Consider the following 287,264-nt stretch of genomic DNA (forward strand, 5'->3'; position numbering starts at 1 on the left):
GTGGCGAAACCTGCTTGTGTGCTAGAAAAAAGACCCAAGCTGCCGAAAACCAACTGTACCGTATCCTGCCCCATTTGTCCTCACCCAACTTCTGGTAAGTAATGTCCATCGAAAAATGCTAATTGGGCTGACATGGTGGCCTGAGCAATAATGCGTCTCAGGAGTCTGTTGGGGGGTGGAGGTAGGAAAAGGAGGGCACTGTGTGTTTTTCCTGACAGTCCCCTCAGAAATGCTGGTGGCTTGGTGCTGGAAGGGTGTTGCCTCAGCATGTTAGCTGAGCTGTGTGGTTTCTTTGAATGTTAATAACTTTCACTGTTTCGGCTTGAGTTTCCTCCCTGACATCACCAAATGAAAACATATGTCACAGGTTTTGGGTTTCTGGTGCCAAATCCAAGATGGTTTATCAGCAAGCGCCCCCCGCCAGACAATGGAGGCTGTGTGCTGAGGCAGAGCTGCTTCCCCTTTGACATTGGCTTTTTTCTAAAACCGAAAATAAGCAACCGTGGCTGTGACTTCACTTTTCTTGGAACTGCTTTACATTACCCCCCCAAATGGAGAAAAGCCTCATTTAGCAGCTTTTGGATTGCCAAGTTCTCTAATTCTTTCTGTTGCATATTCTTATAATGCTCAAGTTTTACTGACAAAGTCTTCTGCATCAGGTGAAGCAGGAGGAGGAAGGAATGACCATGTGAAGTAACTGAGCGCTTTGTTGCCTGGCCTGTGGGTGTGTGGTTTCATGGTTGAGGAGAAAAAGCACCTGGAAGACACAGTGTGTGTAGAATGCCTTCCAGTTCCAAGGGTGACAACCCTGCGATCTGCTGGCCAGCAGATGGGCCAGGGCTGCTGTTGCTAAACATCAGGCTACAGCCGAAACTTACAGAGCAGCTGCCTGCTTCAAGGACAAGGGGAAAAATGCATTTTCAGTCATAATGACCTACATTTAGCAGATATTTCGGAGCCATTGCGAAAGGACATCTTCAAGGGGCCTCTGCCTCCTTGTGATAAGGGAGACAGTGATGTTAGTCAAACGTGGGGCCCAGTCCTGGTCCTGCCCGTTCCTGTCTGACTTTGGCCCTGGAAGTCTGTGAAGCCGAGACAATTCATCCTTCAAAGGGTGGTACCGGGTAAGTTCTTGGGAATGGAATCCCAAGATCTACTCCTGAGAGTGGATCTTTGTAGACAGGCACATACGTTGTTCTGAAATCATCTGTTGCTATCTCTGTCCCTGTTGGAGGCGCTTCCAGTGACGTCGTGATTGTGTCCTACTTATCTCAGTATCCCTGCCCAGCATGGGGTCTTATGTAACATACGTGGGCAGTCGGTCAATGTTAGGACTGGCTGGGTTTTAGGCTAGAAGACAGAGGAAATATACAAGCAAAGGCACAGTGTCTTAAATTTACACTTGGCCCGCAGCAGTTTTCAGATGAAAGGAGCCCCCTGCTTAGTAGCGCCTTTTGAATTGGGCCCCCTGTGTAGTTTATAGCAGGCCTGAGGGTGCTGGCTAGACTGTTGGGGAGTGCTCTTTAAGCACAGAGGAAAGACTTGGTAAAGACATAAAAGGGTGGAGGAAAAGGAGCGAGACAGCCGAGTCCAAAAAACGATTCATGTGGTTTGGGCAGAATCTGAAATGAGAGTCCTTTGAGATTGACTGAACGTCTCTTGATAAAGAAAGCAAGTTCAGCTGGGCGTGTTGGTTCATGCTTGAAATCCCTGCACTTTGGGAGGTTGAGGCGGGCAGATCACCTGGGGTCAGGAGTTCAAGACCAGCCTGGCCAACATGGTGAAACCCCATCTCTACTAAAAATACAAAAAATTAGCCAGGTGTGGTGATGTGTGTCTGTGGTCCCAGCTACTTGGGAGGCAGAGGCAGGAGAATCGCTTGAACCCGGGAGATGGAGGTTGCAGTGAGTAGAGATCGCGCCACTGCACTCCAGGCTGGGTGACAGAGAAAAACTTTGTCTCAATAAAATAAAAAAAAAATAAAAGAATGCAAATTCAGCTAAGAGTTAAGTGCCAGGGCCTATGCTGGAAGGCGTCTCATGAGTCGCTTCATTTTACTGTCCCAGTACGCCTGGGAGGTCCGTTTCCCATCCCCTTTCACAGCTGTGAAAACCGCAGCCACGGAGATGAAGTCCTTTTTCCAGGGGCATCTACCTGGCAGCCGAAGAGCCAGGTGGTGAACCAATAGGTGCCACTTGTCGTTAAGGGCACTGTTGTTGTGGGTGGCCAGGACCAGGCCCTTCCCTAGGGCAGCTCTTCCCCAGGGCAGCTCTGGGAGCTGATGGTCTCTACACGGGCGCTGGCCCCCCCTGCTGGTCTATGCACAGAAAATGGGATGACAACCCGTCACCAGAAAACAAGGGCACAGAATGGAGCAAAGAAACAAAATGGGGCCATGAGAAACTTCACCCCTGTCTACCCAGGAGTTCTGCCCATTATGGCCAAGCCCAGGTGGGGGTGGGGAGAGTGCTGGATTTGGCAACCAGATGGGTTCTTACTTCTGATATCCACAGAGAAGGGATGACGTGGGGTCAGAGAGGTTAAATAGTTCATCTGCATGACTGTTAACTGGAATCTGGTGCTTCAAAGTTCACTTTAGTGGCCTTTCTGTCGCCAAGCACCTGCTGGGTTCCAGACTCTGGATACATGAGGTGAAGGAGACACGTGGCTGCCCCCTGTGTGCATGGTATCTTCTTGGACCTCCCATTGCTCCTTTTCGTTCCTGTTTTAAGCCCGAGAAAGTCCTGTGCTTTTAAGAACTTGTGCGGTTAGATTGGGCTCACCTGGGTATCCAAGCTAATCTCCGCATCCCAATGCCCTGACTAATCCCATCTGCAAAGTCCCTTTTGCTACGTAAGGTATCATATTCAGAGGTTCTGGGGATTAGGGCGTGGACATCGTTGTGTGGGGAGGGACATTCTGCCTACTAGACCCCAAAGATGTGTGTTCATACCAAATACAAAATACATTCACCCTGCCCCAAGGTCTCATCCCATTATAACATCAACTGAAGAGTCCCAAATCTGCTCTCAATCACGTCACCTAATCACCTCAATCTGGTGCTGTGGAGGCTTTGGGTATGACCCATCCTGAGCAGTTCGTCTCCCTCTGTGAACCTGGAACTTACTAAACCAGTTACCAGGCCCTAAAGTGCAGTGGGTGGCCACCTAGAGGAGCACAATCTAGTTCTGTCCCTGATCCAAGGGACCTGAGATGTAATATGGGCAAGAAAGATAAGGAAGAAACAATGAGGCTGTACACCCAGAAATACCAAACTGCCAAGCCTCCCTTCCTCCTGCTCACACAGGACAGGGAAAGGAGTTTCTCCAAAGGGCCTGTCAGTACCGAATTCCACGTCCTGTGAGCTTGGGAAGACGCCAAGCTACACGCTTTCCTCCAGCGGGTACTGCTCATTTTACAAAGTGAGTCAGTCTAGGCGTGGTGGCTCACAGCTGTAGTCCCAGCACTTTGGGTGGCCGAGGCAGGTGGATCACCTGAAGCCAGGAATTTGTGACCAGCCTGGCCAACATGGCAAAACCCTGTCTCTACCAAAAATAGAAAAATTAGCCGGGCATGGTGGTGCACGCCTGTGGTCCCAGCTACTCGGGAGGCTGAGGCAGGAGAATCACTTGAACCCAGGAGGCGGACGTTGCGGTGAGCCGAGATCGTTCCACTGCACTCCAGCCTGGGTGACAAAGTGCGACTGAGACTCCGTCTCAAGAGAAAAAAGAGTCAGCACCTGCCCTGGGGTCTTCCATCAGACAGCTGTGCATTACTTCAGGTGAAGGTTTTCCCAGAGCACAGCTGAGCCTGGTCATCCTGCATGTAGGACTCAGTGTTGTCAAAAGTAGTTGATTATCAGCTCCACCTGGGCTGTTTTTAACCTGGTTCCCTACCCATATCTTTAATTAGGATCCACGTGCTGGGGGCTCAGGGAAGTCTAAGCTTTTAGAAAGCTCTCCGGTGGGTCTCGTCATCAACCAGGCTTGGCAGCCACAGATTTATAGCTTCCTGGCCCAGAGGTAGCTGTGCCACAGGAGGGGGTCAGAGCTGCCCGTGGCACTGGTTGTGAACTGGTGAAGGCTTCCTCGGGTGGGGACCCTCGAGCCCTGAGTACCAGGACCAAGGGGTCCATGCATGCCCCAGGCTTCTGAGGAGGAGAAGAAAGGAAGGATGGAAAAAGCCCATGCGGAGGAACAGGGCTGCTCCACCTCTTGGACGTCCAGGGCCATCTTGATGCTGGGCCGTTGCAAGGTAGTGATATCAAGTTCCCTTTTTAAAAAGCCCGGTGGCTGAATGCAGTGGCTCACGCCTGTAATCTCAACACTGTGGGAGGCCAAAGCGGGCAGATCACCTGAGGTCAGGAGTTCCAGACCAGCCTGGCCAACGTGGTAAAACCCTGTCTCCACTAAAAATACAAAAATAAGCCGGGTGTGGCGGCGGGTGCTTGTAGTCCCAGCTACTTGGGAGGCTGAGGCAGGAGAGTCGCTTGAACCCGGGAGGCGGAGCTTGCAGTGAGCTGAGATGGCGCCACTGCACTCCAGCCTGGGCGACAGAATGAGACTCCATCTCGGGGGGAAAAAATGAGCCCTTTTACAGAAAACTACTAAGTAAACAATAGTACAGTGGTACCTGAGTGACTGATGTTTGGGTACTTTTTCCTGATGTTCTAAAATAGAGCTGCACTGTACAATGTGATTGTCACCAGCCTCATGGAGCTGTGGAGTACTTGGAGTGTGCTGGTGTGACAGACAGAGTTGCCAAACTTAGTAAATAAAAGTGTAGGGTGCCTCCCATTCCACCAGTGTGGGCTGTGCACAGTGACTTCCTTCCAGAATGGAAAGGGGGATGAAAGAGTAACTTTCCGGTGGTGAAACCTGACAAACTGCCTCAGCCAGCTGGCCAAGGTTAACATCAAGTGATACATCACGTTAATAGCACACATGAGTAAGACGCCTGAGGCCCTGGGAGGCCGGGACTTAGAAGCCTCAAATTCCACAGCCAGTTCTCACCGCCCTCACGTGGCTCCTGCAGAGAGTAGGGACAGTGCCCTAAGGGGACTTTGGGAGCCTCATGTGACCACATGAGGTCTCTTGAAGGCCTGGAGAGGCATTTGCGGACATGGCATCTTCCATAGGTATGACAGTCGGGGTTGGTGCTTGAGACCTCTGGTGAGAGCCTGTAATGCCACGTCATGAATTGCCACAAACTTAGCAGCTTAAAAAAACAAATGTATTAATATCTCACAGTTTCTGTGGGTTGGGGTCTAGTAGGGTGTTGTTAGGTTCTCTGCTCAGGACCTCTTTAGGCCAAAATCAAGGTGTCGGCCAGCTGAGCTCTCTTCAGGAGGCTCTGGGAAGAATCCAGAATGGGCATCCAGGCTCATCAGGCTGTTGGCAGAATTCAGTTCCTTGCAATTGTAGGGCTGAGGTCCCATTTCCTTGCCGACTGTAAACTGGAGGCTCCTAGAGGTCCCCTCCATCTTTAGGAACGAGCCTTGAATCTGCCTCCTGCTCTCCAGTCTCTGATTTCCTGGGCCCAGGTTTAGAGAGGGCTCATGTGATTGGCTCAGGCCCCCTACCTTAAGGTCAGGTGACTTGGGACTTTACCTCTGCAGAATCACTGCACAGCAACACCTAGATTCGTGTTCGATTGAATGACTGGGGGAATGTGTATCCAACAGGGGTGGGAATCATGTCTGTGGAGGGGAAGGGTATCTTAGAATTCTGTCCACGAGGACCTGCCTGATGGAACAGCACAAGAGGGCTTCAGATCCAGACAGCGTGGTTCCAATCCCAGCTTTACAACCACTCAGTAAATGATTTGGGACACATAGCCTCTTTGGGCTTCCATTTCCTCACTTTGCAAAATTGAAGTAAGAACAGCCTTGTTTGCCGCCCTGTAGTCCCTACTACTCGGGAGGCTGAGGCAGGGGAATCACTTGAACCCGGGAGGCGGAGCTTGCAGTGAGCCAAGATCACACCATTGCACTGCAGCCTGGGTGACAAAGCAAGACTACATCATACAAAAAAAAAAAAAAAAACCCAAAAAACAAAACCAGCCTTGTTAAATTCATCCCATGTGTTGATGCACTGGCTGTAATATTCCTGCTATTATTAGTCACTTGCTCCCAGAGCTGCCCTGCCCATTGCGAGAGCTCTTCTGTCTTCCTAGGTGGGAGAATCGTGTTTTCCCTGCCTTTACCACATTCTCCACCTCTCTGGCTGGTGTCACGGTCCTTTAAGGAGAATGAGCGCATTGACTCCAGGATCTTGGTCTCCCCAGTTTGGCGGCTGGCCCCGACTTGGCATGAGAAATAAATGTCAGTGGGAAAAATCTTTTTAAAGATGTACGTATGTAGTAAAATGCATATCCAAACACAAATGTCATTGCACGTGTTGATGTGTCTTCAGAAACCTGGGGTAGGGAAGTTTGGTAGGTGGAAGTTACTGTCCATCTCCTTTCTCATTGCATGGCGCATGGAAGATGAGATTTTGGCTTTAGTGTTTTGCTGTGAGTGTCCTGTTTATTTCATGGTCATGGGCCTTTAGTATCAAATTTACTTGAAAACCTTGTGAAATTATACAGAAAGAAAGAGTGAGGAATCTTGGGTAATGGGAAAGCAACCAGCCAGTTTTGCAAAAATTCCAACATGGGTGATTTATAACTAATTGGAAAAACATGTCTCTTCTCAGTTGACTTAATCCTTTTTGCAGTGCTGGGGGCCATAAGCGTTCCCAGGAGGTTTAAGGAGCATAATCAGCTCCTAAGGTGGTCTGCACAGTGACAAAAAAAGGACAAAGGGCTCTGCCTGCGTCTGAGGGTCCTGCAGTCATGGCCAGCTGTGTCTAGGGGAGCAAAGACCCTGTCTGTCATCAGCCTTCCTGGCTAAGGCAAGGGGATGAGTTTGGGATAGTAGAGTGTGGGCACTTGTTCTGGCTGGAAACTCAGCCTCCAAAACAAGATTCCAGAGGCAGAATTTGAGACCCAAACAGGAAAAGGAAATGCCCAATGTTGAAGCACTCAGAGCGGAGGGGTCCTGAGCCGTTTGATTATAAGCAGAGTGTTGGGTCCTTACACACTTTTACAAAGTTGTTTTCAGAGACACGGAAATCGATGGTCCCCACTTTCTCTTCCTCATTGGAGTTCCCTGGAAAAGAGTGTTGCCAGGGACAGATGATCTGACGGGGCCACAGCCCCACCAGTGTCCTTAGGAGGGAAACCTGTCAGCAGAGGGACCTCAGCCCTGGCTGATCACATGGGTTATGCTAGGCCAGTATCTGCAGAAACCAACAGCCTGCCCTTAAAGCTCCCAAGTCGGAGAGACCCGGTCGGTCACGATCCTGGCTTTGCTAGCCACACTCAGTCCCCGGGTTCATCTCTCGGGGCCAATGCGATGTTGTTTGTGAGATGGAGAGAATGGCATTGCCCCTACCCCCACCAGGGTGGCTTCAGGATGAAATTCAACACGGGAAGCACCCTCCCCCCACCCCCATGGACCAAGAGGTGATACTATTAGAGTTATATGGGTTTGTGGTTTCCCCTTACTGTCTCCACTTCCTTCCTGAAACCCTGAAAGAGGCTTCGCAGGAAAGGAAGGGTCTTTCAGATGCCTGAGTGCAGCTGGGAATGGCTGTCCCCAGTTAGCCAGGCTGGTTGGAGCCTAGGGTGAGTTGGCTGGGTTGTGGGTTTGAACCACCAGAATCACTGAGGCACAGCTGGCCCACTGCCGAGTGCTGCCAGCCATCCTGCGAACGCCACCATTGCTCATCCCTGGGAGATGCTCCAGCATTGACCAAAAGGGTTGCCGGGTCTTGTCCTGCTTAGGACAGGCCACTCTAGAGTGATCTATAGTCATACTGTAAGGATAGATCTGGGTCCTTTGCCTCCCAGGGACCCTGAGCACAGAATACACATGACAGGGCCCCAGCACACGGGCAGTGGCCCCTCTTGTTAGTATTAATTATGCACTTATGTGAAATGCACCTGCTCTTGAAGAAGGGGACAGCCAATGATTAAAACAGTTGAGGGCAGGTCACCAGGCTGTTGCAGGCTCCATTAAGAAATGGCTCTGAGAGGGTTACTTTAGAGCAAGGGAAGGGTCTTCTGTTGCAGGGGCTCTGTGCCTGGCCAGCACCACCTCCCCCGCCTTTTTTTTTTTTTTTTTTTTGAGATGGAGTCTCGTTCTGTTGCCCAGGCTGGAGTGCAGTGGCGCAGTCTCGGCTCATTGCAACCTCTGCCTCCCAGGTTCAAGCGATTCTCCTGCCTCAGCCTCCCAAGTAGCTGGGACCACAGGCGTGTGCCACCATTCCTGGCTAACTTTTTGTATTTTTAGTGGAGATGAGGTTTCACTGTGTTAGCCAGGATGATCTCAATCTCTTGACCTGATGATCCACCCACCTTGGCCTCCCAAAATGCTGGGATTACAGGCTTGAGCCACCACGCCCGGCCAGCCAGTCCCTTATTTTATGGAAACCCCAGCCTATTCCAGCCACCCAAGAACCTTCGTTAAGTGGCTCTGAAGTAGGAATGGCTACTTAATTTGCAGGGATCAGCACAAAATGAAAATCAATAATTTTCAGAAATTAAGATTCAAGATGGTAATAGAGCATTCAAGTAAGCATTGGGGACCCTTCTGAGCACGGGGCCCTGTCTGTGCAGTTTGCACACAGCCCAGGTCTGGAGAGAGTACCAGGCAGGCAGCTGGCTTGTAGCATGTGAATGAACTGAGTCACCCTGCCCTTTGTGGGAGTTGACCTGCATCTTTTCTAGGCTGTTGGCCAGGGCAGGGCTGATGACATGAGCGGGGCTTGCCCTGGTGTGGGCTGAATATGATACACTGTGAGAAGTTGAAGGGAGGGGGATTGGAGTAGGGTGCTCCAGGCAGCATCATCTCTGTACAACAGGAAGTCCCTGAGCTTGGACACATGACTTGATCACCTGTCACAAGGTTCAAGGTGAAACCCAGAAGGCCAGGCAATGATGCATTGAAACTGTCACTACCCAAGTCAGCATTTTCTAATACCATTAAACACTTTTGGCCGGGCGTGGTGGCTCACGCCTGTAATCTCAGCACTTTGGGAGGCCGAGGCGGGCAGATTACGAGGTCAGGAGACCGAGACCATCCTGGTTAACACAGTGAATACTAAAAATACAAAAAATTAGCCGGGCGTGTGGTGGGGCCTGTAGTCCCAGCTACTCGGGAGGCTGAGGCAGGAGAATGGCATGAACCCAGGAGGCGGAGCTTGCAGTGAGCCGAGATGGCGCCACTGCACTCCAGCCTGGGCAACAGAGCGAGACTCCATCTCAATTAAAAAAAAAAACTTTTTTTATAGATATGAGGTCTCGATGTGTTGGCCAGGCTGGTCTTGAATTCTTGATCTCAAGTGATCCTCCTGTCTCGGCGTCCCAAGGTGTTGGGATTACAGTCATGAGCCACTGCACCTGGCCTCCAACACCATTTTGAAAATTTTGATATATCTGTGATTTTGGATTACATCTGTTTTGTTACTTCTGTTAGAGAAAACTGACCTGGCCGGGCACGGTGGCTCATGCCTATAATCCCAGCACTTTGGGAGGACAAGGCGGGTGGATCACTTGAGAATCAGGAGTTTTAGACCATCCTGGCCAACATGGTGAAACCCCGTCTATACTAAAAATCAAAAATTAGCCAGGCATGGTGGTGGGCACCTGTAATCCCAGCTACTCAGAGGCTGAGGCAGGAGAATCGCTTGAACCCATGAGACAGAGATTGCAGTGAGCCGAGATCGCGCCACTGCACTCCAGCCTCAGTGACAGAACAAGACTCTGCCTCCAGAAAAAAAAACAAAACTTCAAAAGCAGATTTGTCATTGCCAGGTGACCTTGTTAACCATGGGTGTACAAGGACAAACCACATCTGGGTGAAAGAATTTGTGCCTTGTTTTCTTTGCCTTTGACCTTCAGCCCCGTGCATTCCTGCAAATGCATTGCCCCTGGTAAACCTTATGAAGACCTTAACTTTTCTGTTTTAAGTGAGATTTCCAAGTTAATTTAAGTTGTGGGGAACAGGACACTCCCTTTACTGGAGAGCAATTGGTATCTGAAGAGAATGAGATAGAGGTTGCTAAGGAAACCCTTGTTTGCAATGTTTGGTTTACATAAATTATTGGTGAATAAGAAAAATAAGTTTATTCCTTCTTCCAGATGGTAAACTGGAAGGGAAGCATGTTACTGGGTAAAGTGAGTCATGGGCCGTGGGAGGCTCAGATGGAACAGGGCTCTGGGATGCCTCTCTCTCTCTCTTTACTTGGGACCCCTTTCTAATTTACCTACCAGGCCTCAAAAGACAAAGCCCTCTAATCTGTTTAGGCAGGAACAGATAAAATTCCTCTGGGTGGATGGGTAGGGGAGGGAAGGAGGAAGTTTGCAGAAACTGAAAGAGAACTTTTTTGGGGGGAGAGGGAGAAATCTCTTGTTTAATTACGAAACCAAAACATCATTTGCAATGCCTGCCTTCTCCTACTAGTCTTAAGGAATTGATAAGTAATTCCCATACCACAAAATGCAGCACTTTAAAGTGTACCATTCTCTGATGTTTTTTGTTTGTTTTTGAGATGGAGTCTCGCTCTGTCACCCCGACTGGAGTACAATGGCACGATCTCGGCTCACTGCAACCTGCGCCTCCTGGATTCAAGCCATTTTTCCGCCTCAGGCTCCCGAGTAGCTGGGGTTATAGGCACCTGCCATCATGCCTGGCTAAGTTTTGTATTTTTTGTAGAGATGAGGTTTCACCATGTTGGGCAGGTTGGTCTTGAACTCCTGACTTCAGGTGATCTGCCTGCCTCGGCCTCCCAAAGTGCTGGGATTACAGGCGTGAACTACCGTGCCTGGCCTTTCTCTGGTGTTTAGTGTATACACAGTGGTACAACCATCACCACTACTAATTCGAGAACACTTCATCACCCTGAAAGAAATACCATACCCATTATTAACAGTCAGTCCCACAATCCTCCATCCCCCTCAGCTCTTGCAATCATGAATGTACTTTCTGTCTATATGAATTTGTCTGTTTTGGACATTTCGTTCCAATATAATCATACAATATGTAGCATTTCGTGTCTGGCTTCTGGCACTCAGCATGGTGGGTTTTTAAAATTTTTGTTGTTGTTTTGAGACAGAGTCTCACTCATTCGCCCATGCTGGAGGGCAGTGGCACGATCTCGGCTCGCTGCAACCTCTGCCGCCCTGGTTCAAGTGATTCTTCTGCCTCAGCCTCCCAAGTAGCTAGGATTACAAGTACCTGCCACCACGCCCAGCTGATTTTTGTATTTTTAGTAGAAATGGGGTTTCACCATGTTGGCCAGGCTGGTCTTGAACTCCTGGCCTGCAGTGATCCACCCGCCTCAGCCTTCCGAAGTGCTGGGATTACAGGTGTGAGCCACCATGCCTGGCTCAGCATGGTGTTTTCAATATCCATTCATGTTGTGGCCTGTATCAGTACTTCATCCCTTTTTATGACTGATTCCTTTTTATGACATAATATTCCATCATATGGATAGACCACATTTGGTTTATCCACTCATTGGTGGATGGACTTTCGGTTGTTTTTTTGGCAAAAGGGACTTGTTGACACCTAACGGAACTGCAGGAGTCCCAAAGCTGGGCCTTGGTTTTAGGAAAGACTTAACCAGAAGTTAGGGAAAGGACAGCACAGTATTTGATGTTCCTCATGAAAAATGCCATTTTCTCAGGTGGCAGTTGTTACTGATAGAGATGAGGTCTCACTATGTTGTCCAGGGTGGTCTCAAGCTCCTGAGCTCAAGTGATCTGCCCACCTTGGCCTCCCAAAGTGGTGAGCCACTGTACCAACCCCATTTTCTGCATTTTTAATTGTTCCATCAAAAAAGTAGGAAACCCACATATTATCTGTTTATCTGATGTTAATAGAGCTTTTTTATAATTAATGTTTACATAGATATCTTTTTTCATCCTGTGTTTTCATCTTATCTGTTTTTCTATGTAAAGTGTGCCTCTTCTACACATTATGTAGGTGAGTCATGTTTTTATTTGTGTTTTTTTAAATTTAGTCTCACTATCTCACTTTCACTTGGAGTGTTTATTTCACTTTCGTTCAATGGAATTTCTCTCTCTCTTTTTTTTTTTTTTTTTAGAGACGGAGTCTTGCTCTGTCACCCAGGCTGGAGTGCAGTGGCGCAATCTCGGCTCACTGCAAGCTCTGCCTCCCGGGCTCACGCCATTCTTCTGCCTCAATCTCCCAAGTAGCCAGGACTACAGGCGCCTGCCACCATGCCTGGCTAATTTTTTGTATTTTTTAGTAGATGGGGTTTCACCGTATTAGCCAGGATGTTCTCTATCTCCTGACCTCGTGATCCGCCCGCCTCGGCCTCCCAGAGTGCTGGGATTACAGGCGTGAGCCACTGTGCCCAGCCCAATGGAATTTCTAATGTATGCTGTTTGTGTTTTTTGTTGTTGTTTTTTTTTTTAGACACAGTCTTGCTTTGTCACCCAGGCTGGAGTGTGCAGTGGCATGATCTGTGTGCAGTGGCTCACTGCATCCTCCGCACCCCTCCCCCCGCCCTGGGTTCAAGCGATTCTCCTGCCTTAGCCTCCCGAGTAGCTGGGATCACAGGTGCACGCCAGTGCGCCCAGCTAATTTTTTTTTTTTTTGTATTTTTCATAGGGAGCCAGCGCACCCAGCCTATTTCTCTTTGTCTCTTGTTCCTCCTTTCTTGCCTTCTTTTGGATTAATGGAGTGATTCTTCACATTTCCTTTTATCTCTGTTGACTTCTGGCTGTATCTTTTTGCTCTATGTTTTTAGCTATATATGTTTTCTTTAGCGATTGTTCTAGGGATTACAACACACACCCTAAGTTTTCACAGTGCACCTACGGTGCTTATGACACCACTTGGGCAATAAGGCAGTAAAAAGGAATGAAGCACAGACATGGGCCACACATGGGTGAGCCTCGAACTGTATGCCAAGTCCAAGCAGCCAGTCACAAAGGGCCACGTATTGTATGATTCCATTTATGTGAAATGTCCACACATGGGTGAGCCTCGAACTTTATGCCAAGTCCAAGCAGCCAATCACAAAGGGCCACGTATTATTGTATGATTCCATTTATGTGAAATGTCCAGAATGAGAAAATCCAGAGAGAGAGAGGGAGCAGATTACTGGTCACCTGGTGCTGGGGAGGAAGGAAGAACTGGGAGGGGTGATGACTAAGGATAACAGGGTTCCTTGTTGGGGAAATGAAAATGTTCTAAAATCAATTGAATTGTGGTGATGGATGCACCGTTCTGTAAGTATACAAAAAGCCACTGATTTTGACACTTTATTTTTTATCTCTGTCTATCTATCTATCTAGGAGACAGTCTCCATCTGTTGCCCAGGCTGGAGTGCAGTGGCATGATCTTGGCTCACTGCAACCTCTGCCTCCCAGGTTCAAGCTATTCTCCTGGCTCAGCCTCTTGAGTAGCTGGGATTACAGGTGTGTGTGACCATGCCTGGCTAATTTTTGTTTGTTTCAGATGGAGTCTTGCTCTGTCGCCCAGGCTGCAGTGCAGTGGCACGATCTTGGCTCACTGCAACCTCTGCCTCCTGGGTTCAAGTGATTCTCCTGCCTCAGCCTCCTGAGTAGCTGGGATTACAGGTGCCCACTACCTGTAACACCCAGCTAATTTTTTTTTGTACTTTTAGTAGAGATGAGGTTTCACCATGTTGGCTAGGCTCGTCTCGAACTCCTGACCTCAGGTTATCCACCTGCCTTGGCCTACCAAAGTGCTGGGATTACAGGCGTGAGCCACTGTGTCCAGCCCCATAAGGTAGATTTATATTCACCTTTTAAGAAACCGCCAAACTGTGTTTTGGAGTTGCCATGCCGCCACGTTCCCCCCAGCATGTGTGAAGCCTCCATTTCCACACACCCCCTCTTGATATTGATGTGACATCTTTTTAATGTTGAACCTTTCTCAATAACACATGCAGCATGGCCTTCTTTGCATTCAAAGTGTTTCATATCCCTCGGCAGCATTTGAAAGATTTCTTCATATGGATTGTGTGTGTATATTTTTGCACATTTATTTCTGAGAGTTTTGTTTTTTGGAAGTGTGCTGTTGCAAATGGGATGTTTTCTTCTGTTAACTTTTCTAACTGCTTGTTTGTACATAGGAAGACTGAGGCCAGGCTTGGTGGCTCACACCTATAATCCTAGCACTTAGGGAGACTGAGGCAGAAGGACTGCTCGAGCCCAGGAGTTTGAGACCAGCCTGGGCATCATAGTAAGACCGCATCTTTATGTTATTTTTTTTTGAGACAGGGTCTTTCTTTGTCACCCAGGCTAAGTGCAGTAATGCAGTCCCGGTTCACTGCAACCTCCATGTCCTGGGTTCAAGCAATTCTCATGCCTCAGCCTTCTGAGTACCCGGTATTACAGGTGTGTGCCATCACACCCGGCTAATTTTTGTATTATTAGTAGAGATGGAGTTTTGCCATGTTGGCCAGGCTGGTACCGAACTCCTGGCCTCGAGCAATCCGCCTCTCTCGGCCTCCCAAAGTGCTGGGATTACAGGCGTGAGCTGTGCCCGGCCCCATCTCTATATTTTAAAAATTAAGAAAAAGGAAGGCTGCTTATTATGTTATTTTTGTACCTAACTCCTTAGCAAAATCTGTCTGCCTCATTTTTCAGAGTAAATTATTTTACCTCCTGCTTTTTTCTTAAATGTCTTACTTTCCTCCTTGCCTAGTTTCATCAGCTAGGGCCTCCAAAATAATAGTGGTAACAGAGGGCATTCTTTTGTTGCGAAGGTTAATGGAAGCTTCTGTTGCTTCCATCCCCTACAAATGATGCTGGGCTCTGGCTTGATGGGTGTGTGTCTGGGTGTAATCTCCTTTATCGTGTGTAATTTAAGGAAGTATCCCTCTTTCTAATTTGATGTGTTTTTTTCTAAATTTTGTAGTAAATTTTGTCAAATGCCTTTTCAACATCTATGATGATTATGATTTTTAACATATTAATATGAATGAAATTAGGCTGGGCGCAGTGGCTCACACCTGTAATCCCAGCACTTTGGGAGGCTGAGGCAGGCAGATCACAAGGTCAGGAGATCAAGACCATCCTGGCTAACATGGTGAAACCCCACCTCTTCTAAAAATAGAAAAAAGCTAGTCAGGTGTGGTGGCGGGCGCCTGTAGTCCCGGGAGGGTGAGGCAGGAGAACTGAGTGAACCCAGGAAGCGGAGCTTGCAGTGAGCCTAGATCGCACCACTGCACTCCAGCCTGGGCAATAGAGCGAGACTCCATCTCAGAAAAAAAAAAAAAAAAAAAATATATATATATATATATATATATATATATATATATATTTGAAATTAAAAGATATTCTAATTTTGAGCTATCCTTGTCACACTGTACAAGTCTCACTTGGTTTAGGTCAATTTTTTTAAGGCCCCAGTGGGGTTTGTTTGGTAATATTTTATTTTGGATTTTCTTACATTGATTTGTATGTAAACGTCTTACCTTGTTTTGTTTTGGAGATAGGGCCTTGCTCTGATGCCCAGGCTGGAGTGCAGTGGTGTGATCATAGTTGATTGTGATTTTGAACTCCTGGGCTCAAGTGATCCTCCTGCCTCAGCCTCCTAGGTGGCTACAGGCATGTGCCACCATGCCTGGCTAATGATTAAATTTTTTTAGAGACAGAGTCTTGCTATGTTGTCCAGGCTGGAGTTCAGTGTATATTGTAGACGTGAATTGGTCTTTCCGCTGGAATCATTCCCTCTCCTATCTGTTTCAAATTCATGCATAAGTACTCCACCCACACCCCCCAGTTGCAAAGTATTGATGTTGTCCAACCTGCCTTGAGAAGGGAGAACTATGTTTCCCTCTTTGTATCTCTGCTGGTGTCCAGTCCACTGCTGTGTTTTTGGTAAATACTTGACCCATAGAATGTGGGAGGCAGGAAGGAAAGCTTCTGCGTTTCCTTTCTGGACCAGAAATCATGGATCCGTTAAGCATACTGAGAAACCAACAGGTCAGGTGGCTGCACACTCTAGTTGCATCTGACTCTGAATTGCTCATGGGCCCCTGAGCACCAGTGATTTGCTTTTCTTTTATTGCAAAAGCAGAAGTGGGGGTTGACTGAGCTTGGGCAGCCTTGGGAGGCAGGCAGGCCCGCGTCAGTGCCATCCTGGCTGTTTGTAGTTTGTATGACCTTGGGGAAATCCCCTCAACTCTCTGAGCCTTTGTTTCTTCTCTCATTAAGTGGGGATCATCCATTCCTCATTGGACTATTGTAAGGCCTAAGATCAAACTTTTTTTTTTTTTTTTTGAGACGGAGTCTTCGCTCTGTCACCCAGGCTGTAGTGCAGTGGCACAATCTTGGCTCACTGCAAGCTCCGCCTCCCGTGTTCACGCCATTCTCCTGCCCCAACCTCCCAAGTAGCTGGGACTACAGGAGCCCGCCACCTCACCCGGCTAATTTTTTGTATGTTTAGTAGAGACGGGGGTTTCACCGTGTTAGCCAAGATGGTCTCGATTTGCTGACCTCATGATCCACCCGCCTCGGCCTCCCAAAGTGCTGGGATTACAGGCGTGACCCACTGTGCCCGACCCAAACTTTTTTTTTTTTTTTTTTTGAGACGGAGTCTCACTCTGTCGCCAGGCTGGAGTGCAGTGGTGTGATCTTGGCTCACTGCAGTCTCCGCCTCCTGGGTTCAAGCAGTTCTCTGCCTCAGCCTCCTGGGTAGCTGGGATTACAGGCGCCAGCCACCATGCCCGGATTTTTTTTTTTTTTTTTTCAGTAGAGATGAGGTTTCACCATGTTGGCCAGGCTGGTATTGAATTCCTGACCTCATGATCCACCCGCCTCGGCCTCCCAAAGTGCTGGGATTACAGGCGTGAGCCACTGCACCCAGCCCCCAGATCAAACATCTTTCAAGGCACTTGGAGCAGTGCCTGGTCTCCCGGGTCTTTCGGCTGTAACCACAGCAAAGCACTCAAATCACAGCCACTCTCCCTTCTGTCTTCCCTCCAGTGTGGGGGTGTGGAGGACCAACCTTCCTGTTCCCATTCACCCTGGAGTTCTTTCTTCTGAACTTCATCTAGCACCTGCTGTGCACCAGGGATTCATGGGGGGGATGGTGGGGCGGAGGTCAAGGACGGTCAAGTCTGGCCTTCAGCTTGCCTCAGTCCCCGTGGCTGATGCCTTGCCCTTTGCTCTGGAATCTGGGCCCTACAAGCTCCTACCAGGCTCAGTGCAGAGAGGGCTCGAGGGCACCCCCTATCGGTGAGCAGATTCCATAGCTGCCCACGCCTCCCCCTCTCTTGAGTGGATGATCAACCCCAGCAATCTAGAGACACGTTCTTGGATTCTGCCAGCTTTATTTTTCAGTTGAAAACTCAAAGGAAAAAGTTACATTCCCAAAAGAAAGTAAAAAACTTCCAATGATGTAGCCTGGGGGCCTGAGTTCACAGGTGCCCCTACCAAAACAGAGGCCCTCCCCAGGGTCCCCTAAAGCATTCAGTCCCAGTGTGTCTACCCCAAAGAGAGAAGCTCCCTACCTGGGCTTCTGATTAAGAGGCTTGGGGCCATCACTTCCCTTCAAGGAAACTCCTGCCTGAAAAGACCCCTGGATCAGGCAGGGAAAGCCAGTACCAAGCAGCTGAGGACCTGGCTTCGTGTCCCCCACCACGCAGTCAGCGTTCTGAAGCAGTGGCTTCCCAAATGGCTGTTGAATAAGTGAATAAATATCTTGGGCATGAACAGGGGCCAGGTGGAGTTTTCTCTGCAGAGCTGGTACTTGCTGGCCGCACTGTCTCCTGTTTGCAGTGGAAGTGTGGAGGAAGGGGGAGAATTACCCAGACCAGTGGGAGAGTTTCATGTCCCCCGGAAGTATTTTGAGCCCAGTGGCAATGAGCCCTGCTTCCGTGCATTTGCAGCACGTGCGGTTCTGAGTTTCCCGGCATTCCATGCTGGTTATTCTGTCCCAGCCATGAATCTTGCCATTGTCAGGGAGCTGGAATTGCAGTAGAAGGTGAAGGAGTTTGAAGTCTGGCAGCCTAGTGCTGGCATAGACAAAATCTCAAACTGTAAAGGAGAGAGAAGAGAAGTAAGACCAGGCTATGGGCCCCTGAGGAGAGGGGCCCCTGCTGTTTCCTGAAATAAATTATGCTAGGGCCCCTGGCCCTCATTATTAAAAGGACAACTCCCCATCCACTCCCACTCATCTCCCTCCTGCCTTTTTGTAAGAGCAGTGGGCATGGGTCAATGAGTCCCTACACCTGCAGGGCCTTTGCAGGCAGCAGTGCTAGGCCCAGCCTGCTGAGTTCCTTGGAAATTGAACAAGCATCTGTGGAGTGCTCACTCTGTGTCAGGTTCTGCTGCCAGCACCCTCGACACAGAGAAGACCAAGACATAGTTCCTAGCCAAGGGGAGGGCGGAACCTTAGTACACGATGCTTTGAGAGCTCAGGATGCATCCAACCCAAAGTGTGGGCTAAAGGGAGCTCACTGTGTGGGTGAGATCTTCAGTACAGCATGCAGTGGAGGCCATGACGAGGGGCTCCTGGCCCTAGAGGGACTGCTCTGCTGTTTCACCATCAAGTGGGGTGGACAAGGGCACAGATGGACACTCAGAGCTACCAGGCAAAGGAAGTGCCCTTCTATCCCTCATCTGCTGAGAGAACTGTTTAAAAGATGGGTTTTAACTTTTTTGAGATGGAGTCTCGCGCTATCACCCCGGCTGGAGTACAGTGGCTCACAGCAACCTCTGCCTCCCGGGTTCAAGCGATTCTCCTGCGTCAGCCTCCTGAGTAGCTGGGATTATATGCGCCTGCCACCACGCCTGGCTAATTTTTATATTTTTAGTAGAGACGGGGTTGGGCCAGGCTGGTCTCGAACTTTTGACCTCAAGTGATCCACCTGCCTTGGCCTCCCAAAGTGCTGGGGTTACAGGAGCGAGCCACCGTGCCCAGCTATTTATATTTTTTTGAGATGGAGTCTTGCTCTGTTGCCCAGGCTGGAGTGCAGTGGTGCAATCTCAGTTCACTGCAACCTCTACCTCCCGGGTTCAAGTGATTCTCCTGCCTCAGCCTCCCAAGTAGCTGGGATTACAGGTACATGCCACTATGCCTGGCTAATTTTTATATTTTTAGTAGAGACAGGGCTTCACCATGTTGGTCATGCTGGTCTCAAACTCCTGACCTCAGGTCATCTGCCCGCCTCGGCCTCCCAAAGTGCTGGCATTACAGGCATGAGTGACCTTGCCTGGCCGGGAAGCACCTTTCTGTCTCTCATGTGCTAAGACAACTGTTTAAAATATGGGGTTTAGGTGGCCTTTTCTGCCATCTCTTTCTACTACATTGTGGTTCTTTTTCAGATATATAATTTTCAGTAATTAGTAAATTAGCTGATTTGCTAAATTAATTACTAAACTACAAATTTAGTAATTAGTAATTTTAATAATTTCTAGTTCCCTGCTAAAATCTATAATCTGTGTCTAATAAGCCTACTATCTGAGTCCTGTGGGTCTGTGTCTATTGCCTGTCTGTGCTAGCTTTTACACTTAGAATTTTATCTCCTTAAGAGTGTTTGGTTTTATAACGATGGTGTTCATAGGTAAAATGTTTATCATGGTATCACCACGCCTAGCACAGAGATGCTCAATATACATTTCTAGTGTAAAAAATTTTAAATGTAGTTAAACACAAGTAAAATTTACCATCACCATTTTAAAGTACACAATTCAGTGTAAGTACATGCATACCTTTGTGCAACCAATCTCTGGAACTCAGTAAATCCTGCCAAACTGAAACTTTATCCCCATTAAATAACCCACTACTGCTCTCTCCCAGCTCCCGGCAGCCACCACTGTACTTTCTGTCTCTATGAAACTGATTACTCGAGGTCCTTCAAATAAGTGGACTCATACAGTACTTGTGTTTTTGTGACTGGCTTATTTCACTTTGTATAATGTCCTCAAGGGTCATCCATGTGGTAGCGTGTGTCAGAATTTCCTTCGCTTTTAAGGCTGAATCATGATTGATTGTATGGAGAGACCACATTTATCTGTCAGTGGACACTTGGGTTGCTGCTGTCTTCTGGCCTTTGTGAATAATGCTGCTATGAACATCGGTGTATAAATGTGTGAGACCCTTTGAATTTTAGGGGATACATACCCAGAAGTAGAATTGCTGGATTGTATGGTAACTCTTTGTTTTGAGACAGAGTCTGGCTCTGTCACCCAGGTTGGAATCCAGTGGTGCGATCTTAGCTCACTGCAACCTCCGCCTCCCGGGTTCAGGTGATTCTCATGCCTCAGCCTCCCAAGTAGCTGGGATTACAGGCCTGCACTACCACACCCGGCTAATTTTTGTACTGTAGTAGAGATGGGGTTTCACCATGTTGGCCAGGCTGGTCTTGAACTCCTGGCCTCAAGTGATTCGCCCACCCCAGCTTCCCAAAGTGCTGGGATTACAGGTGTGAGCCACCGCACCTGGCCTATTAACTCTTTGATGAATTGCCATACTGTCTTCCATAGCTGCAGCACCATTTTATACTCCCAGTAAGAATACACAAAGGTTCAAACAACTCAATGTCCTAACACTTGTTATTTTCTGTATTGATTACAGCCATCCTAATGGGTCTGAGGTGGCACCTCCATGTACTTTTTTTTTTTTTTTTTTTTTTTTTCTGAGACAGAGTCTTGCTCTGTCACCGAGGCTGGAGTGCAGTGGCGGGACCTCAGCTCACTACAACCTCTGCCTCCCATGTTCAAGCAATTCTCCTGCCTCAGCCTCTTGAGCAGCTGGGACTACAGGCATACACCACCACTCCTGGCTAATTTTTTATTTTTAGTAGAGACGTGGTGTCACCATGTTGGCCAGGCTGGTCTCGAACTCCTGACCTCAAGTGATCCGCCCACCTTGGCTTCCCAAAGTGCTGGGATTACAGGCGTGAGCCACTGTGCCTGGCCTCTCCATGTGGTTTTGGTTTGAGTTCCCCTAATAATTAGTGATGTTGAGCATCTTTTTATGTGCTTATTGGCCATTTGCATATCTTATTTGGAGAAATGTCTATTCAAGTCCTTTGTACATTTTTTTTTTTTTTTTTTTTTTTGAGATGGAGTTCGCTCTTGTTGCCCGGGCTGGAGTGCAATGGTGCAATCTTGGCTCACCGCAACCTCTGCCTCCCAGATTCAAGCAATTCTCTGGCCTCAGCCTCCCGAGTAGCTGGGATTACAGGCATGCACCACCATGCCCAGCTAATTTTGTACTTTTAGTAGAGACGGGGTGAGAAACCCCATGGAGAACATGTTGAGGCTGGTCTCGAACTCCTGACCTCAGGTGATTCACCTGCCTCAGGCTCCCAAAGTGCTGGAATCACAGGTGTGAGCCACCGCGCCGGGCCCTTTGTACATTGTTGAACCGGGTTGGGTTTTTGTTGTTACATTGTGAGAGTGCTTTATGTATTCTAGATGGGAACTCCTTATCAGATATAATTTGCACATCTTTACTCCCATTCTGTAGGACGCCTTTTCACTCTGTTAATAGTATCCTTCAATGCAATCCAGTTTGTCTATTTCTCCTTTTGTTGCTTGTGCCTTTGGTGTCATATGCGCCATATCTAAGAAATCATTGACAAAGGAAGTTCTCCTGTGTTTTAAGAGTTGTATAGTTTTAGCTCTTACAGTTAGGTCTTTAATCCATTATTGAGGTTTTCTTTTTTTTTTTTTTTTCCCCAACATGTTATAAGGTAAGAGGTTAACTTCATTCTTTTGCATGTGGATATCTAGTTTTCCCAACACCATTTGTTGAAAGACTGTCCTTTCCCCAATTCAATAGTCTTGGCATCCTTATTGAAATCACTTGACCACATGTGTAAGAGTTTCTTTCTAGACTCTGTATTTCATTCCACTGGTCTATATGTATGTCTTTACGCCAGTACCACACTTTTGACCACTGTAGCTTTCAACAAATTTTGAAATTGGGAAGTATAAGACGTCCAAATTTGTTCTTTGTTTTCAAGATTGTTTTGGCCATTTGGGGTCCCTTGAAATCGTGTATAAACTTTAGGATGGATTTTTCTATAATTGAAGAAAAAATGCCACTGGGATTTTGATAGCAATTACGCTAAACTTGTAGATCACTTTGAGTAGTATTGACATCTTAATGATATTCTTACAGTCCATAAATATGAGATGCCTTTACATTTGTTGTATAACCGGTCTCTGGGACTCCACATCCTACCAAAGTCTTTGCCTCCTGGTTAAGTTTATTCCTATCTTATTCTTTTTGATGCTATTGTAAATGGACTTTTTTTTTTTTTTAAAGATGGTGTCTCACTGTGTTGCCCAGGCTGCAGTACAGTGGCTATTCACAGGCATAATCATCGTCAAAACTGACAGCCTTGACCTCTGAGGCTCAAGCGATCCTCCTGCCTCAGCCTCCCAAGTAGCTGAGACTATAAGCGTGCACAACCATGCCCGGCAGGAATTGTTTTCTTAATTTCCTTCTTAGATTGTTGACTGTTAGCGTGTAGAAATGCAACTGACTTTTGTATGTTGATTTTGTAATCCTGAACCTTTGACAAATTATTAGTTCTAACAGTTGTTTTTTATTTCATGCAGTGTTCAGGATTTTTGACAAAGATGATCATGTCATCTGTTAACAGATAATTTTACTGCCTCCGTTCCAATTTGGATGCCTTTTGTTTCTTAATAGCTCTAGCTAGGATTTCCAGCATTATGAAAGCAGGCATCATTGTATAATTCCTCATCTTGGAAAACTTTGTCTTTCATCACTGAGTGTGATGTTAGCTGAGGGTGGTTCTTATGACCTTTATTATGTTGAGGTCATTTCTATTTCGAGTCTATGTTTTTAATCATGAAAGGATATTAAACTTTGTTAAATGCTTTTTCTTCACTAACTGAAATAGTGATGTGTTTTCTTTTGTTCATTCTGTTAATGTGATATCTTACACTGATTTTTATATGGTAACCATCTTTGCATTCCAGGAATAAATCTCACTTGATCATGGTGTGTAATCCTTTTTATGATGCTGTCAAATTCTCCTTATTAGTATTTTGTTGAGAACTTTTGCATCTGTATTTATCAGGAACATTGGTCTATTTTCCTCTGGTGCTTTGTCTGCCTTTGCTATCAGTAATGCTGGCCTCACAGAATGAGTTTGGAGGTATTCTTTCCTCAATGTTTAGGAAGAATATGAGCAGGATTGGTATTGATTCTTCAAATGTTTGGTGATTCACCAGTGAAGGCATCTGATCTTGTGCTATTCTTTCCTGCCAAGTTTTTGGTCACTGATTCAATCTCCTTGGTAGTTACAGGTCTGTTTTTTCCATCTTCTATTTCATTTATTTCTGCTCTAACCTTTATTATTTCATTCCTTCTCCTATCTTTGGGTTTAGGCTGTTCTTTTTCTAATAACTTAAGGTAGAAGGTTAGGTTGTTGGTTTGAGAGCTTTTCCTTTTTCTTTGAGAGAGAGACTTGCCACGTTGCCCAAGCTAGTCTCAAACTCCTGGGCTCAAGCAGTCTCCTGGCCTCAGCCTTCCAAGTAGCTAGGATTATAGAACAGTGTCACTGTGCCTGGCTGCTGCTTTTTTTTTTTTTTTTTTGCGGGGGGGAGGGGGGAGGTGGAGTCTAGCTGTGTCGCCCAGGCTGGAGTGCAGTGGCACAATCTCAGCTCACTGCAACCTCCGCCTCCCGGGTTCAAGTGATTCTCCTGCCTCAGCCTCCCAAGTAGCTGGGATTACAGGCACCTGCCACCACGCCTGGCTAAATTTTATAATTTTAGTAGAGCTGGGGTTTTGCCATGTTAGCCAAGCTGGTCTCAAACTCCTGACCTCAGACGATTTGCCCACCTCGGCCTCCCAAAGTGCTGGGATTACAGGTGGAGCCACCGCACCCAGCCAGCTTCTTTTTTAATTTAAGTGTGTACAGCTACAAATTTCCCTCATAGCACTGCTTTTGCTGCATCCCATAAGATTTCATATGTATGTTTGGTCTCAAGATACTTTGTAATTTTCCTTATTTTCTTTCTTTGATCCACTGGTTTTGTAGTATGTTGTTTAGTTCCCACATATTTGTGGATATTTCACTAGAAGAATATTTTCCTTCTAGTATGATTTCAGTCATTTAAAATGTATTAAATCTTGCTTTGAAGGCTAACATACAATCTTTCCTGGAGAACATTCCACGTGTACTTTTGAAGAATGTGTATTCTGCTGTTGGGTGAAGTTGTCTGTGTGGTAGGTCCAACTGGTCTATAGTATTGTTCAAGTACTTTGTTTCCTTCTTGATCTTGTGTCTGGGTGTTGTATCCATTATTGAAAGTGAGGTATTGGGCCAGGTGCAGTGGCTCAGGTCTGTAACCCCAGCACTTTAGGAGGCCAAGATGGGTGGATCACCTGAGGTCAGGAGTTCAAGACCAGCCTGGCCAACATGGTGAAACCCTGTCTCTACTGAAAATAGCTGGTCGTGGTGGCATACGCCTGTAATCCCAGCTACTCTGAGGCCTAAGAATCACTTGAACCCAGGAGGTGGAGGTTGCAGTGAGCCATTATCATGCCACTGCACTCCAGCCTGGGCAACAGAGTGAGATTCCATCTCAAAAAAATAAAAAAAGTGAGGTAAAGTCTCCTACCATTATCGTAGAACTATCTATTTCTCCTTTCATTCTACAGTGTTTGCTTAATATATTTAGGAGCTCTGAGGTGCGTTGCATGTACATTTATAACTGTGACATCTTTTTGGTGAATTGACTGTTATCATTATCTCTTATAACAGCTTTTGACCTTAGGTCGATTTTGTCTGGTATTAGTATAGCTACTCCTTCTCTATCTTATTTCATCCTTTCACTTTCAACCTGTGTAAGTCTCTTAGTCTTTTGATTGTGGAATTCATTTGTATTTTTAAAGATTATCATTCTGATGCAACTGACTAACCTGGTGACTGTGTCATGAGGCCCACAGCCAAGGACTGCGGTGACCAGTTGCTGTGGGGGGACTCCAGCACACTATTGACGGGACTTCCCGATGGGGAAGGACTTTCTGGTGCCACGCTGTTGATTGTTTTCTGCATGGCTTATGGTTTGCTTTTTCTCTCATTTCGTCCCTTTGTGTTTAATTGATGTTTTTATTGTGACACACTTAGGATCTCATTTCCTTTTGTGTACATTCTATAGATATGTTGTCATTACCATGGGGATTACACGAAACATCCTGAAGTTAGAGCAATCCATTTTAAACAGGTAAGTTCAATCACATGCAAATACCCTACTCTTTGACAGCTCTGCCCCCCTCCTATGTTGTTGATATCACAAAGTATATCTATTTTTAGAGACAGGGTGTCACTCTGTCACCCAAGCTGGAGTGCAGTGGCATTATCATAGCTCAGTGTAACCTGAAGCCCCCTGGACTCAAGCGATCCTCCTGAGTAGCTGAGACTACAAGTGCATGCCACCACCATGCTTATTTTTTTTTTTCACAAATTATATGTTTAACATAGATGTATAATTATACCTCTTTTAAATCCAATAAAATAATTACAGAGATGAATCAAAATTACAATACAGGTCTTTATATGTGGCCTCACATTTCTACCTAGCATCTTTTTTTTTTTTTTTGACTTGAAGGACTCCCTTTTGCATTTCTTGCATAATGAACTCTCTCAGCTTTTGTTTATCTGAGAATGTCTTAATTTCTCTGGCCAGACACGAGGCGGGCAGATCACGAAGTCAGGAGTTCGAGACCAGCCTGGCCAACATGGTGAAACCTCGTCTCTACTAAAAATACAAAAATTCGCCAGGGGTGGTGGCGCATGCCTGTAATCCCAGCTACTCGGGAGGCTGCACCACTGCACTCCAGCCTGAAGGACAGAGCAGAGACCCCGTCTCAAAAAAACAATAAGAATAATAAGTGTCTTAATTTTCTATGAGAGTTCATAATATGCCTTTATTTTGTAACTTATAACCACCTTTTAATTTGTCCTTCAAAAGTTAATTATAACGGGTGACTGCTTTTCTTAGATACTTGTCTGGTGTCCAAGAGGGGAATAACTTAGCCCTTGATTTAAAAAAATAAACCCTAAGGGAGGGAGAGGACCTTAACTGCAGATACCATTCCATTGTGACACTGTGGCTGTAAGTCTTCTCTATTGTCCTCCCAGATGTTTTGTTGATGGCTGACGTAGCGGACAGCTTTGTATTTACATGGTCGAAACAACGAGCACTTCTGCTTGATTCACAGATTCTCCGAGGTTCCTGTGGAGCCACAGCACCTCCCATCTTGGCACTTCATAGTTGTCTCATCAAGTCCAAGGCTGCCTCCCAAGGGTCTGGTTGGTAGACCATGAAGTTGATTCCTGCCTTAAGCCTGGCTCTGCAAGCAGTTGTCCTATATTCTCACCAGTCACATTTTTGGTACTAGAACGGTGCTTTTTATAGTGCACTCATAACTGGACGCTGAAATCACAACCTGGCCATTTGGATGTTCAACCAATGCTTTACGCTGCTGAGTCCTTGGAACTCACCACCCGTGCCGGAACTCACTGGAGCTCAGGTGTGTGGCACTACCTTGTTTCTCTGCAGCTGGCATTGCAAACATTTTTCATGCATTTATTTCCCATTGTTTACTTTTGAGTTTTTGTTTTGTGAGACAGGGTCTCAGTCTGTCATGCAGGCAGGAGTGTGATCATGGCTCACTGCAGCCTTGACCTCCTGGGTTCAAGCAATCTCGCCTCAGCCTCCCAAAGTGCTGGGAGTACAAGTGTGAGCCACCACACCTGCCCTACTTTTGAGCTTTGAGTTCTTTATATATTCTAGAGATGAGTCCTCGGTCTGATAGGTGGTTTGTAAACATTTTTCCCAATCTGTAGCTTATCTTTCCATCTTCTTAATAGAGTCTTTCAGACAGCAAAAATAAGATCTCTCTTGCAAATACTCTGCCTCTGTAGCAGGAAAGCAGCCATAGACTACGTAAATGAACGTCGGTGGATCCCTTGAGTAAGTGTCATTCATGGTAAAGATATCTCTAGACAGATCAGTGCTGAGGGGCTATTTCATTCTTAAATAATAGTTGAGCTGGGTACACACGCTAACCTCATGCTTATTTTCTCTTACTCCACTGTCTTCTGCTGTTGCTGGTGGGCGATCAGATATCAACATGTTCTTCCTTCTTTCCACCCTCTTCGGTAGCTTTTAGGACCTTTTCTTTGTTTTTTCTGCAGTTTTGTTCTGATGGGTCTTGGTATGGATGGATTTATTGTATTGGGGATCGTGCCTGCTGACTCTAAAGGGTCCTGTGTCTGTTTTTATTCTGGAATTTTTTTTTTTTTTGAGACGGAGTCTTGCTCTGTTGTTCAGGCTGGAGTGCAGTAGCACAATCTCGGCTCACTGCGTCCTCCTGGGTTCAAGCGATTCTCCTGCCTCAGCCTTCATAGTTGCTGGGATTACAGGAGCACGCCACCACACCAGGCTAATTTTTGTATTTGTGGTAGAGACGGGGGTTTCGCCATGTTGGCCAGGCTGGTCTCAAACTCCTGACCTCAGGCGATCTGCCCATCTTGGCCTCCCAAAGTGCTGGGATTACAGGCATGAGCCACCACACCCGGCATTTCTTTTAGACATGTTGGATCCTCTTATTTCACCCTCCCTTTGTCATATTTCCCAATTCATTAATTTTCTCTTCTGCTGTTAAGGTTTTAAATGTCTATATGGCAGCCACTAATTCTGGCATCTGAAGCTCTTGGAAGTCTACTCCTGTTGTTGCCACTGACTTCTATGCCCATTTAGTGGGGCTTTGGCTGTGGGAATCATACGCAGCACTGGATGACGGAGCTCTCACCACATGGGATCTGATGCTGTCTCCAGGTAGCTGGTGTTAGGACTGAATTAGAGGGACACCCTGGTAGTGGGGACAACACACATTTGGTCACAGAAGTCATCTGCTGTGTTGATGATTGTCGTGGTGTGAGAGCAGAGAGAAAACAGGGCTGAGTATTTTCCCTAAACAGTGGTGTACATTCAAATCCCTGATGAGCCTGGGAGTGGTGGCTCCTGCCTGTCATTTCAGCACTTTCGGAGGCCGAGGCAGGAGAACTGCTTGAACCCAGGAGGTGGAAGTTGCAGTGAGCCGAGATTGTGCCACTGCACTCCAGCCTGGGTGACAGAGTGAGACTGTCCCAAAAAAGAAAAAAACCTAATGGCAAATTTTCAAGAGGCGACTTAATGTGGCTCTGCGGACACTTAGCTAAGTAGGGGGTAGGGAATCCATTTACAGTGATATAAAGGAGCACCTGAGGCTGGGTAGTTCATAAATGATAGAGATAATTGGCTCACAGTTCTACAGGCTGTAAAAGCATGGCTCCAGCATTTGCTTGGCTTCTGGGAGGCCTCAGGAAGCTTACAATCATGGCAGGAGGAAGGAGGTGCCAGGGTCTTTTTTTTTGAGACAGAGTCTCACTCTGTCGCCCAGGCTAGAGTGCAGTGGTGCAGTCTCAGCTCACTACAAGCTCTGCCTCCTGGGTTCACGCCATTCTCCTGCCTCAGCCTCCTGAGTAGCTGGGACTACAGGTGCCCGCAACCATGCCCGGCTAATTTGTTTGTATTTTTAGTAGAGACGGGGTTTCACCGTGTTAGCCAGGATGGTCTCGATCTCCTGACCTCGTGATGCACCCACCTCAACCTCCCAAAGTGCTGGGATTACAGGCGTGAGCCACGGTGCCCAGCCTTGCCAGCTTCTTTTTAAACAACCTGCTCTCATGGGAACTAATAGAGCAAGAACTCACTCTTCACCAAACGGAGGGCACTAGGTCATCATGAGGCATGTACCCGCCTCGAGGGGACACACATCCAAACAGGCAGTCTTAATAAATGTTGTGACTCTTAGCTCCTTGAATGACAATTATTTGTCCTCCCTGGTGAGAGAAAGGGACTGGTTTTCCCTCTGGGCTGGAAGGCAGATGCCAGACAGGGGGCAGAGTGCTAGATGGCTGGGGCAGCTTACCACACTGTGGAGGAGGGGCCAGGGGTACGAAGCCCCGGGCACACAGGTGGATGTAGGTGGCCACCAGGTTGCAGGCAGGCTGGAGCTCCTGGGTGCCACAGGGGTCCTGCACACACAGGCTGAGGAATGGTGTAGGGTCTACCTGAAATCAGGGACACCGAGTCACTGTCCACACCCTGAGGAGGGGCCTAGGCTTGATCAGAGAAAGGGCCTTCTGCACCCCCTGGGCCAGGCTCACACTCACCACCCGGAAGCAGTTCCTCAAGCTGGAGTGGGGGTCCTCGAAGAAGGCCCGGCAGGTGGGGAGCTGTCCTGGGCAGGCCTGCTGAGGCTTCTCGGTGGCCCTGCAGTCACCACCCACCTGGCAGGATGGATGCAAGACTCAGGCCTCCTGCTGGACCATGTGACTCCGCCACATCCATTGGCCTCAGCAGGAGACTTCCCCCAAACCCTGGGCCTATGAAGTCCTCTGCAGAGCCATCAGCCCGCCTGCCTCTCCCGGGACTCTGCAGTGAGCAGCCCTCAAGAACCTCAGCTGGAAGGAGGACAGGCAGGTGTACCCGCTCACCTGCCAGGCCAGGCTGAGCTCCTCCAGGCTGTGGGCCATAGAGCCATCCGGCAACATCAGCTCATTGCCTGCTTCATTGTCGTTGGTGCCCAGAAGACCAGCGGATATGCCTGTGGGGAAGAGAGAAGCTGAGGCCGGCCGTAAGAGCCTGTGATCCTCCCCCAGCCCCAGCCCTGCTGCCTCAGGACCTGTGTGTGAGATGAGCCTGAGGCACACAGAGGAGCAGTAGAGTCCCACCACCTCCACCCCGGACTCCTGGAGCCCAGGCCCTGGCTGTAAACCCTCATCAGAGGAGGAAGAGAAAGCACAGGGGCTCAGGACAGCATGTGTATCCCACGTCCCCTCCCCATGTCCTCAGCTCAAGTGGCTGGAATCCAGGCCCGCCCTTTGTGTTCCTTGGCAGAGGGACCACAGAAGGGCCAACTCCACACTGGAGCCGCGTGTCCCAGGGATGGGACAGAAAGCCCTGGGCCTCTGTGCGGTCATCTGGAGATGGGGTCAATGGCATGAGGCTAGATGAGGAGTTGAGGGCACACGCGCTGCCATGCTAGAGACGAGGCCGGCAGAGGCTCTGCATGCACGGTAGCCCCCTGCCGCCCTGGAGGCTTAAAGGGGTGCATCCCAAAGAGTCCTCTGTAGGTGGGGCCAACCCTCCTGGGGCCCAGACCCACCGTGCTGCCAGAGGCCCAGAGTCAGGCTGCAGAGGCCGGTGGGCATGTCACAGGAGACAGAGACCCCGTCCTCGCTGGCCAACTCAATCCTGGAGACGTCCTTCCTTGTCGTGGCAGGATGCAGCTTGAGATCCGGACAGCTGTCCCCCGGCAGGGAGGAGTTGTACAGCCTGTAGGCCTGTGGGCCAGAGGGGGCTGGGCAGGAGGTCTGACCCACAGCCAGGTGACAAGCTTGAAAGTGCCATCCCCCCAGGCGACCTGCCATGGGCACAGGTCTCCAGGGGAGGCTCAGTCCTGCAGGCTGCCATGCCTCTCCTGCTCACCTGCAGACTGGGGTAGAGGATGAGGGTCTTGCGGTTAAGTTCCACGAACAGGGCTGTGAGCCCCGAGCCTGTCCGACTCAGCATCAGCGAGAATGTGTTGTGAGCAAAGTCCTGGGCCAGAAGGATGCTGCCACACTGGGCGCTGAGGTCCCATACCCGGCCGTCGAAGGTCACCACGTGCTGGGCCCCGGCCACCAGGGCATGGTCTGGGGAGAAGCAGCCCAAAGGCAGGGTGAGTGGGGCCAGCTCCACCCACCGCAATAGGAGCCCAATGCCTGCTGGGTGCCCCGATGCCTAGAGCTTTGGCTTAGCCTGCCCTGAGGCCTGGATTCCCCCTCCCCTGGCGCAGCAGCCAGAGGCCCAGGGATCCCCCACCGGCTTTAAGACGACATGAGCTGAAGATCTACTGGCAATTCAGCCCTAACAAGGAAAGGAGTCCTGAGACCTGCTAGAAAAATACTGTGGTAAGTAAAAAAGCCTGGCTCAAATGCCACATGTTCTGTGCTTCTGTTTATATAAACTGTCCAGAGCAGGCACAGCCATGGACAGAAGGCAGATTGGTGGCTGCAGGGTTTCAGTTTGGGGTGATGAAAACGTTTTAAAATCGACTGTGGTGATGCAGGCACAACTCTGAATAAACTAGAAGCCACTGAATCGTACACTTAAAATTCACACATCGGCCAGGCACGGCGGCGCTAAGCCATCCCAGCACTTTGGGGGACTGAGGCAGGAGGATCACTTGAGCCCAGAAGTTCAAGGCTACGGTGAGCCGAGATCACGCCACTGCACTCCAGTCAGGACAACAGAGTGAGACCTAGTCTCAAAAAAAAATGTCACACATCATACAAGTTATCCATTTAATCTCAATGAAGCTGCTGGCGGGGATGGGGGGAAACATTCACTATGTAAGTGGATAGCCAACGGGTCCCTCAAACACAAGACTGATGTCCTGCAGACCTACCCTCTTCAGGGTAGGGAACAGATGGCCTGAGAAGGAGGTCTGACCAGTCTAGCCAGTGCGGCCCCTGAGCTGTGGCTTGCGGGGGGGGGGGGGGGGGTGCCCTTGCCCGTGGCCAGGAAGCACCATCTATGGTGCACAGCCAGGCACCTGTCGGCCAGTCCCAGCATCCTGAGGGAGGCACTACCAGCCCCGTGGGCAGCTGTCAGAACTGAGAGGCACAGAGAAGCCCACGATCACACACATGGAACTTGAAGACCAGGCTGTTTTCTACAACACCAACGTGCTGCTTAGACATGACTGCGCCCACGCTTCTAGGGAGCCCTGGGCCTGGGTGTGAGTCCCACACACATAAAGCACTCCTTGCCAAGCCTGGGTACCGGGTTCCCCCACAGACATGAGGGGCTCCCCCTGCATCAAGAACAGTACATGGCCATTACCCATATGAGCGAGCCACGTTGTTACCTGCATTTCAAGGTGGAGCAAGTAGAGTCCCACAGGTTAGACTCACCTGGCCACACAGCATTTCATGGTGGAGGAAACCAAGTCCCACAGAGGTTAGACTTGAGTTGCCTGGCCACACAGCAAGCCTGAGCCACACGCGAGCTCCCCAGCCCTTGGCTACAGGTCGCCTCTGACCGGCGAGTCTGAAGTCGGTCAGTTCTCTTCCAGCTGGAACTGGAGGGCTGCCGTCTTCTCCAGCAGTGCCCGCAGGGAGGGAGCTGGCCTGAAGCCCTAAACCGCCCTCCTCACCCCTCTGCAGGGCCAGGACTTATATTCTGGACAAAAGCAGGATGTGTAGCCTCAGCCCTAGTCTCATAGGACCTTGGGAAGTCCAGTAAGCTCTGGGCCTGGCACTGTGATGCTACTAGCCTATGGAGGCTTCCCTGTGCCCAGGGGGCAGGGGCTCCCAGGGAGGAGGGCGGCACAGCCCGGGGCAGGACTCACATTCCCAGGGGCCCGCCAGCAGGCGGCGTCTGAGCCAGTAGTACTCAGCCAGCACGTTGGCCCCAGACAGCTCTCGGAGCGGCCGCAGCAGCTTCTCCTCCACGAGGTAGCTGGTCACCCGGGCCACGTCCAGGGGCTCGTCCCCCGCAGGCAACAGTGGTAGCGTCACCACCACTGAGCGGTTCCTGGAGGGAATGCAGAGGACAAGTCACTGTGCCTGCCCGAGCCTTGCTTCCCTTGGCTGCAGAGGGGAGCTTCTAGGTCTGCAGGAAGAGCTCTGCAGTGGAGAGCATGAGGGTGCCTTTCAGGGAGGGGCTGTCCTTGTTTTGGGAAATCCCATCATGAGGTGGAGGAGGACAGAGGCCGGCATGACAACGGAGGTGGTGGATGATGGCTGGGGACAGAAACAAGCTGCCCCACTTTGAGGACACAGATGTCCGATGTCATGCCTACTCTGCTCCCCGGGTCTTGGGCAGCATGGGCTTATGTGTGGGGATGCCGAGGACAGGAGCTGGAAGGTCTAGGAAATTTTTTTTGTTTTGTTTTTTAAGAATCTCATTCTGTCGCCCAGGCTGGAGTGTAGTGGCACAATCTCAACTCACTGCAACCTCTGCCTCCCCGGGTTTGATTCTCCTGCCTCAGCCTCCCAAGTAGCTGGGACTACCAGCGCCCACCGCAACACCCGGCTAATTTTTGTATTTTTAGTAGAGTTGGAGTTTCACCACATTGGCCAGGCTAGTCTCAAACTCCTGACTTCAACTGATCTGCCCACCTCGGCCTCCCAAAGTGCTGGGATTACAGGTGTGAGCCACTGTGCCTGGCCAACAGGTCTAGAAAATTTCTACAGTTTAGGGGAAGACTGGAACTTTCTCAGGATCTAGAGTAGGGGTCAAGCCTGTGAGATTTCAATGATCAGGGGGATGTCAGCTCATATGGGGGTGTAGTGGGAAGACAAACATCTCATACCCTGTTGTTGATGGGCCAGTAGAGAGGGAGCAGGGGCAGGTGGCCTCACTTGCTTACTTCTAGGAACCCAGAGGCCCTGCAGCTGGAGGCAGGAAGCAGCCTCAACTCCCTCTCTGCCACCTGAATCCACGTTTTGGCACCCCCACCTAACAGTGACAGGATCCCACTCACCAGGTAGGTGAGTAACCAGGCAGGTCATTCTTCAGCCAAGCCAAACCCCGCCCTGGCAGCTCTTCCCTTCATCAGCCTCCATTCTGACTGCAGGAAGGCAGGAGCAGGAACTTGTATTATAGGGAGTCTTGTCCCCATGATGTGGGTTTAGTCCCTATTTTATGGCTGGGGAAACTGAGGCACAGAGCACTGAGGCAGAGCCGGATTCCAGATGCTCTGCAAGGCCACCAGCATGGAAGAAGGAGCTGCCTCCCTGCTTGGAGCCCGGTTCCTGGTGGGCCTCGTGCCTGTGAGGGGAAGGATACTGGGTCCCCAGGTCTCTGCTCTAAACTGGGCTCCCCCCTTCTATCCACCACCCCCGTGTTCTCAACACAGGGGCCAAAGGGTCTTTTAAAGTGAAAGGGCGATCACGTCCTTCCTAGGTCAGAGCAGAAGCGAGAGACCACCCGAGCCCCACCTACCCGCCTCCCCAGTCTTAGGAACTCCCAGTCACATCCACTCTCCCTTGCAGGCATTCTGCTCCAGCCCTGCTGGCTTGATATTCAAATAGACAGGGCTGGGCTTGGTGGCTCATGCCTATAATCCCAGCACTTTGAGAGGCCAAGTTGCTTGAGCTCAGGAGTCTGAGACCGGCCTGGCTAATATGGTGAAACCCCGTCTCTACTAAAAATACAAAAATTCGCTGGGCTTGGTGGCAAATGCTTGTAATCCCAGCTACTTGAGAGGCTAAGGCAGGAGAATCGCTTGAACTTGGGAGGCAGAGGTTGCAGTGAGCTGAGATCACACCATTGTACTCCAGCCTGGGCAACAAAGAACAAGACTCCATCTCAAAAACAAACAGGCCAGGCACATCCCTCTCCCAGGCCTTTGTGCAGTGGTGACCCCCACCTGGAGCGCTCTTCCCACGCTGGCCCCGTGGCTCTTGCTCAAACTCTACCTTCTCCTCAAAGCCAGTCATGGCCACACCGTTTCATAGGATCCACCCCCCCATCTCACCGATGTTCCTTCTCTAGCATTTGCTACCTAACGTATAGCTCAGGGGTGGTAAATGCTGACCAGTGGGCCCCAGCCTGTGGCCAGCTTCTGCACGGCCTGCAAGTAAGAAGGGTTTTCGTGTGTTAAAAAGATTATTACAAAACAGGCCAGGTGCGGTGGCTCATGCCTCTAATCCCAACACTTTGGGAGGCCAAGGCAGGTGGATCACCTAAGGTCAGGAGTTTGAGACCAGCCTGGCCAACATGGCAAAACCCTGTCTCTACTAAAAATACAAAAAATTAGCTGGGTGGGATGGCACCCGCACCTGGAGTCCCAGCTACTAGGGAGGCTGAGGCAGGAGAATGACTTGAACACAGGAAGTGGAGGTTGCAGTGAGCCAAGATTGCACCACTGTACTCTAGCCTGGGCAACAAGAGCAAAACTCCATCTCAAAAAAAAAAAAAAAAAAAGATTACAAAACAAAAGCAAGGAAATGTGACAGAGCCGAATGGCCTGCTTAAGATGCGACTCTCAGGCCCTCTGTAGGGAGCTGTGCCAGCCCCGGTGTAGATGACTTCCTTGTGCTTCGTGTCTGAGTAAAAGTGAGCTTCCTGAAGGCAGGGTCAGTCTCAGCCACTGCGCTCTCTGCAGCTCCTGAAATCCTGCCTACCCTCGGCCAGTGCTCACGAGGTATCTATGGAGTGAGGAAGAAAGCCCAGCTTCCTCATCTGTAAAACAAGGAGAGAAGCCCCTGGGCAGGGCGGTCACAGGAGTCAGTGTGTCGGAAGGTGTCAAAGCATTCAGCACTGCACCTGGTATGTGGCAGGCACGCAGGATGCGCTACTCCCAAACCCCGAGTTACCTGGCCGACAGGCTGTACAGGTCCAGCAGTGGTTTGCAGAGCCTCTTCAGTGCCCGTGAGAACGTGGCCTCAGCCCAAGACAGCATCTGGTGGGCGGCCTGGAGAGGGAGGGGACAGCGAGAGCTGGCTCAGTCATCCTCACCTGCCAACTACGCCCCATCCTTGCTCACTCACCAGCTCCAGGGCTCCTTTCATGGCCCCCAGGGCCGCCCTGATGGGCCTTGGACCCCCATTGCCTGGCATCCCGGGCACCCAGGCCTGCAGCCGCCGCATGGCCTCCTCTGCTCGCTCCCGCCACACCTCCTCCAGGGGCCGCAGTGTCACCTCCAGGTAGGCATCCTTCAGTGTGGCCAGGGGCCCTGCAACAGGCAGCCACCACCCACCATGAGACCTCAGGGCAGGTCAGAGAACCAGCCCTGCCCAGACACGCCAGGCCTCGAGGAGATAGGGCCTGTTCCTGGGATTAAGATGTGGGGAACTGGGGGAACTGGAACAGAGCAGTGGCACTGGAGATTACAGGGGAGTTGTCACAGCAGGCCTGAGCCGTCTCTGCAAGGCCTGCTTATAAGGTTGTCTGGGAACTTGGATTGGGGGAGGGTTCCCACCAGTCCTAGAATTGATATGAGGCTCCCTGCATCTGAACTGTTCGTACAAACGTGGTTTATGCCGGACCCCTGCTTGCCTCCTAGGAGTCTGACAGTGTGGTCCGTGCCAAGCAGCACCTGCCAGTGTGGCAGCCCCCAGTAAAAACCCTGGGTGCTGAGTCTCCCAGGAGCTGCTCTGGTGACAGCTGGGACAGCTAAATGCATCCTGTGTGAAAATGCTGGGACTGGGAGAGTACCCTGGGCACTGGCCCTGGTTCTCCCTAGACTCCGCCCCAGCCCCCTTCCCTGTGCTGACATTCCTGCATCCCCTCACTATAATAAATCACAGCCGTGAATAGCGCTGGGAGGAGTCCTGGCACATTCCTCCAGATTCACTGCCCTGGGGGTGGTCACAGGAACACTGGCATGGCAGGGAGGATCGGGAGGTAACATTCAACAGCCAGTCAGAGGGATGCCCACCCTGGCACTGGGCAGGGCCTTGGGGGCTCTGTGCTGTACTGGGCATTAGCCCTGGATGGCGGAGAGGCCAGAGGTTCCCAGTCCTGCAAGGAGGCCGGTTGGGGCAGCAGGTGTGAGCCTTTAACGACCATGTGGCCACATTGAGCTCATCGTGGAACCAGAAAGAGATGCTGTGGCAGTGAGCTTCACAGAAACAAGGCTGTATACTCAAAAGAAAGCAGGCGGGAGACTGAAAAAACCTAGGCAGCAGGCATAAGGGAGATGAGCTTGGAGACTCTGTAAGAAATGACACAGCAGACCCAGAAAAAACGAAGGCTGTAGATCTATAAGAAATAAGGCAGGGGGCTAAACACAGCTGGGCTGCAGGCCCATGGGAAGCGAGGCCACATTTCTGATTGAAACAGTGCCACAGGCCAATGTGAGCGCTTAGGGCCCGGGTGGAGAGGGGGGGCATTGATTTCCACACAGGATTGAGCCCTCCCCCTCCCGCACTTACATTCCAGCTCCTCCCGCAGCTGCTCCAGCCCCACCTGCAGCCACTCCAGGTAAAGAGGCAGGTGCTGGGTCAGTGCCTGGCTCCGGGCCCACAAAGTGGCTACTGCCCAACCACTCGCCTGCATGGCCTCCCGCCCCGCCTGGGACAGCTGCAGAAGGAGGCCTGCCACGCCGTCCAGGGTGCCTGCCGGCTGCACCTGGACAGGGAAACCGAGGCAGAATCAGGGTGAGGTCCAGGGCAGAGAGAGCTCCAGACCCTCCTGCCTGGTGAGTGGGGGCTACAAGCCAGGCCAGAGGGGGACCTCTCCACCCTGAGCCCCCACCCTCCCCTGCTGTGATACTTACCAATTGCTGGAACCTTCTCACAGAGGCACCCAAGCCTTGAACCTTCTCTTCCAGCCGGGCTTGCACCTGGGAGCCAACTGCTGCAATCCTGGACTGTGAGGACAGAGGAAGAGGCTGGGGCCTCGCAGGAATGAAGTAGACACAAGGTTCTCGGTGCCAGCGGCAGGTGTGGGCCTCACCATGGGGTTGTCTGCCCTGGTTTCTGGGCACAGCTGGACCCCAAGGGCTCGGGGCTCCTGGCACGGGGGCCTCTGCCCAGTGAGAGAACGGTAACCCCTTCCCTGTGTCCCAGCCCAGGCCCTCTCACCTCCACATGGCCCAGCAGGTCCCCCTGGCAGCCGCGCGCGGCCAGCAGGAGACTCTGGTTGGCAGCCTGCAGGGTCAGGCGTCCCAGCGGCTGGGAGGGCTGCCTGCCATCCCGGAACAGGACCTCCGCCTCGGCTGTCCACCCGTGGGCACATGCCCGCAGCACCACACTCTCCTCTCTGCCCCCTGGAGCCAGAAAGGGACCTGCTGGTGCCCCCACCATGTCTCTGGCTGCCCACTCCCCCTCCACTGCTTTCTGTAGCTCCCCACTGCCCCAGGCCAAGCCTCAAGGCCCTAGGATTTGAGAATCTTGAGCTGCACCACCTAGAGCAACCTCCTGAGCCACCTGAAGCCCCCTCTTCTGTCCCCTCCCCCGACACGGCAGTCAGTTAGGGATGCCATAAGTCTTCATGGGGTTTCCTGAGGTTTTTTTTTTGAGACACCAAGGCAGGAGTACAGTGGCAGGATCACAGCTCACTCCCAACAGCTGGGACCACAGGAACACATCACCCCCCACCCTACCAGGTTTTTTCGTTTTTGTTTTTGTTTTACTTTTTGAGACAGAGTCTCGCTCTGTCGCCTAGGCTGGAGTGCGGTGACACGATCTCGGCTCACTGCAAGCTCCGCTTCCCGGGTTCACATCATTCTCCTGCCTCAGCCTCCTGAGTAGCTGGGACTACAGGCGCCCGCTACTGCGCCCGGCTAATTTTTTGTATTTTTAGTAGAGATGGGGTTTCACCGTGTTAGCCAGGATGGTCTCGATCTCCTGACCTTGTGATCCACCCACCTCGGCCTACCAAAGTGCTGGGATTACAGGCGTGAGCCACCGCGCCTGGGCACCCCCCCTGCTTTTCTTTTTAAGTAGAGACGGGGTCTCACTATGTTGCCCAGGCTGGTCCTGAACTCCTGAGCTCAAGCAATTCACCCATCTCGGCCTCCCAAAGTGCTAGGATTACAGGTATGAGCCCCTGCACCCAGCCCCGACTTCTGAAATCTTAATGCCCAGACCCCCGTCCTTTCTTGAGCCAACAGGGGCCGTGGCCCAGCTAGCTGAGCTGGGACCCAGCTGCCACTCACCCTCCTCATGGGCCACAGAGGCCTGGAGACAGCTTGGGGCCCGGAACACAGACAGCCTCACTTTCTCCTCTCTGTTGTCCACACTTCCCTCCAACCGGACCAGGCTTTGAGAAGTCGAGGTGGAGACACGGCCCAGTAGGCCAACCCGCTGAGCCTTGGAGCCACGAAGCTGGGAGGGGGAAGGCAGAGGCCTGAGTGGAGCCTGGCCCACCTGTCCCTGGTCTCTCCCCTGCCCGCCCCAGGCTCAGGAAGAGGCTGGCTGGGGAGGCTGCTGTTGGACCTGTAGGGAACCAAGGGAAGGCACAATGCCCACGCCCGATCTCCAGGGCACCAAGTTCCCCACGCCATATTCCTATCTAAGGCTGCCAGTGCCCCATTACAGAAAGCACTTATGAAAATACTCCGGGCCAGGATCAAGGGCTCACTCCTGTAATCCCAGCACTTCAGGAGGCCAAGACGGGTGGATCGCTTGAGCCCAGGAGTTTCAGACTAGCCTGGGCCACATGGCAAAAACCCTGTCTCTACCAAAAATACAAAACTTAGCCAGTCTCATGACAAACACTTTTTTTAATTTTTAAAAATACCCATCTAGGAGCCCAACCCAGCAGCAGCCGCCCACAGGGTGGCTTAGAGATGGCTGCTGCCCAGGCCCCACCCAGACACTCTGATTTAATTGGTTTTGGGGGCCCCGGGCCCTGGCATTTCTAACATTCCCAGTGCCCTGGTGTTTCTGCTACAGCCCAGGCTTTCCGAGTTTGCATGGCAACCACTGCAAAGGTCTAAGCAAGGAGACATGGGCACACCTGGCATAACACCCCGGGCACTGGGCAGCTTACCTAAATCCCTGCAGGTGCCCAGCCTTGGGGGCACGGCAGGGACCAGGACAGGCGAGCCTAGAATGGGGTGGGAAAGAGGCTCAGAGGCCCCCAAGAGAACACAAGCCCAGAGGAGGCCCTGCAGGGGAGGGAGCCTCAGCTACCCTGTATTGTAGTCCAGACACTGCAGCTAACAAGCTGTGCACCCTTCAGTAAGGGTGTCACCCTCTCTGGGCCTCAGCTCCAAGATCTGTAAAATGATACAGAACAATGGTTCACAAAACTTAACAGGACTTAAGAGTGTGTGTGCGCGTGCACGTATGTCTGTTAAGGGTTGAATTTTGTTCCTCGGATAGGTTGAAGCCCTAATCTTCTATACCTGTGAATGTGGTGTTATTCGGAAATAGGTTTTTTGCAAAAGTAATCAAGTTGAGGCCATAGTGGATGAAGGTAGGCCACACACCCAATGAATGCTGTCCCTGTGAGAAGACCATGTGAAGATGCCACCCAGAAGGCAGAAGGCCACCACGTGGGACAGAGGCAGAGACTGGCATGATGCCACCACAGCCGTGGGTCCTGGCAACCACCAGAAGCTGGAGGTGCTACAGAAGGATCTTCCCTAGGACTCTGAGAGGGAGTGTGGCCCTGCTGACAACTTGCTTTTGGACTTCTGGCCTCTAGAACTGTGACACCATACCTGTCCGTTGCATTAAGCCTTCCAGTTGGTGGCAATTTAATACAGTAGTCCTAGGAATCGAATGCAGGGTGCTTACTAAACATGCAGAAGCATGTCGATCTCTGAGGAGATCCAAGTTGGTAATAGGGCTACAGCCCAGGACTCCTGTGGAATTTAACCAAGCACAATGTGATCTTGCCAGGCAGGTGGGGGCAGGGGACGGTCTGCAGACCACACGGAGTTGGCCCTGGATGGCTCCCAGCATCTGAGCTCAGCCCCGCTGGGTGTCACTGAAGAGCAAGGGCCATGCCTGCCTCTGTGTAGCATGGGTGAGTGCCTGACCTCCCTGAATCTGTCCCTCATCTGTCCTGGGGCCACTGGGTTGGGGTGAGGAAGAAACAAGGCTGTGAAAGCCTTCTGACCACTCCACAGACCCCAGAATGGACGAAGTGAGAACAGCTGTCCCAAATAAATCGGGGACAGGGAAGCAAGAGGACCAGCCTCTTGCCGAGCATCCGCCATGGGTTCACTCCCAGGGCTCCAGTTCCATCAGGCACGGGGCTTACAGAGCCGGGGGCAGGCAGGGGCCTGGCTGGAAACAGGGAAGTGACAGTCAGTCCCGGAGAACAAGAACCTTGGAAGGAGAAACTCCTTTGAAATGGCCACGGCTGCTGAACTCTCAACCCAGAAATGCCATGCTCATTCAGCTCGGATGCCGGGAAGGGAGGGAACTCCCCTCTCACAAGCACCTGCTACATGCAGATGTTGTGCAAATGTGTTTCCTCCTAACGATTCTGCAAGGGAGATGGTATTTGTTCCCATTTGACAGAGGGGAAGACTGAGGCTCAGCAAACGGAAGTCACAAGGTCAAGTTCACCTGGCCAGGGAGACAGAGGAGGTGGATGGAAACGCCGAGAGAGCACCTGCTACGTCACGTGCCTTGGCTATGCAGGCAGCGGGAACCGGTATCCAGACTCCCAAGAACCACCCTGTGAAATATCTGATCCCCTCCTACAGATGAGGAAACACATGCTCAGAGAGGTTCCTTCCTGGGATCACCTGGCCAGGTCAGGGCAGAGTAGGTATTGGAGGCCAACTCTGGCCCTTCCTACTTCCCAGGGCTGCTGGGAGGAAGGAGGGGGAGGAGATGGTGCCAATAATGACTAATAGCAAATACTTACGTAGTGGCTGTTTTCTCTCAGGCACTGCTCTAAGGGATCTATGCCTATGACTATATTTAATCCTTGCAATATTAACCCCATGGGAGATAGGGCCAGTACAATTATACCCGTTTTACAGGGGAGGAAACTCAGGTACCAGGAGGCAGCTAGGCTGGGATTCAAACTTGGGCAGCCCAGCCACTGCCTCTCCATTATAGGAAGGGCCGGGTGTTGGGACTGCGGAGGAGCTGCTTTGTCTTGGCGCCAGGGCCAGGCCTGGGGTTCAGCAGGCGTTCCCCCGACCCAAAATGAAGCTCTGGCCCCATCCAGAATGCTGGTTTGCAGTTCCTCAGATAGCCACTAGATGGCGGGGCCGCCCAGGCAGTTGGGGGCCTGCTGGCCAGGGAGGAACCGCAGGGCTGCCAGGGTATCTTTCCCAGGGACTGTCAGCCCCATCCTAGCCACTGACCTCCAGCGCCCCGGAGAAGTCAGCTGAACGAGGCCTGCTGTGGTTTTGGAGGGTCAGGCTGAGATGCAGGCCGTGGTCTGGGTCTGGTGCAAGGCCCAGGTGGCAGCGGGAACGCAGCAGGAGTCCACCCTGGCCCAGGGTGTGCTCCCCGACGACCAAGAGGGCCTGGGACGAGAGAGTCTAGGTGTCAGGCAGGCACAGGGGTGGCAGCTTCCTCTCTCCCCAGTCCCCTACGCCGAGAATGCAGCAGCAGCTGCCGCCTCCCAGCCTCCACACCTGTCCCAGCTCACAGCTGACCTCTAAGAAACGCAAATCAGATGCCGTCCCCTAAGAAGCTGGGCTCTGGCATGGCCTGTGGCCTGCTTTGTTGTCCCAGCCTGACTTCCCTTGCTCCCTCCGTAAGTGCTGCCCCGTGTTCCTCAAGGCAGAGTCGTGCCTTAGGCCCCTTCCCTCTGCAGGGCTCACACTCACCAGTGAGGCCCCTTTTTGCAACACCCTGGCCCCTCTCTGCTTCATTCCTGCACAACGTTTACCACACGCTGACCATAGACCATGCATCTCTAGTTTGTTGTATCGTCCTGGCCCCACTGGAATGCGCCACCCAGGAGGCCGGCACCTAGGCTGTCTCTTTCACATCCAGTCCCTGCACCTAGAACACAGCCTGGCATAGGTGAAACACACAAATGTTTTCTGAATGAACAGAGGAAAAGATAAGGGGTGGGAAACTATGGTTTGGGGCCGAATCTGGCTCACTGCCCACTCTTGTAAATGCTTTTTATTTTGAGACAGAGTTGTGCTCTGTCGCCAGGCTGGAGTACAATGGCACGATCTCAGCTCACTGCAACCTCCACCTCCCAGGTTCAAGCGATTCTCCTACCTCAGCCTCCTGAGTAGCTAGGACTACAGGCACGTGCCACCATGCCCAGCTCATTTTTTCTATTTTTAGTAGAGACGAGGTTTCACCATGTTAGCCAGGATGGTCTCGATCTCCTGACCTCGTGATCCACGTGCCTCGGCCTCCCAAAGTAGTGGGATTACAGGTGTGAGCCACCGCACCCGGCTTGTAAATACTTTTACTGGAATACAGCCATAAGGATTCATTTACATATTGTCTATAGCTGCTTTCACAAGACAGTGGTAAAGTTGGTTGTTGGAACAGAGACTGGATGGTTCATAAAGCCTAAAATATTTGCTATCTGTCTCTTTACAGAAGAGTATGAGTCCTTGGGATGGAGGGAGGGAGGGAGGGAGGGACGGATGGATGGATGGATGAATGGATGCAAGGGAGGAAGGGTTGGAGGATGAATGGATGGAGAGAGAGGGTACATGGGAGGGCAGATATACGAGGATGGATGGAAGATAGGAAGGAGGATGGAAGGATGCATAAAGGAATGGATGGATGGGTTGGTGGATGGAAGAACCAATCAATCAGCTACCAACCCCAGGAGGGGAAAGGCGTTGAGGAAAAGGGGTCCTAACACCTCTCCTCTGGGGTAATGATGACTACAGCAGCTCTAACTTATGTGCCCGGCAACAAGGCTGAGCATTCCCGCATCATGTCTCTCTTAAGTCTCACCATCACTCTACGTCCTGGAACCTGCTGCTCCTTCCTCAGATGAAACACCAGAGGCTCAGAGAGGAGATGCACCTTGCCCAGTCACCCAGCAGGCAAATGGCAGAGCCACCATGCTGGCGTCTGGCTGCCTCACTCACACCCCTGCATTCTGCGGGCGCCACCCTCCCTGCTGCCCTGTCACCATGGGTCCCTGGTCCTCCAGCTGCCCCCTTCTGCAGGGCAGACTCACCCTGGGCAGGTCACAGAGCCCCAGGTGGAGGGAGTGCCGCAGCCAGCGTGCATAGTCAGTCTGTACTTCTCCCCAGAAGCTCTGACGGGTACAAGAGGCCCCGAGGACGTGCTCCAGCGTGGCCTCCATGATGATCTTGTCTGGCTGAGATGGCCAATGCCTCTGGAATGAGAGGGCCCATGGGTCAGGGGCTCATCACCTAAGAGAATGCCCATGGCCAGCTGCAGCTGGAGACCCTCACCTAGGCAAGAGCATGTGCCAGGAATGTGCCGTCAGAGCTCTCATCAGCCACAGCACCCCCTTACACTCTGCGGCAGGATTTTTTTTTTTTTTTTTTTTTTGAGACAGTCTTGCTCTGTAGCCCAGGCTGGAGTACAGTGGCATGATCTAGACTCACTGCAACCTCCACCTCCCAGGTTTAAGCGATTCTCCCACCTCAGCCTCCCAGATAGCTAGGATTACAGGTGCATGCCACCACGCCCAGTTTTTTTTTTTTTTTAATTCCTTAGTAGAGATGGGGTTTCGCCATGTTGGCCAGGCGATCAGGTGATCCCCCCACCTCAGCCTCCCAAAGTGCCGGGATTACAGGTGTGATTCGCCATGCCCCGCCCGTGGCAGGATTTCTGCTGTGAGCACTTAGGGGGCCATGCCTAAGAGCCCCAGGAACCCAGGTGGGAGGTCCAGAGGAGGAAGGGGCTTCCAGGGCCAGCTCTCCCCATTTCTCCATGGCCTGGTTCCTGCCCCAAGCTCTGCAGAACAGTGCTCAGCCCCATGAGGAGCCCTATCAGCTAATGATGCTGGAGGAGACCAGACCTGATGCCTCGGGGAACTGGAGCTCCCGATCTCCCTCCGCCCCCTCCTGAGAAGCCCCCTAGCATCCCACCTTCTTCTCCATCTGTTCCCAGCATCTCGGGCCGGTCCCCTTGCTTTTCTTGTCTTCCAGAGCCCTCACCACATCCCAGTTAGGAAGGGAACCATTTCACAGATGAGAACACTAAGGCTCACAGCAGAGAAGTGAGTTGCCCAGGATCCCACAAGCACTGGAACCCAGGACCACGTGGTCCCAGAGCTGGACGCTCCTGTGGCAGGTGGAGCCGCCTGGGGGTTCCCTGCCCAGACGCTGCTCCCCCGACCTCACCTCGTAGGTCAAGTTCTGCCGCATGCGGTGCTGGCCCCAGGACACGTCGAGCTGTTCAACGAACACAGCTGGGGTCTGCATGAAAGCCCCGCAGGCCTGGAGGGTGTTCAGGCCCCAGGTTTCCTGGAGCTGATAGGGGAGATAATAGGGTACATGACCTGGGGGGCCAGCTGAGAAGCCTGGAGCAAGGGGGAGCCCCTCACTCGGTGCAGCGGTCAGGCCCCACATACCTGCCCCGGGGAGGCAGCCAGGCAGCCGTCCCAGGCGGTGCTGTGTGCTAAGGACCCGTCAGCCCAGGTGAGCTGCAGGGTCGCAGGTTGTCCTCTGTTCCAGGTGAGCTGCACCTGCATTGGGATGGGAGGGCAGTGGTGGGGAAAGGGGGACATGTAGGGGAGAGGAGAGGCTAATGGTGCCCCCACACTCATCTCTGTTGGGAAATGAGAGGCTAGGGAGGATGGAGAAGCTGGTGCCCCTGCCCCATATATCCCTAGAGGAACTAGGATGGAGGGTGGAGAGACTGCCCTGCCCACCCCCATCTCTGGAAGAGCCCACAGCCATTCCCAGGCTGGAGACTGAAAGCATTTAAATGAAAAAAAAAAAAAAAAATGCCTCATCCCCACACCCAGACTCAGCATTTCCAAAGACAGAAAGCAATCGTGCTCCTCACTGGGGCCTCCAGGGCCAGCATGATCTGTCCTTGCCCATCTGACCTCACCTCCCTGTCACCCATCCCTCCCAGTCACTCTGTTCCCATCTTATTTCCCTTCCAGCCCTCCCCAAAGCACCCGGCTCGTTCCCACCACAGGGCCTTTGCACGGGCTTTTCCTGCTGCCTGCAGTGCTGCTCCTCCAGCTTCTCTCAAGCCCAGCTCCTTCCCATCCCAGGGCCGCCTCCCCCATGAGGCTCTCACTAACCACCCACCTTACAGTTGCTGCCCCACCCACCCACCTGGTCACGCTCAATCTCACATCTTTTTTTTTTTTTTTCTTCTGAGACCGAGTCTCACTCTGTTACCCAGGCTGGAGTGCAGTGGCATGATCTTGGCTCACTGCAACCTCCACCTCCCGGGCTCAAACGATCCTCCCGCCTCAGCCTCCCAAGCAGCTGGGATTGCAGGCACACACCACCACACCCAGCTAATTTTTGTATTTTTAGTAGAGACAGGATTTCGCCATGTTGGCCAGGCTGGTCTCAAATTCTTGGCCTCAAGTGATCCACCGGCCTCGGCCTCCCTCAGTGCTGGGATTACAGGCATGAGCCACCACATCCGGCCCCTCTTTACTACTTTACAGTGCTTATCACACCTTCTGATTTAATTCATTCCTTGGCTTGAATTCTGAAGAGTGTCTTTTGCCTGCATGCAGCTGGCCTATTGTCCTCCCTTTCATAGATGGAAAAACCTGAGTCTCAGAGAGGCAATAGGACACACCCGAGGCCCCCCAGCCAGACAGGGAGCCCAGCTGCCTCACTCTGTCCCCGAAGCTACCACTAAACAAGCAACTATAAATGATCAATCAGAGACGCCTGTACCTGTTTCCCACGTTAAAATGTGAGCTATCTTCAAACACCGCCTGGTATACAGTAGGTGCTTAATGAGGTATTGATAAAGGAATGATTGAATGAAGGATCCCAGAGATCCCCAGGCTTCAGGAAGCTGTGATTCTGGAGAAGTCCTTGTCACTGATGAACACACTCTCCTTCTCCTACTGGAGGTGCCCAGCCCCACAGGCTCAGTCACGCAGCTCCCACCTCCAGCCCCGGCCAAGGGCGCCTGGGACGTCCTCACTCACCTGCCGGCTCTGCCTGCCACCCCTGCTCTCAGCAAGGCCACTGGCCTCAGCTTGCCGCCAAGAGAGGTTGAATGGGTGAGCCAGGGCCAGGCGGGCGGCCAGCTCACTCTTCCCCAGCCACAGGGAGGAGGAGACCAGCACCTAGGGAGGGAGACAGACTCAGCCAGTGGCCTTGCCCAGACAGACTGCACCTCTTTCCCACCCGCACAGACCACCTTCTCCATCGAGGTCAAGGCTGCAAAAGGGCAGGTGGCTTTCAGCACAAAACCCCATCCCTGTGCAAGGCCCTCGGAGAGCTCAGTCCATTTCACAGAGGAGGAAATCGAGGCTTAGAGAGGAGCAGATGGAGCGAACACAGGACAGAGATGGGACTGGAGGTCGCGCTCCTCCTCCACTGTCTTCCCTTAGCTCTGTGGCCCCAGGCAGGTCACTGCACCTCTAAGTGCTTCAATTTCGTCATCTGAACACGGGCCTATTAATAGCACCGAGCAGATGGGTGGCTGATGTGTGGGTTCACGCACAAAACCTATCATGGGGTAAGCATTCAGGGCCTGTTAGCCACCGTCACTGCCGTGGCTGTCAAGGTGTTGTGGGGACCCAGGTCTCCTGCTGCCCTCCCAGTGCCTTTCCCACAGTCCCTTGGGGATGTGGTACAGCCTCATTGACCCCAGATAAGGCTCCTCAGGCAGGGGAGGGCCCCAAAGACCCCGCTCAGCCTGCAGGGTGGAGTTCAGCTCTGCCCCAGGGTCACCTTCCGGCCCTGACACTTACCTGGTCCCTGCCATCCCAGCCGACAACCAGGCCATCCCGGTGGCTGCCTCCCAAATGCTCTGAGGACAGGCGGAGGCTGCAGTGTCGCGGCAGGGGGAGGGGCAGCGGGTGGGTGAGCTCCACTGGGTGGGTGAGGACACACACAAAGGGTAGGGCACGTGAGCTGAGGTCAGCAGCTCCAGGCCCAAGGGGGTTCAGGGGACTCAGCTGACGCCACTGCCAGCTCACGCAAATGGCCACTCGGGGGCCACACAGCCAGATAATTTTCACAAAACTCAGAAGCTACACACTCACTTTGTCACCATTACCACTCGACACCCTGCACTGTCCCTGTGGGAGCCCCATTACAATGAGACTCTGAGGCTCCTCCAAGAGGTGGCGTCTGCCTCCCCAGCCCTTGAAGCTGGGCTGGCCTCGTGACGTGCTAATAAAATTCAGCAAAGTTGACCGAGGGCCAGTTCTAAGCCCAGGCCTTAGGAGGCCTCACCCCGCTTCCTCCCTTGAACCCCTGTCCAGCCACATGAGAACAAACCCTGCTGGCCTGTGGGCTGGTGCCACCTGGGGTTGGGGAGAGCCTGGTTTCAGCTCAGGATGTCCTAGCGCAGCTGACAGCTAGCCAGCCCCTGAGCAGGCTGGAGAGCCCAGCCAAGGCCAGCGGAGCCGCCCGCTCACCCTACAGCTGACCTTGAACATGAGGAAGACCAGAAAAGCTGCCCAGGTGACCCACAGCCTTGTGAGCAAGGTGCCACGCTTGCTTTATGCCACTGAGTTTTGGAATACTTTGTTACCATCCTGAATCAGGAGCTGATGGGGGCAGCCGCAACCTCAACAACCTGCATCCCTCTCGGGGGCCTCACATGCACAGGTGCCCCGCGCCCCCTCGGAAGCCCCACACCCCATGCCACCGTCTGCTGTCCTGTGCTTTCCTTCCATCTTGGGTGTGACAGGTGACACCCCATAGCTGAGTCCTCGCAACAACAGACGGCCTCCACACCCCGGGTTTTCTTCCTTTGTCCCCCAGGTGAGTCAAGCTGCCCTGACCTCCGACATCACTTGACCCCATCTCCTGAGGCCCCTGAGCAGCCCTGCTTTCCCAGACCCCACAGCAGGAGGCTGCCCGAGGCCCCTTTGCACGTTGGTGACCTGTGAGCTCTGTACAAAGGGCACCCACCTGTTCAGATGGGCTGCAGGAGCCGTGCCCAGAGACACTGGCACTGGCTGGTTCTCAGGGCATCACCCAGTCATTGGTTCTGGGGAGGCTGACCACATGCAGGGCTAGAACCCTTTGTTCCTGCCACCCGCTGACCGCACCTACAACACTGTCAACACCGTGTGGGGCTGCAGACTGTGTAGCTCACCAAGGGTGGCACAAATACACACACACACAGGCATGCACACACGTGCATGTATACACATGCACACATACACATATGAGCACACACTCATGAGCACACACATACACGCATGCACACTGCCTTGGCTTGCTGGGGACCTGCTCACTTCCTCTGCCTTCCAGGGCACACATGTGGCAAATGTGACGCTGGGAGGATTCCATCAGGCCACCCGGCAAGCCGTGCCTCCAGGCTGGGGTCTGCACTCTGTCTCCACACCTGGCAGGCTGTGGGTTGGGCTCTGCTCTGTGCTCAGGGGGTTCCTTACACAGAAACTAAGTCTTGTGGCTGCACAGGTCACGAATTACAGCCCCTTCCACGGATGCCTGTTTCTGGAGGACCCAGGGGCTCATGGCTGCTGTCGTTGGCACTGTGTCGGCACTCACCTCCCCTGGCACCACAACTGCCCAGGGATGCCACCTCTTCCACGCCCTGGCCCCTTCTCCCTGCCCGGCTGCACTCAGGATAAGCCCCAGCTCCTCTCTATGAGCTGAGATGCTGCATGACCTGAGTCCCCCAGCCCTCCTGCCTCGCCTCATCCCTTCTCCCCGTTCCAGCCATGCTAGCCCCGCTGCTGCTGCTCCACATGCAAACCTCATTTCCAAGTGGGGCCTTCCGCCTGAAGTGCCTCTGCTCAGACCTCCCAGCTCCTTCTCATCCTTCAGAACTCAGTTCAGAAGTCACCTCCTCCAAGAGGCCTTCCCAGACCACCCCACCTAAAGGAGGCCCACACCCCACAAAGACCCTGCTTGCTCTCACAGCCTTTCCCACTCACGGAAATGGTCATGCTTGACGTTATTTTGCTTATGTGCATCTTGTTGCTCAATGCCTGTCTCCCTGAGGGGTGACACCTGGGCCATCTTGCTTCCTGATGGACCCCTGGTGCCTAGAATCACACCTGGGATATGCAGGTGCTCAGTCATGGCTTTTTTGAGACCGAGTCTCACTCTCGCTAAGGCTGGAATGCACTGGCTCAATCTCGGCTCTCTGCAACCTCTGCCTCCCAGGTTCAAGCGATTCTCCTGCCTCAGCCTCCCAAGTAGCTGAGATTATAGGTGCCTGCCACCATGCCTGGCTAATTTTTCTATTTTTAGTAGAGATGGGGTTTCACCATGTTGGCCAGGCTGGTCTCAAACTCCTGACCTCAAGTGATCCACCCACCTCGGCCTCCCAAAGTGCTTGGATTACAGGCATGAGCCACCGCGCCTGGCCAGGGATGATTTCTTGAGTGACTGGGCCACCCCTGCCTGCAGCCCCTCACACACTCACCCTGCAGGCTGAGGTTCCTGGTGGGCTTGGGGAAAGGCCCAGAAAGGCTCCCGGTGAGGGCCACCTCCTGGCCATCCCACAGCACCACCTGGCGCAGGACACGGGTCCCACGAGCTCGCTCGTATGTGGTCTGCAGGAACAGCTCCCTGGGAAGAGCGCTGAGCTGGAAGAGAATGACGGCGTCATGGGGGAACCCGACCCATGCTTCTGCCTGGGATGGGAAAGAAGAGAAGCTTGCAGAGGAGGAAAAAGGGAATATTTGTGGATCATTTACAGTTTCCTGAATGGTGACATATGTCAGGGGATCAAAAACCCAAATGCTTCCTAAGGATGAGCAGATAATTTAAAGGACAGGAGTAGGTGAGGGGAGTATGGCCAACAGGAGACAGCACAGAACAGCCACTTCTCAATTCCATGGCCAAGCTGTGTGGCTCTGGGCGTTTTTCAACCTCTCTGAGCCTCAGTTTCCTAGAAAATGGAGGCCAGAAAGTGTCAACCTTTGCAAGATGATACAAGTGGTGCACTCAGCCCAGGGCTACACGGTGGAGAGGAGCTTGTAGGAGGCACGCAGCTGGTAATGCAGTTTCTCAATCATGTAGCGAGCAGGTATCATGCTCCCAAGCCAGTGCTGAGTGCCTGGGTACAAAGCTAGCTAAGACCTGGTCCTGGCCCTTAAGGGGCTCCCAGGGAGATAGTCACAGGACAGAAAATGATGGGATAAGGTGACAAGGATGGTCAGAAGAGACATTCAAGGGAGAAAGGAACGCAGAGAAGCAAGCTTGGGGAGGAGGCAGGGAAGAGCACTCTAGGCAGATGGAAGAGCCTGTGCAAAGGTTCGGAGAGGGACGCCGTCCCTGCTGGTGGGTGCCACAGCCCGAGGGTGACTTGAGGGCACTGCAGGAGGACTGCTGGGGTGGGGTAGGAAGTTTGCTCTTAAACGTCTCTAAAACCTATCACTACTGCCCCCAGCTTAGTCCACACATTATTATTGCCCTGCCCCTGCCCATTATGGGGCTTCCTCACTGCTCACTTCTGCCACCTGTAGGTCCCTCCCCACACAGCAGCCAGAGGGATCTGAAATCATCATTTATTTGATCATGGCCTCAAAGGCTTCTAGTAGCAGATAGAACACAATGCAAATGCCTCCCTGTGGCCTGACTGACCCTGTGTGATCAGACCACCTCCTACCATTCCCCACCCACCCAGCTCCAGCCCAGTGGCTCCTTGGCCATTCCTAAAACATGCAAACCCATCCCTGGCCCAGGCCCTTTGCATGTCTTGTTCCCTCTGCCTGGAATACTCTTTTTAAAAAATGTATTTTAGATTGAGGGGGTCAGTGTGCATGTTTGTTACATAGGTATATTGTGTAATGGTGGGGACTGGGCTTCTAGCGTCCCTGTCACCCAAATATCGAACATCATACCCAGCAGGTAATTTTCCAACCCTCGGCTCCCTCTCACCCTCCTCCCTTTTGGAGCCCTCAGTGTTTACTGTTTCCATCTTTATGTCCATGTGTATTCAATGTTTAGCTCCTGCTTACAAGTGAGAACATGTGATATTGGGTTTTCTGTTTCTGAGCTAGTTCACTTAGGATAATTGCATCCCTGCTGCTGCAAAGGACAGAATTTCATTCTTTTTTACGACTGTGTAATATTCCATGGTGTATATATACCACAGTCTCTTTACCTGCCTCGAATGCCCCTCCCCCAGAGATTTCTTTTTTCTTTTCTTCTTTTTGAGATGGAGTTTCACTCTTGTCACCCAGGCCGGAGTGCAACGGCGCAATCTCGGCTCACTGCAACCTCCACATCCTGGGTGCAAGCAATTCTCCTGCCTCAGCCTCCAAAGTAGCTGGGATTATAGGCATGTGCCACCACGCCTGCCTAATTCTATATTTTTAGTAGAGACGGGGTTTCCCCATGTTGGCCATGCTGGTCTCGAACTCCTCACCTCAGGTCATCCACCCGCCTCGGCCTCCCAAAGTGCTGGGATTACAGGCGCGAGCCACTGTGCCCGGCCTTCCCCCGGATTTTCAAATGGCTGGTGCTTATCATCCACCACTAGCTCATGTGTCGTCTCTTCAGTGGGGCCTTTCCTGGCCACCTAATCTAAATAAGCTCCTTGGTCACTCTCAGTCACTTCAGTACGTTTTCTCCGTATCATAGTACTATCCGGCATATTTCGTTTGTGTGATTTCAGGGAGTCAATCTCCCCCGCTAGAGTGGACACTTGATGAGAGGAAGGATTGATCAGATCTGTTTTAGGTCACACCCCAGCTTCTGAAATAGTGCCTGGCACCTAGTAGATGCTCCATAAATCATGCAATAAATCCAGCTCAATAAATCCAGCACATTTTGTCCATTTCACAGCCTTGTCTGTCCTTCCTCCCAGGAACCAGGACACTAGGACAATTTTTCTTTTCTCAAAGGGCTGTCCCAGAGGCCCCCCACCCCAGCGTGCTCCGGCCCTGGGCTGACCTCCACACACCTGCAGAAAGGTCTGTTCCAGTTTGATGAAGTTGTTGAGACCGGCCTTAGCAGCTACCTGCCAGGTGCTGATGTGAAAATGACGCTCCTCCATGCCCAAGGCGAACATGCTCTGAACCTCACCCTTGGAGTAGTGTAGCTGGGTCAGAAAAAAAAAACCACCACAAAACACGATAAAGCTCCTCATCAGGGCTCTGATGGAACATTCCAGGAGATGCTGGCTGTAGGCCGAGGGCTCTGCCTCCCAAAGTCCCAGGCCCAAGAGACCCACAACTCCCTGGGCTGGATGAAGTTTGATGATTTGGGTTTGGAGCCTCAGGTTAGGCCATCAAGCGTGGCCATGGCAACTATCTCTTCATGCCCTCCCTGCTATAACATTGACTTGAAAATATCTACCAGCCTGGCACCAGCAGCCAAGAATTCTAGTTGTAGAACTGTTGCAGACAGCAGGGGGCAGTCTAGCAGAAAGAATTATGCCTGGGTGCATGTCAGCATCAAACACAACAGAACTCCAAGTGTGGATCTACCACTGAGAGGTGAGTGATCTCCAGCTAGTTCCTTAACCACCCAAGCCTTCTAATCCAAAAAACAGGGATAAGAACACCTATTTTATTATGGGTTGTTGCGAAAATTGTATGAAATAATGTGCTAACTTCCAGGTTGGCTGAAAAGCAGAATCACTGTGGGGGAACTTACTAAAAATACAGATTCTGGGCTCCCACTTAAAACCTACAAAAATGGAGTCTCTGGGAAGATGTTCCAGAGCTGGTTTTTGTTTTTGTTTTGTTTTTGTTTTTGTTTTTTGAGAAGGAGTCTTGCTCTGTTGCCCAGGCTGCTGAAGTGCAGTGGCACGATCTCGGCTCACTGCAACCTCTGCCTCCTGGGTTCAAGTGATTTTTCTGCCTCAGCCTCCTGAGTAACCAAGATTACAGGCATGTGCCACCACACCCAACTAATTTTTATATTTTTAGTAGAGACGGGGTTTCGCCATGTTGGCCAGGCCAGTCTTGAACTCCTGAGCTCAGGTGACCTGCCCACCTCGGCCTCCCAAAGTGCTGGATTACGGGTGTGAGCTACCGTACCCAGCCAAGAGCTGGTATTTTTAACGAGCTCACTAGAGGCGTCATTTCGTTAGTGATACCCCTTGTCAAAAATGTTCAACCTGAATCTTATCTTCAACAAACAATCGGACAAATCCACATTAGGAGGATGTTTTGCAAAATAACTTCCTGGACACTTCAAAATTGTCAGTGCAGGATTTTTTTTTTTTTTTTTTTTTTTTTTTTTTAGACAGGGACAGGGTCTGTCTGCTCTGTCATCCAGGCTAGAGTGTGCAGTGGTGTGAACACAGCTTACTGCAGCCTCAACCTCCTGGGCTCAAGCAATTCTTCCATACCTCAGCCTCCCTGGTAGCTGAGATACAGGTACACACCACCATGCCTGACTGATTTTTAAATTTTTTGTAGCAATGGGGTCTCCCTAGGTTGCAGGCTGTTTTGAACTCCTGAACTCTAACAATTCTCCTTCCTTGGCCTCCCAAAGTGTTGTGATTACGAGTGTGAACCACTGCATCCAGTTGGGACTTTTTTGAAGGTGGTTAATGATAATAAAATGTTTAGGGGGAATTATATCTGCAACTTACTTTGAAATGTATCCAAAAATAAGATGGATGGATAGAGAGCTATGTGATTATGTGAAATAAAATGTAAACAGGAAAATCTAGTATGTGGGTATGCACTGTAAAATTACTTCAATTTTTTAGTGTCTAAAAAATTGTACAATAAAATGTTGGGGGGCCAGATGCAGTGACTCATGCCTGTAATCCCAGCACTTTGGGAGGCTGAGGTGGGCGGATCATTTGAGGTCAGGAGTTCGAGACCAGCCCGGCCAACGTGGCGAAACCCCATCTCTACGAAAAATACAAAAATTAGCCAGGCATGGTAGTGCATGCCTGTAATCCCAGCTACTCAGGAGGCTGAGGCAGGAGAATTGCATAAACCCAGGGGGCGGAGGTTGCGGTGAGTCGAGATCACGCCACTGCACTCCAGCCTGGGTGACAGAGTGAAACTTCATCTCAAAAAAAGAAAAAATAAATTAAAAAATAAAACATTGGGTAAGGAAGGGTAGGGTGTAGAAGGAGAATATTCTAGATCAGGAGTTGGCTTTTGGGTCAAATTTGGCCCACAACCTGATTTTATAAAAAGTTTTATTGTAACAGCCATGTCTATTCACTTACATATCGTCTATAGCTGCTTTTGTGTTACAGTGACAATTCTGAGTAGTTGTAACAGGGACCATAAGGCCTGCAACCCCCACAACATTTTACTTTACAATAAAAGCTTGTAGACCTCTGTTCTAGATTAAGAAAATTAAAAAGACATGGCAACTACGCAAGCTGCGTGATCTTGGCCTGCATCCCGGATTTAAAACAAAACAAAACAGTTTTTTGAAAGAACATTAGTGGGAAAGCTGGGAAATTGTATATGGGCTGTACATTAAATGAAGGTATTACTTCAACGTTCAGTTTCCGGAATGTTGTAATTACCATGTTAAATCAGAAAATATCCTTGTTACAGGAAATAGTTGAAGTATTTCAGAGTAAAAAGTTGATGTCTTCAGAAACATCTCTATATTAATTCTTAATGATACAGAAAAAATGTGTGATGATACAAATTTATGTAACATAGATAAGAAAGATGGAAAGATATTAACAATTGGTCAATGTTCACTGTCCTACAGTAGCTTTTATATAGGTTGAAATGACTCAAAATAAAACTTGGGAAAAAACTAAGAAGCTCCCGGAATGGAGCCAGGTGTGGTGGTACCACCTGTAGTCCCAGCTACTCCGGAGGCTGAGGCAGGAGGATCACTTGCACCCAGGAGTTTGAGGCTGCAGTGAGCTATGATCACGTCACCACACTCCAACCTGGGTGACAGAGCAAGACCCTGTCTCAAAAAGAAATTTTAAAAACAAAAAATAAGGCTGGGCGCAGTGGCTCATGCCTGTAATCCCAACACTTTGGGAGGCCGAGGTGGGTGGATCATTTAAGGTCAGGAGTTTGCGACCAGCCTGGATATCACGGTGAAACCCTGTCTCTACCAAAAATACAAAAATTAGCCAGGCGTGGTGGCGCACGCCTGTCATTCCAGCTACTCAGGAGGCTGGGGCAGGGGAATCGCTTGAACTGGGGAGGCGGAGGTTGCAGTGAGCCGAAATTGTGCCACTGCACTCCAGCCTGGGTGACAAAGAGAGACTGTGTCTCAAAAAAAATTTTAAAATTAAATAAATAAATAAAGAAGTTCCCTGAATGACTGTGCAGTTGGAGCGAAGTTTGAGGAACTCCAAAATCATGTGTAAATGCGACAGGGGACCCAGCACATAGCGCATGCTCTGTAGACAAAGGTGGCCTGGGCCAGGGCTGGGAGGGTGCCTACCAAAACATGGTGGCTGGTAGGAAAATGAAGTGACTAGTTACAGATGTAACCATTCATGCATGCACTCACCTATTCATGCCCTATTTTTTTACTAAACAACTACTGTGTGCTGGGCCCTGGGCCAGGCACTAGGCATGCCCTCCAGGAGCTCCGGATCTGGGCACAGACAATGACACCTCAGAGGGACAGAGGAACCTGGCCTAAGACTACTGGGCCCTCCTGTCCACTCCTACGACCCCTCAAGTCCTGCATGCAGGGCAGAGATGGGGGTGACGCTGGCTCAGCTCCAAAGGGCTGTGTCATCTGCTCCAGCTTCTACAAGTGTGCCAGGCTGGGTGAGGCAATGCCAGGCGCCAGGCACTGGGTGAGGAGGCCTCCCCCATCTCCCAAAGGGCTTGTGAGCCTGACTGGGGGCCATGGGGGCTGGCCCAGGAATGTAAACCTGGGTATGTTTGGGAAAGCTGGAGCCAGGGGTTTCCGAGGGTTGCCCACCGGAGCCTGCTGCAGGCTGGTGAACAGATGTGCATGTATTAACACTCCCCAGAGGGGCCTGGCCCCCTCCTGCCTCGGGCTGGGCATCTGGAACCAGTTAGGAGCCAGGCAGCTGGGGCACAGTTACCTTAGCTGAGGCTGAGGCTGAGCTGGGGCAGAGACCCAGGAGGAAGGGAAGGCGATGCCGGCCTGAGAACAGCAGCTCTTTGCTAGAAGGAAGGAAAGAGAAGGCCTGAAGCTGGCAAGACAGCACCTTGTCCACTGCCCCCAGGGCCATGTCGAGACCAAGGTGACTTCCCTGAGAGAGAGTCAGAGAGCCAGGATCACATCAGTGGCCCAGTTCAGGGCTATTCACACACCCCGAGGCCCAAGGGCCATACGGTGCCCTGGTTAGGGCTGGACTCTGGAGCCAAGTTACCTAGATTTGAGTCCTGGCTTGGCCTCTGCCTAGCTCTGGCACCAGGAGCAAGCTTCTTGGTTGTCCCTGAGCCTCAGTTTCCCCTGAGCCTTAGTTTCCCCATTGGTATCAAGGGTTAAACATGGCTCTGGGCTTCAAGTCTTCCATGAGTCCGTCAATAAGCTTTCTTGGGTTGGTCCCATGGGAGTCCCAGCAGGGTCTGGACAGCAGGATTTTAACCCCCTGACTCCCTCCCAGGGATCCTCCTCACATAGCACCCCTCCCCTCACTCCTCCAGGCCAGGGTGGTTACAGTCTCCACGTTTTTCTCTTTTTCTTTTTTTTTTTTCTTCTTCACTAGAGACGGGGTCTTTCTCCATCACCCAGGCTGGAGTGCAGTGGTGCCATCTCTGCTCACTGCAGCCTCGAACTCCCAGACTCAAGTGATCCTCCTGCCTCAGCCTCCTGAGCAGTTGGGACTACAAGCATGCGTCACCATACCAGGCTCATTTTTAAGATTTTTTGTAGCGATGGGGATCTCACTATGTTGCCCAGGTTGGCCTCGAGCTTCTGGGCTTAAGCAATCCTCCCACCTCGACCTCCCAAAGCACTGGGATTACAGGTGTGAGCCGCTGTGCCAGGCCTCTCTCCCCTGTTGCTAACTCCAGGGTGCTACACCCTCTTGTCAGGTTCCTCTCCACCTCCATGTCTCAGCCTTGGCACAGCTGACATCTTGACTCCTGGCCTTCACAGTCGTGGGTGTGTCCTAGGCACTGTAAGATGCTTAGCAGCATCCGTGGCCTCTATACACTGACTCTCACAGTGTCCTCCTCCCCAGTGTAGCAACCAGAAATTCCCCAGACTTTGCTGAAAGTCCCTGGGGGGAAACTTGCCCCTAGGTGAGAACCACTGGTCTACCCCTTCAACAAGTGGCTTACTCACCCCCTCCCTCACTGCTGAGACCTGAGGGCTAGAGCCTGGCTGGTGGCCCCTGACTTACTGCACACGTAAGAGCACCAAGCGACTCACCAGGCCCCCAGGCCTAAGGGCAGTAATAGTTATTAATAAGTGTTTGGGGCCTTGGATGCACTTAGTTTCTGAGACTGAGAACTCATCAGTGCCCTGCCTGGAGAGGATGAGAGATTTTTATAGCTGTGTGACCTTGGAAAAGTTACTTGGCCTCTCTGAGCCTCCCTGCCCTTGTTTATGCAGCAGTGCTGAGCAGAGGATTGAGAGGTGCTGTGTCCAGCGATGGTGCACAGCAGGTACCCAGTCAATGGTTCCTCCCCCGACTCCTCTCCTCCTGGGGGCCCCCCTCACCTGACTGCCTGGTTCTGGCCATGGACGTCAAGGACCAAGGTGGCCTGAGAATCGCAGGTCAGCTGCAGTGAGGAGCTCATCTCTTCTGCCTCCCAGAGTCCTTGGAACATGAGCTGAGGAGGGAGCAGGCTGTGAGATGTGCGGGTGTAGACAGCCTGAGGAGCCTCACAGGCTGGGTGGGGACCCCAGCCGAGCTCTATAGCCCAGCACGTCCCTGTCCCCAAGCCCAGCATGGCCTGGCTCATCCAACACTCTCACAGGTGCTGAGGATACAGGGCCGGAGTCAGCCCCTATTGCAGCTCAGGTTGGCAGTGCCCACCGAGGGACCCCAAAGGACAGCTGCAGCCCAGACGTCGACAGAGAACGTGCTCCCAGGAGGGCTCCCTGTCACCTGACCTCGAGGCCAGGAAAGGGTTGAGATGAAGTCAAGGGCACAGGGTATCCAGTCCACTCAGTTGTGGGGTACAGGGCTGAGATCCATTGCAGGAGGGGTGACATCCTGGCCCCCTGACCCCCTGGGAGGTGCTCCCTCCTCCCACAGCAGAGTGGACCGGGGCAGGGGTTGCTGGGTAATCTGAAACAAGAGGGTGTGAAAGAAGCATTGGCGCCTGGCTCTAGAATACGCTCTGTGGCTCTTGGAGAAGGAGGGCCCAGCCAAGCAGGACGAGTTCATGCCAAGTGACAGTGGTCAGGGCATGGCCCCATGTGGGTTCCTCTTCACCGAGGCAGGAGGACACCGTGAGGAAGGGCCTGGGTGCCAAGTCTGAGTCCCTATTTTGCTGCTAACTTGCTAGGTGACCTTGGGCAAGTCACCCACACTCTCACGTGTGACCCAGAGATGATGATGATGATGATGATAATAATCATTGTCAGACCATCAGCGTCTTCTTCTTCATCTTCGCCTTCATCACAGCAGGTGCTTAAGGATCTACTCAGGCATTAATGGGATGAACTCACTCGATCCTCACAACCTCCACATTATAGGTAATATCATCATCCCTGTTTTGCAGATGAGGAGATGAGGGCACAGACAGGTGAAGGAATTTGCCCAAGGCCACACAGCTGGCAAGCAGCAGAGCTGGGATCTGAACATCGGAGAGGGCCTTGGTAAGGACGGTGCCATCCTGCCTTTCTCTGGAGTGTGAGGAGGATGAGACTAACGAACGCCCATAAACCCTTTGAAGGGGGCTGGGCACAGGGCAGGCGCTTGACAAGCAGGAGCTTTGATTCTGACCCAAGATTGCAGGGCAGAAGGACGCAGGGCAGGAGCCAGACGAGGCTCCAGGGCACCCATCCACACCAGCCCTGTGATTGGAAATGCAGAGACTGCTCAGCAGACCTGGTTATAGCGATTATGAATGAAGCCTTTGTAAATTGTCAAGCACTGGGGAAACGCAAGGCCTGGTCCTCCCCACCCACCCTGCACACAGCGGGTCCTCTGCACACCAGGAATTGGACAGAGAGGACAGAATTTGGAAGGAGGTCCTGCTCCATCCACTCCTTACCTGGTTGGTGAAGGGCAGGCCCAGCCTCTGGAGAGCAGGCACTGTGTGGCTGGCATTGGCCACCAGCTGCAGTGGGCCACGCCGTGGCCAAGCCACCAGGGCTGCCAAGTCCACGGTGACTCCACTGTCCCCACCATGGAGGGCCACCCTGGCCTGGGTCTGGGTCTCTAGAGACAGAGAATGGCATGGGCTACTGAAGACAGGTTCACCTCCCTTCCCAGCCCAGGAACACACCAGACTACATGAGAGGCCATGCCCTGTGGCCCTCAAACACAACACCAGCAGGAAAGGGCAAGGCTGCCACAGCGTGGGTGCTGGGTGGGGTCAACCCCTTTGAGCCTCCGTGACATCATCTGTCATAATTTGTCCCTGAGGATCTAGGCCTGGGTGGCTCCTTCTCTCATTGAAGTTGAAGTTGCTGAAATGACACCTCCTCCAAGAAGCTTCCCTTGACTGCCCATCTGAAGTCCCTGCCAGTCCTTTGCTGCCAGGCATCCTCCATCCCATCTCCCTGGAGTGTGGTTTCCAGCACAACCTGAAATGACCTTGCTCACTTACTTATTAGGTTCCTGCTCCCCAAACTCTCACCCCACCAGAAGGTCAGTGCCTGGGGGCGGGATTTCCCTTAGGACAGCTCCTGACATACAGTGGGGGTGCAGTGAGTGCTTTCTGAATGACTGCGGGATGAAAGGCTTCTCTGCAGGGATTCCTGAGGATTATGGGAGGGGTAGCCTGCAGAGGAATCAGCATGAGGTCTGCTCTCCATAAATGGCCACTGCAGCCACTGACATCCACCTGCAGCCACCTGGCCCTGGCTGGAGGGTCCCGTCCTTCCCATCACCACCTACAGAAAAGGAAATTTTGGCTCACAGTCAGGAGTTTCTTCTTTGACTTAAACTCCCTTTGCTATACAGAGAAACTCATCAGGTCCAGGAGCCCCAGAGCAAACAGATGGCGCCGATTCTATGTCAGATGCCAGGTTCCCGTGGGGTGCAGCTCACGGCTCAGGCCCAAGTGACACTCAGCCAGGCTCCAGCACCTCCCATCTGGCCAGCAGGGTGGACGAGCTCCGCAGCCCTGAGCCTCGACTTCCTTATCTATGAGGTGGGCATAGCCCGCCCGCCTCAAGGGACAGCGTCCAGAGTGAATGGGGTAACACACGGGAGAGGACCACTTGTGGGACATGCAGGTGGCCTCAGGAAATGCTTCCTTCCTTCCTCGTTCAACATTCAACCACATGTACCTACTACGTGCAGGGCACAAGGAGACAGGGGACACAATCCCCACACCTGGGAGCACCGGGCTGTCAGAGATAACAAGAATGTTAACGACAGGCAGAGCATCCCCAGGAGGTGGGGACAGCAGACTGTGGACAGCAGTGGGAGAAGGGAGAAGTCACTCTTGGCTGGGGGCGGCCATACCAGGCATCCTGGGTCGGGAACTAGAGCGGCGTGGAGGTGGTCATTCAGAGTGGCCTCCCCTCACTTGACTGTCATGTCCCTAACAAACCCTGAGGTCAACTCAGACTGGGGACAATTTCCCCATGTGATCCTGTCCTCTGTTCACCCCTCAGGAGGCTAAGGGCCAAAAATAAAGTGTTTTTTTGTTGTTGTTGTTTTGTTTATTTTTTTGAGACAGAGTTTCACTCTGTGGCCCAGGCTGGAGTGCTGTGGCGTGATCTCGGCTCACTGCAACCTCCGCCTCCCAGGTTCGAGTGATTCTTGTGTCTCAGGCTCCTGAGTAGCTGGGACTACAGGCATGCACCACCATGCTCAGCTAATTTTTTTTTGTAGAGACAGGGTTTCACCAAGTTGGCCAGGCTAGTCTCGAACTCCTGACCTCAAATGATCCACCCGCCTTGGCCTCCCAAAGTGCTAGGATTACAGGCGTGAGCCATTGCACACGGCCCCCAAAATAAAAAAATTTGAGGCCAACAGAAGGACTCCCCTAGGGGACTGGGGAGTCCCCGGGGTCCTGAACGGTCAAGAGCCAAGTCTCCATAATCTATATGGGGGTCAGAGGATGGCTCTGGTTTCAATCCTCACTCCGTCATTACCAGCTGTGTGGCCTAGACCAGGTGACTCAACCTCTCTGAGCCTCCATTCCTCATCTGCAGAATGGGAATGGCGTTCCTAACCCTATCTCATAGGCTCGTTCACGCACCCATTCAATACCTACTATGTACCCTACAGCGAAGCAGACAAAAATCATCCCTGCCCTCACAGAGCACACATTCTGGTGATTCTAGCATAGAAAGAATGAAAAACAAAGGTATTTGTATGCTACACAGTGTGGTCAAATGACAGAGCTGGGGAGAGGGATGGGAGGGGATGGGAGGAAATGGGGAGGTGGAAAAGAGAGGCCTCCCTGAGATGCCATTGGAAAAATACCTAAGGGAGGTGAGGGAGCCAGGCAGGCGTGTGGGAGAGATGCATTCCAGGCAGCAGGATCAGCCCGTGCCAAGGTCCTGGGGCCACAGCAAGCCTGGCGTATTGAAGAATAGCAAGGAATGGAACAAGTAGGGCTGGGGGCTGGGAGATGAGGTCAGATGGGGGAAGGGTGTGGATTCTGATGGCTCGCAGGCCCCTCTAAGAGCTTTGACTTTCCCCCTGTGTGATCGGGACGGCTGTACTGTATTGTGCTCTCGTGTGCACACAGCTTGCCTGGCATGTATGCAGTTAAGTGCTCAGCCAGTGCTGGCTCCTCTTGTTGCTTTTATCTTCCCACCATAATGGGTTGAACCGTGTCCCCCAAAAAGAGATATTGAAGTCCCACCCCCCTCACCCTCTGTCCTGTGAATATGACTTTATTTAAAAATAAGGTCTTCACAGATGTAATTAAGTAAAAACAAGGTCATATTCAAGTCGGACGGGCCCTCAATCCACTGTGGATTGTTTTTATTTTGAGACAGGGTCTCATTCTGTCACCCAGGCTGGAGAACAGTGTTGCAATCATAGCTCATTGCAACCTCAACCTTCTGGCTCAAGTAATCCCCTGCCTCAGCCTCCCGAGTAGCTGCGACCACACACATGCACCACCACACCTAGCTAAGATTTCTATGTTTTAAGCCATCCAGTATGTGGGACTTTGTTGTGGAAGTCCTAGAAAACTAATCCACCTGCCTTGGGAGTTAGGTCATTGATGGGCAAGGCTGTCCTGGTTGTCCTGGAGCCCAGAGCCACACTGGGCTTGATGGGAGTGCCACCTGGGTCCAGGCCTGAGGCTGCTGGTCTGGCCCACGCATGGAGGAAGCCAGCTCCCCAGTCCCGGGGCTGTGCGCTGAGTGCCTTACCGTGTATCTGCAGCTCAGCACTAAGGCAGGCCTCGCCTGGGAACCCCGCCCACAACAAAGCCTCGCTGTTGTGCCAGCTCCGGCCGGAGAGCTCCAGGTGCTCATCATGGTAACAGCAGCTCACAGAGTAGTTGAGGAATGTGGGCCCCATCAGGATGCGTCCAGAATGCTCGAAGCCGGAGCTGCCATTGTGAATGTCCACAGAGACCTGGAATGACACCGAGGAGACGCTGGACCGCCCTGTGCAGAGAGAGCCAGCCTGGGTCAAGCTGGCACTGGCTCCCACAAACCCTGGGGTTATCACTGCCATCCACGTCACTGTGGTGGGAGGAACTCAGACCCTCTTGAAGGAGCAGGTTTGATGACCAATGGGGTTACTCCAGCTAATTACACATGCACCCAGGAGACCGTAGAGAAAACACGGAGAAACCAATCAGGAAGCGGGGCAGGCAGGGGAGAGAGGGCCTGGGGAAGATGGCTGGAGAAAGACTTTGGGAAGACCAAGATGTCCTGGCTGGTGCGAAACAGGTTGCAAACCACAGCCTACATCTGTTGTTGTAAATAAAGTTGTTGGAACACAGCCCTGCCTGTTTGTCGGAGGCATTTGAACCAGAGCAAATCCATCTTGAATAGACACTGGGTAAAATAAGGCTGAGACTTACCGGGCAGCATTCCCAGGAGGTGAGGCATTCTAAGTCACGGGACGACATAGGAGGTCAGCACAAGATACAGGTCATAAAGACCTTGCTGATAAAACAGGTTGCAGTAAAGAAGCTGGCTAAATCCCACCAAACCAAGACGGTGACAAGAGTGACCTCTGGTCGTCCCCACTGCTACACTCCCACCAGCACCATGACCGTTTACAGATGTTATGGCAACGTCAGGAAGTTGCCCTATATTGTCTAAAAAGGGGAGGCGTGAATAATCCACCCCTTGTTTAGCATATCATCAAGAAATAGCCATAAAAATGGGCAACCAGCAGCCCTGAATTCTTTCTTGCACAAGATCCAAGAACCCTCCCTTGCGGTCTGGATCGAGACCCCGTTCCGGTAACATGTTCACATCCCATTCCTGTGGCTGCTTTCACAACACAATAGCAGCAGAATGGAGGCGTTGTGGCAGAGACTGCAGGGCCACAGAGGCTAAGACATTTTCTATCTGGCCCTTGATGGAAAAAGTTTCTCAAACTCTGCTGTGAGATGTAATTCCCTCCCATGCCACCCCACAATTGTCTTAGTAAAACCTTCAGTGAGGCCAGGTGCAGTGGCTCATGCCTGTAATCCCGGCACTTTGGGAGGCAAAGGCGGACAGATCACTTGAGGTCAGGAGTTTGAGACCATCCTGGCCAACAAGGCAAAACCCCGTCTCTACTAAAAATACAAAAATTAGCCAGGCGTAGGAGTGGGTGTCTATAATTCCAGTTACTCAGGAGGCTGAAGCGGGGGAATCTCTTGAGCCCAGGGGGCAGAGGTTGCAGTGAGCCGAGATCACACTACTATACTCCAGCCTGGGTGAAAGGGCAAAACTCTGTCTCAAAAAACAAAAACAAAAACAAAAACAAAACATATACTACAAGGCTACAGTAACCAAAACAGCAGGGTACTGGTACCAAAACAGAGATATAGATCAATGGAACAGAACAGAGCCCTCAGAAATAACGCCGCTTATCTACAACTATCTGATCTTTGACAAACCTGAGAAAAACAAGCAATGGGGAAAGGATTCCCTATTTAATAAATGGTGCTGGGAAAACTGGCTAGCCATATGTAGAAAGCTGAAACTGGATCCCTTCCTTACACCTTATACAAAAATTAATTCAAGATGGATTAAAGACTTAAACATTAGACCTAAAACCATAAAAACCCTAGAAGAAAACCTAGGCATTACCATTCAGGACATAGGCATGGGCAAGGACTTCATGTCTAAAACACCAAAAGCAATGGCAACAAAAGCCAAAATTGACAAACGGGATCTCATTAAACTAAAGAGCTTCTGCACAGCAAAAGAAGCTACCATCAGAGTGAACAGGCAACCTGCCAAATGGGAGAAAATTTTCGCAACCTACTCATCTGACAAAGGGCTAATATCCAGAATCTACAATGAACTCAAACAAATTTACAAGAAAAAAACAACCCCATCAAAAAGTGGGCAAAGGATATGAACAGACACTTCTCAAAAGAAGACATTTATGCAGCCAAAAGACACATGAAAAAATGTTCATCATCACTGGCCATCAGAGAAATGCAAATCAAAACCACAATGAGATACCATCTCACACCAGTTAGAATGGCAATCATTAAAAAGTCAGGAAACAAAAGGTGCTGGAGAGGATGTGGAGAAATAGGAACACTTTTACACTGTTGGTGGGACTGTAAACTAGTTCAACCATTGTGGAAGTCAGTGTGGCGATTCCTCAGGGATCTAGAACTAGAAATACCATTTGACCCAGCCATCCCATTACTGGGTATATACCCAAAGGACTATAAATCATGCTGCTATAAAGACACATGCACACGTATGTTTATTTCGGCACTATTCACAATAGCAAAGACTTGGAACCAACCCAAATGTCCAACAATCATAGACTGGATTAAGAAAATGTGGCACATATACACCATGGAATACTATGCAGCCATAAAAATGATGAGTTCATGTCCTTTGTAGGGACATGGATGAAATTAGAAATCATCATTCTCAGCAAACTATCACAAGGACAAAAAACCAAACACCGCATGTTCTCACTCATAGATGGGAGTTGAACAATGAGAACACATGGACACAGGAAGGGGAACATCACACTCTGGGGACTGTTGTGGGGCGGGGGGAGGGGGGAGGGATAGCATTAGGAGATACACCTAATGCTAAATGATGAGTTAATGGGTGCAGCACACCAGCATGGCACACGTATACATATGTAACTAACCTGCACATTGTGCACATGTACCCTAAAACTTAAATAATAATAAAAACCCAAAAAACAAAAAAAAACCCCAAACTTTCAGTGAAATCTCCACCACCTCTACCACAATTTTGAAGGAGCTACCCAGGCATGAAGGAGCAGGGATGAGAGACGGGGAGAGGGCACCCTGGTCCCCTGCAACCCAAAGAATGAGCCGCGGCCCAGCCGTGACTGCATCACCTGGGCTGAGAAACGCAGCATCTCAGGCCCCACCCCAGACCTGCTGAATCAAACCTTCATTTTAATGCCCTCCCCGATTATGCCTGTGTACTGGGTGTGCGGGAAGCCCTGCTCTAGGCAGAAGACGGCCGCCTCTGCCGTGGGACCCCACAGGAGGTCCAGGTCTGCTGGGCTCTGATCATGTGCCACTCACCCTCTGGGATGACAGCACAGGGCCCAGGGCTGGACTTGTCCTGAGTTTCAGGGGCTCTGTACTGCTGGCCACCTCTGCCAAACTGTCCCCATCCACCCTGGGCCACACCCAGGCCTGCCTGCTAGGCCTCTGCTGGTGTCACCGCTGACCTTGATGGTGCCAAGGTCAGACGGGCCCCAGGCACTCAGGCTCAGAGCAGATCCAGAGACTCAGTGTGAGAGCAGAGAGGCCAGCGGTGAGCTCTCTGTCACTATCCACGGAGCACTTCCCTGCACCCCAGCCCCAGTGGGCAGAGCTGGGAAAACTGAGGCCTGAGCCCTCGTCACCACACAGCTGGCTCCCTGGACTTACCCCCCAGGACTAGGCATTCCCAGGGTCTAGTCAAGCCTAGACCAGGGGTTGCAAACTGGTGGCCCTTGAGCTGATAAGTTTTATGTGGTCACTCACTCTGGTATTTTTCGTGTTGTTTTTTTTTTGAGACTGAGTCTTGCTCTGCCACCCAGTCCGGAGTGCAATGGCACAATCTTGGCTCACTGCAACCTCCGCCTCCTGGGTTCAAACGATTCTCCTGCCTCCGCCTCCCAAGTAGCTGGGATTACAGGCATGCGCCACCACGCCCAGCTAATTTTGTTGTATTTTTAGTAGAGACAGGGTTTTACCGTGTTGGCCAGGCTGATCTCGAACTCCTGACCTCAAGTGATCCACCCACCTCGGCCTCCCAAAGTGTTGGGATATACAACATCTTGTATAATTCTGTTCGTGTGAAATTTCCAGAATAGATGAACGCATAGGGACGGAAGGCAGATTTGTGGTTGCTGGGGACCAGGGAGGAGGGGATGGGAGGGACTACTAATGTACTGATGGGTATGGGGTTTCCACTGGGGTGTTGAAAAGTTCTGGAACTTGCAAGCACCGATGATTGTAGAATAGTGTGAACGAACATAGCATCCCCGAGCTGTATACTTTAAAACGGTTTTACATTATTACACATATTTTACTACAAGAAGAAATGTGAGAAGATACATATGATGTGGAGGGTTTGAGACGTGGCACACACTCTGTAGTTCCCCACACAGCCCAGTGACACATTTCAGTTCTCCGCCTGCCCCCAAAGTCTTCAAGTTTGCAACCCCTGTACCCAATGCACACAGGTTTATCATTGAAACAGCGGGAGCAGGCTGGGTACACGGCCCACGCCTGTAATCCCAGCACTTTGGGAGGCCGAAACGGGCCGAACACTTGAGGTCAGGAGTTCAAGACAAGCCTGGCCAACATGGTGAAACACTGTCTATACTAAAAATACAAAAATTTAGCTGGGCGTGGTGGTGGGCACCTGTAATCACACCTACCTGGTGGGCTGAGGCAGGAGACACTTGAACCTGGTAGGCAGAGGTTGCAGTGAGCTGAGGTCATGCCACTACACTCAAGCCTGGGCAACTGAGCAAGACTCTGTCTCAGAAAAGGAAAGGAATGGGACGGAAAGGAACAGAACGGAACGGAAAGGAAAGGAAAGGAAAGGAAAGGAAAACAAAGCAAAGGAAAAGAAAGGAAAACAAACAGCAGCAACAGCGGCAGCAGCTGCGATCACTGCCTGAGCATGCAGCAGGTGGCAAGGCCCCTCACTGTTTTATGTCACCTGTTTTATGAGGCAGGAACTGCTACTCCATATGGGTCAAAAATGTTGACTGAGCACCTACTACATGTCAGGCCCCGTCTCAAACCTGGGGATACTACCATGCACAAAATAGAAATGCCCGAGCCCGTGATGCTCAGGTGGCAGTGGTGGGAGGCAGATAGGACAAAGAGAAAGGCATTGTGCTTCCTGCCTGCACCCTCGGTAGAGACAGCTTGAAGCCACCTGAGCTGAGCTGCACCCCAGCCCTCAGCGCCACGGTCCGCTTGTCTCACGATGCCAGGACATGCCCACCGCCAGCCCAGCTGCCCATGACAGAGGTGGGCTTGCAACCCTTGGGTCCTGACTGATGTTTACCTGTGTTTGCAGATGGGACCACTCGATGACCATCAGGTTGAGCTGATGCCCCTGGGAACTGGGAGTCCAGGTGCATGTCACCAGGGATGTGGGGGCTTTTGAAGGAGGGGGACCATGTGAGTATCTCCTGGCAGCGACCTCAGCTCCGGGCCACACCTCAGGCAGCCCCTGTGATCAGGCTGTGCCAGCCCCCCTGGAGGGGCCCACTATGTACCACAACCATCCAGCCCAGGACAGAGACCCCATACCTCGAGAGGCTGCCCAGCGATGTCCCCTCGGCACCGTCCTGACAGCTGGGTGGGCGAGGCGTCTCCACTGCAGTTGACCTACAGAGACCAGTGGGTGGGAAGGGGCTGGCTTCTTCCCTGACCCCAGAGTGAACCGTCGTGGGTGCCAAGATCCCACTTGACCCCGCCACCCTTTGGGGAAGCCACCGTGGGCAAATAACCCCAAAGAGAGGTTTGCACAGGGACTTGAGGGCGAAGCCACAGCATCACCATCAAATGAAGGTAAACGGAGCTCCCAGCATGCAGGGCCTCCACGCCAGGCACGGTGCTAACTGAACCACAGAGTAACCACGGGAGGAGGTGGCAGATGAGGAAACTGAGTCACGCAAGTCAGGGAAAGAGGAAGCATCTTGCATGTGGTCACACAGTCAGCGACGGTGCAGCCTGGCTTCAGGCCAGGAGCCCTGCTCACTCACATTCCCTCTCCCACCATGGACGGTTTAGCCACCCTCAGGGACAGGCACCGAGGTGGTTTCCTGCTTTTCATTTCTGAGAACAATAAAGAGGACAGCTGCGGGTGTGAGGCTTCTCCAGGGTAGGGACCCCAGGGAGGAACTGAGAGACCAGGGCCTCTACCATCTTCATTCTACCAGACATTGCCTGGTGCAGGCTGCAGCCTGGCCCATGTGGGCAGCCAACCCACTCACCTCCAGCTGGGAGGGCAGGGTGCCCTGCAGCCCCGAGAGGCCATGGTGCAGCCCCAGCACCAGCCCCTGGCGGCCACCCTCTGCCTTCCTCTCCAGGGCTGCGCGGAGCTGCTCGCCATCCAAGATCACCGTCAGACCGGCCGCCAGACTACGTCCCACACTCTGGGCAGAAGCAAAGCTGTTGGGTGTCCCTGGGACCCACTGGTCCCCGAGAGGGCCCGGGTGCAGCCCCCTCCTCACTCACCTGGAAGTGCCCATGGCCATCTAAGGAGAAGGGGAGGCCCCAGTGCTTGAGGCTGGGCATGGTGTGGGTGTGACGGAGGCTGGCATGGAGCTGGAGGCCCGGGGACTCGGGGGTCAGGTCCTCCAGGCCAATGGCACCGTCTAGCTGACCCCCCGCGTTCCGCAGTGCCAGGCGTGCTGAGCAGTTGGAAGCCACGTGGGTGAGAGACAGGAGCATCCCTGCCTCGGAGGGGAGTCCTGGGGGAAGAGGCCAGCGGGCAGGAGTGGGCAGAGCCCCAGAGACCACTCAGCCCAGTCCACCACATTTAGTCAGGATGGGAACATGACGGGGGCCTGGCCAGCACACCTGCTCTCTAGAGGATCCCCTGAGCCCCATAGCTCCAGGTCCTACTGCACCCAATACACCAGGTTAAACCATCTGAAACTGTCCACATTTCACAGAAATGGCGATTTCATCTGGTCCAACCTCACAGCACAATTGCCACATGCAGCCGGTGCTAAGACCCATGTCCCTTAGGACTTCCAGCTCCCCGAGGAAAGGACACAAATCTCAGAGGGAAACAGGGGTCTGATTGTGTGTCCTCCCCTCGCTGCTGCACCTGGGGGCCCCTCCAGGCCTGGAGGTAACATCTGAGAAGCTCGAGCAGGGGCTGTTGGGATTATTTCATAGCTGCGGTCCCAGAGGGCATCCCTGGGGTCCCGGCTAGGCCAGGTATCCACGCTGCACAAGCTGTCCCAGGGAACGGGGGGGGTGGGAGGCCTGGAGGGCTGATGGCAGCGGCTGTCACCAGCTGATTTGAAGCCTGTCAATACGGTAACAACTGGTGCCCTGAAGCTGCATGTTCTGGCTGAATCACGTCCCAGGGAAGGAGACACAGGTGTGCCGGGGAAGCCAGCAGGGGAAAGAAATGAAGCTGGAATGTGAATTTGGGGGTTGGAGGCTCATTTATCCCCCCTCCCTTGGCTCCAGGACTTAGAAGTCTTGGAGGAAGAAGCTGTTCTGCCTGGACCACTCGTCCTACCTGCATCACTCAGCGTGCTGATATTGTGTGTCAGGCCACCCGCAAGCTGTCCGTGCCGGGGGCCCCAGGAGCAGGCGCCACCCAGAGCCAGGCTGGCTGCATGGGCCCGGATGCTGGCCTGGGCCCTCAGGTTCCTCGTCTGGGCCTGCAGCCGGCCCTTCAGCTGGAGCTCTCCAGGCAAGGCCTGGCTGCTGTTCTGGGCAAGGACACAGGTCACGCTGCGCACGCTGGTGCCGTTCCCTGCCTTCTCATGCTTGTCCCGCAGGAGGAAGCCCAGCACAGCTGAGTCAGCAGTGACCCTGAGGGTGCCTGCAGAGGATGGTGGAGAAGAACAGAGCAGAGGCGGCTCAGGGAAATGAGCTGCTTTGGAGAGGAGGGAAGAGAATTTGGGGGTAAGAAGTTGCTAGATTCATGTGTCGCACTTGTAACTCATGTCAGAAATGGCACATTTGTGAAATCCATCAGAGTACACCAGCTCCCTCCCAGGATACTCTGAAAATCAAGTGAGCTAATTCGCAAAATAATTCAGAAAATCTGAAAAGCTCTATATTTATATAGAGCTATACATTTATATAGCTGTATACGTTTTCCAAAAAACTCCCACAAAGAACGCTCCAGACGTCTTCGCTGGTAAAGTTGATCAGACGTTTAGAGAACATCACCACCAATCTGATACAAACTCGTTCAGAAAAGAGAAGAGGATACTCGACTTGGTTTATGAAATTGGCATAAACCTCATACCAAACCTGACGAGAGCTTTGCAAAAAAGGAAAATTACAGCCCAATAGTGCTGTGAACACAGACACCAACTTTCTTAACAAAGTATTAGGAAACCAAATTCAATTACATATAGAAGGAAAGAAAAACATGCAGGGAATCCCACTAAAGCAAGGTTGGTTTCATACCGAAGTCCAATTTAATTCACACTATTAACAAAATTAAAGTGAAAAACCATATGAATATGTACTAGATTCAGAAAAGGCATTTGACTATATTCAACACCCATTCTTAAGAATAAAAACTGGCCAGGCGCGGTGGCTCACGCCTGTAATCCCAGCACTTTGGGAGGCTGAGACAGGCAGATCACTTGAGGTCAGGAGTTCGAGACCAGCCTGGTCAACATGGTGAAACCCTGTCTCTACTAAGAATATAAAAATTAGCCAGGTGTGGTGGCGCATGCCTGTCATCCCAGCTACTTGGGAGGCTAAAGTAGGAGACTCGCTTGAAACTGGGAGGTGGAGGTTGCAGGTTGCAGTGAGCAGAGATTGCACCACTGCACTCCAGTCTGGGAGACAGGGCAAGACTCTGTCTCTAAAAAACAACAACAAAAAAACTCTGCAAAACCAATAGCAAACATTAAAATTATTTGTGGAAATTTTGAACATTTTCTTTGTAAGATTGAGAACAAGGTAAGAATTTTTACTCTTAGCATATTTATTCAATATTATATACTGTATTTCTTAGCTACTGCAATAAGAAAAAAAAAACCTAAATGGCATAAAAATATCAGGCCAGGCTAGGTGCAGTGGCTCATACCTGTAATCCCAGCACTTTGGGAAGTTGAGGTAGGAGGATTGTTTTAGCTCAGGCATTCCAGACCAGCCTGGGCAACAAAGGGAGACCCCACCTCTAAAAAAAAAATTATCTGGGCATGGTGGCATGTACCTGTAGTCCCAGCTACTTGGGAGGCTAAGGCAGGAGGATGCTTGAGCCATGATCATCCCACTGCACTTCAGTCTGGGCGACAGAACAAGACCCCATCTCAAAAAAAAAAAAAAAAAAAAAAAAGGCATAAAAATCAAAATGGAAGAAAATATCCTATTCTAGAATATATAAAGAGTATCTACAAATCAATAAAAGACAAACAATTTAATAAATGGGCAAAAAAAAATTCATGTGACCTGTCTCAAAGGAAGCTACATGAACAAATAGTACACATGAAGCAGTGCTTGGCCAGGCGCGGTGGCTCACACCTGTAATCCCAGCACTTTGGGAGGCCTAGGAGGGTGGGTCACCTGAGCTCAGGAGTTCAAGACCAGCCTGACCAACAAGGAGAAACCCCGTCTCTACTAATAATACAAAAAAAAAAATTAGCCAGACATGGTGGCGCATGCCTGTAATCCCAGCTACTCGGGAGGCTGAGGCACAAGAATCGCAGAGGTTGTGGTAAGCTGAGATGGCGCCATTGCACTCCAGCCTGGGCAACAAGAGCGAAACTCCATCTCACACACACACACAAAAAAAGTGCTCAACATCATTCATCAACAGGGAAATGCAAATTAAAGCCACAAGGAGAAAAAACTAGACACTAATTTGATTATTTTTTTTGAGACAGGGTCTCATTCTGTTGCCCAGGCTGGAATGCAGTGCCACAATCATGGCTCACTGCAGTGTCCACCTCCCAGGCTCAAGCGATCCTCCCACCCCAGCCTCCATGTAGCTGGGACTGTAGGCATGCACCACCATGCACAACTAATTTTTTTACAATTTTTGTAGCGACAGAGTCTCCCTATGTTGCCCAGGCTGGTCTGAAACTCCCAGGCTCAAGCAATCTGCCCTCCTCCACCTCCCAAAGTGCTGGGATTATAGGTGTGAGCCACTGCTCCCAGCTGAGATGTGCACATTTCTTTTTATGTAAATTTTATATCAGAGGAAGGAAGAAAGGGAAGGAGACTAAGAGCAGGGAGAATTGTAAGCACATTTTGAGATTTAGTCCATGATGTGTATGATAATCCATTTGGGTGTAAGGTGTTCTGATGTCTACAACTCACTCTGAAAAGCATCAAAAACAACATAGATGGATGTGTTACAGGAAAGGGGTCCGGATCCAGACCCCAAGACAGGCTTCTTGGATCTCCCACAAGAAAGAATTCAGGGAAAGTCCACGGTGCAAAGCAAAAGCAAGTTTATTAAGAAAGGAAAGGAATAAAGAATGGCTACTCCAGACAGAGCAGCCCTGAGGGTGGCTGGTTGCCCATTATTATGGCTATTTCTTGATTATATGCTAAACTAGGGGTGGATTATTCATGCCTCCCCTTTGGGTTTATTTTATTTTTTGAGACTGAGCTTCACTCTTGTTGCCCAGGCTGGAGTGCAGTGGTGTAATCTCCTCTCGCTGCAACCTCCACCTTCCAGGTTCAAGCGACTCTCCTGCTTGAGCTTCCTGAGTAGCTGGGATTACAGGCATGTGCCACCAGGCCTGGCTAATTTTTTTGTATTTTTAGTAGAGATGGGGTTGCACCATGTTGGCCAGGCTAGTCTCGAACTCCTGACCTCAGGTGATCCACCTGCTTCAACCTCCCAAAGTGTTGAGATTACAGGCATGAGCCACCGTGGCCGGCCCATCCCTCCCCTTTTTAGACCATATGAGGTAACTTCCTGATGTTGCCATGGCATTTGTAAATGACCATGGCGCCGGTGGGAATGTAGTAATGAGAATGAACAGAGGACGCTCTCGTCACCATCTTGGTTTTGGTGGGATTCAGCCGGCTTCTTTACTGAAACCTGTTTTATCAGCAAGGTCTTTATGACCCGTATCTTGTGGCAACCTCCTATCTCTTCCTGTGACTAAGAGTGCCTTAACCTCCTGGGAACGCAGCCCAGTAGGTCTCAGCCTCATTCTACCCAGCCCCTATTCAAGATGGAGTTGCTCTGGTTTACACACCTCTGACAGATGGAGAGTGGATAGGGGATAAAGAAAATAACACAAAATGCGAACAATTATAACATTTAGGTGGGGGGCACGTGGGTGTTTGCGTACAATTCAACTTTTCTATATGCTTGAAATCTTGCATGGGAAATGGGAGGGGGAGGGGGAGGAGCCGTCTTGTAGGGACTCCCACGGGGCAAATCTAGGAAAATCCGGCACTGAAATAATGATCATGACAGATTACTGAATAAAATAAGAATCCATGAGTCCCTACTGAGGTTAAGGAAGGAAAGAAGGAGGGTGATATGGTTTGGACCTGTGTCCCCAACAACCCTCATGTTGAATTGTAATCCCCAGCGTCAGGGGTGGGGCCTGGTGGGAGGTGACTGGTTGGCCTGGGAGCGGATTTCTTAAACAGTTTAGTAGCATCCCCTGGTACTGTCCTTTCCATAGTGAGATCTGGTTGTTTAACGTGTGTAGCAGCTCCCCCCTCTTTCTCTTAATCCTGCTCTGGCCCTGTGACGTGCTGGCAGAGAAGAAGATGCACCGTACTTCCAGTACAGCTTGCAGAACTATGAGCCAACGTCTTTATAAATTACCCAGTCTCAGGATGTGACAGCATTGCAAGGACAGACTAATACAGAAGGGAAGGGAAGGGCAAAGGGAGTAAGCAGGGAAAGCATTCTGCCCTAAGCAATAAATTATTTTTTGAGACAGAGTCTCACTCTGTCACCCAGGATTGGAGAGCAGTGGTGTGATCTTGGCTCACTGCAACCTCTGCCTCCCGTGTTCGAGTGATTCTCGTGCCTCAGCCTCCTGAGTAGCTGGGACTACAGGCGTGTACCGCCACCCCTGGCTAATTTTTGTGTTTTCAGTAGCGACGGGGTTTCACCATGTTGGCCAGGCTGGTCTTGAACTCCTGGCTACAAGTGATCTGCCCGCCTCAGCCTCCCAAAGTGCTGGGATTACAGGCATGAGCCACCATGCCTGGCCTGTAAGCAATAAATTAAAAAAAAAAAATTAGAAAAATCCCCATTTGGCAATCATCATAACAGTAACAGACTCAGACAAGCGTCATCAGTGGGTACTAAAACTAGGAGGGTCACAATTCCATGAGAACACAGAATACTTACATGACTTCCAAGTATCTCACCCCAGTTACTTATTAATTACAAAGGAAATAACTAAAAGCTTTACAGCCAAGAAATCTGGCAACCCTACCTTAATCAAGAGATCAAAGCTAATGTCACCAACGTTGGACAAACAGACAGAAGGTGCCACCTGACAAGAGGCTGCCTCATTTCTGTGGTGTCCTACCAACAGGCTTTCTTGAATGCAGGCATCGGGAAGTGTCACTCAAACCCAGACGGAGGGCTGTTTCACAACATGACTGCCCTGTACCCTTCAAAATGTAAATATCTGCCAGGCGCGGTGGCTCACACCTATAATCCCAGCACTTTGGGAGTGGAGGCAGATCGATCACTTCAGGCCAGGAGTTCGAGACCAGCCTGGTCAACCTGGTGAAACCCCGTCTCTATTAAAAATACAAAAAAAAAATTAGCCAGGTGTGATGCTGTGTTCCTGTAATCCAAGCTACTCGGGAGGCTGAGGCAGCAGAATTGCTTGAACCCGGGAGGCGGAGGTTGCAGTGAGCTGAGATTGCTCCATTGCACTCCAGCCTGGGGGACAAGAGCAAAACTCAGTCTCAAAAAAGAAAACGAAAAAAAAAGAATTATCATGTCCGCAATCTAGGAAAACACAATTCAGGAATAAAATAATATGTTAAATATACATACATATAGAGAGAATATGAGAATGATAAGGGAAATGTAAAATGTTAGTAACTGATTAATCTGGGCAAAGAGGCTGTGCGATTCTTTGCATTGTTCTTGCAACTTTTCTACAAGTCTAGTGTTACGTCAAAATAAAAGGTATTCCAAAATATATGCCTGGGAAACCCTGCACCCAACTCTCCCTCCTGGAGATATACAATGTCCATTAGCGTGTTAAAGGCTCTGACAAGTCCTGCATAAGGAACCCTATTCAGTTTTTAGTGAGCAGATTTTCTTTGTCAGAATGCATGTTCATTTCTCACAAAGGGAAATCATCCATACCCCTTTATCTAAACCTGTAGATATGCCAGTGTGAGATGCTGGAGTTGGAGCACCACTGGACTTGGGTGGAAATGAATCTACCTTGCAGTTCCAAAGAAAGTGCTTGCCGCTGCCCCCATGGCGTTCCCCAGGCCCTCACCCTCTTGAAGTGTCTCCTTCTGCTTCAGCCTTCCTGTGAGTGTCAGGAGGCGGGGCATCGCTGCCCAGCCAGCCACCGTGTGCCGGGTTTGGCTCTGGAAAGTCAGGATCCGGCCTCCCCTCCATTCCTCAGATGCCTTGAGGAGCAACTGTGCTGTGTTCTGGTCCAGCAGTGCCTTGGAAAACAGCCAAATCCTACGCAGCGAAGTAAGGGGGTTAAGATCATGGGCTTTGTAGTCAGGCAAACCTGGGTTCCAACCCCAATGCTGCTGCTCACTAACAGGATGACCTGGGACAAGGACATAACCTCTCTGAGCATCAGTTTCTCCTTCTGCAAAGTGGGGAATAAAGTGGACATACTGATATTGAGCTTTTTTTCATTTTTTTCCTAGGAGACAGAGTGACTCTGTCACCCAGGCTGGAGTACAGTGGCACAATCTCAGCTCACTGCAACCTCCGCCTCCTGGGTTCAAGCAATTCTCCTGTCTCAGCCTCCTGAGTAGCTGGGATTACAGGCACCCACCACAACAGCTGGCTAGTTTTTGTACTTTTAGTAGAGATGGGGTTTCACCACGCTGCCCAGGCTGGTCTCGAACTCCCGACCTCAGGTGATCTGCCCGCCTTGGTTTCCCAAAGTGCTGGGATTACAGGCATGAGCTGCTGTGCCTGGCCTTGAACTGATATTGATATTGATACTGACAGGTACTCAACCAGGTGTGAAACAGTGTGTTTGCACCTATGGCCAGCTCTTCCCATACTCTCCTGCAAGGTGACTTTGCCACTCCTGCATTAACACGTGAGATCTATGTCCTCTCCCTTTGAATCAGGACTGGCCTTGTGACCTACGTTTTGGTCAGTAGAATGTGGCAGAAGTGACAATGTAGAACTTTCAAGATTGGGCCCTAAGATCTGCAACTTTCACCTTCTCACGTGAATGCTGCCTCTTGGAACCCAGCCACCTGGTAAGAAGTCTGACCAGCCTGAGACCGCCATGATGTGAGGAAGCCCAAGCAGCCACTTGAAAAGAGAGAGGGGGATGCACATGGAAGAGCACCGAGGTGCCAGACATGTAAAGGAAGCCTTCCTGGACTTCCCAGTCCACCCCCGTCCTCAGCCCATGCACACATCTGGCTGGGAACTGACTCAGCTGAAGGCTGATGTCAGCCAAGAGTCCCAGAGAATGACCCCTGCCAAAGCCACACAGAACAGAACTGCCTAAGCCTTGTGTAAGTTCCTGACCCACAGAATCGTGAGCAAACAAAATGGTTGTTCTTTAATCTCTATGCTTTGGAGTAGCTTGTTATGCAGCAACATCTAACCAACAGACTCTGCCATGCACTGTGCACTTTAGACACATTGTCTGACTCCTTACAAAAGCCCTGTGAGTTTTGAGAATATTATGAACCCTAATATACAGATGAGGAAACAGGTAGAGAGTAATATGCCCAAAGCTCAAATAAGCAGTTAGCAGTACCTAAAGCATACGGTTGCTTAGAATTAAATGAACTTTGGAATATAAGGTTCCTGCTCCAGGGTCATAATGAGTGATTGATAAATGTGAGAAAAGGAACAGCCCCAAGAAGCTTGCTGTTAAACTTGCTGGAAAATTGAGGCAGGGGACACAGTTCCTATCATCACACAGTGAGTTCCTACATGACACCATTGGAGAGATTTCCCTTGAGCTTCACCACCAGGAACAAGATCAGCCATGCATTTCGTGGTGCACAGCTGTGGACTGTGTGTGTGCACTTCCTGAGGGCCACTGCAAATACTACTACTTGTTGGTTTATCTCTTTGCATTGGCTGCTAGGAAGCTCAGAGCCAAATCTTCAGCTGAGCTCTAAATAACACAGAGGAACTCATGGCATGAATTTTGTTTACTGAAACTACTTTGAGCAGCTTCCCATTTTTCTTTTCCTTTCCCCCTAGCTTCCTCGTGTATCTTTTTAAAATCTAGAACAAGGGTTGGAAAACTACAGCTTGTGGGCCAAAGCTGGCCCACCACTTGTTTTTATAAATAAAGTTTTATTGGAGCACAATCATGCCCATTATTTATGAATTGTCTACGACACTCTTGTACCGCAATGGCAGGGTTGAGTAGTTGCAACAGAGACCATATGGCCCACAAAGCTGAAAATATTTCCCATCTGGCCTTTTACTGAGAGTCTGCCAACTCCTGACCTACAATAAGGTGCATTTTAATAATTTGCCTCGAATCCTTTTCAGACTGGGGATAAGGATGGGCAGTTGGACAGGTGGAGGGACAGACAGCTGTGGTGGCAATTCTGAGGACAAAGTTATCTAGGATCATGCCCACAGCCCAGGTCTCCTTAAATCCATGCCAAAGCTGCAACAAACATGGGATTGCAGAGGAAATATTTAGTGGAGACCCAATTTGTACCAGAATGTGCAGTACTCAAAATACCAGCATAATATTGTGATGTAATAGGAAATATATATTTGGTCTCTGTCCCTAATCCTTGACACAGAGCTCCTAATGCCTTGGAACTAGAGAGTCTCTTTTGTTGACAGGAGCATCTTTGGTTCTAATGAGGTGACTCTTGGTGGGTTCCTGGACAGGAACTGGTCAACAGAAAGATCAAGCCATGATTAGAGGTTGGAACATTCAGCCCTACCTCCCATCCTCTGAGAAGGGGAGAGGGGCTAGAGGTTGAGTTAATAAGCGGTCATGCCTGCATGATGAAGCCACCATAGAAATCCCTGAACCATGGGGTTCACAGAGAGCTTCTGGGCTGAACACACAGAGGGTGGTGAGCCCAGAGAGGGCAGGGAAGCCCAGCATCCCTTGCCCCATACCTTGCCCTATGCGTCTCTTCCATCTGGCTGTTCTCAAATCATATCCTCTATAATCAATGAATAAATATATGTAAAATGTTTCCCTGAGTTCTGTGAGCCATTTTCGCGAATGATCAGACACAAGATGGGAGGAGGTTATGGGGACCTCCAAGTTACAGCCAGTTGGTCAGGAGGGAGGGGAAGGCTCAGAAGCAGAGGGAGGACAGGAAGGGTCTATAGGAACCTGAGTGAGGGGGAGGATCCCTCCTCCAGGAAGCCCTCCCGAGCCACTCCAACTCTTGAGCGCTCACTAAGCACAGTGGGCAGCAGAACCTAGGTTCTTCCACTGTTATGAGAGCATTCACGGTATATAACACAAAGAATTATAATAGTCTATAAGTAATAATGTACAATAATGTATAAAGGGTGGCTCATGCCTGTAGTCCTGGCATGTTGGGAGGCTAAGGCTGGAAAATTGCTTCAGGCCAGGAGTTCAAGACCAGCCTGAGCAACATAGCAAGACCCCGTTCCTACAAAAAAAGTACAAAAATTATCCAGGTGCGGTGGTGAGCCTGTAGTTCCAGCTACTAGAGAGGCTGAGGGGAATGGTGTCTAAAGTTGGGGGCAGTCTCGCACACTTAACATGTGGGGTCTGATGCTAACTCCAGGTATATAGAGTCAGAACTGAGACCATTTGTAGGACACCCAGTTAGTGTCCACCAGAGAATTGCTTGATGGGGAAAAAGACCCCCTGTTCCTGGCCACAGAATTATCCTGTACTGAGCATTAAGAGGACAGCAGCAGAAAAGAGTTTGTTTTTTCCGATTACACCTGCAGCAAAGATGGTAGCCAGCTACTGAGCATGCTCACTGGCCCTGGCTTGGAATTCAAATGCAGGGCTCAGTTCACCATTAGGACAACCCTAAGAAGCAGGTGGAGAAACTGAGGCACAGAAGGGCGAGTGGTCCCAGAGGCAGCCGTGGCCGAGTTGGGACTTGAACCCAAGTGGTCACCCCTGGACCCTAGGCTCCTGAGCACCCCACCATAGTGGACACATGAGTAGGTAAATATATACTCAGACATGAGACCAGACGGAGATGCACGTTCCTTGGGATCACTAGTGATTTTTATTTCATTCCTTTTTACATGATTATTATTATTACTATTTTAGAGTCAGGCTCATTTCACTGTTGCCCAGGCTGGGCTGCAATGCCGCAATCACAGCTCGCTGCAGCCTCCAACTCCGAAGCTCAAGCAATCCTCTCGCCTCAGCCTCCCGAGTAGCTGGGACTACAGGTGCATGCCACCACATCTGGCTATTTTTTTAAAATTTTCTGTACAGATGGGGTCTGTGTTGTCCAGACTGGTCTTGAATTCCTGAGCTCAAGCAATCCTCTCACCTCAGCCTCCTGAGTAGCTGGGACTACAGGTGCACCCCACCACACCTGGCTAATATTTTTTTTTTTTTTGGAGAGATGGGGTCTTGCTATATTGTGCAAGCTGCTCTTGAGCTCCTGAACTCAAGAAATCCTCCTGCCTCAGCCTCCCAAAGCCCTGGGGTGTGACTCAAGGTGCCCGGCCCTTTATACATTATCCTTTAAGCCATCTACAATGAACACGCTCATAAAAACGCAAAAAAGAAACAAAGGGCCAAAGTGAAGAACTGAACACCACCCCCTTTTCATGCCCTCAGTGGCACCAATGGGGCTGACTTGGGTGTGGTCTCAGAGGAACAGAAGAGGGGCCTCTGAGTGAGGATCTCCCATATCCCAGGACACCAGCCTTTTGGCCTCTGTGGTCTCCCTGCCTCCTCGCAGGCCACCTGGGGACCATTACCTTGCTGGGGTGATCTTTGCAGACAGCTGCAGCCGAACAGCCCTGGGGGCACTGAGGACAGCCTGGTGAAGAAGGACACTCACACCCCAGCCCCGGCTGCTCCTCCGAGTGTCCTGGCTGGCGTCGACCTCCAGCAGAACCAGCTCCCGGCCAGACATTTGCACAGATAGAGACCCGTTGAGGCTGCGCACTCTGTAGCGCCCGGCAGCTGCCTGCACCTGCAGGGAGGCAGGGGAGGGACAGGAAGGGTCTATGGGATCCTGGGTGTGGGGGAGGGCTGCCTCCTTCTCCATGAAGCCCTCCTGAGCCACTCCAACTTTGAGCACTCACCAATCATGGTAGACAGCACACAATTAAGAGGAGAAATGAGACAGAGGGAGGAATGGGGGAGATAGCCTACCCTGGCTCCAGCTCCTGGCCCAGGGGTACAGTCCCATCTTGTCCTTTCCACCACATGTGAAATGGGAGTTCTTACTGTACAAATGGGGAAACTGAGGCACTGAAAGGGTCACATATGCCACCTGAGTCTGCCTAGCTCTAAAACTCGTGCTGGTGCCTGAAGGGGGCTGGTGGGGGAAGCAGAGGACATCTTTGCAACTCCTCCACAGAAAAGGAGGCCCCAGAGAGTGCCCCACGGGAACCAGAGGACCCAGAACTTCTGGGGTTCAAAGAGGATGGCATCTGGGTACCCAAGTGGTCAGGCTGGGGTGAACATGTAGCTAGTCCCAACAAGGGTGCTGAAGGGAGCAGTGGGGAGGGGAGCAGTGGAGGGTGGGAGCAGAGAGGTCCAAGGCTCCACCAACTCCCAAGGGACGTGAGCCTCTCCCTTTCCTGATCTGGGCCTCAGTTTCCCCATCTGCAAAGCAGGTTTAGCCCCGTGGTTCTCAATCCAGCCTGTGCATTACAATCACAGGAAAAGTTTTTTTTTTTTTTCTTTTCTTTTCTTTTCTGAGACGGAGTCTCACTGTGTCACCCAGGCTGGAGTGCAGTGGCACAATCTCGACTCACTGCAACCTCTGTCTCCCAGGTTCAAGAGATTCTCCTGCCTCAGCCTCCTGAGTAGCTGGGATTACAAGTGCCCGCCACCATGCCCAGCTAATTTTTTTTTTTTTTTTTGTATTTTTAGTAGAGATGGGGTTTCACCATGTTTCCCTGGTTGGTCTCGAACTTCTGACCTCAGGTGATCTGTCTGCCTCGACCTCCCAAAGTGCTGGGATTACAGGCGTGAGCCACCATGCCTGGCCTGGAAAGGTTTTAAAAGAATGCCTGGTGCCTCCTTTGATGAGATGCTGAATGAAACATGATACACCCAGACAATGGAATATTATCTAGTGCTAATATAAAATGAGCTATTAAGTTGAAAAAGACATGGAGGAAACTTAAATGTATGTTACTAAGTGAAAGAAGCCCATCTGAAAAGGCTGCATACTGTATTCCCACTCTATGACATTCTGGAAAAAGGCAAAACCACAGACAGTAAAAAGATCAGTGGTTGCCGGAGGTGGAGTGTAGGAGGAGGGATGAAAAGGCAGAACCCAGAGAATTTTTTAGGGCAGGGAAACTGTTCTGAATGATGCCGTAATGGCAGATCCATTACATTATATGAATCTGTCAAAATCCATAGGCTGGCAGGGCATGATGACTCACACCTGTGACCCCAGCCCTTTGGAGACCAAGGCAGGAGGACTGCTGAAGGCCAGGAGTTGAGACCAGCCTGGGCAACAGAGTAAAACCCGCATCTCTATAAAAAATTAAAACATGAGCTGAGCGTGGTGGCATGCACCTGCAGTCCCAGCTACTCAGAAGGCTGTGGTGAAAGGATGGCTGGAGCCTGGGTGGTGGAGGCTGCAGTGAGCCATGATCATGCCACTGCTCTCCAGCCTGGGTGACAGAGTAAGACCCTGTCTTAAAAATTAAAATTAAAATTAATGTTTGAGCTGGGCACAGTAGCTCACACCAGTAATCCCAGAACTTTGGAAGGCCGGGGCAGGCGGATCACTTGAGGTCAGGAGCTCAAGACCAGCCCGGCCAATGTAGTGAAATCCCATCTCTACTAAAAATACAAAAAATTATCTGGGTGTGGTGGTGCATGCCTGTAATCCCAGCTACTTGGGAGGCGGAGGCACAAGAATCGCTTGAACCTGGGAGGCAGAGGTTGCAGTGAGCCGAGATCATGCCACGGCACTCCAGCTTGGGTGACAGAGCGAGACTCGGTCTCGAAAAATACTAATGATAATAATGTTTGCACTCATTAGATGACCCAGCATCCAAGCTTCCAGGGCAACCCATCCCCACTCCCCGATGAGTTCGGGGGATCGATCACATGGGCTCTGAAACCAGAATGCCTGGGTTCCCACCCAAGATCTTCCACTGGTGAGCTCCATGATCTTGGGCAAGTCACGCCACCTCTCTAAATCTCAGAGCCTCACCCACAAAATGACAATGGTGCTCCATGCCCCCCACAATAGCATCATGAGGTGACCATGAGCTAATCCACAAAGAGGGTTTAGAACAGAGCCTGCCACGCAATCATTTCACAGACATCAGCTCCTGGAACAAATGGTTAATATGATGACATTTCCTCCAATCTAAGATGCCAGCAGCTCTCAAATGGGCCAGATCTCTGGGAACTCCACAAAAGCAAAAGGTTGCTAGTGAAACAGTGACCTGTGTCAAGGTGAAGATACAGACCGACTTCAGGGACATCAACCTGTGAAAGCTCATGCCTCGAAGAATAAGCAGTTCCCTCCATTCAGAGCCATTCTCGGGCTCCATTCAAGTTTCTAAAACCCAATACACAAGGAATGAACAGCAGGTGTTTAAAAAAATGCTATCAGGGCTGGGCGCAGTGGCTCGTGCCTATAATCCCAGCACCTTGGGAGGCCAAGGGAAGAGGATCGCTTGAGCCCAGGAGCTCAAGGCCAGCCTGGGCAACATAGCGAGACCCTGTCTCTACCAAAAAAAAAAAAAAAAGTACAAAAATTAGCTGGGTGTTGTGGCATGTGCCTATGGTACCAGCTACTCAGGAGGCTGAGGTGGGAGGACCGCTTGACCCCAGGTGGTCAAGGCTGAAGTGAGCCGTGATTATGCCACTGCACTTCAGCCCAGCTAACAGAGTGAGATCCTGTCTCAAAAGAAATTTTAAAATGCTATCAGGCTAGGTGCGGTGGCTCATGCCTGTAATCTTAGCACTTTGGAAGGTTGAAGGAGAAAGACAGCTTGGGGCCAAGAGTTTAAAACCAGCCTGGGCAACATAGTGAGACCCCACCTCTAATTTTTTTTTATTGCTGTCAAATTAATGGTGTGCCCCATGTCTCCTGAGGGCCTCATCCCTGTTGGGATTTCCTATTTACACCTCCACATCCTTGAAATAGCCACCCCCTAATTTCTGTGCACACACCATGCACAGCCTGCTCAGTGAAGCCACAAATCTGGTGGGGGGGACAGGGCTCCCACCTGGATGTCTTTCTCCACCTCCAAAATACCCCGGGTCAACAAAGCCCTCTTGAAGGATTACATGGCTTCTCCCAAGCCCAAATATAGGGTAGAGTTTGGAGGAAAACTCTGCTTCTGTCCATTTTCAAGAGTGAAATGTGATCCTTCACCCCCTTCAGCCTGGACCATCACTTCCAAATGATGGATGTGGAAACCTCCCTGCCATCTGTTCTTGATTCTGCAGGGCTGTTTGGCTAAGCACAACATTGCAAGTGTGGCCTCCCTCCCTCGGGCCCCCATCCTGCCTTCTTTCTACCCATCTCCCAGCAGGCCAGCTGCTCAGAGATAACCCTTGGCAGGCGAGTCAAGGTCATCTCCAAGGGAGCAACGTCCATACCTGGAAGTTTGGAGGAAATGTTGGTCCGTGAGGATGCCTGAGTTGGAAGAAAAATGCAAAGTCGGAGTCAGATCCGTTCAGATGGACCGAGGCCTGTTGCGGGGAGAGTTGAAGAGGGGTCAGAGGGAACAGAGAGAGAGATGCAGAACACTAGGAGGTGGCTACTGGGCAAATGCATCCCAGAATATGCCCAAAGCTCAAACCAGAAACTTCTGTCCTCCCTTAATATTCCTCAGCCCTGAATCTTACGCAGGCTGTGCTACTGAAAAAGGTTGCTTAGGAAGTGACATCCTGGATGGGGGGCTGGGAAGACCACTATGGAACCCCCTACTCCCTGCCATGGTGCCTACTCATGCCTCCCACAGCCACACCACCTTCTACTTGACCCTGACCTTGAACCAGGCACTGTGCTACCAGGTTCACAATGACCACCTCATTTAATCCTCAACACTGCTTTGCTGGGTTGCTGTTACCATCCCATTTCCCAGCCAGCAAAACTGAAGCTCAGTGGGATTCAGTAATTCACCCAAGGTTACACAGCTAGTTAACAGTGGAACTGGGAATTGAACTTGAACTTATATAACACTAAAAGCCCACTAGATTGAAAGCTCCTCAGAGATGGGAACAGAGATGGGGACAGAGTCACCCAGCAGAGATACAACCCATCCATGCTGAATGAATGGACAGGAATGAACACGTCCACGGATGAACAAATGAACAGCCATGAATGAGTAAATATACCTACAATGGCTGCTATATATTCACCAAACTGCATTTCCTTTTCTTCCTGGACATATAGCTAAAACTACATTTCCCAGCCTCCCTTGCAGCTAGGTGGGATCATGTGATGAGAACCCAGGCAAAAATGACCTTTCTACCTATGGGTCTGGCACATAAAAGCCTCCTGCATAATTCTCCACTCTCTGTCCCTCCATCTGCCTGCTGGGGCAGAGCCACAAGATGGGGAGGCCTGGATCCTGAGAGACTGCATGGAGCAGAGCCACGCTGAACTGCACATTAACACTGGCCTTTCACAAAAAGCCAAACATTGTTTACAACAACAGTCAATGCATCCTGACTAATCACACACACCCTGCCAAAATAAGGGCTGTGCTGTTGGCTCCCCAGGGTCATGTCTCCTGCCACCTCCTCAGACATCTCACACAGGGCACCTTCACTAAAGGTTATTAAGACCCGGCCTCCCTCGGCAAGGGAGCAGAACTCAGTCTCCTGACCTGGGATGTGACGTTGTGATTGACGGCAGCTCGTGCATCCATGCCAAAGTTGAATGTTCCTTGGGGACTGTGTCTAAAGATGATGCCCCCATCCAAGCTCAGGGCCTGGGGGAAGCTCAGCTGGGAAGAAATAGACAACACCCTTTACTTCCGCTAACAGCCAAGCTCTGTGTGGAGGGCACAAACCAGTGTCTGCCCAATCTGGGGACCCATACCTGGTAGGAATGGGCCAAGTCCAGGGCCAGGCTGTGCCGGATTTCCCCATGCTGAGATCTGTCATGATGCAAACCCTTCAAGTGCAGGACAACTTTCCGGTCGACTTTCAAAGTGGCCTCGACCTCCCTGTTCTTAGCCTGGGTGTGTGAGAACCAGAGGCACTGAGAGAGGTCTCATCCCATCTCTATGTGCCTGCAGAAGCTACCCTGGGAATCCAGTGGTCAGAAGAAAGTAGTCCAAAGATTGATGGGTTATGGAGCAGTCTACACTCTTCCACTTATAGGGCAGGAAGCGGGGATGGGTACACAGGAATGGTAAACTCCAGTGCCTACAGGTAAGATTAGCAGGGTGGGCTTGATGGAACAAATGTGAATGTGTCTTGCTCAAAGAAAGTGCCTTGGGAGTAGTTTATTTTGTTCATTGCCATATTCCTAATACTTAGCACAGGTCCTGGCACATAGTAGGTGCTCAATAAATATTTGGACAAATGCAGAACCACTAGTTACAGCCTGAAACCCCAAGGTCAAAGCTGTGCTAGAGTGAAAGAATGAGTAACTCATAGTGGAGCTGGCAGAAGAACACTCATTCCACGATGACATCCATGTCCTCATCACTGGAACCTGTCAATATGTGACCTTTCATGGCAAAAGAGACTTTGCAGTGTGATTGGACTGAGGATCTTGAGATAAGGAGATTATCTGGGTGGCCCTAAAGTAATCACAGGGATCCTATGAGAGGGAGGCAGGAGGGTCAGAGTCACACAGAGACTGGAAGATGCCACGCTGTTGGCTTTGAAGGTGGAAGAAGGGGCCATGAGCCAAGGCATGCAGGCAGCTTCCACAAGCTGGAAAAGGAAAGGAAATAGACTCTCCTCTGGAGCCTCCAGAAGGAACACAACCCTGCTAATACCTTGATTTTAGCCACGTGAGATCCATTTTGGGCTTCTGAATTCCAAAACTGTAAAATCTGTGGCGTTTTAAACCACTAAGATTGCAGCGATTTGTTATGGCAGCCATAGCAAACTAATACACAATTACTCCATCATTTATTCACTCAACAATCATTTAGCTTCTGCCACAGGCCAAGTACACAGTAGCATGTTGCCATCTTTTCCTACCTGTGTTGACTGAGAAGTTAAAAATGCCTGCCAAGGGGCTTTATCATTGGAGTGCATCTTTAAAGGGTGCTCGGCTTTACTTTAGAACCAAGATGGAGGAAGAGAAATAAGGGTCCAAGAGGAGAGAAAAATGTATGTCATTAAACAGCTTATTTTATTCTATTTTAAATTTTATTTTATTTTAGAGACAGCCTCGCTCTGTCACCCAGGCTGGAGTGCAGTGGCGTGATCTCGGCTCACTGCAACCTCCACCTCCCAGGTTCAAGCGATTCTCCTGCCTCAGCCTCCTGAGTAACTGGGATTACAGGAGCCTGCCACCATGCCTGGCTAATTTTTTTTTTGTATTTAGTAGAGATGGGGGTTTCACCATGTTGGTCAGGCTGGTCTCGAACTCCTGACCTCAAATGATCCGCCTGCCTCGGCCTCCCAAAGTGCTAGTATTACAGGCGTGAGCCATCTCGCCCAGCCTAGACACGGTTTTAAAAAGAGCAGACAGCCAAATTATATGAAACGAAACGACTGCCATTTACTCAGTCAGACCCTGTTGTTGTCAGCTGGGATTTGAGGCCTGGTGTGGTCACACCGTCTGATTTTCTTCTTATAAACACCGGAAATCTGGGTTTTACTCAAAATCTTCTGATTTTCAATGGTAGCAATTAATTTCCTTAAAAAATTTAAATGCTAAGCAGACCAAACAAAACCCATCTGCAGGTTGAATTTGGCCCATGGCGCCGGCTCTGCAATCTCCGGTTTAAGAAACAGCAAACACCATCGGGAGCCACTTCTGCAGGTGTCTAAGGCTGTCATCCTGCCATTTGTTTCTCCCTAGAAGCTCCAATAACTGTACTACCTTATCCCCGGGGAGCCACACGCAGCCTCGTTTAACTAATGGTGAAGGGAGCCCCCAGAAAGGTGGGTCTCAATGCTCAACAGCTGCCTGGTTCACCCTCCTTCCCAGGGGCTGTTGCGTATCTTGCAAATAGAAATGGCCGGGCGTGGTGGTTCATGGCTGTAATCCCAGCACTTTGGGAGGCTGAGGCCGGGGGATCACCTGAGGTCAGGAGCTCGAGACCAGCCTGGCCAACATGCAGAAACCCCAACTCTACTAAAAGTACAAAAATTAGCCGGGTGTGGTCATGGGAGCCTGTAATCCCAGCTACTCGGGAGGCTGAGGCAGGAGAATCACTTGAACCCAGGAGGCAGAGGTTGCAATGAGCCGACATCGCGCAGCTGCACCTTAGCCTGGGCAACAGAGCAAGACTCGATCCTCAGTCTCAAAAAAAAAAAAAAAAAAGCGATGGGAGGGGTCTGTGCATGAACCTGGGACATGGAGGTTGCGGTGAGCTGAGATCAAGTCATTGCACTCCAGACTCCAGCCTAGACAACAGAGTGAGACTCTGTCTTAAAAAAAAAAAAAAAAAGAGAGAGAGAGAGAGAGAAACAATGACTATCTCCCTTGCACACAGTAGATGCTCCATAAATGCTTGCTGAAAAATACGGTGCTCTCCCAGAGTATCAACTCCTCCTAGAGGTGTCAGGAAGAAGACCCGGATGGGGTTCTAGTAGGCATTTTACAACACCACGTTGTAATCCTCACAGCCACTGCATACAGATGAGTACTGCTGCTCCCATTCTGCACACAAGGAAACTGAGGTCCAGAGAGATGAAATAATTTGCCAAGGACACACAGGCAAAAACAAGTTTCACCCCTAGGGAGCCACATGTCAAGACCCTCAGCCAGGTGTGGTGACTCTTATCTGTAATCCCAACACTTTTTTTTTTTTGAGACCAAGTCTCTCTCTGTCACCAAGGCTGGAGTGCAGTGGTGGGATCTCGGCTCACCGTAACCTCTGCCTCCCAGTTTCAAGTGATTCTTGTCCCTAAGCCTTCGGAGTAGCTGGGATTATAGGCACCCGCCACTATGCCCAGCCAATTTTTATAGTTTTTTTTAGTAGAGATGGGGTTTTACCATATTGGCCAGGCTGGTCTCGAACGCCTGACCTCAAGTGATCCACCCACCCTGGCTTCCCAAAATGCTGGGATTACATGTGTGAGCCACCACACCTGGCCTAATCCCAGCACTTTGGAAGGTGAGGCAAGAGGATCCCCTGAATCCAAGAGATCAAGACCAGCCTGGGAAACACAGTGAGACCTCCATCTCTACAAAACATTTTAAAATGAGCTGGCTGTGGTGGTGCACACTTGTGGTCTCAGCCACTTAGGGGGCTGAGGTGTGAGGATCACTTGAGCTTGGGAGGTCAAGGCTGCAGTGAGTGAGCCATGATCGCACCCCTGCCCTCCAGCCTGGGTGACAGAGCAAAGACCCTGCCTCAAAAAAGACCCTCTAAGTCAGGGGTCAGCAACTACAGCCCCTGGTCCAAATGTGGCCTGTTTTTGCAAGTGAAGCCCTGTTGGGACACAGCCACGCCCGTTCATTACGTATTATTCACGGTGCTCTTGAATTGTAACGGTAGTTATGAGTCAACAAGACCTGAACCATGTGGCCCATGAAACCTAAACTAGTTACTATCTGGTTCTTTCCAGAAAAGTCTGTTGACCTCTGCTCTGGATCCTGGCATGCAATGGGTGTTAAATAACATCATGGCGGCAACTATTCATTGAGCACCTACTATGTACCAAGCCCTGTGGCTACGGTGGTAAAGTACTCATGGAGATCATGAGCTTTCCAAATTAGCAGAGGAGCCAGGGATTGATGAATCACACAAAAATAGAACTGGGGCCAGGTACGGTGGTTCACACCTATAATGTCAGCATTCTGGAGGCCAAGATGGGAGGATGGCTTAGAGTCCAGGAGTTCAAGACCAGCCTGGGCAATATAGCAAGACTCTGTCTCTACTAAAAATAAAAATAAAAAATAACCAGGTGTGGTGGTAGTGTGTGCCTGTGGTCCCAGCTACTTGGTAGGCTGAGGTGGGAGGATCACTTAAGCCTAGGAGGACAAGGCTACAGTGAGCTGAGATTGTGCCACTGCACTACAGCCTGGGTGACAGAGTGAGACTTTGTCTTTAAAAAAAAAAAAAACAAAAAACTGGGATTTGTGATAGGTACTAAAAGCGAAAGATATAGGGCAAGCTGGGTGCAGCGGTAATCCCAGCACTTTGGGAGGCCAAGGTGGGCAGATCACTTGAAGTCAGAAGTTTGAGACTAGCCTGGCCAACATGGTAAAACCCAGTCTCTACTAAAAATACAAAAATTAGCCAGGAGTGGGAATGCACGTCTGTTATCCCAGCTACCTGGGAGGCTGAGGCAGGAGAATCACTTGAACCTGGGAGGCAGAGGTTGCAGTGAGCAGAGATTGCACCACTACACTCCGGCTTGAGCGACAGAGTGAGACTCTTTCTCCAAAAAAAAAAAAAAAAAGAAAGAAAAATATATAAGGCATCGCTAGGGTAAGCACGGGTGTGTGTGAGGTGGTCTGGGGGTCAGGTGAGAGGATGCTTGAGCTCAATCCTAAAAGATGAGTAGAAGGGAGGAGGCAAAGCTGAAGGAGAGGGTGACGGCTCCAGGCACACAGGACACGCAGAGGTCCCGAGGCAGGAAAGAGCCAGGCGAGGAAATGCGAAGAGGCTGGATGAGGCAGATGCAAGCCACGAAGCAGGGCTGAGGGGACAGGACTGGGGCTTTATCCCAAGAGAGGCTGTCAGAGTTTCAGAGCATGCGGGTGGCAGGGTTGTGCTGGCCTTCAGAATATATCCCTCTGACTGTCACATAGACTGTACTAGGGAGGACCAAATGAAACAGAGAATCCAGTCAGGAGAACCTTTTTTTTTTTTTTCCTGAGGCAGTGTCTTGCTCTGTGGCCCAGGCTGGAATGCAGTGGCGTGATCTCAGCTCACTGTAACCTCTGCCTCCTGGGTTCTCCTGCCTCAGCCTCCTGAGAAGCTGGGACTGCAGGTACCTACCACCATGCCCATCTAGTTTTTATATTTTTAGTAGAGACAGGGTTTCACCATGTTGGCCAGGATGGTCTCGAACTCCTGACCTCAGGTGATCTGCCCGCCTTGGCCTCCCAAAGTGCTAGGATTACAGGTATGAGCCACCACACCTGGCCAGGAGAACTTTTTTGTGTGTGAGGTTGGGGGGCGGGGGAGTGGTGTCTGAGTCTTGCTCTGTTGCCCAGGCTGGAATGCAATGGTGCAACCATGGCTCACAGAAGCCTCAACATCCTGGGCTTAATCAGATCCTCCTGCCTCAGCCTCCCCAGTAGCTGGGACTACAAGCACATGCCACCATGCCTGGCTAATTAAACAATTTTTTTTTCTTTTGTAGAAACAGGGTTTCCATATATCGCCCAGATGGATCTCAAACTCCTGGTCTTAAGCGATCTTCTCACCTCAGCCTCCTGCGTAGCTAAGATTACAGGTGTGAGCCACCGCACTCAGCCCAGATAACATGTTTTTAATCCTATTGAGCGATGACAGCAACTTGAACCAGGGCTGACTGCGGTGCAAAAGCCTCTGGGGTCTCCGCTCTTACCGTGTGCTGATTCCAAGTAACCAGGCACCCCTCTGTGTTCCTGGGGATGACTTTGCCATCGTATGGATGCGTCAGACCTGCACAGACCTGGGAGGGACAACCACATACATGTACACACTCATGCAGGGAGTGAGGAGGCAGCTGGGGCCTTCCTCTGGCTCTCAGGCCCCTTCCGGGCTATGCCCCAGACCCACTCACGTAGGGGTGTCCGGCCTGGCAGCCCAGGACCACGGTCTGCAGGGTTTCCTCTCGGCCATTCAGGACAACCCTAGTCTCCAGGGAATAGCGCTGGTGTCGCCTATCAGCCGTGAAGGTCTCCTGCAGGAGGAGGCTCTGCGGGATGGGCAGGTGCAAGGGGTGCCTGGTGTGCAGAGGGAAAAACAGGCCAAAGCCATTAAAGCAGCTGGCAGTGTCGGGGGACAATTGTGCCCCACGGTCTCAGCCTGGGCCTGTCATGAGCTTGCAGAGTTAAGACTCTGCCACAGAGAAGAGAACATCAGGACACCTGGCAGCCCTATGCTTTACAGTTTGGCATCCAGAACCCTTCACCACCTCACTGTGCCAGAGAAGTGGGCATGGCTGGGGTCCCCGTCGCCATTTGACAGCAAAGACCCAAGGGGATAGATGACACACAGCATCTGGTGTCACACAGACTGGGATTAGAATCCAGGCACGGTCTTTCACTAGCTGTGTGACCTTGGGAAAAGGACTTGACTGTTCTGTGCCTCAGTTTCCCCATCTGTAAAACGGAGGCTAAAATAATACTGATTGGACACAGTGGTCAGGATCAGAGATAACATACATGAAATGAACACAAGCTCCCCAAGGGCAAAGGTTTCTGACATTCCGGTTCTCTGCCATTTTCCACGTGCCCAGAAGAGCACTTGGTCCATAGTATGTGCTCAATGAATGTAAATGGGATAAAAACACGAACGAACACTCTGCCAATGATGCTGCTGTTCCTTTGTCATCACTGCTTCTGTTTAGGCTGTAGCTGACTTATCTAAGGCCATACAGCTGCTCAATGCATAGCCTGCAGTCCAAGATGGCTCTGCTCATCCCAACCTCGTGCTGTTCCCTGCACACAGGGAACTGTTTGAATGAGCTCGTCTCTGGGAAATGAGAAGACGCCCCAAGCAGCTCCAGGCTAGGATGATGAGACTCTTAACTCTGCTCCCACCTCAGCAACTAATGGAGGGGGCGAGGGATATGGGAGCTTTCAGGGGAGGTGGCTCTTCTCTGGGATTTAGGTTCCATCTGGGCCCCAGCAGCAGGTCAGCAGGGATTCTCCAGGTAGCTCTGCCCATCCTGTTCCCCCTGGGGATGCTCCGTGCTAGAGAAGGGGAAACTTGCAGGGGTGTCAGCTGAGCAGAAGGGGCGCACATACCTAAGGAGCAAGGCCCCCCGTTTCCGGTACAATGTCCTGTCTTGCCTCAGCTCCTCCAGCTCTCCTTCCAACTGCAGGCCCCGAGGCTGGCCCTGGGCACCAATCCGCACAGCCGTGAGCGACACCTGGGTCTTCCGGGGCTGCAACAAGATCCAGGCTGAAGAGAGGGACGGGCCAGCAGGACCAAGCTGCAGACCTGCCTTGCAGGAAGGCAAGGGGTAGCGCCCCACAACCTGCCCATCACCCCCAGAAATGACTATCCGAGAATGGCTACTGAACTGGGCCACAGCCTCCACCCTGATCAGACCACAGGATCCCACCGGCACACCACCATGGCTAGACCTCCCTAGGTACCCGGGGGAAAGAAGAACTTGGACTTCTCAGCTAAAGGAAGCCAAGCTTTGCTCCTGGATCTTTGCTAAAGTGACCAGGGTCCATTTCACAGGCCAAGAAACTAAAGCTTGACTGGGCGTGGTGGCTCATGCCTGTAATCCCAACACTTCGGGAGGCTGAGATGGGAGGGTAACTTGAGCCCAGGGCTTTAAGACCAGCCTGGGAAACAGCAATACCTCGTGTCTGCTAAAACAAAACAAACAAACAAACAAACAAAAGTCAGTGATGCATGGTGGCATGGGTGGCATGTGCCTATAGTTCTAACTACTTAGGAGGCTGAGCGGGGAGGATCCTTTAAGCCCAGACGTTCGAGGCTGCAGTGAGCTATGACAGCATCACTGAACTCTAGCCTGGGCAACAGAATGAAACTGTCAAAAAATATATAAGAAAAGAAGGAAAAGGAAAAAGGAAAAGGAAAGAGAAAGAGAAATAGAGGCTCCAGGAGGCCCAAGGTCACAGGCCAAGCCAGTAGCACAAAGCCCTTTTCCATCCGAAGCAGGGAGAGAGGTAGGAGACCGAGGTGAGGGATTCGGTGGTCTCTTGGCTGCACGGGCCTCCTGGGCTCTTACCCGCTCCAGGTGCCTGTAGGCCGCTGTTAGGTTCAGCTCCTGCTGGGGGCCTTTCAACCAGCAGTTCAGGATCTTACGGTCCCGGCTGTTCTCAGCATGGATCTCGCCCTGCACTGCTGCGTTCCAGGCTGACTCGAGTTCGCTCCAGCTGTGGAAGAGGCTCTGTGCCAAGACTGTCACTGTGGAAACCTGCAATGAGGTGAGGAGGGGGACCAAGGCCTTTGCACACCATATTTCCTCCACCTGGGATATGCTTTCATCTCTTTCCTGCTTGGTGAACTCCTCTTCATCCCTCAAAACCCCTTCAATGCCATTTCTCTGACGCCTAACCTGACTGGTGCAGGTAGGCTAGTTTTCTCTACAGGGCCTTGAGACAAGAAGAAAAACTCCTCTCTGTTGCCCCAACCCTGAGCAGAAATAATTTCCTTTTCTCCTCTTCAGTTTGGGGAGGGAATCTGATCTCGTTGGGCCACTATTACTAGTAGCCAGGGTGTCTGTACCCTGAAGGGCACATGCTGGCAGGTGGCCTTCTCTCCCTGCACCATCACCATGGTCTTCAGGAGTCCTAGGAAGAGGTGGGTGTCATCTGGCTCGTTTCAGAGCTAGGGGAGGTAGGCCATTTGCAGCCGCCACCCTGGCACAAGCCCCCCATGGGATGGTTCCCTGTTGGCCACCATCCCTTGTTCACACAACTCAGGGGTCTCATGAGGAGAAGTGACAAGGACAAGACAGGGTTTGGGCGTGGCTGAGCCCAATACCAGAACTTCATAACACTTTGTCCCATGTCACTGATCCTCGGTTCCCCACCATCAACTTCCTCATTTCCTAGAATGGCACTTCCATCCCGCCAGATGCTTGGGCCAAGACTTCAGAGCCATTTATTTCCTTTCCTTCACTCCTTCCCCACCACTAGTCCATCAGCAAATCTGGCATCTCCAGGATCTGGACACTTGCCGGCACCTCCACTGCCACCACCCTGGGCCAGGCCGCCATGCCCTCTGGTTGGGTGAAGGGCAGGAGCCGGCTAGTCGACTGCACCTCGCTCTCCTGTCTTGGCATCCTCTGTTACATAGAGGCCTCCTCATGGTCCCTAAGATTACCACCGCTCTTGACTCCAACCTGGTGCCACCCAGCCCTGCCTCAGAGGGGACTGTGCTGCCCTCGGATGAGCCCAATCAAGGCCCAGACCTTCCCCACATCCACGCATCACCCAGACAGTCCACCCGCCAGGCTCCCTCAGCCCTGCAGATGACACTCATGGCTTTTCTCCCAAACCTTTTCTTGCTTCTGCACCAAACGTGTGCAGAGAAGCAACATCATGACAGTCAGTAGTTGGCATCAAACCGACTTACGTCCTAGAAATTTTCACTGTGTTTTTTTGGCAAAAGCCGAATGTCCATCTGTTTCCAAAGTCCTGTTTGACTTGCTTTCCTATTTTATATTTCTCTCCCCATCATCTGCCGAGCAGGGATGTGGGAAATCTAGATTTTCTTTTTTCAGGTCTAATTCTTCTACGTCACTTAGGAACTAAACTCTGATAGTTGCAGGCACTGGGCGGGCCAGACTTCACACAACTGTGAGCTGCTATCTGCCTACAGGCCTCAGCTTTTATCCGCCTCTGCACCAGAAAAAGATCTCAGTGGCAGGGGACCAGACATATATCGGGGGCCGAGCACTGCTCACCCGGAGGTAGGTGGTAGCTGCGGTGTAAACCTGGATCTTGCCTTCCCTGTTGGGGCCCTGACTCCTGCAGCCCACGCTGACCACCAGGTCCTTTAGGGTCCAGGCCTTGCCCAGCGTTAGCTCCAGGACAGCTTGGAACACAGCTCGGTGTGGCCAGTATAGCCTGTGAGCTGCAGAGACCATCAGCCAGGGACTATCCAGGTTCAAGGCTCCTGCAAGCAACAAAGAAGGAGAATCTGGTACGCGGGGTAGAGAGGAAGCTTCTAGCAGGAAGCGAGAGGTCCCGAGAGTCTCATCACAGCCGCAATGGACAAATCTCAAAACTGGGAATAACTACGCATGAGGGAACTTTCTAGGACATTGGTAATGTTGTGACTCATGACAGGTGTTTGGATCACCCAGATGTATACACCTGTCAAAACTCATCCAATCGCACCGTGGAGATTTATACATTTCACTCTGCTTAATGAAACACAAGCTGAAACGTTTAGGAGTGAGGTGTATCCATGTCTACAATTTACTTTCAACTGCACGGAAAAAATAGAGGGCTGGAAATGCAGAGAGAGAGGTGATGAGGCAAGGGGGGTCAACTGTTAATAGCAGAACCTAGTATGAGAGGATGCTGGTAATCACTGTACCATTCATCCAACTCTTCTGAATGCAATTTTTTCATAATAAAACATTGGAAGGTCAGGCGCAGTGGCTCATGCCTGTAATCCCAGCACTTTGGGAGGCCAAGGCAGGAGGATCACTTGAGTCTAGGAGTTTGAGTCTAGCCTGGGCAACAAAGCGAGACCCCATCTCTACAACAAATACAAAAATTAGCCAGGCACGGTGGTGCTCACCTATATCCCAGCTACTTGGGAGGCTGAGGTGGAGGCTGCAGTGGCTGTGATGGTGCCAATGCACTCCAGCCTGGGCAACAGAGGGAGGCCCTGTCTCAAAACAAAACAAAACAAAACAAAACAAACAACAAAAAAAAACACAGGTAGAAATGCTGAGGGCTGTGAAGAAAAACAATAAAGAAGGAATTTGATAAAAATTGGTTAGGTCAGCAAAGGCTTCTAGGAGGAAGTGACAATTTACCTGATACCTAAATGAAAGACAAGGAGGAGGTGATCAAAGGGGCAGGCAATCCACCCCTGCTGGAGACAGGAGATTTACTGTCTGGAGAAACTGAGGCAGACAGGCTCAGATGCAGGGACAAAGACACAGTGAGGGGAAGGAAGAGCCGCGGAGTTGAGAAGAGGGAGACATTGAAGAGTGGGCAGTCTGGTCCCTGCCCAGTTGCTCCCTTCCCACGGGAAGCAGGAAGATGGCACCACAGAAGAACAGAAGGAATGCACAGATCCCTGGAGAGCCAGGTCCCCACCCAATTGCTTGATTGATAGGGAAACCCACCGGTCTGCACATGCCTCACCTATGTATAGCGCCTCTTTCCAAACAAGTTTTGAGTCTCCAGTTAGTTTTCTATTTCATTCATGTTCTTTCAAGGTGATAAAGATCTTATTTCACTTTATAGATCACAGTCGGGATCTGGCAAACTCGGGCCCTCCAGAACATCTGTCTGGTTGCTCAGTTTTTTTTTTGTTTGTTTGTTTGTTTGTTTTTGCTTTTGAGGTCATGGTCGTTCATTTATTTCTCATTACATTGGGCTGGGCCAAGAGTCATGCGCCAGCGTATAGATTACGTTATTCTGTTGCTTTCAGACAGAATTGGGATCCAGGTTCTAATTGTCTCCCAAGTTCAAGACTTGGATCATAACCAGAAGAGAGCAGCCACTGCTGCGGGAGGCTAGGGGCTGCTGGAGGAAAGGCAGGAAACAGACCTAGAGCTGACCACACGTGGGGTTCATGATCAAGGGCGCCCCTCTGGGTACCCGAGGATCCTGCACACAGCTCATGGGTCGGGGAGCCCACAGCAGCCCCTCAGAGTGAATGGGGATGGCACAGGCCTGGGTTTGGAACTCCGGAGCTGGAAGGACAACTGCATCTGCCCAGGCAGGACCTGAAAACATGTCCTTCCATTTGTATCCCAAAATCCTGTGTAGAGTCTTTCCATGAGGACAGGGCCAGGGCTGGCTCCTGGGCCTCTGGGTGGCCTCATGGGTCATTCAGTAAAAGTCCTGCAAACTTGTCACCATCTGGGGACATTCCTGCCAGTTCTTCTCCATGCCCTTCTGTGTGAGACACTGGGCAACTGCTTTAGGCCATTCCTGATTCTTCTTCCTCAACTCTTCAAATTCAGAAGATTTCTAATCTTTTAGGAAGCTCTGGATCTCCAGTTACTCCAAAGGTGAATTACCTGGTCTGATGAGTTTTCTGGTTCTTGGTTTCTTTTTCCTTTTTTACTTCCTGAGGGCTTCTAGTCATTTTAGTCAGATGTCTCACTTCCTCCACTTTTATTCCTGAGTTTTCTCCCGGGATCCTTTTTACGGCAGCCTTAGGGCCTAATCCTGGGTTGGCAGAGAACTAGCACTCACTCTCCCCTAATGGGATCCAGGAGAGTCAAGAGGTGGCCAAGTGTGGAAATGTGTTCTCTCCTCTCTGTTTCAGCGGGTCTCTTACTCGAAGTTTTATAAAAGGATTTTAAGGAGAATAGATTTTTTTAAATCTGTGCTCCAGAATATGAGATCCCTAACTTTGCTAAACTGCTGGTTTTAATTAAGTCCTCAGGCAGCTTCTGAGTACACTCAAAACATAATTACCCTGTTTGAAAACAGGGTAACCAATATGTTGAGCAGCTGACTCAAGCATAAGCACATATCCAAGGCTGGCTTAGCATTTGGGGGAAAGCCTCCAACAGGAAATACAGAAATAAAAAGAAAAAAGAAACTCGGAGGAAACAGATAAAACTACCCGAAATTCTGTAACTTATACTCTAAGAGAAGACAATTGCATTCATGGAACAGGACGCTGTAAGAAAGGAACAACAACAACAAAAAAGAGCTCTTGAAAATATAAGATAATCCAAAATAAAAATACTAGTAGAAGGGCTGGCATATGAAGTCGAGGAAATCGGCTCTTGAACAGAACCAAAGGACAAAGAAATAGAACAAAAGAGAAACAAGGAGGCCAGGTGCGGTGGCCCACACCTCTAATCCCGGCACTATGGGAAGCAGAGGCAGGACGATCACTTGACCCCAGGAGTTTGAGACATGCCTGGGGAACATACTGAGACCCCATTCTCCAAAAAATAAAAATAAAAAAATAAAAAAATAAAAACGAGTTTGAAAAGAGAAACAGAGAAAACATTAGAAGCTCAATTTTCTGAGAACCAACATCTAACCAATAGGAATTTCAGAACAAAGAAAGGAAATTATCAAAGAAACTGTAAGAGAAAATTACACAGACCAAAATGACATGTTTCCAAATTGAAACACCCTATGCTAAGGAGCCAGTACAATGGAGGAACATAGATCCATACCAAGGTACCTCGTAATGAGATTTACCACCAACAGGCCTAAGACGAGCTCCTAAAAGCTTCTAAGACAGTGAGAAAAGGGTCACATACAAAAGATGATAAATCAGAAAAAGCATCAGATCTCCCAATTAATTCAAAACAATGGGGCAATGCCTTCAAAATCCCAAGAGAAAATTATTTCCAACCTAAAATTCTCCACTCAAACTGTCCCAGTAGAATGAAGACATTTTCAACATTTAGGGTCTCGAAATGTTTGTATCCTGTGATGGGTTAACTTGTGTTCCCCCAAAAGATTAATTGAAGTCTTAATCCCCAATCCATCCCAATGTGACCTTAACTGAAAATGGGGTCATTGCAGATATCATTAAGTCAAGATGAGGTCATACTAGAATAGGACAGGCCCTTAACCCAATAGAACTGATGTCTCTATTAGAAAAGAAAAATCTGGACACAGACACACACACACAGGGAGAATGCCACGTGACAAAAGAGGCAGAGATTAGAGAGGATGCGGCTGTAAGCCACGGAACACCAAGCTTCAACATCCATCACCAAATGCTTGGAAAAGGCAAGGGAGGGTTGTCCCCAGAGCCTTAGAGAGAACATGGCCCTGGTGACTCCTTGACTCAAACTTACAGCCTTCAGAACTGTGGAAGAACAAATTTCTGTTGCTTTAAGCTGCCCAGTTCAGTAATTAGTTACAGAACCCTTGGAAATGAATACACCTCCCATGTATGCTTTCTTTGGTAGCTACTGAAAGATGTACTCCATCAGAACAAAGGAATAAACCAAGAGAGATGACACAGGTTTAAGAAAAAGGGATTGTGACCCAGAGGAGAAGTAAAAGGAATTCCCAGGTTGATGGAAAAGGGAGGCTACAGAACCACACCTGTGCAACTGGTCTTCTTTGGAGCAGGACTCAGGCTCCAGGAAGAGGGTCCCCAAGATAAATAACAGAACTAATTGAAGTCAATGAACAATCTGATGTGTCTGACCACCTGGAAAAAAGTTTTGCAATGCTGCTGAAAATTCTGTAATTAGTAGACAAAAATGATAGAAAACTAATCAAATAGAAAAATAAAGGCAATTACAAAACTCCAGAAAAAAACAAAAGGTCACCATGATAGGACACCATATATCTCGGCTATGTAAGACATTTATAGTTACAATTGGGTAAGCGTCAGATGTTAACAAAAGGTAACTCTTTTAAGAAAATGGAGGAGAATATGTATTTGAAAGGGGCACCAATCTAAGAGTTAAATTCTTATCTTCTCTAGTAAGAAACCTATGGAGAAGGCCTAAAGCTGAAAAATCAAGAAATAACAGCATGATTATATTATTTTAAAATATGGAGAATATAAACAGAAAAAATGGCTAAAAGAATTTAGCGTGCTTACTGTTTTAAGCAAGACTTGGGGTAGGGGCCAGGCACAGTGGTTCATACCTGTAATACCAGCACTTTGGGAGGCCAAAGAAGGAGGATCACTTGAGCTCAGGAGTTCAAGACCAGCCTGGCCAACAGAATGAAACCCCGTCTCTACTAAAAATACAAAAATTTGCCAGGTGTGGTGGCGCACACCTGTAATTCCAGCTACTTGGGAGGCTGAGGCACGAGAAGAGCTTGAGTCTTGGATGCAGAGGTTGCAGTGAGCCGAGATCGTGCCACTGCACTCCAGCCTGGGTGACAGAGTAAGATTCCGTCTCAAAAAAGAAAAAAAAGAAAAGAAAAAGAGAAACAAACAAACAACATAGGCAGATGTGACACAGAGGATGTATAAACTTTAATCAACTTTTATAAACTTTAATCAACTTTTAGAAAACGTAGTTCAAGTCTACACAAGAGCAGAGAGCATAATATGATGAGCCCCCATGGGACCCAGCTTCGACAATGAGCAACTCACAGCCGACTTCACTTTTAAACAAGGTATCGCTTCAATAAAAATAAAAATTGAAAAAAAGGAAAAAAAAATTCGTGGATAAAGTATGGTGAATCCTTTTTTTTTTTTTTTCCTGAGGTGAAGTTTCACTCTTGTTGCCCAGGGTGGAGTGCAGTGGTGTGATCTCTGCTCACCGAAACCTCCGCCTCCTGGGTTCAAGCGATCCTCCTGCCTCAGCCTCCCGAGTAGCTGGGATTACAGGTGCCTGCCACCACACATGGCTAATTTTTGTATTTTTAGCAGAGATGGGGTTTCACCATGTTGGCCAGGCTGGTCTTGAACTCCTGACCTCAAGTAATCCGCCCCCACACCCAGCCTCCTAAAGTACTAGGATTACAGGCGTGAGCCACCATTCCCAGCCGGTGGATCCATTTTTTAAAAGTGAGAGACAGTGTTTTCGAGACACAAAGATCTGCAAATGCAAAGGCCCTGGAGTGTGTCTGGGGAACAAAAAGAGGCCTCTGAGTCTGCAGGATAACGAGCAAGGGGAAGAGTGGGGTGGGACAAGGCTGGAGAAGGAGGAAGGGCCTGACACTTGACTGGCAAAGGTAAGAAGTTACGATGTAATTATAAGCATCATGGGACTCATTAAAGATAAGGTTTTCGTTTGTTTGTTTTTAAAATTAAGACAGGTTCCTACTATGTTGCCCAGGATGATCTCAGACTCCTGGCCTCGAGAAGTCCTCCCGCCTTGGCCTCCCACAGTGCTGGGATGACAGGCGTGAGCCACTGTGCCTGTCCCAGTTTGGGTCTTGAGTTAGCCTAGCCAACAAAAGGAAAAGGTGTTCCAGGAAGGAGAAATAGCTTGAGCAAAGGCCTGGAGGTCAGAAATCTGAGCTGCTAGCCAAGGAGGCCCCACAGCCAACACTCACCTTCCCACTTCCACAGGGTGGCCCGAGATGTGTCCTTCCACTGCCCGCCTGCCACAAACAGCGGCCGCCCATTGTACTGCACCTTCAGGTGACTGCTGCTCTCCATGTAGGGCAGGCGGAGGCTCAAGTGGTGCAGCTGCACGCGGCAATCCACCTGCCTCTCAGGCACCTGCAGCACAAACTGGAGAATGCCCACCCCCCCAAGATGCCAATGGGATCATGCCACCCCTGGCCTAGAACGTGCCCGGGAAGTTGAGGCAGCAGCGAGCCAAGATTGCACTACTGCACTCCACACGGGCAACGGGAGTCGAACGCAGTCCAAAAAAACAAAAAACAAGGAGCGTTGGTAAGGATGTGGAGAAATCTGAATTCTCATACGCTGATGGTGGGAATGTAAAATAGTGCAGCTACTGTGGAAAACAGTGTGGCAGTTTTTCAAAAAATTAAAGATCAGGCTGGGCACAGTGGCTCACGCCTGTAATCCCAGCACTTTGGGAGGCTGAGGCGGGCAGATCACGAGGTCAGCAGATCAAGACCATCCCAGCTAACACGGTGAAACCCAGTCTTTACTAAAAATACAAAAAATTAGCTGGGCATGGTGGTGTGCGCCTGTAGTCCCAGCTACTTGGGAGGCTGAGGCAGGAGAATGGTGTGAATTCAGGAGGCGGAGCTTGCAGTGAGCCGAGATCGCACCACTGCACTCCAGCCTGGGGACAGAGCCAGACTCCATCTCAAAAAAAAATAAAAAAATAAAAATTAAATAAAAATTAAAGATCGAATTACCATACGCCCCAGAAATAACACTTCCAGGTATATATACAAAAGAATTGAAAGCAATTGAAACAATAGAAAGCATCAGATATTTGCACACTCACGTTCATAACAGCATTTATTCACAATAGCCAAAAAATGGAAGCAACCCACATGTCCATCAACAGATGAACGGATAAACAAAATGCTGTCTATACAGACAATGGAGTATTCGGCCTTAAAAAGGAAGGAAATTCGACACATGCTACGATATGGATGAACCTTGAGGACATGCTAAGTAAAATAAGCCAGTCAAAAAAAGGACAGGACAGGCACGGTGGCTCACACCTATAATCCCAGCACTATGGGAGGCCGAGGCAGGTGGATCACCTGGGGTCAGGAGTTCTAGACCAGCCTGGCCAACCTGGTGAAACCCCTGTCTCTATGAAAAATACAAAAAATTAGCCGGGGCTGGACGTGGTGGCCCACGCCAGTAATCCCAACACTTTGGGAGGCCGAGGCAGGCGGATCACCCGAGGTCAGGAGTTTAAGACCAGCCTGGCCAACATGGCAAAGCCCCATCTCTACTAAAAAATACAAAAATTAGCCAGGCGTGGTCGTGGGCACCTGTAATCCCAGGTACTCAGGAGGCTGAGGCAGGGAGAATTGCTTGAACCCAGAGGCAGAGGTTGTAGTAAGCTAAGGTCGTGCCACTGCACTCCAGCCTGGGCAACAGGCCGAGACTCTATCTCAAAAAAAAAAATTAGCCATGTGTGGTGGCAGGTGACTGTAATCCCAGCTACTTGGGAGGCTGAGGCAGGAGAATCACTTGAACCTGGGAGGCGGAGGTTGCAGTGAGCCAAGATTGCACCATTGCACTCCAGTGTGAGCAAAAAAAGCGAAACTCTGTCTCAAAAAAAAAAAAAAAAAGACAAACAGTGTATGATTCCACGGCTCTGTGGTAGCTGGAGTAGTCAAAAGTCCGAAACAGAAAGTAGAATGGTGCTTTCCAGGGACTGGGAGAAGGAGAGAATGGGGAGTCAGCATTTCCCGGTTATAGACTTGCAGTTTTGCAAGTTCTGGAGATAAGTAGTGGTGATGGTTGCACAAGAATGTAAATGCATGTAATGCCACCAAACTCCAAAATGGTCAAAATAGTAAATATGGCCAGGTGTGGTGGCTCATGCCTGTAACCCAGCACTTTGGGAGGCTGAGGTGAGTGGATCACCTGAGGTCAGGAGTTCAAGACCAGCCTGGCCAACATGGAGAAATCCCGTCTCTACTAAAAATACAAAAAAATTAGCCAGACGTGGTAGCAGGCACCTGTAATCCCAGCTACTCAGGAGGCTGAGGCTGGAGAATTGCTTGAACCCAGGAGGCGGAGGTTGCAGTGAGCCAAGATCACGCCATTGCACTCCAGCCTGGGCGACAGAGCAAGACTCCATCTCCAAAAAAACAAACAAACAAAAAATAAATAAATAAATAAATAAATAAATAAATAAACAAACAAACAGTAAATTTTACATGATGTATACTTAGCCACAATTAAAATTAAAAGCTAATATTTAAAAGACCATTTGCAGGACTGGATGTGAAAAGGGAAAAAATATTCTAAACCAATTTTTTTTTTTTTTTTTTTTTTTTTGAAACAGAGTCTCGCTGTTTCGCCCAGACCAGACTGCAGTGGTGCGATCTCGGCTCACTGCAAGCTCCGCCTCTGGGGTTCACGCCATTCTCCTGCATCAGCCTCCCAAGTAGCTGGGACTACAGGCACCCGCCCCCGCGCCCAGCTAATTTTTTGTATTTTTAGTAGAGACTGTGTTTCGCCGTGTTAGCCAGGATGGTCTCGATCTCCTGACCTCGTGATCCACCCGCCTCGGCCTCCCAAAGTGCTGGGATTACAGGCATGAGCCACTGCGCCCGGCCCCTAAACCAATTTTTAAATAAACATACAAGGTTAAATGTGTGCTGTGTAAGAACCACCACCTGTTCAGCTGCTGAGCACACCATCAGTCCTAACTCAGCAAAAGAACCCACCCTCTGGGAAAGACTAAAAGCGAACCGCTCTTTCCAAAATGCATTTTTACAGGTGGAAATCTATGTTTCCCAAGCCCTCCTGCCAGTCCTTGGCACTCTGACAAGTGTTTCTCACCCCTGGGGACATGGGGTCATGGGGCTGGAGATGCAAAAGGGAAAGTCACCAAGGCTAAGTTTCACCTGGTTGCATCCTTGCAGACAGGGCCAGAGGGCCATGTGGGGGTTCCCCAGCTCCCACCGTCCATGCTGGACTCATGTGGCACGGCTCTGCCGCAGTGGCCAGGCTCACCTCCATGAAGTGATTGCTCAGGGCGGGCCCTGAGTCATTCTTGAAGGTCTGGCTGACACGGAGATGCCTCTTGTTGCTGTTCTTGTCCCAGTGCTTCCCGTAGCTCACCTCCAGCTGTGAGTGCAGGTGGTCCGAGTCCTCCTCATGCCAGAGCTGGACCTGGGACACACATGGGCGGTGAACTGCCCACGGAGGCCCTGCCCACCCAGTCCCTGGGCCTCCTCACAGCCACCTACTCCAGGGATATCAGCCTGGTTTTCAGAAGAGATGGTTCTGTAGAAAGCACTATTTTTTTAAAATTTATTATTTATTTATTTTAGAGACAAGAACTCACTCTCCCACCCAGACTGGAGTACAGTGGCGCCATCTTTGCTCACTGCAACCTCCGCCTCCTGGGCTGAAGTGCTCCTGGATGAACAGACATAAGACTGAGGCTGAAGTTCCAGCCCCGGATCCATTCCCATATGGCTATGTGATTGTGAGCAAGTCCATCTCTTTGGGGATGAGCTCAGGGTACTCAGATCACCACTTGCCTGACTCTAGTGCTCTCTCCAGATGTCGCACCTGGCCTGGGTACCCACCTTGTGGCTGAAGGCTGGGATCTGTGTGCAGTGGAGCTCGTGGCGCAGCTCCAGCCTGTAGGCACCGTCTGAGCCACTGTCGGCCCGCAGCTTCTGGCTGGTGCTGCACTCGTGTGCCGCCTGCTTTGCCTGACCTGTGTGGATCAACCCAGAGACCCCTGCTCTCCTCTGCCAGGCAGCCCTCCACCAGGGCTCCAAGAGAAGGAGGGCCCGGCCCAGCCTGGCCTCAGCCACACCCCCATGCTTTGCTCCACCTGTCACTCCATTAGAACCTGTCGATGGGGAGGTGTTAAGAGATGGGTGAATGTCCCCTCAACAGACATACTTTTTAATGGGCAGGTACTCAGTCCTACTCAGAGCCAACAGAATGACTAATGGAAAACCCCGTGGTGACAGCGTATCTTAGCTCATGGAGCCACAGCCCTAGGAAACAGGGCAGGCCCTGCCACCTCCACCTGCCCCACAACCAGGCACGCAGTGCCTTACCCAGAAGGCTGTACTGGATCCTCAAGGAGTTGGTCCAGAGCTGGCCCCGTTGCTGCAGCAGGCCAAGGGCACGAAGCCCGACCAGCCCTGGCACGAACAGCTCGGCACCCAGGGCGGCCACCCACCGTCCATTCTCCTCCTTCCTCTCCAGCAGTGCTGCAGGGACAGAGAGCAGGCAGATGAGAGGGTCAGCCCCCAGGGACCAGCACGCCCATCCCCAGGCAAAGAAGGGACTCAGGAATCACCGAGGGGCCTTGGGGTTGGGGGCTCCTTGAAGAGCCAACATGTGCGCCCTGCACAACAGGCCACAGACAGGCCTGATCACGGCTCACTGTAACCTTGACCTCCCAGGCTCAATCGATCTTCCCACCTTAGCCTCCCGAGTAGCTGGAACTACAGACGTGTGCCACCACACTTGGCTAATTTTTGTATTTTTTGTAGAAGCAGGGATCTCACTATGTTGCCCAGGCTGGTCTTGAACTCCTGGGCTCAAGTAATCCTCCTGCCTTAGCTTCCCGAAGTGCTGGGATTACAGGCGTGAGACACTGTGCCTGGCCCAAAAATAAAGTAGAATGAAACAAAATTGAACAGGACAGAAGAGAAAAGAAAGAATAGTGCATTATGGGTTGTTGGGTAAATTTCACCTTCTGAAGCTTCTGAGACACAGAAGGTCAGCCAGAACGCACAGGTGAAACTGGGCCAGCTGTTATGACTCCCAAACGCCCACATCGGGGGGTCAACAGCCACTGCTCCAAGTACCCCCAGCCCCAGCTCCTGTCCTTACCTTGGAATCTTCCGGAACACCCATGAGAGGCACACCCAGGCGCCACTACCCCAGCGCCAGCACCAGGGCCAGCACCTGCTCACTCTGTGTGTGTTTTCGATGCCCAGTGTATTTTAGGTCAAAATGCTACAAGTGTTTCTTATCGTAGGTCAGAATAAAAACAGTCCAAAAGTTGCTATTTTAAGGTTTGCAGGTGCAGCTGGAGGTTGGGGGAGGTTCTGGGGGCTCACATGGAGCCTGGATCTGCCCTTGGATGGGATGTTGATATTAAGAGAAGCTGCAGTGATGAGGACCATAAGGAGGCACTTGGGCCGCCACACCCTAACCTGGCCACAGAGCAGAGGGGACAGAAGGGGTCTCATCTCCTACCTGTCACGTTGGCCTGGTCACTCAGCAGATGGCTCAGCGATGCTGAGAAGGCCAGCTTGCTGCCCGCCTGCCGTGTGAGGTTCCCAGTGAAGACGACGGGGCTGCCCCCCGTCACCAGTTTCACCTCCACCTGCGCCTGGAACCGCTCGGCCTCGCCACCCATGGCTGGCTGCAGGTCACTCCAGCCCTGAAACGGCCTCAGTGTCACCTGGGAGGACAGGCTTGGCCAGCAGGCCCAGCCCTGACCACACGAGCTGGGACCAGACAGGGCAGGAGACAACGTCGCTAACAACCTTCTACACCGATCCTTACCCAATTTTTGTTTTTCTTTGAGACAGAGTCTCACTTTGCCCCCCAAGCTGGAGTGCAGTGGTGGGATCCTGGCTCGCTGCAACCTCCACCTCCTGGGTTCAAGTGATTCTCCTGCCTCAGCCTCCCTGAGATGACAGTCAAGCGCCACCACACCCGGCTAATGTTTTTATTTTTAGTAGAGATGGAGTTTCACTATGTTGGCTAGGCTGGTCTCAAGGTCCTCAGCACAAGTAATCCACCCGCCCTGGCCTTCCAAAGTGTTAGGATTACAGGCATGAACCACTGTGCCCAGCCCTTCCCCAATTTTTTAAACTCTGGATTTCTCAAAATTAGAAACCTGTGTTACAAACTCAGACATAAATATAAGGGACTCCTCTCCTTGACATCTCCCTCATTCAGTCCATCAGGAACTTGAGTCAACTGTCCCTATGGAACGCGTATAGAATCAACCACTTCTGCCACCTCCGCTGCCTCACCAGCTGGAGCCCCGGTCATCGGCCTGTCTCACTGCAACATCCTCCTGGCTCTCCCGGCTCCCATCCCGCTGCTGGCAACTGATTTCCACACGGCGACCAGACACGTCGAATGATGGCACGCTAGCCTTTCCTACAGTACAACCCAAAGTCCTTGTGAAGGCCAGCGAGGCCAGAACTTTCTCTGCTTGTCAGTGGTGCAGACCTGGCCATGGGAAGACACTGGCAGATGGGCCACGGGGACAGCTCACTACACACTCCACGGCCCCGCAAAGAAGATTCTCTGGAAAAGTCATGAGCAACTGCAAATATCATCTTTGATGGCCCCGCCAACCTGTAGGCTCCCCACCCCCACACCCCCGATGGACACCAGCTGGTCAGTTTACCCAAAAGACGCCAAAACAAGACTCACTATTACCACACTGCCACTACTTAATGCTCTCTGTCCCCGATCCCCACAGATGTGTGTGCGGATGTGTGTGTATGAATGTGTGTGGATGTGTGTACAGATGTATCTGTACATGGATGTGTGTGTATACAGGGATGTGTGTATACAGACGTGTATGTACACAGACATGTGGGTGCATACAGATGTATGAATGTGTGTATACATAGATGTGTCTGTATGTAGACATGTATGGACGTGTGTGTGAACGTATGTATACGGATGTGTAAAGAGGTGTACATATATGGATGCATGTATATGAATGTATGCATACAGATATGTCTACACGTGCATTGTATGAATATGGATGTGTATGGATGTGTGTGTACGGACATGTGAACAGATATGTATATATGGATGTGTGTGTGGATATATGTACAGATATGTATATATATGGATGCGTGTATATATGAACATATATACAGATGTGTCTGTATATGGATGTTTGTGTGTGTGAATATGTGTGTATGGACGTGTGTGTATGGACATGTATGTGTGTAAAGAGATGCATATATACGGATGCGTGCATGTGAATGTGTACAGATATGTCCACATGTGGATTGTGTGAATATGGATGTATATGGACGTGTGTACACCACGGACATGTGAAAAGATATGTATATATGTGGATGTGTGTATATGAATGTGCATACAGATATGTCTACATTTGGATGTGTGTGAATATGGATGTGTATGGACTCTGTACAGACGTGTACAGATATGTGTGTATATACGAATGTATGTACAGATGTATCTACATGTGGATGTTCGTGTGTGTAAATATGGACGTGTGTATGATGTGTATGTGTATGGACATGTGTATGGGTATGTCATATGTGTATGGATGTATGTGTGTGCACACACGAATATACAGACACACCCTTCTCCCTCCCTTTTTACAGAAACAGATGCTCGCTCTCCACTCTGCTCCCAGCTTTTCCTGCTGACAGGCACATTTGAGCGACGGCTTTCTCCAGTCTGTATCAGAGGCTGTGCAGTGCTCGTCAGAGCTTCCTCAAGGTGCACGTGAACAGGGTGAACACAGAATTTCTCACCCAAACCAGAACACTTTGCAGTTAAAGAGAACACTAGATGTAAATGTGTCACGTCACCAGGCGTAAACTGGGGCTCTCCAGGCAACCCAGGACCCAACCCCTGCACACTAGCAGGAGGGGGCACTGAACAGAACATTCTTCCCTAAACCAACCTTAAATCCCATTAGCTTTGAGACAAGTTGAACCTAAGCTCTGGGACTTCATATTCATGAGCTCATCTGCCTCAGTTTCTTCATCTTGTATGGGGTTACAGAGGACTTGAAGGGGGGACCTCCTGTCTGCTGAAACAGGCTCCAGAAAGTTCCGGAGTTCCGGCTGTTACTGTAATTGTGATGAGTCTGGGGCAGATGGAACTAGAATTTCTCCAAAGGCAAACATTTCCAGGCTGCAGGCAGCTCTATAGGGACCAGCAGGAAGATCCACGGGGAGGTAGAGGCAATCCGTGCTTGTACATTTAGCAAACAACTAGAAGTTGAAGGGCCCCTGGGAATTCTGAAAATGAGGCATAAGTCTCAGCCACCAGGCAGGTGGGGCTTTAGGAGGAAGACAGCTCTCCCCGACATAGGTCTTCCCCCACCCAGGCTGATGGCAGAGCTGGAAGGAGAATGTATTTTTGCAGCAAGACATCCAGCTCCGGCTTCAGATGCTCCACTCCAGGCCTCTCTGAGAAGACACTGGAAACTGAGGCAGAATCAGGAGATCCACTGCCGAAGGTGCCCAGCAATCATGCCTGGTGGGATCAAGTCTAAAGCTGCTATTTGTACCCTGGCTGGAATGCAGTGGCATGATCTCGACTCACTGGAACCTCCACCTCCCAGATTCAAGCAATTCTCCTGCCTCAGCCTCCCAAGAAGCTGGGACTACAGGCATGCGCCACCACGCCCAGCTAATTTTTGTATTTTTAGCAGAGACAGGGTTTCACCATCTTGGCCAGGCTGGTACCAAATTCCTCACCTCAAGTGATCCTCCTGCCTCAGCCTCCCAATATTTGTATACTTTTTGAAGTCACACATCTTCCTGAAAAGTGGATAGAAGTTTTCAACCTTCTTCGCAGGATGGAGGGCAGACACAGAACTTCAACACAATGACAGGGGCTTCAAACGACTAAGTTCCATCCAGGTACCCTTGGCTAAGAACCCTAGAAAAGCACCTACTAAGATGAAAACAAGCCTAGACAACATAGTAAGACCTCGTCTTCACAAAAAAAAGAAAAAAAGAAAAATAGAAGGGCATGGGGGCACAGGCCATAGTCCCAGCTACTTGGGAGGCTGAGGCAAGAGGATCACTTGAGCCCAGGGGTTTGAGGCTGCAGTGATCTATGATCACTGCACAGAATAAGACCTTGTAAAAGAAAGAGAAGGCGGGGGGGTGGGCAGAGAGGGAAAAGAGAGAGGGGGAAAGAGACGGGGAGAAGACATGGGGGAAAGTGGGGGAAAGAGGTGGGAAGAGGAAAAGAGAGGGAATAGAGGGAGGGAAAGACAGGGAGAGAAAGGAAAGAAAAGGAAGAAAGGAAGAAAAAAGAAAAGAAAAGAGAAAAAACATATAAACCTTGTGGCCTGGGAATTCAATTGTTAAGAATTTACTCTGCAGACAGAATGGTGTTCATGGCAGAATATTTGTAAGACCAGAAACCTGGAAAAAACTCAAGAATCCTTCATTATTAAACTAGCCAAATAAATTCCATTCCACGGACTATTACACAGTAATTTGCGCTACACAAGAGGCACTTTCTTTAAAGTGGATATATTAACTCCATGTGCTGACTGTGTGCATAGATCATCTCAGAAAAGAATCACCAAAAAAACCCCTAACAGTGGTTGGCTTTCAGGAGGGGTGGGAGAGAGGTTTTAAGCCTACACCAGCACCAACCAATAGAACTTTCTGCAATGAGGACAATGTTTCAGAGCCACATGAAGCTGTGGAACAGCTGAAATGCGGCCCATGCAGCCAAAGAACCAAATCTTTAATTTTCTTTAATTTTAATTCATTTAGATTTTTTTTTTTTTTTTTGAGACAGAGTCTCACTCTGTTGCCCAGGCTGGAGTAAAGTGGCGTGATCTTGGTTCACTGCAACCTACACCCCACTGGGTTCAAGCAAATCTCCTGCCTCAGCTTCCCAAGTAGCTGGGATTACAGGAGCCTGCCACTGCACCCGGCTACTTTTTGTATTTTTGGTAGAGATGGGGTTTCGCCATGTTGGTCAGGCTGGTCTTGAACTCCTGACCTCAGGTGAGCCACCTCTCTCAGCCTCCCAAAGTGCTGGGATTATAGGCGTGAGCCACCGCACCTGGCCTCACTGAGATTTCAATAAACATGTGTGCCACTGGCTACCATATGGGAGAGTCAGTTCTATATCCTTTCATAGCTTTTGAACTTTGAATCATTTAAATGCATTGCCTATTTAACTGTAGAATTTAATAGTATTTAGACTGAATTAATCTCAATGAAATCTACAATAGAATTTAAACTGTATCAGCGCACGCTGGTCTAAAAAGATTGCCAAGGTGTATGTACGTATATGTGTATTACGTGTGTGTGTGTATGTGTGTGTATATATATAATATATGATATATATATATATGCACGCACACACACACATATATATATATATATTTTTTGAGACGAAGTCTCACTCTGCTACCCAAACTGGAGTGCAGCAGTACCAAATCGGCTCACTGTAACCTCTGCCTCCTGGGTTCAAGTGATTCTCCTGCCTCAGCCTCCCAAGTGGCTGGGATTATAGGCACGCACCACCAAACCCAGCTAATTTTTGTATTTTTAATAGAGATGAGGTTTCACCATGTTGGCCAGGCTGGTCTCGAACTCCTGGCCTCAAGTGATCCATCCTCCTTGGCCTCCCCAAGTGTTGGGATTACAGGCATGAGCCACGGTGCCTGGCTGCCAAGGTATATTTTTGAGTAAAAAAAAAAAAAAAAAAGTCCTTACAGGGTTAAAAAAAAAAAAAAAAAAAAAAAACAACTGGGAAACTGGGAGTGGAGGCTCACGCGTGTAATCCTAGCACTTTGGGAGGCCAAGGTGGGCAGGTTGCATGAGCCCAAGAGTTTGAGACCAGCCTGGGCAACATAGTGAGACCCCATTTCTATAAAAATATAAAAAAATAGCCAAGCATGGTGGCACATGCCTGTAGTCCCAGCTACTCGGGAGGCTGAGGTGGGAGGATCGCTGGAGACCAGGAGGTCAAGGCTGCAGTGAGCCATGTTTGCACTTCTGCACTCCAGCCGGAGTGACAGAGCAAGACCCTGCCTCAAAAAAAGAAAATAAAAATAAAAAAACAAAACCTAAACATGACAATTGGGTTTTCATGCTATTGTATGATACCTGCCTCCCTCAAAACTTGTTACATCATCACATCACTCACCTGATGTGAAAAAGACAAAATAAAACCCAGAAACCCAAACTAAAAATATTTGCAAATCTATAGGGTTATGGGTTGTACTGTGTCTCCCTGAAAGATGCCGAAACCCTAAGCCGCAGGACCTGTGAATGTGACCTTATTTGGAAATAGGGTCTTCACACATGATTAAGCTAAGCTGAGGTGATGAGGGTGAACCCTAATCCCATTTGCCTGGTGTCCTTATAAAAAGGGGATCTATGGACACAGACACCTACAAAGGGAAGACTATAGGAAGACAGAGACATAAGACCACCTCCAAGCCAAGGAGCTCTGGGGGCTTCTAGAATCCAGGAGCGAGACCTAGGTCAGATTCTCCCTGACAGCCTTCACAGGTGGGAAAAAAAAAAAAAAACAACAATAACAACAAAAAACACCTTGATTTCAGACTCCTGGCCTCCAGAACTGTGAGAACAAATTCCTATAGTTGAAGACACACAGTTAGCGTACTTTGTTAAGGCAGCTCTGGGAAATGAATACACATTTCTCAGGGCGTGCATCAGTACTTCTGCAGGAAATTTGGGACATGGCATGCTTTAACTTACAATTTATACCTTTCTCTATTCTGAATTCTTTTTTTGAGAGACAGGGTCTTACTTTGTCGCCCAGGCTGGAGTGCAGTGGCAGAAGCATGGCTCAATGCAGCCTTGACCTTCTGGGCTCCAGCAATCCTCTTGCCTCAGTCTCCTGAGTAGCTGAGACTACAGGCACACAACTCTGTGCCTGGTTAACATTTTTTAATGTTTTGTAGAGACCGTGTCTTGCTATGTTGCCCAGGTTTACCTCGAACTCCTAGCCTCAAGTGATCCTCCCAACTTGGCCTCCTAACTTTCTGTAATTACAGGTACAAGCCGTCATACCTGGCTTTTTTTTTCTTTCTTTTTTTGAGACAGAGTCTCGCTCTGTCGCCCAGGCTGGAATGCAGTGGCATGATCTCAGCTCACTGAAACCTCCACCTCCTGGGTTCAAGTGATTCTTCTGCCTCAGTCTCCCAGGGAGCTCGGATTACAGGCACCCGCCACCACACCCAGCTAATTTTTGTAATTTTATCAGAGGCAGGGTTTCACCATTTGGCCAGGCTGGTCTCGAACTCCTGACTTCAGGTGATCCGCCCGCTTCGACCTCCCAAAATGCTGGGATTACAAGTATGAGCCACTGCATCCCACCAGAATTCTTAAAAGCATGTTTTTGTGTTATTAATATCCATTTTTAACATCAATGACGGTGGGATTTGAGCCCATTTTTTTCTTGTTTATACATTTCTGCGTAACAGAACTAACACTTCTTAACTGGCAGGTAGAAAGGGAAGATCCCAGAGGTGGTGGCAATAGTTAACAGGGCTCTGGAACGGGGGCAGGAAATCCCTGGGGAGGTGTCAGGTGCAGACGCAGGTGGGCCAAGGGTGTGGAGCAAACCTTGATGTAGTAGACGTCCCTGTCATCCAGCACCAGCTCCAAGTGACCCGTGTGGGCACTCCCAAGAGCCTCCATCTTTCCTGGGGGTGCAAAACAAGAGTTTAGAGACAAGGGTTCAACATCTGGATCTGGCCCCTCCGTCCCCCTGGGAGGACTGCCTGCCCTTTCTTTAATCTCTGAGCCTAAGATGCAGCACCTGTAAAATGGGGCTGGATTTAGTGCTGACCTCAGGAGGTCACAGACAAACCTATAAGCCAGCTCACTGCAGGGGCCCTGCCCTGGGTGTGGCACCGAGTGAGGGGCGCAGTGAGCAGGGAGGGACGTTGACATTACCGTCCAGCTCGATTTTCTTCTTGGGATGGAGAAGCTTGAGCCGGAACTTGTTCTGGGGCAAGCTGTAGCTGATGTCCACCCCGACGTCCCTCAGCACTTCTGACCCGGGCGTGCCCATGAAGACGTGGGCTGTGGCTTCTTGGGGGAACCAGCTGTCCTTCTGGAAATAGCAGAGTCTTCAAGATTGAGAGCCTCCACCTGTACCCTTTAGACACTCGCACTGTTGTCCTCACAATTCCCCAACCAGGAATTTCTCAGGCTTGAAAATTGCCTGCAAAATTGTAAAGCTCTGCAGAACAGCCCAGGACCATGTCTACAGGGTCGCAATTTATTCAGCAAACGGCCAGGGAGAAGCGGCTGCGGTGCACACTCCTGGCACCCTGCACAGACCCCTCCCATCCTTTTTTGTTTTGAGACCGAGTCCCGCTCTGTTGCCCAGGCTGGAGTGCAGCGGCATGATCTCGGCTCACTGCAGCCTCTGCCTCCCAGGTTCAAGTGATTCTCCTGCCTCAGCCTCCTGAGCAGCTGGGATTACAGGCATGCGCCAACAAGCCCAGTTTGTTGTTGTTGTTGTTGTTGTTATTTTTTGTAGAGATGGGGTTTCACCATGTTGGCCAGGCTGGCCTTGAACTCCTGACCTCAAGTGATCCACCTGCCTTGGCCTCCCAAACTGCTGGGATTACAGTGAGCCACTGCGCCTGGCCTCTCCCATCCTTTTAACCAGCTTTGTGTCCTTGTCCCCCAGCTTCTGCAAGCTCTGCACTTCCTGACTGTCACCTGAGGGCTCCAGAACATTGCCCTCCAGCACTGCAGCCAAAACTCCCAGCACCCTAGCCCAGAGGGGAACACACTCTGCGAGTACCTCGTGCTCTGGGGCTCCCTATGAGACCAGGCTGAGGCTGCAACTTCACCTGAAATTGCACATCTCTCAGCATCTTCCCTCGGCCTTTCCTCATTTCTCCACTCTTTCTGGGTCCCCCGGAGCCTTTTCTTAATAAATCACTTGTACCCCAGTCCAAAGCTTGGGTCTCTTTTTGGGAAAGTGCAGCCTCAGCCACAAGCCCCGTTCTGAAATCCTATGTCACCGTACATTTGTTCAACACCAACAGAGACGTGTGCTGCTGCGTGGAAGATGACTGAGCATGAGACACGCAGTGCCCGACCGCATGGAGCCTACGTCCTAGAGAGGAGGCACAGGAACACCAGACACAAGAACGGGTAAGACGGCAGCCGCCGGTGAGTGTGCTGGCGAAGTCAATGGTGTAGGGGCCCTGATCGGGATGCTGGTCTAGACAGGGAGGCCCAGGAAGGCTGCCTCTGAGGGGTCCCATTGAAGGACACTTGAAAGGAGCTAGGGAGGGAGTTAGGTGGATGTCCCAGGGAAGAGTGTTCCTGTCAGGGGAAACGCCCAGTGCAAAGGCCCTGGGGCAGGCATGTGCATGGCCTTGAAAAAGGGGCCAGTGTGTCTTCAGGGCAGCGAGTCTGGAGGAGAGTCAGGGAAGGAGGCCAGCAGGGGCAGGACTGCCAAGGGCCTGTCGGTCACGGCGTCTGGCTCCTACTTTAAGGGTAACAGAAGCCATAGGGGGGCAGTCTACACAGAGAAGGGACACGATCCAGCTGGGATTTCAGAGGGCCCGTCTGGCTGCTGGTGAAGATGGGAAGGAGACCAGAGCGGGAGCTGGGGGATCAGACAGGAGGCCACCGAGTGCCTCCTCTGGACCAGATGCTGATGACAGAGGGGTAAGTAAAACCAACCCTGAATCTGCTCCCAGGAACTGAGTCACCAGCGGGGAAGACAGACCTTAACCAAGTAGCTTCACTAAGAAACAGAACTGATTAAAAGGGAAGAAACGTGGTTGTCTTAAGGCAAGTCACAAAAGAATATGATGTGCTCTGGGGTAACCAAGGCAGGCTTCCCTGAGGAAGTGACCCCTGAACTGAGACCTAAAGACTGATTCAGAGTTAATGCATCATACAGCCCCAGATGGAGAATCAGCATGTGCAAACGTCCAGAAGAAACCTACACCAAGACCAGCACAGCCCAACAGCCCCGGAGAGGAGCCCCACGTCCTTTAGGGTGAGCCCAGGGCTGACCTAAGGAGATCCACAACATGGCTGAGAAAGACGGGGCTGTTGTCCAGGGCCCACCTGGGGCTGCAGGGTATAGGCAGCTTCCAGCAGGTACTGTCGGAGCCCCGGGTCCCGTTTCTGCAGTGTCACGGCCGCGAACACAGGCAATGAGAGCAGGTAGGGCTGGCCAGGCACCGGCCAGGTCACTCCAGTGCACAGTCGCCAGCCCCAGGAGTAGGACACTGCAGAGAGAGGTAAGCAGGCAGCACTGGTCAGTGGAGACTCAGAGGGCTCTGGGCATGGGTGCCCGCAGCTGCCACATCAGCAAAGAAAGCTCTTCTCTAATTTCTTCTGAGGAAAGACACCATGTAGACAGGACTCCTGTGAGGCAGTGGTGTGTAGACCAGGGTTTCTCTGCCTCAGCACTGCTGACATTTGGGATCAGATCATCTTATTTGGGGGCTGTCCTGTGCATTATGGGATGTTTCGCTGAATCCTGGATCCCCATCCACTAGATGCCAGTAACCCCTACCAACAACCAAATATTTCTGCACATATTACCAAATGTCTCCTGGGGGGTCAAAACTGCCCCAGCTGAGAACCCCTGATAGACTTTTTTTTTTTTTTTTTCCAGACAGAGTCTCACTTTGTCACCCAGCCTGGAGTACAGTGGCACAATCTCGGCTCACTGCAACCTCTGCCTCCCAGGTTCAAGTGATTCTCCTGCCTCAGCCTCCCGAGTAGCTGGGATTACAGGCACGTGCCACCACGCCTGGCTAATTTTTGTATTTTTAGTAAAGATGGGGTTTTACCACATTGGCCAGGCTGGCCTTGAACTCCTGACCTCAGGTGATCTGCCTGCCTCAGCCTCCCAAAGCGCTGGGATTACAGGCGTGAGCTACCGTGCCCAGCCCCTGGTAGACTTTTTAAAAAGAGTGTCAGGCAATACTGTGTAGAACACAGGCTCTGCAGCAAGAATGCCTGGTTCAAATTCTATCTTGGCCACTTCCCAGCTGTGTGACCTTGGACAAATTACTTAACCTCTCTGGGTCTCAATGTTTCTTTTTCATTATTATTATTGTTACTGCTCCCCCGACTCACTGTAAAGGCCTCAGTCTTTCTCATCTTAAACTGCTAATGATAATAGTTCCTGCCTCACGGCGTAGCTGTGAGGATTAACAGGTCAGTAACTGTTGAGAGCAGCACCGGGCCTACAGTAATGTCTTTGGTAGTAACTCTTATTCCGATTATAAAAATATATTTGTTAGCTGGATATGGTCGCTCACACCTGTAATCCCAGAACTTTGGGAGGCCAAGGCGGGTGGATCATCTGAGGTCAAGAGAACAAGACTAGCCTGGCCAACATAGGAAAAGCCTGTCTCTACTAAAATTAAAAAAAATTAGCCAGGCGTGGTGGCAGGCACCTGTAATCTCAACGACTCAGGAGAATCGCTTAAACCCGGGAAGCAGAGGTTGCAGAGAGCCGAGACTGCGCCACTGCACTCCAGCCTGGGTGACAGAGGGACACACTATCTCAAAATAAATAAATAAATAAATAAATAAATAAATAAAATAAAAATGTACTTGTTGCAGGAAATTAGAAAAAAAATCAGAAAGCTCAGAAAGATTTCTAAAAATTTTTTCTGTATTATATGTTATAGTTTCAAGTTTATTTACAATTCTAAATGCAACTTAAATGCAAAAAAGAAACATTATCAAGAAGCAAAATTTGTATATCTTCATTAAATAGAGCCCTCCCCAACCTTACTAAAAAAAAAAAAAGAAAAAAAAATTTCAAGATCTCCTATTATTTGGCACATTTATTTCCTGTCTTTTTACCCAGTTGAGATCATATTCAGTGTTGCTGGCTTACACTTGGCATTATGATTAAAGAAGTTTCTGATTAAAACAGCTCACTCATAATGGAGTTGAAAAGTTTGGGAAGCCAAAGCAGGCGGATCACCCGAGGTCAGGAGTTCAAGACCAGCCTGGCCAATGTGGTAAAACCCTGTCTCTACTAAAAATACAAAAATTAGCCGGGCTTGGTGGCAGGTGCCTGTAGCCCCAGCTACTTGGGAGGCTGAGGCAGAAGAATTGCTTGAACCCAGGAGACAGAGGTTGCAGTGAGCCGAGACTGCACCATTGCACTCCAGCCTGGGCAACGAGAGTGAAACTCTGTCTCAAAAAAAAAAAAAAGTTATGCGATATGTCAATAACTTAACAACCCAGGAGCCAGCAAACATTCTTTGTAAAGGGCCAGATTGTTTGTTTGTTTAGTTAGTTACCTAGATAGCTAGCCAGAGACAGAATCCTCCTTGGTCACCCCGGCTTGAGTGCAGTGGCATGAACACAGCTCACTGTTGCCTCGACCTCCTGGGCTCAAGCGATCTTCCTGTCAGCCTTCCAAGTACCTAGGACCACTGGTGCATGCCACCATGCCCGGCTAATTTGTTAATTTTTATTTTTGTAGAGACAAGGTCTCACTATGTTACACAAGCTACTCTTGAACTCCTGGACTCAAGGAATCCTCTCACCTCGGCCTCCCGAAGTGCAGGGATTACAGGCGTGAGCTATCCGCCGGCCAGATAGTCAATATTTTATGCTTTGCAGTCATAGAGTCTAGCTTGCAACTACTCAGCTCTGCTGTTGTGGGACAAAGTGGCTACAGGTGATATGCAAATGAAGGGGGTGTGCTGTGTTCCCATACAACTTTATTTCTGGACACTGAAATTTCAATTTCATGAAGTTTTCATGATATGAGATATTCTTCTTTTGACTTTTTTTAGCCACTTAATGTAACAACCTACCCTTACCTCACTGGCATTTATAATTAGCCATTTTGCCTACTCTGGAATGTTTGAGTTGCTTCCTATTTTTTGTTCTAAATAATGATGCAACGAACATCTTTGTGCACAGAGCATTTTTAGGTGATTTTGGTTTCCTTTTATAGGGCAGAGTTCTAGAAGCATTATCATTGACTGAAGTGGTTGGTAAAGGAAAATAAAGCCGGGTGCAGCGGCTCATGCCTGTAATCCCATTACTTTGAGAAGCCAAGGCAGGTGGATCACTTGAGCCCAGGAGTTCGAGACCAGCCTGGATAACATGGTGGAACCCTGTCTCTACAAAATACAAAAAAAAAAAAAATTAGCTGGGCAGGGTGGTGAGTGCCTGTAGTCCCAGCTACTCAGGAGGCTGAGATGGGAGGATCACTTGAGCCTGGGGAGATGGAGGCTGCAGTGAGCCATGATTGCACCATTGCACTCCGGTCTGGGCGACAGAGACCCTGTCTCAATAATAATAAAAGTACAATATCGGGATCCCAATTCGCTATGCCAAAAGGAAAAAATTAAGCTGGAAGCTGAGTCATGCAAGAAGCTGCCTTCTCTTGTTCCTAAGCAGGTAGCTACAGATAAAAGGTTAAATATTTGCGCAGCTATTCTATGTTCACCTTATTTTATGTAAAGCGTTGATTTATTGAGCAAGTATGAATAGGTAAGTGACTATTCCCTTCCCTGCTCCTTTTCCCTTGCAGCTTGTGGATTCAGTCATGTGACCATACCCTCCCTCTTTCCCCTCCAGCCCGCTTTTCCCCTTTAAACAAAGGAAGGGGGAGCATTAGGACAAATACCTAATGCATGCAGGGCTTATAACCTAGATGACAGGCTGATGGGTGCAGCAAACCACCATGGCACGTGTACACCTATGTAACAAACCTGCACGTTCTGCACATGTATCCCAGAACTTAAAGTAAAATAAAAATAATAAATAAATAAATAAATATTGAAGCTTTCAGAATCATCTCTGGAAAAAGGCATAGACCACAGATTGTTCTGTGGATTTGTGTTCCTTTACTTCCAAGCATGTCCTTAACCTTGGCAAAGTAGACGTCTAAATTGATTGAAACCTGTCTCAGATACTTTTTGGTTTGCAGAATATGAATACTTTTAGGGCAGGAGAGCAACTCTGGGATCTGGAGCTGGCATTTTTCCCTTCAACCCTGGGATGCCCACCTTGGTACGATGGCATGGAGGCCCTGCTGCCTACCTTCCTCACCAGTACAGGACTGGACCTCAGAAGGGCCAGGGACATGTCTGAGGCTCCTCACTCCATCCCTGGTGATGAGGTACAGCTGAGAGCTGGGTGGGGAAAGAGGACAGTGTCAGACGCATCATTTTCATTCATTCATTAGACAAATGACACCTTGAGCTGCCAGAGCTTGGCACAGGGGCAAATTCTACCCTGAGCGGGGCCAGCCTTTGGGCAATGCACACGCTGGTGTGGTGACACTCCGTGGGCACAGGGACAGATGCTGAGGACCACAGAGAGTGACAAGTGCTGTGAGAAACCCACATGGAGGACAGCATGGCACAGGGCTGTCTCGGGGATAGAGCAGGGCCTCCCCTAGCTGGAGTAGGGGGAGTTCTCTGCAGAGGTAACTTTTGAGCAGAAATCCAAAGGATGAGAAGGAGCTATTGTTCCAGACAGAGGACACAGCAGGTGCAAAGGCCCTGGGGTAGGAACAAGTTGGCTGCTTTAGGAGCATGGAAAGAAGGCTGGTGGGAGGCGGTCAGGATAGAGGGGGACAGTGAGTGAGGGGCAGGGAACAGGGGCAGATGCGAGGAGGGAGGAGGGAGATGGGCAGAGTCCCCATGCAGCAGGACAAGGGAAAGAATATGGGTAGGTGGGGCAGCCTGGATTCACTCCCTCTAAAATTGCTCCTCTCCAAGAGTCACCTCCCTAGGGGTCACAGACAAGCATGCCCCAGAGGGACTCCAGGAAAGAGCTGAGGGGTCTGAAAGTTCTCCAGCTCTCACCTCTCAGCTGCCCACGGTCCCTGTCAGACACGCCCACCCTTCACAGTCAACACACACACATGCTCGTGGACACACACGCACTCCCACAACACACTCACTCCTCACTGCCACACTCACGGACACACCCTCATGCACACAGCAGCTCACACACTCTCATATGTCTGATCATGTATACTCAGACACAGGCTCATGGGTGCACACACTAACACACATGCATGCTAATGTCACATCCACACCCACGCACATCCCCTTGTGCACACGCAGACATGTGATCACACACTCACATGCATGCATGCAAGCACACACACCACACACCTGCTCACCTGCACCCTCGTGCTCATGGTTCCCTTCCTGCCGGCACTGGGCACCCACCTGAAGCTGAGCAGCTCCACGGCCTCCTCAGGCGTGTTCAGATGCACCTTAAGGTCCCGGCCCTTCTGCACCTGGATCCCGCCATCCAGGCTGGCGGCGCTGCGGACGCTGGTCACCCACCTCAGCCCGGCCTGCCCCAGGATGCCCGCTGTGCCCATCTGAGCTGAGATCTGGAGCAGGGCACTGAGGGACAGGCATGTACCAGCTGCATCCCGAGGGCCCTGGGGCCACAGATCCCACCTGCGACCCCAAGCAGCCCCCTGCAGTCCTGAGCCACAGCAGCCCCTCCACCACTGCCACCACTGCCACCCACAGGCTGTACATGCGCCAAGCACTTTCCAGTCCTCACCTGCACTAATCCCTTTTATGGATGGGGAAACTGAGGCTCAGAGAGGTGAAAGCACCTGCCTGGGTTCCATGACTGGGACAAAACATGTGGCTGGGACACGTGAATCCCGGGTGTCTAAGTCCCAGCCCAGGCTCTTCACGCCAGAGAGCACCCAGCCTAGGGCATCTGCATTCCCCATGTCAAACTCAGGGCCCAAGGACAGCTCAGCTGACGGGCTGGGGACAGATGCTCAGCAGCACCATGACAGGTTCCAGAATCGGACCAAATATTGCACACATTCTGCTCTGGCGCCATGTGGCCCCAGGCTGTCAGTGTCCTCGCCTCGAACCTTGGTTTCCTCATCCGTCAGTGGGAATAAGAAGCACCAGGCTTGGTTGGTCGGGAGGGCGTCACACGAGTTCAGTGAGCTCAAGGCTACCTCCTCTCCTCCCTTCTGGGTGGGGTGGATGGAAGGGCACAGGGTTGTGGCCAGCCACCTCGCACTGCGGTGTGACCTTGAACATGTGACTGGACCTCTCTGAGCCTCATTCTTCCCACCTGTAAAGTGGATCTAACCACCCAGCATCTCTGCACACAGTCTCTTGGCACAGGTGTTCTGCAGAATAGGGATCCTCTCTTACCCATATGGATGTCACCCAGGCCTCTGCAGCCCTCTGTAGGGATGGGATCCCACCTGCGCCAGCTCCCAGGAGCTAGATACCTGGGCTTGACATAACCATTCACAGAGAAATCCGAGCGCTGCTGGAAGTCAGTGGTTCCTCGGACCCGGATGCTGATGGCAGCCGAGGCATTTAGGGTCAGCCGGGCAGGAAGGCCAGACACGGTGGGAAAGACCAGCTCCTCTGCAGCCAGGCTCAGCCTCCGGTTCATCTGCACCTCCTGCCCCTGCAGCCAAGAAATGATAAGTGGGGGCCAGGCTCGGTGGCTCACGCCTGTAATCCCAGCACTTTGGGAGGCCGAGATGGGTGGATCACTTGAGCCCAAGAGTTCGAGACAAGCCTGGCCAACATGGGGAAACCCTGTCACTACTAAAAATACAAAGCTGGGACTACAGACGCCTGCCACCATGCCTGGCTAATTTTTGTGTTTTCAGTAGAGACAGGGTTTCGCCATGTTGGCCAGGCTGGTCTCAAACTCCTGATCTCAGGTGATCCACCTGCCCCAGCCTCCCAAAGTGCTGGGATTACAGGCGTGAGCCACTTCGCCCAGCCAGATATTTTGTTATTTTTTATTTAATATCCCATTTCACAGATGCAGAAACTAAGGCCGTGGTAAGTGAATCAACAGCTTCGAGGAGGTAAACGGAAGAGCTGGGATTGGACCTTGGGCAGCCTGACTCCAAATTTCATGCCCTTAAGTGCTTTGCCAAAGTGTCACAGGGCAGATGGCATGGGCAGGGGCAGGGAGGAGCTACCTTCATGAGCTTGATGGCGAGCTCAGCCAGGTTCAGGGGCCAGTGGTTCACGTGACTCCCCGTGGCCCCACAGTTCACAAAGCTCAGCTCCTGCCCCAGCAACTTCACGCTCAGCTCGCATCGCAGAGCCTGCCGGGCCCCACGCCTCCGGGTCACCTGGGGGAGGGCCCAGACAGGTCACAAAGAACACAGTCAGGGTTAGCAGAGTGATATGGTTTGGCTGTGTCCCCACCCAAATCTCATCTTGTAGCTCCCATAATTCCCACATGCTGTGGGAAGGACCCTATGGGAGATGACTAAATCATGGGGGCGGGTCCGTCCCGTGCTGTTCGCATGATAGTGAATGGGACTCAGGAGATCCTATGGTTTTAAAAATGGGGGTTTCTCTGCACAAGCTCTTTCTTTGTCTGCAGTCATCCATGTAAGACGTGACTTCCTCTCCTTGCCTTCCACCATGATTTTGAGGCCTCCCAGTCACTTGGAACTGTAAATCTATTAAATTTCTTTCTTTCGTAAATTGCCCAGTCTCTGGTATATCTTTATCAGAAGCATGAAAACGAACTAATACACAGGGCAAAGTGCCTGTACTTTGGGAGGGGGAAGGGGTGGCTGAAGAGAAAGGTCAAGAACTTGTGGGGTCCAGATGAGGCTTGCAAAACTCCTAGAGCATGAACCAAATCCCAACCCCAGATGTGTTTTCTCTGACTTGCACAGTAGTGCCCAATGCTGAGAGAGTGTGTGTATGTTTTCATGAAGGTTTTATTTTAGGATAATTTTAGATTTACGGAAAAGTTGAAAACTGGCTTGGAATGGTAGCTCATGCCTCTAGTCCCAACACTTAGGAGGCCGAGAAAAGAGGATCACTTGAGGCCAGGAGTTTAAAACCAGCCTGGACAGCATATCGAGACCCTATCTCTACAAAATTAAAAAATTTAAAAAAAAAAAAGCCGGGTATGGTGGCACCCGCCTGTAGTTCCAGCTACTTGGGAAGCTGAGGTGGGAGGATCACTTGAGCCCAGGAGTTCAAGGCTGCAGCGAGCTATGATCATGCCACTATACTCCAGCCTGGACAACAGACAGAGCAAGACCCTGTCTCTGAAAAAAGCAGAAAAGAAAAAAAAGAAAATTTGCAAAGACAGTACAGAGAGTTCCCACGTATCCTTCAACTGATTTCCCCATTGTTAACATCTTACATCACCAGGATGCATGGTGCAAACTAACAAACCAACACTGGTATGTTTCTATCAACTAAACTCCAGAGGTCATTTACATTTCACCAGTTTTTCCATTTCTGTCTTCTTTCCGTCCCGAGATCCAATCAAGCAAACCCCACTGCGTCTCGTTGCTGTATCCCCCTGGTCTCTGGTTCATGGCAGTTTTTTAGTCTTTGATTGTTTTTCATGCCACGTATGTTTTTTATAAATTGAATTTGGAAATTGGGAGATTTCATATAAAACCCAGCTCTCCGGCTGCTCTATAAAGAGAAACATTGGGCTGCCCACCCTCCCCACAACAAGGGGCAACAAGGAACCAGAGCTGGGCAGTGGCTGCCACTTTAGCTAGGCCATGGGCTTCCTCTGTCCGCCACAGTCCCCACCACTCCCTATTGTCTCTCCAACACTGAAGCCAAGTATCTGCTGCCATTCATCACTGCACTCATGCAGAATGTTTCTCAGGATGTGAGTCTCTAGGAAAAGCGAGAAAATAACAGACAAAGGGGATTGTGCATTCTAAGAAAAACTGTTTATATCTAGCTGACCTCCCTCTTTCAAGTCTCTTGCTGCCCCCAGCTCTAGTCCAAGATGATTTTAACAGCAAGGATTATTGCCCTGCTCATCCTGGTGTTCCCAAGGCCCGGGTTCACACTTGGTGGTTAGGAAACATGTGACCAAGTGAACAAATGCCCCAACCGTCCACCTTGGTCACTATCAGATGTACATGGCAATGACATTTTATAAGAGCAAAATGTTGTCAATAATCTAAAACTCCATCAATGGGAAAATGGTTATGTAAACTGTGGTTCCTACCCACAGGATGAATATTAAAATACCTGCGAATGGTGAGCTTCTAGTAAGAAAATACTCGAGTGACAATAAGAAGAGAAAAAGTAGGCTAAAGATATATACACCCTAAGACTAAGCAATTTCACTCTTAGGTGTACGCCCGACAGGTATAAATACACACATTCCCTAAGAAGGCAGGCCCAAGAGTCTTCATAGCACTGTATGTAACAGCCAGCCACTGATGGATACAGAAATTGTTGTTTGTTCACACAATGGAATACTATGCAGCTATGAAAAGGAACAAATTATAAGTACACACCACAGGACAGAGAAATCTCACCAATTTTAAACCAAAGTCAGACACAAAAAAATACAGGAGCAGCACTATTCAGTCTCCAAAAGGCAGAAACAACCCAAATGTCCATCAGTGAATGAATGGATAAACACACGTGGTACATCCATATGATGAAATATGACTTGACCTTAGATAGGAATGGAGTACTGAGCTACGCTACAATGTGTGTGAACTTCCAAAACACTAGGCTAAGAGGAAGAAGCCAGACACAAAGGTCACATATTATATGGTTCCATTTACATGAAATATCCAGAAGAGGTAAATCCATAGAGACAGGAAGCAAATTGGTGGCTGTTGGAGGCTAGGAGGAGGGGCTGCTGGGGAGTGACTCTTTCATGGGTGCAGTGTCTCTTTTGGGGGTGATAAAAATGTTCTGGAACGAGACAGAAGTGGTGGTGGCACAACATGGTGAATGTACTAAATACCATGGAATTGTTTACTTTTTTTTTTGAGACGAAGTCTCACTCTTGCCGCCCAAGCTAGAGTGCAGTGGTGCGATCTTGGTTCACTGCAACCTCTGCCTCTTGGGTTAAAGCGATTCTCCTGCCTCAGTCTCTTGAGTAGGTGGGATTATAAACGCCTGCCACCACACCTGGCTAATTTTTGTATTTTTAGTAGAGACGGGGTTTCACCATGATGGCCAGGCTGGTCTCGAACTCCTCATCTCAGGCAATCCGCCCACCTCAGCCTCTCAAAGTGCTGGGATTGCAGGCATGAGCCATCGCGCCCAGCCCTATTTGATTTTTTATTTTTATTTTTTTGAGACGGAGTCTTGCTCTGTCACCCAGGCTGCAGTGCAGTGGTGCTATCTTGGCTCTCGGCAACCTCTGCCTCCCGGTTTTAAGTGATTCTCCTGCCTCAGCCTCCAGAATATCTGGTACTACAGGTGCACACCACCACGCCCAGCAAATTGTTTTGTGTCTTTAGTAGAGACAGGGTATCACTATGTTGACCCGGCTGGTCTTGAACTCTCAAGCTCAAGTTATCCACCCACCTTGGCCTCCCAAAGTGCTGGGATTACAGACATGAGCCACCATGCCCGGTCAATTGCTCACTTTAAAATGGTTATTTTTACATATGAGAATTTCATCTCTTAAAAAAAAGAGTATGTGGTGAATGATTCCATTTATTTAAAGTTTACAAAAGGAACTGGATGTGACTTCTACTGCCAACCAAATTGGAGTAATGAAGACTGGGTTCAACCTCCCACGTGGAGCAGCTGGTAACCCAGATGACACAGGCTCAACAATGGTTCCCAAGACACAGACATCAGGCAACCCAAGACGATGAACCCCAAGAGATGTAAACAAGCAAGATGAGCTCAGCTTCCTGCCTGGAGACAGTGTCCAGGCTGTGGTGCAAGGAGGGGGAATGGAGGCTGAGCCAGGGGACTCCCTGAACTGAGGAGCTGGGGGTATGGAGAGTCCCTGGCAGCTGGACTTTACAGGACAGGATACCAGAGAGGAGAGGGCTGAACAGAGAGCATGCTCGCAGGTCTGCAGAAGGTCTTACGAGAATTTCTGTAACATCCCATCAGGCAAAAATTTCTGAGCTGTAACAGTCAAAGTTCTATCAGCCAAAGAAACTAATAAACTTGACTTCATGAAAATTAAGACTTCCTGCTATTTTTTGGAAGACACCATTGAGAGAACAAAAAGACACACCACAGACTGGGAGAAAATATTTCTGAGTTACATATCTGATGAAGAACTTGTTTCTGGTCAGCCATGGTGGGTCACACCTGTAATCCCAGCACTTTGGGAGGCTGAGGCAGGAGGATCGCTTGAGGTCAGGACTTCAAGATCAGCCTGGGCAACACAGTGAGACCCCATCCCAACAAAAAGAGAAAAAAACTTAGCCAGGTGTGGCAGTACTGCCTATAGTCCCAGCTACTCAGGAGGCTGAGGCTGGAAGATCACTTGAGCCCAGCAGGTCAAGGTTGCATTGAGCTATGATCACACCACTGCACTCCAGCCTGCATGACAGAACCAGACCTCAACTCAAAAAAAAAAAAAAAAAAAAGGAAAAAGAAAAAATCAACAACTTGTTTCTGGAGTATAGAAAGAATTCTCCCCTGTCCTCCCTCTCCCTCTCCCTCTCCCCACGGTCTCCCTCTCTTTCCACGGTCTCCCTCTCATGCGGAGCCGAAGCTGGACTGTACTGCTGCCATCTCGGCTCACTGCAACCTCCCTGCCTGATTCTCCTGCCTCAGCCTGCCGAGTGCCTGCGATTGCAGGCACGCGCCGCCACGCCTGACTGGTTTTGGTGGAGACGGGGTTTCGCTGTGTTGGCCCGGCCGGTCTCCAGCCCCTAACCGCGAGTGATCCGCCAGCCTCGGCCTCCCGAGGTGCCGGGATTGCAGACGGAGTCTCGTTCACTCAGTGCTCAATGGTGCCCAGGCTGGAGTGCAGTGGCGTGATCTCGGCTCGCTACAACCTCCACCTCCCAGCCGCCTGCCTTGGCCTCCCAAAGTGCCAAGACTGCAGCCTCTGCCCGGCCGCCACCCCGTCTGGGAAGTGAGGAGTGTCTCTGCCTGGCTGCCCATTGTCTGGGATGTGAGGAGCCCCTCTGCCCGGCTGCCCAGTCTGGAAAGTGAGGAGCGTCTCCGCCCGGCCGCCATCCCATCTAGGAAGTGAGGAGCGCCTCTTCCCGGCCGCCATCACATCTAGGAAGTGAGGAGCGCCTCTTCCCGGCCGCCATCACATCTAGGAAGTGAGGAGCGTCTCTGCCCGGCCGCCCATCGTCTGAGATGTGGGGAGTGCCTCTGCCCCGCCGCCCCATCTGGGATGTGAGGAGCGCCTCTGCCTGGCCGCGACCCCGTCTGGGAGGTGAGGAGCGTCTCTGCCCGGCCGCCCCGTCTGAGAAGTGAGGAGCCTCTCAGCCCGGCAGCCACCCCATCTGGGAAGTGAGGAGCGTCTCCGCCCGGCAGCCACCCCGTCCGGGAGGGAGGTGGGGGGGGTCAGTCCCCCGCCCGGCCAGCCGCCCCGTCCGGGAGGGAGGTGGGGGGGTCAGCCCCCCGCCCAGCCAGCCACCCCGTCTGGGAGGTGAGGGGCCCCTCTGCCCGGCCGCCCTTACTGGGAAGTGAGGAGCCCCTCTGCCTGGCCAGCCGCCCCGTCCGGGAGGGAGGTGGGGGGGTCAGCCCCCTGCCCGGCCAGCCGCCCCGTCTGGGAGGTGAGGGGCGCCTCTGCCCGGCCACCCCTACTGGGAAGTGAGGAGCCCCTCTGCCCGGCCACCACCCCGTCTGGGAGGTGTGCCCAACAGCTCATTGAGAACGGGCCAGGATGACAATGTTGGCTTTGTGGAATAGAAAGGCGGGAAAGGTGGGGAAAACATTGAGAAATCGGATGGTTGCCGTGTCTGTGTAGAAAGAAGTAGACATGGGAGACTTTTCATTTTGTTCTGTACTAAGAAAAATTCTTCTGCCTTTGGATCCTGTTGATCTGTGACCTTACCCCCAACCCTGTGCTCTCTGAAACATGTGCTGTGTCCAGTCAAGGTTAAATGGATTAAGGGCGGTGCAAGATGTGCTTTGTTATACAGATGCTTGAAGGCAGCGTGCTCGTTAAGAGTCATCACCACTCCCTAATCTCAAGTACCCAGGGACACAAACACTGCGGAAGGCCGCAGGGTCCTCTGCCTAGGAAAACCAGAGACCTTTGTTCACTTGTTTATCTGCTGACCTTCCCTCCACTATTGTCCCATGACCCTGCCAAATCCCCCTCTGTGAGAAACACCCAAGAATTATCAATAAAAAAAAATTAAAAAAAAAAAAGAAACAACAAAAAAAAAAGAATTCTCAAAACTCAGTAATAAGAAAACAAGCCAACAAAATAAGATGAGCAAAAGATTTGAATGTACATTTCACCAAAGAAGACGTACAATAGCAAATGAGCACATGAAAAGATTATCAATGTCATTAGTCATTAGGGAAATGCAAATTAAAGCCACGAGATACCACAACACATTATTAGAATGGCTAAAATTAAAAAGTCTAACCATATCAAGTGTTGGTGAGGATGTGGAGAAACTGAAACTCTCACACAATGCTGGTGGGAATGCAAAAATAGTACAACCACTTGGGAGAATGGTTTAGCAGCTTTAGAAAAATTTAAACATATACCTACCATATGATCCAGCCACACCTACTAATTATTCAAGAGAAACAAAAGCTTGTACACAAATATTCATAGCAGCTTTCTTTTTAATAGCCAAACCCTGGAAACAACTCGAATGTCGATCAGGTGAATGGAGAAACAAACTGTGGTATATCTATACAATGGAATACCATTAACCAATAAAAAGAAAGAAACTATGTTATAACCTATAGCATGGGTGAGTCTCAGAATAATTATGCTGAATAAAAGAAGCCAAACAAAAAAGAGTACATGCTTTTTTTAAAAAGGACATGTTGGCAAGCGCAGTGGCTCACACTTGTAATCCCAGCACTTTGAGAGGCCAAGGCAGGAGGATTACTTGAGCCCAGGAGGTTGATACCAGCCTGGGCAACATAATGAGACCCTGTCTGTACAACTTTTTTAAAAAAAAAAAAAACTAGATAGGCATGATGGCACATGCCTATAGTCCCAGCTACTCTGGAAGCTGAGGTGGAAGGATTGTTTGAGCCTGGGGGACAAAGGTTGCAATGAGCCAAGATCATGCCACTGCACTCCAGCTTGGGTGACAGAGTGAGACTGTCTCGAAAAAAAGGACATGCTGTGTGATCTAATTTACATAATATTCTAGAATATACAAACAAGTCTATGGTGACAGAAAGCCTCTCACTAGTTTCTGGGGACAGAGGAGAAGCAGGAGGAAGGGATTTTTTTTTTTTTTTTTTTGAGACAGACTCTCGCTCTGTCGCCCAGGCTGGAGTGCAGTGGCGTGATTTCGGCTCACAGCAAGCTCCGCCTCCCGAGTTCACACCATTCTCCTGCCTCAGCCTCCCGAGCACCTGGGACTACAGGCACCCACCACCACGCCTGGCTAATTTTTTGTATTCTTAGTAGAGACAGGGTTTCACCATGTAAGCCAGGATGGTCTTGATCTCCTGACCTCGTGATCCGCCTGCCTCGGCCTCCCAAAGTGCTGGGATTACAGGCGTGAGCCACCGCGCCCAGCCGCAGGAAGAGATTATTAAGGATCTGGAAGAGACTTTTGGGGGTGATGGGTATGTTCATAAGCTTTATCATGGTGATGATCTCATGAGTGTGTACATGGGTCAGAATGTATCAAATTGTACACCTTAACCATGTACTAGTGTTCACTGTGTGTCAATTAGACCTCAATAAATCTCATTTTTAAAAAGTAGAACAAACTGATGCTGCCAGAAGTCAGAGTGGTTACCCCTGGTTAAGGATGGGTATTAACAAGAACAGGAGGACAAAGGGGAGGGTGGGAGCTGAAGATGGTCTGGGTGCTGGTGACATGGGTGTGTTGAGGTGGTGGACAGGCAGGCTGTACACTTACAACTTAGGGACTTTTCCATGCATAGGATCTATTTCAAGCAACAGTTTTTCCAAATAAAGCCAGCTACCAGTGGACTACTCAGATTTGAACCAGCCACTTAATTCTGTAAGGAGGAGGCAGAGTCAGAGTTCACGGACACCCAAGTCTCAGGTTCAAAAGTCCACACATGAAGCGGGGTGGGCCTGCCTGGGGGAGTACGGTGGGTGTGGCCACCTCCCTTACCTTCTGCTGTAGGTATCTCATCCTTCTGTCTCTGTCTCCTGGACACTTGGGGCTGGCTGGCTGTGGTGCAGGCCCTGGTTCTGGCCCTGGGGGCTTCTCTGGCTCGGGCTCTCTCCGGTCTTCCTGACCCCAGAATGACTTCCTGCCAAACAGCCTGTGAGCAATTTCCTCAGCATTTTCCAGCCGGAGCCCAAGCTGGGAAGGGAAGCCACGGGCTCAGGGAGGAACAATTCAGTCACAGGGGTGATGATGAGCTGTTAGGCTGGGGATATGAATGGAGGACCCAGAAGGCTTGAGCAGGGCACTCCAGGCTCCCTGGTGCCCACCTGGGCTGAGGTTCAGGGACACAACCTTGGGAAATCCACCACTCTCTCTGTATCTGCTTGGTAGGTGCCACACAGTAAGAATTCTTGCCAATTCTTTAAGGCTTGGGTCAAATGTCATCACCTGTGGGAAGCCCTCCCTGAACTCCCATGTCACTCTCTTCCCACCTCCTCTGCCCCACACACAATATACTCAGACTGGAACGTGTGTCTTCCTCGAAAGATCCAGGATGAGGGCAAGGGCTCATGTATCAATCACTAGGCACCTGCACGACCTCCCCTGGATGGTGGGGAGGGTTCTCAAAATTTGATAGGTGAATAAATGGTTCTTTCCTTCTGTCCCTCCCGTCTTCCATCTGCCCGTCCGCGCACCCCTCTCTTCACCTATCCTTTCATCCTTCCCACCCATCCATCCATCCATCTGCCTCTCCACCTTCCATCTTTTCTTTCCTTTGTTCTATCCATCCTTATTCCTATCCATCCATCTGCTTTTCCTTTCTTATGGACCCCTCTCCTTCCATCTATTCTTTCTTCCCTTTTTCAATCCAGACATCTCTGATAGCATTTTCAGAGACCAGCCCTTGGCAATGACTGGTGAGTGGATGGATGGATAATAGATGGATGTGTGACTCAGAGGATGAAAGATGGATGAGTGGGAAAACAGATGAATAGATAGGTAGGTAGACAGAGATGGATGGGAAATTACATGGCTGGATGGACACACAGATGGACAGATGGGAGGGTGGGTATGTCCATGGATGGGTAGGAGGGTGGACAGATGAACAAGTGAATGGATGGATGGGTGGGTGGGTGGTTTGGTAAATGGATTGAGTGAATAGATGGATGGATGGATGGATGGATGAATGAATGATACATGGGTAGACAGATGACGGGTGGGTAGATGAATGAATGATGGCTGGACAGATGATGGGAGGGTGGGCAGATAGATGATGGGTGGGTGGATGAATGGATGATGGGTGGGTGGGTGGGTGGTTAGATGAATGGATGATGGGTGGGTGGGTGGGTGGGTGGTTGGATGAATGGATGATGGGTGGGTAGGTGGATGGGTGGATGAATGGATGATGGGTGGGTGGTAGGATGAATAGATGATGGGTGGGTGGATGAATGGATAATGGGTGGGTGGGTGGTGTATGGACGAGATGAATGAGAGGGATGTGCGTGGATGGATGGATGGACAGATGAGCAGGTAAGTGGATAGATGGAAGGAGGGAGGGAGGGATGGAGTGACGGAGGCATGTAGGTGAATTGATAGACGTATGGACATATCTATGGGCGGATGGGTGACTAGATATTAGGGGAGGAGATTGAACAATGGAGGCAAGGGATGGATGGACAGACAGGTAAGTGATTGGGATATTTTTTGGCCCCAAGTCTAGGAGAGGCCCTGCAGAGGCTATAGCAAGGCTCCCCTCTAACCTCCAGAAGGTTGAAGGCACGGCCCATGGTGTGGACGGTCAGGTTGACTGTGGCAGAACGGGGAAGAAAGGAGGCAGGAGAGAAGAGAAGGGTCCCCTCCAGGTTGGCTCCCAGGCTGCCAGACGCTAGGAGTAAGAAAAGAACATCAGTACACTCTGTACACTCACAGAGTGGGGTCTGGCTATTACCACAGGGCCATACCCTGAGACAGGGCCAGATACATGGTGTGTCTTCCCACCCCTCCCTGGCCAGGATGGGAAACAGCCTTAAGCCTTTTCAAGAACAGAGGGAGTCCAGGACACAGAGTCACACACACCCACTTCTGCTGACAGGCAGAGAGGAGGTGCCCAGAGCACCGGACCCCCAACCCCAGGCTTCCCAGAATGGCTGAGGTAGTTTTGGAGCCTTAGGTTGAAAGAGATTCCCTTTTTTATTTTCTGTTTAATTACGACAAAGAGGCAGTCTCAGTGTGGGGCTAATCTCTTTTCTTAACACAGGAAAAAACACTTCTCACAATTCACAGCCCTCAGCAAGCCACAGAATCCAGGAGAATTTAATAAAACAGTGTTTCGGCCAGGCACAGTGGCTCACGCCTGTAATCTCAGCTTTGGGAGGCCGAGGTAGGCAAATCACTTAAGGCCAAGGGTTCGAGAGCAGCCTGGCCAGCATGGTGAAACCCCATCTCTACTAATAAAAATACAAAAATTAGCCGGGCATGGTGGTGCGCGCCTGTAGTCCCAGCTACTCGGGAGGCTGAGGTAGAAGAATCACTTGAACCCTGGAGGCAGAGGTTGCAGTGAGACAAGATTGTGCCACTGTACTCCAGCCTGGGCAATAGGGCAAGAGTCCATGTCAAAAAAAAAAAAATCAGTGTTTCGTTACCCGCCTCTGGGTGTACAGTACTCCTTTTTAGGACTAGCTTCTCCTTACAGAGAGTTAAGGTGATTTTCTATTAATGGTAGTGATAGACAATTTCCTCTTTAACATAAATATAAGGTACAAAGAGCCAATTTAGAGAAAAGATATAAGTATTCAGCTGAATGCCATAAAATAACTGATATGACTTCTGTCTTCCAAAAAAAGCAGCAGGTGCTATGAAAATATTGCAAAAATATTTTTGAACAAGCAGCATGTAAGTTTTTTGTGGTTGTTGTTGTTTGTTTGTTTTGTTTTTTCTGAGACAGGGTCTTACTCTGTCACCCACGCTGGAGTGCAGTGGTGCAATCATGACTCACTGCAGACTTGACCTCCTGGGCTCAAGCAATCCTCCTGCCTCAGCCTCCCAAAGTGCTGGGATTACAGGTTTGAGCCACCACACACAACTGGCGTGTAAATATTTGACCCCTTGACACAACGTCTGATCCACATGCTCTCAAGAGCTGGAGCTCCAGGGTCCCCCAGCCTTTGTGGTCCCAGAGCAGGACAGGGGCTGCCCAGGATGGCCATACCTGATCGGAAGGTGACATCAGAATAGGACGAGTGTTTCCACATTTCTGGGTGGAACTCCTGGCTGAGGATGTCCTCAGGGAGGGTGTCCCGGAGGGCCCGTTTCAGGGGGTCGTGCGTCTCCAGCAGCTGCAGGAGGTGACTCCACACAAAAGAACCCACTGGAATAGAGTCATGGGCAGCAGGGAGGGGCCATGAGGAAAGGGCCAGGAGCTGGCGCTGTCCAGAGAAAAGACCCTCCCGACCCCCATCCCAGTCCTGCAATTCCCACACACGGGGACTTCTCAGGAGTCTGGCTACAGAGACCTACGTCTTCTCTCAAGAAACAGCAGCCAACAAGTCGTGCCTGAACAGAACTTGGAAATCCAACCCGTGTATGGAATTCTGACACACTTTCCAGAAGAGAAAGAAAGGTGTCATGGACTCAAAAGTCAGACCTGAGTCTGAATCCAGTCCCAAAGCTCAAAACCTGTGTGACCTTGGGGTGGTCCCTCTGCCTCTCCGAGCCTCAGTTTCCTCATCAGTGAAAATGAGAAGTCAGACCCGATTTCAATTCCTAGTTCCACCATGTACCAGTGTGGCCTGAGATGGTCACTCCAGCTCTTGGAACCTTAGTTTTCTCATCTGAAGAAGGAACTAACAAAGTAGCTTGCAGGGCTTTTTGGGAAGATCAGTTAAAAGCAGAGCCTGGACCTAAAAAGACTAAGCATATTTCAGCATCAACAAAAGGTGACGTGTGACCCATGAGGGTCCCTGGAGGGATAAAGATCAAATAAGAACCTCAGGGGACTGAATCCAACGGGGAATATTAGAGTCCTACAGGGAGCCCCCAACCCTCCCCCCCATTGTCTCAGGCTCTTAGAAGGTCCAGTCAGGGGCTTCTGGAACAATCTATCACAGAATAGAGCAGAATGTGGGTTTTTAGGGATAAGGTGCCCACTTATTCCCACTGGACAATACATCAGGTGGTACCCCAGGGCCACTGTGGAGGCTAAGCCCCTCAGCTGATCCCCTGAGGAGGGGTTTAGCACACATCGCACCCCATGCCTGAAACTGCCAAGACAGAGAGGTGTATCTTCCAATAGTGCCATCTCTTCAGAATGTAATTCAGCAACGTCACATCAGACTTTTAAATGTACACACCCTTTACCATGGCAACTTATCTTCTGGGAAATTATCCTAAAGTGAGATTAACTCAAGGGCCAAAGGTATCTGTACAGGTAGGTTTGTGGTTGTTGCTTTTAACGGCAGAAGACCAAAAACAGCCTAAAGGCCTATCAGTGGAGACTGGTAAAAGGGGTTATAGTACAAACTTCTGGCGGAACACCCACACAGCCACAGATCAGAGTCCACAAGAGCTATAGATGAGAGACAAGCTCCTAGACATGCTAAAGACAAAAAGCAAGCAGCAGGCTGGACCCAGTGGCTCATCCCTGTCATCTCAAGCACTTTGGGAAGCTGAGGTGGATGGATCACCTGAGGTCAGGAGTTCGAGACCAGCCTGGCCCACATGGCAAAACCATCTCTACTAAAAGAATACAAAAATTAGCCGGGTATGGTGGTGTGCAGCTGTAATCCCAGCTACTCAAGAGGCTGAGTCAGGGGAATTGCTTGAACCCAGAAGGCAGAGGTTGCAGTGAGCCGCAACTGTGCCATTGCACTCCAGCCTGGGCAACAGAGTGAGACTCTGTCTCGGAAAAAAAAAAAAAAAAAAAAAAAACTCCGGGCGCAGTGGCTCATGCCTGTAATCCCAGCACTTTGGGAGGCTGAGGCGGGCAGATCATGAGGTCAGGAGATTGAGACAATCCTGGCTAATGTGGTGAAACCCCGTCTCTACTAAAAGAATACAAAAAATTAGCTGGGCGAGGTGGTGGCCGCCTGTAGTCCTAGCTACTTGGGAGGCTGAGGAAGGAGAATGGCATGAACCTGGGAGGCAGAGCTTGCAGTGAGCCAAGATCACACCACTGCACTCCAGGCTGGGTGACAGAGCAAGACTCCGTCTCAAAAAACAAAACAAAACAAAAAAGCCAAGAGCACAACAGCAAGTAGAACATGATCCTGAGATGCTATTGTTAAGGAGATACGTGTGTATGTTTACCTATGTATTACAAGTTCTGATGTAATACACAGGAGAACTGTTCACAGTGTGTATCTTCAGGACATAGGAAAATACTGGGGGGAAGAGGAAGGAAGACTAATTTTCCATTTGTCCCTTGCCTATGCTTTAAAATTTTGACTATACAGCTACACTGCATTAATAATAATAGCAGTAGTGATAACAACATTAAAAGCAACAGTCACACATATGGCACTTACTATGCTTTCTAAATGTCTTTGTGTATTAACTCATTTTATGCTCACAACACTCTATGAGGGAGGTAATAGCATTATCCCTATTTTACAGGTACAGAAATGGAGGCTCACAAAGGTTTACTTACTTGTCTAAAGGCATACAGGAAGGAAGAGGTGAAGCTGGGATTTGAACCTGGGCTCTCAGGCTCCAGACTCTCACCCCACTGTGCATTATGGAAAATTTTTCAACAATCAGTTGAACTTATTTTTTTGAATTTACATCTTTGCGTTCAGGTGCCTGTATAAAGGGAATTGTCTCACTCCAGAAGGGATCTAGATTTGCCGACGCCATCCCTCTTCTAACTTAGGTCTCTCTTTAGGATACTGTGTCGTGATCTGGCCAGAGCTAAAAGAGGCCTCACTGATTCCCATCCTATTTTACAGATGAGGAAACTGAGGACGAGAGAGGAGAAGCAACTTCTCCAAAGTCATCCAATGGCAGAATGGGGACTGGAATTGCCATGTGGGGGAGGGGAGAATACAGAGCCCCTTATCTAGACAGTGTGGTAGAGAAACAGGGGAACAAGAACACAGGAGAATACCAAAGGGGTGGAGGGAGAGGATGCTCTCAAACCCCCTGCACTCTTCAGGAGGTGCCCTCCCAGCCCCACCCCTGCCCACACCCCTCCCACACACACACCCATGGCTCACCCTGGGTGGAGAGCTCGCCTGCCTGGGTGCGCCGCACCTGGGCAAACACCTCCTCACTGGGGCATCTCATCAGAGCCAGGTAGGCATTGATACGGATCTCAGCATCCTCCTCCAGGGATTGGTACAGACGGGAGAGCACCGATCGCTGGCTTGGGCAGAAGGAAAGCCATCACCCAAGGCCTACCTACCTCCACCCAGGAGTATGATGTCCCTGGCTGCAGCAGGTGGACCTGCTGCCTAGCCCCAGCTGTCCTGATGCCCCTACTGTGGGAGGCTTCCCCGACACACACTCACCTGTAGCTCAGCTGTGGGAGGTAGCAGGGGTTCACTGACCGTGCCTAATTCCCAGTCTCTACCAGCCCCAGCCTAGAGCCTCATCAATTCCCCAACAAATGGGCATGGCTACATTCCAATAAAACTATTTACGAAAACAGCATAGTGTCTCGCCACACAGGAGGTCTTTAAATGTCTTGGCCTTCCTAGGCCCTTCCTAAGCAATTCACCTCCCCACATTGTGACTCCCTCAATATCTATCGGCTTCCTCCACAGCCAGCCAGCCAGCCACCCCACCCATCCATCCATCCACCAACCCACCCACCCACCCATCTATCCATTCACCCATCCACCCACCCATCATCCATCCACCCACCCATCCATCCATGCAACAAATATTAACATAAGCAGCAACTATGCACCCAGCACTGTGCTAGGTGACAGCCATAAACAAGACCAACTCAGCCCCTGTCCACCTGAAGCTGGTATCCTAGTGCAGGGAGACAGTCAATGACATTAGCATGTGAAATACATAAAAAGTTAGGTGGTGGCCGGGCGCGGTGGCTCATGCCTGTAATCACAGCACTTTTGGGAGGCCGAGCTGGGAGGATCACGAGGTCAGGAGATCGAGACCATCCTGGCTAACATGGTGAAACCTCGTCTCTACTAAAATTACAAAAAAATTAGCCGGGTGTGGTGGCGGGCACCTGTAGTCCCAGCTACTCAGGAGGCTGAGGCAGGAGAATGGCATGAACCCAGGAGGCAGAGCTTGCAGTGAGCGGAGATGGTGACACTGCACTCCAGCCTGGGTGACAGAGTGAGACTTCGTCTCAAAAAAAAAAAAGTTAGGTGGTAATAAACCCTAAGGAAGGAAAAATGAAATGGGGAAACAGGACCAGAGCCAGGGGGACCTGGGAGGTTCAATTTCAGGTGAAATTGTCAAGGGAGACCTCACAGTGAAAGTGCCTTTTAAGCTAAGACGTACAGGATGTGAAAAAGAAAGGCCTGGGGACATCTGGAGGAAAAGTGTACCAGGAAAGAGGACAGCATGTGCAAAGGGCCTGGGGCAAGAGAGGGTCACAAGTGTTTGAGGAAGAACAGAAAGGGCAATGTGCTGGGGAGGAGGGATGGGAGGTGACAGGAGCAGGTGAGGCCCAGAGGTCAGATCCCTCAGGGCCTGGGAGGTCAATCAAGGGACTGTAACTTTGACTCTGAGTAAGAAGGGAGGTAGTGGTCCAGGGATTAGCAAACTTTTTCTGTAAAGGGACAGAGAACTCTTTTAGACTCTGCAGGCCATGCGGTCTCTTGCAATGACTTGACTCTGCAGGTGGAGCAGGAAAGCAGCCATAGATAACACCTGAGTGAGTGGGCATGGCTGTGTTCCGATAAAACTTTATTGAGAAAAACAGACAAAGGGCCAGGTAGTGGCCCATGGCCCGTAGTCTGCCAAACCCTGTACTAGAGGGGGCACAGATGGCACTGGTAATCATATGGTTGTGTTTTTGATAAATAGTCTGCTTCCCACACTACACATAGGCTTAGACCTGGATACCTGTTCACACTAGTACCCAGCCCACAGTAGGTGCTCATTAAATACATGATGAATGAACAACTGAATAAGTGAATTAGCAAACTGTGGTTCGAGACCCACCACCACCCAACCCCAACCCCATGAAACAGCACACAAGGGCTCACATCTGCAGAGCAGGGGACTCTTCGGAAGGCCTGGATGGCCCCCAGCCGGATCTCGGGTGTGCTGCTTCTCAGAGATGCACAGGCACTCAGCGTAGGGGTGAGAGCCATGGCTGCCAAGCCCGCGTTGCCGACTGCCTTCAGCACAAGCTGGAGCTAAATCGAGATGGAGGCAGGACCATGAGGGGCAGTGGCGTGGGGAGGGGCAGTGGCGTGGGGGGCGGGGCAGTGGCGTGGGGGGTGGGGCAGTGGCGTGGGGAGGGGCAGTGCCGTGGGGGGGGGCAGTGGCGTGGGGGGTGGGGCAGTGGCGTGGGGAGGGGCAGTGCCGTTGGGGGGGGGCAGTGGCGTGGGGGAGGGGCAGTGGCCTGGTTGGGGGCAGTGGCGTGGGATAGGCAGTGGCGTGGGGGGGTGCTGTGAAGGGCATTTACCCACCTTCTCGAGGTGGGGGCCAATTTCTGTCCCCAGCCACGCTCCAGACCCCGCGGGCCAGCCTGGCACCTTGCTGGGCATCTCATCCCATTCCCCCTTCCCCCCTTCACCCCACCCCCACTCAGTGGTGTTGGGGGGCAGTGGTGTGGGGGGGGGCAGTGGTATAGAAGGGGCAGTGGCGTGGGGGGGCAGGCAGGAGGGTGACGAGACGGGTTGAAGTGGGGAAGGGGGAATGAGGGATAGGAGGAAGGGGCAAAGGGGGGAACCCACCCCCACCCTCTCCACCTGGAGCTTGCCTGATTCGCTTCGGCCCCACTGGGGGCACTGAAGCCGGTACTCAGGACACTGGATGTCCTCACCTTGTCATCATCCGAGGGCTCCTGGATGGTACAGTTCTCACCCAAGGCGTCTCCCAGGATCCTCACTAGGGAGCCGACTCCAGGCAGCTGGCCGCAGGGCCCATCCAGAGAAGCACAGAGGTTGTGCACCAGGGCTGAGATGCCCAGGAAGGCGCCAGGGCTGGCCATCGGGGTCTGGAGCAGTGGCTGGGGACAGAAATCGGCCCCCACCCGAGGTGGTGGGTTAATGCACTTCACAGGCCTCACCCTGGCCACACACCGACTCACCTGGGCACTTCATAATACAGAGCTGAGTCCCCCAGAGTCTGAACAAATTGCTCTTTTCAGGGAACATTTTAAAAGCACCCCAGAGGCCAGACACGGTGGCTCATGCCTGTAATCCCAGCACTTTGGGAGGCCAAGGCAGGTGGATCACCTGAGGTCAGGAGTTCGAGACCAGCCTGGCCAACATGGCAAAACCCCGTCTCTACTAAAAACACAAAAATTAGCCGAGCATGGTGGTGTGTGCCTGTAATCCCAACTACTCGGGAGGCTAAGGCACAAGAATCCCTTGAACCCGGGAAGCAGAGGCTGCAGTGAGCTGAGATTGTACCACTGCACTGCACCCTGGGTGGCAGAGCGAAACTCTGTCTCAAAAAAAAAAAAAAAAAGAAAACAAAACAAAAAAGGCACTCCATGTGGCCCACCACTCAGACGCCCAGCTACCCTCACTCCAGGGCTTCAGTGAAAGGAAGGCAAACAGGAGGGGGTTCAGGACACAGCTGCTCCCTGCCCCAGGCACCTCAGAGAAATCAGACCAACAAATCTTTTTTTTTTTTTTAAGATGGAGTCTTGCTCTCTCATCCATCCTGGAGTGCAGTGGTCCTATCTAGGCCCACTGCAACCTCCACCTCCTGGGTTCATGTGATTCCCCTGCCTCAGCCTCCCACGTAGCTGAGATTACAGACGCGTGCCACCACGCTTGGCTCATTTTTCTATTTTTAGTAAAGCCGGGTTTCACCATATTGGCCAGGCTGGTGGTGAACCCCTGACCTCAAGTGATCTGCCCGCCTCGGTCTCCCAAAGTGCTGGGATTACAGGCATGAGCCACCATGCCCGGTCAAGACCAACAAATCTTAATAAACAAACTGTGTTCACTACAAGCCAGACTGCTGATAACATGTCACACACGTTGCCTTTCTTATCATTCCCATTTTGCAGAGCAGGAAGCTGAGACACAGGAAGCTGAGACACAGAAAGGGTAAGGAACTTGCCTCAGGTAGCCCACAGCTATAGATAGAACTGAGACTTAACCCAGGAGAGGCTGGCTCCCAGGCCAGGCATGATCCCAACACTCACGGCTTCTCAAAATGCAAATTCTGGGCTCACTCTAAAATCCAGCCCTGGGGCACTGGCTGTGAACAGGGGCCTCTGTGCTAGACCCACGCCACTCCAGAACAGGGACTGCTTGGCAGCTGCGGGGAAATAAAATCTCTGCCTAGCTCTGTCCTTTTTTTTCTTTTTCTCGAGATGGAGTCTCGCTCTTGTCACCCAGGCTGGAGTCCAGTGGCACAATCTCAGCTCACTGCAACCTCTGCCTCCTGAGATCAAGCGATTCTCCTGCCTCAGCTTCCTGAGTAGCTGGGTTTACAGATGTCTGCCACCACGCCTGGCTAATTTTTGTATTTTTAGTAGAGATGGGGTTTCACCATATTGGCCAGGCTGGTCTCGAACTCCTGACCTCAGGTGATCTGCCCACCTCAGCCTCCCAAAGTGCTGGGATTACAGGAGTGAGCCACCACGCCCGATCTGCCCAGCTCTGTTCTTTCTTTGGATTCGTGACTGTTCACCAGATCTGTGTTACTACGCTAGGGTGTGAGCACACTGTGTGAAAGTGTGAACATGAGCATCTGTGTGTGTGCATATTGGTGTGTGCTGTAGAATCCTAGTGCTTGTGGGTGTGTACGTTCCCACTTGGGTGTGCAGGTGTCTCAGTGCACTCGAGTACCCTAGTATGCGTGTATTTCCTGGTGGATGCCTGTGCACACGTGTCCCCATGTGGGCATCTCATGTGTCCCATTGGATGTGTGCACGTGCCCATGCGTCCAGGTGCGTGTGTGTGTACTGTCTGTCCCTTGTGTGCCCACGCACAGCCCAGTGTGTCTTGGTGTGCCTGTGCATGTGTCCAGGTGTGGGTGGCTGTCTCCACACGTCCCACTGTGTGAGTGTCCTACTGTGTGTATGTGCATGTCCTGCCATGTCTTCACATGTGCATACACTGGGGTGTATATCTGCATCTGCAGGTACGTGAGTCTTGGCGTGTATGCCTCAATGTGTGTGTGTGTGTGTAGGCACGCACGCGCATGTGTGTCTTGACAGGTCTATGGTGTGGGTGTGTGTCCGTGCATTTCCCCATGTGGGTGTCCTGGGAAAGCCTGCCTCAGTGTGAGCCTGCAACAGTGTGTGTAGGTCTGTGTGTGTACACACGATCCAGCATGTGTGTGCATGTCCCTGTGTGTTTGTGTGTCCCTGTGCCTTGGTGTGAGCCTGCGTCAGTGTACGTGCAGGTCTGTGCATGTACAGATGATCCAGTGTGCGTGTGCACGTCCCAGTGCAATGGGTGCCTGCTTCAGTGTGTGTGGGTTGTGTCCCATGTGTGTACACGTGCGCTCAGGATGCATGCGTGTGGGTCTTGGCATGTGCATCTCACTGCATATTTTCTTTGTGAAAGGACAGGGGTGTGTGGAGCCTGGAAAAAGCACATTCAATGTTTCCCTGTATTTGAGCAAAGAAAACAAAGCTGTCTGTTTTCTTAATACAGAACAGGGCAAGCGGGCTTGGCTGGGAGGGCAGGGGTTATAAAAAGACTAAGAAGCTCTCCGGCACATGGGAGGGGCCGCCTGCTGGAGGTTCCCGCCTCTGACTGCTGTGCCCAAGAAAGGCGGCGGGGGCACAGACAGGGCAGGCTCGGGCCTGTCCCAGACCAAAGCTGGAGCCAGACGCCTGGTCACAGCCTGCAGGGCTGTGGGGCAGGCTGGTGCCACTTGGCTGGCAGAGAGCCCAGATCTGTGAGCCACTTCCGGTGGCCCCGCCAGGACAACTGGGCCAGCATGAGGCCTGGGTGCTGAGCAGTCCACACAGTAATGACCCAGTTGGTTCTGTGTATGGCTGCCCGGGGGATGAACCCAGAAGGGCCAGCCTTCCCCGTTTTCACAAAAACCAGAAACCACATCGCAAAGACAAGAACAAAGAATTTTGAAAGAAAAATAAATTTTTTTTTAAAAATGGGAGGAGAAAAAAACAATCTTAATGCAAAAATCTCTAACGAAGGCTTACTTACACTTCAGTTAAAAGTCTGTTTAAAATATTCTCTCTTTTTCATTTTTAAAGATGGAAAAATAAAATTATCCTCAAACCTGTGACCCTTATTAAGCTGATTTCACTTTTCCAACATGATTCTAAAGCTCAGTCATCATGCTTAAACCAACCCTCCCAGAAAAGCTAAGAAAACAGAACTGGGAGAAGACAAGCCAAGAAGCGTTGGGACCTGGGGGAGATCAAACACCAGCTACAAAGCATCAAGAAGCCACACTTCACCAACATGAAGAACTTTTGTTCATTGAAAGACACCATTAAGAAGGCCGGGCGCAGTGACTCATGCCTGTAATCCCAGCACTTTGGGAGGCCGAGGCAGGCAAATCACATGAGCTCAGGAGTTCGAGATCAGCCTGGCCAACGTGGTGAAATCCCATTTCTACTAAAAATACAAAAAAATTAGCCGGGCCTGGTGGTGTGCATCATAATCCCAGCTACTCAGGAGGCTGAGGCACAAGAATCACTTGAACCCGGGAGGTGGAGGTTGCAGTGAGCCGAGATTGTGCCACTGCACTCCAGCCTGGGCAACAGAGCGAGACTCCATCTCAAAAAATAATAATGATTAAATAAATAGATAAATAAATAAATAAATAAATAAAATTATTCCGAAATAAGAAGTTCATTAAAATACTCTCTCCCTGCTTGCCCCTCACTCCCCACACTTCCCACCCCCTCCTCTCCCCAGGCTTCACGAAGCCAGTGCATTCCCAGAACCTGCCAGGGCTCAGGCAGGGCCTTGCTGACTCGATGACAGAACAAGAAAATATGGCCCAGAGAGGCATGAGCTCTGGCCTGCATATGGAACATGGCATGTGAGGCAGGTAGAGGAAGCTTCTGGGCTCCACAAGCCGATGGATGCCACCTGCTTGGCTCAGTGCTGTGTCCCAGACTAATGGCAACAGCCACTTCCTTCCGCACACACCATACAATTCACCTGGTCTGCAAGGTCATTCTACAAGATAGTCCCATTGTCCAGACGGGGAAAATTGAGGCCTGGGAAAGTAAAGTACCTTGCCCAAGGTCCTGCTGGTGAGGAATGGGGCTGGGATCTGAAATGAGGAAGTCCAGATGGGTTTGTGCTCTTAGTTACTGCACATGAATCGAACATATGTACAAATAAACGAGTGAAAGGAGGAAGGGGGGGAGGGGGGAAGGGAGGAAGAGGGGAGGGGGAAGGGAGGAAGTGGGGGAAGAGAGGAAGGGGGGGAAGGGAGGCAGAGGGGAGGGGGAAGGGAGGCAGAGGGGAGGGGGAAGGGAGGCAGAGGGGAGGGGGGAAGGGAGGCAGAGGGGAGGGGGGAAGTGAGGGAGAGGGGAGGAGGGGAAGGGAGGCAGAAGGGAATGGGGGAAGGGGAAGGAGACAGACATTTCCAGGGAGATGGGCTAAGCCCAGGGCAGGTCTTGGGTGGTTCTGGCATTCCTGGTGGCCAGCGTGTCACCTGCTAGGCTGTGAACTGTGGGTGATGCCTCTTGGGACCCAGTCTGGGCCTGGCTCTGAGTCAGTGCCTGATTCTTGTCTGCTGAGCAGAGCCAACAACACAGTCTACCTGGAACAGCCCCACCTCAAACCCTGGGGTCAGGGGCCAGAAGGCAAGGGCTCCCTATATTCCACCTGGAGGGACAGCCAGGGCTGGACCAGCTCCAGGGGCTCTCAGATCCTGGTAGGGTCCATTCTACCAATGCAGGGGTCTCTGATGCCCCCAGGGACCCCAGCTGCCTGGCACCAGCTGTGTCTTCACTCCCGCTCCCTACCGATGCCATCTGACTTGGCACTCACTATTAGCCGGGACAAGATGGGGAGTGACAGGTGACACCCCCCCACCCAGGAAAGTGAGGACACACCCCAAGGTCTCAGGTCAGAATTGAGGTGAAGGGCAGAGCAGCTGCAATCCCTCGGGCAAGCTGCCCTACCTCTTTGGGCCTCGGTTTTCTCACCTGCAAAATGGGGTTGATGAGAGCACCTACTTCATAGAGACACCTCAAGGGTTAAATGAGACCTCCACATATCGTAGAAATTATTGACCTCATCTCACACAGATTTCCTCATCTCCAGACTCATTAAATATGTGTGTTTATAAATATAATAGCTCTGATTTCAAGTGCTCAGATTTCGTGCCAGACACCAGGAGAACCACTTCACACACAGCATTTCATTCCTCACTATAAGACCAGGATAGAGGTACCACTGCCATCCTCCTTTTAGAGATCAGAAAACAGTCGGGCGTGGTGACTCACACCTGTAATCCCAGCACTGTGGGAGGCTGAGGTGGGTGGATCACTTGAGGTCAGGAGTTCGAGACCAGCCTGGCCAACATGGCAAAACCCCGTCTCTACTAAAAAAAATACAAAACTTAGCCAGGTGGGGTGGTGCATTCATGTAGTCCCAGCTACTTAGGAGGCTGAGGCAGAAGAATTGCTTGAACCCGGGAGGTGGAGGTTGCAGTGAGCTGAGATTGCACTGCTGCACTCCAGCTTGGGCGACAGAGCAAGACTCCGTCCTAAACAACAATAATAATAATAATCAGAAAAGAAGCTCAGGAAGGTTAAATCACTTGCCTGGGATCACACAGGTGGGAGGCACATTGCTGACCCCTGAACCCGGAATTCTCTGATACCAAAGGTTCCCTTGAACCCGCCACAGAAGCCCAGGAGGATGGGTGGTCTGGCCTCCTCTGCTGATCCTACGAGGGGCTGGCACAAAAGAACTGATCACCTCCCCCGCATCTAACCAGCAGCCAAGCCACGGAGGGAGGACACCGGGGCCCCGGGTGGGGTGCAGGGACTCACCAGCAGCATGTGGACCATAGCATCTGTGGGCTGTGGGAGGAAGGCCAGTGATGAGAGCCACACCTCCGCCTCGTCTGCCTCCACCGCTGCTGATGCGATGAGTTCCTTCATGAGGCCCACACAGTGCTCCGTCCCACAGGAAGGCAGGGCATCCAACAGTGGCTGCCTGAGATCATCAAGGTGACCCACACGTGCTGAGCGCCCGCAAGCTCATCTCACCGAAGTCACCCGGGGGTAAACTGAGGCTCAGAGAGGTACGGTGTAGACATGCCCACCTTCACACCTTGGGAGGGGCTGACCCGGGTCTGGGACCCCGCAGTCTGGCTGAGGCCCGTGCTCTCAGCACCGCAGCACCCAGCCCAGACCCCGGCAGCTCTACCCACCCAAGAAACACTGGTGTGGGAAAACACAAGTCCACACCCAGTGCTCTGCTGAAACCCACCCAAGCAAATGTCACCGAGAAGGGGTAAAAATCCCTAGCGGAACAGGACCCAGCACTCAGCAAACAGTCCCTAATTTAAACCTCGAATACTCAGCACAACATCAGGACATTTATTTTTTCTTTTTTTGTGAGACAGGGTCTCACTCTGTCAGCCAGGCTGCAGCGCAGTGGTGCGGTCACACCTCACTGTAGCCTCCACCTCCTGGGCTCAGGTGATCCTCCCGCTCAGCCTCCCAAGTAGCTGGGACCACAAGTGTTCGCTACCAAGTCGAGCTAACTTTTAAATTTTTTGTAGAGATGGGGGCATTGCTACGTTGCCCAGGCTGGTCTCAGACTCCGGAGCATAGCCCTAAGCTGACTGAGTTAGTGCCTCAGAGATTCCCGTCTGAGATTGGGAGTCTCTTTACCCACCTTACTAGCCCCAGATCAGCAAGGTCTGGGTGGTGGAATGCCAGCCCTGCCCAGCACCCCCCAGCCCAGACTCTCCACGCCCCCGGCAGGAGAGTACCCTAGGTGCATTGGAATGCTAATTCCAGCAAGAGGGTCCCTGTCTGGGGAAGGGAACAATGGCTGTCTTTATCCGCCAGGCCCTTCAGCTTCTGGTCTCAGGCAGGATAGAGCTTGGACCCCGTGGGAACCTCCAGGCTCCCCACTTAATCTCCTTCTTGGCACACATTCTCGGACTGAAGGACAAGTCAGTGTCAAGGGGACGGGATGAGGCATCAGCATCCATCCCTCACTGGGAACCCAGGACAGCACGAAGACTCCTTTAACCCAGGGATGCCCCCAGCCAGCTCCTAGTCCATCCCCCACCCGGAGAGGGACCTTACCCATTGTCTCGGCATTTGAAGGAAGAATATTGCCAGAGTTCCATCAGCTCACCCCCAGAAAGGCCCTGGAGCTGGGACACCAGTGTCAGGAACAAGTCCATGGCCTGGGATTCAGAGGGGGCAGCATGAGACACCCAGCAGTGCGGGGGATCCCCGAAGGTCACCTCACCCATCCCCTGCCTGTAAGCACAACCGTGGGGAAAGTGGGAAGGACCTACCACCTTCTCCCAAGATGTGCTGAGACCCAGTGAGATGAAGCTCCAGGTCTGGCTTCTCCCTCACTGCACCCCAAGCCCCTACAAGCATACAAGCTGGCTCATTTTTCTCTGATTTAGCAGGTATTTATTGAGCACCTACTATGTGCCTTGCATTGCACTCAGGATATGGCAGTGAAAGAACAGGCATAGTGTCTGAATCTGTGGCATCTAATAAAACCCCAATAAATGTTCACTATGATTGTAATATAATTATTCTAATGAGTCTTAGCATATTTCAAATATTTAGCGAGGTGGCAATCTTTTCCTACATAATATACATACTCTTTTTTTTTTTTTTGAGATGGAGTCTCACTCTGTTGCCCAGGCTACAGGGCAGTGGCGCAATCTCGGCTCACGGCAACCTCCACCTCCTGGGTTCTAGCGATTCTCCCACCTCGGCCTCCTGAGTAGCTGGGATTACAGGCACCTGTGACCACGTCTGGCTTATTTTTTGTATTTTTAGTAGAGAAGAGGTTTCACCATGTTAGCCAGGATGGTCTCGATCTCCTGACCTTGTGATCTGCCCGCCTCGGCCTTCCAAAGTGCTGGGATTACAGGCATGAGCCACCACACCTGGACCACCTTTTTTTTTTGTTTTTTTGTTTTTTTAAGAGACAGGATCTCCCTCTGTCTCCCGGAATGGAGTGCTGCAACACAGTCACTTCTCACTGCAGCCTCAACCTCCTGGGCTCCAGCGATCCTCCCACCTCAGCCTCCCGTGTAGCTGGGAATACTGGTGTGCATCACCACGCTCAGCTAATTTTTTTGTATTTTTCATAGAGATGAGGTTTCACCATGTTGCCCAGGCTGGTCTCAAACTTCTGGGCTCAAGTGATCCTCCCACCTTGGGCTCCCCAAGTGCTGGGATGACAAGTGTGAGCCATCGCGCCCACCCTTTTCCAATATTTCTAATAAAAAAATTGTTTTATACAATTATTAACAGTGATGGCTAATAAAGGGCATTATAGGGGGTGCAGAGGGCCCAAAACTCACAAGAAATAAAGGACTCTACTCAGAGAACAGCCCCTGGGTTTAGGAGATGTTTAGTTTGGAAAACCTTCCCTCCTGGTACCCCTGTAGTCTCAGGCTCACTGCATTGGCCTGAACCCAAAGCCACAGAAACAGCAACAAGGTAGGAGCCGAGCCAAGCCAGGTCCCAGCTTCCTGCAGGGAAGCCCCCATACTTCCCCCAGGCTTGGCCAGGGCCAGGCCTGAATCCCCCACCCACCCAGGGGTCCTCCGAGGCTGGGACCTGCTTCCCTGACCCTGGGCCTCCCTGCTGTGTGTGGCTGTGACAGAATCCCTGCACACGCAGCTCGATCTCAGCAAGATGCAGCCTGCAAAACAGGCCCTCACTGGTCACTTGGCCCACCTGCCAACGTGTCTGCCCACCAGAGTCCCGGCAGCCTTCCCAGAATGTGCCTTCTGTGGTCAGAGCCAGTGGCAACCCTCAGCTCTGTCTTTCCTTCCTCCGGCAGGACCCACAAGCCAGCCCCTGCTGCAGGCTAACTGCCACCATCGCAGCTGGCCCTGACCACTGGTAGCCTAAAAGACTCTATTGCCCAGTTTGGGGCGTCTATCCAAAAAATGTCAGTTCCAGGCCTGCTTCCTTCCTTCCTTCCTTCCTTCCTAATGGGCTCGGCCACATTTCCCTCTGGCTGGTGGCTGCCTTTCCCCAGCTGCCCTTGGCACCCTGGGTTCGGAACACGTGTGCAGACGGGCACCTGGGGATGGTGCCTGCCCGGGACCACTCCTCCTCCTCTGGGCAAGCCTCTGGCCACAAGTGTTACCCTGAGAATGCGCCTTTCACATCCAGGCACGACAGGAGGGATCATTAGTGGCTTATCCTGGTTTCCCTCCACTGGAGGAAGAAGAAATTCAAAAGGAGAAAAGAGGGCAGATCTAGGCAGGCTACGGATGGAGGCAAAGGGTCCAAGGCTCCTGCCTAGAAATCAGTCCAGGGTCTGGCGCGGTGGTTCACGCCTGTAATCCCAGCACTTTGGGAGGCCGAGCCGGGTGGATCACTGGAAGTCAGGAGTCTGAGACCAGCATGGCCAACATGGTGAAACTCTGTCTCTACTGAAAATACAAAAATTAGCCAGGCGTGGTGTTGCATGCTTGTAATCCCAGCTATTCAGGAGGCTGAGGCAAGAGATCACTTGAACCAGGAGGTGGAGTTTGCAGTGAGCCGAGATTACACCACTGCACTTTCCAGCCTGAGCAACAGAGCGAGACTCCGTCCCCCACCAAAAAAAAAAGACGGATACGTAGGTCGATAAGAAAACTGCCACCCCCATCACCACCAATAACACATGATAATAGTGATAAGGCTGGGTGCAGTGGCTCATGCCTGTAATGCCAGCACTTTGGGAGGTCGAGGCAGGCAGATCACTTGCGGTCAGGAGTTCAAGACCAGCCTGGCCAACATGGTGAAACCTCATCTCTGCCAAGAATATAAAACTTAGCTGGGCATGGTGGCGTGAGCCTGTAATTCCAGCTATTCAAGAGGCTGAGACAGGAGAATCACTTGAACTCGGGAGGCAGAGGTTACAGTGAGCCAAGATCGCACCACTGCACTCCAGCCTGGGCGAAAGAGCAAGACCCTGTCTCGAAAAAAAAAAAATTGTAATAACAACTACGCCACTAGTTACTTAGTAAGGAGCTTTTACTATGTTCCAGGAACTGGTCTAAGCTGACAGAGAAGGAAAGTGACACTCAAAGTGATTGAGGCAGGTGCCGGTGGCCGCATGCTACTCAGTAGCAGAGCAGACACTTGAACCCAGGGCACCAGCTCCTGAACCCACACTCTTAACAAGCATCCTATATGCAATGGCTTAAAAAAAAAAAAAAGTCCTGATTTGTAGCATTTGCCGATCGTCATGGTGTAAATATATCCACCATGGTCGATTTCAAGCTACCAACTTGCAATTGCTAAGGACACACCTGGGAAGAAATGCACCTTAGCACGTCATGTCATATTTCCACCACACGGTTACAATAAACATGACTAACCTCTAATGGAAAGACAATAGTAAAATGGAGTAAAATAACCAGGTAGTCAGTCATTGTTGGGAGTACTTAATACCTTTGTTTCTAATATAATTCATTTTATTTGATTTTTTTAATTTTTCTTTTTTTCTTTTTTTTTTTTTTGGAGAAGAGTCTCACTCTGTCACCCAGGCTGGAGTGCAGTGGTTTGATCACAGCTCACTGTAGCCTTAACCTCCCAGGCTCAAGCCAACCTCCTCCCTCAGCTTCCCAAGTAGCCACGACCACAGGCATGTACCACCATGCTTGGCTTATTTTTTGTAGAGATGGGCTCTCTCCCTGTGTTGCCCAGGCTGGTCTCAAACCCCTGGGGTTTAAGTGATCCACCCACCTCAGCCTCCCAAAGTGCTGGGTTTACAGGTGTGAGCCACTGTGCCCGGCCTGTTTACTTGTTGATACACAGTAGATTCACATATTTTCAGGGTACCCGTGAAATAATTTGATACATTCATCTAATCAAATCAGGATAATTGAGATATCCATCACCGTAACTACCTTTTCTTTACGTTAGAAACGTTCAAATTCTTCTCTTCCAGCTATTTTTAAGTGTAGGATTATGTTAATTATAGTCATCCTAGGAATCTATTCAGTATTAGAGTCTGATTTCTTCTACTGAAGTGTATATTTGCACCCATTAGTCAGCTATGCTAAAACAACTTTATTTATTTTATTTTATTTATTTATTTTGAGATGGAGTCTCACTCTTGTCACCCAGGCTGGAGTGCAGTGGAGTGATCTTGGCTCACTGTAACCTCCGCCTCCTGGGTTCAAGCGATTCTTCTGTCTCAGCCTCCAAAGTAGCTAGGATTACAGGCTTCTGGCTAATTTTTGTATTTTTAGTAGAGACAGGGTTTCACCATGTTGGCCAGGCTGGTCTCGAACTCCTGACCTCAGGTAATCTGCCCGCCTCAGCCTCCCAAAGTGCTGGGATTATAGGCATGAGCCACTGAGCCTGGCCACAACTTAATGTTTAAAACTGCAGTGTTTAATAACCAGCCTGTGGGACACCCGGAAGTCTACTCACCCACTCTTGTGAGCCAGTATAAGCCAGTCCTGTTCTGCCACTGTCTATGCCATTTCCTGAGTGTACACAGTCCTTAATAAACACCTGTAACTCGAGCTCCTTGTTCTCAGAACACCCAAGATTGGTGATAAGCCATGCCCTCTCCCAGGCATCCTTCCTGGCAGCCTGGAGAAGTTGGCCCTGCTGGCTCCGTCTGTCTGTCCCCTCCCAACCCCAGTGCACCCTTGCTTCATCCTCCTTTGTTCCTTAGGGACGCTCTTGGCCATCCCACCCTCTGCCCCCCACATCGAAACTCCGGGGACTCTCTATGGAGGGCCCGACTCGGGGGTTTGCTCTCTATTGAGCGCTGAGTCCTGGTTTTGTTTCCAGACTGAAAAACAAACCTTGTCTCCTGCCCACCATCAATGGGGAGGGGCAGAGGCATTTCAAGCCGAAGCTCATGAGGTCTATCCCCCTGGCAACCCAGGCAGGCCCTCAGCCCTCCCGGGGGCCCAGGAGCTGCTTGGTGTGCACCGATGTTTCCCTGCAAAGCCATTTCTAGCAACAGGGTCCTCAGCATTTCACCCCTCAGCCCAGGGGACCTCCACGGTGGCAGTAACTTCCTTTTTTTCAATGCTGTAAGTAAAAGACAGCCACACAGTGCCCTCTGGGGCTAGCACCGCCAGCGTCCAAAAGTGGAGATCCAGGCCCACAGCCCTTGCCCTGAGCCACCCCTGCCAGGGGAAATGTCCAATTAGGTGGTCAGGGGTCCTCTTGGGGCCAAAGAATGCAGTCCTGTCTTCCCATCAAGCCATGAGGTTCGGCAGTGCAACGGTTAGAGCACAGGCCACAGAACGGCGGTCCCCTACTGGTGACAACCGTGCTCCCCAGGGCCATCTGGTTGCCACGGACTGCAGGTGGGGATGATGGTGGTATCTAGTGAGGAGAGGCCAGAGATGCTGCTAAACATCCCACATTGCACGTGACAGCCTCCTCCACACACTCCACAAAGAATGACCCAGCCCTCGGTGTCCACAGCACCCAGGGCGAGAAACCCTGCTTTGGGCCATGCTGCCTGGGTTAACAGCCCAGCTCTATCACTTACAAGCAGTGTGGCTTTAAGCACATTTCCTAAACTCTTCAAGCTTCAGTTTCCTCATCTGTAAAATGGGCACAATGATATGAATTTCACTGAGATGATTAAATTAGATAAGGCAAGTGAGGCCCTGGAGCTTATTGTCTGAGCATACACTAAGTGCTCAATTAAACTGTAAAGCCCTGGCAGGGCGCAGTGGCTCACGCCTGTAATCCCAACACCTTGGCAAGCTGAGGTGGGAGGACTGTTTGTGTCCAGAAGTTCAAGACCAGCCTGGGCAACATGGCGAAACCCCGTCTCTACAAAAAACACACAAGAATTAGCCAGGTGTGGTGGCATGCACCTGCAGTCCCAGGTACTCTGGAGGCTGAGGTGGGAGGATCACTTGAGCCAGGGAGGTCAAGGCTGCAGTGAGCCATGATTTCACCACTATACTCCAGCCTGGGCAACAGAACGAGACCCTGTCTAAAAAAAAATTGTAGAACATTGAATGGAAGCCCCCAAAAAGATATGTCCATGTCCTAAGCCCTGGAACTTGTAAATTTCCCTTATTTGGAAAAAGGATCTTTGCAGATGTAATTAAGTTAAGGATCTTGAGATATGATCATTCTAGATTATCTGGATGAGTCTTCAATCCAACGACACATCACTTTCCTCCCCCAGGGACTGTGCCATGCTAAACCATCTCTCTCGTGCTTTCCATCTTACATGTGGGTTCAGGGCCCTCTCTCAGAACAAGACAGGTAGTGAGGAGAATCTCATCATCACAGCACAGCCTCAGGGCCTCAGATTCTTGATGATCACCAAGGAAGGAACTGGCCCTAAGTCTCAAAGCCACATCCACCTCTTGACTTGAAACAGCCAGGAGTTTCGGAGGAGGCCTGGGCCATGTGTTTCTAACTTTGTTGTGCGAAGTCCTCAATGCTGAGGCTCAGATGTTGCTAGGCCTGGGAGATTAGACTGTGAGTCAACAGGACTGTTGTGTGCTCCTAGACAGACAGAGGAGAAAAGGCTTCCCCTCTGCTCACATCCAACCTGGACTGGGGCACTGGCCTGGCACACGCCATCTAGATTTCCTTGCTTCTGCAACCAGGCACAGTTGTACAGTGCACAACCTACCCACCCATAGGTGACAGCCCTGATATTAAATATCTGAAAGGATGGGCCAGGATATGGGCGGGAAGAGGAAGGTGTCCTAGGGACTCAGGGCCAAGAAAGACTCTGGCCTGGGGCTGGAGAAGCCACTTACCTCCAAGCTAGTGGTCTGAGCCAGGCACAGCCTCCTTACTAATGTGGCCGCGGTGGCCACCATGGCCTGGGATGGTGTCTCCTCCCACTCATACAGCAGGCTGCTTGGGGTCATGTCTTCATCGTCTCTATCATCTGGATCTGAGATGGTAAGAGGTGGATGGGATGACCATATGGGGAAATGCCAGAGTGAGCTAGAAAGCCCTCTGGGAGTTGCCCCCACCCCCGCCAGTGCTTCCTGCAGCGTGTTTCAGGCAACAGGTAAGAGGGGTGTCTATGAGGGAAATCATGGCAGCGTCATTGCAAACAGCCTAAGATGGGAAACACCTATGTACCCACCAGCAGGGACTGGGCAAACAAACTGTGGCCCACTCACACCAGGGAACACTGAGTATCCTTTTTTTTTTTTTGAGACGGAGTCTCACTCTTTGCCCAAGTTGGAGTGCAGTGGCGCGATCTCAGCTCACTGCAAGCTCCGCCTCCCGGGTTCACGCCGTTCTTCTGCCTCAGCTTCCTGAGTAGCTGGGACTACAGGCGCCTGCCACCACACCCAGCTAATTTTTTGTATTTTTCACAGTGATGGGGTTTCGTGGCATGAGCCACCATGCCCAGCCAACACTGAGTATCCTTTAACAGAAACAAGTCAGCAGGACACACCCTGCCTTGTAAAGATCTCCAAGCCATCAAGTGGCCAAGGCAAGATGCAGAACGATGTATGATGCAAAAATAAAAATAGACCACTCTGTGCCTGGCACAGAGGCTCATGCCTGTAATCCCAGCACTTTGGGAGGCCAAGGTGGGTGGATCACTCGAGGTCAGGAGTTCGAGATGGTGAAACCTGTCTCTATTAAAAATACCAAAAATTAGCTGGGCGTGGTGGCAGGTGCCTGTAATCCCAGCTACACGGGAGGCTGAGGCAGAAGAATTGCTTGAACCTGGGAGGCTGAGGTTGCAGTGAGCTGAGATCGCTCCACTGCACTCCAGCCTGGGCAACAACAGTGAGACTCTGTCTCAAAAAAACAAAACACAACAAAACAACCAGACCACCCAAACAGACACAGTTGCCTATGTATCTGTAAGTACACAGAATTTGTCTGGAAGAGTATACTGGAAGCCAGGAATGGAGTGAGCCTCTGGAGAGGGGGGACTCATTTTAACCGCGTCCTTTTGTACCATGTCACACATCACCTTGTCAAAACAATAAATCTTAATCTCTCTCATGCATTCGGTCCCGTGACTGCTTCCTAATAAAGATGGGTGATGGTAGAAACTGCCCTCTGCTCTACACACAGCCATGGTGTTAAACTTTCCTGAGCCCCCCTGGGACCCCCACATCTCAGCCAAAGACCTACCCTCGAATCCACAGTCCACACCTCCCTCAGCTTCAATGCTCCTTAGCAAAGGCGTGTGCCTTCTAGATGCTGTCCAACACCATCTGGCTGCCTGCGGGCCTGGGCACCCGCCCCAGCAGTGTGTCTAGCTCCACACAGGTGCACACATTCATCCACCTAATCCTCAGACCTCTCCTTAGCTCCCCAGGTGCCTGGGACACACAGAGGTCGTGCCTGCCCCAGGGCCTTTGCACTTCCTGTTTCCTCCCTGAATGCTCTTTCCTGCATCTTCCCAAAGCTGACCTTGTCTTATCCTTCATTACTTTCTCAGAGAGGCCCTCTTGGCGCCCCTGTCTAAGTCACTGGCTGTCATGCAGCTGTTTAATTTCTTTCCTCACATGGATCACAGTCTCAAGCCACCTTGACTAGGTTTTTTCCCCATCAATGATTTCCCCCTCCCAGGAGGGTGTCAGCCTCAGGGTGACAGAAATGGAGTTGACCATGATCACGGGCCTGTCCCCAGAGCCCCGGCAGTGCTCAGCACACAACAGGTGCTCAGACAAGCATTTCGGGTAAGCATGAATGAAAACACACTCCTGATGACCTGCCAAGAATCTGCAAACCTAAGGAGAATTCTCCCACGACAGTTGGGAACCAGATGACTCCAACCCAGGGAGGAGGACAGGGCCAAGCCAGGGCCATCTGAGCCCAGCGCGGAACTTCAAGGAGGGATAAAGGCTCATTTCTGAGTATGCCTTTGGGATCAGGCCCTAAAGAACGAGGCCAGGATGATGTGAACCAGTGCTCACAGAGGCCACGTGCCAGGTGCTTAGCTAAAGGCAATGATGATTTTCTTTTTTATTTTTCAGAAGGGGTCTCACTCTGTCGCCAGGCTGGAGTGCAGTGACGCGATCACAGCTCACTGCAGCCTCGAACTTCTGGGCTCGGGTGATCCTCCCACTTCAGACTCTCAAGCAGCTGGAATTACAGACACACACCACCATGCCTGGCTAATTTTTTGTATTTTTCACAGTGATGGGGTTTCGTCATGTTGCCAGACTGGTCTCAAACTCCTGGGCTCAAGCAATCTGCTCACTTTGGCCTCCCAAGGTGCTGGGATTACAGGCTTGAGCCACTGTGCCCAGCTGACCATTTTCTGTAACTTTCCCCATAACCTATGGGGTAAGGGGTGACCTACCCGTATATTTACAGCTAAAGAAACTGAGGCACAGAGAGACGCTATTGGCCCAAGTCACACAACATAGAGTCAGAATTTGAATCCAGTTCTGACTCCAAAGCCTCCTGGGAATGACAGTGAAAATATGAAAAAACTCCTCTGTACAATGGAATATTATTCAGCAATGAAAAAGAAAAAATCCAATTCATGCCACAACATGGATGAACCTTAAACACCGTGCTGAGTGAAAAAGCTAGACACAAAAGGGCACACTTTATGACCCCATTTATATGAAATTCCAGAACAGGAAAATTAGAGGCAGAAAGTAGTTGAGTGGCTGCCAGGGTCTGGGAAGATGATGGCTAATGAGCACAAGGTTTCTTTTTAGAGTGATGACAATGTTCTATAGTTGACTAAGGTGGAGCACAGTGGTTCACACCTGTAATCCCAGCACTTTGGGAGGCTGCAGTAGGAGGATCACTTGAAACCAGGAGTTTGAGACCAGCCTGGGCAACACAGCAAGACCTGATTTCTACAAAAAATTTTTTTAAAAAGCCAGGCATGGTGGCGCACAGCTGTACCAGGGAGGCTGACACTGGGGGAACCCCTTGACCCCAGGAGGCCAAGGTACCATTGCATTCCAGCCTGGGCGACAGACCAGGACTGTCTCTTAAATTAAGTTGAAGGCTGGGCACGGTGGCTCATGTTTGTAATCCCAGCACTTTGGGAGTCCGAGGTGGGCGGATCACCTGAAGTCAGGAGTTCCAGACCACCCTGATGGTAAAACCCCATCACTACTAAAAACACAAAATAAGCTGTGCATGGTGGCACATGCCTGTAATCTCAGCTACTCAGGAGGCTGAGGCAGGAGAATTGCTTGAGCCCAGAAGGAGGAGGTTACAGTGAGCTGAGATCATGCTACTGCACTCCAGCCTGGGCAACAGAGCCAGACTCCATCTCAAAAAATAAATAAATAAAATAATAATAATAAAGGGGCCTGGCACGGTGGCTCACACCTGTAATACCAGCACTTTGGGAGGCCAAGGCAGGCAGATCAGACACCTGAGGTCAGGAGTTTGAGACCAGCCTGGCCAACATGGGGAAACCCCATCTCTACTAATAATACAAAAATTAGCCAGGCATGGTGGTGCACACCTATAATCCCAGGTACTCAGAGGCTGAGGCAGGAGCACTGCGTGAGCCTGGGAGAGGAGGTTGCAGTGGGCCAGGATCACGCCACTGGACTCCAGCCTGGGCGACAAAGCAAGCCTCCATCTCAAAATATAAAATAAAATAATAATAAAGTTGATTGTGGTGATGATGGATGTACAACTCTGAATATACTAAAAACCACTGAACTGTACACTTTAAATGGTGAATTGTATGGTATGTGAATTCTCTCTTAATAAAGCTGTTAAAAAGGAGGAAAAAAAAAGAAATCTCATCCAACTCAGTGGGACACCACTGGGTCCTGGCAAGCCTGGATGCCCCCAGGCACAGCTAGTTTCTGTAGCTGAGTGTCGGTGTGTGGGGAGGGCAGACCAAGCTGGGATCCTAGAAGGCATCCCATGGTGCAGAGTGAAGTCGGAGAAATCCCAAGGTCCCATCTAGTGGGTTCTCCCCCAGGGGGTGCCGGGAGCCTGCCCTCCAAGGCAAACGCTATTACCAGCCAGAGCTGCAGAACACACGGCAGGGGTTCAGGTCCCAGCCCTGCCTCTCACTCACTGTGTGACCTTGGACAAGTCATTTGACCTCTTTGAGCCACAGGTCACTTATCTGAAAAATTTAATTGGCGGGGTACAACAGTTCACACCTGTAATCCTGTAATCCCAGCACTTTGGGAGGGCAAGGTGGAAGGATTAGTTGAGCCCAGGAGTTCGAGACCAGCCTGCGCAACGTAGTGAAACCCTGTCTCAACAACAACAACAAAAAATTAGCCAGGCATGGTGCTGTGCGCCTGTAGTTCCAGTTACCTGGCAGGCTGAGGTGGGAGGATCACCTTTGCCAGGGGAGGTTGAGACTACAGTGAGCCATGATCAGACCACTGCTCTCCAGCCTGGGCAACAGAACGAGACTGTGTCTCAAAAAAAAAAAAAAAAAAAAAATTTTAAATTTATTTATTTATTTATTGAGATGGAGTCTTACTCTATCGCCCAGGCTGAAGTGCAGTGGCATGATCTTGGCTCACTGCACCTCCGCCTCCCGGGTTCAAACGATTCTCCGGCTTCAGCCTCCCCAGTAGCTGGGATCACAGGCGCCCACCACTACTTCCAACTATTTTTTGCATTTTTAGTAGAGACGGGGTTTCTCCATGTTGGCCAGGCCGGTCTCGAACTCCTGACCTCAAGTTATCCACCCACCTCGGCCTCCCAAACCGCTGGGATTATAGGTGTGAGCCACTACATCTGGCCAAAATTTTTATTTAAATTTAACTAATTTTACCTTCCTAATGGGATTTTGAGGAGAATTAAATTAAATTAAATACCCATAAAGTGCTCAGCACAGCAACTGGCCCACAGTAAATCCTTCCAAAGTCCCAGCAGTAAGAATAACCATTCTTATTTCATTATTCAGGAAGACAACTGGTTTCCAAACATGGAAAAGCAATACTCCCCCCAGATATAGGCCTCGCTTGTTTCTTTCTGTGCAAAATTGTAGGAGGACACCAAGTCCCAGGGAATGCTATGTGTTAGCAGGAACTTTCTGGAAAATCAGGAAACCTGAGTCAGTTTGCCCCTAAAATGGGCAGACTGAGGGATCACTGAATTTAAGGTTGAGAAACAGAAGATTCCATCTTCACCAAGGACATTCCAGGGAAAAGGGACTCAACCAAGCCAGGGCCATTTGATCTGAGCCTGCAGAAAGAGCCTGGAGAACCTTCTAGAAGTGGCTAACTCTCCTGATGATAACCATTTTCAGCAATAGGTCAGAGGTGTCCACGCCGGGACAGAGGAATGGAACCTGGGCCTGCTTGGGCCCCTCTGGCCAGACCCCCTCACGCCACGGCCAGGGGGTGGCCACCAGGGAAGGCTGAGGTCACCTGTGCCCGCTGGATCTTGGAGCATCTCGTGCAGCAGGCTGAGTGAGGAGAGGGTCCGCGTCTGCACAGCGCTTGCCTTTGCAGAAAGTGGCCCCGCGGAGTCCAGCTCTGTGCAGGAGGCCTCCCTCAGCACTCCAGCCCGGAAGCTCTGGACGCAGGTCAGGCGGGAGGTCAGGCCGGGCTGCGGACCAAGAGGGGAAGAGACAGCTCAGGCCAGGATCTAGCCATCCACAGGACCCAGCTGGGACCAAGGGGAGGAGGGACGAGGGACACATCAGAGCTGTAGACCCCCCATTCCCCACTCAGCGAGGCTGGGGAGGAGACCCTGAGGGCTGCATCCCTGCGTCACCCACCCCTGGCTCGCCTGGATTGTGGCAACATCAGCCCAGGCAAAGGCACACCGGAGATGACAAGGACGAGGGGAAACAAGAAAGTCTAGCAGACAGTGACCCCCCCAGGAGAGGAATGACAAAGCGTCAGTATGAAAACATTTCAATCAGCAGAGGCCCACCTCCACCTCTTAGATGCTGAGACTTTTGATAATAAGTCAACACGAACAATGATCACTTCTCATCCTCCTGCAGATGTTTGGTATTTACAAAGCACTTGCCTCTTCAGGGAGCTAGAGACAGAGGTGGGGAGGAGGGCTTGGGGAAAAGGACAGAGGGGCGGGCGTGGTGGCTCATTCCCGTAGTTCCAGCACTTGGGGAAGCCAAGGTGGCCGGAACGCTTGAGCTCAGAAGTTCAAGATCAGCCTGGGCAACATAGCAAGACATTATCTCTACTAAAAAATTTTTAAAAAAACTAACCAGGCATAGTGGTGTGTGCCTGTAGTCCCAGCTACTTGGGAGGCTGAGGCAGGAGGATCACTTGAGCTCAGGAGTTCAAGATCAGCCTGGACAACACAGCAAGACACCAACTCTACTAAAAATCCAGAAAAAAAAAATTTAACCAGGAATGGTGCCTTGTGCCTGTAGTCCCAGCTACTCTCAAGAGGCTGAGACAGGAGGATCGCTTGAGGCCAGGAGTTGAAGGCTGCACTGTGCCATGATCACACCACTGCACTCCAGCCTGGGTGACAGAGTGGGACTCTGTCTCTAAGGAAATAAATACATACATACATACATAAAATAAAATAAAATTTCTTGAAGGAAAGAGGAGAAGGGAGGGGAAGGGAGGAGAGGAGGTAAAGGAAGGAGGACCAAGAAGAGAAGGAATTGGAGGAGAGGAAAGGAAGAGCTGAGGAAGGAGGAGGAGGGAGGAGGAAGGAGGAGGAAAAGGGAGGAGGAGCAGGAAGAGGAAGAAGAGGAGGAGGGTCTGGGAGAGCAGCAGTCAGGGGCCCAGCCCAGCCCAGCCCAGCCCAGCACTTACGGCCACTCCAGGCAGGGCCTGAGAATGGAGTGATGAGCGTCCCCTGCGCAGGGAGCACCGTGCCAGGTCCTTTGTCTTGTGTAGCCAGTCCCCATGGCGCTGGTATGTGGTGGGACATCGGCCCAGGATGTCCACCTGGGCAGACAGGGTGGGGGACAGGTCAGCCTTCTGGCCACCTCTACCCCCTACCCCCTTCCCATCTCCTGGCCTCACCTCATCAAAGGTCTTGGGGCTGTGGGCCCCTGGGTGGCCCTGCAGGAGGCTCAGCACAGCACGCTTCACGTTCAGCACCCAGCGTGGCTCAGTGGGATGGGGACACAGGTGGGCCACACGCCCAGAGTGCAGGATGAAGCGGAGTGGGTTACGGCCCAGGGCGGCACTGCAGGAGGAAGGACAGGGGTCAGGCGGGACCCTCCAGTGCCCCAGGCCACTTGCAGACTGCCAGAGGCCACAGCATCCCTGCCTTCCTGCAGGCCAGCCCCCATGGGAAGCTCCCAGGGAACCCCACATCCCCCCACTAGATAGCCTTTGTTCCCTCTGCAGCTGGGCTCTGGGGCAGCCAACTCTGCTCTGAGCCACCCCAGCCTTTTCACCCCGGGACAAATGGACAGGTGTGTGAGACAAGTGTCAAAGAATAAAAGGCTGAGACCCCAAGAGCTGCCTGCATTCCAAAATGCCTCACTTAATCCCAAGGAGCTGAAGGCATTCTGGATGTGCCACCCCAAAATATGCCACTTGGGAATATTGGCTTTTTTGTGGACCAGTCTCGCTCTGTTTCCCAGGCTGAGCTCACTGCAGCCTCAACCTTGTAGGCGTAAACGATCCTTCTGCCTCAGCCTCCCAAATGGCTGGGACCACAGACATGTGGCCACCATGCCCAGCTAAGTTTTAAACCTTTTGTAGAGATAGATTCCCGCTACGTTGCCCAGGCTGATCTCAAACTCCTGGGCTCAAGCAATCCTCCAGCCTCAGTCTCCAAAGCTCTGGGATTACAGGCGTAAGCCACCGCACTCCAGCCTCTTGTCTATTTTGAACCAAAGACTGTATTTGTTGAGAAACAGCAAATATGGGGAGAGGCTTTCTCTGAACTCCCCTCTTCTGCCTAAAGACAGATCCTCCAAAAGGAACCTAATTGTCATCGATGCCCTCCAGGGAGTTTCATCCACCTGGGGAGAGCAGCTCTCATCCTAAGAGAGGATGGTGCAAGTCGACACCACACCCAGACAAACTTTATCCCACACTAGCACATCTCCTGTCTCTTCTTCCAAGGGTCCCTTCCTCTTTCCTAGAAACCATCTACTCCCCTCTAACTTGCCTCCCTCCCTCCTCCCCTTTCCCCATGAAAATGGTGTATAAGCTCCCAAGTCTCAGCACTCTGGGGAGCCTTCACTCTTTCATTCCACGATGCCCCTGTGCGTATAAAAAAATCTATCTGACTCTTCTCCTAATGTCAGTTTATTTCTAGACACAGCTATTGAACCCAGAAAGGTAGAGGGAATCTTTCCCTCCCCTACAGATCCCACCAGGGAGGTAATTATCATCCCTCCACCCACATTCTGGATGAAGAAACAGGCTCAGAGCAATGTAGTGTTTTGCTTGGGGCTCCAGCTGGGATTTGAACCCAGCCAGGCTGGCTGTGGAGTCACAGGCTGCAGAAACCCCAAACTGGGAGTGACTTGAGACTGTCATTGTTGAGACAAGGAAATGAGGTCCCGAGACGGGGGACTTCTTGGAGGATATCACACAGCAAGTCAGGGAAGGAGCTGGCACCAGAATTCAGCCCCGTGCTCCTCCCGCCTGCCCCTCCCCTGGCAGAAAGGTGCCTGGGTCTGGTATCTGCAGAGTGAAGGGATGGGGAAGTGAAGGGGTGGGAAGTGAGGGGTGATGGAGTCCTCCTTCCCTGCGTGGAGTTGGAAGACAGAGATGCTTCAAGACAAAAGGGAAACCGCCAAGTCCCCAGACCCTACAGGCTAGCAAGACAAAACCCTGGGGAACAGATATGTCACCACTTCTACCTTCCAGGGGGGTAGCGGTCACTCTCCAGCTCCAACTAAAGCCTGGAGGTCTTCCTAAGGCAGTCCCCTGGGTCTGAGGCCTTGATGGAGAGAAATGCTAATGGCACCCACCACTCCCAGAATAGCAAGTGTCAGTCTGGCCTCCAGGAAGTGACAACCCCTGGCCCCGCTGACTTAGCATTTCTGATGAGGAGCTGGGGGACAATAGTCCCCTTGGAGGAGACCCTCCCCTTGCCTTTCAGTGAGGATCTATCTGTCCCTCAGCAGCATTCCCCATCCTGGTATCCCTAGACAAAGGCTTTATTTCTTAACAAATGAATTTGCAATAAAAACGGAAGAGGAATCTGCAGAGAAGGAGGTGTCTTCAGGCTGGCGACGCTCTGAGCTTTGAGGCCACTGAGGCCCTGTCAGGGAGGCCTGGGAAACAAGCCACAGGGAGAATCCCAGGCTTGGCTGGGTCACAAAAGAGGGGCTTAGCTTGGGGTGGGAGAGGATGGGGTCTCGGCAGAGTGGGGGAGGGGAAAAGGCAGACCTCCATGGGCCCGGCAGTCCCATTAGCCGGAGTCTTCCAGAACACACTCAACAACGATGCCCAAGGGGTGATCGGCAGGTGTGAAATCTGGACATGCTAGGGGTGACAGGCAGAACTACGGGATGAGTTCCTCCCACCAGGTAAGACAAGAGCACCTGCGGCTATCTGGAGTCACCCAAGGCTTCTACATGAAGGCAGCCCCCCAGCGGTCTTCATCGGTGTTTGACAAGGTCAAAACAAATACAGAAACTTCTTTGAACTTCAGTCCAAGATGGCATCTTTTTGCTACAGAGAGGTCACCCTAACCAATTGTCCTAATCTAATTCAGTGCACCCAGAGCCCGACAGCTGTTGAAAGACGGCAGAGGACTCACACCTCCAGCCCCATCGTGAGCAGGTCCCAGCCCCATGGCCAAGTGTCTTACCTCAGGCTCTCTGACTCCTTCAGAAGCTCCACCTTGGCCCCCAGGATGGATGTCACCTGGAAGTCTTGGAGCTGAAGCACAAAGCACCGTGAGTTGGTGACCTCTCCTGGGATACCCCAGGAACTCGCCAGTACCCCACCCACAAAGCAGTTCTAGGGCCCAGCAGGATACATGAACCCATGTTGGGGGCAAGGCAGAGAGACCCCTCCCTTGACCAGGTACCAAGCCTGGGTGGTGAAGGCTGAATGTCTCACTGAAATAATCAAGTACCTACAGCTCCCTGCTAAACGTCTGGAAAGTTCTCATTTTGCCCAAAAAGACGCTGGAAGTTTGGTTGAGGGATTCATAGGACTATATAGTACCAACAAGAATATGTGACATCGTAGAGCAGACAAAGGCTTTGCCCATGATGAAGACTTGGATATCCCACTGTCACCATGGGGTGTGTGTGGCAGATGAGTGGAGGGGCGGGGGGTTGCAAAAGAAGGTAGACTTTCTAAAAATGGAAAATATCCTCCCTAAATAACTGATTTCACTGTTTAAATTTAATAGAGCCGGTCACAGTGGCTCACACCTGTAATCCCAGCACTTTGGGAGGGCAAGGCAGGCGGATCACTTGAGGTCAAGACTTCAAGACCAGCCTGGCCAACATGGTGGAACCCCATCTCTATTTTTTAAAATAAATAAAAAATAATTTTTTTAAAGGATGAAGTTCTGCTACATCCTACAATAGAGAGGAACCTTGAAAATGTTATGTTAAATGAAAGAAGCCAGACACAAAAAGTCACGTATTATGTGACTCCACTTTTTTTTTTTTTTTTTTTTGAGATGGAGTTTTGCTCTTGTTTTCCAGGCTGGAGTGCAATGGCGCGATCTTGGCTCACAGCAACCTCCATCTCCCGGGTTCAAGCCATTCTCCTGCCTCAGCCTCCTGAGTAGCTGGGATTACAGGCATGCACCACCACGCCCAGCTAATTTTGTATATTTAGTAGAGACAGGGTTTTTCCATGTTGGTCAGGCTGGTCTCGAACTCCAGACCTCAGGTGATCCACCCGCCTCGGCCTCCCAATGTGCTGGGATTACAGGCGTGAGCCACCGCGCCCGGCCTATGTGACTCCACTTATATGAGGTACCTAAAAACAGGGAAGTTCATAGAGACAGAATGCGGAACAGAGGGGACCAGAGTCTGCAGGGCGGGAATTGGAAGTTACTGTTCAGTGTGCACAGAGCTTCTGTTTAGGATGATGAAAAAGTTCTAGAGATGGAGGGTAGTGATGGTTGTACAACGATGTGAAAGTACTTAATGCCACTGAATTATAGACTTAAGATGGTTGAAATGGTGTATTCCATATTATATTTTAATCACAGTAAAAAAATAAAAATAAACCAGACACAAAGGAAAACATCCTGTACAATTCCATTAGAGAGAAGTTCAAAGACAGGCAAAACTCATCTATGGTGATAGAAATAAAAAAGGAAGGCTGGGCATAGTGGCTCACGCCTGTAATCCCAGCACTTTGGGAGGCCGAGGTGGGCAGATCACTTGAGGTCAGGAGTTCAAGACCAGCTTGGCCAACATGGTAAAATCCCATCTCTACTAAAAGTACAAAAATTAGCCAGGCGTGGCGGAGCACACCATGCACTACCAGTAATCTCAGCTACTCAGGAGGCTGACGCAGGAGAATCGCTTGAACTGGGGAGGCGGAGATTGCAATGAGCTGAGATTGTGCTATTGCACGCCAGCCTGGGCGACAGAGTGAGACTCCATTAAAAAAAAAAAAAAAAAAAAAAAGTTGTACCCTTGGGAGAAGTGACCAAGAGGAAGTATGAAGGAGGCTCTGGGGGTTATGTTTTGTTTCTTGCTCTGGTGATCGCTACGTAGGTGTTTGGTTTATGAAAATTCCTTGTTTTGAAGATTTGTGATTTTTACACTTTTTTCTCTAAAAATATATTCATTAACCTCCCAAGGGGCCAGAAAATTTCCATTTTCACCTAGAATCTTTGAAATACACCAGTTCTTTATATCCTTGCCAACATTTGACATTGGCAGCTTTTCTTAAGTGCTTAAAGCAAACAAATGAATAAAACTGCAACAGAACACAGTTTGCTTTGTGAAAACTGGCCCTGCAGATAAAAACAATCACAAGTGTTTTGAAGGGTGTGAAAGGATGATAAAGATTAATAAAGCAGCATCTCTGACATATTGGACACTTTAAGAATTCAGAGGCAGCTCAGGGCCACTCCATGAAAGACCTCATTCTGTGGTCTACATGAAAATACAACAAAACGGCTTTGAGAAACTCTTGTTAGCAAGTGCTCCAGCCAGTACAAAAATGCATCACAATATGAGATGAGACTCCAACAGAAACTAAAAGGCCTTTTATGTGGGTTGAGAGGGTTTATCCAGGAAAAATATGAGGGTTATCAGAAATGGGACAGAGGCAAATGAGCAAGCACTTCTGCTTGCAAGAACATTGAGGAGCTTCCAGAAAATCTCAATGAAAAGAAATCTGCAACCACCAAGTGGGCCTAGCTCATAATTCTGCCTTAACCCAGGACTAACACCACTGGACCTTAGTGTTTGCCTATAACCTGAGCCTGTGGACCCAAGCACTGCAAGGCTAGTGTCCACAGGGCAGGCCTTCCTGGGAATAGACTTCCACCCAGTCTATTCCTTTGTCCAAAGGCTTGACTTGGTTTGACTTTGCACACACCCTTGGACTTGCAGACATGGCTCTCAGTCCACCCCTAGGGCACAGTATGTCCCCGTTCTATGGCTCTTCTCACTCCAAGAACTCCCCCAACCTGCCCTAAAAATATTCCTTCCTTAACCTCTGCTATTCCCCGATTGGGCCCTCTGTGGCACCTCTTACAATCAAAATTGCACCATTTTCCCACATTCCTCCCAAGGGTCCTCACTTGCCAAATATAAGATTCCTCAGAAAGCTCATCTGTTGATTAAGCAAATTGGAAATTGGAGGTGAGGGGCTGTGGCTTCCTCTTAGTCCTCCCCAGCATCAGCGTGATCTCCCGGTTGCCCAAAGACACTCACCCATAAAGCCATCTGGCACAGGCCAAGCACATCAAGGACAGCCAAGCCTTGGAGGCCAAGACCACTCCCCTCCACCAGGACCTCCTGCAGGCTGGTGCTGGTGTTGGTGGAAAAATGATAGGTGTATCTGGTGCCCACAGGGAGGTGGGGCCCAGCTGACCCTGAAGAGCAGAGACAGACAGCAATGTCACCTTGAACCTGCAGCCCTCTGGGATCCCAACTCCACCTCCAGCCATCCTTGCTCACACCTCTCTCTCTCCATCTGGGCCCTGAGCTGCCTGTCCCCAGCCTGGGGAAAGGTTGGGTAGCTGCATACCCTCATAAGAGTGAAAAAGAAAATAAAGATAACAGTAAGTGCTCAATAAGTACTAGCCAGTGTCATCATGGGCCAGGCTTTCTTCTAATATCAAGGTTTCTCTGCCTGGGCACTATTAATAGTTGGGGCCAGGGAATTCTGTTTGTGAGGGCTGTCCTGTGTGTTGTCAGGAAATTTACCAGCATCCCTGACCTTTACCCACAAGATGCCAGTAACCCAGCCCAGTTGTGACAACCAAAAATGTCCCCAGACTTTGCAAAATGTCCCCAGGGGAGGGAGGGCCACAATCACCCCAGTTGAGAAGCACTCATCTACAGTAACTCAGTTACGCTTCATAACCAACTTTGAGGTGAATACTCTTTTTTCTCCATTTTACAGAGGAAGAAACTGAGGCTCAGAGAGGTTAACTAACTTACACAATCCCCAGCTGGGATTCCACCCTTGGGAGTCTGACTACTCACCTATCACTTTGATGGATATCAAGTGGGGCTGGCGGGGGTTAGGGTGGGTTGTTATTCTGATCTTTATAGAAGATAAAGCTGTAAAGCTGCCCAGCCTTGGGGAATCTGGGGGTGAGGAGAGTAACTGCTCTGGGGAAGAGCTGATTTAGGGAACAGAGAGGTCTGTAATTATCGAGCCAAATCTCTAACCTTCTATTGAGGCCAGGGGATCAAGCATGAAACCTAATTATAACATCTCACCCCTCCCCATGGCTTGTGATTGAACTGACATTTTCATGTCAATTTCCTTGAGACAGAACCACATCTCATATTCCTAAGATGCTTCTCTCTTTCCAAAGAATTCGTTCCCAAGGTTCTTTCATCTGCTGCACTCCAAAATGCAAATGGCATCACCTGGCCAAAGACATTTATTCCACCTGGGGCCCACAGGTATGAGGAGGAAGCCTTGGGGGCTGGGATGGCTTAAGGCATTTTACTCTGAGCTTGCTATTCATTTCTCTAACTCTGTGGGTGACCTTTGCAGAACTGGCCTTGGTCCTCCCAACTGGTACCTTTGGGAGCATGGCCAGGGCCCTCTGGGGCTGTCTCTAATCCCATCTTACAGCTTCACCCCCATTGGGCCCTGTACTGGGCTCAGGCTCCTGGTCATGAGAGGTGTGATCAGGCGTCCTGAGAGAATCACTCACCTGTGCACGCAGTCATGCAGGAGGCCGCCTGCCCCACCTGCGAATCTGGAATTTCTGAAATCGCAAATCAGATGGAACCAGGGTGAGGCCAGAAAGAGGCATAGGATAGCCCCACGCTACGGGCCACTGACCTTACTCCGGGAAGAAGATGAGAAATGATAATGCCAGCTCTCCCCAGACTTTGCAAAATGTCCTCAGGGGAGGGAGGGCCACAAAGACTGGAAGTGATTGCCCTACCCTTTCTCCAATTTGCTCTTGTCCATCTTGGGTACTGGCACCATCATCCCTGATAGCTCAAGCTGCCAATCATTCGTGCTTCCACATCCCTCATCACTACCTGAGTCCAATATGTCAGCAAGCTCTGCCAATTCCATCAACAAATGCAGGTCTCCATTCCTCCCATCTATCAATCCATCTACCCATCCCCACTCCCATCCATCCACCCACCTGCTCCCTGCTCCTATCCATCCATCCATCCAACCACCCCCACCCCCACTCCTATCCACCCACCCCCAATTCCCCTCCTATCCATCCACCCACCCGCTCCCCTCTCCTATCCATCTATCTACCCACTCCCCACACCCCTCCTATACACCCACCCCCAACCCCCCTCCTATGCATCCATTCACCCACTCCCCCTCCCACCCATCCATCCACCCACCCCCAGCCCTCCTCCTATCCATCCATCCACCCATCACTTCCACCTCCTATCCATCCATCCACCCCCCCATCCGTCCATCCACCCCCCAACCCCCCAATCCATCCATCCACCCACCCACTACCCTCTCCTATCCATCCATCCACCTACTCACCTATTCCCCCTCCTATCCATCTACCCACTCACCCACTCCCTCTCCTATCCATCCATCCACCCACCCACTCCCCGCTGTTATCCATCCATCCATCCACTCACCCACTCTCCCTCCTATCCATCCATCCACCCACCCACCCACCCTCTCCTGTCTCCTATCCATCCAAGTGACTTGCCCAGGTGCACACAGCTAGTTAACGGTGGAGCATTAGAATTTGAACCCAGGCACTCTGGCTCCAGAGTCCCCAGCCATACCCTCATCCTGAATGAATCAGACAGTAAGTGAGCAAATGAGTAATGAATGGAACACTAGCAAGACCAAGAGGCTGCTGCAGGAAATAGCAGGAGCTGGTGCTGCTCCCTGTTGAGTGTCTCCCTTCTCCCACCATCGAAGGGGCAGAGGACAACCAGGGCATGAGCAGATGTGGTGAGGTGGCCCCTCGGCCCCCAGCTCAGGCTGCTAAGGAAACTGCCAGGGATTCCTGGAGCTCCCTCCCTGGGAAGGCCAGCACCCCTCCCTCCCTCCCTCCAGCCACCCAGCCCTTCCACTGCCACTTACTTTCAAGCCTTGTTTCCCCTTCCTGCCAGCCACTTGCAGGATCTTTCCCAGGCATCACCCGTGCCCTCCTGTGCATTAAGCAGGCATTCATCTGCAGCCATTTCCATAGGATGGCATTTCAATAATACCACTTCCATCCTCAAAACCACCCCGCTGCACCTTGACTGGTCATTGCTACACTTGCTGACCTGTTTAATCCCTCGAAGAACATATTGTGCCTGGCTGTGGTGGCTCATGCCTGTAATCCCAGTACTTTGGGAAGCTGAGGTGGGTGATGGCTTGAGCTCAAGAGTTCGAGACCAGCCTGGCCAGCATGGCGAAACCCCCTCTCTATAAAAAATACAAAAATTAGCCGGGCGTGGTGGTGCACACCTGTGGTCCCAGCTACTCGTGGGAGGTGGGAGAATTGCTTGAGCCGACAGGTGGAGATTGCAGTGAGCCGAAATCGCACCACTGCCTGGTGCGATCGTATTCCAGCCTGGGTAGCAGAGTAAGACCTTGTCTCAAAAAAAAAAAAAAAAAAAAAAAAAGGAAAAGTAAATCATTTCCCCAAAATGGGGAGGGGTGGGGGTAGGGTGCATTATATACTATTTTGTTTACACCCTTTAAAACAACAGGACATGGTAAGATATCTGGCAGGGTTTTTTTCTCCTAAATATTTTGGCACATCTAACAAAACCCTTTTTGCATTCAAGTAGAAAACCAACAGATAAAACCACATTTCAAAGACATTCAACCCAATCAATTTCCCTTCCAACTTTCCTTCAACTCTTTGATCACTTGGACACTGGGCACCAAATTAAACATATGTGTGCATAATCATTACGTTCTCGATTGTGCCCAAGCCCAGCATCCTGCTTGTTTGCTCAACAGACAATCCCTACATCTGCTTTACTGCTCAGCTAGGCTACAAAGCAGCCTGGCCCACCAGCCTCCATCCACCATGACCTGCAGAAGTGAGCTGAGCTCTGAAAGCATTGTGCTTGAATTAAGCCTGTACCCCTTCCATTTCCTGAACGCTTAAACACATTTAAAATATTTTTTAAATTTCAGAAAAATGAAGTTCATGTCATGATAAATTCATAACAGATTAACCAAGGATGGGAAAACACTGCACACTGGAGGTAATAAATTCTTCAATCAGATCCTACTCACTTCTAGGAAGAGATCTGAAATGGACTGAAATGAGTGTCATCTCTAGCCAGCAAATGAAATCAAGTCCCATTTCAGCTTTCTCAGCTGTCAATTCTGGTCAGTGTGCATTCTTTTATGAAACCAACACAATCTACCAAGTACCTATAGCATGCCAGGCAGCGTTCTATGCTGAAATAAAAGCCCAAATATCAAAACAATTACATCATTTACAACAAATAAAAGACCCCACAATCTGGCCCGTGCTCTCCAGTATGTGGCTATGAAGCATCTGAAATGTTACTGGTTACAGAGAAACTTTTCATTTAATTTTAATTAAACAAAAAATCAGCACTCAATTCACTTATTAGAAGACTTTCAGCCTGGTGCAGTGGCTCATGCCTGTAATCCCAGCACTCTGGGAGGATCACTTGAGTTTGAGACTAGCCTGGGCAACATGGTGAAACCCCGTCTCTACAAAAAATATTTTTTAAAGAAAGAAAACTTTCAAATATGTTTGAAACAACTTGGCACAGTAGCTAAACCTACTTTCTCAACTCTAAGTTTTAAGAAATCTAAAGACAGATCAAGTATTTGCAATGAAAATTTAGCATCCGAATTGAAATATGTCATAAGTATAAAATACACATTAAATGTTGAATGGGAAATAAATCTCATTAATACTTCCTATTGATTACACTTTCTAATTATATATTGGATATATTGGGTTAAGTAAAATGTTATTAATTTCACCTGCCTTTTTAAAAATTTGTATGTGTGGGTACTAGGAAAATTAACATTACTTGCATTTTTTGTTGCTGAGACAATGTCTCACTCTGTTGCCCAAGTTGGAGTGCAGTGGCATGATCTCGGCTCACTGCAGCCTCGACCTGCTGGGCTCAAGCTCAGTGGGTCCAGAAGGCAGCATTTTCTCACTCAGGGCTTCAGATCTGGTCTCTGCAGCTCCCCAATCCCTGCCTTGTCTGAGTTTCCAGAGGATGCTGGTGGAGCATGTGAATGAGAGATGAGGATTCACCTGTCATCTCTCGCTCCTCTTCCCCATGAAAAGCAAAACAAAAGGTGGCAGCAGAAAGGCAGTTCAACAGGCATCTGGCTGCAAAAGCGCAATCCCAGGCGCATCTGGGCTCTCCCTTGCTTCGCTCCAGACAGGACCAGGAACGCGCAGCAGTTTTACTTACTCTCCGCAGTCACTGCCATCAGTGGCCAGAGCAGGACCAGACCGAGGAGTCCCACGGGGGCCGGCATCACTTCCTGGGCCAGCCCCGTGCCACAAGCCTCAGGCTCCAGAGCAGCTCAGCGTGGTCCTGAAAGGAATCTTTTTCCCCAAAGAGGAGGGCTCAGCTTTAACCCACTCTCCCAGCCCAGGAGGGTAGAAGGGGAGGTGGGGGGCATTCAGAACAGAGATCCAGCCAATCAGAAGCCTCCAATAAAGTTATTAGCACCCCACCCGACAGAGAGGAGGGGAGGGGACTCCTGACCAATTAGGGGAAAAAAAGCCTAGAGGGGAAAAAAAAGGAGCTTGACTACTCTCCTAGCCTTGTAGACGGAGATCTCAGGTCAGAAGGCAAGACGGTGTAGTGGTTGTTTCTTTTTAATTGCAGTATAATTATATTTTAAAAACATAAAATTGACCATTTTAACCATTTCATTTATTTTAAAAGACAGGGTCTCAGCTGGGCACGGTGGCTCACGCTTGTAATTCCAACACTTTGGGAGGTCGAGGCGGGCAGATCATGAGGTCAGGAGTTTGAGACCAGCCTGGCCAACACAGTGAGACCCCATCTCTACTAAAAATTTAAAAATTATCTGGGCATGGTGGCGAGTGCCTGTAATCCCAGCTACTCAGGAGGTGGAGGCAGGAGAATCGCTTGAACCCGGGAGGCAGAGGTTGCAGTGAGCCAAGATCGCGCCACTGCACTCCAGCCTGGGCAACAGAGCTAGATTCTCAACAAACAACAACAACAACAAGGTCTCAATCCGTCACCAAGGCTGGAGTACAGTGGTGTGGTCATGGCTCACTGCAGCCTACACCTCCCGGGCTCAAGCAATCCTCTTGCCTCAGCCTCCCAAGTAGCTGGGACTACAGGCACTGTGCCACCACACCCACCTCATTCTTGTATTTTTTGTAGAGATGGAGTTTCACTACGTTGCCCAGGCTGGTCTTAAACTCCTGGGCTCAAGCGATCCACCCGCCTCAGCCTCCCAAAGTGCTAAGATTACAGGCGTGAGCCACGGCACCCGGCCCATTTTAACCACTTTTAAGTATTCAGTTGAGTGGCGTCATGTCCACTCATGACATTGCGCAACCATCACTACTGTCTAGTTGTGTAGTCTGACATTGGGTTTGTCTTTCCCAGTGCTCAGGTTAGGAAAAGCCAAGGGGAGGCCTGGCTTAGCAAGGCCTTTGGAAATGGCTCTTATCACAGCAGCAGTGGGTTTTTCAAAGCTCCAGGTTCAAGGCCTCCCAAGAGGACAAGGAAGTAATTCGGGAGGCCAGGGGTCTGCTCACACCTGCTCAGCGTTCATTCTAGGTCCCACATCTCTGCCTCTCTCCCTCAAACTCACCTCCACCCACACCTTTTGGTTTTCAAGGTGTGATTTTTGTTTGTTGGTTTTTGTTTTGTTTTGTTTTGTTTTTTAAAGATGGGCTTTCACTCTGTTGCCCACGCTGGAGTTCAGTGGTGTGATCGTAGCTCACTGCAGCCTCAACCTCCTGGGCTCAAGTGATCCTCCCACCTCAGCCTCCCAAGTAGCTGGGTCTACTTGACTCAATTCTCCCATTTAAAGCACAAAACTCAACTAGCGTGGCAGCTCATGCCTGTAATCCCAGCACTTTGGGAGGCCGAGGTGGGTGGATCACAAGATCAGGAGTTCAAGACCAGCTTGGCCAACATGGTGAAACCCCGTCTCTACTAAAAATACAAAAATTAGCCGGGCACGGTGGCATGTGCCTGTAATCCCAGCACTTTGGGAGGCTGACGTGAGTGGATCACTTGAGGCCAGGAGTTCAAGACCAGCCTGGCCAACATGGTGAAAACCCGTCTCTACTAAAAGTACAAAAAATTAGCTGGGCATGGTGGCGCCTGTAATCCCAGCTACTTGGGAGGCTGAGGCGGGAGAATCACTTGAACCCAGGAGGCAGAGGTTGCAGTGAGCCGAGATTGTGCCACTGCACTCCAGCCTGGGTGACAGAGTGAGACTCCATTTCGAAAAAATAAATTAATTAAATTAAAATAAAGCATACAACTCAATGGTTTTTAAGATAGTCAGGGAGTTTGGCAATCATTACCACAACCAATTTCATAATTTCCTCACTGCAAAAAGAAATCCCATACCTAGTAAACAATCACCTCTGGTGCCTCTGACCCCAGTCCTTGGCCACCACTGATCTGCCTTGTGTCCTTATGGATTTGTCTATTCTGGACATTTCACATAAATGGAATGGTTTAGTAGGTGGCCTTTGTCTGGCTTCTTTCACTCAGCATGACAGTTTTGGGGCTCAGCCGTGGCTGAATAATGCACTGAAAGGATAGACCACTTTCTGTGTAGCCATTTATCTCTTGATGGACAGTTAAATGTACTTTTAATGGAATTTTCTTAGAGTCAAATTAAGACACGGTTGACTGGCTGGCACACCATGTTTTATGAAAACTTAATCATTTATGCTTTTAGACTTGGCCCATTTTCTTTTCATATTTTGAAATCAATGATTCTACCTCCCTTTTCCCAAGCTCAAGCATTTTCCTTTATTTTCTTTTTTTGAGACGGAGTTTCACTCTCGTTGCCCAGGCTAGAGTGCAATGGTGCAACCTCGGCTCACTGCAACGACCACCTCTCAAGTTCAAAGCGATTTTCCTGCCTCACCCTCCCGAGTAGCTGGGACTACAGGCATGTGCCGCCACGCCTGGCTAATTTTGTGTATTTTTAGTAGAGATGGGGTTTCACTATGTTGGCCAGGCTGGTTTCGAACTCCTGGCCTCAGGTGATCCACCCGCCTCGGCCTCCCAAAGTGCTGGGATTACAGGCATGAGCCACTGCACCTGGCCCCCAGCTCAAGCATTTTCTCTAGCAGGGTTCAGGAGCACCTGACCCACAGGGATAAAGACCTAAAAGACCCTTCAGCTCACAGCTGCTTGGGGACTACGATGGGTTCTGGCGTGGCTGCCAAATGCTATGGGGAAGAACATCCTGGGGGGCGAGTAGGGGGGTGCTGGCTTGGAGGAGTCAGTGGGGAAACGAGATGCACAGGCAGAAGATCTTCAGCACACCACAGACAGACCTCACTCAGAGAAAGAAACAGTTATTCTGGCAGGAACTCGTGGAAGCAGTTTACAAAGGAGAGATTTCCCTGGATCTCAAAGAATAGATGGCATTGTTGTTAGGAAACTATCAGACTAGGCAAAGCATTCCTTGTATATTAACTCATTCATCAACTTCTCCTGCAAAATCCCTGCAAGGTGAACTAGGTCATCCCATGGTACAGATGAGGAAACAGAGATACAGAGAGGTTAAGACACTTGCCCTAAGTCACACAGCTCAGGAGGATTTTAACCCCATCTGGCTCCAGAGTCCCTGCTCTGTTAGCTCTGGCAGCTTTGGTCCATCACTTTCTTTCTCCGTCTTCTCCCCCAGGAGACTCAAGTCTCTGACCACAGGCCTGAATTCCTCCCCCATTCAAAGTCAGGAGCCTGAGCAGAGACCTTGCAATTCTCAATGCGACGGTTTCTCGTCAATCACAGCGGGTATTGGCTACAAATGCAGATTCCCAGGCCCATTCCAGACCAGGACAATCAGACTCCCTCGGGTGGGGCCCTCCCTCCAGGCCATTCTGATGACCAGCTGTGTTTGCATTGCCCCAGCCCACCCGAGTCTGCCTGGGAAGGGTCTCTGTACCTCTGGCCTCACTTTGTGTCTACAATGTCACAGGCCCAAAACCCAGTAAGGTGGTTTGATAGAATATGGGGACACAGGATTCGATTCACAAAGACTCAGACCCTCCTATACAAGCCATCCACCATAGATCCAGCCTCCCACCTCCTCTTGCTCCCACCAAAGAAAGTCCTGCTTCTACCTAGAGAAAATTTACGGGGTTGGGGTTGGGTTTGCCAGCGACTGGGGATCGAGCTTCCTTCCAGTCAGTGTGAGTTCAGCCGGAGTATGGATTGAAGCCCATCAGGCTCAGGTCAGAGTCACCAGAGTTCAGAAGCCCTTTCGGTGGGTGCAGTGGCTCAGGCCTTTACTCCCAGCACTTTGGGAGGCTGAGGCAGAGGGATTGTTTGAGCCCAGGAGTTCGAGACCAGCCTGAGGAACACAGGGAGACCTCGTCTCTACAAAAATAAAAGCCGGGTGTGGTAGTGCACACCTGTAGTCCCAGCTACTCAGGAGGCTGAGGCAGGAGGATTTCTTGAGCGCAGGAGGTTGAAGCTGCAGTGAGCTGTGACCACGCCACTGCACTGCAGCCTGGGTGACAGAGCAAGACTGTTTTTAAAAAAAAAAAAAAAAAGGGCAGCCTTTTCATTTGTGTATTAGCTTGTTCTCACACTGCTATAAAGAAAGACCTGAGACTGGGTAATTTATAAAGGAAAGTGGGTTAATTGGTTCACTGTTTGGGAAGGTGTACAGGAAGTATGGTAGCATCTGCCTCTGGGGAGGCCTCAGGTAGCTTTCACTCATGGCAGAGGGCAAAGCGGGAACAGGCGTCTTACATGGCAGGCACAGGACCAAGAGAGAGGCATGGTGGAGGTACCACACTCTTAAACAACTAGATCCCTCTGCTCTGCCTATTAATCCTTCCCTTTCCCTTACCACGCCCCCCACCAACCCCAAAACCGCTGATCTTTTTACTGTCTCCAGTTTTTCCTTTTCCAGAATGTCACAGAGTTGGAATCCTACAGTGTTTCTTCAATTCTTTTCAGAATGAAGCAGGTTTTTTTGTTTTTGTTTTTGTTTTGTTTTTTGAGACAGGGTCTCACTCTGTCACCCAGGCTGGAGTGCAATGGCGCCATCTCAGCTCACTGCAACTTCCGCCTCCCGGGTTCAAGCGATTCTCCTGCCTCAGCCTCTCAAGTAGCTGGGATTACAGGTGCCCACCACCATGCACGGCTAATTTTTGTATTTTCAGTAGAGATAGGGGTTTCACCATGTTGGCCAGGCTGGTCTCAAACTCCTGACCTCAAGTGACCTACCTGCCTCAGCCTCCCAAAGTGCTGGGATTACAGGTGTGAGCCACTACACCCAGCCTGAAGAAGCTTTCTTTTTAAACCACCAAAAGATATTTTGCAGAGCTAGGGTAAGCGGGTGAGAGAGCCACAGATACCCCATGATAGAGAAGAAGTAACCAGCAGGGGGCAGTGAGCTCCTCTCGCCTGGCCTTCATGAAGCACTCACTACTGCCACCTTATCTTCAACACAAAAGATGAAGAAGCTGGGCTAGGTGGCTCACGCCTGTAATCCCAGCACTTTGGGAGGCTGAGGCAAGCGGATCACTTGAAGTCAAGAGTTTGAGACTAGCCTGGCCAACATGTGAAACCCTGTCTCTACCAAAAAATACAAAAATTAGCCAGGCATGGTGGCATACACCTGTATAGTCCCAGCTACTCGGGAGGCTGAGGCAAGAGAATTGCTGGAACCCAGGAAGGGGAGGTTGCAATGAGCTGAGATCACGCCACTGTACTCCAGCCTGGGCAACAGAGTGAGACCCTGTATCAAAAAAAAAAAAGATCGACAGAGAAATTGGCTCCCTGTTGTTTACTAGTAAGGTTGGAAAAGTCAGGTGGATGGAAGAAGGTGGGGAGTGGATGGGAGAGAGCAGGGAGGGATGGTTCATCCCTTTGCTTATTTATTCAATTAGCAGTGTGATCTTAGAAAAGTTACTTAACCTCTCTGGACTCCTTTACTCATTGGCAAAATAAAGGGGCTAGAAATTCCTGGCAAAGTGTCTTCTGGCTCCATGTTGTGTTCAAGTGGAGAACAGAGAGTTCAGAAAGAAACCAAGTACACACAGGAGTAGGCACATGATAAAAATAGCATTGCATCTAGTTGGGGAGAACAACAGATTCAAAGATGGACAAAGTATACGAGCATCCCGTTCACAGAAAAGGACACAAAAAAAGACACAGAGTTTCGGCAAAGAGGCTCAAACTTAGACATTAAAAAAATTCAAATTAGGCTGGGTGCATTGGCTCACGCCTATAGCCCCAGCACTTTTGGAGGCTGAGGAGGGCAGATCATCTGAGGTCCAGAGTTCGAAACCAGCCTGGCCAACATGGTGAAACCCCGTCTCTGCTAAAAATACAAAAATTAGCTTGGTATGTTGGCACATGCCTGTAATCCCAGCTACTCGGGAGGTTGAGGCAGAAGAATCACTTGAACCCAGGAGGTGGAGGTTGCTGTGAGCCAAGATCACGCCACTAAAAAGGAAATGCAAATTAAAGCTACAAAACTCAGGCTGGGTGTAGTGGCTCACACCTGTAATCCCAGCACTTTGGGAGGCTGTGGCAGGCGGATCACTACTTGGGAGATTGAGGCAGGAGAATTGCTTGAACCCGGGAGGCCGAGGTTGCAGTGAGCTGAGATCGCACCATAGCACTTAAACCTGGAGACAGAGCAAGACCCCATCCCAAAAAAAAAAAAAAAAAGAAGAAGAAGAAGAAGAAGAAGAAATTTTAAAAATTAAGTGAAAAGGCCATGAAGCCTGGATGAAATAATTGGCGACTAGTGGAGAAACAGGACATGGGCCCTCAGGGAAAAGAAAGAGGAAACAGCACATTGAAGTTTTGCAGGTGAAAGGTGAATGGTAGATCACTTCATATTTGGAGTATGTGAAACTCAAGCAATTTAATCTTTTCAAGGGCAAAGACTATCCTCCCTTTTGTATTGCTCATAACACCTTCACATTGTGGCCATAAAAACGCTGGCTGGGTAGGGAAGAGGAGGCACATTTTCTCTGTCCTAGCAATTCCCCTTCTAGAAATTAACCCAGGCCAGGCACAGTGGCTCCCACCTGTAATCCCAGCACTTTAGGAGGCGAAGGCAGGCATAACACCCAAGGTCTTGAGTTCAAGACCAGCCTGGACAACAAGGTGAAACCCTGTCTCTACTAAAAATACAAAAATTAGCCGGGCATGGTGGCATGCGCCTGTAATCCCAGCTGCTCCGGAGGCTGAGGCAGGAGAATTGCTTGAACCTGGGAGGCAGAGGTTGCAAAGAACCGAGATTGCACCACTGTACTCTAGCCCGGGCAACAGAGGGAGACTCCGTCTCAAAAAAAAAAAAAAAAAAAAGTTAACCTTGTCCTGCTCCTGGAAGGAAACTCCAGGCCCTTGGAATGTGCTGCCTGATAGTAATGTCAGTGTCTTTGTTTACCTGGGGGCCTGGAACCACGCCAGCCAGTCTCTGCTAATGACATGATTTAGGGTGGGGGGTTTGGGCCAGGTGATACCAGCATGACCTCTGGAGGGGCTGGAGACTGAGGTCAACTATGGGCCATTGGCCATGACTGGTTGCCAATAAAAACATTGCACACAAGGCTCTGGTGAGCTTCCTTGGTTGGCAATGCCCTGTGCATGTTGCCACACATTATGGCTGGGAGAAATAAGTACTGTCCACGAGTCCACAGGGAGAGGACATCTGGGAGTTGGTGCCTGGCCTCCCTGCCTTATGCACCTTTTCCCTTTACTGATTTTACTCTCTATCTTTCCCTGTAATCAACAGCAGCCATGAGTGCAATGGCTTTTCTGAGCTCTGTGATTCCTTCTAGAAAACCATAGAGGCCGAGAGTGATCTTGGGCCCCTCCTGAAATGCAAACATCTACTGTGTGCCAGTCACTGTTTACTGGGGATACAGCATCAGACAGATGAAAGCCCCTGCCTTCAAGGAGCTGACTTTCTAGTGCAGGAAGACACATCAGAAGCAAGACAAATAGGCTGAGTGTGGTAGCTCAGCAATTTGAGAGGCCGAGGTGAGAGGATGAAGAGTTTGAGACCAGCCTGGGCAACGCAGTGAGACCGCATCTCTATGAATAAGAAAAAAGAAAAGATGACAAATAAGCTTGTCTTTCAGGAGCAGACGTATAGGGGGCCAGGAAACGCCTCGAGACACAGGCTTGGCAGCTATGAGCCAGTCTCCATTAGGACCAGGTCATATTCAGCTTTGATAAGCAGGAGTGGAACAAGCCAAGCAAGTGACACTCGATTTTGCAAGCAGCAGCCACCTGTGTCCCCTTCTCATCGTGGACTGCCGGGTGTGGGTGTCAGCATCAGCACACCTGGCTTGGGTGAGGATGAGCTGGTGGCCACCTCTGTGTCATTTGAAAACACCCATGTTTCTTTCACAGGCGGACCATAGGGGCTGCCTACCGCCCGGGAAATAAAACATGTAGTTTATGAGTGCAAACAAGGAAAAAGTTCAAGCACAAAAACGATACAAAATGCCTCTGGGAGGGTTGACATGTTAGCTGAGGAATCCCAGCTTGGAACCTGGGACCGGTAACTTCACCTGTCAGAATTTCAGTTTGTCCGTAAAATGGAGAGGGGATGTTCATCTTACAGAATTGTTGTGAAATTCAATGACAGAATGTGCCCCGCCCATGGCAGGCACTCAACAGATACTCACTGCTGCTCAGTGCTGGGGTGATCTACAGTCATTGGTCATTATCTTCCTGGCATCCAGAAGCTTACTCACTAATTTACCTTTACTGTTTACAGGTTGACATCATTTCACAATCAAAGATCGAGTCCCAATTCCTATAGCTGTCAGGAGCTCAGCTGAGCTGCAAGAGGGCGGGCTGAGCTGTCAGGTGGCAAAGCAATAAGCCAAAAATGACAGCGTTACGCCCGTGATCACTCACCGTGATGGTACAAGCAGAAGGTTAAAACTGGAGAAAGCACCAACTGCCCTTCTCCCGTTTCCCTACGGAACAGGGCATCAGTTGAGGATCTGGTGTATCATCCAGATGTGGGGGAACCGGGCAAAAGGCTCCTGACAGTATTATGGACCTGGGTAGGGGGCAAGAGAGGGGGCTAGGACTGGAAAAGTACTGAGTAACAAGCCAGGGTAGGGAAAAGGGTCTTCTTTTCCCTCCTTCTGGTCATAAGAGGACCCTGAAGAAGATCCCTGCCCAAGGCCTCAGATCAGGAGACCTAGGAAGGCAGGCAGCAGGGCTAAAAATGCAGACATGCATCAGAGCAGAGCCGTGGGGACTGAGACCACGATGCAACCCCCTCTGGAGATCACAGGGTACTGGCTGCACCCCAAGTCTGGTGTGGGGAGGGCAGCTTCCCCTAAGGCCTGCCAGGTAAAGCTTTCGGAATTGCCTATGGTCAGGCCTTAAAAAAAAAAAATCACATGTGGGTTTTTTGGTTTTTTGAGACGGAGTCTCACTCTGTCACTCAGGCTAGAGTGCAGTGGCTCGATCTCGGCTCACCGCAACCTCCGCCTCTCAGGTTCCAGCGATTCTGCCTCAACCTCCCAAGTAGCTGGGACTACAGGTGCGTGACACCACACCCAGCTAATTTTTGTACTTTTTAGTGGAGATGGGGGTTTCACCATATTGGCCAGGCTGGTCTCGAACTCCTGACCTTGTGATTCACTCGCCTCAGCCTCCCAAAGTGCTGGAATTACAGGTGTGAGCCACCACACCTGGCCACATGGGTTTTTAACCAGGGGCCACGCTCCTCTGCTGTGTTATCCAGGGCCTGAAGCATTGAGACAGTGCATTGCTGTTACCTGGCCCAGGAGTGGGGTGTCCACACATTGGGCGTGCCCAGGACAGCCTCAATTCTGCTGCCCGGCCTACTCATTAACAGCTGCCCTTTTGTCTTTGACATGTCCTATTTAGGCTTACCCTTATAATTTTTAATATAGAAGAAGATTGTCTAAATCATTTTACTGAAAAATGGCACAGTGGTTTTTCTTTTTTTTTAATAGCTGGTACAATGAGTAGCAAGGATAGAGCCACAGACTTTTTAAAGATATAAAGATAACCTTCAACGGATAAACAAAATGTCGTCTATGCACACAATGGACTACAATCTGGCTATAAAAAGCAACGGAGCAATGACGCCTGCCACAGCGTGGGTGGCCCTTGAAAACATTATGCCATGTAAAAGAAGCCAGGCATCGGCCAGACGTGGTGGCTCACACCTGTAAGCCCAGCACTTTGGGAGGCTGAGGCAGGCGAATCATGAGTTCAGGAGTTTGAGACCAGCCTGGCCAACACGGTGAAATCCCGTCTCTACTAAAAGTACAAAAAAAATTAGCCAGGCGTGGTGGCACACACCTATAATCCCAGCTACTCGGAACACTGAGGCAGAAGAATTGCTTGAACCTGGGAGGCGGAGGTTGCAGTGAGCCAAGACTACCCCATTGCACTCCAGCCTGGGCAACAGAGCGACATTCCATCTCAAAAAAAAAAAAAAAAAAAAAACAGCCAGGCACAAAAGACCACATATGCTATGATTCCCTTTACATGATATGTACAGAATGGGCAAATCTATAGAGCTGGAGAGTAGATCAGTTGATTGCCAGGGGCTGGGAGTGGCAGGGAGAGGAGATTGAGAGTCGTCAACTAAAGGGTACGGGATTTTTGGTTTTGTTTTGAGACCATATCTCACTCTGTCACCCAGGATGGAGAGCAGTGGTATGATTTCAGCTCACTGCAATCTCTGCCTCCCAGGTTCAAGCAATTCTCCTGCCTCAACCTCCTGAGTAGCTGGGATTATAGGCACCTGCCATCATGCCCGGCCAATTTTTTATTTTTGTAGAGACAAGTCACCATGTTGGCCAGGCTGGTCTGGAACTCCTGACCATAGGTGATCCGCCCAGCTCAGCCTCCCAAAGTGCTGGGATTACAGGCGTGAACCGCCACACTTGGCCCGGGGTTTCTTTTTGAGCTGATGAAAATGCTAAACTTGATTGTGGTAATGGTTGCACAACTTTGTGAATATATTAAAAACCGATTAAATCATTATGCTTTAAAACTTTATGTTTTAGAGACAGGGTCTTGCTCCTGTTGCCCAGGCTGGAGTGCAGTGGTGCAATCACAGCTCACTGCAGCCTTGACCTCGGCGCGGCTCAAACAATCCTCCTTCCTCAGCTTCCTCAGTAGCTGGGACTGCAGGCATGCACCACCACGCCCAACGACATTTTTAAGACAGAATCTCGCTCTGTCGCCCAGGCTGGAGTGCAGTGGCACGATCTCAGCTCACTGCAAGCTCCGCCTCCCAGGTTCACACCATTCTCCTGCCTCAGCCTCCCGAGTAGCTGGGACTACAGGCGCCCACCACCACGCCAGGCTAATTTTTTGTATTTTTAGTAGAGATGGGGTTTCACCGTGTTAGCCAGGATGGTCTTAATCTCCTGACCTCGTGATCCACCTGCCTCGGCCTCCCAAAGTGCTCGATTACAGGCGTGAGCCACCGCGCCTGGCCCTTTTTTTTTTTTTTTTTTTTTTTTTTTTAAGAGACCGAGTCTCACCTTGTTGTCCAGGTTGGTCTTCAACTTCTGGCCTACACCAACCCTCCCACCTTGGCCTCCCAAAGTGCTGGATTACAGGTGTAAGCCACCACGCCCGGCTGAATTGTACACTTTAAATGGGTGAATTGTGTGACATGTAGATAAAACATCTCAATAAAGCTATTGCCAAAGAAGCCAAAAAGTTCTTACCGCAAAGCCCTGTGTGAGTGGCTGTTACACAGCAGAGTCTAAGGTGGGGTCTGAAACCTTCTCCCTGCATTAGGAGGCCTGCCTCTCCCGGCACTTTCCCCCCCATTTCTTGGCTACTCAGAGATGCACCAGCCACTTCCCCTGGGGCTCAGCTCTATAATCGACCCATGCTTCCAATCCCCACGTCCTCCAAACAGAAATACGCCTGCCCAGGATCACAGGTAAACAGAAATACGCCTGCCCAGGATCACAGGTACCCCAGCTGCTAAGGCCTCCGTGGTAATGAGCCCTTATGTAAAGACGACAGCCCCGTGCCCAGTCCCCTTCCTGCCCTTGCTTCCAGGGAATGGGCCCTGTTAGCCATGCCCTGAGCAGGACACACGTGCAGCCCTAGATCTGTAGACGCAAGACTCACTCCAAAGATGGGATTCTCAGCTCAGGGAGGGAGGGAGGCAGCCCCCAGGGCCCACCGGTGGAAGGAATGTGGGGGCTTTGGAATGACCTGCAAAGGTGGCTCCTGGCCCCATCCTCACCTGAGCCAGACGTGTGAATACAGACGCCCGCCCCTGGCAGCAGACGGTGGGAAGGAGACACAGGGGGCTGATTCTTGCAAAGTTGAGTGTCATTTCTTGGCTTGCTCTGCTCCTGCGTATCAAAGCTGACCACAGCCTGGTGCTCACTGAGACCTGTGTCTCAAGGGTTTCCTAGTTTACCGAAGAGCTGGCTCCGGTGGGCTGTAGGGCAAACGCACCTGAACGCAATAACCTGCGCACATCCTTAGGATGACCTGGATGGCAGACTCACCTGAATGTGAGTCCCAGCTACGGAATCCGGGAATGGCCAACCTGGAGATTTGTTTCCTGTCTATGAGAAACATCTGAGCCCCTGGCCCATCCCATGAAACACAGGCCCTCCAAGGGATGGAGGCTCTGAGTTTTAGGTTACATGAAGGTTGCCAGGTGGAGGTCGTTAAGGGGAGGGTGCTAAGTGAAAATGCTGAATAAACTGCATGCTGTTTGCAAGTGGCTGCAGTTTTCCTCTCCAGCCCACCAGCACCTGCACTCTCTCCCCTGTGTCTAAGTCCCGAATCAAACCCAATGTCTCCTTTGCTGGCTCTGCATTTCTTCTTCAGCCTCTTGAACTTATTACCTCCCTAGTAAAACCAACAGGGTTTCAGCACAACATAGGCCAAAACAGCAAGCCTCTAGCATATTCCAGCATGTTCTGGAATGTTCCAGCAGGTACTGTCTTCTCCCCTAGACCTGTCCATTTCCCAACACAGACATTTAGCGCTGGAAGAATCAGCCTACCTCTTCTTCGAAAGGAGAGGAACTCGGTGTGGGAAGCTCAAATGAGTTGTCCCAGCCCTGCAGCAGGTTGCAAGTAGCTCAGTCATGGTTCTTGATGAATCAAATGCTTTCACTTTACTTTCTTCCCTAATTCAACAAGCATGTCCTATACATTTTAACCCAACATTGTACTGGTTCCAAAGATGTTGATACTGAGGTCCTGTCCTCAGATTCTACCATTTGCTTTATAAGTATTATTTAATTATATATTATAGTCTTTTTTTTTTTTTTTTTTTTTTGAGATGGAGTCTCGCTCTTGTTGCCTAGGCTGGAAAGCAATGGTGTGATCTCAGCTCACCACAACCTCTGCCTCCCAGGTTCAAGCAATTCTCCTGCCTCAGCCTCCCGAGTAGCTGGGATTACAAGCATGCGCTACCACGCCTAGCTAATTTTGTATTTTTAGTAGAGATGGAGTTTCTCCATGCTGGCCAGGCTGGTCTCGATCTCCCGACCTCAGTTGATCCGCCTGCCTTGGCCTCCCAAAGTGCTGGGATTACAGGTGTGAGCCACCGTGCCTGGCCATTATATTATAGTCTTAACACAGTTGGTCATGGTTACTACCTCACTGAAACCTCCATTCTGATTTACGCTGCATCCACAGTTCACTCTATCCTCATTTTACCAATTGTCACATGAAACGATACAAATTGGCGTATTTTCTTTGATCGAGGTGAGATTCACCTAGTACAATTAAACAATTTTACAGTGACCAATTCAGTGGCATCAGCACATCCACATTGTTGTACAACTGCCACCTCTATCTCGTTGGAAAACATTTTTTCTTCCTTTTTTTTTTTTTTTTTTTTGAGACAGGGTGTCACTCTGTCGTCCAGGCTGGAGTGCAGTGGCACAATCATGGCTCACTGCAGCCTTGACTTCCCAGGCTCAAGCGATCCTCCCACCTCAGCCTCCCTAGTAGCTGGGACTACAGGTGCCTGCCATTACACCAATCTTTTTTTTTTTTTTTTTTTTGCATGTCTTTGTAGAGAGAGGGTTTCACCATGTGGCCCAGGCTGGTCTCAAACTCCTAGGCTCAAGCAACCGTCCTGCCTCGACCTCCCAAAGTGTTGGGATTACAGGCATGAGTCACCACGCCTGGACTGCAAAACATTTTCCTCACCCCCAAAGGAGACCCCAGATCCATGAAGCAGTCACTTCCCATTCTCCCCTCTTCCCAGCCCCTGACAACCACCAATTTGTCATCTGTATCTATGGATCACCTATTCTGCATATTTCACATAAATGGAATCATACAACAGGTGACCTTTGCTGCCTGGCTTCTTTCATGTGGCATAACGTTTCCAAGGCTCATCCACACTGTAGTATGTGTTAGTGCTGCATTCCTTGTTATGGAAATTGGTGTATTTTAACCATGTTTGGGTCAGTGACAGACACTCGATCCCCAAACATTGGAAATGTTTCCTTCGACCCATGCACTTTGCCCAGGTGTTCTCAATGGGTTGATTTGATTTTGTTCCTCCAGAGACATTTAGTGATGTCTGGAGTATTTTTTTTTTTTTTTTTTTTTTTGAGACAGGGTTTCACTCTTTCGCCCAGGCTGGAGTGTAGTGGCGCGATCTTGGCTCATCGCAACCTCTGCCCCCGGGTCCAAGCAATTCTCCTTGGCTCAGCCTGCTGAGTAGCTGGGATTACAGGCGCCCGCCACTACGCCCAGCTAATTTTTGTATTTTTAGTAGAGATGGGGTTTCATCATGTTAGCCAGGCTAGTCTCGAACTCCTGACCTCAGGTGATCCACCTTGCCTTGGCCTCCCAGAGTGCTAGGATTACAGGCATGAGCCACTCGGCCTGGCCTGGAGTATTAATATTTTTGATTGTCACAACTGGGGACTGCTACTGGCATCTATCTCTGGGTAGAGACCAGGGATGCTACTAAACATCCTCCAATGCACAGGATGGACTCAGAACAAGGAATGATCTACCCCAAGGTGTCAACAGTGCCAAGGTCAAGAACCCTGATTTCAGTTCCTTCTGTCTGGCTGATCTGATCCCCAGGCCCCATGGAACATTTCTCAACATTGCCAGCCCTTAGGAAACACCCAGGCACTCCTTCTTTCTCATTCTCTTTCTTTCTCTTTTTCTTTCTCATTCTCTTTCTTGCTCTTTCTTTCACTCTTTTTGAAGAGATGAGGTCTCCCTGTGTTGCCCATGCAGGAGTACAGTGGCACAGTAATAGCTCACTGCGTCCTCTAACTCCTGGGCTCAAACAATCCTCCCACCTCAGCCTCCCAAGTAGTTGGGACTACAACGGGCACCACCACACCCTGCCTTTTCTTAAAAATGCAGATTCCTGGGCCCCCTCCCAAGCCTTTCAAATCTGAATCTCCAGGCATGTAGCTTGGGAATCTGTATTTTTAACAAGCCCAAGGTGAATTTTAGGACCAGAAGAAGTTACTCTGTTATGAATTTCTTGGCAACTGTGTAAATCTCACTTATTCCATGCCTCCCTTCTTTTACTTGTAAAATGATCATGTTTTTCCTTTTTATCTGGAAGAGTTCTTGGCAGGATTGGTGGAGACAGTATTTGAGGAAGTGTTTATATGCAAGATCACGTTATCATAATATGCAAAGCAAGCATAACATGATGACGTTCTAGTTTAGATTCCCAAGAGCAAGAAGCCTGACTCTCCCGTTTGCTGCTGTATCCTGGGAACATGTTACACACCCAATACGCACTTACTGATTGAACAGAGGCCCTGGGGACCACAGCATCAGTGATGGAGCCTCACACACTCACACCAACCCCCAGGCTAGGCCAGCGACCTGGGGCCACGCTGCAGCTGCCAGCTGATCGGGGCAGCCTTAGCACTTCAGTGGGCCACTCCTCCATAAAAATATATTTAAACATGTATTTTATGACTGTGTTGGTATAAAAAGAAATATAATCCAGGCTGGATTCATTATTATATGCAGGCATTTTTCCCTCTTATGGAAAAAAATGATAAAACTAAAGACTTTCTGTGGCCCCAGTATGGCTGTGCCCAGGGATAGGTCGGCACTGATGCCTGGTGGCATCTTGAGAGTTCCTAATCCAGTTGATCTGGGGCATGGCATGGGCATGGAGCCTTTTAAATGCTCCCCCGGGGGATTGTTTTTTCATTGCTTTTTTTTAGAGCAAGGGCCTCACTCTGTTGCTCAGACTAGAGTGCAGTGGTGCGATCACGGCTCAGTGCAGCCTTGAACTCCTGGGCTCAAGCCATGCCCCTGCCTCAGCCTCCAGAGCAGCTGGGACCACAGGCACACACCACCACACCCAACTAATTTTATTTATTTATTTATTTATTTTGAGACAGAGTTTCACTCTTGTTGCCCAGGCTGGAGTGCGATGGCGTGATCTTAGCTCACCACAACCTCCGCCTCCCGGGTTCAAGCGATTCTCCTGCCTCAGCCTCCCGAGTAGCTGGGATTACAGGCATGCACCACCATGCCCGGCTAATTTTGTATTTTTAGTAGAGATGGGATTTCTCCATGTTGCTCAGGCTGATCTCAAACTCCCGACTGCAGGTGATCTATCCGCCTTGGCCTCCCAAAGTGTTGCAATTACAGGCGTGAGCCACCACGCTCAAACTTAATTTTTAATTTTGTAGAGACGAGGTCTCACTATGTTGCCCAGGCTGGTCTTTAATTCCTGGGCTCCAGCAATCCTCCTGCCTTAGCCTCCCCAAAAGGCATGAGCCACCGCATCCAGCCTCCCCCAGGGGATTCTAAGGTGCAGCGTGGGGTCTGAGGACAGTGGCCCTGGCCCTGTCGTACAGGATTCAGTAAGAATCTTTCCCATCTGGAATCATCCACCAGCAGCTGGACACAGCCGTGATTGACAAGGTCGGGAGGCCAGGCATGGTCCCCTCCACACTGCATAACAATGGAAGGAACAATCATTCCTAGCCTTTAGTCCCTGAGATCAGTGAGGCAACAGTCATTTGTCTTCCCCCTGGGGGTCGTTGGCCTGAAAGTCCTTGCAGGACTCCAGGAGGACTGAAGGCTTCCAGGCCAGTGCAGCTCCGGGCAGCTTGGCCCCTTCCCCTTACGCTCCATGCACCCAGAGACACATACACATGTGGATGCACGCTCACACAGGGCCAGACACTCATAGACAGCTACGGAGACACCCGGAGCCCAGCTCACACATATGACAGACACCTAGGCCCTCCAACAAACACCCACAGACACACCCACACATACACAGACACACTCCTACATATCCCCCCATACACAGCCCCCAACACACACACACACACACACACACACCTATAGAGACACCCAGACCACCCCCTCACATATACACATGTGGACACTATCTGCTCACTGATAAAGGCCTGAACGGATTTAAGACTTTAAGACAGAAGGCAGGCAGAACATAAAATGAGGAGGCCATTAAGTTAGACAAACAACTAATGCAGGGAAAGGCAAACCAACATAACCACAAAGAAAACCTTCAGTGAAAATGGGAAGGCCAAGCACAGTGGCTCACGCCTGTAATCCCAGCACTTTGGGAGGCCAAGGCAGGAGGATCACTTAAGCCCAGGAGTTTGAGACCAGTCTGGGCAATATAGAAGACCCCAACTCTACAAAAAATTTAAAAATTAGCTGAGTGTAGTGGCGTGTGCCTGTAATCCCAGCTACGCATGAGGCTGAGGCAAGCGGATGGCTTGAACCCAGGACTTCCGAGACCAGCCTGGGCAACACAGTGAGACACTGTCTCTACAAAAAATAAGCCAGGCGTGGTGACATGCACTTGTAGTCCCAGCTACTCAGGAGGCTGAGGCAGGAGAATCACTTGAACCCGAGAGGTGGAGGTTGCAGTGAGCAGAGATCACGCCACTGCGCTCCAGCCTGGGTGACAGAGTGAGACTTGGTCTCAATAAATGAATGAATGAATGAATGAACCATACAGGTAGAATTACCCTATAACCCAGCAATTGCATTCCTAGGTATACACCCAAGGGAACTGAAAACATATGTCCACACAGAAGCCTGTAAACAAATGTTCTCAGCGGCATTATTCACAATAGCCAAAAGGTAGAAACCACAGACGTTCATCGAGGGATGAGTGGATTAACCAATTGTGGTCTATCCACACAACGGAGTATGATTCACCCACAAAAAGGAATGAACCACTGGTCCATGCTACCATGTGGATGAACTTTGAAAATGTGATGCTCAGCAAAAGATGCCAGATGCAAAGATCACATATTCTATGATTCCATGGATATAGTATACCCACTATAGGCAAATCCATAGACAGAATGCAGACTGACGGGTGCCAGGGGTTGTGGAGAGGAGGGAATGGGGAGTGACTGCTAATGGGTTTGGGGTATTATTTTGGGCTGATGAAAATGTTTTGGAACCAGGTAGAAGTGATGGTTACATAGAACTGCGAATGTACTAAAAGCCACCTAATTATGTACTTTAACATTAGGTGAATTTTAGATGGAAAGAAGGAAGGAGGGAAGAGGAAGGGGGCAGAAATGTTGGCAGGGCAGCGCTAAGCCCACTGTTCACTCTTCCTAGGCAGGGTCGTGTTTTCTACCCTGATTGTACAATGCCTGCAACACAGCAGGAGTTAATCAATGATAAACAATGTCAAATCCACAGACACCAACCAGAGGCTTCCAGATGTTACCCTTCACACTTACTTTACACCGCGACCCCTCCCCCAAACACACACATCTATATATCCAAGTTTTACAAATAATACTCAGATCTATTATGAGTAATGCACTGTGACTTTTGATGAACCCATTAAATTGATTTTGCCCATTTGGGAAACCGGCCAAGATCACTTAAGAGGCACTGCAGTACTAAGAGCTTTAAGAATACTTAAATGCTGAGGCCAGGCACAGTGGCTCACATCTGTAATCCTAGCACTTTGGGAGGCCGAGGCAGGCGGATCACTTGAGGTCAGAGGCTTGAGACCAGCCTGGCCAACACGGCGAAACCCTGTCTCTACTAAAAATACAAAAATTAGCCTGGCGTGAGGGAGCGCACCTGTAGTCCCAGCTACTCAGGAGGCTGAGGCAGGAGAATCACTTGAGCCCTGGAGGAGGAGGTTGTAGTGAGCCGAGATTGTGCCACTGCACTCCAGCCTGGGCAACAGAGCGAGACTCCATCTCAAAAAAAAAAAAAAAAAAAAAAGGAACAGAAAGGGAAAGAAAAGGAGAACAGGTATTTAATTGGGAGAACATCTTTTTACTACTGCAGAGAGCAGTTACAAGGTGGTGAGTTACATGCAGTAGACTCTATACGTGGTGGTGAGCTATTTATTTATTTATTTATTCATTTTAATCTGAGCTCCAGAATCTTATTTAAAATTCTTAGATTTAAAAAAAAAAAAAAAAAAAAAGGCCAGGCACAGTGGCTCATGCCTGTAGATTACTACAGGCCTCCCAGGACTTTGGGAGGCCGAAGTGGGCAGGTCAGGAGTTCAAGACCAGCCTGGTTAACAGGGCAAAACCTCAGCTCTACTAAATATACAAAAATTAGCTGAGCACGGTGGCAGGCGCCTGTAATCCCAGCTACTCGGGAGGCTGAGGCAGGAGAATCGCTTGAACCCGGGAGGTGGAGGCTGCAGTGAGCTGAGATCATGCCATTGCACTCTAGTCTGGGCGACATAGCGAGGCTCCCTCTCAAAAAAATAAAAAGCAAAACTATTCTTGATGTCTCTTTCATGGCCCTTGCTACATCTACTTCCAATTCACTCATGTGCCTGCAAAAAAACAGGCGACTCATTGTAAACATTTGAGTCATACAGGGAGGAGAGGACCAAGGAACCAAAAGGCAAATCAGAATTCTGCAAGTAAAATTCCAACGTCTAGATTTACCGCTAACAGAAATCTTGAGCCCAGAAAGTCAGAGAAGGATTTTTAACATCCCAAACATGACAGGCTCTCACTGGGGAGAAAACTGAGGCCAAATGGTGTGAGTATATGAAGCCATGTTTATAAATAGTTCAGTATCCAACAGAAGGGTTCTCGTTAGCAACTGGGAAGCCAGTTGTCCCAGAGAAAACATTTTCACGGGTAACGCTGTGGTCAGCAAAGAATCCATCATATGCTTAAGTCTGGCTTCAAGAGATGCAGTAGCTGAATGATTTTGTTAAGCCACAAACCAACACTTCTTCGAAGGCCACCTCGCCTAGATGGACATAACAGAATATAAGATGTACAGCCACTTTTGGTTTCAGATTGGTAAAATTCCTCTTTGCGGTCCAAGTAGGTAGGTATAAAGCCCTTTCATTAATTGAATGTGAACCAGTGTTTGCAAGAGACTCTCAAGTCCCCACCAAACAGTGGCAGAACAAAAGAGCCTTTTAATTTGATATGTAAGTCCATACTTTGAACAGTAAAATGGAATGTCCAATGAACGCTTCACACTCCAGGCATCTGACATGAAAGTTCCGCGTAAGGCATGTTTTTACGATCCTGAAATAGGGCTCTTGTTTTGAAGACTTTGCATATGTAATTAATAATAGCTTGAGATCATGTATATGCCACCATCTGAGCCAAACTGCTAAATATGCATGGCCCCGAAACTACACAATCAAGATCTGGAAAGCAGCAGTTTTTCAAGACTGTAATTTAGGGTTTAAATGACAATGTAAGCCACACCAGGATGACATTATTTCCTTGCATCTAGCAAAATGAAGCTGTATCATCAGGTAGCAAAGGACGGGGGAAGGCGGCATCCATATTCCTGACATGTTACAATACCCTCCTTTTAGCATCTCACAAAGCATGTTTTGTTCGGAGAATGAATGGGGACAGTTCTCTTCTGTGCATTTTATTAAAACTTGAAAGCTATGGCTTGCCGCCATCAATGACGCCTATTGGGTTCCAATAGCCTCATGTTCAAATCTGACTCGTTAGCAAATCCACCCAGCTCAACATCGGTCATCTTGACATTGCAGGATATTCAGCAAGTCTGAAGTTTTTAATCAGGAAGGATTTTCTACCGTTACTGAACAAACAAAGGTTCTTTGTAGCAATGGCTGGAAATGCAACATGAGCCCTTTCTTCACACCAAAAGAACTCATAAATAGTTCACCGGGTGAACCAAAGACTTTATTTTTCAAAAGCAGGTAACACCAAAGTACTATGTGGTATCCATATTCGTTGCAAAAATGATAATTACTGGAATTTTCCAAACATCAAATGATGGGGGATCAATGGTTACCACTATCATTTTCAACCAATATACAGATGTTCGCTCAAGGTCTAGGTTTTATTTCTACATAGTAGTATTCACATGAGTTCCCTATTCTGAATTATTATCAAAACGGGGACCCTTGAAGGTCGAGCCCAGCTTTGTCTTGACTTCAAAGATGACACAGCAGCCAACCTAGAATCCTGGCTTGCTGCTTGAGTCCTAGAAATCATGTCTTCTCATGTTTTACAACAAGCCGTGTCTCTGAAAACTAAAATTAGACTTTAGATTTCTCTGAAACAGTTCTGGTTCCCAAGCATCCGCACCATGGTACCCAGACATGCTCAAAATGTGCTTTCCCTTATCTTTCAAAACCCACCACCAGGAAACCAAAACGGACCCCACTCTGAGAGTTCCATGATGAAGGTGTTTAAGAATCACATTAACCCCAAGTAAAGGCAGTAGATGAAATTATCCATTTCTTTTTCTTATTTTTTTTTTAAGTGAGACTACATTGGCAAATGGGAAAATGACACCAATCATTTGATTACAGAAAATGGTTTTATAAATCCTCCTCTTGAAATTATGTTCAGGCCCAGCATGGTAGCTTATGCCTGCAATCCCAGCACTTCGGGAGGCCAAGGCAGAAGGATCGCTTGAGCCCAGGAGTTCGACACCAGCCTGGGCAACATAGTAAGACCCCATCTCTGTTTTTTTTAAAAAAAAGAAATTCTGTTCAAAAGTATTTCAGACCAAAAGGAGGTCATAAAAACTGTTCATATAATTACTCTATGAGAAAAAAATCCTTGTATGGAAAGGGGCACTGAAGATCTGGCACAGAGAAACAAGGGGAGACAGGCCAGTGATAAGATCCAGCCCTATTTTTCTAGCATGCATTTACGACCTTGTGGATATGTCTGTACTGGGTGTTAATAGCCCCCTCCTTGTATTTAAAAAAAAAAATTAAGAAATTAAAGTGGATCTGTGTGCTAATGAAGTCTGCAGTTACAGAATCTCAAAGCCAAGCCTGTAAAGTCTGTAAGGCAAGATCTTTGTCATCAGGGACGGGAAGAGACGGATAAGATAATGGTAGGCACTAAAGGCTGGTTCAGCCGAGCTCTGGGCAGAACAGCCTCAAAAATAAGGCAACTGTGGCTTCTCAGTTTGAGACTGCCACCAGAAAGGCCCATGGAAGCAGGAAAAAAGAGCCACTGATGGCAGATCACAGGAAGATATTCGGATAGGGCAATGATCACAGTTAGATGGCAGGACTCAGGGTCTCAGGGAGGCAGGAAACCGTGGAACTGACACTCAAGGGGAATGTCTTTGCAAGTCCTATGCACGACTCCAAGCAGCAATTTCTGGGGTTTGGAGATTTGTTAGTTTTGCGACGTATTCCCCCCAAAAGAAGACATGAAGGTGGGCCCCCTGGAGAAGTGAGACCACCAGGGCAGAACCTCCACCAGGCGTGAAGCTGGATGAGAGGTGGAAAGGACTTCCTGCGGCACCCGGCTCCCTCCACGTCTGGCTGAGTCCTACAAACGCTTGTAGGTGCCCAGAAGAGCTCTGCAGTTGGGACAGTAATGGTCCACGTCCTGCAGGGCATCCACGCAGAAGGGGATGAAGCAGCAGCCCGCTATGCACCTGGGAGGAGAGAGAGACACACGGAGCGCATTACTGATCACAACAGGATGGACACTGGCTGCCAAAAACATGTTCATGTCCTTCTTTGTAAAAAGGTCTTTGCCAGTATAATTAGGAATTTTGAGATGGGATCATCTTGGATTATCCAGGCGGACCCCTAAAACCCAATGACCTTAGAAGAAGAGGAGAGGACACACAGAGATACAGAGAGGGCAGAAAGAAATGTGAAGACAGAGGCAGAAGCTGGAGTGATGAGGCCATAAGCCAAGGACACCTGGACCTACCAGAAGCTGGAGGAGGCAAAAAATGATTCTCCCTGAAGCCTTAGGAGGGAGCGTGGCCCTGCTGACATTTTAGTTTTTGGTTTTGTTTTGTTTTGTTTTTGAGATGGAGTCTCCCTCTGTCGCCCAGGGTTCAAGCAATTCTCCCTCCTCCTGGGTTCAAGCAATTCTCCTGCCTCAGCCTCCTGAGTAGCTGGGATTGCAGGCGCATGCCCAGCTAATTTTTGTATTATTAGGAGAGCTGGGGTTTCACCGTGCTGGCCAGGCTGGTCTCAAACTCCTGACCTCAAGTGATCCACCCGCCTTGGCCTCCCCAAGTGCTGGGATTACAGGCGAGAGCCACCACACCCGGCCCCTGCTGACATTTTGATTTTGCACTTCTGGCCTCTAGAATTGTGAGAGTTAATATCTGTTGTTTTAAACACTAGGTATGTTGTAATTTGTGATGACACCCCTAGGAAATTAACATGCCAGCCAATGCCAAGGCTCCTCCTACAGACAGAGCCTCTTTGAGTATTATTTTCAAATCTGGGGTCATTTGGGAGTCTTTCAAAGTCTTAGATGGGCTTGGTGAACTTTTTTTGCAAAGGGACAGATAGTAGATCTTTTAGTCTTTTTGTTGCTGTGTTTTGTTTGTTTTTGTAGAGATGGGGTCTTGCTATGTTGCACAGGCTGGTCTTGAACTGCTGGCCTCAAGTGATGCTTCCACCTCTGCCTCCCAAAGTGCTGGGATTACAGGTGGAAGCCACCATACACCCGGCCACATACTTTCATCCTGATGAGCCATGGCGTCTCTGTTGCCACTGCTCAACTCTGCCCTTGGAATGAGAAGACAGCCACAGAGAATCCAAAAACCAACAGGCGTGGCTGTGTTCCTGCAAAACTTAAAACAGGCGCCTGGCTCCAGGGTCGTTTTGCCAACCCCCGTCTTACTGATCTCTTTTCCATATAGACAGGCTGCTTCTTACAGCAACCAAGTAGAGTTCCCCAAATAATGCCTCTTAACCTACATAATCCACCTTTGGCACACACAGGCAGGAACCTCAGACCGCCTGACAACCAATGTTTGCCAAAAATGGAGTTAAAACTCAACCTTTCACAGGAAGACGCTGGTTTACATAAAGCAGAATTTGGAAATATTCTGATGAGGAAATTATCTCATGAAAGAAATTTCCTCCTATTGCCTAAGCTTTCCAGAGCTCAAATAAGGGCAGTCAATCCATTCAGCAGGAATCCTAACCTATGGCTTATAGGTGCAGGCACGGCTCCAGGCAGCACGCACACATATTTTATCCTCAGCAGCCCCTGAGGTGGGCGTTATTGCCCCGCACCCCCGTCTATAGATGGGGAAACTGAAGCACAGAGAGGTAAAGTCACTTGCCCATGGCCACACAGCTAGTGAGAGGCAGGATTTGAACCCACTCTACCATGTTTAAGGAAGGAACAAAGGGAGGGAAAGAAAGGTTGCCTCAATTTCTAAAGCCAGACTGGCAGAGGCCAATACTCAATGTAAGTTTCTATTCCTCTATAATCCCAGCACTTTGGGAGGTCAAGGCAGAAGGACTGCTTGAGTCCAGGAGTTCAAGACCAGCCTGGGCAACATAGTAAAACCCCTGCTTCCACACAAAAAAAAAAATTTAAAAATTAGCTAGGTATGGTGGCACACACCTGTGGTCCCAGGTACTCAGGAGGCTGAGCTGGGAGGATTGCAGGAGCCCAGGAGATCAAAGCTGCAGAGAGCTACGATCGTACCACTGCACTCCTGCCTGGACAACAGAGCAAGACTCAGCCTCAAACAAAACAAAACAAGTAAGTTTCTATTCCATCTTTCCCTGATTTCAAAGATAAAAATTTGTTTTAATACAAATATCCAGAGGCAATGGACTTTTTTTTTTTTTAAGCATTTTCTGCCCACAGAATGAAAACAACAGCAGAGTCCTATGGGCAAGAGGGGGAATCAGGTGCCCACAAAGCTGTTTTGTCTCCTTCCTTCCTTATTTAACACATGACCTCAAGGAAGTTAACTAAACTCTCTGGGACTCTGAGCCTCTTATTGAAGTTAGGAAGAGAAATATTGTTCCTTCTCAACCTCAAGTCACCAAAGGACAATGTGGAGGAATGTGCCGGTTGCATGAGGCTCCTGAAACTCACAAACACCGTTTCCTTCAAGGAAAAGAATGGAGCCCCTTGGGGTTTTCTGAGTGGCTCACGTGGCCAGGTATAAGGAAGCTACTTTTACCTGCTTGGTGGGAAACAAAAAATTGATTGTGTTTCCTCAGATTTTTCTCCCAGAACAGAAACTGTTATGTCTTTAAACATAATACCTTTGGTGCAGACATAAATATTTATATAATTTCCCTGCATGGGCAATGGGAAAAATACTTCGGGTCATAAAAGGATAAGAAGTTTTGAAGCAATTCCTATGAAGAATTTTAATGTACAGATTCTTTAAAGCTTCCCTCGGGCTCGAGCAAAACATTATTATTTAGGTCATGAAATTCTAGAAGAAAAAGGAATCCCTGAGGGTATTGCCCTGTACACAGCTGGAAGCAGCTGTGAAGCTTGTCCCTTCATGCAGGGCGTGGTTTCAGCAGATAAGCAAGAAGAAAAGACGGAAGACCAATTTCTGGGGACTGTTACGCTTAAGAGCAGCAGGGATGACTTGGCCTCCCAGGGGGCATTTTTGTTCAGAACATTGGGGAGCATGGTGCTCCTAGCATCAAGCAGGTGGGGGCCAGGGATGCTATTCAATATCCTACAATGCACAGGACACCCCCTACAATAAAGAAATGTCTTGGGCCAGGCATGATGGCCCACGCCTGTAATCCCAGCACTTTGGGAGGCTGAAGCGGGTGGACCACCTGAGGTCAGGAGTTCGAGACCAGCCTGGCCAACATGGTGAGACCCTATCTCTACTGAAAGTACAAAATATTAGCCGGGCCTGACAGTGCACACCTGTAATCCCAGCTACTCAGGAGGCTGAGGCCGGAGAATAGCTTGAACCTGGGAGGCGGAGGTTGCAGTGAGCCGGGATCATGCTACTGCACTCCAGCCTGGGCAACAGAGTGAGAATCCATCACAAAAAAAGAAAGAAATGTCTTAGGCCAGGCACAGTGGCTCACACCTGTAACCCCAGCAGTTTGGGAGGCCAAGGTGGGCAGATCACCTGAGGTCAGGAGTTTGAGACCAGCCTGGCCAAGATGGTGAAATGCCAGCTCTACTAAAAATAAGCTGGGCGTGGTTGTGCACCCCTATAATCCCAGCTACACAGGACGCTAAGGCAGGAGAATCGTTTGAACCTGAGCAGTGGGGGTTACAGTGAGCCGAGATCGCCCACTGTACTCCAGCCTGGGCGACAGAACCAGATTCCATCTCGAAAAAAAACAACACAAATGTCTGGCCCTGAATGTCAAGCATGGTGCAGTTGAGAACCCACCCCCGCCAGCACCCAGAGAGAAGGGCAGGAGGGCTTGGGGCCAAGTGGGAGGCAGACTCACCCCAGCAGACACAGGCTCCCGCAGGACAGCCAGGTCAGAGCACCGGCGTTATAGGACAGCTGACTCACGATCATCTTGTTGCAGGAAGGACAACACATTTGGACAGGGCGGTCCAAAAAGGTGATGGGGTGCTGCACGTAGACCGTCTGCACGGTAACTGATGAAAGGGAGAGGGACAAACACAGGTTGCTCAGGAAACAAGGCCAATAGCATTCACTACAGGACAAAGAGAGGAACGCAGGGATGCCAGCAAATATTATATTTGTACATTTGTGTTCATAGCATGCGTTCATCGTTTGGCTATCTATGAGAGCCAAAAGGGGAAGGAACACCAGTGTCCATCGATGGACCAATAAATTAACACAGCGAAGTTTATCCATCCACCAGAATATGATTCAGCCTCAAAAAGAAAGGAGGACCGGGCGCGGTAGCTCATGCCTGTAATCCCAACACTTTGGGAGGCTGAGGTGGGAGGATTGCTTGAGCCTAGGAGTTTGAGATCAGCCTAGGCAACATGACAAGACCTCATCTCTACAAAAAAATATAAAAATTAGCCCAGCGTGGGAGTACATGCCTGTAGTCCCAGCTACTCAGGAGGCTGAGGTGGGAGGATCAGTTGAGTCTGAGAGATTGAGGATGCAGTGAATCATGATTGCGCCACTGCTCTCCAGCCTGGACAACAGAGCGACGCTCAGTCCCAAAAACAAATAAATAAATTTTAACCAGCCTCACACTGTGCCTAGCAGCTCTTGATAAATAATCCACTCTCTTTACACAAACCCTTTGATAAACTCTGACAGCCAATGATAAGGGCAGAGTTTACCAAGCCAGGAAACGCAGGCCAACTCTGTAAGACAACAAGCTAGTGAACTGTGTTGATACAAGAAATGAAAATATAAAATAATGCTAGGAAGAAAAAGCTATGTGAAAACATGTTCGAACATTCGCAAGAATCAGAAGAGAATCCAGGCCGGGCACGGTGGCTCACACCTGTAATCCCAGCAAATCCCTTGGCTTTGGGAGGCCGAGGTGCGTGGATCACCAGAGGTCAGGAGTTCAAGACCAGCCTGGCCAACATGGTGAAACCCTGTTTCTAAAGACAAAAATTAGCCGGGCATGATGGCGCGTGCCTGTAGTCCCAGCTACTTGGGAGGCTGAGGCAGGAGAATTGCTTGAACTTGGGAGGCAGAGGTTGCAGTGAGCCGAGATCATGCCACTGCACTCCAGCCTGGGCAACAGAACAAGACTCTACCTCAAAAAAAAAAAAAAAAAAAAAAGAGAGAGAACCCAGGGTGATGAAAATCATCAAGCACTTCAGTTGTTAAGCTCATATTTTTGTTAAAGCAACTTCCTTCTGTTCCTTTTTACGTTGTTAGAATGTCATTTATATAACAAATGAATTAGGGGGAAATTACTGCCTAGAGTTAACTGAACTTAGTAATATTCATAGAAAGACCCTCCTTCCAGAAAAGTAGTATTGAATCATACTTTAGCACTTATGTGTAATATTTTTGTGGCAGGGGGCACAAGGTCTTGTTGTGTTGCCCAGGCTGGAGTGCAGGGGTACAATCATAGCTCACTGCAGCCTCAACCTCCTGGGCTTAAGCAATCCTCCCACCTCAGCCTCCCAAGTAGTTGGGACTACAGGTACAAGCCATCACACTCGGCTAATTTTATTTTCATAGAGACAATGTCTCACTATGTCACTGAGGCTGGTTTGGAACTCCTGGCCTCAGGTGATCCTCCTGCCTCAGCCTCCTCAGTAGCTAGGATTACAGGCGCAAGCCACCACACCCTGTTCATACATTTTATTAAGTGTTTTTGCGGTTCAAGAATAAGTTATTTGGACCAGGCTCTGTGACTCATGCTGATAATTCTAACACTTTGGGAGGCCAAGGGAGGTGGGAAGATCGTCTGAGCTCAGGAGTTAAAGATCAGCCTGGAAAAACAGTGAGACCCGATTTATACAAAAATTTTAAAATTAGCCAGGTGTGGTGCTGTATGCCTGTAGTCTCAGCTATTCCAGAGACTGAAGTGGGAGGATCACTTGAGCCCAGGCTGTAGCGAGCCATGACTGCACCACTGCACTCCAACCTGGGCAACATGGTGAGACCCTGTCTCAAAAAAAAAAAAAAAAGAAAAAGAAAAAGAAACTATTTATTGATCACAGGATGGTCTAAAAATCTAAAGTCATTATCTCATCCTCTTCCAGCTCAAAATAACTTGAACACAACAATAAGAGTTCACTTTTATCAAACGAGTACTCTGTATTTGGCACACAGAACTTCCTCTCATGTTAACAACTCACTGATATTTATAAATAGGTACTTGATGAAACCTATTTTACAAATGGGGAAGCTGAGGCACAAGGAGGTTATGTGAACCCAGGCAGTCTGATTCACGGGCCCCCTCTCTGAGCTAAAGATTTCTTTCAGAACTACCTGTGATACTAAAGCAGTGACGTACCAGGGCACCCTTGGGCGGAAGGAAGCACCAAAGGACAGGGACCATCTAGTTGCTCAAAAGCAGAAGAGCAACTTGCATTGAGGGTGAGCTGGTATGAAAACACAATCACACATTGCTCAGGACAGTTTCTTCTCCTCCCTATTCCTACCTCGGCCCTGGCCTCAGGGCAGAAGTTCTGCATCAGACCTCAGGAGGAAGCGTGCGGGCCCTTAAGACACAAACTCCCATTCTCAGAAGAAAGTTGGTTGTGCCTCCACGAGATGTGCCAAAAGATTCGTATATGATGACCATGGGAAAGATCCTAAACCATACTTTATTACGGAAAAGCTGTGAGCCTCACCAACATGGAATCTAAAAGACTGTGTGTGGAATTTCAAGGTAAGGGGGTAAAACTGGAACGTACTGGCACTTCACTTAGACTCTTTGGCAGAGTCACTTCGGTCACTCTCCTGATTCCCAGGGTGGAGGGCCAAGGAATGGTAAGGGGGGCCTGGGAGGCCACACGTACTTGGATTGTTATTGGGGATGGGCGCTGGCTGGGTATAATACGAAGGAGGATTCATGCCCTTCCCATCAGGCCCCGTCACAAGCCCCGTAGTTGGCCCAGGCATGGGAGCTGGAGGTGTGGGGTAATAACTGTTAACAGCCACTGTCTCTTCATAGGATGGAGGTGCAGATGGTGCTGAGGAAGGCCCGGTGGCCGCCTGGTAAGGTCCTGGAACCGACATTTTACCTAAAACAGAAACAGAACATACCAGATAAGAAATTCAGTTGATCCCTCCCTCTCTTTTTCACCTAAGTCTTCAATTTTCTTTCTGGCAAACAGAAATTCTGAGAAAATGACTTCCATCCAGCTTTGTCCAAAAGCTAGGAAGAGGGTTAATGTCCCTTCAAGACCCCAGAATTAATCAAAAAGTAAATAATTACTACCAAAAATCACCAAAACCTGGAAAATCCAAAGTGGAAACATCAACCAAATACGAGTCATTTCTTCTTCACATGTTAAACCATTACCAGACAATGACCTATGTACCTTCCATATCTGGTGTTTCTTCTTCGTTGCTTTTTTTTTGTTTTGTTTTGGTTTGGTTTGGTTTGGTTTTTAAACCACTGTGGTTTTCACTAACTGTTTCAGGTAACGGAAAAGATAAAGGCATTCAAAAACCAACCACAAATTATCACAAATAGCAAAGGGGCCAGATGCCACAAAATGCACACTGTATGATGCTATTTAAATAAAGGTCAGAAATAGGCAAAATGAATCCATGGAGCGGTTACTCTTGGAAGAGGAAGAAGAATCTGGAAAGGGGTATGAGGGGGCCTTTGCAGGGGGCGGGTCCTGTTCTCTTTCTTCACCTGGGGGCTGGTTACAGAGGTATGTTCAGTCTGTAAAAATCTCAGTTGTACAATTAAAATGTATATACTTTTTTGTATGTGTGTTATAGTTTTGTTTTTTGTTTTGTTTTATTTTTTTGAGACAAGATCTGTCACCCAGGCTACAGTGCAGTGGTGTGATCTCAGCTCACTGCAGCCTCCACCACCCAGGCTCAAGTGATCTTCCTGCCTCAGCCTCCCAGGTAGCTGGGACTACAGGCATGTGCCCCCCCGCCCGGCTAATGTTTTCATTTTTTGTAGAGATAGGGGTCTCACTTTGCTATCTAGGCTGGTCTTGTACTCCTGGGGGCAAGTGAACCTCCCGCCTTGGCTTCCCAATGTGCTGGGATTAAAGGCATGAGCCACCGCGCCCAGCCTGTGTGTTATAGCTTTTTAAGAAGGAAATACACATAGACTCCAGTTCTCATTTTGAAAAATGAGCACCAGAGCAGCCAGGCACACATTTTCTTTTGTGAGGGCAAAGAAAGGATTTCCCTCCAGCCCTGGCAGAGCTGCTGCTCGCCTAGAATTACACCCTGCACCCAGAGTGTGCTCCTGTCTGATGTTCCATGATCCAGCAGCCATGGGGCAACTGGAAGCAGACACAGTGCTGTTCTTTGTGTGGCTGTTTTTCTAACTGGGCAGGGTTCAGGCTGCCTTAGAAGAGCCATTCAAACCTGTCTCGGGAGAAATGGGAAATGAGGCTCCAGGGCAGCGAGCCACAGCCACCACTCCCCTCTCCCGACACTGTCTGCCTCATTTTCTAGAACTCGTGGGAAGCCAAGGCAGCAATTAATCCCACTGCAGGGAGAAGGGTAGAGTCCTTCTCAGAAGCCCTGCCTCTAAACCAAGCCCCAAAGAGGAGACTTCTCTGGAGGAACCGAAGAAAGGGTATTCACCTCAAAGTGGAAACAGAGACCAGGTGCGGTGGCTCACACCTGTAATCCCAGCACTCTGTGGAGCCGAGGTGGCAGGATAGCCTGAGCCCAGGATCTCAAGACTAACCTGGGCAACATGGTGAGACCCCCATCTCTAAAACAAAACAAAACAAAAGGGCTGGGTGCAGTGGCTCATGCCTGTAATCCCAGTACTTTGGGAGGTTGAGGCAGGAGGATCACTTGAGCCCAGGAATTCACCACCAGCCTGGGCAACATAGTGAGACCCTGTCTCTACAACAAATTAAAAAAGTAGCCAGGTGTCGTGGCACACACCTGTAATCCCAGCTACTTAGGAGGCTGAGGCAGGAGGATTGCTTAATCCTAGGAGGTTGAGGCCGCAGTGAGCCATGATCACTCCACTGCACTCCAGCCTGGGCAACAGAGTGATACTCTGTCTCAAAAACAAACAAACGAAACAAAGTGGAATAGAGGCGGGGGAGTGAACATGATAAAAAGAAAGTCAGTAAGTAAAGATAGGTTGGGGCTGCATTCTAGAAAACTTTGAAAGTCCCTTGGAGAACACATGTTCAAGACTTCATTCTATCAGAATGCTGTCCAACAGAACCTTCTGTGAGGATGGAAATGCTCTGTATCTGCTGCTCAATATAGCAGCCACCAGTCACGTAAGGTTATTGGGCGTCTAAAATGTGGCTTGTGGCCGGGCACGGGGGCTCATGACTGCAATCCCAGCACTTTGGGAGGTCGAGGCAGTGGGATTACTTGAGCCCAGGAGTTCAAGACCAGCCTAGACAACATAGTGAGACCCTCTCTCTACAAAATTTTTAAAATTAAAAAAATTAGCCAGGCATGGTGGTGCACACTTGTGGTCCCAGCTACCCAGGAGGCTGAGGTAGGAGGATCACTTGAGCCTAGCAGGTGGAGGCTACAGTGAGCCATGATCATGCCACTGCACTCTAGCCTGGGTGACAGAGCGACACTCTATGTCTAAAAGAAAAAAAGAAATGAGCTAGTGTGAGTGAAGAACTGAATTTTTTTTTTTAGCTTCTTTTTCATCTTTTTACTTGCCAATGAATTTTTACTTGTATTTAAGCAATTTAAATGTGAAAACTGACAATTCAATTATTGGGAAGCTTTTATGTAAGTCTTGGACAACTTGAATATATGAATCATTTTTTCAATGGTAAATTTGATGAACACTGAATATAGATCAAAATGTTTTTTGATAAAAATTTAGCATTCAATTTGGGATAGAATGTCAATGTAAAAATACACCCTGGGTTTCAAAACTTAGTAGGAAAAAATGAATGTAAAATATCTCATTAATAATTTCTTATATTGATATATTAAAATGACCACAGCTTAGATATATGAAGTTAAGTAAAATGTATTGTTAATTTCACCTGTTTCTTTGTACCTTTCAAAATGTGGCTACTAGGCCGGGCATGGTGGCTTACACCTGTCATCCCAGCACTTTGGGAGGCTGAGGCAGGAGGATGGCTTGAGCCCAGGCATTCTAGATCAGCCTGAGCAACATAGGGAGACACTGTCTCTACAAAAAAATTAAAAATTAGCCAGACATGGTGGTGCACCCCTGTGGTCCCAGCTACTTGGGAGGCTGAGGTGGGAGAATCACTTAAACCCAGGAGTTCAAGTGAGCCGTGACTGCGCCACTGCACTCCAGCCTGGGCGAGACTGTCTCAAAAATAAATAAATAAAAACAAAATAAATAAAAAAGAGGCCAGACACAGTGGCTCACGACTATAATCCCAGTACTTTGGGAAGCCAAGGCAGGCGGATCGCCTGAGGTCAGGAGTTTGAGACCAGCCTGGCCAACATGGTGAAACCCCGTCTCTACTAAAAATACAAAAATTAGCCAGGTGTGATATTGGGCGCCTGTAATCCCAGCTACTCAGGAGGCTGAGGCAGGATAATCACTTGAACGCGGGAGGTGGAGGTTGCAGGGAGCTGAGATTGCGCCATTGTACTCTAGCCTGGGCAACAGAGTGAGACTCTGTCTCAAAAATCAATAAATAAATACATTAAATGTGGCGGCCAGGCACGGTGACTCATGCCTGTAATCCCAGCACTTTGGGAGGCTGAGATGGGTGGATCATTTGAGGTAAGGAGTTCAAGACCAGCCTGGCCAACATGGTGAAACCCCATCTCTACTAAAAATACAGAAATTAGCCAGGTATGGTGGCGTGCGCCTGTAATCCCAGCACTTAACCTGGGAGGCAGAGGTTGCAGCGAGCTGAGATCACACCACTGCACTCCAGCCTGGGCCACAGAGCGAGATTCCATCTCAAAAAAAAAAAAATGTAGCTACTAAAAAATTTTAAATGATGTAATGAAGCTTGCTTTCTGCTCCTAATACACAGCAAAGCTGTGAGCCATGGGAGTCACAGAAGGTTATAGAGAAGGGGAAAGGCCCAACCCCAGAAAAGACAGATGAGACAGAAGGTCTGTAAGAGGAGCAAGAAGCAAAGTATAGAAGGCCACAGAAGCAGGAGGGCAGGGTGGGGCTGTAATGAGATCGCAGGAGGTGTTTGTGAAAACAGGCTCTGGTTTAACACTGAGACTGATGGTGTAAAGTGGTTTGAGGCGTGTTGCTAGTTTCCTCTGACATACAGGAACAGAAACGCAGCAGTCCCAGCTTGCCCCTAAAGTCAGCTGACATCCCTCCCAGATGACCCCGGGAACCCCTGACATCTGCTTCTGGCTTTGTTGAAACTTCCAGCAAAGGGAACCACAGGGCACCCTGGGGGTCTGGAGTGACCTACATCTGGGTTGAACGTCGAGGACTCGCCATCACAGCCCCAGACCCACCTCCATGATTTATGATGAAAACTGACTCGTATAAAAACTTACAAGACCAGAAAAAGCCAGTGTGTACAGAAATCCTCAAGGAGCATGGTTGGTTGTGATTGCCAATGGAATGCTTTGAGGGAAAACAAGGCCTGGGGCATCCTAAACCTCCAAGAGGCAATGGCTGAATTCAGCAGCGGCGCAATTCCTGCAAAAACCACGGCCTCTCCTCCCAAAGTGAGGAAACTGCATCTTTACAGAGTCAACATACAGGTGTGGGGGATGGGAGGACGGGAGCTTTCTTTTGACGACCTTTAAAAGATGGGTGGGCCCCAGTTTCTCGTTCTGGAAATTAAGGCCTCGGCCACCGCCTCTCCCCCTTTATTGAGACCATCTTTCATGTGGTAACATCTTATCTTCTGGGATTTCGAGACACTGCCTCTTCTGAGCATTGCTTTGAGATCAAACAGCCACACAAACACATTTATAATTCTGAAAAGAACAAGAGCAACAGGCCAGAATAGTAAAAAAGACTCATAACCGCTGGTTTGGAAGTTTTCTAAATAAATTCCACAGTCTTCCCTCCCTCAGGCCCCAAGGCCAGGAAATGCCACCACGGTTAGTCTCATTTTGTTTCCCTTGTTTTGCGCCTTCATTTCAATTTGGCTTATCTCCTGCGATAAGAGGCCCACCCACCAACCATCCCTCTCCTCATCACCCCCCCCATCCCCTCCTTATCACCCCCCCAACTACGAAACTCTTAGAACAGCAATTAGTCCCCCTCACCCTAAACTCACACACACACTCTCCACAATGTCTTTTTTTAAAAAAGAGGAAAAGAGAGAAAGAAAGAGAGAAACAGGGTCTCACTCTATTGCCCAGGCTGGAGTACAGCGGCATGATCATAGCTCACCACAGCCTGAAACTCGTAGACTCAAACAATCCTCCTGTCTCAGCCTCTGGAGTAGGTGGGACTACAGGTGTGTGTCACCATACCTGGCTATAACTTCTTAATTTTTCTTAGAGACAGGGTCTTGCTATGCTGCCCAGGATGGTCATAAACTCCTGGACTCAAGTGATCCTCCTGCCTCAGCCTCTCAAAGTGCTGGGATTACAGGCATGAGCCACCGTGCCCTGCCTCTCCACACTGTGAACCTGGGAGATGGAGGCTGCAGTGAGCCGAGATCGTGTCACTGCACTCCAGCCTGGGCGACTGAGCGAGACTCCGTCTCAAAAAAAAAAAAAAAAGGAAGAAAAGAAATTCGAATACTTTTTGAACAAAGGGCCTCGCGTTTCCATGCTGCACTGGAGCCCAGAAATTAAGTAGCCAAATGTGACCGGTGGTGACAGAAAAGGAAAAGGAGGCATTCCTGATCCATGGAGAATTTGGATCTGACATGCCCAGCTGTGGAATCACTTTCACATCTATAAATATGCCACTTGGGATATCTTGGGGTCCCTTTTAGCCAAAAGTTTTCCTCATTCTACCTCTCAACAATTTGCTCAACGAAAGGTATTCTTGCCCAGGCATGTTGGATCACGTCTGTAATCCCAGCACTTTGGGAGGCCGACATGGGCAGATCACTTGAGCCCAAGAGTTTGAGACCAGTCTGGGAAACAAATTCAGACCATGTCTCTACAAATGGTACAAAAATTAGCCGGGCGTTATGGCAGATGCCTGTGGTCCTGGCTGCTCTGGAGGCTAAGGTAGGAGGATCACTTGAGCCCAAGAGTTTGAGACTGCAATAAGCTAGGATCACGCCACTGCTCTCCAGCCTGGGTGACAGAGCAAGACCTTGTCTCAAAACAAAAGAAAAAAAAATAGAGTCACAAAAGCATATATAAAGACAATCTTTAAAAATTTTTTTTTAATTAAAAAATATATATTAGCCAGACATGGTTGCACAAACTTGTAGTCCCAGCTATTCAGGAAGCTGAGGTCGGAGGATTTGCTCGAGCCTGGGAGCTTGAGGTTACAGTGAGCTGTGATCACACCACTGCACTCCAGCCTGGGTGACAGAGTGAGACCATATCTCTACACAAAAAAATTATAATAATAATAATTTTTTTTTTTTTAGTCAGAGTCTCACTCTGTCGCCTAGGCTGGAACGCAGTGGCGTGATCTTGGCTCATGGCAACCTCCGCCTCCCAGGCTCAAGCAATTCTCGTGCCTCAGCCTCCCGAGTAGCTGGGATGACAGGCGCCTGCCAACACGCCCAGCTAATTTTTGTATTTTTTAGTAGAGACAGGGTTTCACCATGTTGGCCAGGCTGGTCTCAAACTCCCAACCTCAGATGATCAGCCCGCCTTGGCCTCCCAGAGTGCTGGGATTACAGGCGTGAGTCACCACGCCTGGCCAGAAATTTTTAAAAAACAGAAAAATCATGAAAGGAAGATACACCCTCAGTGGAAGCAACACATTTGAACTCTGGAGGGATCACCTCTCTTTCTGCCTCCCTAATACATGAAAGTGCGTTTACTGTGCACTTTCATGCCACATACTTGATGCCATGCAAAAAATACCTGCCAATGATGGGTTCCAACTCATTCTGTCACTGGGCACCTTGCAATTCAAGGTGACCTGCTTCTTAGTAAACAGGCAATAGAACGTTAATGATCAGCCGAGGATGGAAAGTCACAAAGCTCAGCCCTCTCATATTGAGAAGAAAAACAATGAAATTCTGAGAGAGCTCAGAATTTCCCTGGAGGCAGGGTGCCCAAAGCTGCATATTTACTGCTTCAAGCCCTTAGCAAAAGACAAAGGGTTGGGGTGGGGGGCGTGCTTATCAACCCAGAGAGCATCTCCATCTCAGTTTTGCTTGTGTTTTTGTTTGAGACAGAGTCTCACTCTGTTACCCAGGCTGGAGTGTAGTGGCATGATTTCAGCTCACTGCAACCTCTGCCTCCCAGGTTCAAACAATTGTCCTGCCGCAGCCTCCCGAGAAGCTGGGATTACAGGCACGTGCCACTAAACCCAGCTAATTTTTTTGTATTTTTACTAGAGACAGGGGTTTCACCATGTTCGCCAGGCTGCTCTCGAACTCCTGACCTCAAGTGATCCACTCACCTCAGCCTCCCAAAATGCTACGGTTACAGGTGTGAGCCACCGCGCCCGGCCTCAGTTTTGTTAAAAGTGGAGGCAAAAAACCCAGAAACCCGCAGGGAGAAGCCACAGTGTCAGACCCAGCGATCATCCGCGCCCTTAACTGATATTAATGCACCGATCTGGAATCCTCGGGACGTGGAAATAAACTCCACGAGGGACCTCACTTTCAGCAACAGATCTGCTTCTAAACAATTCAGCCTCAACAGCCTCAGAATTCTCTGGAATAGGCCAGTGCAAGCTGCTACTTCAGGCACTCACAAGGTCCTGGGTGTCATCCTACTCCTTGCGCACCCAAAACAGGGGTTCATTCAACATTTGCACAATCAAACCTGCAGGTCAAAAGGTACAGTGTTCTAGCTAGAATCTTGAATTTTTTTTTTTTTTAATGGGGAGATCACAGGGGAGTGCAATGGATAAGCCTCACCCTGGGAAAACCACGTTCATGATTATGGTATCGCTCCTGCTAACTAAGTATGACCTTGAATCCTAAATGCAAAGGAAAAGATCAGACTTCGGGAAGCCCGGGGTGGCCAGCCTAGCAGTTTTATCACTGATCATTCCGGCTCCACGACAGCCCTGGAATGAACCTCGAAAGCACAAAAGGCTACAGATCAAATGATTCCACTGAGATGAAATGCCCAGAATAGGTGAATTCATAGAGATACAAAGCACATCACTGGTGGCCAGGGATGGGTGTACAGCAGTGGGAGGAAATGGGTATGGGGTTCTTTTGGGGATGATGAAAATGTTCTGGAACCAGATGGAAGTTGATGGTTGCACAATGCTATGAACTTACTAAATGCACTGAATTATCTTTTTTTTTTTTTTTTTTTTGGAGACAGAGTCTTGCTCTGTCGCTCAGGCTGGAGTACAGAACTTACTAAATGCCACTGAATTATCTTTTTTTTTTTTTTTTGAGACAGATTCTCGCTCCGTCGCTCAGGCTGGAGTACAGTGGCACAATCTTGGCTCGCTGCAACCTCTGCCTCCCAGGCTCAAGCAATTCTCCTGCCTTAGCCTCCCTAATAGCTGGGATTACAGGTGCCTGCCACCACACCCGGCTAATTTTTATATTTTTAGTAGAGACGGGGTTTCACCATGTTGACCAGGCTGGGCTCGAACTCCTAACCTCAAGTGATCCACCTGCCTCAGCCTCCCAAAGTGCTAGGATTACAGGCATGGGCCACCGCGCCTGGCCTTGAATTACTCACTTTTAAATGGTTATCTTTATGTGACTTTCTCTTCACTAAAAAGCAGGATAGGGGTGGGGAGGAGACATTGCTGGAAATCTCTAATCTCACTATCCCAAGCCAAGGCCTTAAAACTGAGCCTCTAAGTTGGCCGCTGGTCTTGGTTCAGTCCATCCCGGGCCCGTTTGTTTAAAATCAAGCCACGTGGGTCTTTCTGACACCCCTCATTGTGCTCTTGACTAGCGCGACTCCCTGCTCCGGGTTTGTGAGGACTGAGAAGATTCCCAGGATGCACTGGTGCCCCTACCAACCACACAGTCTCTCGTGGCATCTCCCGCCACACCTGCCTTGCTTGGATGTTCCCAAACATGTCACAGGCATGCTCTTTCTTCCGTCTGCCTCCTTCCTGATGGGTCTGGCAAATTCCGCTTATCATATCCCAGCTTGCGTGTCACCTCCTCCAAGAAGCCCTCTCTGGCTTGCCCCCGGGAGAATTCATTCCTCCTGGAGCCTCTCTATATGGTGCTGAGGTCAAGGGCACAGACTCTGGAGCTAGACCCCCTGGGTTCCTCAAGGCGCCCCATGCCCCAGGGCATGACTTTAGTGCCTCAGGTTTCCCATCTGTAAAATGGGCACACTGATAGTTTCTTCCTCATAAGGCTCTTGAGAGGATTAAATGAATCCATTTGCAAAAAAGGACCAGAGCAACTTGGAGCACATAAGCACTCGGTATGTGTCAGCTGTTATTAACTCATGTTTGTTTGCTGTATTTGTCATAAGGCAGTTTTCTTCACTTGTCTATCTTCCTATCTGGTCATAGACCCCATAAGAGCAGGAACTGACACTAAAATCTGCATCCCAGCACCTAGAAAGAGGGCCAAAACGTTATGGGTGCTTCATAGGGTGACCCAATGTCCCAGTCTCCCTTGGACAGAGGGGTTTTTCCCTGGATGCAGGACTTTTGGTGCTAAATCTAGGAAAGTCTCAGGCAAACTGGGACAAGTTGGTCACTCTGGTACTTCAACAGTTTGTAGAAAGCAATACCTAGGTATGAAAAAAGGACACCAAGATCCATCTGGAAAGGCATGAAGATTTGGGAGCAGGCCAGACGTGGTGGCTCACGCCTGAAATCCCAACACTTTGGGAGGCCAAGGCAGAAGGATCGCTTGAGCCTAGAAGTTCGAGACCGGCCCGGGCAACATAGTGAAATGCCATCTCTACTAACAATCAAACAAATTAGCTCGGCGTGATGGCACATGTCTATAGTCCCAGCTACTCGGGAGGCTGAGATAGGAGGATCCCTCGATCACTTGAGCCCAGGAGGTTGAGGCTGCAGTAAGCTATAATAGTGCCACTGCAATTCAGCCTGGGCAGGGGTAGGGGGGCGCATGGACAGAGGAAGACTCTACCTTGGGTTAAAAAAAAAAAAGATTTAGGAGTAGACATGAAACAGCAGGAAGGGCTTACTCCAATAGCCCTAACATAAAATCTGAGAAAACGACGTTTGTAAAGGAAGATGTTTATGTAATGGCAAGCCTCCATATAGATGGTCTCACAGTTCAGCTCAAGGTAACACGAGGATTTATGGTGCAGATGCCAGCACATCACCAAATATGCTCAAGAACTGGAATCCGTGAATTGAGCCTGGAGTCCTTCATTTCCTCCGGGATTCCTGGGGGCAGTGTATTGTTTCTCAACAGGGCACCCTAGGATGTCCAGGCAGGAGGAGATCAAGTCGGGATAAAACATGGGTGGACAGGCTGGGCGCAGTGGCTCACGCCTGTAATCCCAGCACTTTGGGAGGCCGAGGCAGGCGGATTACCTGAGGTCAGGAGTTTGAGACCAGCCTGGCCAACATGGCAAAACCTCGTCTCTACTAAAAGTACAAAAATTAGCCAGGCGTGGTGGCACACGCCTGTAATCCTAGCTACTCGGGAGGCTGAGGCAGGAGAATTGCTTGAGCCCAGGAGATGGAGATTGCAGTGAGCTGAGATCGTGCCACTGCACTCCAGCCTGGGCAACAGAGCAAGACTCTGTCTTGAAAAAAAAAACACAAAACAAAACAACAACAAAAACATGGGTGGACAGAGGTTGAAAGGGAAGTGTAGGGGCGTGTACACATGGACAAAATGAAGTCAGAAAGAAAAACTGCTGCAGTCTCCAAACCTCAAGACTGGTTGGTTCATTTTTTTCTCCTTGGTGGAAGTTTATGGCACTGCTAGAATCATCACTCAGCGGAGGAGACCCCTTGTTTGGGCCAGCATCCATTCCAGTTCTGATTCCAGCTATGGAAAGATGTCAAGAGGGTAGTTCCAGGCCGGGCATGGTGGCTCACGCCTGTAATCCCAGCATTTTGGGAGGCCGAGGTGGGCGGATCACTGGAGGTCAGGAGTTCAAGACCAGCCTAGCCAACATGGTGAAACCCGGCTCTAATAAATACACAAAAATTAGCCAGGTGTGGTGACGCACCCCTGTAATCCCAGCTATGTGGGTGACTGAGGCAGGAGAAGTGCTTCAACCCAGGAGGCGGAGGTTGCAGTGAGCTGAGATCATGCCACTGTGCTCCAGCCTGGGCAACAGAGCGAGACTCTGTCTCAAAAAATAAAGACGGTAGTTCCAGCAGGGCACAGTGACTCACACCTGTAATCCCAGCACTTTGGAAGCCCAAGGCGGGAGGATGGCATGAGCCCAGGAGTTCGAGACCAGCCTGGGCAACACAATGAGACCCCATCTCTACAAAAAAGACAAAAATTAGCCAGGAGTGGTGGTATGCACCTGCAGTCCAAGCTACTTAAGAAGCTCAGTGGGGAGGATCACCTGAGCCTGGGAGGCAGCGGTTGCAGTGAGCCATGTTTGCACCACTGCACTCCAGCCTGGGCAACAGAGCAAGACCCTGTCTCGAAAAAAAAAAAAAAGAAAAGAGAGAGGGTAGTTCTTACCACTGTATTATCCATTCAGAACCTTGAGTCATGAGCAGGCTCCCCAATGTCCCCACCCCATCAAATTCAGAAATACTTGTCACTCCACGCTCATCACCTGGTCCTTGGGGTAGCCCTAAAGCCACTTGTTCAATGGGGACAAGGTGTCATCCATTCCCCAGAAATGACACTGGCTTTCTTCATGGGTATCAAGCAGATTCTGAGTCTCTAACTTGCTGGTACCCCAAGATGTCACAACGTCAACAGTTCCAGCCAACAGGTGTGGAGAAGAAAGGGGACATCGAGTTGCTACCGTGTAAGTGCTCCACCTTCAGTGCTTGCTTGTGGCACTGAAGGTACACCCTTGTTTTTTTTTTTTTTTTTTTTTTTTGAGATAGAGTCTCATTCTGTTGCCCAGGCTGGAATGCAGTGCCACGACCTCGGCTCACTGCAACCTCCACCTCCCGGGTTCAAGCGATTCTCTCACGTCAGCTTCCTGAGTAGCTGGGACTACAGGCATGCGCCACCAAGCCCAGCTAATTTTTGTATTTTTAGTAGAGACAGGGTTTCACCATATTGGCCAACCTGGTCTCCAACTCCTGACCTCAAGTGATCCACCCGCTTCAGCCTCCCAGAGTGCTGGGATTACAGGCATGAGCCACTGTGTTCAGCCTGACACCACTGTCAAAGGAGTCTCAGGGCCTTTTTCCTCCCTGACCCCATCCCTCTCTGGTGAAATGGCCAACAGGCAGACAGGGCCCAAAAGGGAAGGAGGAGTAGGACGGATAGTGCCCAAGGCTGAGAACTGCCCTTGAGCAGCTGAACAGGACGCGGGGGCTTCCGAGCAGAATCCCATCAGAAATTGGCCTGGTGGGAAAACTGAGGCCACTAAGCTCAGAGATGATACAGGCTGGACATCTCTGCCTGGTGCCCAAGATAAATTTCTGTTTTTGAGAAGGAGTCTCACTCTATTGCACAGGCTAGAGTACAGTGGCACCTGCATAGCTCACCACAGGCTCCAACTCCTGGGCCCAAGTGATCCTCCCACCTCAGCCTCCCAAGTACCTGGGATTACAGGCACATGCCACCATGCCTGGCTAATTTTTAATTTTTTTTGTAGAGATGAGGTCTCGCCATGTTGCCCAGGCTGGTCTCGAACTCCTGGCCTCAAGTGATCCTCTTGCCTTGGCCTCTCAAAGTGCTGGGATTAAATCAAGATAACTTAACATGTGGAAATTTCAGAAACACCTCTCTGTGTCCCCCTGTTATTTACAAGAGTCACAGAGTCACTCATAGCTCAGGGAGAGTAGGAATGGTGTGGACTACGGCCTGGCCAACTGAACACCCAACTGTTACTCAGAGTGAAGAGAAGACACAGATGATGGTGAACAGGCAGGGCATGAAGAGGGAAATAAAAAGGGCTAAAAGAAAGGTAAGACAATGGGGCCAAGCGTGGTGGCTCACGCCTGTAATCCCAGCACTTTGGGAGACAGAGGCAGGTGGATCACTTGAGGTCAGAAGTTCAAGACCAGCCTGGCCAACATGGCAAAACTCTTGTCTTTACTAAAAATATAAAAATTAGCCAGGTGTGGTGGTGCTTGAATGTAATTCCAGCTACTTGGGAGGCTGAGGCAGAATTGCTTGAACCTGGGAAGCGGAGATGGCAGTGAGACGAGACGCACTGCTGCACTCCCGCCTGGGCCACAGAGCGAGACTTTGCCTCAAAAAAAAAAAAAAAAAAAAAAAAAAAAGTTAAAATGGCAGAATTTTAAGGCAGGTCAAACCTTTAAGAGCAGAAACTCTAAGACCCAGCCTCCTTGGTTCAAATCCCAACTCTGCCACTTCTAGGGTGTGCAAACGGGGGTGAGTTGCCAAATTTCTCTCAGGTTTCCTCATCTGGAAAATGGGCCAACAATAGTACTTACACTTCAGAGGGCTGCTGTGAGAATGTAGTGAGCAAAATACACCGGAACATTGGGTAAGCAGGTTACTATTATATCAACACACAGCTGTCATTACAGAGGAGAGTAAAACCCAGGGAGGGGGTGACTTTCCCACAGTCACAGGGGGGCTTCACTGCGAGAGGCAGGAGGACCCAGGCACAGACCTCATCCCACCACAGGGACCTGTTCTGTACCCAGTACCTCCACGGCTTCACAGGTAGACATTCACTTGTTTGGCTAAATCCCCTACAGTCTGACCTTCCCACCCCTACCCGCAGTGTGGGCGACAGAATAATGCTCCCCAAAATTGTTCACAGCCTAATCCCTGGAAGCTCTGAATATGTGACCTTAAGTGGTAAAGAGAGACTTTGTGTATGTGATTAAGAATCTTGAGATGAGGGTGTTATTCTGGATTAACCAGGTAGGCCCGGTGTAATCACAAAGGTCCTTATAAGAGAAAGGTAGAGGAGTTCGAGACCAGCCCTGGCCACATAGAGAGACCACATCACTACAAAAACTACGAAAATTATCAAGGTGTGATAGCGCACATGTATCATCCCAGCTACTTGGGAGGCTGAGGTGGAAGGAGGTTGGGGGGTGGGGTCTGGGGGGTTGAGGCTGCAGTGAGCCACAGCTGCACCACTACACTCCAGCCTGGGCAACACAGCAAGACCTCTGTTGGGTTTAAATGTAGAAAAAGGAAGCTGTTGGCTTTGAAGGAGGAGGAAGGAGCCACAAATTAAGAAATGCAGGCGGCCTCTGGAAGCTGGGAAAGGCAAGACCATGGATTTTCCCCAGGAGCCTCCAGGAGCACAGTCCAGCTGACAGTGCTATTTTTTGTGTGTTGTTGAGTCCAAGTCTCACTCTGTCGCCCAGGCTGGAGTGTAGTAGTGCGATCTCAGCTCACTGCAACCTCCGCCTCCCGGGTTCAAGCGATTCTCCTGCCCCAGCCTTCTGAGTAGCTGGGATTACAGGCACCCAACACCATACCTGGCTAATTTTTGTATTTTAGTAGAGATGGAGTTTCACTATGATGGCCAGGCTGGTCTCAAACTCTTAACCTCAGGTGATTCGCCTGCCTCGGCCTCCCAAAGTGGTGGGATTACAGGCATGAGCCACTGCGCCCAGTCGACACATTGCATTTAATCTGAGGAAGCCCACTGCAGACTTCAGGCTCCAGAACTGGAAGATACTACATTCACGTTACCTAAGCCACTGAGTTCAGGGTAATGCGTTAGAAAACTTATCCATCCACCCTCATAGCTGGGTTGCCCAGATTCCCCACTGGCCCTGCAGATTCTCAACGGGCACTCTTCCCCCTCCCACAGCAGGGGGCACCAGGCAGAGGTCAGACCCCCTCAACCTCCCACCTTAACCCCCAGGCATCTGTCTGCCCGCCCTGGGCTCAGAAGCAGCCCTCCTCCTCTGGTTCAAACTTCAATCTGGTGAATGTGGCCATCTCTAGGTGGGAGCGGGCCCTGTGGTCTCTGGGAGGGACTGTGCTCAGACAATGTCCCCTCTTGCCAATCACGCCCTCTCGGCTGGCTCTTTTCCTGAGGTCTCCTAAATGGTTTAATCTTTCCAAGCACGGTGGCTCATGCCTGTAGTCCCAGCACTTTGGGAGGTGAGGCGGGGAGATCACTTGAATCCAGGAGTTCAAGACCAGCCTGAGCAAAATGGCAAAACTCTGTCTCTTTTTTTCATTAGCCAGGCGTGGTGGTGCGCACCTGTAGTCCCAGCTACTCACAGGGCTGAGGTGGGAGAATCACTTGAGCCCAGGAGTTTAGAGGCTGCAGTGAGCTGTGATCACGCCACTGCACTCCTGCCTGGGTGAAAGAGCAAGACCCTATCTCAAAATAAATAAATAAACAAACAAACAAATAAACAGATCAAAACAAAATCCCCCTCCTGCCTTAGCCTGGGTCCTCAGCCCCTCCAGTGACCTGCCTCTCCTCCAAATCCACCTTCCACGTCAAGACACTTCGTGTTCCTTTCCTGCTCCCCAGGTACGCAGGGTCTGCACGAAGCCCTTGTGGTTCCCCCCACCCCTCAACCTCAAACGCATCAAGCTGACCACAGCCCTCCCCTAGACAACACCCCGAGTCCTCATGCATGAGATGATGCTCCAGTCCTCCTCAAAAGCAGGGAGATGCAGCTAAAACCACACAGAGACAGATGATCGGGCTGAATATCGTCAGCGAGAAGTCACATGACATCATACACCAGCGAGAAGTCACATGACATCACACACCTGCTGACGGGACATCACACACCTGCTGACGGGACATCACACACCTGCTGACGGGACATCACACACCTGCTGACTGACAGGATGAGGTGAGAAGGGCCTCTGTGGCCTTCCTCCCCTAAACCCGCAGCCCCACGTAGTCATGAGAAAACCGGCCACAGGGCATCAGGCCGGCACTCCTCAAAACTGTCAAAGTTACGGAAAACAGGAAAGTCCAAGAAACTGTCAGAGACCAGAGGACAATGAATAGAGAGGTGACAACTGAATACGACGTAGAACCCCGGCACAGAAAAGCCTTAGTTGGAAAAACTGGTGATGTCCAAATAAAGCCTGGAGTTTGGTAAACAGTAACGCAGCGGTGTCAGAGAAGCAGTTGTGGCCAGTGTCGCATAGGGAAGATGCTGGGTGACAGTAAATGGGAGCTCTCTGTATTAATTGTACCAATTTTCTCCACATCTCAAGCTCTTTTTTTTTTTTTTTTTTTTTTGAGACAGGGTCTCACTCTGTCAACCAAGCTGGCATGCAGTGGCGCAATCTCAGCTCACTGCAACCTCCGCCTCCCAGGTTCAAGCAATTCTCATGCCTCAGCACCCTGAGTAGCTGGAACTACAGGCGTGTGCCACCACGCCTGGCTAACTTTTTGTATTTTTGGTAGAGATGGGGTCTCACTATGTTGCCCAGGCTGGTCCCAAACTCCTGACCTCAAGCGATCCGCCTGCCTCGGCCTCTGAAAGCCCAGGGGTTACAGGAGTGAGCCACTGCACCCGGCCATAAAAGATTTTTTTTAAACCCCATAACCGATGCCATGATATCATGATATCATTTTTCACCCATCCACCAGGCAAAGAGCAAAATGTTGGTAACACAAACACAGAGCTAGCCTGGGTATGGATAAACTGAGGCTCCTGAAACAGAAATGGCCAACCAAATTTAACATGAACAAGTCCAGCAACTCTTCCTCTAGAAATGTGTGCTGGCAATAACCCCCACATGTGGCTGAAATGACAAAATGACAAGCACATGGAGTATTCACTACAGCGTTGCTGGTAACAGCAGAAGCCTAGTCCGCCAGCAAGGCAAGGGTACCAATCAGGGATGGTCCCTCCCCACAAGGTACTGAAACGAGGAAGAGTTTTATTTGGGGAAATGCAATCACCACCAAGATATACTATCATGTTTAATGAGGCAGGAGAGTGTTTGTAGTGTGCCACCATTTGTGTATGCTGAGAGAAGAAGATATCTTTTTTTTTTTTTTAGGAGTCTTGCTCTGTTGCCCAGATCGGAGTGCAGTGGCGCGATCTCGACTCACTGCAACCTCCGCTTCTCAGGTTCAAGCACCTCTCCTGCCTCAGCCTCCCAAATAGCTGGGATTACAGGCGCCCACCACCACACCCAGCTAATTTTTGTCTTTTTAGTAGAGACAGGGTTTCACCACGTTGGCCAGGCTGGTCTCAAACTCCTGACCTCAAGTGATCCTTCCAACTTGGCCTCCCAAAGTGCTGGGATTACAGGCATGAGCCACGGTGCCTGGCGTTTTTTTGTTTTTTTTTAAAGACAGGTTCTCACTGGGTTGCCCAGGCTGGAGTGCAGTGGCATGATCATAGCTCATTGCAGCCTGGAGCTCCCAGGCTCAAGCGATCCTCCTGCCTCAGCTTCCAGAGCAGCTAGGACTACAGGTGTGCACCACCACACCTAGCTAATTTTTTTTATCTTTTGTAGAGACGGGGTCTCACTATGTTGACCAAGCTTGTCTCAAACTCCTGGGCTCAAGCAATCCTCCCACCTTGGCCTCTCAAAGCGCTGGGATTACAGGCATGAGCCATCATGCCCGGCCTAGTATTTCTTTATATAATATGCATAAAATGCCTCCAAAGGCAAACATAAGAAACTTAACGGTCGGTGTTTGTCGGGAGGGGAACCAGGTGGACTAGGGGATGGGGTGTGACAAACACTGGTCACTTTTACACCCTTGCTGGTCTTTTGTATGTTGAGCCATAGTAATATTACATATTTACAAAATACATACTTTTTTAATTAAAAAAGAAAGTCTCCTCTGCAAACCTGTCTCTGCCCTCCCCAGGCCTCCATCCCGGGTCCTTCCCGCCTCTGGGTGAAGGTGATGTCATCACAGCCCTTTGTGTTCCTGCCCAGCACCTGGCCCTGGGACCTTCCCTGTTTGCAGAGTGATTAAAGCTTCTAATTATTTCTATTTGGTAAGAAGACGTTCCCTTTACCACTCCCACTATATCAACCCCAAAATTTGCACTAACAACATCCTATTTGTCAATATAAAGTTTTTTTTTTTCTCTTTTTTGAGACAGAGTCTCATTCTGTGGCCCAGGCTGGAATGCAGTGGCGTGACCTTGGCTCACTGCAACCTCTGCCTCCCAGGTTCAAGCGATTCTCCTGCCTCAGCCTCCCAAATAGCTGGGATTACAGGTGCATGCCACCACGCTCAGCTCATTTTTTTATTTTTAGTAGAGACAGGGTTTCACCATGTTGGCCAGGCTGGTCTCGAACTCCTGACCTCAAGTGATCCGCCCACCTCGGCCTCCCAAAGTGCTGGCATTACAGGCGTGAGCCACTGCACCCAGCCTAAAGTTCTTTTTTTTTTCATGTTGCACTATGATCCAGTTTTCCTCCAGGGGGTTCTAAACACCAATGGTGGACAAAGGATTGGGAGATGTGGACCCTCCCTTGCCGGCCTTATGGGACCCATATAGGGAGGCAAAGTCAACCAACAGGGGCAGTTGTGGGAGAGATATGAAGGGGAGACTGGGTATAGTTTCTTTTTTTGTTTTGGGAGGGGTACGGTTCCTAGGAGCGAGTGGAGGATCTGGGGACAAGGGCAAGGGGGCAGATCTGGGTACAGCGGGGACAGACACCCAGAAGCCATGTACCTGTGTCCCGTGGGGCAGGTGAGCAGTGCGGGGCCAGGAGAGTGAGGTCGTGTTACAGGAGCCTTCACACCACAAGGTGGGCACCAGCGCCTGGGTTTATGGGGGACCCCACCAAAGGGGCTTCTATTTCAAAAACCAGCAGTCCAAGAACAACTTGAAAACCCCCAGAGGGATTCAACTCCTGCCAAGAAGGAGAGTTCAGAGTCTAAAAATAAGCTTCAAAACCGAGAATACCAAGAGAACCACCCACCGCAGAAGCCATCCCAACAACTCGCCGTCAGCGTAAACACACATCAAAGGTCTCACGGCCCACGGCCAAGGGTGTCTTCTCCCGAGAACACAAAAAACCAAGTTGAAACACAGCAGAAACCCCAGTCTCCATAGCTTCTGGTGTTGCTTCATTCTGACCCATAGCCTCTGTAAACATTCCCCCGAAAAAAGTATCTTAACCTTTTTCTTTTCTTTTTTCTTTCTTAAAATGAACTTTGTTTTACAATCGGGGTCTCGCTGTGTTGCCAAGGCTGCAGTGCAGTGGTGCAATCATAGCTTACTACAGCCTTGAACTCCTGGGTTCGAGTGATCCTCCCACTTCAGCCTCTCGAGCAGCTGGGACTCCGGGCACACGCCACCATGATTAGCTAGTTTTTTTAATTTTTAATTTTTTGTAGAGACGGGGTCTCACTATGTTGCCCAGGCTGGCCTCAAGTGATCCTCCCAAAGCATTGCGATTACAGGCATAAGCCACTGCACTCAGCCTTAATCTTTTTCTAAAATCGATCCCAGCTGGGCACGGTGGCTCATGCCTGTAATTCCAGTGCTTTGGGAGGCCGAGGCGGGTGAATCACTTGAGGTCAGGAGTTTGAGACCAGCCTGGCCAACATGGTGAAACCCCATCTCTACTAAAAATCCAAAAATTAGCTGGGCAAGGTGGTGCATGCCTGTAGTCCCAGTTACTCCAGAGGCTAAGGCATGATAATTGCTTGAACCTGGGAGGTGGAGGTTGCAGTGAGCTGAGATCGCACCACTGCACTCCAGCCTAGGCAACAGAGCAAGACACTGTCTCAAAATAAATAAATAAGTAAATAAATAAATAAATTCCCATATTCCCCTCTCCTTTCTTACAATCTGCAAAAAAAAAAAAAAAAAAAAAAAAGACAGAGAGAAAGAGAAAAAGAGAAAGGAAAGGAAAAATGCTTGTGTCCACATGTGTGGTTCTACACGGTCCCAGGCTGCCAACAGTCCAACATGGGGCTGACGGCGGCTCCATCCCACCAACACAATTTGCTGCTTCAAAGCCTCTGAGGACTTGGACACCAGCAGAACCCAGTGTGCAAGGACTCTGTGTAAAGTAAGAGTTCATAGTTGCCGTGGGCGCCTCCTCTGAGTGAGGTAAACAGGCTTGGGCATCTGCTTTGATGATAAATATATACCTTATTTGGGAGTCTTCTATTTGCTTACTTCCTTTGTTCTGGCCAAATTCCAGATGACTGCAGGTAGTCTAACTGTCTTTGAAAATTCCAGAAAACAGCAATCTTGCCTTTAGCAAGACTTACGGATAATGTGGGAACAGGGTGGTGGTGGACATTGCCTGTCACGTGCTTTTCATGCCTGTTTCACATCCCCTGGCTGACACCACATGATCTAGCCCTTGATGGCATATGTCTTCCTCCTGCATCCTAATTGCTTCCTGTCTGCAAGTTAGCTTCTGTTAATATTTCCCTAACTGGACCATATTACGTTACTCTCTGCCCACCCCAGGGGAAGGGATGTGATCTATATTTCCCCACCAGGCCTTGAGAAAGCCAAGTGCATCTGACATCCTTGCACAGCTGAGGTCTCCTGTGCCCACATGGCACATCTATCCCATCTATGACAGGGTATCTACGGCATCAGCTCATTAGAAGTGTCTATTTTTTTTTTTTTTTTTTTTTTGAGACGGAGTCTCCCTCTGTTGCCCAGGCTGGAGTGCAGTGGCACGATCTCGGCTCACTGCAACCTCCACCTCCCAGGTTCAAGCAATTGTCCTGCCTCAGCCTCCCGAGTAGCTGAGATTACAGGCACCCACCACCACGCCCGGCTAGTTTTTGGACTTTTAGTAGAGATGAGGTTTCACCATGCTGGCCAGGTTGGTCTCGAACTCATGACCTCACGTGATCCACCCACCTCAGCCTCCCGAAGTGCTGGAATTACAGGTGTAATCCACCACACCCGGCCAGAAGTGTCTATTTTTTAAACAAGAAAAGACAAATCTTCCTCACTGACAAATTCCAAATAGTATGAGTAGATACTCCCCCTCCAGGGGATGCACTTTTATTTTATTTTCTTTTTTGGAGACAGGGTCTCACTCTGTCACCCAGGCTGGAGTACAGTGGCACCATCATAGCTTACTATGGCCTCAGCCTCCTGGGCTCAAGCGATCCTCCTCCCTCAGCCTCTCGAGTAGTTGTGACTGCAGGTGTGCATCAACAAGCCCAGCTAATTTTCTATTTTTTGTAGAGATGGGGTCTTGCTCATTCCACTATTTCCAGGCTAGCATGCAGTGGCTTGATCGTAACTCACTGCAGCCTTCAACTCCTGGGCTCAAGTGATCCTCCCACCTCAGCCTCCTGAGTAGCTGGGGCTACAGGTGTGCACCACCACACTCAGCGATTTTTTTTTTTAACTTTCCATAGAGATGGGGGTCTCAATATGTTGCTCAGGCCGGTCTTAAATTCGTGGGTTCAAGTAATCCACCCGCCTCAGCCTCCAAAAGTGCTGGGATTACAGGCATGAGCCATGGCACCTGGCAGGAGGTGGAACTTAATCTCTCCCTTTCCTCTCCTGTGTGTGGGCTGGACTCCTTGACTCTCTTTCAAAGAACAGAGTCGCCAGGCGTGGTGGCTCATGCCTGTAATCCCGGCACTTTGGGAGGCCAAGGCGGGTGGATCACCTGAGGTCGGGAGTTCGAGACCAGCCTGGCCAACATGGGGAAACATGTCTATATACAGGCACATGCCTGTAATCCCAGCTACTCAGGAGGCTGAGGCAGGAGAATTGCTTGAACCCAGGAGGCAGAGGTTGTAGCGAGCCAAGATCGCACCATTGCACCCTAGCCTGGGCAACAAGAGCAAAACTCCGTCTATGAAAAGGGAAAGAGAGTAAACTACAAGCGAGAAAATCTGGCAAATATCTCCTTTTCACTCTCTCTCTTGATATTAATTAACATCAGGAATACTTTACTCTCTCCCTTGATATTAACATTTGCAATGTCATGTGCATATCATGTGCCCTCTGATGTGACAGGATGAGAAGAACACTTCACCTCCGTGGTCTTCTCCTCCCAGAACCCACAACCCCACTGTAATCATGAGAAAAATATCAGACAACCCTGATTTGAGGGAAATTCTACAGAATCCCTCATCTTCAAAAAGTATCTAGGTTATGAAAAACAAAGCAAGACTGAGAAACTAACATAGCCAGGGTGGCTGAGGAGACAAGATGACTAAATGCAATGTGGGGCCGGGCACAGTGGCTCATGCCTGTAATCCCAGCACTTTGGGAGGCCGAGGCGGGTGGGTCACCTGAGGTCGGGAGTTCGAGACCAGCCTGGCCAACATGGGGAAACCCCATCTCTACTAAAAATACAAAAATTAGCTGGGTGTGGTGGTGCGTGCCTATAATCCCAGCTACTCGGGAGGCTGAGGCAGGAGAGTTGCTTGAACCCGGGAGGCCAAGCTTGTAGTTAGCTGAGATTGTGCCATTGCACTGCAGCCTGGGCAACAAGAACAAAACTCTGTCTCAAAAAAATAAAAATAAAATATATCAATGCAATGTGGTACCCTGGGTTAGGACCCTGGCCCAGAAAAAAAGGACATCAGTGGGAGAACTGGGAACTCCAAATAAAGTCTGGAGTTTGGTGAACAATAACATACTCTCATCAGTTTCTTGGTTTGACAAACATACTGTGTGATGTAAGATGTTAATAATGGAGAGAACCAGGAACTGGGTGAGGAACTCCCTGTACTAACTTCACAACTTTCTTGCAAATCAAAAATTATGCCAAAATTAAAAGTTTATTTAAATACTTTCAGGGATCACACTTATAAATGAGTCGGATAGGTGATGGGGCTCAGGACACACTACCCCAAAATATGACTGTAGCAGACTAGAATATGTCACCTCAGGATCTATTTCTTTGGCATATTTTGAGCTGATTATTCTGAGAAACTGCAGACACAGGAGCAGCTCTGAAAAGCTGTCCTTTGATACAATAAATTGAAATCTACAGGTTGATTATCCCAAATGTGAAAATCCAAAATCTGAAACTTTTTGAACACAGACATGATGCTCAAAGGAAATGCTTATTGGAGCATTCTGGATTTTGGATTTTTGGATTAGAGATGCTGAACCAGTAAGTAGAATGCAGTATTTCAAAATCTGAAAAAAAGATCCAAAATCTGAAACACTTCCAGTCCCAAGCATTTCAGAGAAGAGATACTTGATCTGTGTAAAGGAAAGTGACTATCATAGGACCCTCATCAACCAGTGAAGTTTTTTTTTTTTTTTGAGACGAAGTCTCATTCTGTGGCCCAGGCTGGAGTACAGTGGTGTGATCTCAGCTCACTGCAACCTCTGCCTCCTAGGTTCAAGCGATTCTCCTGCCTCAGCCTCCTGAGTAGCTGGGATTACAGATGCCCACCACCACACCCGGCTAATTTTTGTATTTTTAGTAGAGACGGGGTTTCACCATGTTGGCTAGGCTGTTCTTGAACTCCTGACCTCATGATCCACCCACCTTGGCCTCCCAAAGTGCTGGGATTACAGGCGTGAGCCACCGTGCCCGGCTGGAAGATCTTAACTTAGGAGAGGAGACTGAAGGTCGACACCTGGTCACAAGCCATCACCTGCTCTTCTGAGGCTACTCTGAGACAACTTTCATCATTCAAGGGGCTTTTTATCTGCATTAACAAGGCAACCTTTGTTCACCATACATTTCCTCCCCTTACCCTTCTATAACCTATCACCACCTGCCTCCAGGAGCCCCAAGCCCCTATTCCTTTTTCTTTTTTATTTTGAGACAGGGTCTTGGTCCGTCACTCAGGCGGGAGTGCGGTGGCACTATCTCGGCTCACTGCAGCCTCGACCACTCAGGCTCAAGCGATCCTCTTGCCTCAGCCTCCAGAGTGACTGGGACCACAGGTATGAGCCACCATGCCAGACTAATTTTTGTATTTTCTGTAGAGACAGGGCTTTGCCATGTTGCCCAGGCTGGTCTTGATCTCCTGGGCTCAAGCGATCCTCCTGCCTTGTCCTCCCAGAGTGCTGGGATTACAGGCATGAGCCACCACGCCCAGCCGCTTATTCCTTTTTTGTAGCTCAGGCACACTACATAAACTTCAATTATCTGACCTTGTTTTGAGTTTCACTTTCTGTGGGACTCCCACATTTATGCATGGAATAAATTTGTATGTATTTTCATCCGTTAATCTATCATCAGTTTATTTCATAGACTCAATTATGGTACCTTCAGAAGGCAGAAAGAAAGTCTTCTCTCTCCCCTACATAGGCCAAGAGTAAGAAAAACTATAAGGTGAAATGGAATAGGCAGGTCTTACCCCAAAGCACTCAAGTTGAATTTAAAAAAACAAAATTTGAGTGCTTTGGGGTGAGGCTCATGCCTGTAATGGCAATACTTTGAGAGGCCAAGATGGATGGATCACTTCACTCCAAGAGTTTGAGACCAGCCTGGGTAACATGGCGAAACCCTGTCTCTACAAAAAAAAACCACTAAAATTAGTGTGGTGGCTGAGGTGGAAGGATGGCTTGAGCTCGAGAGGGAGGTTGAGGCTGCATGGAGCTGTGATCACGCCACTGTACTCCAGCCTGGCCAACAGAACAAGGCCCTATCTCAAAAAATATATAAGTAAATAAAGTATATTTTGGTTAAATGCCAAAGATTAAGTGGGGGGTAAAGGAGAGTTTCTGACACTTCTAACTGATGAGGTGAAAAATAAAAAATAAAATAAAATAAAAAGATACCTAGAATTTCAGCAAAAGAACAGGTTTTAAAGGAATCTCCCAAACTCTGCCCAGCTGAATGCATATTTACACCTGACCACAAGTCCTCACTCCCCTCGAAAGCTATTTCACAGCTTCCACAAAGGAAGGACAACAAAATTGAGCTCACAGAAGTAGAGAAAAGAACTGTGGTTGCTAGAGGTTACAAAGGGGAGGGGAAGAGAGGCTAGAGAGAGGTTGGTTAATAGGTACAAAGTTACAGTTCAATGGGAGGAATAAGTTCTACTGTTCTGTAGAACTGTAGGGCGAATATGGTTAACAATTATTCAGTGTATATTTTCAAATAGCTAGAAGAGAGAATTCTGAATGCTCACAACACAAAGAAATGATAAATGTTTGAGGTGATGAACATGCCAATTACTCTTTGATCAATTACACACTGGAGACATGTAAGAAAATATCACTCTTTATCCCATAAATGTGTATGATTATTATGTGTCAACTAAAAATAAAAGAGAAAATGGTCAATGGCTTTTTAAAGGGTTTGAAAACAAGAGCAAGATATAGTGAAATATCTATTTCACTCACAACGGAAAAAAAAAAAAAAAAAAAAAAGAACTCCCCACAAAGCTTTAGCCACATGTGGGTGGTAAACTCTTCTAAAAATATATCCTCAAGCTGAGCATAGAACTGTTTTCTACATTTGGGTATCAGATCAACACATAAAAGGGCAAGGCCTTCAGAAAGATAAAGCGGCTTTTTAACTACCAACTTAATCCTCGAAGATCAATTCTTCCAGGAAGAAAAAGGAGAAATATTCAATTCTACTCTGGTCTCCATCTCCCAGCCCCCAGAAAAGAAACACTAAGCTAGGCCCATGAATATGTATATCGCAGAAATGACCCCAGAATAAAAAAGGGATTCCTTAGGCAAAAGAAGGGCACTCACATGCAAATTGTCAGGTCTCCTAAGAAAATAGCCTAGTTTGTAAACAAGAAAGAGAACCAGCTGCGAGGGTCAAAAAGGTCTGGTCTTTTAGGGTCTCTGGAGAAAAACGTTATTTCCAATAATGGCAGCACAGTGGATCCTGACTATAATCAACTTTCAGGAACTATCCAAATTGTACACTTATTAAATTGAATATTGCTTAAAATTCTTAAACTAAGGAGGGTCACCTGGCAGGTTTTAAGCTACAATAATTCTGCAATATGGTTTTTGTTGTCATGGAATTTAACCTGTCTATCATTCCTGAAAATGCTCAAGGTGAATGGTGCGTCTTAAGCCATAAATGGTTAAGCAGGAAGGTAGACAAAAGGGGAAACCCGGACCTCCAGCTCTTTGGGAAAGGAAGCGAGAAATTGGCCTTTGGTTATTTGATCCCAAACAAATTCCAGTTTCAGTAGACCTCAGTAAAAGTACAGAAGCTCAGAGTGAAATATTTCAGAGAAATGTGTGCCAATTCCATCTTCTGAGTTCAGGCTGTTTCTGCAGGGCGGTATGTCCCACAAGTCAAAGATAAAGTTACCACAATCTTAAAGCCAGGTTCAAGCATGGCGTAATGACAAATCACAGTGATTTGTGGAATGGAAAATGCTTCCATCGGGGAGTTGGGCTGCTCCCCCACAATCAGAGTGGGCAGTTTTCCTCTGGACTCCTGGTGAAACCACATCCCTAGTTTCCACATGAATGACAGTTTTTCATCAAACAGTGCAAGGAGATCATTAATAAGACTGAGACTGCATTAGGATACAAAATTGTATGAACGCTGATGACAATTTCATAGAAAACAGGCACAAAGACAAAAGACAGAAGCCGCCCGATAAGGACAGCCAGTGGTAGTTGTTTCGTTCTATGAGATTATGCCTTTCTTCTTTATCTTCCACACTTTAATATTTTTTAATAAAAAATTTCAAACTATCAGTGCATCATCTAGGAATAACCTCATGGATTCAAGTTTAAGGCAAGTCATCAGTAAGCTCTTAAACTTACCTGAGGCACACTGTCAATTAAATCTAAGGCTCCATGAGCTAAATAGCTTAAATTCTCCAACATTATTTTCTCTGAAGCCTCCAGCTTTGGATCCTGGTATATAAACTCCTACCTACTACGAGGTGAGCAGAGAATTACCATCACATAGACACCCTCCAGAATGGTTCCTTTCTTGTGTCCATGCCTTAAGCTCTATGAAATTACACAATTCTTCTACGGAAATAACCTGCAGCCAAGGGACAACTTCATTAGCTACAAAGCTGTTGTCACCTGTGTCCAGAGTGTCAATCAATACAGGCTCAAACAACAAGATGAAATTATGAGGACCCTGGAAAATGCCACTTGACCTCAAATAACAATTCTTAGGCAAGTAAACATCGATCAAATTCAGAACAGACCATGGGTGGCCAAACAGACCCGGGAGACGTCAAAAACGTGTGTGCTAAAGAAACACAGAACTAAGGAAGTCTATTTACCTGATAGACCGCCTCACCCACGGGGCTATTTTCACTGCTGTAAAAGCGAAAACAAATAGAGGACAAGTCACAGTGCCAAGAATACAGGACTTCCTCTTGCAGATCCTCTTTTTTCCACCCTCACTGTAGCTCTGGTGAAATTCCTATTCAGTGGGAGAAGTTTAAGTCACAAAACGGCACCAGCCCATTCTCAAAGTGCTATTATATACCTCTGAGCAGTGAGGATGGGTAACGTCAGCAAAATATGCACTGTTTATTTTCTTGAAAATTAACTTGGGCTGGAAACGCCTTCCAGCTCCTTCCTCTCAGTGGATTTTCCATTTACTGTCTTCAACCACCTGGGCTTGTCTGTACCTCCTCCACAGCTCTACTGAGACCCTCCTGTTTGTCTGAACTATGTCCTCATGTTCCTTCTGCCACATGTGCTCAGGCCTCAGTTTTTCCATGAAACTTTCTCTAACTTAGCTGCCTCCTTTCCACTGTTCTCAAGCCCTTTCTGGAGTTACAAGGGCATTAGCAAGCACCAGCTTTTTCGCCGGTGTGTATTTCTACTTTCTACCCATTGCGTAAACCCCTCAGGACCAGGAGCCATTCTTCTGCATCCTTTACACGGCAAGGGTAGCGCTTTATTTCTCAACAGCCCGCCCATAAAAGGAACGGAAGTAACAAAGGGAAATGTATTCCCCAAAGACAGTGAATTACACTTCAATCTACTATTTTAGAGACTTAAGAAATGGGCCGGGTGAGGTAGTTCACACCTGTAATCCCAGCATTTTGGGAGGCCAAGGCAGGTGGATCACTAGAGGTCAGAAGTTCGAAAACAGCCTGGCCAACATGGCAAAACCCTGTCTCTACTAAAAATGCAAAAATTACCTAAGCATGGTGGCACCCAACTGTAATCCCAGCTACTTGGGAGGTTGAGACACTAGAATTGCTTGAACTCAGGCAGGAGGTTGAGGTGGGGTGGGGAGGGTTAGAGGTTGCAGTGAGCCGAGATCGCACCACTGCACTCCAGCCTAGGCGACAGTGAGACTCTGTCTCAAAAAAAAAAAAAAGAAAGAAATTGATCCTACGTCTTAGATCAATCACCCAGTCACTTAATCTGTGAAAACATTACAAGATACTTTCTCAAATGTGAATAAATGCATCAATTATTCATGCCTTAAAGTAACAGGAAAGAGGGAGATGGGCCTCCCTCATGGTAGATTACCATTAAATGTTTCTTAGAGAGTTTGGTGCACATTTAGTTCCCAGAGCAAGGGCTGGTGGAGAAGAAAGCCAAGTGCAATATGGGTGTTACTCTATGCCAGGTAAAGCAAGTCACACGCCATCTAGATCCTGCTCCAACTGATAAAACCAAAACACTGGTGGAATTCCAGATACCAGCCTGCACTTCTCTCTGTAGGCATCTGGGTTAGTCCTAAATAGGAAGTCCTAAAAAGAGTCACTCTGAGAAGGCAGGGGGTGAGAGGGCAGATGAGGCAGCCAAGCACACATTAAGGCAAATCATGGCTTTCCTAAAGAGGACCCCAAGCTGGGCTTCAGACAGTCTTTGAACCAGCACCAGTGCACCAGGCCAAGGAGAGGGAGGCATCCTCTTTGGGAAGATTGGTAGGAGCTTGGAAGACCCCGTGGTTTCCACAAACTGTAGATTTCCCAGTGACCACTGCTCAGTCCAACAGCCAGTGACATCAGCTCCACTGTCGGGAAGTAGAAAACCAGTGAAGGTCCAACTAGCCTGGTCCCTGAAGCATGACTGGCCCTTCCAGAACACACACCTTTCCCCTATCACCTCCTCTCCCTGACCCCGAAGAGCTTCGGGCACACCACCAACTGACCACCTATCCACAGTGACCTGCAAACCAGAGCGGGGAGGGTATTTGCCTAGCTTGGCAGGGAGGGGCGAGATCCACTTCTGCCACCAGTCGCCAGCTGGTCCCACCAGCACCTACCCGGCACCGGCGGTGGACGGTGAGCGGCGTCTGGGCCCAGAGCTGGGTGCCATCAGCAGTAAGAGGACCCCTGCGCTCGCGGGGTGCCCACCTTACCCCGCGGGGAGGGGTCAGGCCTAGGGGCCACGGCCCGCTTCGCTCTCTGATTTTCACCTTCCCAGGGTCTCCCAGGGGCCTCGGGTGTCCTTCCCGGATCTTGCGCGAAGTCGCGGGGGCAGGGAGAGAAACGCGGGTACCCGCGCCCCTAGAAGTCAAATGTTTGGCAAATAGCATTTGGGAATTCGTTGGGGTTTTTTTGTTTGTTTTGGTTTTGTTTCTGAACCCCCGGGGGATATTTCTGGAAATCTCAACCTGAGTCACTAGAGAGAATCGCGCCTTTTTCTAAAAAGCCCAGGGGCCGTCCTCTCCGGGGAGGGGGACGCGGCGGGCCGCGAAGGGCGCTCGTTCGGGTGGGGGCCGGACGACCCCGCCACGCGCGATCGGGCCACTCTGGGACGCAGGAGCTGAACCCAACCGGAGACGCGGCCGGGACCAGCGCTAGGAGGCCGGACCCCGCCCCGGCCAGGCCCCCACGCCCTCCGCCGCGCCTCGATGCCCGCGACCCGACCCGCGCCCCCTGGCATCCCAGGAGGCCCCAGCCAAGGGCTCAGTGCCCGGGGCCCCCAGCAGGTGCTGGCGCCACCGGCCCCCCGCTGTCTCCCGCTGGTCCCCGCGCCCCGGCGTCCCCGCGCCGCACTCACCGCCGCCCGCACCGCCTGTCGAGCCGGGAGGTCTGAGCTGGCCTCTCGGGCGCCCCGAGAAAAGGGCCGGGCGGCGGGGACGGGGGCGGGGGCTGGACCCGCCGGGGCGGAGCGCGGCCGGCTTGGGCTTCCGGCTTCTCCCGCCCCCGCGGCCCGCACCTGGGCCCCAGGCGAGACCACCGCCGGTTCCCCGCCTCACTCTGATCGCCCCCAGGCTCCATCCCACACCCCGCTCGCTCGCCACCCCAGAGCTCCCCAGGCTTACCCCCGAGACGCCTGGCGCGGACCTGGTGTCTCCCCCACTCTCCTATCCTGCCCCTGCCTCTCGGTGCCAGCCCCCCCCCCCGTCCGCCCCCGACAGCCTGACCCTCCCTCCTGATTTGCCGCTCGCGGCTCTCCCCACTTTCCCCCCTCCCCCCGCCGCTCCACCACTTCCAGGCGGCGGGACCACCAACCTCGACCCCGGACCCGCGCTGGGGCGCTCCCGGCCCTCTGGAGGGCGGCCCTTCTCTTCCTGTAACTCTACAGACGCGTCCGGACAGACCAAGACACTCTCTGTGCCTTCGGGCAAGTTACCCATCCTCTCTGAGCTCGGCTTCCTGTCTGCAAAATGGGCACAATAGCGGTCCTGTCTCCTAAGACCGACTGGGAGTGAACTGGGAAGATGGTAAAGTTTTTAGCACAGGATAGGTATTAGGTAAGGCTTATCAGCTGCCTCTCCGCTTTGTGCCCCCAGGGTGGTCCGTGCCCCCAGGTAGGCCTTTCTCAGCCATCACTGAAAGCAAGCTCTGGAAATCAGTAGCTCCTATTTCCACATCCGCCCCTAAATGGGTACCATCTGCCCGTCTGCTTGGAGCCCCATCGGCCGGCTGCAGTGATAACAGCAGCAGCCTGGATCCAGCAGGCTCTCTGGGAAATCATCAGAGGGAATTAAGAAGCATGCCTGGCTTTCAGAGTACACAGAGTCAGGAGATGGGCAGAACCATGATGTGGCCATCCACAAACAAACGCCATTTGGACAGGGAGCTTCCGAGCCCCATGCTGGCAAAGACCTGGATCTTAGAACCCTCCGGTGCCCAAATCCCATGCCTTTACCCGAGGTCCTAAAGATAGTGAGGCCCAGATAGGGAGTGTGGCTTGTCCCGGGTCCCTCAGCAAAGTGTCCCCAGCCCCAAGTTCTTGCCACCTTGCGCCATGTCCACTGACGGGCCACCCTCAGCCGTGGACGAGTTACCAAGTTGGAAGGGATTTCAAAGTTCTCCCAAGCATAGGAGGTTCCCATGTAGATGTTATTAGTGTGGGCAACATTGTACTGCTTTTAAAATATGAAGGGGGCGGGTGCAGTGGCTCTTGCCTATAGTCTCAGGAGGCCATGGCCAGAGGATCTCTTGAGCCCAGCAGTTCAAGGCCAGGCTGGACAACATAGTGAGACTCCATCTCTATAAAAATTTTTTTAATTAAAAGAATAATAATAAAGTGGTGGAGTGGTGGCATGTGCCAGCTACTCCGGAGGCTGAGGTGGGAGGATTCCTTGACCTCCGGAGGTTGAGGCTGTAGTGAGCTATAATCGAGCCACTGCACTGTAGCAAGCAAGCAACAAAGAAAGAAAGAGGGAAAGAGGGAAAAGAGAAAGAAGAAAAAAAGAAAAAGAAGAAAGAAAGAGAAAGAAAGAAAGGGAAAAGAAAGAGAAGGAAAGAAGGAAGGGAGGGAGGGAGAAGAGAAGAACAGGAAATTGGATTACACCCAACCTCTGCCATTCCTCCATTCTCAGGATGCAACCAAGGCTTGCAAAAGTACCAATTATTATACTGACATTAAGACAGAATATCACAGACCATTGCTAGGGAGACATAACACCTAGGGAAAATCTCTCAGAGATAACGTTCAAGAAACATCCCTGTATGAATGCTTTTCTTCCTTCCTTCCTTTCTGTCTCTCCCTCCCTCCCAACCTTTTCTCCTTCCTTCCTTCCTTCCTCCCTTCCTCCCTTCCTCGCTTCCTCCCTTCCTTCCTGTAAAAAGCAGTAGTAAGCCTGAATTTTCTTCTGTCCTCTACTGAATACTACCACATCTTCATTTGTTTTTGTTTCCCCAACTGCTGAGCAGCAACAGGAGCCAGCTTTGTGTTTTTATCCATCCTAAACACTTACCACGGCTGCGAGCTTGCAATTATTTATGGGGAGAGCTATAAGACTGTAACTCTTTTCTTTGATCCCCAAAAAACCACAGAGATTGAATTTCCAACCCAAGGCTTCCAACCAGGGGGTAAAAGTAAACTGGGCCACGTGATCATCTCAATAGACAGAAAAAGCATTTGAAGAAATCCAATAATGCTTTCATGATTAAAAAAATAATAATAAACTAGAAATAGAAGGGAACTTCCTCAACCTTAGGGCTTCTATGAAAATCCCAGAGCTAATGACACACTTAATGGTAAAAGACTGGAAGTTTTACCCCTAAGAACAGGAACAAGCCAAAGTGCCCACTCTGGCCACCTCTGTCCAACATTGTCCTGGAGGTTCTGGCCATTGCCATTAGGCAAGAAAAATAAAAGCATCCAGATTGAAAAGGATAAAGTGAAGCTATCTCTATTCACAGGTGATATGATCCTATATGTAAGAACCCTAAAGAATGTACTAAATACCTATTAGAGCTAATAAACCAGTTCAGCAAAGTTGTGGGATTTAAGATTAACATACAAAAATCAGTTGCTTTTTTTTTTTTTTTTTTTTTTTTTTCGAGACAGGGTCTCTGTCACCCAGGCTGGAGTACAGTGGCTCGATCACAGCTCACTGCAGCCTTGACCTCGTGAGCTCAGGCGATCCTCCCACCTCAGCCTCCTCAGTAGCTGGCACTACAGGCATATACCACTGTGCCCAGCTAGTTTTTTTTTTGTAATTTTTTGTAGAGATAGGGCTTTGCTATGTTGCCCAGACTGGTCTCAAACTCCTGGGCTCAAGCCATCCACCTGCCTGGGCCTCCCAAAGTGCTGGGATTACAGGTGTGAGGCACCACACCCAGCCAGTTGCATTTCTATATACTAGCAATGAGCAATCCAAAAATGAAATTAAGAAAATGGCTCCATTTACAATAGCCTCAAAAGGATAGAAGCTGGGTATGGTGGCACACACCTGTAGTCCCAGCTACTCAAGAGGCTGAGGCAGAAGGATCCCCTTGAGCATGAGAGTTTGAATCTAGCCTGGGCAACATAGCGAGACCCCATCTCTAAAAAAAAAAAAAAAGAGAGAGAGAGAGAATGTAATACTTAGGAAAACGCTTAACTAAGGAAGTTCAAGACCTATACACTGAAAACTACAAAACATTGCTGAAAGAAATTAAAGAAAACTAAATAAATGGAAAGACATTCATGGACCAGAAGATTTAATATAGTTAAAGTGGTATATCAGTCAGAAATCTTTCAAAGAAAGAGAGAGGAGATATATACATATATAGATGGTACCAGACTTAATGATGGTTCAATTATGATTTTTTGACTTTATGATGGTGATACACATTCAAAAGAAACCGTACTTCAAGTACCCTTACAACCATTCTGTTTTTAACTTTTAGTATAGTATTCAGTAAATTACATGAGATATTCAATACTTTGTGATAAAGTATTGAATTAAGTAAAGGAGACCGTCTCCTTCACCTGAAGTCAACTAAAATAAACCACATCTGCAAAATACTTTTACAGCAACATCTAGATTGGTGTTTAATTGAATAACTGGGTACTATAGGCTAGCCACGTTGATGTGTAAAAGTAATAATCACAAATGGCAATACTTCCCAAACTGATGTACGGGTCCAATGTAATCTCTGTTTTTGTTGTTGTTGTTTTGTGTTTTTGAGATGGAGTCTCGTTCTGTCGCCCAGGCTGGAGTGCAGTGGTACGATCTCGGCTCACCGCAACCTCTGCCTCCTGGTTTCAAGCGATTCTCCTGCCTCAGCCTCTTGAGTAGCTGGGACTACAGGTGTGCACCACCAAGCCTGGCTAATTTTTGTATTTTTAGTAGAGACAGAGTTTCATCGTGTTGGCCAGGCTGGTCTCGAACTCCTGGACTCAAGTGATCCACCTGCCTCGGCCTCCCAAATTGCTGGGCTTTCAAGTGTGAACCACTGTGCCCGGCCCAGGTCCAATGTAATCTCTATCAAAATTCCAGCTGCCTTTTTTGGCAAAAATAGACAAGCTGATCCTAAAATTAATATGGAATTACAAGGGATTTCAAATAGCCAAAACAATCTTGAAAAATAACAAAGTTGGAGGATCCACTGTTTCTGTTTTTTACACTTTGTTTTTGAGACAGAGTCTTATTCTGTTGCCCATTCTGGGATGTAGTAGTGCCATCATAGCTCACTGCAGCCTCAAACTCCTGGGCTCAAGCGATCCCTCCCACCTCAGCCTCCAGAGTGGCTGGGACTACAGGTGCGCACCACCATGCCTAGCTAATTTTTAAATTTTTTGTATAGATGTGGTCTCACTATGTTGCCCAGGCTGGTATTGAACTCCTGGGCTCAAGTAGTCCTCCCACCTCCACCTCCCAAAGTGCTGGGATTACAGGTATGAGCCACTGCACCTGGCCCACACGTTCTGATTTTAAAACTTACTACAGAGATACAGTAATCAAAGTATGTGGTTCTGGCATAAGAATAGACATATAAATCAATGAAATAAAATTGGGAGTCTACATATAAACCATATATCTATGATCAATGAATGCCAAGACCATTCAATGGAGAAAGAGTCTCTTTTTTTTGAGACAGAGTCTCACTCCGTCACCCAGGTTGGAGCGCAGTGGCGTGATCTTGGCTCACTGCAACATTCACTTCCCAAGTTCAAGCAATTCTCTTGCCTCAGCCTCCCAGGTAGCTGGAATTACAGGCATGCACCACCACAGGCTGGTCTCAAACTCCTGACCTCAAGCGATCCGCCCACCTTGGCCTCCCAAAGTGCTGAGATTACAGGCATGAGCCACTATGCCCAGCTGAGAGTCTTTCTGACAAGTGGTGCTGGGACAACTGGATATCCACATGTAGAAGAATGAAGTTGGATCTCTACCTCACATCATATACAAAGGTTGACTCATACAACTCTTAGAAGGAAACAACAGCATAAATCTTCATGACCTTGGATCTGACAATTGTTTTATAAATATGAAAACAAATGCACAAGCAATAAAATAAGAAATAAATAAATTGGACTTCATCAGAATGGAAAACTTTTGTGCGCCCAAGGACACTATCAGGAGACTAAAAAGACAACCCACAGAAGAGGAGAAAATGTTTGCAAATTATATATCTGATAAGGGTCTAGTATCCAGATTATATAAAGAACTTTTACAACTCAGCAATAAAAAAACAACAAACAACCTAGTGTAAAAATGGGCACTGGGGCTGGGTGCGGTGGCTCACGCCTATACTCCCAGTACTTTGGGAGGCTGAGGCGGGCGGCTCACCAGAGGTCAGGAGTTTGAGACCGGCCTAACCAACATGGTGAAACCCCATCTCTACTAAAAATACAAAAATTAGCCAGGCATGGTGGCAGGCACCTGTGGTCCCAGCTACTTGGGAGGTGAGGTGGGAGGATCACCTGAGCCTGGGAGGTCAACACTGCAGTGAGCAGAGATCATGTCACTGCACTCCAGTCTGGATGACAGAGCGAGACCCTGTCTCAAAAGAAAAAAAAAAAAAAGGGCAAAGGACTTGAGTAGACCTTACCCCCAAGAAAATACACAAATGGCCAAGAAGCACATGAAAAGATATTCATCATCACTAGTCAGCAAGGAAATACAAATCAAAACCACAACGAGATACCTCTTTATACTCACTATGATAGCTACAAAAAAAAATTTGGGGTCGGGCACGGTGGCTCATGCCTGTAATCCTAACACTTTGGGAGGCCGAGGTTGGCAGATCACTTGAGGTCAGGAGTTTGAGACCATCCTGGCCTATGTGGCGAAACCCCATCTCTACTAAAAATACAAAAATTGGCCGGGTGTGGTGGCTCACGCCTGTAATCCCAGCACTTTGGGAGGCCGAGGTGGGTTGATCACGAGGTCAGGAGATCGAGACCATCCTGGCTAACAAGGTGAAACCCCGTCTGTACTAAAAATACAAAAAAATTAGCCGGGCGTGATGGCAGGCGCCTGTAGCCCCAGCTACTCAGGAGGCTGAGGTAGGAGAATGGCATGAACCCCGGAGGAGGAGCTTGCAGTGAGTGGAGATTGCGCCACTGCACTCCAGCCTGGGCAGCAGAGTGAAACTCTGTCTCAAAATAAATAAATAAATAAAAATAAAAATACAAAAATTAGCCGGGCATGGTGGCAGATGCCTGTAAACCCAACTACTCGGGAGGCTGAGGCAAGAGAATCGCTTGAACCCAGGAGGCGGATGTTGCAGTGAGCCGAGATTGAGCCAGGGCTCTCCAGCATGGGAGACAAGCGAAACTCTGTCTCAAAAAAAAAGTTAATGGAAAATAAATATTGGGAAGGATGTGAAGAAACTGAAACCCTCAAACATTGCTGGTAAGAACATAAAATGCTATAGCTACTGTTCCACTCCAAGGTATATACACAAAAAAACTGAAAACAAGTACTCAAGTGAAAACTTGTACGAGAATGTTCATAGCAGCACTATTCCCAATAGTTAAAAGGTAGGGATAACTCAAATGTCCATCAGTGAATGAATGGACAGACAAAAATGTACTCTATCTCTACCAGGAGTATTGACCATAAAAGAATTGAATGATTTGGCCATAAAAAGGAACAATGCATTGATGCTTTCCACAATACACAGGGACCTCAAACACATTTTGTAAAATGAAACCAGACACCAAAAACCACATATCTATGATTCCATTTACATGAAATGTCCAGAATAGGCAAACCCATAGACAGAGAAAGTGGATCCGTGCTGAAAGGATTGGGGGGTGACTGCCCAAGAGTATGAGGTTTCTTTTTAGGGTGATAACAATGTTCTGGGCTGGGTGCAGTGGCTCATGCCTGTAATTCCAGTACTTTGAGAGGCCAAGGCAGGCGAGTTGCTTGAGGTCGGGAGTTTGAGACCAGCATGGTACCATGGTGAAACTCTGTCTCTACATTAAAAAATATATATACAAAAATTATCCAGGCATGGTGGTGCACAGCTATAGTCCCAGCTACTTGGGAGGCTGAGGTGGAAGGATCACTTGAACCTGGGAGGCAGAGGTTGCAGTGAGCCGAGATGGTGCCACTGCACTTCAGCCTGGGTGACAGAGTGAGTCCCTGTCTCGAAAAAAAAAAAAATTCTAGAACTAGATACTGGTGGTGACTGCAAAACACTACATGCCAATGAATTGTACAGTTTAAACTAGTTAAAATGTTAAACTTCATTACAACAACTGTATCTCAATTTTTTTTTAACATAAACCAGGCATCTATGTGGGCATAGCAAGAGGAGGCCAGGCAGGCTATGGTTTTATAGGACATCTGCCAATACCCCAGGAATCACACGGACCAGAAAGGAAGATGCTTTTCCTCTGGGTGTACTCTGAAACTTCAGACATGAAGTGGCCACAGGAGGAAAAACTGGTTCCCTAAAAGAATGCAGACTATGATCCCACTTATTTTGTTAAAAAGAAAAAGAAATACACACACATCTGGAGGAAAAGTTTTCCAAGGAAAAAGAATGCTATAGAGGCTGGGCGTGGTGGCTCACACCTGCAACCCCAGCACTTTAGGAGGCTGAGGCAGGTGGATCGCTTGAGGCTAAGAGTTTGAGACCAGTGTGGTCAGCATAGCGAAACCCTGTCTCTACTAAAAATACAAAAATTAGCCGGGCATGGTGGCTCGTGCCTGTAATCCCAGCTTCTTGGGAGGCTGATGCAAGAGAATCATTTGAACCCAGGAGGTGGAGGCTGCAGTGAGCCAAGATCATGCCACTGCCCTCCAGCCTGGTCAACAGAGCAAGACTCCATCTCAAAAAAATAAAAAAAAATAAAATAAAGTAAAATAAAAATAAAAATAAAATAAAGGCTATAAATAGTTGTCTCTGAGTGATATAATTAGGGAATTTTTCATCCTTTTGCTACTGTCCATTTTCTAATGTTTCAGGAATAAATGCAAGTTCCTTATTGAAAAAAACTAATCTCCAAAACAGGAACCCAGTTGCCAGTAAACAGCCCCCACTGACTGGTCTGCGTTACCCATTAACGACCAATTCCGGTCACTCACGTTTCCATAACACCTTTCCATCTCCAAAACATGTTTCCCACATACATCACACGCTTTATCCTCAAAAAAGGTCCATGCAGCTGGGATTCTTCCAGCTGAGTTATGCAGATGGGGAGCCTGAGGCCAGGAGGACAGGAGGCTTGCCTGAGGTTACACCCCCAACCCCAACCCTGGCTCAGTGGCCTGGCCCTGACCCTGGCCAAACCCTTTGTTTCTGCTGCTGCCAAGATGGAGCTGAAACGGGGTGAGCTCATGGGCAGAGGGAGGCTTTAGGGAGTGTTACTGGATCTAGCACATAACTATGAAGGATGCCGGCTGGGCACGGTGGCTCAAGCCTGTAATCCCAGCACTTTGGGAGGCCGAGGCGGGTGGATCATGAGATCAGGAGATCGAGACCATCCTGGCTAACACAGTGAAACCCTGTCTTTACTAAAAATACAAAAAATTAGCCGGGCATGGTGGGGGACTCCTGTAGTCCCAGCTACTTGGGAGGCTGAGGCAGGAGAATGGCATGAACCTGGGAGGCGGAGCTTGCAGTGAGCTGAGATCGTGCCACTGCACTCCAGCCTGGGCGACAGAGTGAGACTCCGTCTCAAAAAACAAAACAAAACAAAACAAAAAAACAGGTAAAACTATGCAGAATGCCCAGTTAATCTGAATTGCAGAGAAGTAGCAAATGCCTGTTGGTCATTTGTATAAGTATGTCCCAAATGCTGCGGATTTGTAATATGTCCCTATACTGTGTAAGACATACTTATACTAAACAATCATTTGCTATTTCTTTGGAATTCAAATGTAACTAGGCATCCTGGGTTCCATCTAGTAGTGCTCCCCGTGAGATCTGCCTCTGGCCAGGACAGGATATCCGAGTGAGCAGGCGGCCTGGCTCCAAGTCCATGGACAGTCCCTGGTCACCGTCTGGGGGTGATGGCACCTGCAGCCAGTGGCACAGGTAGAGGCCCAGCTGAGCTTCCCAAGCACTGTAATTAATGGGTCAACCCTTCCCCTCGGGGCGTGGGACCATCCCAGAACTGGCTAGGCCTCAGTCTTCACCACGGCCAGGAGAAGCAGCCCAGCCGGATAGCAGGTGGGGCCTTTCCCGCCTGCCCAGAGTGAGGCCCGGGTTACCTGCTTCAGGGCAGGGGCCCTGTAAACCGCAGGAAGAGCGTGTTCTCAGGATGGGAGGCCTGATCCACTTAATAATGACACACAGGTGTCCTCTTGGCCACAGGGATTGTGCTGCATGACTGTGTTTCTATTTAACAAAACATACCCAGGTCACAGCAACTGGCATCTGATGCAGAATGAAATCCCAATAGAGGAGGAGGAGGAGGAAGAGAGAAGTAAGGGGAGGAGGGGGAGGGGGGAAGGGGAGGAGGAAAGGAGAAGAAGGGGGAGGAATGGGAGGACAGAGGGGAGGAGGCAGAGGGGAGGAGGAGGGGGAGAGGAGGGAGGAAAGGAGGAAGGGGAGAGGAGGAGAGAGGAGGGGAAAAGGAGGAGGGGGAGAGGGAGGATGTGGAGGGAAAAAGGAGGGGAGGGGGAAGGAGCAGGGGGAGAGGGAGGAGGGGGGAGCGTGAGAGTGAAGGAGAAGGGGAGGAGGAGGAAGAGAAGAAGGGGGAGGAGGAGGGGGAGGGGGACAGGGGAGAGGGGGAAGGGACAGGAGGAAAGAAGAGGGGGAGGAGGAGGAGGTGGTGGGGAGGAGGAGGAGGTGGTGGGGAGGAGGAAGACAGTGATGGGCACACAAGCTGAGTACCCACTGGGTGCCGGGCCCTGGAATGTAAAAGCACTTTTACGTCCACCATCTCATTTTCTCCTTACAACAATCCAGCTGTTTTACCGATTAGGCAACTGAAGCCCAGACGGGTAAAGTAACATGCCTCGAATCACAGAGCAAGAAGGTGACTACAGGTAAAATTTGTACCAGGTCTGGCTGATTCGTAAAGTTGTCAGGCAGCTTTCTCACCCTCTCAGGTGATGCGTCCTAGGAACCAGGCACCATTTCAGGAGCTAGAACTGGGGTAACAAGATAGCGGTCCCAACTCCCCTGGAGTTTATATTCTGGTTAGGAGCAGGGGAGGAAAAATCCACAATAAACAAGTACCCTGTGACTTTGGGGTCATCTACTGGCACTTTCTCTTCCTTGTAGCCTCCAGGAAACACACGTCTTCATAACACAGAAGAATTTCATTCTGTGAGCTCCATTCCACAACCCACTGGGGGTGTGGGGAGAGGCTGGGCAGTGGAGTGCGGGTAGAGCATGAGTCATAGAATTATAGTCGCCTAACAAACAGTCACAGTCACATGGGCCACCAGACTCCTCTCTCCCAGCAACCCTATAAGGGAAATATTATCATCTCCGCTTTACAGACTTAGCAATACAGGCCCAGAGAGGTCAGGCAGGTTGTCAAAGGTCACACAGCCAGCACATGGCAGCAGTAGGATTTGAACCCAAGCTGTCTGGCTCTAGGTCCATGCTCAGCCCCCATGCTGTGGAGAGCTTCTTAGAGCTTAGAGCTTTCTAGATGGCCCAGATCTGTGACTTTCTGGCCATAGAACCTAAGAACCTTCTCTTCCAAAACAGTGTCCTACAGAGCCCAACTCACAGAACAGAAACAAGCAGTTCTGTGTGAGGTGAGGCAAGTCCCTGCCCTCCGCAGTCTGAAGGAGAGCCCTCTGCCCGTTTTCCCCGCTCCAGCCCCGTCATTTTATAGCTGAGGCCCAGAAAGGGGTTGAGGAGCTAAAGGCCCCACAGCCAGGCTGGAAATGGGACAAAACCCAGCATGCTTTTTTGCTTTCTTTTTTCTTTGTAGAGACAGGGTCTTGCGTAGTCACCCAGGCTGGAGTGCAGTGGCGCTATCATAGCTCACTGCAGCCTCTACCTCCTGAGCACAGCAATTCTCCCGCCTCAGCCACCCGAGTAGCTGGGACTACAGGCATGCGCCACCACGCCCGGGTAATTTTTTACTTTTTGTAGAGATGGGTTTCCCAGGCTAATCTTAAACTTAATCCTAGGCTCAAGTGATCCTCCTGCCTCAGCCTCCCAAGGTGCTGGAATGACAGGCATGAGCCTCTGTGCCCAGCCAAAAGCTCAGCACTCTTGGGTCTCCATGCAAGTTTCTCTCCTCTCTTGGGGCACCCACTGAGGCCCCACTGTCTCTCCAGGGCCTGAGCCTTTTTTTTTTTTTTTTTTGCCCCAGACAACAACAAGCCAAGATGCCACTCTCCTACTCGGCTTGCAAAAGAACCTCCTTGTCTAGGGTTTTCTCCCAGACGCACCATGGCTGGGCTGTTGCTGTGTTTCCCGAAATTTGAACCTCCATATCAGTGTCTGTCCATCATCTGAGAACCCTGGCACGAGCTGCGGTGGCTCAAGGCGGGTTTGTTTTCCTGAGGCCAGAAGGGGAAGCGCAGGTAGGGAGTCGTGCCTGTGGGTACCGGGAAGCCACAGGTTGCTCAACCTCCCGAGGGGGTAACCGGGGCTTACGGTGCAGCCAGGCCCCCTTTGGTTTTTAGGAAATGGTGAAAGCGGTGACGATGATGACATGGCTTTGAAAGTTCCCTCTGGTCTCTTTCGCAGCAGCCACAGGACCTGAGCCAGCGCCTCCCTTCCAGAACCTATGTTTTTGTTCTCTCAGCTGCCCTGCCTCCTCCCCGTGGTCATGACAATGAGATAAAGCAGCAGGCACCGTGCCTCATTCAGCTATTTATGTATTTATTTATTTTTTTAAGACAGAGTCTCCCTCTGTCACCCAGGCTGGAGTGCAGTGGCGCGATCTCGGCTCACTGCAACCTCCACCTCCCGGGTTCAAGCGATTCTCCTGCCTCAGCCTCTCAAGTAGCTGGGATTACAGGCACCCGCCACCACTTCTGGCTGATTTTTGTATTTTTAGTAGACATGGGTTTTCACCATGTTGGCCAGGCTGGTTTCAAACTCCTGACCTCAGGTGATCTGCCCACCTCGGCCTCCCAAAGTGTTAGGATTACAGGTGTGAGCCACCACACCAAGCCTTTTTTGGGGGGGTGGGGGGACAGAGTCTCACTCTGTCACCCAGGCTAAAGTGCAGTGGTGGGATCTCGGCTCACTGCAGCCTCCGCCTCCTGGGTTCCAGCGATTCTCCTGCCTCAGCCTCTGGGTAGCTGGGATTACAGGCATGCATCACCATGCCCGGCTAACTTTTGTATTTTTAGTAGAGACGGGGTTTCACCATGTTGGCCAAGCTGGTCTCGAACTCCTGACCTCAGATGATCCACCCACCTCGGACTGCCAAAGTGCTAGGATTATAGGTATGAGTCATTCAGCTATTATGATGATGGTGTTGCTATTGACTTTAAGCTCCCCTTCCACCCAAAACAAAACCCTGCAAGGCCCATGAGTGAGCCCTGGGCAGGAACTCATGTGTTTCCAGAATCACAGTTTTGATCTGTTTGCTGTAGCCACAGCTTCGTGATAAGAAAATGGTCCCAGCCAAGCAAATGGACTCATGACACAAACCACCCCCTACCTGAGCTCTGGACTCAGTCTCCCCAAAGCCCAGAGAGGCGGCAGAGCCCTTCCTGAGAACTCTAGAGCCCTGTGTTACCCTAAGCCTCGTCTCTTCTCTGCCCCTCACCTCCAAAACATCTTCCACTCTGCTCACTCCACTCCAGCCACACGGGCCTCCTCCCAGCTGTTTCAGAACTGTCCCGCCTCAGGACCTTTGCACGGCTGCTCCTCCTCCCTGGACTGCAGGCATCCCAGGTATCTATGTGGCCTGCTCCTTCCTTCAAACCTGTGCTCAAACACCACTGACCACTCTATCTGAGGTTATCCTCCCCTTCCCGACCCTCATGAAACACCCCCACCCTGTCACCTTTTTCTGTTGCACTACCATCTCCTTTTTAATTTTTTAATTTTTTATATTTAGAGACAGGTCTCACTCTGTCTCCCAGGCTGGAGTGCAGTGGCGTGATCATATAGTTCACGGCAGCCTCAAACTCCTAGGCTCAAGCAATCCTACCACCTCAGCCTCCCGAGTAGCTGGGACTACAGACACCAGCCACCATGCCCAGCTTGTTTTTGTATTTTTTATTTTTGTAGAGATGGGATCTCTCTGTGTTGCCCAGGCTGGTCTGGAGCTCCTGGCCTTAAGCACTGGGATTACACGTGCCAGCCACTGCATTCGGCCACATTTACCACCTCCTAAATAACTACATCATGGTTGTTATTCCACATCTGTCTTCCCAGCTAGAGGGTCCCTGCTGGCAGGCTAAAGCTTGTGTGTTAGTCACTGCTGTGTCCCAGATGCCTGGCATAGGCCTGTGAGAGTGGCAGGAGGCAGCCAAATGCCTAGGCAGATGGGGCGGGTCCCCAGTGCAACCCCACCTCCAAGTGGGAGACAGTTTAAAACCCAAAAGCCAAGCTAGAAGTTAAATTCTCGGACTGGATTGGGAGCTTGTCTTCCCGTTTGGCATGCTTTCCTCTAGTTGGCCCCCACCCTTCACCTATTTGACATATACCTACCTTTTCCGAATTGGTTTTCTACACCGTCATGCCCACCTTTGAGTGGTGTCTTCATTTTAACCTTTTTGCAATACTCACAAACCAGTCAGCCCACACTCCCCATTCTGAGTCCATAAGAGACCCCAGACCCAACCACAGGGGGAGAACTTTCCTGCCTTCAGGTGGGGGGACCAACCCTGTGTCCCCTCTCCGCTGAAAGCCGTTTTCATTACTCAATAAAATTCTTCCCCACCCTCCTCCTCCAATGTCCCGCATATCCTTATTCTTCTTGGGCATGGTACAAGAGCTCGGGAACTGCCAAACATGGATACAAGCTATAATACAGGCAAACCGGGGCATGCCAGTGTGGCTGAGTGAGGCCTGGGCAGGGTGTCACCTACTGGGGGTCCCTGGTTTGGAAAGTGACCGAGAAGAAAAATCCCGCATCACCGGCACATGACAAAGTGAATAAAGAGAGGGTACTATGGACAGGAATGGAATGGGGAGAATCCTGATTCTCCATCCTCCCACCCTCACTCCCGCTTTTGCACCTGCCTCCACACACAGGCGGCCCTCCAGACCCCATCCTGGGAATGTCACTCAGAGGCCTCAATGTCTGGAGGGTTTCCACAAATCAGACAAATAAAACCGCCTCCCCTTCCCACCTCCCCACCCTTCTGTGACAGAGGTCATTCCCCCACCCAACCCCATTCCACTGGCCTCCCTCCTCCACCCTGAACACCTTCATGGGGCCACCACAATTAGACCCTGAAATGTAGAGGAAACATTTGGGAAATCCCTGAGGGAAGGGGGCTCTCCAATTTTCTTCTCTCTCTTGGTCACACAGAGCCAGAGTAAGGTTAGCTACTTGACCCAAACTCTTTCTGAACCAAGAATATCCTCTTTCTAAAACCATAGTATTTTCTTAAAAATCGTGACTGGTTCCTACATGGAAACACAGTAGGAGCCGCTTTTGTTTATTTATTAACTTTTTTGAGACAGGGTCTCGCTCTGTCGCTCAGGCTGGAGTGCAGTGGTGTGATCACAGCTCACTGCAGCCTCCACTTCCTGGGCTCAATCAATCCTCCCCTGCCTCAGCCTCCCCAGCAGCTGAGACTACAGGCACCCGGCTAATTTTTGCATTTTTTGTAGAGACGGGGTTTTACCATGTTGCCCAGACTGGTCTCAAATTCCTGGGCTCAAGTAATCCGCCTGCCTAGGCCTCCCATGTTGTTGGGATTACAGATGTGAACCACCCTGCCTGGCCGGTGGCTTTGTAGTCCAGAATTCCACCCTGGGAATCTACCACGTGGATGTGCTTGTTCCTGTGCCTAGATGGGATGTTCTTGCTCCTGTGCCTGGATGGGATGTCCCACATGACCTCAATAGTGATAGCCCCAGCGTGGAAACAATGCAAATGACTCCAGAAGGAGTTGAACAAATACCTCCAGAAAAACCACTCAATAAGATAACTCTGCCCAATGGGGCCGGGTGCAGTGGCTCATGCCTGTCATCTCAGAACTTTTGGGGAGGCCGAGGCGGACGGATTGCCTGAGCTCAGGAGTTCGAGACCAGCCAACATAGTGAAACCCTGTCTCTACTAAAAATACAAAAAATTAGCTGGGTGTGGTGACACATGCCTGTAGTCCCAGCTACTTGGGAGGCTGGGTCAAGAATTGCTTGAGCCCGGGAGGCGGAGGTTACAGTGAGCTGAGATCGCACCCCTGCACTCCAGCCTGGGTGATAGAATGAGACCCCGTCTCAAAAATATATAAATAATAAGATATTCTGCCACTGTTAAGGAGGAAGGAAGAGCCCTACGCAGGCTGTTATGGAAACGTTACGGAAAGCAGGCTGCTAAATTCTTCAATGTGAGACCCAAGCTGTAGGACAGGGAGTCGTGAACAGCTGGCCTCGTGTGTCACTGTCTACAGCAGGTGTCTGTCTGCAGGTCACACCTGCAGTGGGGCATGAAATCATTTGATTGGGTTATGACGAGCCACCTTTCTTTGTAAACAAAATGTAACTGAATGGAACGGAATAGACTACACAACTCCAGATGGGCACTCCATGCCACAAGTATGGTTGAGTTACACTTGTGTTTTATTTCTATACAAGTGCCCGTGTGTACCAGGTGGTAAGATCTATTGTTCACTGTGGCTTGTTGCAAAAAAAAAAAATTGGAAAGCCTTGAAGTGGAAACTATCTAAAAGAAAGGACACAGGTGGGATTCAGTGACTGACTCACGCCTATAGTCTCAGAGCTTTGAGAGGCCGAGGTGGGAGGATTGCTCGAGGCCAGGAGTCCCAGACCAGCCTGGGCAACCCAGCGAGACCCCATCTCTAAAAAAAAAAAAAAAAATTAGCAGATTATGGTTGCCCATGCCTGTAGTCCCAGCTACTCGGGAGGCTGAGGTGAGAGGGTCCCTTGAACCCAGAAGTCCGAGGCTGCAGCGAGCTGTGATCACACCACTGCATTCCAGCCTGGGCAATCTAGAAAATAAAATAGAACACATTTAAAAATAAAAGGAAGAACACAAACAGTAAAGGGTGCCTCCCTCTGAAGAGGAGGAGGGGGTTGCAGGCAGGAGCTTTATATTATACAATTCTGTACTATTTGTGTGTTTCTTTTTAAACAATCAGCGTGTATTGCTTTTGCAATAAAATAAAGACCTTTAACAATCTTTTAGAAAAAATAAACTTCCCTGCCTCCATCCCCAGGATGGGGGCGGTGCTGTTTGAGCTGTCAGCAGGCTTTTGAGGTGAAAAAGACCAAATCCCTGCCCCAGGGGCTCTGCCTCCCGAGGGGTTTCAAGGGCCTCCCTGGCTGTTTTCCACTCGCCCTTCTCTTCCCCTCCAGAAATCCAGGGGAACATCCAAAAAGGAAACCCGCCTTGAGATGTCAGTCTTCATTTTCCAAAATGGAACAGGCGCTCCAGTTTTAGCCTGGGAATGGCTGGAAACGCCCTGGGGGACACAGCTGCCTGGCAAGGTTTCCTAGCAGACAGAGCAATGCGGCAGTATCAGAAATGGTTCGGAAAATCCGCAGCCCCCATCCCAACCCGGCCATCTCAGCAGGCATGCAATTGTGTTTCCAGCTTAGCTGACAAAGAGCTCTCAGAACTCCTTCTTATAAATGCACATTTAAGAATCCACTAGAGGCCGGGCGCAGGGGCTCACGCCTGTAATCCCAGCACTTTAGGAGGCTGAGGCGGGCGGATCACAAGGTCGGGAGATCGACACCATCCTGGCTAACACAGTGAAACCCCATCTCTACTAAAAATACAAAAAAAAATTACCCAGGCGTGGTGGCAGGCACCTGTAGTCCCAGCTACTCGGGAGGCTGAGGCAGGAGAATGGCATGAACCTGGGAGGCGGAGCTTTCAGTGAGCCAAGATCGCGCGACTGCACTCCAGCCTGGGCAACAGAGCGAGACTCCACTAGAGGCTGGGCGTGGTGACTCATGCCTGTAACTCCAGCACTTTGGGAGGCTGAGGCAGGAGGATTGCTTGAGCCCAGGAGTTTGAGACCAGCTTAGGCAACATAGTGAGACACTGGAGGGGTAGGTGGTGATGTGAAATTTCAGTTCTGTGTGCTTATTGTTCTAAATCAACCAAACCCATTCATGCCTGCTCTAAAATGTGGAATATGCTTGGTGGATTTTAACTTGGAACCACATTCACTGAAGGCAAAGAAATTCCTGAGAGCTGACCTCTCATGAGCCCCTGTGAAGCAAATATTTCATATATCATTAGTTCATTTAATCCTCATTACGACCCAACTAATTGCATAGTTTTGTATCATAAATATATTGTTTAGATAGCAAAGGGAATTTATTTGCTCATATAGTTGGAAAGTCCATGGTGAGGACTTCAGGCATGGCTGGATCCAGGAGCACAAATGCCATCATCAATAATCTCTCGGCCAGGTGTGATGGCTCACGCTTGTAATCCCAGCACTTTGGGAGGCCAAGGCAGGAGGATTGCTTGAGCCCAGGAGTTTGAGACCAGCCTGGGCAACACAGCAAGACTCTGTCTCTCTTAAAAAAAAAAAAAAAAAAAGAATCTACTAGGTGGTGGCCACAGTTGTGTCACCTGGATGGTTCCCTATTATAAAATGTCACTGCAATAGATATTGCTGGGCACATGGCTTTTCTTTTCTTTTTTCTTTTTTTTTTGGGTTATTTCCTTTGGGCAAATTCCCAGAAGTGTGATTACTGACGAGAAAAGTATAGACATTTCCAGGCCCCTGAAACGCTGTGTCAAACTGCTTCCTGAAGAGGCTGGGACCCACCCACGCCTGTTCAAGGAACTGCCTGCTCAGTGTAATGAAGCCACTGCCATCTCGGTCATCTTTGGATGTGAAACATCTGTTCTCCTGTGTCGGGAAGTTGGAGCAATGCAGGAAAGAACGGAACTTCCTTGCCTACTCCAGGAATCGGCCAGGACCACTGCTGGACGTGGGGCACTTGAATGGGTCCCTCACCCGTGTGCAGGCCCTCAGGGCTCCCAGGAACAGGAATGTGTCCTTTCCTCTCTCTCTCTCTCTCTCCACTGTGCAAACAGGGAGCCCAAGCTCTCAGCATCCCCCCAGCCAGCTCTCAGCATCCCCCCAGCCAGCTCTCAGCATCCCCCCAGCCAGCTCTCAGCATCCCTCCAGCCAGCTCTGGATGGAGGATGAGCTGAATTACGCACTGTGGACTTCACCAGTAGGGCTGTGACAAGTGGCTGTGTCCCCGTGGGGAATGTGGCCCCTAGTATTCAATGGGGGGATGCCACGCAGGTCTGGCTATGTCTTCAGAAACCCCCACGAGGCCCAGGATTCCTCCCAGGCGGGATCCTGTGCACCTCCTGGAGGACTGGGAAGAGGGAAAGGAGCACAGCTAGCACTGCCCTGGGCTCCCTTCACAGTGTGGGGGACCCCTTCCCAGCCCCGTGTCTCTCTTTACAGCCCAGAGCCGCACAGGAGGGAGACTCCTAGGCAGGGGCCGCAAGGAAGGAAGGGAAGAAAAGGAGAAAGAAGGGAGGGAAAAAGAGAAATGAAAAGAAAAAGAATTGAGATGGGACAAGGAGTGAGAAGAGGGGAGGAAGTGAGAAAAAGAAAGCAGCAGCCAGCCAGGCACGGAGGCCAAGGCAGGAGGATCACTGGAGGCCAGGAGTTCGAAGCTGCAGTGAGCTATGATTGCACCACTGCACTCTAGCCTGGGCAACAGAGTGAGACCCTGTCTCTAAGAGAAAGAGAAGCAAGAGAGTTACCGTGAGAGCCCCGAGAGCTTCCCACACTACACATGTCACTCTCACAACCGCACCAGGAGGTAGGTTCCACTGTTCCCACGGAAACTTATCAATAGCTGCCTCTTTAGGATCAAGACCAACCTCTCCCACAGCCTGCGCACAGCCTGATCTTCTGGGAGCCCAGGCTCCCCAGTCCCCATTCTTCCTTCAAAGTGTTGCACACACAGGATATGTGATCATTGATTTAGTTGAGGGATCCTTTTTCGTTAAACTTATTGTGGGCTATTGCTATCAGACACAGAACAGGCATGATAGGCTGATGGCACTGACCTCTACACCCTACTCACCATCTGGTCTACCTGATGCTATCCGTCCCACATGGTTCCCTCTGCCCCTGGATTTTTTTTAATTTTTATTTTTTAATTTTTTGAGATAAGGTCTGGCTGTATCACCCAGGCTGGAGTGCAGTGGCATGATCTCGGCTCACTTCAACCTCCACCTCCCAGATTCAAGCCATCTGCCCACCTCAGCCTCCCGAGTAGCTGGGACTACAGGCACGCACCACCATGCCCAGTTAATTTTTGTATTTTTTGTAGAGACGAGGTTTTGCCATGTTGCCCAGGCTGGTCTCGAACTCCTGATCGCAACTGATCCACCTGCCTCGGCCTCCCAAAGTGCTGGGATTATAGGTGTGAGCCACCTCGCCTGGCCAGAAAAGTTCCTGAAGGAAATTATAAGTACACACATGAATGATAAGAAAGTGAAACAGGCTTACTGCTGATATTAATTTTATATGCACTGGAAAACCAAAAAATTTCTGTGACTTGCTTTCTTGCAATTTTTGCTTTATTGTGGTGGTCTGGAACCAAAACCATAGTATCTCTGAGGTATGCCTGCAGCCACAAAACTACAACATGCCCAGGCTGGAGTGCAGTGGCACGATCTTGGCTCACTGCAACCTCTGCCTCCCGGGTTCAATCGAATTTCCTGCCTCAGCCTCCCGAGTAGCTGGGACTACAGGCCCCCACCACCATGCCCAGCTAATTTTTTTGTGTATTTTTAGTAGAGATGGGGTTTTGCCATGTTGACCAGAGTGGTTTCGAACTCCTAACCTCAGGTGATCCACCTGCCTCAGCTGGTCAGAGTGCTGGGATTACAAGCGTGAGCCACTGCGCCCGGCCTACTTCACTGTATTCTTCCAACAACCTTATGAGCGAAGTGCTATTCCTGTCCTATATTATGGATGAGGAAACTGAGTTCAGAGAGCTTTCAGGAATGGCCCAAGGTCACACCACCATTTGGGAGTAAATCCACATCCTCACCCCAGGCAGTTTGGCTCCAGAGCCCCAGCTTCCACTGCTATTCTGAACTGCCTGCAGTGTGGACCACGTTTTCTGTTCCGAAGTTGGGAAAGTAAAACCCCCACTCTCAGGGCAGGTGCCCCATGTATAGCTGCCTTGCCAAGCTGGCCTCAGCCTTGCATCACAGGCCTGCATCAGAGGATGCAATGTAATACTCACTATCATGTTCCCTGCAGAGCTGTGTCGAGAACAGTGCTGTCTCCTCCAGCACATTGCCTTGGCCCCTGTATAAGGGCCTGTAGGAGAAAAGCCCTTCACACCCAAGAAGGCTGGACTTCCCTTAAGCTCTTAATTTATTTTCAACTTTGGGTCAGTGAGAATCTTGAAATTAATTGGTTCTCTTTTTGCTCTGGCCACTAGGAAGCTCAGAGCCAAATGTATGTCCCACTTCTGAAAGTAGTGTGCTTTAATATGGGTATCATTCGGGAAAAAAAAAAAAGTTCCTTCCTTCTTATTGTTTTCTACCTCAACGTCCTCATTTAAAAAATCCTGTTGTTTTGTTGGTATCTCTGTAAGTTACCTCAAATCCATCTTGGAAAAAGGCAAGGGTTGTGAATGCAAAAAAAAAATTTAATAAATACAGGCACACATGAAAAACGAATGAATAACCATAACATCACCAGACCAGGGTTCATCAACCTTGGCACTATTAGTATTTGGGGCCAGGTCATTCATTGTTATGGGCGCTTGCCTGTGCATCATGGAAGGTTTGGCAACATCCCTGACCTCTTTCTAGAAACCAGTAGCACTCCTCCCCACATCATGGCATCCAAAGATGTCTCCAGATGACATCTCCAGATTTGTCCCCTAGGACCAAATTCCCTCCCAGTTAAGAACCCCTGTCCCAGCTCCCTGAAGGCAGGATCATTATGGTTTTACAACAGTAAACCCCCTCAGGCATGAAGCTGGCACTTAGCAGAAACAGCTGGCTGAAGAAATAAACTAATGCCTGCCCCAGTACATCATCCCTTTCCAGGCTTCCAGGATACAGAGCTCTTGCCACCTCAATCCTCCTAGCACCCCCATGGATCAGAATTAGATCCTTGCATCACAGATAAACCCCACTGGGGTTCAGAGAAGCTGAGCGGGTGGCCCAAGATCACACAGCAAGCACAGCCCAGGATAAAGGATCGAGTGCAGAAAGACTGCCTGTCCCTCGTTATGGTGAGAAGAACGGGGAGCAGTGAGGAAAGGGACATAGCTGGATCATGGGGAACAAGTTGGATTCTACCGGGTGTGGGGAAAGGGGAGGGGAGTTCCCAGGTAGGGAAATCCCAGCATGAGCAAAAGCCCGTAGGCAGGAATTTGAGCAGCTTGCTTAAGAGTTGGGAATTCCCACAAGAATTGAAAACCTAAAAATCCATAGGAAACTGTACACAAATGGTGGAAACACCCCAAATGTCCGTCGACAGACAAGTGGATGAACAAAATCCGGTCTATCCATACAACGGAGCATTATTCAGCCATAGAAAAGAATAAAGCACTGATACGGGCTGCATTGTGGATGAACCTTGGAAACAGTACACTGAGTGAGAGAAGTCAGGTGTGAAATGCCACAGGGGGCCAGGCGCAGTGGCTCATGCCTATAATCCCGGCACTTTGGGAGGCCGAGGCAGGTGGATCATCTGAGATCAGGAGTTCGAGACCAGCCTGGCCAACATGGTGAAACCCTGTCTCTACTAAAAATACAAAAATTAGCTGGGCATGGTGCCGCATGTCTCTAGTCTCAGCTACTTGGGAGGCCGAGGCATGAGAATCTCTTGAATTCAGGAGGCAGAGGTTGTAGTGAGCTGCACTCCAGCCTGGGTGACAGAGTGAGACTCTGTCTCACACACACACACAAAAAACAAAACAAACAAACAAAAAAAACCGCACATAGTATACAGTTCCATTGATGTGAAATGTCCAGAACAGGCAAATTCACAGAGACAGAAAGCAGATTCATGGTTTTAGGGCTGGGGGAACAAGGAAATTAGACAGCGCTGGCTAAAGGGGATGAGGTTTCTTTTGAAGCTGTAGAAAAATGTTCTGAAACTGACAGTGGTGACAGTTGCACAATTCTATAAACTAAAAGCCTTTGAATAGTAGACTTTTTTTTTTTTTTTTTTTAAGACAGAGTCTCACTCACTCTGTCGCCCAGGCTGGAGTGCAGTGGCGAGATCTCAGCTCACTGCAACCTCCACCTCCTGAGTTCAAGCGATTCTCCCGCCTCAGCCTCCTGAGTAGCTGGGGTTACAGGCGCCTGCCACCACACTCAGCTAATTTTTTTGTATTTTTAGTAGAGATGAGGTTTCACCATGTTGGCCAGGCTGGTCTTGAACTCCTGACCTCAAGTGATCCACCCGTCTCGGCCTCCCAAAGCGCTGGAATTACAGGCGTGAGCCACCGTGCCCGGCCTGAATGGTATGCTTTAAATGGGTGAATTGTCCGATATGTAAATTACGTATCCAAAACACTCTTGGAAAAAAGAAAAAGGGATAAACGGAGCAAAGGATTCAGGCTGCAGGACTGGCTGTGCCACTTCCCGGCTGCGTGACCGTGAGCAAGTTACTTCACCTCCCAGAGCCTCAGAGGCCCCCATCTGCTACGGTTGAGAGATGCCTGCCGTTCAAGGGACCGTAAACATTCGTCCCTGGCATGCCTCCTTCCTGCCCACTTCTCCCTCACACTCCAGAAGCCTCCAGAATGTCTGCTGCAGGAATGGGCCAATTCCTTGAAAACCAAACCGAAAAGACCAGGCTTTCCTGGCCAGTGATGGAAACAAATTTTCACTGTCGTCCAAGCCCTGGATGCTGAAATCACACCCCACCTTCTCTCTCCAGGCCCAGAAGTCCCCGCCTGTCATTTACAGTTTCAAGGCACCAAATGACCCCAGTGATTTGCAAAGGATTCCCTACGGCCACCAATCTCTGCAGCCTTCAATCCTCCCCACCCTAGTCCCCACTGCTCCTGATGGCTTTGGGGGGCCTCAGGGAAGCACAGAGAAGCTGGGACTCACCCTGCAAAATAATCCAGCCCAGGAGGACTGGGTGGTGGGGGGACCCCATAAAGAAGCGAGTGTGTGAGCAGCTCCTCCGCACACAATGGCCCCTCAGAAACCTGTCCCAGGGGAAAACAGAGGATCTCTATCGGCAAGCCCTAAGAAAGAAATGTCTGTCTTCTTTCAGGACCTGCCCCCGCAGGCTCCAGGCCAAGAATGTCCGGCAAGGGGTCTATTAAGTTTCTAAAATTATGCCTAGGTTGGAGGGTTGGTGGGGGTGAGGATCGGGAAAGGACGTGGCGGTCGGGCAGGCAGGAAATCTTTATTGTGGTCCTTCAAGCCCCGGCCTGCACGCTGGGCAGTGGGAAGGGAGTGGAGAGTCCCTCCAGCAGATATCAGGATGGCTTGAGAATCAAAAGCTCTGTGCACATGGCTTGGCAGCTCAGTTGTCTTCAGACATTGCCACAGTGCCTTCCCAGAGTGCTCAGGTTTTCCCCCGAGCAAGGGAACAATGGGATGGAGCCCAACTTGAGCAGTAAATAAGAGGAAAAAAACCATCGCCCAGTGGTCATAATCTAGAAGTGGAAACAGGGTTGCTGTGTTGGGTTGTGCAGGTTGCGCACTGCATAAATGCAGGGGGCACTCTTCTCAAGTATGGAGTCATGCTTTGTACAACTCAGACAACCATTCAAGGCAACCTGTAATGTACCAGAAGGGGGACCAGCTGGCTCATGGGAGCAAGCCTTCACTCTTGGGTGGGGCTGGGGAAATGTGAATCAGTGGCCAATTTGTACATGGAAGACGGAACAAGACCTCACAACAGTGTCAGTCCTAATTGAAACACTTAGGACCCCTCTCCCCCAGCTACCGAAATCTAAGGGGTAGGAGGAGGGAGGAAAAGTCAAGGAGAAGGCGCCTAAAAATCTATGAGTCGTCCTACCTCCCAGATACGGTTTCCAGAAAAAAATACAGTACATGGCTAGGCATGGTGGCTCATGTCTCAGCACTTTGGGAGGCTGAAGCAGGAGAATCACTTGAGGCCAGGAGTTCAAGACCAGCCTAGGCAAAAATAGTGAGACAAAAAAAAAAAACCTTTAATTAGCCAGGCGTGGTGGCACAAGCCTGTAGTCCCAGCAACTCGGGAGGCTGAGCTGGGAGGATGAACTGAGCCCAGGAGTTCGAGGCTGCAATGAGCCACGATCATCCCCCTACACTCCAGCCTGGGCAACAGAACCAGACCCTGTCTGCAAAACATATATATAGGATGCCCAGTTAAACTCAAATGTCAGAGAAACAGTGAATACTTTTTTAGCAAGTCCTAAATACAGCATGGGATATACTTATACTAAAAAATCATTTGTTGTTTCTCTGACATTTGAATTTAACCAGGCATCCTGCATTTTTATTTACTAAATCCAGCAGCCTTTCCCCTCGAGGACATCCCTATAACAATACTTTTTACCACCTACCATTGCCTGGAAATGGCTACTAAATTGCAGCCAATTGGGAGCAAATTTCCTCCAAGCATTTTTCTATCTTTTTTTTCTTTCTTTCTTTTCTTTTTCTTTTCTTTTTTTTTTTTTTTTTAAGACAGAGTCTCCTTCTGTCACCCAGGCTGGAGTGCAGTGGTGTGATCTCGCCTCACTACAATCTCCACCTCTCCGGTTCAAGTGATTCTCCTGCCTCAGCCTCCTGAGTAGCTGGAATTACAGGTGTGCACCACCATGCCTGGATGTTTTTTTGTATTTTTAGTAGAAACAGGGTTTCACCATGTTGTCCAGGCTGGTCTCAAACTCCTGACCTCAGGTGATTCACCCACCTTGGCCTCCCAAAGTGCTGGGATGACAGGTGTGAGCCGCTGCGCCTGGCCCTCCCATTTCGACTGCTGTGCGGTCCCACAGGATATGGAGTGTGACAACAACCCCCATCCAATGCAACTTAATGGCTTCCTTCTTCCTTCTTCCCCTCGGGGCTCTGAAATCACCACTCGCCTGGCAAAGAGGGTTATGTGGGTGCCCACACAGCCATGTCACTGAGAGGGTGGAAACAGGGTCTCAAAGTCCAAGGATCTCCTGGCACTGCCCACACCGCCAAAGCTCAGGAGAGCCAACCATGTGCCAGGTTTGCTCAGCCCAGATCTAAAACGGGGGTCTCTCCAGTGAGTCAGACCAGGTCGTTTCCCAGCCCAGGGACTCTGTGACTCCTGGGAGCCGCAGCAGGCTTTGGCTGCACCGTCCTCATCATTCTTGTGAAAAGGGGCCACCTGGGGGGCAGCCTGGAGGATTGGTGAAGAGGTGTCTCCCTCCCTGGCTTGGCCTGGGCTCTCTGGAAGGCAGGTGAAGAATGAGGAAGGACGGGCCTTATTGGGCAACTCCCAGCAGGTTTCTGTGGGAACGGCTGTCTGACCTCGTGTGGGTCACCTGCGGTTAGAGCAAACTGCACTGCATGCGGCCAGCGGGCGGTCAGGGCCGGCCCAGCTCAGGACACTCACGTGCACAGAGAACCTGGATGGAAAGTTAACAAGGCCCAGGCAGGAGCCCTCGCAGAGACCGCAGACCTTCCCACCCCACTCCCAGCCCAGAACTGGCCACCCACTTCCCCACCCCATTCTCCCCTGACATCTCTGTTTGTCCACGTCCTTGAGAAGGGCGGAGGGACGAGGACAGACTGAAAAGAGATGTTTGGAGGATGAGTCCGCCCTCTTGGGGAATGATTTCACTGTGGAACCCAGCTTGGTTACACCAGAAGCTCTTGGGCACCATCTCAGGGACTCCCATGGCTCCTGAAGACTTGTGGGAACCCTGTGTCCCCCTAGAATCTTGACCTCCCAACCCTGCAGAAGCTGTCATCTTGGGGCACAGCCGATGGCCTGGGTGCTTCTTGATGGGCAAGGCCAGCCATTCAGGTGCTTCACTCTAGGTTTTTCTTTGGATTTTTTTTTTTTGGGGGGGGGGGTTGTTTTAGATGGAGTTTCGCTCTGTTGCCCAGGCTGGAGTGCAGTGGTACAATGTCGACTCACTGTAACCTCCATCTCCTGGGTTCAAGCGATTCTCCTGCCTCAGCCTCCCGAGTAGCTGGGACTACAGGCACCTACCACCACGCCTGGCTAGTTTTTGTATTTTTAGTAGAGATGGGGTTTCACCATGTTGACCAGGCTGGTCTCGAACGCCTGACCTCAAGATCACTCTAGTTTTTGTTTCCACTTCTGGATCCCCATGGGATGGAGAGAGACGGGACACTCGCATTGACTGAGAGACCAGACCTCCTGGGTCACCTGGGGGAATAAGCAATGCAGCCAGCTGCCAGGTCCCAGGGCTGCCTTCTCCTGACCATCTGGGTAATTCAGACACAGCTGGGTCTGAGGTGCCACAGTGTGTTGTTCCGCCTGTTTAGACCTGCCCCACCTCGAAGACATCGGTGATTCACAATCTTCCCTAGAACGGACAACTCCTGGAGGGTGGGGCCCCTGCTGATTCAAACTGGGCTCCTATGAGAGCTCCCAGAGGGTGAGGGCAGTCAGGGAAGGCTTCCAGGAGGAAGTGGCTCTTGTTGAAGGCTAAGCCAGAGTTAGGTGGGAGAGGAGCAGGAAAGGTGTCCTTACAGGGAGCACAGCGAGACGGAGGGTGTGGCGTGTGCCGGCTAGGCAGTTCACACTGGTGGAACCGAGGGCACAGAGGTGGCTGGGGAAAAGCCCAGACAGAAAGGACATCTCAGAAATGAGGATCTGTACTCTGAGAGCCGGCCTCACCCTGCCACATGTTGTCAGATGACCGGGCGGGCCACTTCTCTAGCTGAATGTTTATTTCCTTATCTCTAAAATGGAACTGACAGTTGAGATCAACGCCTGTGTTCTGTGGGGTCCCTCTGCTTCCTGGCAGGCCCTGAGATTTGGACACTTGCACATGACTCATTCATTCCCAGCAACACCAGTCAACAGTGGAGCCGTTGTGCCCATTGTACACACGGGGCAGCTGAGGCTTGTGCAGGCTCAGAAGGACGTCCTAGTCTCTCTCACTCTCCTTTCTCCCTCCTACGGATGCTGTGACAAATGACCACAAACTAGGTGGCTTAAAACAACAGAAACTGATTGTCACAGTTCTGGAGGCTGGAAGTCTGAAATCAAGATGTCAGCGGGCTGGTCCTTCTGGAGGCCTTCTCCTTCTCCTTCTTCTTCTTCTTTCCTCTTCTTTCTTTTTCTTTTTTTTTTTTTTTTTTTTTTTGAGACAGAGTCTCACTCTGTCACCCAGGCTGGAGTGCAGTGGCACAATCTTGGCTCACTGCAACTTCCACCTCCCAGGTTCAAGCAATTTTCCTGCCTCAGCCTCCCAAGTAGCTGGGATTATAGGCACACACCACCAGGCCCGGCTAATTTTTGTATTTTTAGTAGAGATGGGGTTTCACCATGTTGGCCAGGCTGGTCTCGAACTCCTGACCTCAAGTGACCTGCCTGCCTTGGCCTCCCATAGTGCTGGGATTACAGGCATGAGCCACTGTGCCCAGGCTTTTTTTGTTTTTTTTAAGATGGGGTCTTACTCTGTCACCCAGGCTGGAATGCAATGGCACAACTTCAGCTCACTGCAACCTCCAGGGCTCGAGATCCTCCCATCTTGGCCTTCCAGAGTGCTGGAATCACAAGTATGAATCAGTGTGCCCGGACTGTTTTCACCTTTCAGCTGTTACAAATATCTTCTTACTTCCTCTGATATGCCTACCAGAAAATTTAAACTTGCCCAGTGGCATGCATTACCCTGCAGCTGGACCAGCTCTGTTCTAGACGGCAGGCAGTTCTAACAGCAGGGAGTCAGTTCAGTGATTGTCATGACAGCGAATGCATGGCTTCCAGGACCCTGTGGCCCGCTGTCAGATGGGGCTGGGCATGAACCCAACAGGCCGGGTCTGAGTGCCTCACTCACAGCTGCTTCTCCAGCACCCAGCCCAGCAGCTGGCACGGGGTGGATGCCCAGTCGGTACACACTGGGAGAATGAATGAATGAACAAAGGAAGGAGGGAGAGACCAAGCTGGGGCTCTAGGAGAAAACGAGGCAGGAAAGTCCCAGAGGACAGTGGCTGAGGAAAGAACAGAGATCCCAGGAAGAAAAGCGACACCCAGAGCCCCATCTACCCTGGGGTGTAAATGGCATGGGCAACAACTCAGAGGAAAAGTAAAGACCTTGGGCGCGGTGGCTCACGCCTGTAATCCCAGCACCTTGGGAGGCTGAGGCAGGTGGATCACCTGAGGTCAGGAGTTCAAGACCAGCCTGGTCAACATGGCGAAACCCCATCTCTACTAAAAATACAAAAATTAGCCTGGCATGGTGGTGCATGCCTGTAATCCCACCTACTCAGGAGGCTGAGGCAGGAGAATTGCTTGAACCTGGGAGGTGGAGGTTGTGGTGAGCCGAGATCACACCATTGCACTCCAGCCTGGGCAAAAAGAGTGAAACTCTGTCTCAATAAATAAATAAATAGCCAGGTGTGGTGGTGCATGCCTGTAATCCCAGCTACTCAGGAGGTGGAGGTTGCAGTGAACCGAGATTGCACCACTGCACTCCAGCCTGGGAGACAGAGTGAGACTATGTCTTTAAAAATAAATAAATAAATAAAATAAAATAATAAAAAAAGAAAAGTGAAGACCTATGTGGTATAATAAAAAATATCTGTTTGGTCTTTGTTCCCTGTCACTGGTTCCTGGCACAGAGCTGCTGAAGCCCTTGGACCCTCCTCAGTGATTAGAGTATCTTTCGTATGCTAATGGGATGACTCAAGATGACTCAGTGTGGGGGTACCTAGATAGCTTTGGAATGCTTAGAGGGTTAGAAGGTTCAGTTCACCCACTCCTCACCTCTGGGGAGGGGAGAGGGACTAGGAGTTGGGTCCAATCACCAATGGCCATGATTTAATCAATTATGCCTACGTCACGAAACCTTGATAAGAACCACTAGATAGGTTTCTGGGAGCGTTCAGGTTGCCAAATACATCCACTACCTGGGAGGTGGGGCACCCCAACTCCACGGGGACAGTGGCCCTATATTCAGGGCCCTTCCAGACCCCACCCTATGCTCCTGTGCATCTGGCTGTTTATATCTTTTATAATAAACTGGAATAGTGCTGGACACCGTGGCTCCCACCTGGAATCCCAATGTTTTGGGAGGCTGAAGCAGGCAGATCCCTTGAAGCCAGGGATTTGAGACCAGCCTGGGCAACATGGCAAGACCCCATCTCTAAAAAAATTTTTTTTTAAATTAGCCAGGCATGGTAGCACGTGACTGTGTTCCCAGCTACTCAGAAGGCTGAGGTGGGAGGACTGCTTGAGGCTAGGAGGTTGAGGCTGCAGTGAGCTATGATTGTGTCACTGCACTCCAGCCGTGGGTGACAGAGTGAGACCCTGTCTCAACAAAACAAAACAAGAAAAAAAAAAAAAAAAGAAAAAGAAAGGGGCTTATGATGAATAACAAAAGATGTTCCTCTCATCTTTGCCACTCAGGAAATTACGAGGACCTTAGAAGCTCTGTCAGGTACATGAGGCAAAGACCAAATACATATTTCCTATTGTATCACAATATCACAGGCTACCCTCTGGCCTTTGAACACAGATCCCTTACAGTCAGATGATCATAAACATCAAAAGATGCCCGGAGTGGGCAACATAGGAAGACCCCATCTCTACAAAAATTCTTAAAAATTTACCGGGCATAGTGGTGCACACGTGTGGTCCCAACTACTCAGGAGGCTGAGGCAGGAGGATCACCTGAGCCCAAGAGGTTGAGGCTGCAGTGAGCTGTGACTGAGCTACTTAACTCCAACCTGGGCAAGAGAGCAAGACTCTATCTCAAAAAAAAAAAAAAGATGCCAGCAGGGCGCAGTGGCTCACATCTGTAATCCCAACACTTTGGGAGGCCGAGGCAGGCAGATCACCTGAGGTCAGGAGTTCGAGACCAGCCTGGTCAACATGGTGAAACCCCATCTTTACTAGAAATACAAAAATTTGCCAGGCGTGGTGGTGCAAGCCTGTGGTCCCAGCTACTTGAGAGGCTGAGGCAGCAGGGTCGCTTGAACCCGGGAGGCAGTAGTTGCAGTGAGCTGAGCTCACACCAATACACTTCAACCTGGGTGACAGAGCGAGACTCCAACTCAAAAAAATAAATAAATAGAAATAAAAAAGATGCCAGCACATTGCTAAAATCCATCAGTCCTTAATAACGATACAGTCCACCATCCCATGAAATGTATGAAAATGTCCCCCAGGGTAAGGCTGCCCAGGCTTGCAGGCTTCCATTCTGTCTTATCAAGTTCCGAAAGCAGGGGGCGGTCCCAGCAATATATGGCTTCACTCTTTTTTTTTTTTTGAGACGGAGCCTTGCTCTGTTGCCCAGGCTGGAGTGCAGTGGCACAACTCACTACAACCTCTGCCTCCCGGGTTCAAGGGATTCTCTTGCCTCAGCCTCCCAAGTAGCTGGGATTACAGGCTCACGCCACCACGCCCAGCTGAGTTTTGTATTTTTAGTAGAGACGGGGTTTCACCATATTGGCCAGGCTGGTCTCGAACTCCTGACCTTGTCATCCGCCTGCCTCGGCCTCCCAAAATGCTGGGATTAAGGGGTGAGTCACCGTGCCTGGCCTATATGGTTTCAATCTTTCAGGCATCTGGTATAACTGAGCCAAGGGAAAACGCCATCTCTTGATCTAAGCCTCTTTGAAGGTGTTAATGTAATATTAAATTTCCTTCCCTCCGTAACCTATTTATTTATTTATTCATTCATTCATTTATTCATTTTATTTATTTGAGACAGGGTCTCACTCTGTCACACAGGCTGGAATGCAGCAGCTCGATCATAGCTCACTGCAGCCTCAACCCCCTGAGATCAAACGATCCTCCCACCTCAGCCTCCCAAGCAGCTGGGACTACAGGTGCATGCCACCGCAACCAGCTTCAAAAAAAATTTTTTTTTTCGAAGAGATGGGGTCTCACTATGTTGCCCAAGCTGGTCTCAAACTCCTGGGCTCAAGTGATCCTCCCCACTCAGCTACTGGGATTACAGGCGTGAGCCACTGCACCTGGCCATAACCCATTTATTTATTCTCTCTTTTACCTCCAGCTATTTTTGTTTCTTCTCTCCATTTATGCCCAAACTTTTCCCCCTTTGGAAGGGACATTCCGTTCTGCCACTGTGCTGGTCTAGATTGCAGGCAGAAATACTAGTCTAGCAGGTGCCTCCCCTGGCAAGGCGGGAGGAGAGCCCTGAATTTGTAATCAGCCAGGCAGAAGTAGGGGTAGCTTGAGGACGCCATTTGCACTGGTGTCTGAAGTGGGAGCAGTCCTGTAGGACTGAGTCCTTTGACCGTGCAGTCTGCACTAACTGTGGGCAGCTTCTGTCGGAACTGAATTGAATTGCTGGCCGTGCAGCTGGTGTCAGAGAATCTGGAGAGCGTGCTTGATGGGCTCCCCGGGCTTTTGCTGTGTGCGATGGGCTAATAGCAAGATAGTTTCTCTCTGGCTATGGAGCCAGTGGCCATTGTCCCCGCCTCCCAGTGGGTGGAGCATTTCTGGGGGTGGGGAGGGGGCGCTTCATAGAGCTGCAAATCAAAAACCCCAGCACTGGCCGGCCGCGGGGGCTCACACCTGTAATCCCAGCACTTTAGGAGACCGAGGTGGGCGGATCACGAGGTCAGGAGTTCGAGTTCAGCCTGGCTAACATGGTGAAACCCTGTCTCTACTAAAAATACGAAAGTTAGCCGGGCGTGGTGGTGGGTGCCTGTAATCGCAGCTACTCAGGAGGCTGAGGCAGGAGAATCGCGTGAACCTGGGAGGTGGAGGTTGCAGTGAGCCGAGATTACGCCACTGCACTCCAGCCTGGGCAACAGAGCTAGACTCGGTCTTAAAACAAACAAACAAACAAAACCCAGCACTGGCCGGGCACGGTGGCTTACGCCTGTAATCCCAGCACTTTGGGAGGCCAAGGCAGGTGGATGGCTTGAAGTTAGGAGTTCGAGACCAGCCTGGCCAACATGGCAAAACCCCCTCTCTACTAAAAATACAAAATTTAGCTTGGTGTGGTGGCGCTTGCCTGTAATCCCAGCTACTTGGGATGCTGAGGGAGGAGAGTCGTTTGAACCTGGGGGGAAGAGGTTGCAGTGAGCCGAGATCACACCACTGTACTCCAGACTGGGTGACAAAGCAAGACTTCGTCTCAAAAACAAAAAACAAAAAAAAAAACCCCAGCACTGCTGGGCTCAGAGGACACATCTCCACATGGCATGATGAGGCAAAGACCAGTGCCCCAAAGGCCCTAAATGTCACGTGACCCATGTGCACTTCACCCTGTGGCAAGAAGCTGCCAACTCAGCCCTCTTCAGGGGTCATGCAAGAGACAGAAACAGGAGAAGCAAGCTGAGTATAATTATTACAGCCACAGGGCATTCTTGGCTTATATTGCACTTTCCCACTTTGTTTTTGTTTTTTTTTTTGAGACAGTCTCAGTCTATTGCCCAGGCTGGAGTGCAGCGGTATGATCATAGCTCACTGCAGCGTTGACTTCCTGGGCTCAAACCACCATCCTGCCTCAGCTTCCTGAGCAGCTGGAACCACAGGTGCATGCCACCACATCTGGTTAATTTTTTTTAATTTTTCTTTTGTAGAGGCGTCGTCCTGCTATGTTGCCCAGGCTGGTCTTCAACTCCTGGCCTCAAGCGATCCTCCCACCTTGGCCTCTGATATAGTTTGGATATTTGTCCCAGACCACATCTCACGTTGAAATGTAATCTGCGGACGGGTGCAGTGGCTCATGCCTGTAATCCCAGCACTTTGGGAGGCCGAGAGCAGTGGATCACCTGAGGTCAGGAGTTGGAGACCAGCCTGGCCAACATGGTGAAACCCTATCTCTACTAAAAATACAAAAATTAGCCAGTTATGGTGGCGGGTGCCTGTAATCCCAGCTACTTGGGAGGCTGAGGCAGGGAGATTGCTGGAACCTGGGAGGCAGAGGCTGCAGAGAGCCGAGATGGCACCACTGCACTCCAGCCTAGAGGACAGAGTGAGAGTCCGTCTCAAAAAAAAAAAAAAAAAGAAAAGAAAAAGAAAGTAATCCTCCACAATGTTGCAGGTGGGGCCTGGTGGGAGGTGTTTGGATCATGGAAGCGGATCCCCCATGATTGGCTTGGGCCATCCCCTTGCTGATGAGTGAGCTCTCACTCTGAGTTCATGGGAGATCTGATTGTTTAAAAGACTGTGGCCCTCCTCCCAACACTATCTCTTGCTCCTGTTTTCGCCGTGGGACATGCCTGTTCCCCCTTCGCCTTCCACCATGACTATAAGCTTCCTGAGGCCTCCCCAGAAGCTGAACAGATGCCAGCACCATACTTCCTGTACAGCCTGCAGAACCCTGAGCCCAGTAAACCTCATTTCTTTATAAATTACCCAGTCACAGGTATGTTTTTACAGCAATGCAAGAATGCCTAAAACAGCCTCCCAAAGCACTGGGATTACAGACTGAGCCACTGTGGCCAGCCCACTTTCCCACTATTGAAGGTGATATGGAAAAAATAGGTCATTTCTATTCTGTGAAAGAATCGGCAGCACAAGTATGATGATATTAGGAACTTATTCTCAGCCTCTGGTCAGGGAGACAGACAATAGGGAGTGGTGGGGACTGTGACAAACTGAAGGGCAAGGCCCCATGTAACAGGTGCAGCGGGCACTGTCATGGCCCTGCCCACATCTCCCTCAGCAGCTGCTGCTCCAGGACATGTCAACACTGCACGCTGGGCTCGCCATTTGTGACTTTCATTTTGAGATGGTCTCGCTCTGTTGCCCAGGCTGGAGTGCAGTGGTGCCATCATGGCTTACTGCAGCCTCAACTTCCTGGGCTCAGGTGATCCTGCCACCTCAGTCTCCTGAGTAGCTGGGACTACAGGCGCACTCCACCACACCCACTTAATTTTTTTTTTTTTTTTTGAGATGGAGTTTCGCTCTTGTTGCCCAGCCTGGAGTGCAATGGCGGTGCGCGATCTCGGCTCACCGCAACCTCCGCCTCCCAGGTTCAAGTGATTCTCCTGCCTTAGCCTCCAGAGTAGCTGGGATTATAGGCATGTGCCACCATGCCCAACTAATTTTGTATTTTTAGTAGGGACAGGATTTCTCCATGTTGGTCAGGCTGGTCTCGAACTCCCGACCTCAGGTGATCCGCCCGCCTCGGCCTCCCAAATTGCTGGGATTATAGGCATGAGCCACTGCACCCAGCCCCAGCCAATTTTCATATGTTTTGCAGAGATGGGGTCTTGCTATGTAGCCCAGGCTGGTCTTTAACTCCTGAGTTCTAGCCATCCTTCTGCCTCAGCCTCCCAAAGTGCTGGGATTACAGGCATGAGCCACCGCTCCTGGCCCACCCATGACTTTCTACTTGAAGTTTTCTTCTTGGCCTATGTGCAGAACAGACTGGTATTAGCTCCCCTCAGAAGCAGGCCTCCATCAAGGATAGACAGGACTCGGAAGGGAACATCCCAGCCCCCTTGCCCCTCAGGAAGCACAACCCACGTTCTACACAGCTCCCCTGAATTCCCCAGCAGGATGCAGCCCCAGGTGCCCACAAGAGTGGCCGGCTCCCTGACACCTTGTAGTGTGTGTTGATTCTTTCCCTGCCCCTACTCTCTTCCCAAATGCTTGTGCTTCCTGAGATCCCCTCCCTAGTAAACCACTGGCACCCAGATCCTAAGATCCTGCTCTCAGAGCTCCGGGGCAATGCAAACTAAGATAAGAAACCAGCTCCTACGTTGCTGCAGCCCATTTCTGCTGGGTGGGAAGGCAAGACCTTCCCATTTTTTTCAAAAGAAACCAAGATCCAAAGTTTCTCGTGAAACCTTCTGAGGGTTCATTGCCAGCTCAAATTAAACAATGCAAAACAAAATGAAACAAAACACGTCTGCAGGCCCGCTCCAGCCCTTGGCCTTCCCAGTTCAGAGCTGTCGGTGGCTGATGAGGGTGGAGGCAGTGGGGATGTGGTCAGAGAGTGTGTTTGGGGGCCCGCCCTGGCAGCCTGGTGGGGACAGCTCAGAGGAGGTGCCACCATAAGCCAGGCGGCATGGCTTGCTCATGAGACCCCAGCTGGAAGCATCTGGACCGCCTGGCACGGCCGCCCTCGGGCTGTCAAGAGACCCAGAGTAAACAGCCTGAACGCTTTCCCAAACACGCAGACCCCAAGCCGCCTGCGGCCTCCCCCTGCTCCCTGGGTGGGGAGATATCCCAAGACCCCTCTGCCTGCCTGACATCTGAGCTCAGGCCCAGGAAAAACAAACCCCGGACGGCTGGAGTGCCCCTGGGAAGAGGCAGCAGTCACGGGAGAGCCACTTGCAGACCGCACACTTGTGAACTTCATTTTAATTCTGTGCAGATGGAGGAGGCTGTCTGTGCAGATTTCCACCTCCCTACACAACCCCCTTCTTTCCTCTTGCAGAGAAAACAAAAACGGTGTCTCTCGAGATTGCTTTTGCACCGTTTAACAGGGTTATTTAAAGCCATTGCTTTTCTGCTGTCTTTTCAGAATGTACATTAAGAATACAAGGTGTCGTGAAGGATACTGGAGGGGTAGGTGGTGATGTGAAATTTCAGTTCTGTGTGTTTATTGTTCTGAACCACCCAAACCCACCCATGCCTGCTCTAAACTGTGGAATATGCTTAGTGGATGTTAAGTTGGAGCTACATTCACTGAAGGGAAAGAAATTTCTGAGAACAGACCTTTCATGGGCCTCTGTGAAACAGGTATTTCGTATATCATTAGTTCATTTAATCGTCATCATGACCCAATTAGTTGTATAGTTTCATATAATGAATATATATATATATAATTTTTTTTTTGAAACAGAGTCTCGCTCTGTCGCCCAGGCTGGTGCAGTGGCGCGATCTCGGCTCACTGCAAGCTCCGCCTCCTGGGTTCACGCCATTCTTTTGCCTCAGTCAACTGAGTAGCTGGGACTACAGGCGCCCACCACCACGCCCGGCTAATTTTTGTATTTTTAGTAGAGACGGGTTTCACTGTGTTAGCCAGGATGGTCTCGATCTCCTGACCTTGTGATCTGCCCGCCTCAGCCTCCCAAAGTGCTGGGATTACAGGCGTGAGCCACCGCGCCTGGCCGAATATATTTTTTAGATAGCAAAGGGAATTTATTTGCTCATATAGTTGGAAAGTCTGTGGTAAGGACTTCAGGCATGGCTGAATCCAGGAGCACAAATGCCATCATCAAGAATCTCTCAGGCTGGGCGTGGTGGCTCACACCTGTAACCCCAGCACTTTGGGAGGCCGAGGCAGACAGATTACGAGGTCAGGAGTTCGAAACCAGCCCGGCCAGCATGGTGAAACCCCGTCTCTACTAAAAATACAAAAATTAGCCAGGCAAGGTGGCGCATGACTGTAGTCTCAGCTACTCAGGAGGCTAAGGCAGGAGAATCGCTTGAACCCAGGAGGCAGAGGTTGTGGTGAGCTGAGATCGCACCCTTGCACTCTAGCCTGGGTGACAGAGCGAAACTTTGTCTCAAAAAAAAAAGGATCTCTCTCTTGGCCAAGTATGGTGGCTCACCCCTGTAATCCCAGGACTTTGGAAGGTCGAGGTGGGCAGATTACCTGAGGTCAGGAGTTCGAGACCAGCCTGGCCAACACGGTGAAACCCCGTCTCTACTAAAAATACAAAAATTACCTGGGTGTGGTGGCAGGCGCCTGTAATCCCAGCTACTTGGGAGGCTGAGGCAGGAGAATCTCTTGAGCCCGGGAGGCAGAGGTTGCAATGAGCCAAGATCGTGCCATTGCACTCCAGCCTGGGTGACAAGAGCAAAACTCCATCTCCAAAAAAATTTTTTTTAAAGAAGAATCACTCTCTTGGCCAGATGTGATGGCTCACACTTGTAATCCCAGTACTTTGGGAGGCCAAGGCAGGAGGATCACTTAAGCTCAGGAGATCAAGACCAGCCTGGGCAACATAGTAAGACCCCATTTCTACCAAAAATAAATAAATAAATAAATAATTTTTCTCTCTCCGTCTCTTGCCTCTGCTCTCCTCTGTGATCGTATCATTCATTATCAGGTAGGCCTTTCCCTCAGAGGGGCAAAGAGGGCCCCCAGCAGTTCCAGCCTTATCCCCAACCAACTAAACATTTTTGGTGGAAAGAGAATATTTTCCAATAGTTCCAGCTAAACTCCCACGGTTGAATCTCACTGGTCCGGTGTGGGTCACGTGCCCATCCTCTGGTCAATCTCTATGGTTACAGCAATAGAATTCATGATAACAAGCCCCTCCCTGGAGTCTGAGACTGTCAGCCTCACTAGAATAGAAATGGAGATAGGTAGTTACTATCCTCAGAAGGAGCCCTAGATGCTGACATTCAAAAATAACAAATGCCTACCACAGTGGGGCATGTGAGAAGAATAGGTGAGTTCTATGACATCTTGCACAGCAAGGCTGCCGTGACAGTTGCACAGGTTGTGCACCGCACATCTCTACAGGGGCTCCATTTATGTTCACTATCACCCTATGCTTACAGATTTATCATGATAAATTTCCAACAGACTGCAGTTAAACATCTTCAGGAAGGGAAGTGTGATCGACTGAAAATGAAAAACATGGTTGCAGTGTTTTGCAACTCTTCCTGTCAAGAGGTAGAGTCTATTTCCTTACCCCTCAAATCTGGGTGGCCTCGAGACTTGCTTTGACCAATAGAATATAGTAGAAGTGACTCTACAAATTTTGAGGCTAAGACTTAAGAGGCTTAGTTTCCACTCTGACCCTCCTGGCGTGCTGCCTGAGACTGCCCGATAAGACTACCCCATAAGAAGGCAAACAGCCCCCAGGAGGGTGAGAGGTCATGTGAAGGAGACCCAAGGTTGCCCCAACCAACCAGCTCTGGACTGGAGAACCCAGGAAGGTGAGACAAACTGCTGGGTGAACTGTGCTGTGCCAACTCATTGAAGCTGAGAACTCAATTTCCCAGAATTTCCTCCCCATGTGGTTCTGGTTAGAGATGACCAAAAGAGGAACATGAGTGAAATTTGGAGGGTGGAGACAAAGCAGTGGCCGTGACTCTCTGAAGGTCACTGTGGTCCGGTGTGATGGTGGGTGGTGTCTCCCGAGATCACCTCCCAAAAACCTTTTTTTTTTTTTTTTTGAGACAGGGTCTCGCTCTGTCACCCAGGCTGGAATGCAGTAGTGCGATCTCGGCTCACTGCAGCCTCTGCCTCCTAGGCTTAAGCAATCCTCCCACATCAGCCTCCTGAGTAGCTGGGACTACAGGCACGTACCACCATGCCAGGCTCATTTACGCATTTTTAGTGGAGACAGGGTTTCGCCATGTTGCCTAGGCTGGTCTCCAACTCCTGGGCTCAAGCAATCTACCAATCTCCGCCTCCCAAAGTGCTGAGATTACAGGTGTGAGCCACTGTGCCTGGCTCCAGATAAATTACTTGCACCCAAATTTCTGTCTCAGCATCAGCCTCTGGGGGAACCAAGTCTAAGACAGGCTTCTTAGGAAACCCTGAGTTCCCCTAGGTTGTGTGCTGAAGGAATGCAGTGACAGAAATCAGAGCAGAAAGAGATCAACCTTCCCTTTTAATCTTTCATTTATTCATTCATTTTACAGTCAATGAGTCCCTGCTGTGTGCCCACGCTGGAGACAGAAAGAGCCCAGAACTTGGAGTCAGCCAGGCTAGTTCTAACTCCAGCCCTGAGACACAGACAAGTCCCCTAAGCTCTTGGAGCCTCATCTGATCCTCACAATGGTCCTGCGAGGCAGAAAACCTCATGACCCCAGTGCCCATGAGGAAATGGAAGCACAGAGAGATTGGGTGACCTGCCTAAGGCCACACAGCTAAACAGTGGCAGAACCAGGATTTGAACCTGGGAGTCAATTCCAGATCCCATGCGCTTAGTAACTTTCTCAGGAGTTCCAGAGACTGGGCTGATTGATGAAAGTTCCAGAATTTAGGACTTGTTCCAATAAATGGTATGAATTAGTTCCCCTATGTTTGTGAGAAAGATCCCACTACTTTACTTTAAAAAAACAAAACGAACAAAAAAAAAACTTCTTTTTATACAGTGAGTCAGAGTCTTGCTGGAGTGCAGTGGCACAATCTCAGATCACTGCAACCTCTGCCTCCCAGTTTCAGGCAATTCTCCTGCCTCAGCCTCCCAAGTAGCTGGGACTACAGGCCCATACCACCATGCTCTGCTAATTTTTGTAATTTTTTTTTTAAGACAGTCTTGCTCTGTTGCCCAGGCTGGAGTGCAGTGGTGCAATCTCAGCTCACTGCAACCTCTGCCTCCTGGGTTCAAGGGATTCTTCTGCCTCAGCCTCCTGACTAGCTGGGACTACAGGCAGGCATCACCATGCCTGGTTAATTTTTGTATTTGTAGAGACCGGTTTCACCATATTGGCCAGGCTGGTCTCCAACTCCTGACCTCATGATCTGCTGGCCTCAGCCTCCCAAAGTGCTGGGATTACAGGCGTGAGCCACCGCGCCCAGCCTGTAATTTTTTTTTAGTAGAGACGGGGTTTTATCATGTTGGCCAGGCTGGTCTCGAACTCCCAACCTCAGGTGATCCGCCCACCTTGGCCTCCCAAAGTGCTAGGATTACAGGCGTGAGCCACCTTGCCCGGCCTTTTAAAACATTTCAAGCTCTACTAGGTCCACTATATTTTTAATGTGCTACTGGTGAAAATATATTTCTTCTTTTTTTTGTTTTTTTTGAAATGGAGTCTCTGTCGCTCAGGATGGAGTACAGGGGCACGATCTCGGCTCACTGCAAGCTCCACTTCCTAGGTTCACGCCATTCTCCCACCTCAGCCTCCCAAGTACCTGGGACTACAGGCACCCACCACCATGCCTGGCTAATTTTGTTTTTGTATTTTTAGTAGAGACAGGGTTTTAATGTGTTAGCCAGAATGATCTCGATCTCCTTGTGATCCGCCTGCCTCGGCCTCCCAAGGTGCTGGGATTACAGGTGTGAGCCACTGAGCCCGGCCTTTTTTTTTTTTTTTTTTTTTTGAGACAGAGTCTCACTCTGTCTCACTCTGTCCAGGTGGGCTGGAGCTGCTCACCTCAACCTTGACCCCCTAGGCTCCAGTGATCCTCCTGCCTCAGCATCCCGTGTAGATGGAACTACAGGTGCACACTATCACACCCGGCTAATTGTTCTGTATTTTTTCTAGAGATGGAGTTTTGCCATGTTGTCCAGGCTGGTCTCGAACTCCTGGGCTCAAAGGATCCATTGACCTTGGCCTCCCAAAGTGCTGGGATTTGCAGGCGTGAGCCACTGCACCTGGCCAAAACATTTTTTTTTTTTTTTGAGTTGGAGTTTTGCTCTTTTCACCCAGACTGGAGTTCAGTGGTGCGATCTCAGCTCACTGCAGCCTTCACCTTCTGGGTTCAAGCGATTCTCCTGTCTCAGCCTCCTGAATAGCTGGGATTACAGACACCTGCCACCACACCTGGCTTTTTTTTTTTTTTTTTTTTTTGGCATTTTTAGTAGGGACGGGTTTTACCATGTTGACCAGGCTGGTCTCAAACTCCTGACCTCAAGTGATCCACCCCCTCAGCCTCCCAAAGTGCTGGGATTACAGGCTTGAGCCACCACGCCCAGCTGACAATTTATTTTTGAAATCCAAAATGTTTCTGTTTCCTACTTTAATGCAGAAAAGTGCTACCCTGAACACTGACCTAATGCATCACTCACAACAGGGTTCTAAGTCAACTACAAAGGGCCTCTCCACTTTGATTTTTTCATGCATCTTACATTTCACTATCTTTACTCTTCCATGGAAACTTCACTTCTTTAAGCTGGATGAAATTGGGATCTGAGCCCCCCTTGCTACAGGGGGAAAGCCCTTGCCTCTCAGATGCCTATCTTCCCAGACACCCCTGCCAAGCTTCTTTTTGTTTTTGAGACAGGGTTTGCTCTTTAACCCAAGCTGGAGTGCAGTGGCACAATCTTGGCTCACTGCAGCCTCTACCTCCAGGGCTCAGGTGATCCTCCCACCTCAGCCTCCCAAGTGGCTGAGACTACAGGCACACACCACCATGCCTGGCTAAACAAGCTTCTTCCAGTCTGATCCCATCACCCTAGGAACCCGGGTGTGGACGGCCTCTCTTACCTTTGTTGCAGACGCGTCCCTCCTTCCTAGCCCCAGGGGCTATGTCATGCACATGACCAAGCCTGGCCAGTGGCTACCCAGCATCTCCTGAGCCTCAGTGATTGCTCCAGTAATGGGCATGTGACCCAAGCCAAGCCAATGACAATCAACCCCAAGACCCTTGCTGGAGCTCCTTGAATAAGACGAATTCTTTACAAGGCTGGTGAGATGAAAACCCGGAGCTGCCCAGCACCATCTTTGCCAGCAGGTAGAGCAAGCCCACTGGAGAATGAAGCCAACACAGAGAACAGCCAGGCTTGGAGTTGGAGACAGATCCCTGACAGCATGGTCTGAGCTTCTGGATCCAGCCAGGCCTGAAGCTCTTGCCCTCCCCACTTCCCAGTGACACAATACATTCTGCAATGGCATAAACCAATTCCAGTGGGATTCTGGTTTTTGCAGCATTCTGCTATTCATCCTGACTAATGTATTAGACTTAAAAAAATACAAGGCCTGGGAGCGGTGGCTCACGCCTGTAATCCCAGCATTTTGGAAGGCCGAGGTGGGCAGATCACCTGAGGTCAGCAGTTCGAGACCAGCCTGGCCGACATGGCAAAACCCCATCTCTACTAAAAATACAAAAATTAGCCAGGTGTGGTGGTGCACGCCTGTAGCCCCAGCTACTCTGGAGGCTGACGCAGGAGAATGGCTTGCATCCGGGAGGCAGAGGTTGCAGTGAGCCGAGATTGTGCCACTGTGCTCCAGCCTGGGTAACAGAGCAAGACTCAATATCAAAAAATAAATAAAAATACAAAAATAAGCCGGGCGTGGTACCACACATCTGTAGTCCCAGCTACTCGGGAGGCTGAGGCAGGAAAATCATTTGAACCCAGGAGGCAGAGGTTGCAGTGAGATTGTGTCACTGCACTCCAGCCTGAGCGACAGAGTGAGACTCTGTCAAAAAAAAAAAAAAAAAAAAAAAAAACAAGGCCTGTGATTCTCCGTTGGCCCAAGACAAGCACAGTCCTGAAGAACACAAAGACACATTTTCTCCTTGAAAGATTCACAGGAAGGGAAAAATATTTCCCATTCTGTTGTAATGAATCAATACCCAAATAAGACCTGGTTCGTTTCTCAAGCAGGTAATCCTGCCCAACAGCCATGACTCATCCCAGCCCCAACCAGCCCTGAGGTTGGTGGGGCCCCAGATAACTCGCTAAACTTGGGGCCGCCCCAGACTTTCCATGTTTGCGTGTCTCCTCTCCTTTCTCTTCCAGCTAAGAGTCCTGGGAACTCTTTCTAGAGTTCCAAGTAAACGCTTTGCAGAACGCCCAACCCAGATCAACACCCAGTAGATGCTCTCAGAGCACAAGGAGACATCCGGAGATCTTGCTTTTACCGAAAGTATCCAATGAAAGGGAAAAAACAAAGTTGGTCTTGACCCTTTCTATTTTTTTATTTTTTTGTTTCTTTTAGTCAAGATCTTGCTCTGTTGCCTGGGCTGGAGTGCAGTGGCACGATCATAGCTCACTTCAGCCTCAAACTCCTAGGGTCAAGGGATCTTCCCGCCTTAGCCTCCGAGTAGCTGGGATTACAGGTGTGTGCCACCATGGCTGGCTAATATTTTTTCTTTTCTTTTTTTTTTTTTTGAAACTGAGTCTTGCTCTGTCATCCAGGCTGGAGTACAGTGGCGTGTTCTCAGCTCACTGCAACCTCCATCTCCCGGGTTCCAGTGATCCTCCTGCCTCAGCATTCCTAGTAGCTGGGATTTCAGGCGCACACCACCATGCCCAGCTAATTTTTGTATTTTAGTAGAGACGGGGTTTCGCCATATTGGCCAGGCTGGTCTCGAACTCCTGACCTCAAGTGATCTGCCCGCCTTGGCCTCCCAAAGTGCTGGGATTATAGGCGTGAGCCACTGCTCCCAGCCTATTTTAGTTTTTTTAGAGACTGGCATCTCACTATGTTGCCCAGGCTGGCCTTGAACTCCTGGCCTCAAGTAATCCTCTCGCCTCGCCCTTCCGAAGTGCTGGGATTACAGGCATAAGCCACGGCACTCAGGCTTGCCCCCTCTTACCAAGTGCTGGGATGGCACCCAGGACCTCAGCAGCAAAGGGAGCCTAACAGGCATCAGATGAGGAAGGCTCAGAAGGCTGAGCGCAGGGAAGGAGCCTCTGTCCGCAGGACACCGAGGACTTTGGGGAAGGCACTCAGCCGGGAAGTCAGACATGACCTCATCCTAGTTGAGATTCCATAGAAGCAGAGCCTGTGATGGAGATGTGGGTGCATGTGGTTTTCTAGAAGTGAGGGTTCTCAGAAGAGGGGAGTAAGGAGACAAGGTGCAGGAGGAAGAACAGCAGACAGGTCCCAGCTGGAGGCCTGATCCCAAGGCAGGCCTGAAGTAAGAGTTTTCTGAGTCAGTCCCACCAGGAGGCAAGGGGGGCCCTGCTGAGGACCTGTCCTCGGCCAGTCGGTCCTTCTGGGGTCCTTCTGGGCTGCCAAGAAGGGTGGGTGAGGGGTGGGAAACACAGCTGTGAGCAGTCAGCGGCCACACTCGAAGCAGCCGGCTCCTTCCTTCCTCTTCTTGGCTGCACACCTGCTTTTGGGGAAGGAGCTCATGGACTGGTTGCAGCTGGGGTGGGAAGAATTAAACAGACACGGCTGAGCTCAGTGCTTGAGGGCCCAGGGCTTCGGAGGCAGAGGCAGCCAGTTTCGAATCATGATTCTGGGTTGACTCAAGTCTCCAGCGTGGAGCTCCAGGGGTGCGCAGCTCATGGAGTGCGGTACGGATTAACAAGGCCATGTGGTAGGCGCTCTTCCCCCCACAGCCTGGCGCATGGCAAGTGCTCAACAAATCATGGCTTTGCAAACATCTCCAAGTGTCACAGGCCTGGCCGCTACGGTGGGAGATTTAACATCAGTCGCCAGGTGTTGGGGAGGGAAGAGAAGGAGTTCGGGTGCCTTCCTGGACTCATTCCAGCACCCACAGGTGTTCAGCGCACTTCTATCTGGGTCAGGTTTTGCTCCTTCTCATCAAGTGCAAGGCGGGCACACAGGACCCCGGAAGAACGGAGGTCATGGGAGTCCAGATAGGAACCAGACCCCTGGCGCTGGGGGGGCTCCAAACCTCTGTGTTTGGGAGTGCTGGCTTCCCCAACTTCCCCTCCTAGCCTCAGCCCCTATGGATGGAAAAGTACCCCCAACTGGCATGACTGATCGATTGGTTTGGGGCACAAAGCTGGGTCCTCTCTGAGGAGCAACTTGGCAGGAGGTGCCCGCAGTCTGGCCTTGGCCTTGGCCACAGTGCTACTTTGAAACTGCTTTAAACTCGCCAATGATGTCCTAAAGCCCTGATGACAAATCCCAGCCTCCCGCAGGCCCTGCTCTGGCGGGGACACCTCTTGGGCCTCATTGCAAACCACACAACCCTCCTCCTGTGCCCCGCCTGCTCCAGGCACACGGGAGTCCCTGTTGCTCCACAGCTTCAGGTCTCTCTGGCGGCAGTGCCTTCCCCTACCTGCCCCTGGCCAACTTTGTTTTTTTTTTTTTTTTTTTTGGTGGTGAGACAGGGTCTCATTCTGTCACCTAGGCTGGAGAGCAGTGGAGAGATCAAAGCTCACTGCAGCCTCAAACTCCTGGGCTCAAACAATCCTCCCACCTCAGCTTCCTAGATAGCTGGGACTACAGGCACCCACCACCACGTCCAGATAATGTTTTTGTTTTATTTTTTTTCTAGAGACAGGGGTCGGGGTGGTCTCACTATGTTGGCCAGGCTGGTCTTGAACTCCTGGCCTCAAAATGATCCTCCCGCCTCAGCCTCCCAAAGTGCTAAGATCACAGGCATGGGCCACGGTGCCTGGCCTGCCATTACCTTTGACGCATGGACAAGAGGTAGCCTCCCGTGAGTAGCAGTAGCCACGATAATAGCAATCATTACTTTTTGCACCTGACTCATCTAAGCACTGTCTGCTTATTTTTGATATTATTGTCCCTGTTTACATTTGCAGAAACTGAGGCTTAACAAGGTTAAAGTCACCTGCCCATAGCATGTGGTGGACTTGGGATTTGGACTCAGGGCTGCAGAAAATAAATAACCAGGTCGCCATGGGGTAAGTGCACTGCAGGAGAAGCTGCTTACAAGTGAGCTATCGGTGTCCTGTGGCTGCAATTATCACATTACCACAAACTGAGGTGCTTAAAACAGCAATGTATTCTCTGTTCTAGAGTCTAAAAGCTTGAAATCAAAATGTCATCAGGACCACCTCCCCCTGGAGGATCTAGGGAGGGTCCTCTCTTGCTTCTTTCAGCTTCTGGTGGCCCCAGGCATCCTGGGGCTGGGGGCTGCAACACTCTGCACATGGCTTTTTGTTGTTGTTGTTGTTGAGACAGGGTCTCACTCTGTTGCCCAGGCTGGAGTGCAGTGGCGTGAACATAGCTCACTACAACCACAACCTCCCGAACTTAGGTGATCCTCAGCCTTCTAAGTAGCCAGGACTACAGGCACACGCCACACAGCTGGCTAATTTTTTCATATTTTTGGTAGAGACAGGGTTTCACTACATTGCCCAGTCTGGTCGCGAATTCCTGGGCTCAAAGGATTCACCCTCCTCAACCTCCCAAAGTGCTGGGATTACAGGCGTGAGCCATGGTGCCCAGTCACCACACGGCCGCCTTCTCTCCCGTGTGTGTGGGTTAAAGCTCCGTGTCTTTCTTACACAGACACCCGTCATTGGGTTTAGAACCCACCCTAAATCCAGGATGATCTCATCTCGCGATTCTTAACTTGATGACATCTGCAAAGACCCTATTTTCTTTTCCTTTTTTTTTTTTTTTTTTTGAGACGGAGTCTTGCTCTGTCTACAGGCTGGAGTGCAACAGCACAATCTCAGCTCACTGCAATCTCTGCCTCCCTGCTTCAAGCTATTCTTCTGCCTCAGCCTCCTGAGTAGCTGGGATTACAGGTGTGCGCCACCATGCCTGGCTAATTTTTTTGTCTTTTTAGTAGAGACGGGGTTTCACCGTGTTAACCAGGATGGTCTTGATCTCCTGACCTCGTGATCCACCCGCCTCGGCCTCCCAAAGTGCTGGGATTACAGGCTTGAGCCCCTGCGCCCGGCCTCGCAAAGACCCTATTTTCAAATCAGGTCACCTTCACAAGTGCTGGGAGTTAGGTCGTGGACGTGCCTTTCGGGGAGGGGTCATTATCAAGTAACTACAGCTGCTGTGGGGAACAGGATTAGGCAATACGCTGGCCCCTCCCCACATGGACTGAGAAAGGTGAGGACGACTGGCTCAACCCTGGAGAGAAGGTGAAGGAGGCACCGAGATGACAGAGACAGGGAGAGGGACAGAGAGGGCTACTATGCTCCACTGTCTGCTGGAAACCCTGTTGACAAAGGAGGAAGCAACCCAGGGAAGCTCCCGCAGGTCCCAGCTCAGAACAAACAGCTACCCCTGACTCTGCGGGCCCAGAGCAGTTCACTGCCAGCCGGCCCCTGTGGGCTCTTTGGCCTGCACTCCCTGGCACGTGGGATCCCTTGGCCCCATCTGGAGGAAGCCCCACCGAGCCAGAGCCAGGGGAAGAACTGCTGGCTGGACCCCAGGCCCAAGGCAGACGCCACCCAGGCCCTTCTTTCGGTTCTGCAAACGCCACTGGCTCTGCTGGCTCTGAGCGCAGAGTCCAGCCCCCATGCACATGACTATGCGGTGCCCTCAGCCCCCGCACGGGTCAGAGTTTTCCGTGTGCCGCCTCCTCGTCCTTCTTCTTCTGCCGAATGCCTGGAATTCCACAGGAATTTCCACAGAGGCCCACCCCACTCTGAGCCTCCTAGTGAAGGAAACAAAGGCCAGCTCTGAGGCCCAGGGCTGGGAGGGCTGAGCTGGCAGCCACTCCAGAGATTTGCTGTCTTAGATAGGAAAGGACGGCCTGGGATCCTGCACCCATGACACCCTCTTGGAGGCCCTACTTTGGGGCCTGGGAAAGGAGGTCTCTCTAGCCCCGTCACCCTTGCATACACATAAGTGCATCCCCCAACACACGTGCACACAGGAACCAGACACATCACGCTGGAGGCAAGATGGGTAGACATATTCCCAGGGGTGCACCCATCCACACGGACCTGGGGCAGCCCAGGGCCACCTGAACAGGCAAGTGGCCCAGCCTGAGTATTGCCTTGGAGCAAGCCAGCCAGGGCTCCAATCTCAGCTCTGCAACCTCAGGCAAGTTACTCAACCTCTCTGTGCCTCCCTCACCTCATTTGCAAATAGTAGTGTCAGAGGGGTTTGAACCAGAGCAACTCCATCTTGAATAGGGGCTGGGTAAAATGAGGCTGAAACCTACTGGGCTGCATTTCCAGACTGTTAGGCATTCTAAGTCACGGGATGAGATAAAAGGTCAACACAAGATACAGATCTAAATACTTTGCTGATAAAACAGGTTGCAGTAAAGACGCCGGCCAAAACTCACCAAAACCAAGACGGCGACGAGGGCGAACTCTGGTCTTCCTCACTGCTACACTCCCACCAGGACCATGACAGTTTACAAATGTCATGGCGACGTCTGGAAGTTACCCTAGATGGTCCAAAAAGGGGACGCATGAATAATCCACCCCTCATTCAGCATATAGTCAAGAAATAACCTTAAAAATGGGCAACCAGCAGCCCTCACATGGGGCTGCTCTGTCTATGGAGTGGCCATTCTTTATTCCTTTTCTTTCCTAATAAACTTGCTTTCACTTTACGGACTTGCCCTGAATTCTTTCTTGCATGAGACCCAAGAACCCTCTCTTGGAGTCTGGATCGGGACCCCTTTCTGGTAACAGTAGTACCCACCTGAAAGGGTTGCTGTGAGGATTAACTGAATTGATGCATGGATAGCACCCAAACCCTGGAACATAGGAAGTGCCACATATATGTTTGCTGTGATTAGTGGCATCACACACGCAGACATGTGTAAGGCCACTTAGCAATACACAGACACATGCAGAGGGACATACAGAACCTCAACAACTCACATGCAAATGGACACACAGACATGAATACACATGTGCAGAGACTCATGGGCACTTATACACACATGCACACAGGTGAGACCATCTTTGCAAAAATTATAACAGAAAATTGTTGACAGTGAAGGAGACCTGATCTAAACAACCCCCATCTTGCCTTTCACCTCCAAACTGCTCTTCATCATTCCTGGACTTGGGCCAAACTAACTCTGGGGAACATTTAGTTTACAGTTTAAGTGATACTTTTGTTTTTAGTGTACAGTTTCATGATAATGATTCCCTTCCCCAAAACTCAACCGCCTTTGTGAAGGTAACAAAAGGCCACCAGGTTACGAAGCTAAGGAATGAGAGAAAGCTAAATTCTGCTAAGGTGTAGACATACATGATTACCAGCCATTATTCCAGAGGCCACAAGATTTGCAACTTCCCCTATTGCCCCTGCAGATAACATCACTATTGTAGAATCTAAGATCAGCCTTTTGAAACGTCTTCTCAGGTTTTTGCATTTCTGACGATCCACTGAGGACTCAGTGCACATGAGGACCATTTTCCATAACCCTATGATTGCATCCCCAACCAGTCAGCAGCACCCATTCCCTGGCCAGACAAACTATCCTTGAAAAACCCTAGCCTCTGAATTTTCAGGGAGACTGACTTGAGTCATAAAACTCTGGTCTCTACCAGGCATGGTGGCTCACATCTGTAATCCCAGCACTTTGGGAGGCCAAGGCGGCAGATCACTTGAGGTCAGGAGTTCAGGACCAGCCTGGCCAACCTGGTGAAACCCCGTCTCTACTAAAAATGCAAAAATTAGCTGGGCGTGTTGGTGGGCACCTATAATCCCAGCTATTTGGGAGGCTGAGGCAGGAGAATCGATTGAACCCGGGAAGCGGAGGTTGCAGAGAGCTGAGATCACGCCATTGCACTCCAGCCTGGGCATCACAGTGAGACTCCATCTCAAAAATAAAATAAAATAAAATAAAACAAAATAAAATAAAATAAAACTCCAGTCTCCCATTCAGCCAGCTCTGTGTGAATTAAACTCCTTCTCCCTTGCAAATTCCCCTGTCATGATAAATCAGCTCTATCTGGGCAGTGGGCAAAAGAATCTATTAGGTGGTTATACGGATACACAAATGCACATTCAGAGCATAAAGACAGATGCACCCACAGTGATTGTGCAAACGCTTGCATAGACACACACGCATGCACGCATGTAGATACCAATCAACGCTGGGGCGATGTCTGCAACCAGCCCTCCAGCCAGAGCCAACCCCTGTACTGGTTCATGATGGTTCCAGTGCTTCCTCTCCCTCTCCCCTCCCTTATGCCCTCCACCCTGGCTCACCTTTGTCCAGGACACACCTGGGAGTGGCCATGGGGACAAGAAGCCTTCCACGTCCTTCAACAGGCTCCTTTGTCACCTCTCGGGTTATAATACACCAGCTCACACACAGGCCAGTTTCTGTCTGCCTGACTGCAGATATGCCCAAAGTGCCCACTTCAAGGAGGAAATGAGACCCTGGGCCGCAGTAGCCTCTGACCCCATATCTGTCTCTCTGACCAAGGGGAAGAAAAACGCCCAAACTGCAACGGCTCCCACCTGTCTCCCTTCCTCTGGGTCAGTGTCCCCACAGGGACCCTTTTTGTCAACAGCGCCTCAGCCCAGACCATGTGGATTAAAAGCTTTCCTCTGTGGGACATACGGAGCATTTCTGAGCCACACTCCCAGTACCTTTTTGACTCCTCCAAGACCTGTGTCGCAGGTGGCAGGGTTCCACACCTACACGGGCACATGGGGCCAGACTCGGGCTCTGGGTAGCACAAAGACACGGGGTATTTACAGAAGATGTGGCTGGAGGGTCTGGAAGAACAAAACACTAGGGCCATCACAGGCTGGGTTATTTTTCCTCCCCAAGGCTCAGTCTGCTCATCTGTAAAAGGGGGTGAGAAGAACCGCCATCTGTACTGGGCACGAACATTGTGTGGGGCTACTCAGGCTCTGAGCTCCATCCCAAGCATGGAGAAATTTCCCTCCTTAGAAGGCTTGCAATTCTCCAGCCTCCTCGGAGCCGGGCTGGGGCAATCAGGTGTGCTTGCTCCAGATGGAATGGGTGCTAGTGAAGCAGCGTCGTTGTCTGGGGTAAATACCCGAGATTTGTTTTCTGACAGGGATGCGGACACACCAGATTGAAGTTAAGAGCAGAAGTGTAATACGCGAAAGAAAGAGAAGCACTCTCTGCGAAGAAAGGGGTCCCAGAGAAAATGGGTTACTGCTTCCGCAGTGGAATGCAGAAGGTTTTACAGATGAGCTTGAGAAGGCGGAGTCTGATTTACATAGGGCACGAAGATTGGTCAGACCAGGTGTGCTATTTGCATAGCACGTGAAGAACTGGTTAGGACTAGGTGTACCTTTTGCATAGTGCATGAAGAAGCTGGCTGCCCCACCCTAATCTTTTATTATGCAGATGAGCTCTCTACCTGGCCAATGCCAATGTTGCCTGTTCCTTTACGGTACACACGATGACAAAGAAAAGGGAAGATAGAGCCCCCGTGTTGAACACACCTGGCCTTCAGGTAGCCTTTTCCTATTGGCACAGCTGCCGGCATTCACCTGTGCAATCTTCCAGCTTGCTTATCTATGTCTGCAGCTCGATTTTCCAGGCTGCTCTTTGTCAGAAAAGAAATGATGTGGAGGCTACTTTTTATTAAAAGTGAAATTCCACCGAGGACTCTGTTGCCCTTACTATCTGCCTAAATAATTTATTTTTCTTTTTTTTTTTTTTTTGAGATGGGGTCTATCTTTGTTGCCCAGACTGGAGTGCAGTGGCACAATCTCAGCTCACTGCAGCCTCCGCCTCCCAGGTTCCAGTGATTCTCCTGCCTCAGCCTCCTGGGTAGCTGGGATTACAAGCACACACCACCAGTGTGCTCATCTGTAAAAGTGAGCCCAGCTAATTTTTGTATTTTTAGTAGAGATGGGGTTTCACCATGTTGGCCGGGCTGGTCTCGAACTCCTGATCTCAGGTGATTCGCCCACCTCGACCTCCCACAGTGCTATGATTATAGGCGCAGGCCACCGTGCCTGGTCTGCCTAAATAATTTCTTTCTATCTCCTGTATCACTAGCACCACAGAGAAGTGGAGAAGGGGCCTCACAGTAGGTGGCAGGAACGCCCATCTCTTTGGGCCAGTGTGGCTGCCTTGGGTCCAGGGTTGCAGCCTGGGAATGGAGCCACAGTAGAGTGGTCCAGTTCCGGGCATTCATTGGTGGCTCACTCTCTATCCCATCTTCAGTGCTGGGGCAGAACTACTCAGTCCTCTTTCTGTAAATTCTTCTTCTGCTTACATCAGCCAGGTCTGTTTCTGCTGCTGGCAGCTGGGGACCTGGGCTCACCTATGGCCTGGTAAAACTGCCGTGAGGAGCAAATGAAACAATCCACCAAGGACTCAGCACAGTGCCTGCCCATGAGGGGCACACAGCACGTGCACAAGCCTGCTATTCACAGCATAGGCTGCACGTAGCGGCTCACGCCTATATTCCCAGCTGAGGTGGGAGGATCACTTGAGTCCAGGAGTTCAAGACCAGCCTAGGCAACATAAGGAGCTCCTGTCTCCACAAAAAATTTAAAAATTAGCCAGGCATGCCGGTGGTGCCTGTAGTCCCAGCTACTCCAGAGGCTGAGGTGGGAGCATCACTTGACCCTAGGAGTTTGAGGCTTCAATGAGCCATGATTGTGCCACTGCATGCTAGTCTGGGTGACAGAGTGAGAACCTTACTCAAAAAAAAAAAAAAAAAAAACCATATATATATATATATATATATATATATATATATATATATATATATATATATATATGATTAGCCCAGCTCTGTCACCTGCCAGCCAGGAACCTGAGTACATCACATCACCTCTTGGCCTCAGTTTTCTCAACTGTAAGATGGGAACAGTAATAGTCCACTTCCCCATAGGTTTGGGGTGATGATTAAATGAGATAATGCACATAACAAGTGCTCAGTATTTCCCATTGATGATAGTGCTTGCCTTCACATGGTAACAGCATGATTTCTTTGAGTTTTATGAAATAAGAACTGAGTAGGTGTCCTCAAACTCAGAGGGAAAAAATACACTGGAGCTGGGTATGGTGGCTCACGCCTATAATCCCAGTACTTTGGGAGGCCGAGGCAGGCGCATCACGAGATCAGGAGTTTAAGACCAGCCTGACCAACATGATGAAACCCAGTCTTTACTAAAAATACAAAAATTAGCCGGGCGTGGTGGTGCATGTCTGTAATTCCAGCTACTCAGGAGGCTGAGGCAGGAGAATCATTTGAACCCGGGAGGTGGAGGTTGCAGTGAGCTGAGATCACGCCTCAGCACTCCAGCCTGGGCCGACAGAGCAAGACTCTGTCTCCAAAAAAAAAAAAAAAAAAAAAAAACCCTGGAAATTTAGCATCTAACTTTAATTCCTAATGGAGCAATTCTCATGTTAATATTAGCAGATTTCCAATAGGAATCACAGGTATTTTTAATTCCACAATCTCATTTTAGATATACATAGCTGGCTACCTTTTTAACCTGTGTATTTTTTTTTTTTTTTGCGTTGAAAAAATATTCTGGATAGTAAACTTTAGTTATTTAAACGCGTAACAAATTGTTCAAGGAAATGGGTACTGACGTCAACAACTTATTGTGAAATGCATCCAAAAAGTAAGATGTGTAGAGTGACGGATGCACGGGTGAATGGTTAGGTAGAGAGAGGGATAGAGGGATGGATGGATGGATGAGTAAACAAATGGGTAGAGGTTAGAGGGATGGTTAGAGGGAGACAGGAATGGATGCATAGATGGTCAGAGGTAGGGATAGATGGATGAATAAATGGATGGGTAGATGTATGGATGGGTAGATGGATGAATGGTTAGAGGGAGAGAGGGATGGATGGATAAATGGTTAGAGGGAGGGATGGATGGATGGATAAACGGATGGACGGGTGGTTAGAGGGTGGGAGGGATAGATGGGGCATGGATAGATGGGTAGACGAATGAATGATTAGAGGGAGGGAAGAATAAATGGTTGAGTGGTGGATGCATGGGTGGATAGATGGGTGGATGGATGGTTAGAAGGAGGGAAGGATGGATGGGTGGGTGGGATGCATGTACGGGTGGGTGGGTGGGTGGATGGATGGGTGGATGGGTGGGTGGATGGATGGATGGATGGATGGATGGATGGACAAATAGGACAAAATGTTATCTGGGTGATGTATACATAGGTATTCCCCGTATAGTTCTTTCAACTTTTCTTTATATTTGGACATTTTTACAATAAAACTTTGGAAGAAAGATTAAAAAAAAAAAAAGAAAGAAAAAAGAATGAAACAGAGAGAAAAGGACATCCAAAGTCTGGGCAAAGAAAAAAGATTCATCTTTAAAATAATCTTTTTAGGCCAGGTGCGGTGGCTCATGCCTGTAATCCCATCAATTTGGGAGGCCGAGGAGGGTGGATCACTTGAGGTCAGGAGTTCAAGACCAGCCTGGCCAACATGGTGAAACCCCATTTCTACTAAAAACACAAAAATTAGCCAGGGCCTCTGCCTCCTGGGCTCAAGAGATCCTACCCTCTCAGCCCCCCAAGTAGCTGGGAGTACAGGCGAGAGCCACCATGCCCGGATAATTTTTGTATGTTTCCTAGAGACATAGTTTCACCGTGTTACCCAGGCTGGTCTTGAACTCCTGGCTCAAGCAATCCACCTGCCTTAGCCTCCCAAAGTGCTGAGATTACACGTGTGAGCCACCGCACCCGGCCAACAATGTGTCGATGTAGATAACCTTGTTTGTTGACTGTCCTCTCAGTAGAAAGGGAGGTCCACTCTGCCAGGGCTGGATCCTTATTAGGCATTCACGGCTGGATCCGCAGGGCTGAGCACTGCATCCAGCACATAGCAGCTGCTCAGCACATGTTCGTGGAGCGACTGAGTGTGTAAGTCAGTGAATGAACAAACGAATGAAGGGTTCTCGCTCTGATACTTGTTCTGCAGCCTGGGAAACTGAAGCTCAGAGATGAAGTGACTTCACCGAGGTCACACGGACAGTGGGCGGCAGAACTGGAGCTACCTACGCAATTGGGATTACGAAATATTTCACAAGTGCCAAGAAGTGCACATGATGCAGGGCTCTAGAAGGCTTCCTCTTCGATTTGTCACAGTCCCTGCAGCAGAGAGGCAGCCCAAGGCTCTGCAAATCACTGCCACTTCATCACGGCTGCAGCCACCCTTGTGCAGGCCCTGGCTCGAGGTCTTCTCACTCGATGCTGGTATGGGGGTGATGATCATCCATCTGGCAGGTCACAAGGACAACCCTCC

The 287,264-nt window shown here is 50.0% G+C and overlaps 2 protein-coding genes and 1 pseudogene across 6 annotated transcripts; 1 reads left to right on the top strand and 2 right to left on the bottom strand.

The window, feature by feature from the left end:
• Window positions 1–17,364: 17,364 nt before the first annotated feature.
• Window positions 17,365–162,433, bottom strand: LOC117976364 (uncharacterized). Its single transcript, XM_063597944.1, has 62 exons — window positions 161,924–162,433; window positions 160,553–160,733; window positions 155,006–155,145; window positions 148,353–148,456; window positions 147,081–147,246; window positions 140,943–141,128; window positions 140,158–140,310; window positions 138,190–138,334; window positions 135,189–135,347; window positions 133,741–133,865; window positions 131,981–132,175; window positions 123,935–124,090; window positions 123,221–123,405; window positions 122,172–122,354; window positions 121,030–121,121; window positions 117,064–117,227; window positions 114,916–115,075; window positions 114,583–114,662; window positions 107,471–107,657; window positions 106,318–106,473; window positions 105,832–105,965; window positions 105,251–105,409; window positions 102,175–102,355; window positions 95,943–96,154; window positions 94,260–94,448; window positions 93,298–93,437; window positions 92,109–92,271; window positions 91,911–91,997; window positions 86,296–86,433; window positions 86,081–86,200; window positions 84,846–84,938; window positions 81,014–81,231; window positions 76,383–76,576; window positions 70,481–70,789; window positions 69,460–69,695; window positions 69,216–69,377; window positions 68,530–68,607; window positions 62,960–63,167; window positions 59,668–59,834; window positions 58,163–58,275; window positions 56,574–56,655; window positions 52,521–52,658; window positions 50,034–50,196; window positions 47,374–47,495; window positions 46,603–46,743; window positions 45,043–45,156; window positions 44,813–44,941; window positions 43,675–43,836; window positions 41,870–42,034; window positions 38,750–38,918; window positions 37,674–37,858; window positions 37,367–37,459; window positions 37,023–37,218; window positions 35,637–35,821; window positions 35,463–35,560; window positions 32,489–32,673; window positions 30,583–30,788; window positions 30,260–30,437; window positions 29,589–29,698; window positions 29,265–29,381; window positions 29,021–29,162; window positions 17,365–18,087 (listed from the first exon to the last, which is right to left on the bottom strand). Exons 1-62 carry the CDS (start codon window positions 162,431–162,433, stop codon window positions 18,083–18,085), a joined length of 9,813 nt encoding a protein of 3,270 aa, XP_063454014.1. The 3' UTR covers window positions 17,365–18,082.
• LOC112437482 (small nucleolar RNA U13) lies at window positions 113,052–113,140 on the top strand (annotated as a pseudogene).
• Window positions 162,434–194,001: 31,568 nt separating the features above from the next.
• Window positions 194,002–233,427, bottom strand: LITAF (lipopolysaccharide induced TNF factor). 5 transcript variants are annotated; one of them, XM_003808274.7, is made up of 4 exons: window positions 232,986–233,427; window positions 202,502–202,726; window positions 199,528–199,684; window positions 194,002–195,749 (listed from the first exon to the last, which is right to left on the bottom strand). In XM_003808274.7, the coding sequence occupies exons 2-4, from the start codon at window positions 202,719–202,721 to the stop codon at window positions 195,641–195,643; spliced, it is 486 nt and encodes a 161-aa protein (XP_003808322.1). In that variant the 5' UTR covers window positions 202,722–202,726; window positions 232,986–233,427; the 3' UTR covers window positions 194,002–195,640. The 5 variants fall into 5 exon arrangements, with proteins under 5 accessions (XP_003808322.1, XP_003808321.1, XP_034795685.1 ...); XM_003808273.6 differs by lacking the exon at window positions 232,986–233,427 and adding an exon at window positions 232,796–232,895; XM_034939794.3 differs by lacking the exon at window positions 232,986–233,427 and adding an exon at window positions 232,531–232,680.
• Window positions 233,428–287,264: the final 53,837 nt, after the last annotated feature.

The sequence above is a fragment of the Pan paniscus genome, chromosome 18 (genome assembly GCF_029289425.2).
Source record: "Pan paniscus chromosome 18, NHGRI_mPanPan1-v2.0_pri, whole genome shotgun sequence".
Taxonomy (NCBI): domain Eukaryota; kingdom Metazoa; phylum Chordata; class Mammalia; order Primates; family Hominidae; genus Pan; species Pan paniscus.

Coding starts and splice junctions, on each gene's coding strand:
- LOC117976364 (XM_063597944.1), bottom strand. CDS start 162,433: ATGTGGGGTTCCCTGGGAGCTTCCCATGGGGGCTGGCCTGCAGGAAGG. Junction 107,658..114,582: donor GGGACGTCTACTACATCAAG/GTTTGCTCCACA, acceptor AGGCCGTTTCAG/GGCTGGAGTGACCTGCAGCC. Junction 86,201..86,295: donor ACTTGGCCCATTCCTACCAG/GTATGGGTCCCC, acceptor ATTTCTTCCCAG/CTGAGCTTCCCCCAGGCCCT.
- LITAF (XM_003808274.7), bottom strand. CDS start 202,721: ATGTCGGTTCCAGGACCTTACCAGGCGGCCACCGGGCCTTCCTCAGCA. Junction 199,685..202,501: donor CATCCCCAATAACAATCCAA/GTACGTGTGGCC, acceptor CCCTTTCATCAG/TTACCGTGCAGACGGTCTAC. Junction 195,750..199,527: donor GGGAGCCTGTGTCTGCTGGG/GTGAGTCTGCCT, acceptor CTCTCCTCCCAG/GTGCATAGCGGGCTGCTGCT.